General features: G+C 46.2%; 1 protein-coding gene across 4 annotated transcripts; it reads right to left on the reverse strand.

The window, feature by feature from the left end:
- Positions 1-129,049: 129,049 nt before the first annotated feature.
- Positions 129,050-242,071, reverse strand: NRP2 (neuropilin 2). 4 transcript variants are annotated; one of them, XM_081142238.1, is made up of 17 exons: positions 241,214-241,629; positions 226,975-227,152; positions 207,650-207,831; positions 201,794-202,024; positions 200,569-200,724; positions 198,725-198,894; positions 196,770-196,925; positions 184,770-184,914; positions 181,920-182,269; positions 179,948-180,092; positions 175,658-175,774; positions 172,672-172,812; positions 161,941-162,203; positions 160,335-160,431; positions 159,183-159,203; positions 134,449-134,499; positions 129,050-132,362 (listed from the first exon to the last, which is right to left on the reverse strand). In XM_081142238.1, the coding sequence occupies exons 1-17, from the start codon at positions 241,284-241,286 to the stop codon at positions 132,058-132,060; spliced, it is 2,781 nt and encodes a 926-aa protein (XP_080998364.1). In that variant the 5' UTR covers positions 241,287-241,629; the 3' UTR covers positions 129,050-132,057. The 4 variants fall into 4 exon arrangements, with proteins under 4 accessions (XP_080998364.1, XP_080998363.1, XP_080998366.1 ...); XM_081142237.1 differs by having other exon boundaries at positions 159,168-159,203; XM_081142240.1 differs by lacking the exons at positions 129,050-132,362; positions 134,449-134,499 and adding an exon at positions 146,518-149,968 and having other exon boundaries at positions 241,214-242,071.
- Between the last annotated feature and the right edge of the window lie 1,722 nt (positions 242,072-243,793).

Raw genomic sequence — 243,793 nt, forward strand, 5'->3', positions numbered from 1 at the left:
GATCAATGACTCTCATCATTGATGTTTCTCTCTCTCCCTCTCGTTTCCTCTCTCTGAAATCAATAAAGATTAAAAAAAGAATTCTCTTAAGGTGTAATCCAAGAGCAGCTGCGTCATTCAGTAGTTGAATGGGAATGGATTTAGCAAAGAGGAAAGTAATTGAAAGATTAGATCTAAATATCTGTTTTACTTTCTCTCAATACTTTTCTTTCCTCCCCACCTTCCCCCAACCTTGTTTCACTGCCAGCATCGTAAACCCAGCAGTTCACACACACACACACACACAGTGGAAGTGTGCATGTGTTTGTGGTCTCACCTTTGCAAGACCCTGGGTTCTCTCTGGAGAACAAGAAGGCCGATGGAAATGCTCTTTACTCTGACATATGCAAATGTTCACCTGTGGAACCCCACAGGGCAGAGATAGACTTCTAGGTTCATTAATATGCCCTGAGAATGTTGTTTTAATTATTAATGGAAAGAAATTCTGGCTTGAAGGAAGCCTTCACTGGGAGTGGAGAGTCCAGGAGTCAATTTCTGTTTTTAGGTTTATTTTAGGCAGGTTGGTGGTTTTTCTTTCATTGGTAACGAATTTTCATTTTAGTATTTGAAGCCACTCTTTAGTACAAACCCACCAGAACTTAGTACCCACAGTCGTGATGCTTCCAAGTATTCCTTTTCCTGGTCCCTGGTCTCTTTCAGTAGCAAAGATGCAGTATTTTCATACTTGACACTTCCTCTGGGTGAGCTTCACGTGTGAATGCGTCTGAAAAAATACCCACCCAAAGAATGCTCTTCTGCTAGACTGCCTGACCCCAAGACTACCAGCTCTTCTCCTCGTTTGTGCCTTCGCAGCTTCTTCCCTCTTCCCTCCACAGCATCTAGCTCCGTAACTGGAGTGATCTCCCCTTCTGCACCCAGCCCTTCCACGAGCTCAACTTTGGGGTCCAACAGCTCAAGATTTGAACCCCAGCCTCGGCACTTACTAGTTGTGGCCTCTGCAAGTTACTTGTCCTCTCGGAACCTCAGTTTCCCCTTAACGTATACCAAGGTGGCCTGAGGGTCTGAATTTGGCCCACAGACACAGATGTGCTTTATTTGCCCTGCAAAATGTGTTAAGGATATTTAACATTAAGAAAAATATATATAAAATGTATGTGTGCATATGTTATAAGGGTGGAAAAATGTTCTCATCTTCCCTTCTAGTTTTTTGTTTGTGGTTTTTTTTTTTTTTTTTTTTTTGGCTGGTCTAATAACGAAATTGATATAGGCTACAATAAGAGGAGAAAAACAAATTTAATTTTGTACAAACAGGAGCCTCAAAGATATGATGCTCAAGGGCAGTTGAGGCTTAGGTGCCGTTCTGAGCTAAGGAACGGGACGGGGCCTGGGCCTTCAAAGTGGGGAGAGTAATTCACAGGACAATGGAGCAGACATTGGGTGATTAGATGTTTGCCCTGACATGCAGGTGAGTTTTTCAGATAAAAAGTTATCCCCTTCTAAATTCTTTAGGCAGTTAAGGGAGAGGTAAAAGTTTTTCTTGAGTCTGCGGGATCTTTTAAAATTTATTTTATAATTTTATTAATTTTCTTTGTTGTTGAAAGTAATACAGATGTCCTCCCCTTTCCCTGCCATTGAACCCCTCCACCAGGCACCCCCTCCCCCCAGGCCCCCTCCACACTGTCTGTGTCCACAGGTCATGTATACGTGCATCTAAGTTCTTTGATTCACTTCTCGCCCCCCTGCCCGCCCCTGCCTTCCCTCTGAAATTCATCTGACTGCTCCATGGTTCTGTGTCTCTGTGTCTATCTTGTTTGTCAGCTCATTAGATTCCACGTATGCATGAGATCATGTGGTACTTGTCTTTCATTAGAAAATGAGCAAAAATTATTCTTTGTAGATATATTTAAAATATATGGGTACAATGGATGGGAACCAAAATCATTTTCCAGTTCTGTTCATCTGTGTGTGTGTGCATCTATAAAGGAAGCTTGCTTGTGGAAGTAGACAATGGATTGATGGAAATTAGTTATATTTTGGGTGTACAGTAAACCCTTGACTTTTCGGACCTCAATTTATGGACTGCAGATTTAACAGACAAAATTTCTGATCCGTATGTTATATGTGAACATTAACAACCTGTTAATTTTAAAATGCTTTTAACCAAGACTTGCTTATAATTAAATTAACAGGTTACGTTTTTTGTTATTAAGTCACTGTTATTTTTAACAAATTTCAGCAAGTAGGCCATATGTTAGAAAAAACACTGTAGTAATTTTGCTGAGAAATAAATATTACATATCTACAACTTTAGTCTACATATTTAAATCCAAGAGCCACTTCTTGTAAACAAGGTTTGGCCAATGATTAGCGGGTGATCACACGCATCCTGCTGAGTACTGTGGCTTGACTTTTTGCACCAGTTTTAGAGCTCAGGCCGATGTTGTGACTTGGGCTAAGCTAGCCTCAGCCCGGGCATTTGTTTACTCCCAGTGACTGGTGAATGCACTCATTTACTAGACCTAGTCAGTATAAATGAAACATTACAGTGATACATATAGGAAACTTTTCTGTCACGACAGTCTGGCTCCTGTGGCTGCCTCTCGATAGCGGCTGCCTCTCGTGATACTGGCTCGAGTCTGCAGGGTCTTGATTGCCTTCGCTTCAAAATAATTCACATGCTGAAGTGGTACATTTTGGGGCAGCCTATCCAGCTCCCCTCTAATATGTGTATTCTAGCTTCTCTGAAAAGTCCCCAAGCCTGGCTGCTCCAATGTCCCTGCCTGGCAGCAGTGGGCCACGCTGAGCTGTGGCTGTCCACTACAGATAACATGGTCTTTGTCACTGCCCATGCCCCATGTCAATATTTTAATTTCCAAGCATGACTTCTCTGAATTTCTCTGATGGCTCTTGGAGCCCAGCTGTTTCTGACTTCCTTCTGAGCTGCACTTTTGAGTCCCTGAGTACAGGATGGAGGGGCCAGGAGACAGAAGCCATGTTGTTGGGGAGCACTGTGTTGTGGGCCTTTCTCACCAGCTTGGCATGGGACTGTCCTTCCTCAGTTCTTTACCAGAGAAGGCATCCCTCCTTCAAGGCCCAGCATGAAGGGTGCACATTTTTGTCTTGGGGCCTTTTCTGCTCTCTCTCAGCACTCACACTAAGTCCCTTCTTTGCTTGGTGCCTGCGGCACCTCTGTGGAGCGCTGATCTTAGTTATTTGCATATATGCCTTTCCTGCCTTATTTCTGTTTTTCCAAGACACAGGTCCCATTTAACTCATCACAGATCCCATCCCCTTCTTGCTCTCTAGACTTCTGCCCCTGAACACACTGTCTGGCACCAAACCTAGAGTTGGGTGGATGTTTGTTGAATAGAATTGAATTCCTTAGGGAAATTTAATTTTCTATTTTTGTATTACTGATTGAGAAAGTAATGCATGAAGAAAAGTGCTTGTTGAAGGTCACAAAGCCCATGGAAGCAGGAGCTGGTTAAATCTGACTTTCTAACTCATTGCTTTCACAATCCCAGGCACATCACAGGAGCCTAATAAACAGTGAATAAAGGAAAGAATGAAAGAGATATTCATAGCAAAGGCTGGAACCCAAGCTGTTTTGTCTTCCCCTCTCTAAGTGAGGATGATATACAATAAACCAAATTGCATTCTGCATTGGATGTGACTTGGCATTCTCAAGAATGTCCTCACTGTATGTTCTGCAATTAATTAAGACATTGCATTCTGTACCCAAAGAAAGGTTGCTCTTCCCATCCCTGGTCATAGAAACTTTTTGTAGGATTCAGGTGTTGCATTTTTCTACATTTGGCCCATCCCACACTGAGTGGTGGAAGGAAGTGGAAAAATCTCTAATAATGAAATCAGTAGATTACTATGTCTTTCCCGGGCAATTTGATACAGAACATTAGCTCTCTTTGCTTTACTTCTTAGACCTTTGTTCAGAGAAATCTTCACATCCATCTTCTCTAATTCAACCTTGCTCTCCAAAAACGCGTGCAGCTTTTATTTAAATACTGTTCAAAGAGGAGAGGCTCACACACCGGCAAGGGGCAGGTACCAAAGGATCATTTTCACCTGACCTGCTGCATTTCTACCTTATAATTGGATGATAGATGAATCTGAAAGAGAAACATTAAAGTTGAAGTTAAATATTAGGGAAAAAAATGAATTCTCATTATAAAATTCCCTTAACATACTCCTACTTTTTCCCTAGTTGTTCTACATCATAAGTGACAGTTTCTAAAGTCATGGATGAAAGTGGAGCTCCTTTCATCCCTGGCCGGTGTGGCTCAGTTGGTTGAGTGTCGTTCCATGTACTGAAAGGTCAATGGTTTGACTCCTGATCAGGGCACATACCCCATTTGTGGGTTCCATCCCTAGTTGGGGTGTGTGTGGGAGGCAGCCAAATGATGTTTCTCTCTCACATTGGTGTTTCTCTCTCTCTCTGCAAAAATTAATAAAAACATATTAAAAAGTAAAAGAAAGAGAGTGGAGCTTCTTATTTAGTGTATGCAGTATGGCAGGCTGGCCCTGCCCAGGGAAGAATTTTTGATGTCTTTAGGATGTAGGGATTTGGATTTAGTTCCAGAAAGATTTTTGCTTGCTTTTATGAGTTGAATTGGGTCTCCCATAAAATTCCAATGTTGAAACCCTAACCCTTAGTATCTTGGAATGTGGCCGTATTTGGAATTAGGGTCATTGCAGATGAAGTTAGTTGAGATGAGGCCCTAATTCAACATGACTGTTTCCTTGAAAAAAGGGGAAATATAGAGACAGACGTGCACACCGTGAGAACATCATGTGAACATGAAGGCAGAGATCAGGGTGATGTGTCCATCCACCAGAGGACTGCTCTGAAAGGTTGCCAGGAAACCACGAGAAGCCAGGCAAGAGGCATGGAACAGATTCATTCTAATGGCCAACGGAAGAAACAAACCCTGCCAACACCTTGACCTTGGACTTCCAGCCTCCAGAACTGGAAACAATACATTTTTGTTGTTTAAGCCAGCCAGTTTGTGGTACTTTGTTTTGGTAGCCCTAGCAAACGGATATAATTTCCTTTTTATCTCCTCTTCTGCCCAGAAGACTAGCTTGCAAAGTTGAGAAGCTTACCTAATGGCCTGGCAGGAAGATTCACGAGGGAAAGAAAATTCTAGCTTCTCTGTTCCTGGTGTTGCTTTGGCTTCCTTTGCCAGCATTGGGCCACAGTGGTTAAGGGTGTGGGCACTTGAGCTGGACTTGAACCTTGGCACCACCTAGTTATTTATCCTTTCTATATAAAGAGGGGATACATAAAGCACCACCTCAAAAGGGTGGTTGTTCAGTTTAAGTGAGATAAATCATAAAACACGTAGAGTGTGCTCAGCACATAGTAAGTGCACAATAAGTCAACATTAGCTGCTACTATTATTGTACTATTTGTGTTTTTCAATGGAATCTCTCCCCATGTTTCTCCCCAGCCAAGCTGTGTGTATCTTCACATCACCCATCTGCTCAGGTGAGCTGGCAAAACAGGTGAAATAGTTTATCTAGGATGGTGGCTCTTAAAATCTGGCCATGGGATTGGCAGCATCTGCATCAGCATCACTGGGGTCTTGTTAGAAATGCCAACACTCGGGCTCCACCCCAGACTTACTGAAGGAGACGCTGGGGGTGGGGCGGAGCCATCTGTTACAGGTGATTCTGTGCTCACACAAGGTTGCGAGCTGCGGATGCAGGCCGGCTTTCCATTTCTCCAAACAGCAGCTTCTCCAGGTGTGTCTCCCTTCTCCCCTTCTTTATGCCTTTTCTCCAGGCCTGTTGGATAACATCTGCTCACAAATAAGGAGGTGGTGACTCTGTTTATGCCTCGGTCCCTCGCCTGGTTCTCTGAATTAATGCTGCTCCACTGAGTGTAAAAGGGGAATGTGTTTCTCTGGTAGAGATCAAAGGAGGAGATTCTTCTGCTTCCTTTCTTTCCATCGTAGGTATAACTATCTCCCCGCTCCAATCAGGGACCACGTCTCAATCTCACCATGTGCTCAGTACCTGTGACAGGTAGACCTTGAGGGAGGGAGAGCAGAATTTGCCACCCTAAAATATGTCTCTTTGGCATAGGATTATTTTAGGCTGATTGTTTAAAGGCACGGCAGACACAGGAAAAGCCCTGAAAACTGAGTGGAAGTTACCCTTTTGTAAGAAAAAATTTACATCTATAAGGGAAAGCTCCATTTGCAGGGAAGGGTATCCCACCCTCTCTAACAGGAAGAGGAGATCGACCAGATGTCTAGAAACTCTCACCCATGGAGAAGGCACAGACTTCAATCTACGTAACAAAGCTTACCCTTGTTTACTGAGCTGTTCCTAATACTGTCCCATGACTGGCCTCCCCCCATAGTCCAGTGTCTGCTTTTGTCTTTAGCTGGAGATGGTATTTAAGGTGATAGCTTGGGCCCTCTCTGGAGCTACTCAGTTTTCCTGGGTCTCTACCATATACAGAAGGTCTACATGTTATTAAACTTCTATTTGTTTTTCTCTTGTTAATCTGCCTTTTATTATGGGGTGTGGGGGTGTCTCAGCCAAGAACCTAGAAAGGTAGAGGGAAAATTATTTTTCCTCCCCTACAACCCTCAGTAATGTTTATTGACATGGAGCAGGAATGGTGATCCATTGACCACCAGCAGATTGCTTAGTGCAAAGCCTTCTATTGAGGCAGGTGAGGGCTGGCCAAGTATTACAAACATTACATTCTTATCCCAGAAAATTTGGAAAATGTAGAAAAGGAGAAGGCAAAACAATGCCCAGGATCTCACTATTGAAGTATTCTACCACATTTCCCTCTGGTCTATTTCCTTCCTTCCTTCCTTCCTTCCTTCCTTCCTTCCTTCCTTCCTTCCTTCCTTCCTTCCTTCCTTCCTTCCTCCCTCCCTCCCTCCCTCCCTCCCTCTCTCCCTCCCTCTCTCCCTCCCTCCCTCCCTTTCTCCTTTCCTTTCTTTTTTTTTTAAATTTAAAAATATATCTTTATTGATTTCAGAGAGAGGAAGGGAGAGGGAGAGAGAGATAGAAACATCGATGATGAGAGTCATCCATTGGCTGCCTCCTGCACACCTCCTACTGAGTATTGAGCCCACAACCCGGGCATGTGCCCTTACGGGAATTGAACCAAAATCTCCTGGATCATAGGTCAGTGCTCAATCACTGAGTCATGTTGGCTGGGCTTCTTTTCTTTTTAAATGTATTATTATTTTTAAAAACCAAAGACATGCATGTACCTAGTGGGGAAAAATCAATGAGTATCAAAAGGCTCATAAAGGCAAGCATTACTTTTCTATTTCATTTCTCTCTACTCTCCGATCTACTTTCCAGATTTCCCGTTTAGAATTCTGTGATTGTTGTCCTCTGTATCCACTCCACATTTCTAAATAATATGCTTTTATTATTATGTATTCGTTATCCATTTTGGACATGGTCTCTTGGCATCCCGGTAGTTGAGCATTTTGCTCCCTTACTCAGCCCCCACTCCTGTCTGCCTTTCTCATTCCCATCGTCCCAACATGGTGAAATCACTATTGGCCTTAAAATAAGTTATACCTCTTTACTGCTAAGTTAAATTCTACTAGGTTTTACTTTCCTTGGAGCTAATAATTATCTTGATTTTTTATTTTCGTAGTTTTCTATGGACCTACCACTATACAAAATATGTTTTATTCTAAATACAGCAGACCTTCCCAACGAAGTTTTTCAAAAAACTTTATAATGGTTTTTCCAAATGCTCAAACAAATCACACAACCCATCAGTCCTGTGTGACCATGGAGCCTCCGCCCTCTGTGATCTGCTCCAGTTGGTGGGCTGGTGTCGCTGTGGCACACTTGCTTTCCTGTGTGGTTTCCCTTCGCTGTTCAGCCGCGTTTCATTTTCTCTGTTCTTATCTTCTGGTACTTGTATTAGATGTGAGCCCTCCTCGATTGCTCTCCTCATTCCCCAGTCTCCATTTTTCATCTCACTTTATTTTGGGTCAGCTTTCTGGAAGATTTTTTTAGCTTTATCAAATAAGCCTTGTATCGAACTTTTTATTTCAACTATCATATTTTTACTTTGCGAAACCTCTTTCCTATTCCCTGTTTATTCTTCTCTGTCCTGCTCCCCCAATAGCTTCCAGTTCTTTTTTTGCAGATGCTATACACCTCTCTGAAGATATTAATTCATACCTCATTGAAGTTTTTTCTGTTTATTGCATTGATTGTGTTTTTCTTTTTTTTTCTTTTTTTTGTTTTGTTTCTGATTGTTCTGTTCATGTACTTAGTCATCAGATATTTATTGAATGCCTTTTATGTGCCAGGTATTGTTCTAGGTCTTGGGGATATGGCGGTTAATAAGATAAAGTCCCCTGACCTTATGAAGATTATGTTCTAGCAAGAGAGAAGAATAAAGGAGCAAATTATACTATGGCTACGAAAAAAACAAAGCAGGGTGAAAGTGTAACTCTAGAGAGACTAGCCATGGAAGCCTCCTCTGCCTAAGCCTTCCTCACTCTCCTGTCTGCTCCCTAGGCCGGGCTGACTCAAACGCTGGGCTCGGCTGGGCTGGTGGAGCAGAGTGCCCACAGGTAGACACCTCATGTGGCTTGGGCTCCCTCGCAGCATGGAGGCTGGGGCCCAAGAAGGAATGTTCTGAGAGTGAGCTTTCCAAGAGACCAAGGCAGGGCTTCAGGACTTGTATTGACTTCAGGAAATTCATTGAGGCCAGCCCAGACTAAAAGGGAGGGGAATTAGACTACATTTCTTGATGGAAGAGTGCTAAGAAGGATAAGAACATAGGCTTTCACTCATATGTGGGATATAAACGGAAAGCAACATGAACAAACAGGACAAACAAATGAATGAAAACTCATAAACACAGACAAGAGTATGGTGGTTACCAGAGGGAAAGGAGGGTGGGGCAAGGTCAAGGGGGGGTCGGATATATGGTGACAAAGGAGACTTGACTTGGGGTGGTGAACACATAATACAATATACAGATGATGTGTTATAGAATTGTACACCTGAAACCTATATAATTTTGTTAACCGATGTCACCCCAATACATTTAATGAAATTTTTAAAAGAACACATAGGAGGGGAGGCAGTATTGTGGTCATTGTTGGACAGTACAATCTACTGCGTGTTACGACATTGTCCATTCTATTAAGCCAGTTGCTATTTCCCAATCTATTTCACATTTTTTTGAAATTACATATCTCTGGCTATTCCCTCTTCTATTCTTTTTTCCTTACATATTAATACCTTTTTATTATTCCTTCACAGCCTTCACAGTTGGATGTGGGGAGGGGAAGGAAACAGATGTGTGTTGTCAGCTGGCTATTGTGAGGGGTGTCACAGATGCCTGGCTTAGATAATCCATGATGTAAACTGTTGAACATTGATTGCGTGTGCGGAAACAATGGTAGAGCTAAGAGATAACTGAAGTGAAATATGTTTTCTCTCTTCCTTTTTTGCTCTTGGTTTACATCTGAAGAAAATAAGGCACACAGACGACTTTCCAAAATATTACTCATTAGCAGCAGAGCTGAGACTGCATTTAGATTTGTGTTCCTCAAATTTGCTGGGTTATACTGAAAATAACAACAATTAAAAAAAAAAAGAGAGACCCAAGGACAAAACTGTAACTAAAAACCAAACAAACCCTTATTTAGAGGTTAAAAAAACTTAGGAGGTTCTGAGTTAAGCAAAGTTAAACAACTTCACTGTGAATCTCCAAGGGAGGAGCAATGAAAGGCATGCTAGAGAAAGGGAGGGGAGGGCCATGTCGATTTTTCCAGTTCTGTGACTGGTTTTTCCAGTTGTCTCTGGGACTGATGTTTCATAGACCAGCCCCTGGGAAGTGATCATGCAGAGCCAAACTATCCAAATACATTCACAGAGGCTCTCGGAGTGTCCCAGGTCCCCTTTCCCACCGTGTGGTTGTATCACCAAAATGACCGCCAATAGAGACGTCCATGGCACGGATGGACGGTCAGTGTACACACACGGCCAAAGGGGTTTGCTGACTTATAACTGCTGTTTTTCTATACATCTCTTTGGTAACCAGGTGCATCTAGGCAAGCAATTTAAGAGCCTTTCATTCATACTCGTGAATCTCACAGAAAGAGAGTCTTTGAAATGGTTATTATTGTTATTTTTTAGGATCCTAACTTTCACTGCTCATTGGTAGCGGACTTGAGAAACCCGTTTTGCTCATGATTACTGTAATTTGGATGACATCTATTTTCAGCCTTGGCGGAGCATTCTGGGTCATCTCACTATTGGCCACCAGATGGCAGAGCGCTGTCGTGCTTTGATCCTTGATTTTCTCTGCGGACGGTTTAAGCTCCCGACGGAGAAGAAGCTGGAGACCGGTGCCTCTGAGGAACGTTGTATTTTCAGATCAGTTTGGACATTAGACTCCATCTTGTCTTAATGATGCTTGGGTCTATTTCTGACTATGTCAATACTTAGGACAAGATGATTGAGCCATAAACAGGACCCTTATAAAAAGTGCTTCATTTTTTTTCAAATGATTTGTCAGCTGTCACTGTTTACTTGCTGGCATTGTTGTTTCGAGGACAATTTTCTGATAGCACAACAACTACATTTTTTAAAATTGGAAAGAGTAAATTAATAAATTTATCATTTTAAAACGCCTTCAATTCAGGTTGCTCATTTTGGACATTGGAAAGAAGGCCCAAAGTCCCTGAAACACTTGGCTCTTTTGAATTTGGATCTTAAGAATGAGGATATTATTATAGATCTTATGGGTGCAGAATAGTTTCTGCTTTTCTAGTCAAAGACAACATTATCTTTTTCAAAGGAGATGAAAATTAAAATATACATAAGATTCAGGAGAGGGGGCCCCTGAGGGAAGGGAGAGATCCCAGGACAGAAAACGGGAGCCCCCCGAGTAGTTGGGCTGGAACACTTAGGATTATGGAAACCTGGCCTTGAACCCTGTGAAGTGAAGAAAAATAGAATATTAGTGTATTTACAACTGGCTTGCCAGGCATTCACCTCAAACTGGTTCTTGGGGATGAGGAATGAAAAGACGAGGATAACTAAAAGCAAAACTTCATTTCCCCTTTTCACTTATTCTGTCCTTGTGGCTCAGCAGCAAGATTTGGTAACTGCAGTCTGGCTCCACCCGCATCTGTAAATACGAGCGCCCAGCTGTCCTTAAGCGCTCAGTCCTGGCGGCTGGAGGGAAAGGTGAGATGAGTGGCACCTGTCCTCACGTGCCATCTCTTCTTAGCATCCGGTTAACAGCCCATGAAGAGGGATCGGCGTGTAAGAAGCCCTGGCTTGGGTTCTCAGAAGCATGTCGTCTAGGATGTGTATTTTAGGAAAGAACAGGGCAGCCAGGGCTATCCATGGTGTGTCAGTGTGGGTTGTGTCATGGTCGGGTCCCTGGCATCTGCTCCTCTGAGTGGCCAGATTGGCCATTTCCTGCTGGGATGGGCCTCTGCGGGCTCCCTGCTGCCTTCTGCATCGTCCGACCAGCCCTTGGCCACCAGCTTCTCTTCAGCTTCTCCATCTCGTGGGGAGGGCCCTGGAGCTCATTGTAATTACTGGCCTTGAGTCTGGAGGCTTCGATTCTGTAACTCACGGGCTGCGCTTGTGTTCCCCTTGCTGCAATCAGAGGCCTCGTGCTGATGAGAGTGTTTGGTTAGTCTGAGCTCTGGGCTGAGAACTTGGGAGAGTGAATGAGACACCCTTTTCCAAGGTCTCGTCCTTCTTAATAATTCTAAGTGTCTGCTGTGTTTTGAGGCCCTGGAATTGTTGAGGTCAAGGGAGTGAAGCACATTACAATTATTTATGGTCACAAATGCCATCTGTCTGATACCCAGGGCACCTCATCAATCTCTATGAACATCAGACCACTGCTGTATATGAAAAAAAAAGTGCTTTCATGAAAGATTCATAGAAAGATGCAATTTGTGCGGGCCATCTCCTTGATGCCTAAAATCATCAAGAAGACCAAGGTAAAGCAAGTTGTCCCAAAGCGCACGGGTTGAGGAAGAATGAGCGTGAACCTGGTTCCTGTGACAGGCAGGGTTTTGCTTTTGGCTAGGGCTGTCTTTGTGTAGATAAACACGCCAGCTTTGCTTTCTGACATCGCGTCTCCTCCTGCAAGATGCATTGGTCAGAATTCTCTCAACATCAGAGAATTTTTTAAAGCCTGGCTGAAAAGAATCATAATAAAAATCTATAAGCACCAGCTTTTATGTATTTCACTTTTATTGAATTCCTTTTAGTATAAAAGTAGCCTATTTTGTAGTATTCAGTTCAATGTCCATCTACAGAGAGAATACACTGAGTGAGAGCTGAGAGGCAGAAGGCAGATGAGGGGGAGAAGACGGAAAGTGGGAGGAGGGGCAGAGAATATTCTATTCTGAGCTAAGGCCACTCCTGCACCTGCCATGTCCTCCTAAAAAATATTATTGATTTTAGGGAAAGAAGAGGGAGAGAGGGAAAAACATCGACTTGTTATTCCACTTATTCATGCATCCGTTGGTTGCTTCTTGTATGTGCCCTGACCAGAGATAGAACCCGTGACCTTGGCTTATCAGGACAACGCTCTCTAACCAACTGAGCTACCCGGCCAAGGTTTCATGTCCTATTTTGTTTCCTTTCTGTGTTTGTGTTTTTTCCATAAGTTAGGGTTATTTCTGATATGGCTGAAGGTTGTTCTCTAAATGCCATCTTAAAAAAGAATCTCTGTTTACTAATCAAATAGATGACCAAAAAATGGCACAGAATGAACATAACATCAAGCTGCTTTATTTGCTTCTTTTTGGACAAGACCTTCATTTCCTCATCATTTTACTCAAAAAACCAGGTGTGGAGCCAAACTGCATGTCAGCTGATAACTTATTTGAAGTGTAACTTCATGTCCCAGTTCAATGGAAAGGGTTCTATGGCGGTTGCTTTATCTCCTGGCCCTAGACTTGCTCGAGTCTCTCCTTGTCCTCTTCTCAAACTTCACTCTGTTCTCATGGCATGGTGCAAGCCTGGACGAGCTCCACCAGACCGTCCCGTGGTAGTGACCAGCGACAGCTCCCGCTCACGGCACCTCCGAGGCACTCTGCGGGCTGCGTGTGGAGTTCAGTGCCCAGGCCAAGGCCATGCGCCTCGTCCTGACAGCACGTGGAGGGCTGGCTGGGAATGGGCAAGGATCTTCCCCCCTTGCCTTGGGGACCAGGGCTCAGCAGGGCACCAGGTCCTTCTCTAATAGCCCCAAACTGCCCGCTGGTCACATTCTGTCACTGTTTCCCCATTTCCCTTTGGCCAGGCTTCTGCCCTGCGAGCTCTCCCAGGCTGGTTGGTCTGAGCTGGGGGAGCTGAAGGGTGTGAGTCGGTGGCTTGCATAGCCCCTGACATGGGGGGGTGCAGGCTGCCAGGCAGGGGTGCTGGCCCAAACAGCCTGCCCTCTGCTGGGCTGATCCGAACGGCGCTGCTTGCAGATGGAGAAATGTGGTCCTAGGGCCTGCTGTTGGCCGCCTCAGTGGAGTCACACCTCATGAGACCCGGGAAGGGGCAGTGAGGTCCCACTTCCCTGGCAGCAAAGCTCCACACCGTCAGCTGGTCGGGGAGGAGGGTTGGTCTGCTTTATGTCACCACGGTCCCTTCTGGGCTGACTCCAGCCACCCCTGTGGAAAGGGCAGGCTGGTTATGACAACTGGAAAGTGCTGCAGGCGTCCACCTTCCTTGGCGAGGGGACCACAGAAAAAAGAGTGCGTTCATGTGCTCTGCTTTGCAGGGTCGGGTGTGGTTCCCACTCCCAGAACACACACGTCGAACTGTCTCTCCGGGATCTCCCTAAATTTGATATTTTGGTACAACCTGTTTCCAGATCTGAAAAAATACATTTCTTCCACATTAGTTCATTATCACTTAGGAAATTGCCTGTTCTCAATTATCCTGACAACTCACAAGCTCATCTAGTTTTTTTTTTTTTTTTAAATTCGCCAGGATTCTGTATAATAGCTCTTTTGTCTTTTTCTTTCCCTGCACCTTGTAACTTTTCAGGCTGCGGTGTTATCTTTCTCACACAAATTGGAGTTTGCTACAAATAGGCCCCACTGGATTCTTCCCTTTGCCTAAGCCAGCCCCCCAGTTCTCGGAGAAAAAACTCTATAATGGGGGCAGAGGAGACAGACAAAACCCAAGCAGTAGTGCTTTCTGGCTAACTCTTTAGAAAAGTTCAATTTGAGCACTGTAGACCTAAAATCATCCCCTGCCACAACATGTCAAAATATTGCTTAAAATACTATTTAACTATTTCACCTTCAGTGGGGTGAAATTACACATGAAATATTATACTGAGATAAGCATCACAGAAAAACAAAGCAGGAAAGGGTTGTACATACATTTTCTGGTGCCCCTCAGAAGAGGAAATGGGAACCCAAGTAGAGAAGTAAGGTAACCTGAGCAACTATCGAGGAGTTGTGGGGGATTAGAGGGTGGCCCTAGGTCTTCACCCCTCTCTGCACCCCACCAAGGACTGTAACTTAATAGTGCCGTCCAAGCTGCCTCTGGGCTCTGACATGCTATCTGGCTTTGGCCAATGTGATGGTAACAAACATTACACAACCAGATGATGGAAAAGGCTTGTTCTCCTGTTCCTTTGCTGCCACCATGAGCTCACGGCCAGGCCAGCCTGCCAGAGGAGAGAGACACGGGCCACAGCGCTGCCAGGAGATCCAGTCTGGATCAGCCAACCCTCTGCTGGACCCTAAATACATAAGCGAGTCCAGGTGAAATCAGCGAACCCCACAGATGTGTGAGAAATAAACACTTGTGGTTGCGTGGTGCTGAGACTTTGTGGTTGGTTGTTTTATGGTGTATAGTTGTGTGATGAACTGAATGTTTGTGTCCCCCTCCCAAATTCGTATGTTGAAACCCTAATCACCAATGTGATGATATTTAGAGATTGATCCTTTGGGAAGTAATTAAGGTTAGATGAGGTAATCAAGGTGGGACCCTGGTCCAATGGGATTCACGCCCTTATAAGAAAAAACACCAAGGATCCTTTCTCTCTATCTTTCCCTCCCCCTATGGCCTTTTCCGCTTTCACATACTAAGAAAAGGCCACATGAGGACACAGGAGAAGGTGACCATTTACAATCCAGGATGAGTGTTCTCACTAGCAACCAACCCACCCCTGCTGGCACCCTGGTCCAGACTTCCCGCCTCCAGACTGAGAAAATAATTGTCTGTTGTTTAAGTCACCCCTGTGGCATTTTGTTACGGCAGCCTGGGCAGCCTAGGACAGGTAGCAATAGAATACCATTGCTGGGTGAGTGGGAGAGTGAAGGCCGGGTCCGAGGCAACTTACCCGAGTCTGGAGCTCTTTCCACATTTCCTGCTACCCTCTCCCCTTTGTATGAATGCATGTGCGAAAGCCTGGAAGTTCTCACTTCCCTCTCCTTCCAGGTTCTTCCTCTGGTGCCCTGTCCTTTTCTGTGGCTGCTGGGCTGAGGGCAGGCTTGCTCCCTGCTCCGGGGTGGGCCTCCTGCCTTCTGTCAGGTGGAAGGAGCCTCCTGAGCTGCTGCACACCCCGTTTCAACTCAGAACCATCTTTTTCCTTTCCTTTGCCCATTTCAAATGACAACTTGATAGAAAAAGGGAAGGGAGAGGGGGATGTAGTTATAGTGCTTCTCGATTTCTTTCTTTAATTAATAGATATACTTGTTTTGGGGGGAGGATGATGCTCTTATTTAAACATAACTAAAATTGATGTTGGAGCTGGGAATAATTGGTTAGAAACTAGTAAAATGATCAGAGCAAAGGGCTTCCTGAGGCGCTAACTGTAAACGTCAGGCTTCACATTGTTTTTAGTATTCGCTAGGTGTAGGATTCATGAAAAGGAAAGAGAAGATATGATCCCTGCTTGAGTTCCACCATAGAGCTAAAAAATACATTGACCTTATTTATAACCCAGATTAAAAAATAAAATTCCACATTGTATTATTCGCATTATGTATATGAACATGTACTATTATGGAACTGTACAATGATCATATTTGTTTAATTATTCATTATATTTTAAATGATAATTTCTAAACAAGAATATGTATATGTATATATTTTTGTTTAGAAATTTATATTTTATATATACACTATAAATTATATATAATATATTTTAATATACTGCATATTAAATTATATATAATATAATTTTAAATACATAAACATAATTATATATAATGTAAATTTTCTATAGGTATAATTTTAGCCCTATAAACTGTAGTAAGTGGAGTTGGGGGTAAAGAGCTGTGCGTCACCCACAGCTCTGAGGGCTGTGTTAGATTTTGCTCCTGAGGCTGCAGTCAGAAGACAAGAATGATCCATGTGAGGACACCAGGAAAGAAAGAGGGGTGGTCAAAAGTTTGTTGCATGTGTTTATACCGCCCTTTCCCCACAAGGATTGGAGGCGGTAACTGAGTTTTCTCTGCGGAGTCTGCATAAGAATTGGGCACCAAGAAGGAGCAGGTTGTTGAGAATGAAGGTGAAAGTTCAAAGTCATGAGGGGTGGGGTCTGCGTGGTACAACTGGTTGACCCGAACCCTCCTATGCTTTTCAGACTCTCGGATGAAAGCCCTTTCATCTACCCCATTGCTTTAGTCGCCTCCGCCTCCCATCACGAAAAGGAGGCAGAAGGTTCCCGGGAACAGAGTGGGGAGGGGTCTCCAGGAAGCACCAGAATCACGTCAACAGAAAAGCCTTTCATGCGTTCAGCCCACTTGAGTAAGAACTGCTGGGCTCCACCATCGACGGCCTGACCTTAGACACGGTGGGGGGCAAGGCGACAGCTGTTAAAGCAGGAGTGTCTAAGCCAGGAGTGGGCCTGTCCGTGAAATCTGTGTATCTCCTCAAACATGAGAGAGAATACAGTGGTTTAGTCACACAGGGAATCCATTAGTCTTGGCAATGTAATTTCTACTTCCTTAAGATCTTTTCTTGAGGGCTTGGGGGCAGGAGTGTCTTCATAGTTAGCATAATAGATCTGATTAGATTCCTCAGGGATTCCTGATTTGTTCTTTGGGCGATATTAAGAATGTGATTTTTAAAAAAAAAAATGTCAGTCTCATCTGGAAAGAAAATAAGTTATGAGCCTTGATCACTTATCATTTCGGATTAACATGGAAATGCTAGAGGTTGGAGATCTGTCAAATGGGGCAGCAGAAAATATGGTTATCTCCAAACAAGGGAAGTGCAGATTAACAAATTTCATATCCAATAATATTTATTGAGCGTTTGCTTTGCTAAACCGAAAATCCGCCATTCGGAGTCAGTGAGTGTTCAAAGCTTCACAAGCGAAACCTGTATCAAATGAAAAATAAATCAGTTCTCACGGTCATATAGCCCAGAAAATTTACAGTGAAGTAAGACAGAGAGAGGTGACCCGCCTTCCCCTTCCTCTGGCTCCCCCGTCGCCTCACACCTAGCCAAGTGTCCTGGGCACGGCGGCCGCCAGCTCACCACGGCACAGGCGCCCGTGGAGACGGCACCCGGGCCTCGCTAACTGCTCAGCTTCGCCAGGAGCTGCAACTGGGATCGGAGGCCCTGTTGCTTCTTTCTGGGCTCATTCTCCACCTGTCCTTCGAAAACCTCAGCAAAGTATTTTAGAAACAAAGAAAATCAAACAATAGTAATTTTAAAAAAGTGCTTTAATGACTTTCATGTTCAGCTTAAAAGAAGAGCTCTCGCGAAATCTTTGGCAGCACCAGGCTCATCCACATTTCAAAAGGAATTAAAGATTATTTCCTGTTCTAGAGTATGAAGCGGGTGCATTTTATTTTAATGATTAAAAAAATTGTCTTATGGGGTAGTCTCTGCCTGAAGGATTTATGGTTTTGCTACCAAAGGTCCCAAGGTGTGGGGCTAGAACAGTGGATTAAGAATCTGGATACTCTGGCCCTGGCCAGTGTGGTTCAGCTGGTCGGAGCATTGTTCCGTACACCGGAAGGTGGCAGGTTCGATTCCTGGTCAGGGCACATACCCAGGTTACCGGTTGGAGTGCATGCAGCAGGCAACTGATGGATGTTTCTCTCTCACATTGATGTTTCTCTCTCTTTCTCTCTCTCTCCCCCCTCTCTTCTTCTCTATCCCCCTTCCTCTCTCTAAGATCAATTTAAAATAAAAGAATCTGAACACTCTGCCCTGGACCAAGCTGGTCCCACAGGCAAATCCACTTTTTTCCACTTTCCTCTAGTCTTCCTAGATGGAGCTTTAGGGGTTTGGCTCTCTGAGGCCCCTTCTAGCCACTTATTGACATTGTTTCTGTGATCAGTAGCTGAACTAGCAGCTCATTCGAGGAGAGAGTTGGAGCCAACCCCAGTTTCTGATGAGGAGCTGTCCTGAATAAGCCTGAATGCTTTTCCTCCCAGAGTGAGTCTAGAAGGATATTCCAACATCTCAGGGTCAGAGGGCTTTTCCTGTGAAACTTAGCTCTTTCCTTTTGTATCCTGTGGGTCCTACAAGACTTCACTAATTTGAGATATAATCTTTGGACCAGAAGAATTTGGCCTAAGAATCTTAATGTTCATTCTGCCACCATGGCTGAGTCTTTTCAAGCTAAGTCAGTAGGGGAATAAGAAATGTTCAAGCCTGGGGAGGAGTTTGGGGAAAAAACTAATTTTTTAAATTGCTAAAGGTAGTGCCAGTGAGACAGTCTAACTGCCTGTGACATATTCATCTGAAGAGAGGCATTTGAACTCCAAACCTGGCCTCTGATAGAGACTGATCTTGTCAAGTTACTGTTGGGTGTGTCCAGCAGAGGGGCTCTTGTTAACTTACAGCTACAATGACTGGTCGTTAATCAAAAAGCTGGCTGAAGTGGGGGATCATAAAAAATGTTATATACATGCCATAAGCATTTGTTGTAACTTAAAACATATACCCTATTTCATGGATACTAAAATGCACATTTTTTCACATTCACACCTCTGACTCGGGATTGTTTTATAAACATGCTGTTTGCCAGGCAAAATCCAAGCTGCAGTTGTCATTGCTAGCATGAGCACATTCGTTTGCAGTTCCTGGTGGTGTGACCGGACAACCGCAGATCCCCAATGTTTTAAGCCAAAAAAATAGTTAAGGGCTCTTTGAGGAAGAAATGTAAGTCCTGGTTGTTGTAGACAGACATTCCTTTGACATTTTCTGGTGAGATAAAAAAAGTGACAGCATCGAAACTTGCTGGGGAGAGTTTTTGGAAACAATTGTGGATCACTCTTTTAAGAAATACTTCATCGCCATCACCCCAATGGCATAGGAGAAGATGTTGAGTTGAAGGATACAGATGCCCATGACTCTAGAAGGCAAATGACGTGAGTCAAACTCTGAATATCAAGAAGTTTTAGGAATACATTAACCAATGTATTTTGTATATACATGTACAGTTAATGTATGCACAAGACTAATAGGCAACAATCAATGCCTTCTGTGTCTAATATAATTTTTTCAAGAAGTATAAAGTAAAAATTCTATGTGATAAAAAGGCTTTTTATAGTTTTGGCTGTATTTTTTCTTTCTTAGTGTATGATAAAGTAATGTACATCTTAAAATCAGTGGTACCTGAGGTTGATGAAACACAGTAAGCATAAATTATTCTCCAATCTTTGGATGCATGAGCAATTTTCTTTCATCATCAGTTGGTGTGCCTGTCTTTCTTGCATCTTCTATAAATTGCGGCTGCAATTTTTTAAAGTGGAGTAAGAGCTGAGAGATGGTGTAGAGCAGATTTCAGCAACATTTAGGAGGTAACATTGGCAGACTTATCTGTTTGGATTTATGGGGTAAAGAGAGAAGGAAATATGGCAATTTCCAGATTTCTGGTCAAAAGGGTTGACAAATTATGACCCTAGGGACAAATCTGGGCAGCCACCTGTTTTTGTAAATAAAGTTTTATTGGAATACTGCTATGCCTGTTCATTTATGTATCTTCTATGGCTGCTTTCACAATTCAACAGCAGAACTGAGTAGTTGTGACAAAGACCGTATGGCCCAAAGATCTAAAATATTTATTATCTGGTCCAGTACAAAAAGAGTTTTCCAATCCTTGGACTACGGCAACGGTGTTGTCCTCAAATTAGTAAAGAATATGAGAGGAAGAACAGATTTATAGGGAAAGATGATAGGTTTGTTATATTGGGCTTCTCTTATGAATGGATATACAGACCAGTGAGCAATTTATTTGTTTCATGAGAAATCTTGAATTCAGTGAAACAAAGACCTGAACTGAAGGCAAAAATATTTTTAATGATCTGGAAGGAGAGTGTTAGCACAGAGACAGATACTTTTGACACTGGTTCTGAACTAGAAGCACGAGAGAAAGAAAACCCGATACTCAAAGGGTTTGATTCTCAGCCCCCTGCGAGGCATGAAGTGTACCAGTGACACACACAGAGCACTGCTGCCAGGAGACTGAGGCAGAAGGGAGGCGGGGCCGTGCAGATGTGGGAGCCGGGAATGGTCTTATCACCAGCAGCTACGTGGGTGGGCCTGTGCCAATGCAATGCTTAACGAGCTCTCCAATTAAACATCACCCTGATGCATGTGAGCCAATCGGCACCCCGAAAATGAAATCTGAAGGTTAGTTTCGTATATACTTTATCCTCGGAGGGTGAAACCAGAAGCTACATTTTAGCTGGTTTTCTTTGGAGCCTGAAAAAAGGTAAAGCTAAAAAACCAATGTGAGAGGGCAATTTGTAAGAAGCAAGATGATCCACTTAAAGGACTCATCTGATCCCTCAGAGTTAGAGTGTAGGAGTGGATTTTACCCATAACAAAAGGTCAGTCATTCTGGGCCCCAGAAGGGCTAGAGTTGTCTGATGATGTCAGCTTCCTGCTGACCGTGGCCTCCTTATTACAGAACCAGAAGGTCTGGGGGAAGGGCAGGCAGATGGGGTGGGGGATTTCGGGTGGGAGTAGGGTGAGGTGGGGGTGAGGTGGAAGTTAGAAACACTAAGTTTTAGTCTCACTTTGGGGAAATCCCTTGGAATGCCTGGGGAGGAAAAGCCAGTTGAAAACCTAAATAAACTGGCAATTGAAATTCATTAGACAACTTGAGTGAGTTCTGATCAAATAGAATTACTTGCATTGTGAAAATCAAAGGATGCCAGAAAAAAGAAAACACAGATGAGATAGAGATCAACATCAGTTCTCTTCTGGGAAGGCTCGCTAGATGTTAACAACCTGCTCGAGCTTGTGATTTTGCGAGTGGCTCCTAAATGAACAAGCTGTTCACTGTGGGCTAAAGATTTGCCTGACCAAGTTCGAGGATTCACCCCAGGTAAGTGGCTGTGCGTGCCTCAAGGCTGCCTGGGCAGGGTCTGGATGGAGATTTCAGTTGCTTGAGCTCTTTGCAGTTTTGGATACGGAGGGAGGTGTTGGGGATGAGCGAGGGGTCGTGACTGCTGGGCCCCTGGGAGGTGCAGCGAAGGTCCCACATAGCTGTGGACTGTGTCAGTGTGGCGTTTATCTCCTCAGGGCCGACCCTCAAAGGCAGATCGAAATATTTGAAAAGGGGAGGAGGTAGAGGAAATGAGGCACTGAAGCCAGCCACTTTGTTAAACTGGCAGCTGTGACTGCCTCTTCAAGGTGACCTTCAGACACAGCTCTATGGAAGTGTGGAGAAGTTCTGGGGTGCCTGGCAGCCCCTGCTCCTGTGTATGTGTGGCATGTTGGCGGGCACTTACTGAGCATGGAGAAAGGGATTTCATTATTAATATATAAATTATTAATTATTATGATTGCATTTGTCATTTATGGAGCACCAGCCATGCACTAGAAGCTGAGCAGACCTTAAGGGTCCCTGCGCAGTGGGGGTGTGTGTGTGACTGAGGTAATTACATTTGAAATAGCTTCAATCACAGGCTCACAGTATAACTGTGGCATATACTCAGTGCATGATGTAACTCCTGTTCCACTCTCTCTAGCTCCATTTATCCTCATATGATTTGTCTAATTTGTTTATGTAAAGATGGAGGATGAGCTGTTTGTCAGGAGAAAAGATGCTGCATCAGGTTATTTTAATTAATATTTATTGCATCTTCCTACTGGCAATAAGAAACCAAGGGAGGAATGCTTCCATAACAAAATGCAGGGGGCAACCCTGTTTTTTTCTGCCCAGCCATCTCTTGAATGAGGGCTGGTGGCCAGAAGAGGAGTCCACGGAAGGGTGGAGGGACCAATCTTGCCCTATTGGGAAACCCTAAGTCATGAGCATTATATTTGCACAGTATGGACAGCACATCTTCCTAGATAATATTTGACAATATGTAGAGTCGTAGAATGGTAAGGGTGGAAATGATTCTAGAAATCATCTTTTCCAGATTTCCCATTTTGCAGATTTGGAAACTGAGGCTTAGGATGTCTCACAATCTGCCTGAGGCTTAACATTTAAGGCAGAGCTGGGACTACAGTGGGGGGCATGTCAATCCCCAGGTCAGGGATCTTACTGCTAGTCTTGCTTCCCTCTCTTTGGAGAATAAACTAGAATAGGATTGGACTCATGAATTTGCAAGGGAAAACAAGTTCAAGTCATGAGGGTTATTGTAAGAGTTTTCCAAGCAGGCCCTTACCAGTGACTCCTTTTTTCTGCTTTCACTCTGTTCACCAGCAAAAGGCTCCACTGCTAAAAGCATTCGTTACATACAGTGATTCTCCACCAGGGGGGACTATCGCCTCATCCTTCCTCCAGCGCCACATCTGCACACCCTGGAGTGGGTCAGGGGAAGGGCTTGTGAAGGTTGGAGATCCCCCCCCCCATTGGAATCTATGCATCCAGAGAACAAGTTTCCCACCCACTGCCCTGGGAAGACCGTCACAGGCGCTGGTTGTCAGGGCTCAACAGCGTGGCTTCCTCCGGCCTGCAGCTTCGGCCGTGTCCCCCAAAGGCTCAGGAAGCACGTGGGATCCAGCCGCGTTTTGGCCTGAATCTCGGCACATCATCTGAGGGCGCCCAACTGCATAACGCTGTGAGCGTGATACCTCACAGGATGCATTTGCCTTTTTGTCCAGATGTGAGCAGGGACGGGCGTCTGGGCACTGCCCCTCCTTCCTGAGCTGTCCTTGGACTGGCATGGAAGAGGGACAAGCAAAACGCGAGCCTTCTGCTCTTCTGAAGTTCTGAGCAATGGAGACATGCGTTCCTATCAGTCTTACCGACTGAGCCCTCTGCTGGGAGAGGTGGGCAGTCTCCTGGGTAGGCCTTTACTTACTTCCTCTCCCCAAAGGACTGCAGTGGGGTGTTTTAATGAAACGTACACAGTCTTCAGTAAATGAGTTATTTATTTACAGTGAAAACTATAACATGGGAATATTACCTATAGCAGGGCTTTGGCATTTGTTTCTGGGAACAATCTTCATCTGTTTCCAGACTCTTCATCTTCCAAGTACAGAACGGTCATGGAATCTCCGCACCGAACTGCTCTATAAACCGGGAATGTTTATGTTGGAGGTTCAGATCCAAGGCCAGTTTCTTGATTACTTGGTTACCTGAGGACCATTTTCTTTCCCAGCTGGACTTTAAAACCTCCGCTTGCCTGAACACCAGGCTCCCGCCTGCCATTCTGAGCGCCTGCTTTTACCCACATTATAACTCGTCACCAACGCCAGCTGGGACTCTCCTTCACAGTTGTACAAATGACCACGTTCCCGTCTATTTTCGTAAGTGCTTTGGCATTCAGACCGAATATACATTTTATTGAATTTCCTCGTATTATGGCTTTTCCACTGGGGATTAAGAGGCTAATTCAGAGCCATGTGATTCCAGGAAGATGTGTGAGGAAAGCAACAGGGATACCATTCTATAAGGTCCGCTGGGTCCAAACAGGGAATCCATATGTTTCCATTTCCCTAATAGGCAGAGAAAATAAAAAACAAAGAGGCCTAGAGACACGCACCTGCATAAGCAACCAAGCAGAAGTAACCCATAAGCCCATGAAAATCAGCTCTGAACAATTCCATCTGCATCTTATTGAAGGAAACCTTTGAAAAGGAGAGAGAGAAGGTACAATTTACAAGAACCGTGGTATAAATCCTGCCACAGTGCCAATTGCTAAAAGCATTGGAGCCCAGGAAGGAGGGAGAAATCCATTCATTCATAGCCCCCAGAAAATAGGCATCCAGGCAGCCTCATACCTCATGCGCCCCGAGGGATTTACACCTCGGACTGACTGATTGCACGAAGCACCTTGAATTGATTGCTTCTAGAGAGCACGTTCCTTTACGGCGTGCATGCTTTCTCATGGCAGAACTCGGCTCAGCCGTTCTGCGGAGCCTCTTTGGGACACTTGGCATGAGAGATTCGGGAGAAGAGAATGTTTTGTTTGTTAGTTTCTCTGGTACATTTCAAGACTGACTGACTCTTAAACTGGGTGCAGAGGGAAATCCCATCATTCCCACATCAGGTGAATCCGGGATCAGGCAGCCTCCTGCCCATTTCTAGAAAGGCCCCTGCATTTTCCTTTCCCATATTGTTAATACCCTTTTATAAAATCCCTCATGGGCACATTGTGTATGCATCTTTTTCCTTTCCTTTCCTCTCCCTTCTCTCTTTTTATCTCCCCCCATGGGAAAAGAATTTTGTTCAGAGGATTCATCTTTCCGTGTGGCTGGAATTAACGGTGCGCTCAGAGCAGCTGAGTTTCAAGGTTCGTGTTTTTCTCCCTGTGTCTTTGCCTAGCTCGTCTTGAAGCTCCGGGTTTCTCTGGAGGGCTGCCCACCTGTCTCATCCTCTGATCATTTTTTTGCTCGTTGGCACCCTCATTCCCGGTGGACGTGCTCAGGTCCCCGGAGACGTCTCTGGAAAACCCGTCAGATCATCTGCACCGGCCATATTGGACTGAGGAGTTGAGGGAAACGAGGGTTTGAGGGTGCTCCAGGGTCTCTCCTGCAGAAACACCGTCGACCAAACCCAGGCGCCCGCGCTCCCGGGGTGTGTATGTGCCGGTGACGCGCAGCAGGTGGCGCTGCAGGCTCGCGCACGGAGGGAGGACGCCCCGAAGCCGCTGCAGCGCCTGGGTCCCGGGAAGGCATCCAGCCCGACCCCTCCGTCCACACAGCAAGCCCCACACTCCGTGGCTGCGTGTCTCAGAGGCTACCTGGTGTCCACCCCCTTTGCGCAGATCCCCACCCGCGTGGACCTGTGCGCGGCCCTCCAGTAGTGTGGACGGCAGGGCCTGGAGCTGGCCGGAGGCTTTTTAACAAATGCTGGTCTTGCTTCCACACCAGAAGGACCCCTCTTCATTTAGTTTATCAACATATTAGTGTGGAACACGTCCCCCTCCTCCAGTGACTTCACTGGACCACAAGAAGTAGTTATATTTTTGATGGATGAGTGAATGAACTAACCTAAGTTAGAGCCTGCTCTGCGGGAGGCACCTGAGGCAGGATGAGGCATGAGCTGTGCGGACCCCTGGAGACTTGGATTTGAGCTTCTTATCAAAACTGAGAATCTTGGACAGGTTGCTTAACCTCCCTGACTCTCTGGGCCTCAGTTTTCTTCTCTGTAAAATGGGAATGATAATGCTGCTGTGAAGAGCAAATCAGACTCTAGGCCTTGAGCCACCCCCCTCCTTTGTTTTCATGGCACTACCCTCTCCTGATTTTTCTTTGCTTTTCTTAAATTTTAAAAATTGAGATATAATTGACATATAACTTCCCTGATTTCTCTTCCCTTTCTCAGAATTTTAAAGAGCGTCCTTTGTGGACTTTTTCTTTTCTGTAGTTTCTTAAATATTAGTGTCTCCTGGGTTCTATCCACACCTGTTTAGTCTTTTGTTGTGGTTGTTCTAAATAATCCTGGGTGCTTTCCCTGGGCAACACCGCCCCCAGAATTCAGCTTGCCCTGCTGGTTTCCAGGTCCCAGCTCCACCCCAGCCCCTACCCCGGGCTCCTGGCCCGGCTAGCTGCAGGCTTCCCCCCACTCCTCTCAAGGGTATCATGCACGCCCCAGCCTGACTCAATGGCCAGTTCCTTCTCTGACCTCCTCTCCCTGCTCCCGAATTTCCTGCCTCACAAATAACACCATTTTCTCCCAGGCTTCTAAGGCAGACCCTTTGCCTCCTTCTCCTTTGCTCTCCTTGGCCAGGGGCCAACCGAGAGCTTTTGATCTTCCCGTCTCCCCATCTGTATCCCTTCTCCACCTTCCTGCAGCCCCCGGTGCGGCTCCTCCTCTCTCCTACCTGCTCCCCCGGCCTCCGGCCTCCGCACTCCCTGACTCACTTCGACCCTTCCCAACTGCAGCCAGAAGGACTCTCTCGAGTGTGGATACGATTGTGTCATCCCCCTGCTGGGACATCTGTGAGCTCAGCTCTCCTCACTGTCTACATTCACAACTGGCCCTCATGAGCGAGTTCTGAGTCACTGCCACCAAGAAGCTTCCTGAACTGACCTCTCTCTGCCTGGGCGTGAAGAGGGGGCTCTTCTGTCATTGTGTCCATCACACTATATTCTAATTTTACTTCTTCCCAGCACGGGAGCTCTGTAGGGCAAGGGCTCTGATATCATTCATTCCCGCAGCCCAGCACAGTGCCTGGCACACACTAGGTGCTCAAGCAGTGTCAGCTGATGGCATAACAGATGAGTGAGGGGGAAGGACGCTGCCAACTGTGAAGCACACGGCCAATGGAAGCTCATTGTTGTTCGGTGGACTACCTGACGTGGGGACAGAAAGATGAATTAGACTCAGAGCTGCCCTCAGTGGAAACACATCTTGGAAACCATCACAGAATGCAACAGCCATTGACGTGGCTCGTACTCAGGTGTCCAGATCCTGTTGAAGAGCCACGTCATGGTACCTGCTGTCCTGCTGACCTCTGCTCAACTCTGTTTCATCTCTGGAAGCCATTGAGGGGCCTTTCTGTTTCTCATGGATCAGCCTCACGTCTCAAAGGCCATGAGCACCTTTGCTTAAATTGCCCAGATTGCCTGGCCCAAGGACACCCAACATGGTTAACGGATGGTCTCTGTGGGAAAAGAGCACAGGAAGGGGAAGGGAGAGTCATTAACTCCTTGGAGGCTTTGAACCTGGGATCAGGTAAAAGGTGTGGAGAGACCTGGACCTGAAAGGGCCTTTTCTATGGAGCCATGAACTCAGGAGGGAAGAGGCACTGGGGGTCTGTGTGATAGGAGCTGCATGATGACCACGGGCCCATCTTGGGTGCTTGGCTCTATGGGGGCTGGTTTGTTCTTGCGAAAGGGATGTGATGCAAGGTCATGGCACAGAAGGGCTGGCAGATGGATCTGCACAGAGGCAGAGGACTCGGTGCTTGTAAACAACTGGCTGGAACTCCTGGCTGAGGATGGCATCTTCTGGTTGTGGGGAATCTCCTCTTGCTTCACTCTTTAGATGCTTATGGTCTCAACCACATTCCACTAGAACTGCTTGGAGTTGATTTTCTGGTAATGCCTCTCAAGGGCATGGTATCATCTATAGTTTAGGACTTTTCTTTATGCTCAGGTTCTTTTAATCACAGCCCAGGGTCCCTAGTTCATCAGGATCAATATCCTGACAGGATGTAATCCATCGGCTTGGGCAGCCCGCCGAAGGGAGGTCTCTGAGCATCATGATGGCCAGGGTGGGCTTGGCTGTGCCAGGCAGAGGCCTCTGCTGCTTCACCAGCCTCCGTCAGCTGGGCCGGCTGGGTTGGTGCGATGCCAGGGATGCTTCTAGAGATGCCTAGTCCCCAGGCCCGTGGCCACTCAGGCTCCTTCCTTGTGCACCTGCTGGGTGTAAGATGCTTCTCCTCCATGCCTGGAGGACAAGAGGCCTGAAGGGCTCAGCGCTCTTGGGTCATCTGGTCTCCACTCCTATCAGACAGAGTCTTTTCCAGAGTGTCTTTCTTCATCTCTGTTCAGCACAGTTACATGAGCCTCATGCAACAGAATTTTGGCCATTTTCCTTGAGAAAACAATTTCACATACATACACAGTTGATGATTTTAGAAAATCTGCAGCATCATATGATGGATGCTGTATGGGGTGAGAGCAGTTCCTGGTTGAGTATTTCGTTCTTCATACATGCACAAAAGATCCCATCTTCCTTCCTCTCTCTCTTTTTATTTTTTCTTTATTTGAAAACATTAAATAAGTTGAATTATTCTGAACAACTGCTGGCTCATCCCTAATTATCATACCCTTTTGAGCCTCTTGCCTGAATTTTCCTGTAGTCTCAGGGTCTCCTGCTGTATTAAGTCTCTTTCTAAATGTGCTTTCCTTCTTTCCTTTCTTTTTCACATGCTACATTACTGTGACTCTAACAAGAACAAACCTATGGGGCGTGTTCCTTTTATCTTTACCCCAGTCAATCTAAATGTAGTTACTTGCCATTAGACCGACCTGGGTTGGAATCTGGGGACTCTTTTTAAATAGCTGTGTGACCTTGAGATGCTTGTTTAACTTCCCTGAGAGTCAAGTTCTCTATATGCAATGCGGGGTTGATGTTATTTCATTGGGTGATTGTATTAAATGTGATATTGCATGTAACATGCTTAACAGAGAGCTTGGCATGTTGCAAAGACACTTCTCCTTAATGTTTACTTGATATCAAAATGGTAGCAATAAGCGGACCCACAGAGGTGTCTACTCACTGTTCTGGGGCAGGGCTGATGTTATTCTAGGGGAGAGAGACTCAGAAGTAAGAGCCAGGAATCCCAGCTCTGCCCCTTACTTTCCTCACCATCTTGCCAAGTTACATCACCTCCTTCAGTCTTATCCCCTCACCTAGAAATGGTGGCTGTAAGGGTTAAATGAGGTAATGTCCGAAGGAACAGGTAATTGTGTGCTTGGTACGTCGGGGGCACCCCATCTCACGGACTAAGGAAACGCTGTGACACTATCTGCCTGTTTCTTCACTCAGCTCCATTCACTCTTCTTCCAGACAGAGCTGAGCAGCAGTGCCACCCTTCACACAACATCACGTCTAGTCTTCACCAGCATCCCGGGAGGTGGTGGCTATTTCCAGTTTACCGAACAGGAAAACACCCTTGGAGGGAATGCAATAATATCCCAGTGGACATCTCCACCATCATCATGCCCCTGAGACATCCTGATTATTGGATTTTGGCCGAAGAACCTTGAGAGTTTTAAGCACTTTGAAGGCAGGTAGGGAAAGAAGGTCTTAAGAAGCTATGACCTTTTCCCATGAAGATGCTTGGCTCCGGTAAACTGGACCAGAAGTGTAACATGGCCATTTGAGTTCAACTCATGAGGAAATGGACTCTGTTAGGTAGAAGTCAGGTAAGAGAGTCTCCATTTCATATTCATGCTCTTTAGATCTGTTACTTCTCCAGCTTGGCTGAGGAAAGACCAGGACTCCTTCACACAGAGATGCCAAGAACAGACGATATTTAATGCATAAACCCTTCATAGGAACTTCCATTGTAACATCTGAAGGAAGTCTCAAGTTATAGGAATGGCCCCCTAATAAATGAACGTTAGATACTATCCAGTGAAGGAGGTATTATTTCATCCAGTCAAACAACTCTAACATCACCAACAATTCCAAGGGCCAACTTTGTAGACATACGATGCATTTGACTATTAAACCGTCAACAAAATGCTTGGCAATGGTAAGTGTTACTATTTGATAAACCCGGACAGGATTTTTTGGGAGAAAGTCAATTGAAGAGAGAGAGATTAGAAAAAGAAGTGGCTTAGTGCTGGGGATGCAAAGATTCACTCTGCAGGTGAGGAGAATCAGTAACAGGTCCGTAGCCACCACTTCAGGCAGGTGTGCCCTTCTCCACTGAGCAAAGAACACAGTTCCAGGGGCGAGGGGACCACTTTTGTGAGAGTCCTTTCTAAGTAAGTACACAGTTCAGTTTAGTGTTCCATGGATTCCTCAAAAGAAGTCTTAGAGTTCAGGGTAGCAGAGAAACTAAAGAAACAGCTGAGCTGATAAAATTGGTGGAAATGAATGGTAAAATAAAAAGGCAAACAAATATGATAAGTTGAATTTCTGTTAAAGACAAACAGGAAATGAAGGAGAAGTCAGGAGCACAGTATGTAGCCATCAAGTAGAGTAAACTATTGCCCTCTCCAAATGAGAGTAACCAATGTCCTTGAGGGCAGGAGCAAATACTATTGAGGAGGGAACAGAGTGAAGAAAGAGGTCATTGCGGGCACACCATGGCTGGCAGAATAAAGGCCTCTCAGAGATGTCCAAGTCCTAATCTCAAGAACCTGTGAATATTTTAGGTTACCTGGCAATGGGGAATTAAGGTCACTGACCAGCTGACAGTAATATAGGGAGATTATCCTCAATTCCCCAGATGGGCCCGCAGTAATCACAAAGGTTCTCTGAGTGTGGAAGAGGGAAGCTGAAGTTCAGGGTAAGAGAGGAATTGGAAGACGCTATGCTGCTGGCTTTGAAGCTGGAGGAAGCGGCCAGAAGCCAAGGAATGCAGGCAGCCTCCAGAAACTGGAAAAGGTAAGGAGATGGATTGTCCCCTAGAGCCTCCAGAAAGCAATGCAGCCCTGCTAATGTCTTAGTTCACCATTGTGCTCAGGGCCAGCACTGAAAATATTGACATCAGTTATTTGCTGCGTTGCTGTAAAGTCCTAACTGCTTTCATTGAAAAATGGGGTGGGCACTCAGATATTTTAAGTTTTAATGAAACACATAACACTAAAACAACTCCATAGGTAATATTCCTGTGCCAATTTTAGAAGGCATTGGCAGATCCTAGATGTCCCTGAATTTCTGTTAAGAGCATTGAGAGCCAGGGGGCAAGCCTGCCACTCACAAAGTTTTTGTTTGTAAGGATGCCAGGTGAACTGACATGCATGCCGCAGATTCAACCTCCCACACCAGAGATATAGACACGCAGAGAAAGTGGGCATTGGGCCCCTTCTCTCTGAGAAGGCAAGACCATCATCTCTGTGTCTCTTAGACGACACTACCAAGTGGCAGATATGCGTACTGAACTGTTCATCAAACTATCAAGTAGATCACTGTGTCCAAACACAGGCCTCTGAAAGGGCTTTGCTTTAATATATATCCCTTGATTCATGGAGGAGAAAAGGAGGCATGAATTGGGGCTGGAACTGGGGCCACCCCCATTTCCCACCCCATGCCGATGCTCTTCCATGGAGCCATCAGAGCGGCTGTGAAGTCAGCAGTAGCCTGCAATACACAGTCAGCCTGATTTTTAAACACACATTTCCTCCTGCGTTAGCGCATTATCTGGCTGACCTGTTAATTAGTCCTCTGGCCCCAGTAAGTCTTTTTACTTCGGGCTAGACTCTCTATTAGCACTCCCACAATAGTAGTCACTCGTTTTTGCCTGTTATGTTTTGCTGTGGAAGAAAAAGTGTAGGTTTTTGTCATTCCTTTTTAAAGGGATGGAAAAGAAGAGGCATAGGTATAAAGAGTGTAGCTCTGGGTGTCAGCTGTGGGCCATGTCTTGGAAAACTTGATTAGGTCCAGTGGATGAGTGACTTCCTCTCACGAAGTGACAGTGAAAACTTCTTTTCTTCTGCTTAGAGCTTCCCTCCAGGGACTTGCTGGCAGAGAGAATGGAGTTTCTCAGCAATAATACATTTCGAAGTTATTATGCGAGTGCAGGTGAAATACTGGGATTTGAGAAAATGTTTTCATGATAGGCCAAAGTGCTAAAAAATAACTAAACTAGTGTAACCTCCAGGCACAATCAACGTTTCAAAGTCAGCCGAAATCTGGCTGACTGCAAAACGACTTGCTTGCTTAGGTTGCATCCCAAGATAAAGGTAATAAATGACACACTTTCACACCCGGGGACAGAGGTGGCAGAGACAGTGCCTTCTCTCTAAGAAAATTGTGGTTCCCTACAGTTTATAGAAATTTTGCCATGTTTATTTCTCACTGGTCAGCTCAGTGTCTTTTTATTTTTGAAGAACATGATTGTCGAAGTCAGTGAATCACAGTGCCAGGTGGTCAGAGTGTAGGGTTATTGGGTGTTTCTTTGAGCAGAGAGAAGGAAACTGGAAGCGTGATAACCCTCAGTGAAGGCTCAGCAGATGAGCCTCACGAAGGAAAATGGATGTGCAGGTCCATCCCCAGGGCAGGAAAGCAATGAATCCAAGGGACTGCTGAGCCTGAAGTCTAGAGGGCGCTGTGTGGCAAAGCCATCTCCTGGACATCTAAGGGAAAGCTCTCAAGAAGGACTTTCCTACCTGTCTGTGGAGCTGGGTCATTGAATCACTTGACCTTTTCTGAGGTCAGGATATAAGGTTGGTTAGTTTTATTAAACAGTTCATTAGCTATTGTTGAGGGCTTAATTGGTGTTGATCAAGTCATGGCTGAGCTTAACAAGAACCATTAAAGCACTTGAGGGCTGTCCTGATTTGGACTTTCTTTAGCACCAGGGAATCGAACCCTTTGTGGCCTTCCGTTCTTGATTCATTTGTTTCTTCATCTATTCATTGATGCCTGCTTGTATGCATTCATTCCACAAACATTTAATTTTCCGCTGCAAATCTTGGGTCACGGTGCCATTCAATTGCTGAGTAGTCTAAGCCCTTCAGAAAATGGGCCTGATGGCGAATTAGGAATAAGAGCTCAGGACAGGAGCAGGAAGAAGACTTTACGAAAGGCGCGGAGTTATTTGGCTGGTCTCCATTTCGTAGGTGCGGTGCTTCAGCTGGGATTTCAATTAGCAGTGTTGTTAGTGACATTATGCGCTGAACCTTATCCCAAGCACTTTGGGTGAACAAAAAAGTTATTGTGACCTAATGAATGGGAACAAGATGTTTCCCCCACCACCAGGGGCCATGATTAAACGGTCATCATCATTAATAAGGCATGCAAGGAGCAGGGAATGAGCACCTTCCCTGCTGGGGGGTTCAAATACATTCCTTTCCTTCAGCTCAGTCTATTTTAATTTTTCATTGCACCTGTTACCCGATCACGTGCTAGTCTTCTTACTTTTTTTTTGTGGTGGGGGAGTGGAATGAGAGTGTAGGCGTACATGTAGTAGTGTATTCTCAGGGACTAAATAGCATTAAAATCTAACATCTGTGGAGTTGCGCTAGGTGCCAGGGATGTGAGAAATGGTAAGCTGGTTGGCATATCTTTCAACCAGGATACGTATGCCTCTGGGGTTACGTGGAAACCGTACGGGGGCATGGACAGCTCTAAGAGAGAGGTTCTGAACCTCAGCTTCCACGCGCGCTCTGCTGACTGCCTGTCCAGGGGCCTGGCTGTGGTTTGCCAGGCTACTCTTGACTTTTATTTCCTAATCACCCATTTTCTTCATTACAAAAGGAAAGAATTCTTCTCACGAATCTTGGATTTTTACTATGGTGTATTTCTTGGGGGAGAAAATACCTCCAGGACACCCTTAAAAGAGACAATTTAATAATGCATTGCTGTTGAGGGTGGGATCCCATGAGACCAATCCAAAAAAGAGCTTCCGTAAGGAATATTGAAAAGGGGTGGTGAACACACAATACAGCGTACAGGTGATGTGTTGTAGAATTGTGCACCTGAAATTTTGTTGACCAGTGTTACCCCAATAAATTCAATAAAAAGGAAAAACAAAAAAGGAAGAAAATATTAAAGACATATTAGCCCTCCCATGTGAATTGCAACATTATTTACAATTGCCAAGAGGGGGAAGCAACTCCAGTGTTCATCAATGGAAGGCTGGATAAAGAAAACGTGATAAATACATATAATGAAATGTCATTCAGCCTTAAAAAGGAAGGAAATCCTGTCATAATCTACAGCATGGATGAACTGTGAAGACATTATACTAAGTGAAATAAGCCAACCACAGAAGGACAAAGACTGTACGATTCCACTTACATGAGGTATCTAAAGTAGACAAACTTATCGATACAGAAAGTAAAATTATGGTTGCCAGAAGCTGGGGGGAGGAGAAATGGGGAGTTGTTATTCAATGGGTATAGAGTTTTGATTCTGCAAGATGAAAAATTTCTAGAGATCTGTTATATAACAACGTGAATGTAGTTAACCTACCAAACTGTACACAGAAAAATGGTTAAAATGGTAAAGTTTATGTAATGTGTTTTTTTTTGCCACAATAAAAAAATATTAAAGGAGATAACACCTTAATTCATCCAGGTGACAAAGTCACAACAACACTCCCATTCAACCATCCATCTATTCATCCATCCACCCACCTTTTTTAGAATTAGAAGACAGAACTAATGAAGTTGTCGTGGGCATTTGTATTAACACACTTGTTTAAATTAATAAGGTAAAATTAGACTTCTTCTGACTTCAAGTAAGTTTGACCTGGTAGTTGGTTTGACAATAAGGTTTGGCTTTTCTGAACTTTATTTTCCAAATAGGTTGTGTGGGAGACATTTTCCACAAATTGGAGCTAAATCCTCAGCTCTGAGATGATAAAACTATATTTAAAGTATGCACCTAATATATTGGAAAATATGTCCCTTACAACTATTTAAACAATATGCTAAAAATTTGAGGCATTAATTTAATGATGTACACGAGGAAACTAAAATACGAGACCACAACTTGGAGAGGAAATACATTGGTCATTCCAATGATCTGCTTCTTAGTTAATAACTGAGAGTTGAGAGAAACTTCTTTAAATCTGAAAGAATTTCCCCAGAATTTCTTATACATGAACAACATTTCCAAGCACAGTAAAAATGATCTGTGGTTTAACTTCCATTGCTTTTATCAACAGAAAATATTTACCAGGTCACATCTACTGACAATGGAGACCGTATAAGACACTCTGCTCCCTTCTCCCAGTCAGTCTGTGGTTTGTTTAGCAGAGCAGCTCAGTAAGCGGCTTACGCTTGTCCTTCTTAGCCTGAGGGCTTATTCTTTTGGCCATGAAGTGTGAAGCCAGGCCTGAGGGAGCCTCTGGGCTTCCAGGTTGGCTATAGTTAAGCCTATTTGTTCAGTAGCATTTGGTCCTGGTTGAATGGCAGTGGCTACTCTTACTGTGCCCAGGGGCTTACTACCCTGACCTTACTCTGCCTGGTCACTCACTGGCATGGTCTCCACTTGGAAAAGAGGTTACTGGTTGCAGAGAAAAAAAAAATCAGATCCAAGAAATCAGAGGCCAAATCTGAAAGACAGAATCTAAACCTGGAGGAGGATTCCCAGAACCCCCCAGTTTCACTGTACCCTCCCTGGGAGGTTGTGTGGCCACAGTGATCACAAACCCTGGGGCTCTGGAGTCAACATTCCCCAGTTCGAGTCCCAGCTCCTCCACTTGCTATGTGTGTATCCTGGGGCAGGAGAGTTAGACCTATTTGATCCTGTCCTCACTGCATGGAAGAAGTGTAAAGATGTATCGATCAGATTGCCAGAATTTTGAAGGTGTAGGCAGAGTTTTCTCTAGCTCTAGAATGGTCTAGGCACGTGATTTCTTTCTTTCTTTTTTTAACCTGTTTAAATTTGTCCTGAGAGCTTTACCTGTCCCCCTCCCCGACCCTCCCGCTATGAATTATTTCTTGAATGGTAATCCACCAATGCAAATGCCACAAACCCATCCAGCATCTTGTTCTTTATTTATGTCAGGGATGGGTTAATAACGGGGAGACAGGGACAGGGGAAATGGGAGATACTGGGTACAAATTGGGGTAAAGCTTCCACACAGGCCATCCTGACCTCCATTTCTGTTGCCCTTAACCCACCTCATGGCCTTAAATCTCCTTGATTTCTCCTTTGCTGAAAAGTTTGAAAATATCCTGCGTGCTAATGAGCAAGGGATTTGACTCAGGACGCCTCCTAGGAGGAGTGTGTGCTACGCCTGGGAGAAGGCGTTCTCAGCACGCAGAAGTGAATTGGTGATGGGGGTCATCAGGCATCATGGCAGATCTTTCTATTCTGTATTCTTTTTATACCATTAGTTTACAGAAAACTCGGTCTGTCTGTCTCCTGGACTTAAAGAGGTGTGTTCTCCGTACGAATGCACAAAAACCTAGAATGAGAAGAATTAGCTGACAAAGGCCAGTGTGTGTGGTCAGTAGCTTCCCTGTGGCTTTGGATTCTTTCCTCTTCGAAGTCCTCCTGTTGCTCGTCCGTATCTCTCCTTCCTCCTCTCTCGTGCGGTCCCTGCGGGTCCCTGCGGGGATATTGCGTGCAGGTCGGGCCTGCCATCTTCCACTCTTGGCAAAATGGAAGGTTCCTTTATTTCCACGATGAATAGATGTGACCAAGAGGGAACTAAGTTGTTTCATGTTCTCCAAGGGGTGGATGAAGCTCTCTATTTCCTTCAGTTTCAGTGAGTGAGGAAATTGGTGTTAATGAATAGAATCCTGAGTTTCAGATTATGTTTTTAAACTACTGCAAATATCCCCTTTGTTCGTATGCTCTCTTCAGCTAATAAAGATTTGTTCTATGAAGCAAAAGCTAAAAAGTTGGTGTCTCTGAATTTGCAGGTTTCAATGGCGTGGACGGTGTAAATCTCTGTTTTCTCTCTTGTTCATGCTAAAGTTGAATTTTGTTATTGTGTTAACTCCAGGTCCTTACACAATGCTATTCTAAATCACATGTGAGAGAAGGAGAGACCTGCCAACATGCCCAATGGAATGAAATATAGCTCTATCCCAACCGAAACCTTCTTGGGATGCATAGATAAAGGATTTGGGAGAAATACCCTGTGCTGTTTCAGGCTTGTCAGGCAAATCCATGTTCTGTGTAACAGTTGGATGACGGCGTCCCAGGAGAGGTTTCACGGCTGCTGAGCCTCCCCCAAGAGTGTCATTGGAAGAGAAGCTGGGCTTGGCTCCCGATCAAAATGGCCATCCAGCTGGCAGCCGCTGCGATCTGCTGCAGGAGGGGACTTCCTGCCTGACCCCGAGGGCCCTGAGGGACCGGCTGCGGGCTTGGGGCGCCTGCTCTGGCTGCTTTTACTTACACTTCCTGGACCGTGAGTAATGCAAGCGGTTAACAACCTGGCTGGCAAGTTAGTGCCAACCTAGCAGAAATAAAACGGAGTAGGGGGAACAATCACCAAGAAAGCTTTCTAATTCTATCAATTTATTGAGCTGTTTGAAATAGGAAATGAATCAGAAAGGAACTCCCCGCCCCCCAGCACACACCCACTTGGCTGCATCTCAGGGCAGAGAAAGCTCATGTGGCCCATAAGGGCCCGAGCCTGTTGCTGGAGCCTGAGAGCTCACGTTTGTGGTTGTGACTGAATTCTTAACGTTCAGCAGAGGTGGAAAAATCATGATGTTTCCTGTCCATAATGGAGCAATCAAACTGCAGAGTGTGTGTGTGTTTGTCAGGGTTTTAGAGGCAGGGAGCGAGTGCACGCATGACTTATATCTAGGCGGGGATGCAGCCCTGGAGGGGAGAGCTCAATAGCTGTTTAACCATTTTTAAACAAACCATAAAATCATATTGACCAAAGCCCTACTGGGCATTCTCCATGTGTGAATATCTTCTCGCAAACTTGTTTTCCAAACGGAGGGTTTGTTAGCAGAGACAAGACTCAAGCATCGGAGTTGTCAGAGTCCTGGGGGCTCCACCCAAGCGCATGGTTTCCTATTGGTCCTCGTTAAGATGCTTAGGTGACCCCCTCTGGCAACAGCTGCCTGGGGTCTCCACCAGGGAACCTGAAGAGTTTCGTGCTCTGTGCTGAGTCCCTGGGCCCCTGCGGGGCGTAGCTGGCCGGCCCTGGCGGAGGAGAAGCCGCTCCTGCTGCTAGCAAGGCAACCCCGAGGCCCGCGGGGAGGAATTTCCAGGACAGCAGGGTGAGGAGCGGCCACATCCACTTCTCATCTTGGCAGCAGGAGTGTTTCTGAAACAGTTCGTGTCGCATAGAATTGTAGCTTACGAAGAGCATTTGTTGATTCAGACATAAAAATGTGGCCTCCAATACGTTTGCTGAGGAGAATGAGCTGTTTCTTTTTTTCTATTGGAGAATATACTTTTCACAACCTGAACCCAGCTTCTGCTGAAGAAAGTCATCTGTGAAATTCCAATTGCGTTTGGCGCTTTTCGGTCTTTTCAGGGACTGAGGAGGTGGTTCCTACAAAGTCTGATTTTACTGTTTGGGACATGTTAATTTGTAAGATCAGTTACTAATGGGCACCTGCAATTTAGGAACAAGAACCAAGGTTGGGTGTTGTAGTTGGCTGAACAGTGGCTCCCGAAGATAGCTGGTTCTAATCCCCAGAACTTGTAAATGCTACCTTTTTTTTTTTTTTTTTTTGAAAAGGGGACTTTGCAGATGTGATTAAGTGAAGGATCTTGAGATGGTGACATCGTGTTTATGTGGGTGGGCCCTAAATGCAATCACAAGTGTATTTATATGAGAGAAGCAAACGGAAGAGGGGAAGGCAATGTGACCGTGGAGGCAGAGATTGGAGTGATGTGGCCACAAACCAAGGAATGCCAGCAGCCACCAGAAGCTGGAAGAGGCATTGAATGGATTCACCTCCAGAGCCTCTGGAGGGAGTGAGGTCCTGTCAACACCTTGGTTTTGGCTCAGTGATGATTTCAGACTTCTGGGTACCAGAACGGTGAGAGAATAAATTTCTCCTGTTTTAAGCCACCAAGCTTGTGGTAATTTGCTAGAGCAGCCACAGGAAATTAATGTGTTCTCTTCATTCATTTTATTTATGTGATATATCTATAAATAAAATATTAATACAAAATAAATATTTATAAAGAATAGACAGACTTTGTGTGTTTGCTGTGTATGTGACTTACTAATAAGGAAGACACATTGTAAGGATTGTAGAGATTTTTTTTAAAGAACTTAGAGTCTTGAAAGTTGGTTAAAGTGCAAGGGTCAGACTGCTTTATGTTCAAATCTATGACTTATTAGCTCTGTGATCTTAGACAAGTTAATAGCTTCTTTGGGACTTAGTTCTTTGAAGATTAGGTGCGCTGATCCATGTGAAGTGCAGAACCTGCCCAGAAGTCCTCTACAGTGTCAGCAGTTCAGTGATGGCTATCGAGGCTGCCCCAGCTACAATCAAGGCAGAATCTGACAACGTCTGTATCTATGGGCTGAACTGAGAGCTTTAAGACGAAAAGAGACATGACTCACTTTTGGCTGGGGGACTTATAGAAGCATTTAGAATGGGGGGGCATTCAGGTCTAGACTTTGAGGATGAATAGGTTTTCTGGAGGCCCAGACAGTGAGGTGGGGACCAGGGAGACAATCCAGGTAAAGGAGGTTGTCTGCAGCAAGGAGCAATGAAGAAAATTTCAGGATGTTTTCGTGGTCCGGAAGGAGGGCTTGAGGGACACAGTCGATCAAGCAGGTAAGACAGGTCAGGACCTGGTTGAGAAGAGTCCTTGAAGGCTCCTCAAAATATTTTCAGCTGTACACAGCTTCAGTATGACCAATTAAGTCACAGGTAATTAAGTCTCCTGCTAGGGCATGAGCAAATTCTTGGCACAGGTTGCTTGAGGAGTGGGAGGGAAAGAGTCCTCCACTTGTGAAGTGTCGGGTGAAGGAATGGCCAGACACTCACCACCAGTCTGGATGAGGTATGGCTTTGAGCCTGGCAGTTCGTGGCCAGGTTTTACAGTAATTGGAGTGGCGCCTTCTTTATCTACAAGGGAATCATTTTGCCCCGACTTCCACCATAGCTTTGGAATCTATGCTATTTAATGTGTTAAAGTACTCCCATTAAAAAGGTAAGTTATGCTAGCAGGCCTGGGACAAACATGCAGGATAAATGGACAGTTTACAAGGCAAACAGCAAGCCCAATGTCTCTCACGCAGCTTGCGGAGAGCTGGAATTCTCTCTGCAGTCAATCTTTCGGGGTTGAGGTGCCTGCACATGCTGAAGTCAAGGAGGGAGGGATTTATACACTTAAGGGTTTTGGAAAAGCAGCTGGGGATGGAGAGCAAGCTATTCTAGGCTGAAAGGATTGAGGCTGGAAAAACAGCAGCCTACCAGGTGATGTGCTCGCTCCCAAAGCTAGGTTGTTATAACGGGGTGAAGTGCACCTGTGTGGGCCTTTCATTATAGAGAGTAAAACTCAAGAGAGGCCTCCCCCTTGAAAAGACACCAGTTCTTGGCTACCCGGGTAGCATATTGAAATTGTCTTGCTTTATAACCATTGGGTAACGTTCCCTACTTGGGTTGCCATCCCTGAGATGTGGTGAGGAAAGCAGAGGAAGCCAGGCTCTGGCACCTCCTTTCACGGGAATTTGAAAAGGAAACATTTGTCTCAAGTCACAGTGGATTCAAAATTCTAAACACAGAATCAGTGGGTTTTCCAGTGAGATATCTGAGTGGGAGGTGATTTCACTCTTTCTTTTGCTCTGCTAAAGGTAGGCAATAAAATCAAAAGGCTTTATTTATGGCAGAGGTGGGATTTTGGAAGAAGAAGAAAGTGAAAAATACTTCCAGGGAAAGATTGGGATGAATCGGTGGCAGTGGATTTCAGGGAAGCACTGCTGGGGAGAGGGTTACAGATGGAAGGAAATTCAGGAGATATGTCCAGCTCCTTCTGTTCTCTTAGGGATCTCTGTTTGTTATTTGCCTCTTTCCTGTTTTCTGAGTGTTTCCTTATTGAGGGTTTTCTGCTGATGTCAGGATTGCTAATTCTAGAACAGATCTAGACAGCCTATGTTATAATATAGCCCAAGAACCCAACAGTTTCCTATTTTTAGGATGCCCCCAAGCTTTCAGAGTAGTCTTATGAAAACTTTCTCCTTAAATAAACTATTAATACATGCAATGGCATAGATGGAGCTCAAAATAAATTTGCTGAGTGAAAAAAATCAGTCAACACGAGTATATACAGTATCATTCCATTTTTGTAAAAGCCTAGAAAATGCAGACTTATCTACAGTAACAGAGAGCAGATCAGTGGTTGCTTGAGAAGTGGAGAAGCTGGAGGAGGGAGGGAAGGCTAACACGGGCGCAGGGAGACTTTGGGAAGTGGTGATGATGAATATGTTTGTCTTGAAGGAGGTGATAGTTTTGTGTGTGTGTGTATATATATATATATATATATATATATATATTATATAATATAATTGTACACATCAACTATGTGAAATATTATATGCTATTAAAGCTATTAAAAAATAACTTTAGCGTTAGGACACTGGTTGGTTACACAAGGGTGAAAGCAAGGAGCAGAGAAATAACCAGGAGCCATAATATCGTGTGGACTGGTCTCCCCTTTCTTGCTGACCTCACTGTCTTCCTTGGTCAAGTCCATGCTCTCCATGGAGAAAAGAGAAAAAAATTCACTAGCAATAAAGCAGCGTTCGCCAGCCTGGAACCAGTGACCCGCATGGCCCATCTCTTCCCTTCTATGTGGTGAGTCTTTATTCACACCCCACATCCTCCAGAGACAGTGAACAGGCCTGGGGCTCTGGGCCCCTAAAGTGGTCCTTATTTTTTGCTGAGTCTCTGTTGCTTACACTCTGAGAAATGGAGAAAAGGGAAGCCAATCGCTGAAGTCCTAAATCCAACTATAATAGAACTTGATAGAAAAAAAAGGCCGGGGGCATAGACATTTTAGGTTGTAAGGCTTTTTCGTTTATTCCTAAAATCCTTGTTGAGTGTATACTATTTGCCAAGAGCCATGCTTATAATTGGGAACAAAATGTTGAACAAGCTGGAAATGGTGTGTCATAGTACTTACTGTTTAAGGCCACAGAGCTGACACATAACCAGGCAGTTACCATATGGGCTGCCTGTGTCTACTGTGGGTAACGGAGGAACAGAGGAGACACCTCAGACTGGAGTGGTTAGGGGTAGCTTCCTAGCGTTAAGACTCTGAGAAAAGACTTGAATTTTATTTATGAAAACACGGACGACAACTTTTCACGGGGAAGGCAACTGAGTGCCCTGAAAACACTAGAATAAATACATGAAGCTCACAGGCCTCTGAGGCTGCACGTTGGAGCCTGTTGCAGGCACTGGATTGAATGACATGAGGATGACATCGCTGCAGCACACAGACTGGGCTGTGGTAACACCCATGGGGGGTGGTGACAGGCCGTACAAAAGTCCCAGTACAATAGATCTGAGGACCCAGTGACAAGGAAGTGGACACCAAGGTGACCCAAGGGAGCCATGAACTCCCTTTTTACATGTGGAGTTGTGAAGTCTTAGGAAAAACAAGAGGCTTGGCCAAGATAGGAAATCAGAGGATAACATAGACCACAGTCTCCAAGGGGAAAAATCAGAACTCAGCTGGTTTTTAGATTTGTGATGGACAAAATGTTTAGCTCGGAGATGCTCTCTCCAGGGTCCATCCTTGAAGTGTAACTACAGTTCACAGCAATAACCGCCTAGTGGACTCAGAGGGGCCGTAGTTGGGAGGTCACGGCAAAGACCTCACTCTTCCCCGGTCTGATGCTGATGCGGCTTTCTGTGTGCATCCCAGGCATTCGGCTTGATCCCGGTGGTCTAGGTAGGCTGCCTGGTGGCCACGGAGGAGGCGGTGTTTCATAATTTTCCACAAGCTGCTGTATCTGTTATCAGGATGGTCACTCTCTGGCTAATGAAAAACATCTCTCTGGTCCAAACATGACCTTGAGGTTTATCTAAATCGTTTGTTGCTCAGCAGAACAACATATATCAGAAGTGAAATATATGCCAAAAGACACTTCTAATGCACCATTTATCTTTTCTGTAATTGATTCTCATGCAGGACAAATACCCAGTGGGGATTCGCAGAGGGCTTAACACGCTCTGCCATTACGATGACATCATCTCACAGAAAGCAGCCCTTCTGGAGACTTGATAGATGACAGCGTCCTTTTTCTTTTTTAAGTGCTGCTCACAGCACCGCAGTTAACTATGGGATTACAAGGAGCAACTGTTCCTATCAGACTCCCCCCCCTTTATTCTCAGCCTGCCCTGTCAAGCTAGTCCCACGCTCCAATCAAAATGAAATTATTTCAAAATCCATACCCAATTGATTACTCTTGCCAAAAGAAAGTATGTAACAATACATATCCATCGACTTTTGGTTTGGGTCGGTGTTGAGATTTATTGTCTCTAGGCACATATTGAGCTGGGTGATGTTTCAGTCAGTGATGTCCCTCTCAGCCAATAAATCTAAGGGTTGACTTTGGGAGGAGTCAATGGCCATGATCAAGCATTTGTGTAAACCGATGCCTTTAAAACAGGCAAAGGTGATGTAGAGCCACAAAACCTAGTTCTGACCCACGGGTTTCCGGACCCACGGGTTTCAAAGAAAGAACTTACAGATGTACAGCAAAAACGACCAACAATGTAGCCAAAGGATGCTCCTGAGTGTCATGCAGGTAGAACAAGAAACCCCCGTGCTTTGAAGAATAGCCTAGGACAAAAAGGTCTCTGTCTATGAAAACCATTACATGCAGTTATACATCATGATAATATTAATTACATAATCATTGCAAATGGCCCTGCAGGATGTCATCTTCTGACCCTCGGGCTGCTCTGCACAAAGCAGTTGAGCAATAATTGGTAGTTTCTCTAGATCTATTAAGTGGAGGGGGTGGGCAGCTGAACCCTACTGCCCAAATGGGTGTCTTAATGTGGAAGGGGGGCCTTGAGAGATGCCAGCAAGTCTATTACACCAGCTGGGCTTCATGAGTTCATTGCAAACTGCAAGAATATCACTCAGTTAAGCATATTTGTTTCTTGAAACTTAAGCAGACTGTTTCAAGTCCTAAAATTGCATTAAACTAATTCTTTTTAAGTTATGAAGAGAGGAGAAGAAAGGGAACATATTGCCAGGATGTGAAGAGATTCTCAGCAGAGCCCAAATATATCCTATAGAGCCAGTATAGGCTAGGCTCTACAGCAGTAACAAATAAGCCTCCAAATCTAAGGGGCTTCATGCAACTATTTATGTCTCATTCCTGCCAGAGTCTGGTGTGATTTGAGTGGCTTTCCTTGATGGGCTCCTCCATGCAGGGACTCAGGGATAAACACTCCTTTTATCTTGTGTTTGGACCATGTTGAGAGTTAAGCTAAGCTACTCTGTGGTATTCCTGACTTGGCATATAGTTTGTTTGGCTATTCAGCCTGCAGGGGTCTTAAATGGACACTAGTCCCCTCACATAAGCACATACCTTATACTGCAGCCCCCGGGCACAAGCAAATATAAGTTTCTGACATGACTTTTCCAGCATCTGTATGCCTTATGCTTCCCAAACCCCCACTCCTTTAGCTTGAATTGACCAATTGGGCCCTAGCCTGGGAACCCCAAGGAACTCTCCCCACAGACCCTAAGACGTGTGCCCCAGGTCCTTTCTCTCTTTGCAATCTGCCCTGACCTCCCTGTGTGGCCCCTTGGGGGTGCTGTGTACTTCCTCCAGGACCTGTGAGTAATTAATGTCTCCATTTCCATTTCTCTGTGGTCTGTGTTGAACCGCAGCTTACCATCCGGCACCCTGTGCTCCACTTAACACATGTTAATTATCAGAGTCATAACATGACATTCTAAACACATGGCCTTCAAGTTAGTCACTGAAGGGAAAGAGAACAGGAAGATCACATGGGGGGTGGGGTGAAGTTAAGGGTCAGGCCTGGAAGTGACTTATGCCACTTCTGTCCAGATCCTACTGGGCAGAGCTCAGTGTGGTGACACTCTTTCCCCAACGTAACTGTGAATGAGGTGGTTTGACTATAAGGGAGCTTGTGATGTAGTCTTCCTGTGTGCCCAAGAAGAAATGTCTGGTGAACACAGAGTGTTGTCTCTGCCACAGTCTTTTTGAAAGAAAACTCATCTCCAGTTGGGCAGGTGGTATAGAGGACGCTGCTGAGCCCTTACCCCTGTAGCCCACCTCTGAGCTTACCTGCAGCCGCGGAGGCAGTCCTCCCTACTGCACAAGTCAATCTGCTTTGTTTCTGGGCTTGTCAGTGGGATGTCAGGGTAGGCCCCAGGTGCCTGGACTTTAATGTCCCCAGCATAATTCTTTGTCAGAAATGTTAGGAATTAGTGGATAAAGAGCCCAGCTCCCTTGGTCCTCCCAGGATAATTCCGGGATGTACACTCTAGTACAACTCGTTGGTGGGGGCCAAGCCCCAGCGTCCCACTGATAACTTGCTGCCCAGCTCACCCAGTATTGCTTGTTTCTCCCTTCTGTGTCTCGCTTTCCCACTAGCTCACTTGTTTGTACTAGGATCCGTCCCAATAACTGGTTTATTTTCAAGTCCTTAGGCCAGTGTCTGCTTCCAGGGGAATCAAACTAGGAACTGATAGACAGAGCTGAAAAGCCAGCTGCAGGAACAGCCCACAGGGAGAAGGCCCCACGTGGATCCTTCACTGTGTCTCTCTGCCCGAGAGGAGCATCATTCAGGGAGGCAGGACGAGTGGGAAGACTGGGGTGGAAAGGTCAGGAGAATTTCTCAGCAGAGGCGATGGGGACTGGGTGGGAACAGAAAGTATTCGCTGTAGATACCTGGTTTCAGACCTCTGATACCGTGGGGTGGCGGGGACTGGCGAGCTTTGATAAGGCCTGCTCATCTGAGCTACACTTCAGTTAATTTCCCAAAATACAAACATTTTGCCCCAGATTCTTCATTTACAAGATAAAAATTAAAACTCTAGATTCCTCCACATGGCATACAAATCCCTTCATGATCCAACCTCAGCTGACACGTCCTCCCCGTGTCCAATCACACCTCCGGCTGGTCCCCGGGAAGCCCGGGAAGACCCTTGGAATGCTTGTACTCCTAGAAATAATTCCTTTAAGACTAAGCTCAATCCAGTGTCTTCTTTGAAGCTCCCCCCAACCTCCCCAGCAAGATTTTCATGGATTATTCATTTAACAAATATTTTAAAAATGCCTACGCTGTGCCAGGCACTGTTTGAAGTCCTGAGGATACGGTGGGAGGAAGCTGACTCCTATCCCCGACCGGATGAAGTTGGCCCGACAGTGTGGGGAACTGGGAGTCAGCCCACTAGCCAAGTGTACGCTGCGTGGTAGAGCCGGTTGTTAGCAATGCACATTTTGAAGCAATTGAACTCTGCCCTGGCAGGCACAGGTGAATTGCACTTGTCGGGAATATTTACCAACAGGGCAGCCTCGTCTGAGGAAACTGTCAGAGTGGCCCCTGGCGAGAGAGCTGCGGTATACACAGCTGTCGAGTAACACGCCGACTCCTGGCGTGAGGTCGGGGAAGGGCTCCCCTCGCCCCGCGTCTCCGAGGCTGCAGGTGCATCGCGCTGCTCCTTAGCAACGCAGATAGCAACGGGAAGGACTGGTGGGCGCAGAGTCACTGTCCCCAGCAGACAGGGTGGAGGGACCGGTGCCTGGGGACGGATGTGGCAGGTGCCCTGAGAGTTTATACACCCACGGCAAGGAGGGAAAACCAGATGCAGATGTGGAGAAGGGCCCCTGCCTGGGCGTGAAGTGACTGAGAAAAGGGACATTTTTTAAATTACAGAGGAAGCCTTTGACAGAAGGCCAATGTGTCATAATTGCGTTGTGTATTGGCTTCCTCCCCTCCCCAAATCCAAGGGAATCTGATAGTGTTCTTCTGATTGGCCCAGTGTTGCTTCCTTTTTCTTTCTCTGGTTGGTTTGTTTACATGAAGAAAGAATATTAGTGAAGGACTGTTGTAGGATGGTTCTCTCTGTGGAAAAGTGGGAAGGGTTCTGAGAGTGTGCACGGGATTTTCAGGGCAATATTTGCTCTGTACCTGGTTCTTCTGGAAGACACTTTGTGACACGTCCGTCCCCTGTGAGGATGGCTTCTTTAGGCACTGATTTCTTATAGCTCGAAGGGATAGGAAATCTCCTTGACCATGTGTTTAACTGATGCCAGCTTAATTTACATTCCTTGAACTTAACTTCCATTTGTTCCTTTGAAGCCCTCTGCTCTCCCCAGATTAGCCACCTGGTGGCATAGGGCAGGTCCTCGAACTGGCCAGGGCCTCAGTTTCCAAATCTGTGAAATGCATCAGTTGGACCAGTTGATTTCTTGGGTGACTCTGGCTCTGCCCTACCTTTCAGTGATTAGTTCTATCTAGACAGTCCTAGCCTCCCAATTATACACCCGACTTGTGTCTATAATTATGTGAGTAAAGCCCCATAGGCCAAAACAAACACCGCGAGCACCAGCTGTGGGATCACCGGGATCCAGGAAGATAATATGTGGTACGAATGTGTTTTGTACACACATACCTACGCTGGGAATTTGTTCAAGTCCAAAAGAGGATTTATGAAGCTCCAATTTGCTGCTAATGGTGATAAATATGAGTAATACAACAATGCTAAACATTTCTAGTTTTGAAACAAATACTTTTGTTTTTATGGTCTTTAGCACTTTCCCTTTCATTACATTTTTGTTCTATGTTTATTACTTCAACAAATATTAATTAAGCGTCTCCCATGTGTTGGGCACTGGTCCAGGTCCGGGGAAAAGTGTAGTGAGCAAGTGAGACAAAGATTCTTGATCTCATGGAGCTTATGTCGTAATGGGGGGAGAGAGTTTGTAAAATGAACAAGGCTGCTTCAAACATTCATAATGAAGATAGAATGGGAACAAGATGAAATAGAATAAAAAAGAATGACTGGGATGAAGGAGGTGAACAATTAACATGTAGGTCAAGAAAGGCCTCTTTGGGGAGATAACATCTGAGCTGAATCCTAAATGGGGGGAATATGTCTAGGCCAAGGGCACAGCAAGGTGAAGAGCCCCACGAATTGAGCAGGAGAGAGATGGTGTCCCCATCTCACAGAAGAAGAGACTGAGGCTCAAATGGATTTTCCAATTCCTTGCCTATTGGTTTTTATCCTGAACCATGTTGAATAGGATCAGTGCAGGTATTCGATCAACATAAATTTATGGAGCCTTCACTATATGCTCGGCTTTCTTCTCTGGGATACAGTTGGGAACAGAACAGACAAAACCCCTGTAAGCGTGGAGTTTATCTTAATATTCAAGGGCGCCTGGCCGGGCGTGGCTCAGCGGTTAAGCGTCGACCTAGGATATAGGCGATCGGGGTTCGATTCCCGGCCAGGGCACATGTCCGTGTTTTGGGCTGCAGCCGATCAATGACTCTCTCATCATTGATGTTTCTTTCTCTCTCTCTCCCTCTCCCTTCCTCTCTCTGAAATCAATAAAGATATATTAAAAAAAAAATATTCAAGGGCAACACACGCTATACAAATCTTTCCATGTGAGTTTCTTGTATGCCCAGTTAAGGTGGACAGGGAGGGTGAACCATTTGGGTGGGCCGTTTGGGCTCTGGGTTTTGGGATCCCCTCTGCCACCAACTAGCTCTGGGGCTTGGAGTTAATTGAAAAATCTCTCTGGGTCTCAATTTCCTCATCTGAAAGAGAAAATGTTGAATTTAGACACAATCCAGTGCCCCACTCACTTTTAACACTGATGGAGATGTACTTCGGCGTGGGAGGAAGTTTTTGGATGAGTTAGGGATTTTTCTCAATCATGGGCATGGGGATGTTCAGAACTTATTGAGTTTTGTGTTTCCAGAGAGTTAGCCATTCCCCATGCCATTTTGCTTAGGTAGATCACGTGCAATTTTACAGTGGGACCAAGCAAATAGTTTCCTTAACCTTCTACCAGGATGCTTGGTTACTGCATAAAAGGGCCAGCCACAGGCATTCAGGCGGTTGAGATGTGTGGCGACAAGTCTCCCTAAACAGAAGCCGTACGTTTAATGAGTGGAATTAAAAATGCAAATGATGGGCACGCTTGCTGGATAATTACATGATTAAAACAGCTCCATCAGTCAGGGCTCCAATGGCCTCCTTGTGGATCTGTGTCCTGTTTATGTCTAGGCAACTAGCTGGAGGCTTCCCCTTGCCTTGGGCTTGCCATGTGGGGGGACCCAATCAACACCTACCTCCTTCCCAGGGGCAGCTGGGCTAATGAGGGAGCCTTTGAGATTCACTGATGAAAGGCGAGGTAAAAGTACAAAGTCTTATTACGCTATTATGAAACCACATTTCGGCATCTCTTACCCACCAACACCAGAGTGAAACTCGACAGCCTTCCAGCCCATTTGTCAAGTGCCAGCAGTTCCCCTCTCGGCACAGGTGAAACAACAATAAATAGAAATTGAATGTGTATCCCAGGTATTTTAATAAAGTCGATAAAACACAGTTGCACTGGCCCCTTTGGCTCTTGCCAACTCTTGCTCATAAAGAGAAGCCTCCATGGGGATATTCACTGACTGGGCTGGGTGCATGCAAGGTGCAAGCCCAGAGCCCGAGCTTGCTATTTCACTTGGAGGAAAGTGCTTGGTGGATGCACTTGGGTTACCATGGTGACCGAGGGACAATGCTCTTGGGTGTGCAGACCCCATGTTTGCAGCATTCTGCTTCAGAAGGGGGATTTGGAGATGCAGAACAAAACATAATAAAGAAGCGTCAAACCTAATAAGACTGGGGACTGAAAGAAAGCCAGGGACTTCTGTTTAGACATCACGGCGTTCTCGCGTTGTGGGTCTGGGAACTGATCCAAGACTGAAGCTTGTTCATTATACCTCCCAGGCTGCAGGCATTCAGAAGGGCTCTCTGCATTGAAATTGCAACTTTTTCTCACCTGGCTGCAAAGAGAACCCACTGAGTTTAGAACAGTACACGGAGGAAGAGATTTTCTCATTAAAACAACATCCTTTTGTACCTGGTCGATAAGATAGAAGGAAAGAAAAAGCCCAGCTTCAATATTGAGCAAGTTGCCAACACTGAGCCCGGAACACCCCATGGTGTCTTTATTGGGTAACATGAATATCATTCTTGGATATAGCCTCATTAATCAAAGCCGCAAATGCTCCGTGAGTTCTGATGGAAAGGATGTAGCAAAGAACGCTTTCATCATTTACATAGTTAAAAAAAATCCTGCATTCTCTCCCCTTGTTTGATGCCTCTGGGTTACGGGCAGCTGACACCTGCTTTCTGGGTGCATGTTGTTTCTTCCTACAACTTCTCCTTTGTTATCCGGCAGTGGGCCCCACGTTGCCTTGTGGGAGGGAAGGAAAAGTTTACGCAAATCAAAACAAAGGAACTGGAATGGAAAGTACATTACATTAATCAGGGAAGCAGGTGGTAGAGGAAAGAGATTGGGAGTCAAGACTCCTGCTTTCTAGCCCCTTTGCGGTCAATGGCGTGGTGTGTAACGCTGGGCAACTCCTGGAACCTTGGAGCCGTGGTGTTGCTCATCAGAGGAGGGTGGAAGGCTGACTCTACTCAGCAGCAAGATCTCTGAGGATGAGAACTGTTTCTTATGCATCTTGGTGTCTCATGTCGCACACAGTCTGCCTGATCTAAGCAGTTTTTGGATGGTTGAATTCCCAAGGTTCTGTCCGGTTCTGTAAGACTTTTGCTCCGGAGTTGACCAGCTTTTGGGGAGGCCAGTGAATCGCATTTCCCATGGACCTGCTGCCTTAGAGGCTCCTCAGGGGGAGATGAAACTGGGGACAACTTAAGTTTGACTGACCTCAGAGCCTTAAAACCAATATTTAAATATTGAGTTCCACCTGGGAGACCCTGCCTGCCTTTCTGGTTCACGTAACAATTACTGATGGAGCTCGGGAAGTTGTAGAAGTTGACTTCAAGCTCTCCTCTTCTGCAGGAGCCTCCCCGTGTTTTGAACTTCTTCATCATAGTCCTGCCTTTGACTATGCTCTTGCTGATTGAGAAAATCTACAAGGCGGTAGGTTGCCTTATTGTTCATGATTGTTCCCTCTCGTAAGAAGCTTATATATCCCTGCCCTTCCTGTGCCACCCATAGGTGACGTGGGCGTCCACACCCCACCACTGGGCCACGACAGGGCAGCGGGCTGAGGTGTGATCGCGTGGCTTGGCTAGGTCTCCTGCGGCACATCAGTCAAGGGCTGGGCCTTCATCAAGCCCCAGAACGAGTAGACACACAGAGGGTAGCAGAACCCAGCCTCCACCAACCTGCAACCTACATGTAATCTGAGCGAAAAGTACATGTTGGCTGTTGTAAGCTGCTGAAATTTGGGGGTTGCTTGTTACCACAGCAACAAAGCAGCAAGAGCAAGCAACAATATAATGAGTTGTGTCTTAATCATCGTAACATCTACAGGCGTTAGGAAAATAGTGGGACGTAGCAGTTGGATTGATGAATAAAAGATGATTCAGCAGGTCAGTTATACTTTTGTCTAAGTTGTGGTCCATGCTGGGTATCCCATCTGAATGAGCAGGTTCCTTGCCATAAATTGGCAGTATTTCTTGCCATAACTAAGCAAATTGATCCCCTGCCGGTTTTCCTCACCATAATTTGGTTTCTGACCCCCTGGTTTGGAATCTCCATTCTAACACAATGATTCTCCTTCAGGGTTCTGGCAATCTGGAAAGAGAATGAAATTTTGATACAGGGGATGTGGGTTTGGCTTCTGGCTCTCACACATTTCCCATGTGAAGTTGGGCACGACCCTCAGCTTTTCTGAGCCCATGTGTTCACTTAAAACTCTTACGTACAGGGCTGTTTGGAGCATTAAATGAAACAAGTCGTGCAGATCTTTCTAACGTGAACTGTAGGTGTTATTCTTAGAGTAACTGTAACTGACCCAAGGACAAAAGAGCCCAACACCCTCATTCCTCCTGTCCTCCTCCTCTCCCTTCTCACAGAGCCCCCAGCCCACCGCTGTGTGCTCCCAGTGAAAGATCTGAGTTTGAAAGATGGCATTGAGAAAACCCAAAGTCCTTATCAAAGGGCCGGGGCATTGGCAGCTCTGGCTGGATCAGGGCAGAACTTTTGTTTGAAATGAAAGTTGATTTGGAATCTGATACCTAAAAAAATACCCAGCTTAGTATTACTCCCCATGAAAGGCCCTGACAGGCTGACTAGCAGTGGCTTTCTCCTTTCCTGCCACCCAGCATTGCCTCCAATGGCTCCCCCCTCCTCAGGCTTGGGTCTCTCAGTACCCAGTGCAATGGAACTTACAGCAACTGAGTTAATTAGGACCAAGGGGAGCACAGCAACCAGGCTGCTTAAATTACAGCCTCTGCAGCTCCCCAGGGAGGAGAGAGTGTATACACCTCGGCACCACCAGCAAAACTGTGCCCGGGAGATGCTGGAGGGAGGGCTCAGGGTTCCTGTTGTGATGCAGGGCTCAGGTGGGGAGACAGTTCTGCCATGAGGAAGTAACTTTAATGAGGTCAGGAGAATCCACAGTGGGTGTGTGGGGGGGTGGGAAGCGGCTTTAAAATCACGAGAGGGAGCCAGGTTGGTGTGGCTCAGTGGCTGGGCATTGACCCGTGAACCAGGAGGTCACGGTTTGATTTCAGGGCACGTGCCCGGGTTCGACTCCTGGGCGTGCAGGAGGCAGCTGATCAATGACTCTCCCATCACTGATGTTTCTCTCTCTCCCTCTCCCTTCCTCTCTCTGAAATCAATAAAAAATATTTAAAAAAAAGAAAGATTACAATAAAAAATAAAATGACAAGTGGGAGGCTGGGGCCAGACTTTGGGATGCTGCTGGGTTTCCAGAGCTCTTATCACCATTCTGAGGCTTCTAACCCCCATCCTCCCCCAGCCTCCTTCCCTCCCTCTCTCCCAGCCCCTCCACACCTTCCTGCCACTCCCACCCCCTGTTCCACCCTTACTACCCGATCTGTGAAGTGGGAATAAATTTCCTGAGGATGAAGGAGCCCTGGCCACGTGCTGACACTGTGCTAAGTTCTTTCCATGCATAGGTTGAACCATGAGAAATTGCTGGTATTTGCCCATTTTTGACCCACAAAAGCAGCAATTTCATACGGTGCAGCCTCGCTATCACATTAAATTTTTTTAGCAACCTTGAGAAGTATAATTATTATATCTCCACTTTTCAGATGGAGTCACTGACTCCAAATTGCACCTTAGTAAATGACATAGTGAAGATGTATGTGCAAGGTCCTGACTCCAGGCCTAGCTAGGAACAGTCACGCACACTGATAAACCCACTGACAAACCCATTGACGTTAATGCACATACCATCCGTAGGAGCCTCACACATTACCTCCTCCGCAGACTGAGCTGGTGCACTGGGGAGCCTCTCCATGCTGGCGTTGGACACTACGGAAGGCAGTACTTTTCTTCAACTAGCAGCTCTTCCCAGGATGTCTCCGACTTGATTTAAGAGGGTTTGCCTGGCCCACCTGGCCTGTGAGAAATGCAGCAGAAATAAAGGTTGAGGGGAGATGCTGGGGATAGTGCAGAAACTCATTTCCTTTAAAAAATTTACTGTTTTTCTGATTTCAGAAGCCACACCTACTTAGTGTAGAAAATAAAGGCAAATGCATGCGAAAAATTATATAAATAAAATAAAAATGCCGAGCAACCCCTAGCTAGAGATAGCCACAAGGTCTCTGACTGTTGTGTATTTTGCTCTTCTCACCCTTCCTCTCTGTGTGCAGATTCTGGAGTGGGGAACCCGCTGCAAACATTATTTTCCTTATTTATTCATTCTCCAGTTTATTCTAGAAAGGATTTAACACGGTTTTCAAGGGCAGATAAAATATGACCTGATAGCACAAATTAAAGGTGGGGTTAAGAAAGAAAAATCCATACCATAATCCATATTCAGAGTTGTATTTTTTCCTTCTTTAAGGTGTACAACATATTGATTTGATACATTTATATCTTGCAGAATGATTACCAGCCATCATAGCTAGCTACCACCTCCATCATGTCGCGTAATTACCATTTCTGTTTTGTGGTGAGAACATTTAAGCTCTCTCTTAACCCCATTCAAGTTATAGCACAGTGCAGATTTGTATTTTTAAATTTTAACATTGCATTGACAGTATTTGCCCATGCCATTAAATATTCTACAGCCCTGGCTGGTGTGGCTCAGTGGTTAGAACGTCGGCCAGTGCACTGAAGGGTTGCAGGTTCAATCCCCGGCTCGACTCGGGTCGAGTGCAGGAGGCAACCAATTGATGTGTCTCTCTCATGTCAATGTTTCTCTCCCCCTTCTCCTTCCTTTCCACTCTTTCTAAAAAATCAATGGAAGAAATATCCTTGAGTAAGGATTAACAACAACAAAACAATTCGACAGCATCATCCTTAACTGTATCATTTTTATGGAAGTAAAACATACAAACACGGAAAAGCGTGCGGATTAGCAGTGAATGACCCCGTACAGCATCGTTTCTGGTGGCTCCATGCCATTCAACTGGTTGGTGACGTGGCTCTTTATCTGAGCAGTTCACTTCCCATTGGCCCTTTAGTCTGTTTCCAAATTTTCAGGATTATAAATAAAGCTGCAAAGACGAAAGATGTCTAGGGCTATTTTCAGCAGCACTAGAAACCATGGAGGAATCAGTAGGTCTGAATCCCACACCGTCCTTGGAAAAAAACCACCATCTTTGGGACATGAATCCAGCTGCCGCCCCAACTCCTTTCTGCCCAAGGCTGAACACTTTTAATCCTGAGCCAAGTTCAGTCCTCTCCCATCTCTGTCCCCAGTTTCCTCCAGGCTGCTCTGCCAGCTCCCCTGCCCCTGCCCTCTGGGGTGACTGCAGGAACCCTCCTGCTGCAGTGAGTGCCCCAAAGTTGGGCATTGTAAGGGAAATGGAATCAGATACTTGCAGGAGGTGAATGATGTTGGTGAGGGAAGTCACTGGGTCTTGGGGTAATTGTGTTTGATTCTCACCAAGTTTTCTAAAACAAAGATGCTTCGGATGCCTAATTGCTGAAAAGGAAAATGTATCCACTGTAGTGAAAAGGCAGCCGGACTCAAGAGCTTCAGTAACTAAAGCACCCACGAGATGGCGCTGTTCCTCCATCCGAAGGACCGACGCGGGGTTCCTGAGTTTCTGTCCAGAGAGGGGCGCCCTGACCACACAGGAACTGGCCAGACCAGCCATTGTTCTTTCTTTCATTCATTTCCTTCCCAGAGCCTCTTCTCTCAGTTGGTGACTCCCCACCACCCATCACAGCTTCTCCTTGGGTATCCCTGGGATGCCCCCCCCCACCCCTGCACCCCCATGAGCCTGTCCTCTCTCTGGCTCCACATCCTCGCTCTAGGTGCTTCTCCCTCCTTCCGTGGACCTTTCCCTGCTCTCATCCTTAACAGGCTATTCTAAAAAAGAGTGACATATATTTATTCTTATTTGTGTATTTAATAAAAGTGTAGGTGTACTTCTTAATTCTAAAAATTTTAAAGTAGAAAAATTGATCTTTTTGTATTCCTTTATCCACAAAACCAGGACTGTTTTTTCCCCTTGCATGAGGTCCCTGGTTGCTTGTCATTTTTATATTTACTTTTTTTTCCTCCTTGGTGGGCCTAAGGAGAAAACTGACAAGAAATATAACCAATAGTCATTAGGTTCTTGGTCTTTGATTCCTGTATAGTGAGGGCTGTAAACACATGTCAGTGAAATAATTCACAAATCATAGCTACGATGTACCGAGCTAGGTGTGTGACTGTGTGTCTCTTGTGGTCTTCACACTACCAGCGAGGAGCTTGAGGTTCCCTGAGTGTGAAGAACTCGGCCAAGGTGACCTGGAGGAGAAGGGGTGCAGCTGGGATTTGATGTGGGATCGCGGTGGCTTCCAGATCTGTCCACTTGGCTGCTCTAGTAGTAATCCAGGAGGCCAGGCCTGTGCTTAGACCTGGGTAGTAAGGCTGGACTGGAAGGCCCGGGGGTCCCCTTCAGATTGGAGCAAAGTAAGGGAAAGGTTGGTTGCACACCTGGAGTCCAGATCCGTGTCAATCAGAAAATCCTGATTCCCTGACTTGGTCTTCCCTCCATCCAGTGACCCAACCACCGCCTCTTCCTCCCTCCCACGGAGGTGCCATTACGTCTCCTGTGCAGATCAAAAGGCTAGGAAGCTGCAACACTGAGCGCCCCAAGGAAGATTTGGGCTCGTTCTTGTGGGCCATTAATGTCCAAGAGACTCCTCACCCAGGTGAGCTTGAGAGTCCTATTCCTTTCTGCGGCTGTGGGAGAATTCAGACTCGGAGCCAGGCGGGCTGACCCACATGCCTTTGCTGGAGCTAAGACAGAAGGTCATTAATGTTGACTGCAAGGCACTGGCCTGCCCAACCCATGGCCAATCGCTGGGTGCTAATTTTCTGTCGGTGACCTAGAAGTAGGGGATATCAGGATCAATCCATGGGGCTCAGAGGATGGTACTGGTGGCAGGAGTCAGGAGGGGAGGCCTACCTCCTAGAGATGGCCACCCAGATGAAAAGTCCCCCTTTGCAGGGCACAGGGCAATAAGTAAGGTTAGATGTTCACACCATGGTGAAAATAGAGACACATCCTCCCACATCTCCGGCCTCGGTCTTTACACTTTAAGTGTTAGCTCATTGAAATCAAAGTCTCTATTCTCAATTAAAAGTATTTTAGGCAACTGCAGGAGTCAAAGGGAACTGTTTCCAGGGCCCTTGAAATGATTCCATGGAGGCAGCTGTAGCTGTCACCTCACACGTCTCTTAAAAATAATAATAATAACCTGGTTACACAAGTAATTCATATCCACTGTAGAAAATTTGGAAAATACAGAAAAGCACAAAGAAGGAAATAAATTACTACTCTTCTCAGCTTAACACCTTTAATTTATTTCTCCAAAACAGCGAGTGCAGCAAGAAGGCATTAAGCTGAAGGCTATTAACATAACAAAAAGCCTCCGGTCCCTCCCTGCTAATGCTGAAGGCAGCGGACCTGGGGCTTGGAGCTGAGTCTCTCCCTCAGGGTTGCCCCTTGGAAAAAGTCACTTTTGCCCCACTAATGACATTTTCTGAGATTAAAAAAATCATCCCCTTCTTGGCAAATCTTGTAGATGGGGAGAGAGACGCATAGGGACACAAAGATGGAAACCCCTTTGTTTCTATCACTATACTCATCATTTTTATGTTTTGTTTTTTTCATTCTGGTAGTTTCCCAAAATACTATTTTTTTGCTTTGCTGTACTTGGTAAAGTACAATTACATCTGAAAAAAAAATCTCTCTTTATAGGCATTTTCAGGAGTGGTTGCATAAACATTCCCCACTCTGTCTTCACAAAGAGAAGACCTTACTCCTGGACAGCCTGGAATCCAGGCAGAGGAGGAATGGTGGGCGGGCGCTGCACCCAGTGCTGGGTGCGAGGTGAGAGCTTCCTAGCCTCCTCGTTATTCTTAAAAGTTGTGAAAAACGGCCTAAGTTCTTTTGAGGCACTGTTTCAAAATATGTAAATCAAATTTATTAACCAAGGGATGACTGGAGCTGCTATTCCCACTGCCCAGAGACGCTGCTCATAATCTTTTATTGTTATCTACGGCATCTTTTTCATCTAGATATTAAAATTTTCCCTCTGTTCTGAAACCAGCTTCTTAAACTTTAAAATATATTGTGAGGATTTTCTCATGGCATTAATTATGTCCTACCAATACAATTATCACCTACTGCAGAGCATTCTATCGTCATTGCCTTAATTTCCTTTGTTGGATATTTAAAGGTACCCCTCTCAGTTTTTGCTAATTATTTACAATGTTGCAGTTAACATACTTGGGGGTGTGTGCTGGCACAGATCCATAATTATTGCCTTAGGTAAGTAAAAGGGCACATACACTTTTAAGGTCATTGATAGTTGACATAATTAGCTCCAAAAAGTTTGTGTCAACTTGTACTCCTACTCTCATTGCCTGAATAGGGCCTCTTCCCCACATCCTCACCAATACTAGAAATTAGACATTTGTTAGTATTTGCTAGTAGAAGTTAGGGGAAAAAAGTACCTCACTGGTTCAGTTTTGATTTCTAGATTATAAAATTGCATTTATTTCTAAGTAATCTTTGCATCATCTTCAGTCTCTGGGGGGCACCATCCTCTTTGCTAACCTTTCTTGAACATTTACTTTGTACCAAGCACTCCCATTGATTGTTTCCATTATTTCTTATAGGAACCCTTATAGTTCTTATATAATTGGCCCTAAGTTACAGAGGTAGTAAAAGACAAAGACGGGAATTGTCTCATACTGAAGCCCTGACTCATATTTTTTATTTTTTCAGCCTGCACTCAATTTCCTTGGGGGTTTAAGTCTTATTCTTAAACAGCGTGCCTGCCTTCCTCCTTCCTAGAACTTGCCAGGCCAAGCCTTGTGTCTTGTGTTGAGTGCAAATAACATCAACCTAAAAAGAGGAACAGAGCAGAATGAAAGGCAAATGGAGCCAGACAGCAGAAACAAGAAATGGAGAATGTGCTGCTCTTCTTGGTCCCTTCTCAAACATAGTCCTTGGCCATGATTAGCAAAGTAGCATATGTGTGAGTGGAGTTGGGGTCAGGCTGAGCTCTCCCTGACCTGCTGCTGCAGAATAAGATGGGTGGAGCCACGAACAAGCCCAGGATGAGGTTCAGAACATCTATATCTATTTCTAAATATTTTACATATTTGCTTCTATTTTAAATGGTATTTAAAATAAAAAAGATTTTTCTTTGTTCTTGGTATTTAGAACTACAATGATTTTTGCATTTTGATTTGTGCCTCCAGCAACCTTGCTAAATTTTCTTGTTTCAATAATGAAAAAAATTAAATTATGTTTATAAATAAATTTTAATAATTTATGTATAAAATCTTTGGGGGGTTTCATGTAGTCAACTTTATTAACTCTGAAGAGTGAAAGTTTAATTCCTTCCTTTCCCACTGTAGTATTGTTTATTCTTTTTCTTGCCATAGTGCACTGGCTAGGACTCCTAATACAATACTGAGCATAAAGTTTATTGTAGGCTTTTTGTACATACTTTTTGTCAGTTAAAGAAGTCCATTTCTTTTTTTTTAAATTTTATTTAAAAATATATCTTTATTGATTTCAGAGAGAGGAAAGGAGAGGGAGAGAGAGATAGAAACATCAACGATGAGAGAGTCACTGATCAAGCCCGCAACCAGGCATGTGCCCTGACTGGGAATCGAACCCCGATCGCCTGGATCCTAGGTCGACGCTCAACCGCTGAGCCACGCCCGGCCGGGCAAGAAGTCCATTTCTATTTCTGGTTTGTCTCTATGATTTTTATCATGAATGGGTGTTAAATTTTATCTAAATATTTTCCTGCCTTTATTTGGGTGGTCATATACTTTTTCTCCTTAGATTTGTTAATGTGGTGCATTGTATTGCTTTCTATACAAACATTTTATTTCATTTTCCTATCTTTTGGAAGATCAGTATGAATTTCATTTTGCAGATAAGAAAACTGAGACGCAGAGAAGTTAAGTCATTTTCCCAAGGGCACAACACTCTAAGTGGTAGGTTTAGCTTTTTAGTCCAGTCCTGAGTCACCCCCAAACGTCATGCTCTTTAAACTCACCTTAGGAAGCATGTGTCTTTCAGTAGAAGGCAAGTAGTGTCATCTTAGGGTTTAGAAGAGATGCTTCTGTAGGCTGGATGGTGGGCTCGGGCCTCAAAGGCTTCAGTGTTATTAGATTGGCTGTGGCTGCCAGATGGGTGGGAGGAAAAAATGGATTTGAAAATGTAAAAAAAAAATAAAAATGAAAATAAAGAGGAAAACGAAATGCCAAGCAAAAGAAGGAAACAAAGCCCGTCTGCACTGCTCTCCAGGGCGACTTTCCAGGCGGCTGCGAAGTGTGAGAGTGTTGATGGCTCTAGGTGTCAGTGCTCTTTGGCTAAGGCACTGGCTCGGTGTTCGCCACTGTGCTTCCTCCCTGGTGGAGCAGGCAAGTGGGCGGGCGCCTTTGCTCCCTCCTGAGCGAGGACAGTCTTGGGTGCCCTATATTCTGAAGCCACAGTAAAGACACTTGTCTGAGGCAGTTTGGGGATGGGTGTTGGCTAATCATGTGATACGTGTCCCCCGGTGAGTTCCACATCATAGGAGGCTGTCACACAGTGAGGCCTCGCTGGGGAGTGTGGAACAAGGAGCATTGAATGGGATGTTGGACTAGTTCGCCTCCCAGGTCCTTCCGATGTTGAGATTTTCTGATGCTAGTGAGAATTGGTAGCATTTTCACTGAAAACATGTAGAGATTAGAAGTAATGTGACTTAAACATTTGTCCCAAGTGGGAGGCAACATGTGGTAACCATAAGGCAACAGTGTGAGATTGGTCCCTGTCCTGGCAGACTTTGCTCCCGTCCCGAACCGTCTCCGTGGGCTCAGTGCGGGGGACTTGGCAGTGACTGGTACAATGCACTGCTACCCTGGGCTTTAGGAGTGAGTCACCACAGCGGTCCGGGTGCCAGGCAGCTGTGAAAACCGAGCTGAACGATGAACATAAAATGCGAAGTTGATTTGCCGCTCAGCTCCGAGGTGGCCCCTCGCTGGCCTCTCAGTCAGCAGGTGCGTAACAAACACCCTGTGCCTTGTCCCTTGGTCCCTCTATCTCCAGTGGGACAGGGAATTTGGAGGGGATGACTGCGCACAATGTCATAACCAGAATCAATTTTCTTCCCTCTCCATTCACGCCTGTTCTCTGGAAGCTGATGATTTTTCAGCTGCTTAAGAACCCTATAAATTTCAAATTTGCCAGTAAGCAAAATAAATATATAAATAAAATAAAAAATCCATCATCAGCTCCTGGCCTCCTGACCCAATCTTGAAACGTGTTGCGAATACGCTGACTCCGGGGTTGCTGGACTCAATAGCGAACAGCATCAGGCTCCGGCTCCCACCTGGGCTCGCTGGGCTGGCTTCACATTAACATGCTGCGGACCTTCCTCAGGCCCCGGACCCAGACACACTCAGAATAGCAAGTCCAGGAGGTGGGGAGGGGAGCAGGGGGAAAGGGCCAGCTTCCCTCTTCTAATCCCTTCCCTTTCACTTTAAGTGCTAATAATGGCAATGGCCCTAATTAGATCTCGAAGCCCCTTTCCCCTGTCCGGGATCTCAGACGTACCAGATGCCTGTATCTCATTAATCTTTATCTGCGGCTGATGAGCATTCAGGTTTAATTTAGAGGGGCAGCCAGGAGGGGAGATCACTTATCCAAGACGGAGGGCAAGATGACCGGGTAGAAAAGTGGCTCAAGCAAACCCTGGTTGCAGTTTAGAATCTCCTGGGGGAACTTTTAAAAAAAATACATGGGTATTACCCAAGACCAGTTGTTCTGAACATATTTAAAAGTTTGGGGGTGAGGGGAGGATGGTAAAGGGGGTCAAATATTTGGTGACAGAAGGAGACTGGACTGTGGGTGGTGAGCACACGAGGAGTATAATACAGGCGATGTATTACAGAACTGTACCCTCGAAACTTATATACTGTTATTAACCAATGTCCCCCCAATAACTCAATTATAAAGGTGTCCAACAACTGAATTGAGTATAAGTTTTATAATTTAAATGAAGTCAGAATCCCGGGGATTGGGACCTGATCATTTATATCTTTTAAACACTCTCCAAGATAATTCTGTTATGCAACTCAGGTGCAACCAGGGTTGAGAGCCACTAGTAGACTAAGCACAGCCTTCCCTGCACTTACCAGTACGTATCAGAGTAAAATGGAGGGAATATCCTGTTACCCCAACTTAGGTGCCCTGGGTCCTTTATCATTCAAGGATTTTCTCTTCTGGCCACAGGGCGGAAGAGAGATATCTACTGATTGCTTACTGTATGCCAGATACTCTACACATCTTGGCTCATGTTGGTCTTCACAGCAACCCCATGAGGGAGACATAACTAATCTAACTTTACATATGAAAAAACATGTAAGGCTTGGGGAGATTCATTTGCCAAGGTCATGGAGTTGGGAGGGGATGTGGAATATCAACCCACATCAGAGTCCACTGAAGCAAAACTGTGAATATGTTCTGCTGTCCATTCCATGTGAATGTGCACTGTTCCTGAGCCTGTTTCCTGAGAGGGATGGGAAAGAACACATTTATCAAATCAAGTGTCACACACCGTGAACCTAAGACACCATTCATCTGCTTTAGGAAAGTAATCACACCTGACAAGGTGGCTGCCCTTGGGTCCTCCACCTGTTGAGTGTAAGGTAGTCTACGGTTACTCTCTAGAATCTGTCTGGTCTGTGCAAGGGCCAGGCTGCTAAATTAAACGGAGATGTGATTGGAACCACAGCTTCTGCATCCTTTAGACTTTCCACCGTATAAATCATGTGAGCCACATATGTAATTTAAAATATTTAACAGCCACATTAAAAAAGTGAAAAGCAGTGAAATTGATTTTAGCAATATATTTTACTTAACTCAATCTATTAATAATATTTTAATATGTAATAAACATAAAATGTGACTAATGAAATATTTTATAGTCTTTTTTTGGGGGGGTGCTAAATGTATTTTATACTCACAGTATATTCCAATTCAGATGTTAAAGTTTCACTGGAAATACTTGGTCTCTATTTAAGTTTCATAAAATTTACAATTGGAAAAGTACACTTACATACTCAAGTTGTTCCAAACATATTTCAAAGTTCTTCAATAAGCGACTTAAGTATGTTTTAAAATTTTATTAATTAAAGTGAAATAAAAATTCAGTTCCTCAGCTGCACTAACAACATTTCAAGTCCTCAATACCCACATGGGCTTAGGGCTATACCAATTGGACAGTGTAGTTTTAGATCTTTGAGAGAGGCCCTATATTTTGGCACACCCCCTTGGGTATGATTTCATTGTTTATTATGTTGCCTGGGAGATGGCAGGTGGAAATTTTCACACGATTATAGCTTTTACCCTACAGTCCAAGGATGCACGAAGTATGTCTGTTCTGATATACGTTCGCTGGCTGAGGTTATGACCACCAGGTGGATCTACAGACTCAGGGGACCCACTAGGAGTTAGACTTTGGCCAAGATTCCTTTTAGTATCCAGCTCACATAGACCCCCCTACTGTAACAATGTCAACTTGGATCCTCTATCTTCAGAATGTTTGGGTATCCCTTCCCCCCAGTTCATTTTTTACCTGAACAAATGGTCAAAGATTCTTTTGTAGAAGAACTGGGAGAATCAGAAGTGTGAATTCTTGCTGTGATATTGCAGGGTCCTTTTACCTGGAGATTTGGCCTCTTCTTCTGTCATTGGGATTGGGGTCATAAAACAGTTAAGGGACTGTGACATTGGAGTAACCCTTACCCCCCAATCTCCTGATGTGTGATTTCCTTAGTTGATACAAATTGAGTAACACCTTTGGTGGCTGCCCATTGATTTTGCCCCTAGGTACCTCCTGTTTTACAAAACTACTGCATAAACTCTATGCAGGTGAACCCTCTCTCTGCACCCCCTCCAATCTTGCCACTCATTATGGTAACTGAATCCACTTAGCTCCTAATGGCTATTGCCAGCTTGCCCCTTTCGTCTCATTATTATCAATGAACATAGTTCTGTAGCGGCCTTTCCTGCTGTCAGCCTTGGTCCAGAGAGGAGAGCCACCACTAAATTTCTTAGTGATGCTGGTGACTTCCTGTACTATGCTGAATAACAGTGGTGAGAGTGGGCATCCTTGTCTTGTTCCTGATCTTAGAGGAAAAACTTCCAGTTTTTCACCATTGAGTACGATACTAGCTGAGGGTTTGTCATATATGGCCTTTATTATGTTGAGGTACTTTCCTTCTGTACCCATTTTGTTGAGCGTTTTCATCATAAATGGATATTGTATCTTATCAAATGCTTTTTCTGCATCTATTGATAAGATTATATGACTTTGATTTTGTTAATGTGGGGTATAACATTGATCGATTTGCATACATTGAACCATCTTTGTCACCATTACACTGTTCGCGGTCTTCCCTTTCTTAGTATATCCACTAAGTATCCACTGTAGTATCGCCACTTTCCTGAGACTTTTAATCTCCTCTTTCACCACTAACCATGGCAATTCTGGCATTTCAACCTCACTTAACGTGAGCATTGCCTTTTCCATTCTTCTAGCAGCCGTCTTGTGAGATTGCACCATTTTCTAGGGTTCTTGCCAAGGTGTTAAATTGTTTATCCTGGAAGAGGGCTCACAAATGGACAAACTCTAATTTATCCAACCTTGTATTCCAACCTCTTTGGTTAAGTACCTTCAGAACAAATTCCCTGTGTACTCTCCCAGTTCTTGTTGGTATATGCTGTCTAGGTCTTAGAGCTCCTTAAGGATATAGTTCCATTTTTCCTTTATGAGGTACAGCATGTCCCCAGCTAGTTATAGGATTTGTAACTGGGAAGGGAGGTGGGACAGATCCTGAGTGGGGCACTTGTGGATGTGCAGGGCTGAAGACTCTCCTACTCTCCAGTAAATGGTGGAGTGCTTTTTCTTAATAGGGAGGGTGGGCCACTTCTGCAGGCTCAGAAAGTTCAGGGAATCTGTGGATGCAAAATTTGGAGAGGGAGGGTAAATCAACCCAGAAAATCCCATCCCTTATGTCAGGGTCCCATTTTATCCCAGCCACAGCCGTAACTTTGATAGAGCAGGTCTTCCCTGGTTAGGAGTTTAAACTTTGGGCTCAGCTATTCTGACAATTATGTCCTGGTTTTGGCCTTCAGCTTCCTCTGCCCTCACACTGCAGGAGATGGGAGCCTCTTTGTATGCTGCTGAGGAAGTCTTTTGGCTTTTACACCTAGCTTTCAGTTGGGATTAATCCTCTCAGCTTTGTCTTATATTTTTTTCAGAGTATCAGTGAAGCTTAATAATAGCCAACATTGATCTTATAATTACTATTACCACCATATGTCTCAACATCTGATACATTGCAATAGCTGATGTGTCCCCTTCCTCTGGTATACATCCCAATACACCACAAGTGGCTGTTTGTTTTTTTGTTTTTTTAAAAAATATATCTTTATTGATTTCAGAGAGAGGAAGGGAGAAGGAGAGAGAGAGATAGAAACATCAATGATGAGAGAGTCATTGATCGGCTGCCTCCTGCACACCCCCTACTGGGGATCGAACCCGTAACCTGGGCATGTGCCCTGACTGGGAATTGAATCTTGATCTCCTGGATCGTAAGTTGATGCTCAACCGCTCAGCTATGCCTGCCAGGTGTCAAGTGGCTGTTTTTACAACTGGACGGGACTGCTGTGTTGTGCCAAGGGCTAGCAGTTCTCCAGCTTCTGCCAGGGAGTGGTAGGATCTGTTTGCTTTGCTAGCCATATGGGAAGTGATATAGCCCCGAATCCCCTTTCTATTCTCCTGCTTTCTCTTACCACTTGGGCTACTAATTGTTGCAGTTTGGGTTCCCTGGGAAGCAGACTCAGATGAAGTTCAGCATGTAGGAGGTTTATAAGGAGAACCCTTGGGAAGGGAGAAAAAGGAAACTAGGGAGAAATGAAGCTTCAGTGCGCTTCCAAGGACAGGCTCAGATGAACTCTTGGTGACCTCTGAAGCTAAAATGGCTCTTTGGAGTTGTCCGGAATTGGTAGATGGCTGGGACTTTATACTCTGCCACTGTCCAGTCATTGGATGGAGACAATCAGAAGGAACTGGTATTTGGAGGCTCTCTGCCAACAGCACTTAAAAGTGCTGGAGTCACAAGTCTTTCATTGAAGGAGGGCCTGGGTGGGGTGACCCCATATCCACTATGATGTACAATCTAGAGATTTTTTAAATTGAGGTATAATTGACATATAACAATATGTTAGTTTCAGGTGTACAACACAATGATTCAATATTTGTCTACACTGTGAAATGATCACCGCAAGAAGCCTAGTTAACATTCATCACCATACATAGTTACAGAACTTTTTTCTTGTGACGAGAACAAAGATTTTAAAATAAAAGTTATTGTACGCCTTCTTACATGCACTTCTATTGAAGTAAACAGCTTCTAGAATTAGAATTGATTGTGTGTTTCTCTGTTTCCTACTAAACTATGAATTCTTTGAAGGGAGCGACTTTTTCTTATGTATTCCATATCCCAGCTCCTGAGTAAATGGCTAAAGGCCTAGGATTAGACACATAGCAGGTATTTAAGACTTGTCTGCTTTTGAATGTTGAGTGAGGTTTTATGATTGACCACACTGGATGGGCAGATAGGCTTTTGGGAATGAAGTTGTTGCTTATGAGTGTTCAAGTCCAATACTAGAATGCTCTTCTCCATGAACAATTCTGATAAATTAATTCAGCAAATGTTAATGAGTATTTGCTAAGTGCTAGGCATGATTCTAAATATTATGAGAGATATGGTGATGACAAGACATCATTCCTGCCCTCCATGCCTCAATGGGGTGACAACTTTGAGGACCAGGGCAAGGGGATTGGAGATATATCAGATCATGCTTTGAGAGGCATCAGATCTCTTGATTGGGCATCTCTGGGCTGATACTCATTATACCTGAGTGAATTCATGCCAGGTAGGTGTGATAGGCTTGGCCAAGGTCAGTGGAGGAGTTATGCTTAGTTGCGAAAGGAGAAAAGGGTAGAACTTCACTCATTTTATACAACATAGATAACTTTATCACCTGGACAAGAAGAATCTGTTCAGTTTGACCTGCATAGTAATGTCTTTCAAGGTATTAAGTAGGAGTACACTGAGGTATAACATAGGGTTGTGCATAATGATTTATGCTTGTACTGTCCAACATGGTAGCCACTACCCACATGTAGTTATTTAAATATAAAATTAAAATTAAATAAAATTACACATTTAGTTCCCCTGTTGCACTAGTCACATTTCAAGTACACAGTAGTGTCATGTGAATAATGATACTCTATTAGGCAGAACAAATATTAGAATATTTCTATTTCTGCAGAAAGGTCAACTGGATAGTTTAGACTATCACTGAGTCATAGTACATTAGAGCAAGAAATGCTGCCCTTATTTATTAGATAGGGACACTGGGACCTGTAAAGCTACTAGGACTGGGATCAGCTAAGTCTCAGTTCAATGATTCTTTGTTTACAGCTTTTTTTTTTTTTTTTTTTTTTAGTTCATAGGCTTGTGGGATCCTCTTTAATCACTCAAGATACCTAATATAATACAAGTTATTCACCCATCCACCTATCTATTCATCCGTCTGTCTATTTTCCCTCCCATTCGCCAATATCTCCTTCTACCTGTACTGGTTGCTGGTTCTATACCAGTCAATCAGACACCCTCCTACTGAGAAGATCACCTTAGAACTTAACAGAGGAGATAGGAACATGGTAATGGTACAATATGATTCGTGCTGTAGTTGAGCAGGAGTAATGTGCATAGAGCCCAGAGGAGGCGAGATGAATTCTGCTGGAGGGCTTGGGACAGTACAGAGGAAGTGACATTTAAATTTGGTCCTGAAGGATAGCTGGAATTTATTAGGCAAGAAGGAAGAAAAAGTGTCCTAGGAGAGGGAACAGCATGAACCGAGGTGTGAGGTGCACTGACCTAGGGAGCAGTGAGTCGTCTCTTGTGGCCCCAGTGTGGCTGTAGGAGGGATGACAGGAGACCAGTGTGGAGGAGTGGCCTGGGCCCATCTGCGTAAGAACTTTATTCCAGCCCGAGATGTAGGCTTTCTCTAGCAGGCAGTGGGAATCTTTGGAAGTCAATACTGAGGGAAAAATGTGATTGGATCTGTGTTTTCAAAAGATCAATCCATGGGGTATAGGGAATGGATAGGGGTACAGTTGGTCCAGCTCCCTGTGTTTGTCCAAGATGGAGCAGGCTCCTGATCCTAGCACAATAATGATGTTGTTGTTTTCTTCTCAGAGTTAAGTAATAATTAATGCGCCTCCAATTAAGAATTTTAAACATTTCCATCTTACTTTTGCTTCTTCTTTCCCTGAGGTCCTCTCCCATCAGCCTCCCCCTAAACCACATCTTCTCCAGCATCTAGGAGTTGGGGGACACGTCAGGAAGGGCTTGCAGCCACCATGATCACCTGAGCCTCTTGGGGCTCCTGAAGTCTGACGTCTGTGTCCCTGGTGTCCTCCATGAGCCTGTGGAGGAACGCTGCTCCTGCATCCCCGACGGGTCCTGGGACAACGGACAGTGGTCTTCACTCCTGGCCGGAAAAGAGCTGCAGTCATGCACAGAGGGGAATGGAGCCTTCCCTGGATTTTCTTCCAGAAAACTTAAGGCAGGTTGCTGAAGGGGACTTAGAGAAACCACTTACCAGTGGAAAAAGAGCAGGCCGTGTCCCCATCCCCTTTTCCTGAGCAGAGAATGCTTTGTTGGGCTAGTAGTTACGTCGGACTAAGAGCTATGACAATATGCAATTAATAGTGAGTTTCTTTGTAACAAATAATAGTCAAAACATCTTGAAGCCCATTCAGAGACAATTCTGAAGGGAGCCCCGGCTATCCACACACACACCGAACACTGTCATTAGGCCCTCCTGGGATGACAGCCGTTCATTATCCTGGGTGGTGGCTGTTGGGGGGAGGGGAGGGGCTCTATAAATTTTCTTGGGGAAAAAAAGTCTTTTAAAAGTTAATTTGCAACACATCACAGGCAAATACATGGAAGGGGATGTGGTCTGGTGATTCATGAAGGAGCCAAAATGAGGAGGGGCTGTACTCAGTTTCTGACAGCTGAGTGACTTATTTAAAAAGAACCCCCCCCCCCAATTGGATATTTCCACTGGCCAGAGGCATATGAGGGTTTCTCTGTAGAATCTTAAGTAAATACAATTAAGTCATATTTTTACCTGTGGATGAAAATGTCCCAATACATCGTTTTAAAAGTTTATTTATTTTTGTGAATGAAAGCAGGCCTGGCCTTTTCATTTTGGTCAACATCAGACACTGCGGTTGCTGATACAACATCTACATCTACCCTATTTTTTTAGGGCAACCATGTGTCTGGTTAGAAATCACCCTCTTCCCATACACGTTGCTTTACTCGGGATGAATGGCAAAGTGACTCTGTCGTGGGCCATGAGCTCTAAGAGGAGCCAATTTGGCGGATTTTTGCAACTGATCTGTTTTTTCCTGTTAAAGGGGGGTAGACTCAGCTAACATATACCATTTTTTCTTCATCTTTTCTCTTTTTCTCCTTTCTGCCTGAAATGCAGATGAGATATCCAGGATGAGGCGCTAGGTGCAGAGGCTATCGGGGCAGAAAGAGGGTATCTAGTGTCACGTCAGCCCATGGGAGCATATAAGCATGTAGATGGATCATCACCACCCAATGTCCTGAGACCTATGACAGGGAGAGGGAGGGATGTAGAATATGGGGCTAGTATGAACCATGAAAAAACATCCCAAATTATACGAAAACACTCAAATTGTAAAGTCAATGATTAGGGCAGGAACATTCCTCACTGTTATCCAAACCAGGGGATGGGGAGCCTGGAAAACATGGGCAGCCAGTCTCTTGTCACGGAATAAGCATTGAGAGTGAGAAGGGTCCAAGTGTGGAGGGTTGAGTTTCTTCTCTGAATTCCTGCCTGTGTCAAACCAGTGCGAAGCCCTCCTTGGACCCCAGTCTAGGGAGCACGTGAGCCTTGGCCCTCAGGAAATTCAGAAGACGATTGAATTGCCATGCTAACCTAGGAAAGTGAGCGGATTTGAAAGCTCCAATTGGTGGAAGAAACACTTGGACCAGCCTCAGGCGCTGTGTGGGCACTTGGCCAGCTGAAACGAGCATGACTAATCCCAAAGCTCATTTGGTGGCATAAAAGGGACAAATTCTGTTAGGGGTCAAGTGAGGAACTGGGGAATATTCCCAGACATGTGCTTCCCGAAATCAAAGCCAAAATAATTTTTTTAGCAACGACAGGATGGGCTGCGTGATCATTTCTGCCATCATTGGTTTCTTTTTCCATCCCAATCTTTACAATCCCAGGGGTGTTGGTAAAAATATTTAATTGACCCTTCTCATGAGTATGACAATGGCACTGACCAGTCCGAAGAGATGAGAGTGTCATATGGATGAAGCCTTGCCCGTGTGCGCCCACTGAATGTCATCTCTGCATTGCTTTTTGGCTTTCTTTCCTAAAGGTCTATGCTCTGTGTGCATCTCCCAGAGCACACTACTGTGTGCTGTGCTTCCAGAACCAAGTGCACAATCTGCCTACTGAGGAGTTGTGAACCAAGGCAGAAACACCAAACCGAACAATGGCTCAGACACTCTGTCCAAGGGTTGTCATTCAGTGAAAAGCTAATCTTGCAAGATGGTGCATGGAACCAAAACCCTTTTTTTATGATCTAATGGATGGGGAAATGCCTCATCTTCTGCGTTCTCCTTGGAGATTCACATGCCCTTTTATATGCTAATAGCTTTGACAAGTCTTGCAAGAGTGACACCTGTTTAATTTTGATTTACCAACACTTCCCACCTTTACTTTGTTTTAAAACATGGAGTTTTCCTGCCCTCCCTTCACCTCCAAGGAACACCTGTCCTTGGAACACATTTTCGCCTTTTCTTCAGACATATAAATAACAAAATAAAAACAATAAAACAAGCTTTAATAAACAGCAAAAGTATGTAATCATTTGCAAGTCAAGACAATGTCTATTTTTGCATGGAAGCTGGGTTGGATAATCAAAGTACCTATGAATTCCTGCCCATTTAGTCAGCCATCAGATCTTAAGGCACCATTCAGCTAGTGTTCTGGTTATTACTTTCTGAAGTACAAACAACACTAAAACTGAGTGGCATTAAACAATATTGATTATGCTCGGAATTTTGTGTGTCAGGAATTTGATGGGGCTCTGTAGGAACAGCTCATTTTGTTCCATGATAACTGGATGGCTCCAAGTGATGGAGATGCAGGACAGTTTAACTGGGGCCATATGTCTGAGGCTGTGATTTTGGTTGTCAAATGGGCTTCTCAGTTTTTCTCCATGTTACATCTACAGGGGCTGAAATGTCCAAGGTGGCTTCTTCACTTCCACATCTGGTGGCCAGGTTGGAATGGCAGGAGAAGCTTGGGCTCGTTGGTCATTACTCTCTCGACCCACGGCATCTTTGCATCTAGCTGGGCTGCCTCAGAAGATGGCAGTCTCAAAATAGTCAGAATTACATGATCGTTGGCTTCTCCCAGGTCAAGGATCATGGTGGGGGCTGCAAGGCTTCTAGGACCTAGACTTAGAAGTTCTAGAACGTCACTGCCTCTGATTTCTATTGGTCAAGCAAGTCATAGCCAGGTCAGGTTCCAGGGGATGGGAAATACACTCCACCTTTATGATGAGAGGAGAAGCAAAGAATCTGTGGTCGTCTTTAGTCCACCACAGGCGTCATACTGGTTGACTCTCTTAGGCATCAGACTCTTAGCTAAAATGCCAATGGGGTCACCTGGCCTCAGACTTATCTTAAGCGATGCCTGGCAAAGTTCTTTTAGCTCAGGATGCCATCAGAGAAAATAAAAGATTAATTGAGATGATCTAGCCATCTAGATACAGAATACAAAGCAATAATTTAAATGCCTACAAACACAACAAACAAAATTACTGTTGTGTATGGCTCTAGTATTAATGCCCTTTATCCTGTAAGGAGGTTGACCTGTTATAACCTTTCTCTGAACTGCAGAAGAGGTCATGGGACATGCCTCTGATCTGGTCCCCTCCAGTTTTCTTCTCTTTTTACTATCCTGTTCCCATGTTGCTCACTTTTCTGTGATCTTCACTAGTATGGGCTAGTTTGGTCACATTTGGGGGTTTATATAAACTACTGAGTATGCTCAGTGTTTACCTAGAATTGCTCTAAGATTTTATATACATGTTATATATATATTTGATATTGAGGAAAAATACAGAAATGTACAAAGAATGTATAACCAATGTTCATGTTCTCATTTCCCAGAGTTTACCAGTGTCAACATGCTTATCTCTTTTCTGAAAGAACTTTTTAAATAAAAGAAATAAAACGTTTCAGAGAAAGTTGAAGTACTTTTTGATCACATTTTCCTCCTCCACATCCTAGAGGCAATCACTTCCATGAATTTAGTGAGTAGGATGATATGTTAAGTATAGTGTTTTTATCAGCTATTTTACGGCTCCATTTTCCCCTGTTTCTAATTTACTGCTCTGCAGATCTGCAGCTGAAATTTAAGGAGGCTGACCCTTTCAAAATGCTCTGCTGCTTTACTATTTGTGACTGGCTTCTCTCTCTGTACCGTGTGCTGGTGAGGGGGTTATTATCTAGGCTTTGGTGGAAGGGAATGACTTCTAGGAAGAGGCACGTTGTAAATATTCCCTCCCCCACCCCCACGCCCCATCTGAGCAGAAATCACATTATGTCCCATTTTATATTGTCCAACACCCTCACCCTGAATGTTACCATTATGAGTTAACAACCTGAAAGTTAACTTAGTAGTTAACTGCTGAGGCCACCACTCCCGTATCGTTGGGCTGTAGGTATAGGAACAACAATGTTTTGTTAGACAAAATGTGTAAGCACCCTGCCTAGCCAGCACTCCCAAAATCAGTGTCATCTTGTTCTTAGAGACAGATGCAAAGTGTTGGCATGCAGTTCAACACCCTTTGCTATAGGCTGAATGTGTGTGTCCTCCCAAAATTCCTAGGTTGAAACCTAGCCCCCAGCGTGATGGCATTTGGAGGTGGGGCCTTTGGGAGGTGATTATGTCATGAGGGTAGAGCCCTCATGGGTGGGATTAGTGGTCTTATAAAAAAGACCCAGAGAGCTCCCTCACCCCTCTGCTGTGTGAGGACCCAGAGGACAGAGAGCTGTCTATGATCTAGGCAGTGGGCCTCACTGGACAACGAATCTGCTGGTGTCTTGATCTTGGACTTCCCAGCCCCCAGAACTGTGAGAAATGATTTCTGTTGTTTATAAGCCACCTAGTCTATGGTTATAGCAGCTCAACAGATGAAGACACTTTCCTACTGATTCTCAACTCTATCAGACTTAACTCCTCCTTTAAAAAATACTTGTAGCGCTACTTATTCTCAACTGTATAGATAATATAACTTACCTATGTAAGTCACTTAAAATAATATATGACCTGGCTATAATATAGAGACATCTTATAATAAAAATGTTTTCCAATATGTAAGTGCTAGAATATAATAACTAACATAGTCAGATGATGATACCTGCATGTCAATCATCATGACTGCAACACCCACAAATGTAGACTGGTCTAGGCAGGGTCACCAGCAGGGTAGCTTTCTAAAATAATGAGCACATTTTGGTAGAGTTTCATACAAAACAAAGTACAGATTTCTCAAAAAGCTAAACATAGAATCACCATGTGGTCTAACAATCCCACTCCTAGGTATAGACCCAAAAGAATTGAAAACAGGTACAAATACTTGTACATGATCATTTGTAGCAGCACTAATTGCAATAGGCAAAGAGTGGATAGAAACCAAATATCCATCAATGAATGGAGAAACAATATGAAATATCCATACAGTGGAGCTTCAACCATAAAAAGGAATGAAGTACTAATGCATGTGCAATGTGGATGAACCTTGAAAACATTATTCTAAGTGAAGGAAACAAGACACAAAAAGTTACATGTTGAATGATTCCACTTACATGAGGCAAACATCCAGAACAGGTAAATTCATACAGACGGGAAGCAGATTGGTGGTTGCCAAGGGCTGGAGGTGTGTGTGTAGGGGGAGGGGACTGCTTCATGAGTACGGAGTTCTCTTTCTGTGTGATGAAATGTTTTGGAAGTAGATAGGGGTGGTGGCTGCACACAGAGTGAACATACTTTTATGCCTTTAGTGCACTAAATTGAATACTTTATGGTGGTTAATTCATGTTATGTGAATTTCACCTCAATAAAAAGCAAAAGAGTACAATCTTCCCTAGGTTTATATCTTAAGAGCATTTACAGAATTCAGTGACTATTAGAACCAGGCAAAAACAACAACAACAAAACTTGATGTTTATATGTAAATCCAGCTTAAAGTCCAGGCTCAGATACATTATAAATAGGTTTTCTCCTACATGATTACCTAGTGGAGCATTCGAAAGTTGGGTGGGATTTTGTTGGGCAGAACAGCCTTTCCAAGAATGCCTCTGTCCCCAAAACAACCCACACACTTCCTCCTAGGGGGAGGTGAAGCTGAGGCCTGTGGCCCAGCGGTGACAGTGCCCTCTGCCTCCGTCCTTCCAGCTGCTGCAGTGATCCTTGGCCCCACCTGCTGGGACCCTGCGTCCATCACTTATGTACGTGCTGCCTCACTATCCTGCTCCAGAACAGGTTAAAGGAATCACTGTGAGACCCGTGGGATAACATTACAAACATTAAACCCTTTCCTCATTTTAAAAGAGAAAGCCTAGTACTTTATTCCCAGGCCAGCTACCCCGGTGCTGTTAGCAGGCTTTGAGATGTTGTTTCATTTGTTTTTGTTTTCTAAGTCTTCAGCGCCAAAGCCAGGTGCTTAAATGCGCAGTTTCTTTGGCTCTATCTTTCTTTGGCTTTGGGGAGCGATGCTGCTGCTAATGCTGCTTGGTCGGATCTGTCTGCCTAGTGTTTTAGAAACCACTTTCTCTTTGCTTTTCCAGCTTCACTCCCTCCAATACAGCTTTTGGCCAGCCTTTCTCTGGGGGCAGTTGCAAGGCAACCTACTGACAACTTACCTCTGGTAATGTCACCCTGTTTAAGCCACAGACCCTAGGGGAGGAATGGCCAAATGGACGTGTTGGGAGAGAGGACTGCCTGAAACATGGAGGGAACACCCTGTGAATAACTCCTCTTTGGTTCTTTGAAGGCCAGCATTGTGTCTCCGGTTATATGTCCTGGGAAGGGCCATGCTGGGGAGGGCTGGGCACAGGCGCCCCTCTTGAGGACAGGCCGTGTGTTGTCCCCTCGGGACCAGGCCAAGGGGACCCTAGATTGTAGAGAGGATCTATGGCAGGACAGGAGTGTGGGGACCCCAACCCGGCCTAGAGCCCACGCAGGGAGCGTGAGGGAGGAACCTGGAGCCGGCTATGTCTAGGCATCTGGGAGTGATTTCCTCTGTCTGTCAAAACCAATGCACGTCTCAGATGGTTTTACTCTGTGCCCCGCTTTCTGCCTCTTGCCATCATTTTCATGCTTTCCAGGAGCCCTAGGCCAGCCACGTGGCAGCAGCCTCATTTGTTTTTCTTTAGTTTGTATGAATTTAAGCTTTTTTTGCACATAAAAAGAACCAAATGAACGTGAACCTCTAACCACTCACAATCTTCCACGTGTAGGTTGGAGCTTTGTCTGCGGGAACAGACTGTGTGGGGTCTGTTTCACTCATTTTGCGTCATTTCACGCACACCTGCCTCACACGCTTGCATTTTGGCGCCCAGGTAGAATCTTTCAGGAGAAAACATCGTGGGCAACCTAGACATCCTTCTGTTGCCTCATGTCAGGCAGAACTCAAATTTCATATCATGTAAGTTGTAATTTTTCTAATCCTTTCTGTCATACTTTCTAGATATATTCCTCCCAAAAGGAACATCCAATTTAAAGGGTATGAACTCTGTTGTTCTATTTACATGCTTCCAGATTATTCCAGAGTGATGGACCCAATACTCACTGCCTTTGGAGAACCAGATGCATCGCCAGCTGCCATTGTCCAGTCATTCATCCAGCTCCAGTTTTGGCCGAGCCCTCTGTGTGCAGGCACTGTGTCAGAGCTGGGGAAACAGGGGCAAGCCAGGTCTGTGGCCTCCGCCACTTCTAATTCCTGATGTGGTTTCTCAAGATAGGGTCCTGGATCACCATGGTGGAATCACCTGGGGCAGGTACTTTATTAAAAATGCAGACTTCTGGGACTCACTCCAGACTACTGAATCAGAACCTCTAGATCCAGAGCCCAGGAATTCGCATTTCTGATAAATTCCCACATGCATGTTTCAATGTGAGTGCCATTGATCTAATGGAATGAGTAAAATTTCCCTTCTGCTCTGAAAGAAGCGTGAAAGACCCAGGACGGGGAGTGGGGGACTGGCTTGGTGGATCTGCTGGAGCAGGAGGATGACAGAACTGTGTAGGTCTCTTTGCCAGAATGTCACTTCCTGCAGGACACAGACAAAAGCCACGAGTCCAGGGGGAAGGCCGTGACTAATGAGCAAACCGAGTAGACAATTTTTTGCTGGAGATGATCTGGTCCCTCCCATGGGTGGAGCAGCCTGGGCCACAGAGCAGGATTAGAGCATTTTCTGGTCTCAAGATCACTGTTTCAAATTAGCTGAGCGAAGCCAAGCAGCGCTGGGGAGGAGGAACATGTGGCTCTGCTCCGGGAGGGAGCCGCGGGAGGCGCGTGTGCCCACCCATCCCCGGTGTGCAACCCAGCCATGCGTGCAGGGCGACAGGCCTCCTGTCCAGCAGCTCTGCCATGCTGGTCATTGGGATGGAGAGAGAGAAGCAGCCCCAGCTGAGAAAAATCGGGCTGCTCTGCCAAGTTAGGGAAATGGCCAGGCTTCGCTGTGATCTGGGGAAGAGGGCTTGGACCAGCTGCGTGGGAGTGGCTTGGGCATGCCACCAAGTAGGACGGCAGGACTAATTGTAAGTTGTGGCTCTGGTACTGAGGAGATATGAACTTGCAAGTGCCAAGTATGTGGCCCCAGGAATTCCCCCAGGCTTATGACAGCCAGCCGTCAAAATTGAGGCGTGCTTAGCTTTCTACAGATAGGGCTGACCCCTAGATGATCTACCAACCTGGAGGCTTGGTGTCTTGGATAGTGCCCAGCCCGAGTCTCTTTTCCATGGCTTCTGAATTGACCAGATGCACACATCCAAGATTCTTTAGGCAAGTTTTTCGGGTGCTCTCCTTGTGCGATGGCCCTGGGCCCACTGGTGGACTCAAATTTGTTTATTTTCCTATTGGAACAGTGATCTTGAGGTGGTGCAGGCTGGTGCTCCCAAATCAAGAGCAGGCAGGGCCTCGTTGCATTGCTTTTGTTAGATACCAACATCCCCTTGCATGGCTCACAGCAGCCAGCTTTCTGATTTTGCTCACAGCAGCAGGCAGTCCAGCATTTGTTTTCATTAGGGCCTGAGTCACCACATGTGGTACAGTTTCAGTTCAGTTAGGAAATGCTCCATGGGTGGCTTTATTTCTTAATTCATGAAAATGAACATCAGTCATTTTTTTTCTGGCCTGACCCCATGGTGTTGATCATGTAAGGGCAAAATAGAGCCAGCATCGGCCATAGTCTTTGGATACAAAGTGACTTCTGGGTGAGCACAGAGGTGAAGGTGTTAGGTCTCCAGGAGTACAATCCTCCAGGGCCTTTGTACTGAACACTGGGATCTTCTCACATCGTCTGATCAAGGCCAACTACTCAGGGTGGTGGTGGGATTAGTGTAACAATAGAAAGACCGTGGGAGCCTACAAGGAAGTGTCTGAGACCTCATTAACATGCACTCAAACTGCTCACCGCCTGTGCTGGGGAATAGAGGACGTGTGTGCGCACCGTCACGTGCGTGTGTGCATGTGAGTGCACATACATATACATGCGTGTAAATGTATGTATGTGTGCACATGTGGGTACATGTGTGTGCATGCATATGCCTGTGTATGGATGTGTATGTTTCCTCAAAGAGCACAATTGCAATATCTGGTTCAAAAGTGGAGAAAGAAAACAATTGGGGAAAAGCACCTATGATGAGCAGCCCACCGTATCGAGTGTCTGCTTGAAAGGAATCATTAATCGTAAATAATCAAAAAGAGAACAGAGGAGAGAGCAAACACTTCCCGCCCGCAAATCCCTCACTGTTGCCTTTCACAAGAACACAGTTTCTCATGCAGAAAAATCTGTTTTCAGTTGGACTGAAAACCTGCCCCCTGAGTCATAAACGTCGCTGGAGTTGTAAGGCATTTCACAGTTGACAAAGGATTTTGGTGAAGTTTTCTCCTCGCGGAGGCGGAGTGACTAACCTAGGACCGCACAGCTAGAAGCGGCCCAGTGGAGCTGGATTCCCGCCGGGGTGAGTCCCCATTCAGCTCAGGGGCAGCTGAGTCTCTAAGACCAAGGCTGCTGTGGTTGTGGGGCTGCTGAACTTGACGTAGGGGAGGCCCTTATTTTACATCTAACTCTGCTGTTGGCTCTAGGGAAACTCCCAGCCTCAATTTCCCTCCTGGGCTGAGGATGGTGACATGGACTCAATCTCAGCAAGGAAAAAGGGTCAAGAGGGTTCTTATCCTCTGGACAAAGGGCTTGTGCAAATATTGAAACAATAAAAAATGAAGTCCTGGGATAGATTTTAGGTACAACTACTCAACTGACTCATTACTCTCAGGAGCTATTCTGTTTCACCTCCCCCAGAGGTGGGTCATGCCCCCCAATGCCTGTTGCCCTCCACAAAGAGGGATGAGCCCAGCTGAACAGCCAAAACCCAGGATCAGCAGGTTTGCTTCAGAAGGGATGCTTTCTGGTTTCTAGGAGATTATTGTCATTGGTGGGACACAAGGGTCACTCTCAGAATCATGGAAGTTAAAAATATTAATATGAAGCAAGGGCCTTTATAAAGTAGATTCAATGCTTCATTGTTTCAATGCATTTTGATAAATAATATGAATTACGTCCAAATTACTGAAATACTCAAGTCAGCATCTGTTCTTTTTAAGTCAACAACTTGAGCTTTTTGTTGTTGTAATTATTTAAGTCTACAGGCATAGTCTTTATCTGTGCTTCAATCGGGAATGTAATCTTGATATACTACTATCTGTCGACCCCCAAGCTACAATATTGGCTTTCTATTTATATGTGTGTTCAATGCCTATCATCTCTGGCCATAAGTGAACAGCTAATATGGCTTAAAAAAAAATCACTCTGAGAGAACTTGAGATTTCTTTGTTTCTTTTGTAAATAATTAGGCTAAGTTTATGTCAATCATCTCCCCCATATTTCCTCAAACTTCCATGTGTGGGAATGAGCTCATTTAATAAAGTAGATCAAAGATGCAGGCACTTTTTTCCCCCCTTGTCTGGCTAAATTTACTGTTGTGCACCTCGGAGGCAACTAGGCATACAGGACATAGAGTACTTGACTGTGCAATGTGTGAGCTGAACTTCATAGCGTTGGCTTCCCCACTGTTACCACTGACAGTGAGCTTCTCCTCAGGCGAGAGGAGAAGCCCCCCTTCACCACAATCAGTACCAGCTGTAGTCCAATTAAACTCAACAGTGAACAGGTGTTCACTCTAATGACTTCCACACAAAAGCACGCTTTCATTTAATACTCTTTACATCTGATACACTAACAGCCCCAATGAAAGGGAGCGGTAGAAAAGGAGATGGAATTCAGTGGAGGAAGACAGCAACCCCCAAACTCCTCCACAGTCAGCCTCAGAAGCCCCCATTAGCCTCAACATTTCACAGGTGTCTGCAGGAAGAAGGAATTTTGCACAGAACCTACTCAAGTCAATTGTCCCTTGAGAACGTCTTTGGAAATATTTTGAAGTTTTTCAGATTCAGGCAGCTCTCTCATATTACCACCCCAGTACTGGTGTTACCACTAGTTAGTGGCTTTTAGCAGTCTACCCTGTTAGACATGTGTGGGCAGAAATATTAATTACACTCATGTAAATCCTAAAAATGCTCTTGGCCCATTGCATTGCCTTCCAAATTCTTATACTTCTGGGCTTGTGCTCCAGTTGAAATAGAGAAATTTAGAGAGCACCCCTTGTGGGGAGATGCCTGGAAATGTTATTACTCCTACTGTGTTCCGATCAGTTATGGGATGTCCGCAGTGAGCATTGCTGTGGAAGAGAGGAATGACGAGAAGCTTTCATGCTACTGGGAATCAGTGCCCCTTTCAGATTGGTTGACAGCTCAGGACCCAGTTAGAGTCACTCCTAGTGGCTCATCCCAGGCTTGATGAAGAATGACTACTTACCAGGGGACTCTGGTAAATGAGTTGGTGACACTCTTTCTCCAGATCCCTCATCCCATGGCTTGATGACCACGGACACTAAAGGTGCTGCTGGAGTTGACACCTTCTTTGACTTTGCTTTTACAGGATTTGTCACCTCCGAGGACAACAGAGAAAGCGTTGAAAGGTCTGAGGCAGGGACTTCAGAATTCTGCCTCTCCGTTGAGTCAGGGAGTAAGGCACACTCCTAAACGTATTACCTCCCATGGTGCACAGAGCAATTTTTTTTATTTGGTCAGCAACACTTTGATAACTCACACCAGAAGGAAACCTGGATAAAAACCAATCCCATAGGTGGAGCAAATGCTGGTGACTATGTCAATTGGCATAACTGGAAAACTAGTGGATTTTCATAACTGAAGTTGGGACCTGTGGTCAGACAATTCCATTCCCAGTTATAATCCCAACAGAAATTGTTGTAGGCAGACATTAAGATGGCCCCCAATGACCCCTACCAGGAATTCATGGTAATCTCTTTCCCTTGAGGGTGGATGGGACCTGTGACCTTCTTCTAACCATGATGGGATATAAAATATAACTGTGATGGGATATGACTACTATGATTACATTATATAGAATTGTAACGTCCCTCTTGCTAGCAGACTCTCTTATTGCCTTCTTGGCTTGTATGCTTCGATGTTGGAGAGGCCTGCATGGTAAGTAACTAAATGTGGCCTTTGGCCAACAGCCAGCTAGGAACTGAGGACCTCAGCCCAACAGTCTTCCAGAAACTGAATTCAACCAACCACAGTGGGAGCTTGGGAAAAAAGCCTTCCCCAGTTGAGACTTCAGGTGAGACCCCAGCCCTGGGGGACATCTTGATTGCAACCTGTGAGAGACCCTGAAGTGGAAGATGCTGATCCACAGAAACTGTGGGATTATGTGTGTTGTTTGAAGTTTGTGGGAATTGGTTACACAGCGATAGATAACAAATACAGAAATGCTTACAAATGTGCACCCAAGGACATGTATGAGAATTTTCATAGTAGCGTTCTTCATAATACTGAAATAGAAAACAGCTACAAAGTCCATGGACAATAAGATAGGTAAATACACTGTGACATGTTCATATAGGGGAGCACTGTCAGCAAAAAGAAAGTAATCAGCTGTATCTACATGCAACAATGTGGGCGAGTTGCACAAATAACTGAGTGGGGGAAAAAAACCCAACCAGACCCCAAAGAGTTCATACTATGTGATTCCATTTACATAAAGTTTTAAATCAGGCAAAACTAATCTGTCATCCTGTTTGAAGCTTAAGATGTTGGTGGCTTTTGGGGATAGGCAGTGACAGACAAGGGACTTAGGGAAGCTTTGAGATGCCGATAAATGTCATGTATCTTAATCAGGGAGCTGGTCAGAGGGCTGTTTTGTACACTTTTATGTATGTATATTATAAATTAAAAAGGCAAAAACAGCCAAAACCCACTTTCCCCCCAGCAGGTAGTCTTTTCAGCATAGGATATGAGTAGATGGGCGGTTAGAAGGGTGTGTTCTCTTTGCCGGCGCAGGATCATTGTGCGTTTAACAGAGGAGATAAGCTGAGTGTTAGAAAGGCTTAGAGAGGCAAAGTGAGCTGCAGAAGTCAAGCTTCCAATTATTGTCAGCGCTGAAAGTGCAGAGCAGGTCTCTTCTGTATATTCGGGTGAGATGCGAGGACAGTGTGGCCGCTGTCCTCCATGGCTCTCCATGCTTGTGTCCCTTTCTTCTTTACCCTGTCAGACTGCCTGTGGATGCTGCAAACTCAGTTAAAGATGATCCCTTTCCCAGGTTGCCTGGTGCCTTGGCTCAGTCCTGTGCTTTAAATTGGCAAGTTCCCAATTAAGAAGGTGCCTCTGGGTGCCCTTGTTGTTTTCAAGCTTCCCCCTTGTTCCATTTCACTCGAACCTTCCTCGTCGTTTGTTTCCAGGCCGGTTTCTTGCACCACAGCTAGTGATCTTCCCCTGATCTCATCTGCAGTCTCATTCTCACCCAGTGCAACGGAAACTCAACACCCTCCCCTGGCACTGAGCTTGGCAACCTTTCTTGGCTTTGCTGGGATTCATCTTTCAGGGTGTGTTTGTTGCCAGCTGCTCTGGGTTATAACCTTGACTGGGAAGCCTGAGAGCATCTCGCTGCGTCTGCCTCGGTCTCTGCAAAAGAGGAGAGAAGCATTTTGTTTTCACCAGAGATCTACAAATACCCAGTGACTCCAAGTTCTGAATAAGTTCTTCAATTCCATTTCGGCAGAACACCAGCTGCTGCGGGCGTGAGGAGTGAACTCCCTGCCCTTTCCTCTTTACTCCTCTCCCAAGTTCAGGGAGCTAGATTGTAAAATTAACTCAACGGTGAGGCCAGCCACACACAATGCACCTCAGAGACAAAGTGTGTGCCAGAGGATGGATGTGGCAGGCACCCCACTGATGGTGTGGATGTGCCTAAAGAGGCGATGTGTCAATCAGAGAGGGAGCTGGTGAGCAGAGAACTCAGAGGACAGACCAGAGGCAGCCCTGAAGAGCTGGTGGAAGGTTCCAGCCGCTCGAAGCCATTAAGCTTTTAAGGCATCTAACTAAACCGCCCTTGCTCTGATGCCAGACTCACTAGGGAGCTTTCTGGTTGTAATTTATTTCCTGGGCAGATTTTCTTGAGGGAGAAAAGAGCTGGAGTGGAGTGTGAATATTTGAGCTTTCTGACAGCCGCACATCCAGTTGTCGGTAGAGGTACAACATTTCTGTGAGAAGTTTTGGTGTTTTGTGAGTTTAGTTCACAAAAGTCTGCCCCTCACCCCAAGTCAGACAAATTCTGGAACACTAACAAAATTGGATCTTTGGACCTGTAAGTCTTCTGGCCAGACCTTGGACTGTGAAAAATTCATTAAGATAATGCCACTTTGGAAGGCCTCTTGGTAGCCAGCCAGCCAGCCATTTCCTGGTAATATTCAATATGGCTTTGGGCCCACTTTCAAAATCATGCTGGTACCTAACTGGATTGAGAGGAAGAGAAAGAGGGAGCAGAGAGAAGGAGAGGTAACATGGGGTTCCTTAGAATTGGTTTTCATTGTGGCTAAGAATGGAAATGGCTTCTTATTGAAAGTATACCACTGACGTGTTTCTTCAGTGGGGATAGATACCCTTCTGGGAATATGTGGCCATGTGCTTGGGATCAATAAAGATACGGGATAAACCTCAACACAGCTTTTTGGGAAGGTTATCCTTCCTCCCCGAATTTGGGAGATGGAGAAGTTAAGACATTAATTAATAATGTAAAGACGTCCTAGTTACCCTGAGGGAAATTAGGGTAACTACATTTTCCAGCTCTTTTTGCATTTAAGTGGGCCCATGTGATGAATCCTTGCTTGTGGAATGTGGAGAGTGGCTGTTGATTCTGGGCTCAAGCAATTAAGAAGAGGTCTCTTGCCCTGACAGCTGAATGGAGGGGACTCAGAGGTTCTAAAGGAAAGTAGAGTCACAGGACCAAAGGGCAGGCTGTCCACCCACCAGCCATAGCCACATGGACTTCATGTGAGTGAAAAATACATTTCTAAAGTGTTAAATCACTGAGGGTTTGGGCTTGATCTGTGACAGCAGATAACATTACTCTAATAGAATTTAAATATTTCTACATGAAAGCAAACATCGAATGATAGAACATAAACTTTACATGAATTCTTAAGTTAAGGCTGAGACTTCAAAGACATATTTTGCTCTTGGCAGGCTGTTAGCACTATCCCTGGGTGCCCAGAGAGTGACCCATTCTCTCTCCTCTGTGGTGGGGGAACTCGATGGGAACATTTGACAAGGGCCAGACACATTCATGTAACGGGAGAGGAAAGCTGTGGTCGTCCTCTAGACAGGAAAGTCTGTAGTAAGTGCTCACTCAAGGCAAGACTAAGTGGGTGAAGTCAGGTTTCAGATAACCCTTCCTCAGTCTCCCACCCCAGACTCACAAGGCTCATATTGCCCATCAGTGGCCTATGCCCTGGCCTGTCTTTCAGGCAAAGCCCTAGTGCTCAGGACCTTTTCTAACTTGCGAATGTCCATCCCAGCTTCCCTTCCCTCAGATGCCTGCACTTTGGTGGAGCTAGTATGTTCAAAGAATTCAGGCTAAGAGGCAGGGGTGACAAATACACGGCACTCTTCATACCAGCCCCTTCCCACGTCCCTGCTTCATCAGGGATTGCCCACAGCACTGCCTCCTGCTGAGCAGAACTCCCCGCAGCTCTGTGAATCTGTCAGCGCTGGCTCTTGAGTTGGATTCAACTTGCCACCTGGATGAATGAGCGATCTTAGTCACTTCATGGGTTATCTCTCCCAGGTAATGTTTGCTTTTCCAACTAGGTTTTCACTACTCCATTAACCAGAAGAGGAATCTGGAAATTTCCAGCACTCTGGCAGCTCCAGTAGGAGAGATTTGGGGTCAGGGAACCATTTTTTTTTCATTGCTCCTCAAATTACACCACTAACCTGCTGCCTATTTCAATTCAATTCAATTCAGCGGATATTTATCTCACTTACAGCAGAGCAGGCTGTGTCTAGGAAGTCACATTTAACTCCACCACCAGCAAGTTTTTATTGAGCACCTGCTGTGTACCTGGCAACAAACTAGGCGCTCAGGTGTTCCTTCTGTGATTACGTTGACTTATAATCACCATATAGAGGAGCTCCATTCTCTCTCTCAATGGCAACCTCTCCCCTCTCTCCCCCTCGCCTCCCTCCCTCCCTCTCCCCCCTTCCTCCCCTTCTTCCCCCGGGGGAGCTGACTTCCTGGAGGAGCCCCTTGTCCTGTCCAGGCCACCGGGGCTGTTTTGGCTGCTGTCAGACCCTCTCACTGCCCTTCCCCAAGCACACTGAGTGGAAGGAGCGGTTTGTCACCACGCTGGCTGTGAGGGACAGGACTTGTTCTCTCCCCCTTCCCAATGTTCCTAAGCCACGGCACCCTGACAGGGACACAGCTTTCTCTGCAGGGACCCAGCTGTTTCTGCTGGTGGCCAATCACACTTTTTTGTCACTGCCTGTTCGGGGCCGCTTCCCTGAAATGCTGCCGTGCAAGAAGAGCAATCTTCCATTTCTTTAAGGGGAGGGGGCTTCAGTGGGCAGGATTTCTCTCCCACCCACTCATTCCCCATCACGCTCTGGACTGGTAAGGCAGCCCCGTCCCTTCACTCCCAGTGAGATGTGTCTAACGAGGTGACGGGGGCTGCCAAGCAGGGCTGCAGGGGAGATGGGGAGAAGGCGCTGCCAGAACCCGGGGTTGGAGATGTGCCCCCAGGTGATGGCCGAGTGCATGGACCCACTTAGCCTTGGAAATGGAGTTGGAAAGGCATGGCCAGTGGGCAGAGGGCAAATCTCAGCTTCTCCCAGCTGGGCCTACCTGTTGGGTGCTGGGTTTCCATAAGGCTGGGTATGGGGGAATGCTAGCTATGGGCACAGTGGGAAGGGCTACAAACATATGATTAGTTAATGAAAGGTTGGATTTTGCAGAAAACAGCCAAATCTGGGGAAGGGTGGCAGCTGCTACACTGAGCAGAAGCCCTAGGAAAGCCCTGAAGTTGTGGAATCTGCACTTTTTCCCCACCCCTGCCTAGGAGGCCAGCGCGGAGCCGTCATTACGGGACTTTTCCAGAGGCATCAGGAAGCCAGGGAGGGTGATTTGTTTAGATTTGTCTGAAGAGCTGCGGCTGCCAAATCGCGCAGACAGCTGCAGTCAGTTGCTTTCTTCATGCTGTTCAATCCATACCATGCGTTTTATCAGCCGCATCTCTGCTCCACCCTGGATGTCTTGGGAAATCATCGTAACTGCATTGAGAGTCAGGGTCCTGAATCTTTTCCTTTTTCGCAACATTGCTGCATTTGTTAACCGTATCATTAGCTGGGGGGTGATAACAGACCGCAGCTTCATCATTTTCTCAACTTGGGCAGTTGTTCATTAAACCCAGGTAGGGGAACAATGGACCATGTTTGTCACTCTTTCTGCACCTCAAACTCCCTCCTTCCAAAGTGGCGGCGATGGCAGTGAGAAAGAGAAATCCAATTATGTTTGCACTGGGAATTCGGCCTAATAGGAATCCTGTGGGCAGCCTGGCTTTATCTGCCCAGAATTCCTTTGCATGAGAGCAAAACACTCCCCCCCACCCCAAAGCAGTCTTTTTGGTCAGTTTCTGGGTAGGGTAGGGGTAAAATCTGGAAGCTGACCTTTGTTGCCACTTTTCTGGATTTCATTCAGAGTCAACCTGCAATGATCCCAGAGCCCATTGCTCTTCATAGGAGGCTCCAACACGGGCACAGAGTGCAGCCTGGGTGGGAGCCAGGCCACAGCAATGAGTCTGGTGGGTTTGTCTTGTTTGACCATCACTTTGGCTTAAATCAAATCATAGAATCTTATCACTGAGTGGAAAGTTGGAAATAATCTATTTCGATCCCTTCATTTTATAGAGGAGGAAATCAAACTGTAAGAGAGATGACTTACATCTTAAAGGTCAAGATTTGATACCAGGTGCCTCAGGTATCCAGCAGCATGAAGTCTTTAGGTGTACCGAGTCTCCAGGTGCACCAGTGATGTTTCCCGGTTACAAACAACAGAAACCAACCCTGGCAAACTTTACCAAAAGTTTATTGGAAGTTTTGGAAGGATACTGGAAGCTTCCAGAAGTGGCAGAGAACCTGGAGAACCAGATATGGAAATGGACTAGAAGAAGCAAGGAGTCTTTAGAAGTCCAAGACAGGGCCACCGAAGGAGCGCCTGCTTTTCAGAGACAGAGAGTGGGAGGCAGGGAGAGAGAAACATGGATGTGAGAGAGACACATCAATTGGTTGCCTCCTGTACGTGCCCCGACCAAGGTCAGGGATCGAGCCTGCAACTGAGGTAAGTGCCTTTGTCTGGAATCAAACCCGGGATCCTTCATTCCACGGGCTGACGCTCTAACCACTGAGCAAAATCAGCTAGCACCAATTATATTTATTTTTTATGTAATAAGTAACTATGAACTCAGCACTCAACACGAAAACTAAAACTATGACAATAAATTACATTAATGGTCCTTCTCTGATCTAACCTGCTCTTCACCTAACCTAAGTAAACAGCATCCTGAATCCTGTACTCACTATTCCTTTTCTTCTTTTTTTAGATTGTTTTATCTCATTGTATCAGTCAGTGTTTGATCATAGAAACAGAATCATAGGAAGATAAAGAATATGAAATTTATTAAAGAGATTCAACTCCACATAGTTGCCAGAGCTAGTTAAATCATTGCCTGCCATATGGCTGTTTCTGTATCTGGTGTTTGGTCTCGTACAGAAGTTGGAAGGAGGAGACCCATAAGCAGCTGAGGAGGTGTGGAGCCGCACTCATGGGGTCAGGATTCACAGAAGCTGCAGGAGAAGGTGGCATGGGAGCCCCATGCCAATATGATGAGCAGGTTGGTGACGAAGTGTGGGAGGTGCAATAGTGCCTGGTAACCACATTCCCACCTTCTGAACACAAGGAAGGTCCATCTTCCAATTGTTCAAATATCTTTTGAGGCCCTTGCTAACCCAGAACTCTGTAGGAAAGGGAATTCTGGGAAGTGTAGTTTCAGCTTAGCTAAATTGATATAGCATAAATCCATTGACATTCATCCAATTGTTTTCCTAAAAAGTAAGTTTTTTAAAGTTGTTTTTAACTTGGTAAAAAGCATATCATGGCCTTGGCTGGTGTGGCTCAGTTGGTTGGGTGTCATCTGTGCACCAAAGGGTTGCTGGTTCGATTCCTGTTCAGGGCACATGCCCAGGTTTTGGGCTCGATCCCTGGTAGGGGTCATGCAAGAGGCAGCTAGTAGATGTTCCACTCTCACATCAATGTTTCTCTTTCTCTCTCCCTCTCCCTTCCTCTCTCTCTAAAAAAATCTATTTAAAAAAGCATATCATGTTGTACGTATCCATTTAAGACTTACTTTTTTAGCTTAATATTACATTTTTAGGATTTATTCATACTTCTGGGGATAGCTATGATTCATTACTGTTGACTGCTCTAATTATATTTCACAGTGAGAATATAATAGTGCATTCATCTATTCTATTGTTCATGGGCATTTTGTTTGTTTCCATGTGTTTTAGTTACCTTGGGCTGCTATTACAAAATACCAGTGGCTGCATGATTTAAACAACAGACATTTATTTCTCACAGTTCTAGAAGCTGGGAAGTCAAAGATCAATGTGCTGTCTAATTCAGTTCCTGGTGAGGTCCCTTTTCCTGGCTTGGAGGTAGCTGCCTTCTTTGCTGTGCTCTCACATGGCAGAGAAAGAGAGAACTTTGATTTCTCTTCTTTTTAGGAGGACACTAATCCCATGAGGACACTCATGGGAGCCCCACCCTTATGACCCCATCTAAAACCAATTACCTCTAAATATCATCACACCGGGGTTAGAGCTTCAACCTGTACATGTTAGATGGACACAAGCACTCAGTCTATAACACCAGCTTTGCTATTGTAAACAGTGTTCCTATGAACGTTCTTGTAGGTGTCTTCAGGTGTTCACGTATGAAAGTCTCTTGTAACTTTACACCAGGAGTAGAAGTGCTGGGCCTGAGGTAGGGTGACCTTGCATTCTGGTTTTCTTCAGATGGTAGTAGTTATGCTCGTTGCCTAGGAATAGTTATTATATGTTGCCTTATCTTATCCCCATTTTTTCACTTTCTTCTGACAAATAGAAGTTCTTAATTTTAGTATGGCTAAATTTGTAAACATTTTTTAATGGTTAGCACTTTTTGAGTATTGTTTAAGAAATCCTTCTCTATCTCAAAGACTAAAAGATGTTTGCCTATGATTTTTAGTGAGTTTTAATAGTTTATTTTTATAATCAAGCCCTTAACCCATCAGGAATTAATTTTGGTATATGGTGTGATATAGGGATCCAATTTCATATTTTTCTGAACTGATCACCCTTTTTCCTCCCACCCATCCTATCAGCAGCTTCTTTTGCTCCAGAATAACTCAGTCCCCTTTTCTTCCTACCTGTGGCCATTCATTATTCTAGTTGAGGCAATTGTCAGTTATCGCCCACCTGGCATTCTGGACTAGGATCTCCACCTCCATTATTGCTCCCCTCTAACACTTTGTTCACACTGCAGTCAGAGATCTTTGGGAAATCCACATTCCCCCCTCCCCTATTTTAACTCTGTTCTGGCTCCTCAATGCCCTTAGAATAAATGTCATACTCTTTGAAGTAACTTACAAGACCCAGCAGTATGTCTGCTTCTTACCCTTTCAGCCTCATCTCTCCTAACTCTTCTCCCCACCACAAGACTTAAGCTTCATTTTAGTTCCTTAAATTCTTTACCACTGCTCCACTGCACATGTATTCCTTCTACGTTGTACACTTTTTACTTTACCCACCCACTTTATTGGTTATTCCTACTTATCTTTCACTTACCTGCTTAGATGTCACTTCTACCAGGCAGCCTTCTCTGATTTCCCTCTCCAAATCTTGATGAGTGGTCCCTCTTATAAGCTACCAAAAATCCTTTATCTCCCTCATCGTAACAATTACTAAGTCAGATAGTGATTTATTCCCAACTAGACTGTAAACTCCTTCAGGACAAAGACCGTATTTGTCTTATTCACCATTGTATCCTTGGTCCCCAACCCAGTGCCTGGCACTCAGTAATGCTCAGCAAATACTTGCTGATGGACTAGCTGAATGTATTCCCCAGTGTTCTATGGGACTTGGACCCCTTTGCAGGGGTGAGCCAGGGTGAAGAGTGTGAAAAGCTCTGTTTGCGGTCTCTTATTATTTTTAAAGCCCACTTGTGGCCTCCGATTGTTTTTAAGCCCTGGAGCACTAGAACTAACGGACCTAGATGGTTAGCTCCAGATGCACTCAGACCAAGACATGTGCAAATGGGGAACTACATCAAAACAGGAGGCAGATGGTGCCGGCTGACGGAGGCACCAAAGGCAGGGGTGGTGGATGGCACTACAGAGGGTGGTGAGTTGCCCAGAGCAGGGCTGGCTCTGCTCTTGGTTAAAAATGATTTGAACCTAACTGGGTTGGGTCTCATCTGGGACCAGAATAATAGAATCAGAGAGGTTAGCAGGCAATCCCCAAATCCTCTTAGAGAGACGTTCTTGAAGTGTGGCCCAGGTTCCCTGGTGGTCTGCAAGGCTGGCCTCCTGCAGGGTGAATTGTTAATGCTAAGCCTTTGTTGCTGGCGTGAATTAGTAATTACTTATGTTGGTCCTCACTTGGTGCCTCAGTTAAAACAGGGCCATCCTTCTTCTGAATTCTCTGTTTTTTTCAGGAGGGTGAGCGGGTGCTGCTAGGATGTGCCTTTGCCCACTGAAGGGCACTGTGAACGGGGAGCTGGAGAACCATGGCTCTAAAGGTGATTTAGACAACAGAAGGACAGAAGCCAGGAAACGGCCCCACGGTCTCTCGCTGCCCTGCCGTCATTCTTCACTGGGTGGCTGCTAGTCTCCGGCTTCCAGCTGCCTGGAGTGAAAATTGCAGAAGGAGAAATGGAATTACCCAGAAAGTGTGTTTTTTCTGAGGCTGCTACAATGCAGCCGGCGTTGGGTCAGCAGGAAGTCGCTGTTGATGATAATGGTGATGATAAGGGTAAACGAATGCTTAGGCCCATCTGAGCAATTTTAGATTAGGCTAATAGCAGTAGCGCTGAGTTACTGCTTCCCATTCTTTCTGCTCTGGAAAACCCACTCATTCATTCCTCAGCCGTCAATATTTTTTGAGCAATTATGATGTGGGAAGCATAGTGCTCGACCCTGAGCTTATACCCGCAAAGGAAAGAGATTTGTTCCCTGACTTCATGGAGCTTACAGTCTATCAGGGAAGGTGTGTATTAAACAGACAGAGACTCACTGCTTACTTACAATGCGATGTGTGTGACAGAGCAACATAAAGGGATGTGCTGAGAGAAAATGGGGCAATGTAATTTCAATTGAGGTCAGGGGAGGTTTCCTGAGGAAGGCAAAGAAGGGAGGGAAGAACATCTCAGGCAGTGAAACACGTGCACAGGAAAAAGCTTCAAGATCACCGAGAAACATCAGTGCAGCTGGTAAAAAGTGCGTGAGGAGGAGATGTTGAGCAAGATGGAGGTGAAGCAGCAGGCAAAGGCTGGGAGATGCAGGCCCTTGAAGGCTGTGTTAAAAATTCTGTGCTTTGTCCGGCTGGCGTGGCTCAGCGGTGGAGCATTGACCTAAGATCCAGGAGATTGAGGTTCGATTCCCGGTCAGGGCACATGCCCGGGTTGTGGGCTCGATCCCAGCAAGGGGCGTGCAGGAGGCAGCCGGTCAATGACTCTCATCATTGATGTTTCTCTCTCCCTCCCTCCTCCTTCTTCTCTGAAATCAATAAAAATATATTAAAAACATTTTTGTTCTTTGTTCTAAGTACAGTGGACAGATGATGACAAGTTTTAAACAAGAGGATACTATGTTTTTAAAAGATTACTTTGGAATCTTTATGAAAATAAATAGGGCAAGAGTAAAAGCAAGGAATAAAAAAGAGTGAAGCACCGACACAGGTTGCAACATGGATGAACCATGAAGACATTATGCTCAACAGGGTCACATGTTGTATGATTTCATTTACACGAAATGTACAGAACCGATAAGTCTCTAGAGACAGAACACAGATTAGGGGTTGCCTGGGACGTGGGGGAGGGGAGGATGGGAGTGACTGCTGAATGGATATAAGGTTTCCTTTTGGGGTGACGAACTGTTCTGAAACCAGTGGTGATAGTTGCATAACACTGTGAATGTCCCAAATTGTACACTTTACCATGGTTGAAATGGTGAATGTTATGTATACTTTACCATAAAGTAAATTAAAAAAAAAATAGAGTGAAAGCAAGGAGACACCTTTGGAATCTATTGCTATTATCTTTGTGAGACGAGGGGTGGCCTGGACTGTGGAGTGGACACAGGAGGGAAGTGAATGGATTAGGGATGTATTTTGGGAGGTAAAACTAACACTACTTGGTGATGGATTGGTGGTGGAAGGTGATGGAGAGAGAGGTTTGAAGGATTATTTCCAAGCTCCTGGCTTTAACAACTCAGTGGGCTGGAGGGGGTGTAGGTGGAAGACCAGATACAGGGAGTGGTGGCGGGGGGTAGACCCTGAGCTCATATTTGGACATGTTTGATTTGAGATGCCCATGAGACACCTAAAGGAGCTGTCAAATTATCAGTAGGGTCTATAAGCCTGGGCTCAGGAAAGTGACCTGGGTTTGAGTTGTGGGCCCATAGATGGTATTTAAAGTGTTGAGAATAAGTGCAGTCACCCAGGGAGACTGGAGGTGAGAGAGGAGACGGCCAAGGTGAGCCCAAAGTGGTTGGTAGACCGGGAGATGCTGACAAGGATATTAAGAAGGAGAGGTCAGAGAGGATGGCGGCAAGAAAGCCAAGAGGAGGGAGATCAGAAGGAGGGCTAAGTGAGGAGGAAGATGGTGGCATCTGGAGTGGGCTGTGAGTTTCTTGACAGAGATTAGACATAAGGACAGCAATGAACAATTAAGGACTCACTGTCTACCAGACACTGGGCTAAATACTTTACATGAGTTCTCTTAGTTAATCTTAACGAGAACTCTATAATATCCTCATTCTATAAGTGAGGAAACAGGCATAGAGGAGTTGGACTTGCCCAAGGCCACACAGCTAGTAAGCGGTGGAGCTGGGTCTCACGCCTGCTTCTCCGGAGGCTCTCTGCACCTAGTCACTACCCTGGCATCCTTGACTCTTGGTCCAGTGGGTGAGAATGGAGGTGCATTAGAGTTTATGCTGCAGGTCTCCTTTTACCAGTGAGTAAGCACAAAATGGCTTTGTCTTTCCAATAAATCCCGGCTGTGCCCTGCCAGCCACAAGTCCTGTCATTCCTGCTGGGGAAGCAGGTTCCCTTAGCAACTTCTCAGCGGGAGTCCATAATTTTTCACACACTTATTAGAACATACTCGTTCTGGTTATTGGCATTTACTCTCACTCATTTTGCAGTTTCAGCTTCAACCTCAGGTTCCATTCAAAGCTCGGTGCCTTGCTCGCAGCACTGGCTGTGTTGATGGCCCCAGTGGTTTGGAGAGGTGGTAAAGCTGCGGTCGGCTTCCTTGTACACTCTCTCTTCCCCATGCTCTTCCCTTCGTGGGGAGAGGGAGGGCTGAAGGGGAAGGAAAACGCTCTTCCTACCTGATTGCCAGCTGGGGCTTGTTTCCTTTCAGGAGGTCACTACATGGGCACAGCTGTTGACCTGGGGTTTGGTATGGAAAAGTGGAAACCCTAGCAACCCCCCAAGGGTCTGTTGATGGAAGCTCAGCAGCTTCTGAGCTCTGTGAGCCTGGACCATATTTTTCAGCCAGCCAGTAGCCTGGTGCCACATTCCCTTGAGGCCTCCCCAGTTTGACTCGTGCCTCCGGGGTGCTGGCTAAGCCTGAAGTGAGCCCGTGGCTTCACTGCTGAGCCTACAGGTAGAGATAGATCCATCTTTGGCTCTTCTGGAAACTGGCACTTTCAGTCTAGCCATCTGTCCTCAGTTCTCACTACCTGAAGCTCACCAACCAAAACACCAACTTCCCTTTCTTGCAGACTGAGGAGCGAGTCTGAGGGCACCGACGTCCCCGGCCTTGAGAGGGGAAGGCTCTCTCTTTTAACAGACAGCCTCTCCACCTCTCATGCCTTCTCTCCCATCTCTTCACGACAAAGACCTGCAAGACTTCTGTGGTTCTGCCCCTGAGCACGGGAGCCTTCTTGCACTCTAGCCCTGGAAGTTGAGGAAAGGTCTCTCTCAACAAGGATTGCTCTGTGTCTGTGTCATGGCCATAACCTCAAAGGTCAGGAGAAGACCCCAGGCAGTGCCTCACGCCAGCTTGGTACAAGTGACAACCTGGCTGCCAAGGAGTCCCAGGGATCTTTTGAATTTTAGACCCAGAAGTCCCATCAAGGCGGAGAAAGGGCCTGGGACGTGCCCCTGGGGCTGGCATAGAGGGGCGCAAGGGGACTCACCTCTGGACGATTGCACCTTTCACAGCCTTCTCCGCGATAGGGAGAGTGAGCGAGGCTAACCCTCAGGTGCCAGCCGCTCCTGAGGGCAGTGAGCGGGGCCTGGGGCCTGGTGTCTTCAGCCACCCTGAGCAAAGCAAGCGAGTGTCGCCTTTTCCTGGGATACGAGTTCTACAGCTGTAAATCCGAGGCACCTGCCCCAGCGTCAGCTTACTGGCTCCTCTCAGGACTGCGAGGCAGGCAGCAGGCTTCGCAAATACCGAAGGTCAGCGCGCTCCTGTGAGTCATCAAGGGCGCGCGTCCACACTGTCGGCTGCCTTTCCGGGGAAGCGAAGGGGCGAGGGTGAGGTAAGGCCACGGGGAAGAAGCGGTTCGCGTGCGTGAGGGTGCTGGGTTTATATGTTATGTGTGTCGTTTGACGTCTGTGCCTCTCTAGTTATCGCCGCAACCAGGCCTCGTGATGAAGTCAGCAGGCTCCTGATGGAGATAGTAAGTTAGAGGCTGCCCTCAAAACGCCAGCAAGGTGGTGAAAAGCACTGACTGGAATACAAGCTTACTTGTATTCCATCCCTTACTAGCTGTGTGACATTGAGTAAGTTACTTAACCTCTCTGAGTTTCCTCATTGTTGAAATGGTACCATCCTCTTAAAGTCTTGTGAAAACTGAGTTAGTAAATGGAAGTGCTTCCTAAATGGTATTGTACCGAATAATATAATAAGTGCTATTGTTATTATTAGTGCTATTATTATTATAATTTGTAGCAGCAGTAGTATTTCCATGAAAAATAACATTCTCAAGAATCAAACTGGTAGTATTTAAAATTTTCTTTTATATCTACTCTGCAGAGTTTCCGTCAAAGCTACAAAAAATACAAGATAGTATCTGGCCTCTATTTGCAAAGGAAATTTAATACGTGTAAAATGCTAAGCTGTGGAAAAGCCTCAAACAGTTGATCAGTAGTAGGCTATTTAAGGAACTATGTGTGTTTTTTAAATAAAATATTAATTTAAAAACTCTCCTGGAAACCTTATACCAATATGACAAAGATTATAGATGCTAAGGTCATAGGAGCCAGACTGAAATTCAACAGCCCTGGAAATGACTTTAAGACTGGTCCTGATCTGCAACTTTTTCAGTGCAAAGCAGGTAAAGATGAGCCTGCTTTGCTCTGTGGATTATACACCGGAGATATTGCAACATAATATTCTTAAAAACTGTTATATTTGCAGCCCTTGTCTCCTACCCCTTGTCTCCCTCCCCTCCCCCCATTTCATTTAGGGAACAGATTGCAAATTGGACTGTTCTACCTCCCTGGTCCTTCCTTTAGAAGTCAGGTTTATATGTTTACTAAGATGAAATGGAAAGCTTGCCATAGGAACTATGTGTCAAAATTGTGCCAAGTTCAGCTATATAATCATAAGGACCAGATTCATCAAAACCATAAAGAGCTTCAGCCATGTGCTATCATTTTAGAGATTTTTAAGAGGCACCATCTGTGTGGCTGCATATTTAATCAAGGTTTATTATTCAACCTTGGGCACACCCTTTTTTTAAAAGATTGGTTTAAAATAATTTCAACCTCATAATAGATCTTTCCTTTCCTAAGCTTAGAAGGTTTAACAACAACCTGCTTCTAAATTATACTTTCTACCGCTGGAGTGGATCCTAATACCCATAACCACTTCTGCTGTCAGCATCTTATATTCTGCAAACTTGCTGAACTTGTTATTAGTCCAAATAGTCTTTTTAATGGATTCTTTAGGCTTTTCAATATACAAGACCATGCCATCTGTAATTAGAGAGTTTTACTTCTTCCATTCCAGCCTGGATGCCTTTAATTTCTTATTCATGCCCAATTGGTTGGCTAGAACCACTAGTGTGATGTTGAAAAGAAATGGCAAGAGTGGATATTCTTGTCTTGTTCTTAATCTTAATGGAAAAGCATTTCATCTTTTATCATTAAATATGATGTTAGTTGTGGTTGTTCATGGATACTTTTATCAGGTTGTAGAGGCTTCCATCTAGTCCTAAGTTGCTGAGTGTTTTTAGCATGAAGAGCTCTTGGGCTTTGTCAAATGCTTTGTCTGCATCTGTTGAGATGACTGTGGATTTTGTTCTTTATCCCATTAATACGACGTATCACACTGACTGATTTTCAGATGTTAAATAAATCCCAGTTGGTCATAGTATATAATTATTTTTATATAGGGCTGGATTTGGCTTTCTGGTATTTTGCTGAGGGATTTTGCATCTATAATTATAAGAGATATTGGTCTGTAGTTTTATTTTCTTGTGATATTTTTGTCTGGTTTTGGTATCAGGTTAATACTGGCCTCATAGAATGAGTTGGAAAGGGTTCCGTACTTTGATATTTTTTGGAAGAGCTTGTGAAGAATTGTATTAATTCTTTAAATGTTTGCTAGAATTCACTAGTAAAACCATCTGGGCTGGGCTTTCCTTTGTGGACAGTTTTATTTTTTTATTAACTTTATTGCGGTGACATCGATTAATAAAATTATATAGGTTTCAGCTGTGCAATTCTATAATACATCATCTGTATACTGTATTGTGTGTTCACCACCCAAAGTCAAGTCTCCTTCTATGACCATTTATCTCCCCCTTTACCCTCTCCTACCTCCCTCACCCCCCTTTCCCTTTGGTAATCACCACACTGTCGTCTATGTCTAAGAGTTTTGTGTTTTGTGTGTTTTTTTCTTAATCCCTTTACCTTTTTCACCCAGCCCTGAAACCCCCTCCCTTCTGACAGCTGTTAGTATGTTTTTTGTATCTATGAGTCTATTTTTATTTTGTTTGTTTGTTTATTGGATTCTACATACAAGTGAAATAATATGGCATTTGTTTTCCCCTAACTGGCTTATTTCACTTAGCTTAATACTCTCCAGGTCCATGCATGTTGTCACAAAAGGTAAGATTTCCTTTTTTACAGCCAAGTAGTATTCCATTGTGTATGTGTCCCACTGCTTTTTATATACACTCATCTATTGATGGTCACTTGGGCTGCTTCCAAATCTTGGCTATTATAAATAACACTGCAATGAACATGCATTTTTTCTAATTAGTGTTTTGGGTTTCTTCAGATATATTCTCAGAAGTGGAATCACTGGGTCATAAGGCAGTTCCATGTTTAGTTTTTTGAGGAAACTCCATACTGTTTTCCACAGTGTCTACACTAATGTGCATTCCCATCAACAGTGCACAAGGGTTCCCTTTTCTCCACACCCTCACCAACACTTGTTGTTTGATGATTTACACTTCTGACAGGTATTAGGTAATATCTCATTGTGGTTTTAATTTGCATTTCTCTGATGATTAGTGACGTTGAGCATCTTTTCATATGTCTGTTGGCCATCTGTATGTCCTCTTTGGAGAAGTGCCTATTCAGGTCTTTTGCCCATTTTGTAGTTGGATTATTTGTGTTTTTTGGTGTCGAACTGTAGAAGTTCTTTATAAATTTTGGATATTAACCCCTTATTTGATGTATCATTGGCAAATATGTTTTAAAATTACTAATTCATTGTCTTTATTTATTATAGCTCTATTCAGATTATCTATTTCTTTTGGAGTCAGTTTTGGTAGTTTGAGTCTTTGAGAATTTGTCCATTTTGTCCAAATTCTTTGTTGGCATACAATTGTCCATAATATTTACTTATGACGTCCATCTTCTGGTCTGACATGTAAAAGTTTGGAAGTCATCACTGCCATCCTCACAAAAGAAAACAAGATGAACAAACTGAAAATCAACAACTCCTCTTACATCCATTAGAGAATTGAAGTCATAGGGAAACCACTGCCTCCCAAAACTGGAGAGAGACAGATAGCAGGAGAAGAAGCCCTGGCACAGAAGTTAGCCACTGGATACAGTACTGGTCGGAAAACTTAAACTGTAATTGATGAATTGCTGTAGGATTAGTGTGAACTAGTTTGAGAGTTAAAAACTCTGGCGGTCCTGTCTTAGGGAGAGTCCCACACTTTTATGAATATTACCTCCAGGAACCTTACTAGGTTCTTGAGGTGAATATCGGAACATCTCCTTGTGCTTCTAGCTACGATGGGGGTGCACAGGGGGGGTGGGATGGGGAGAGTAACCTTTCGAAATATGCTCATAGCGTTCTATTCTTTTCTCCTTAACAAAAGATTGCCTTACAAAGAAACTTAAAATTTTCTTTTTAATCCTCACCCGAGGATATGTTTTTATTGCTTTTTTAGAGAAAGAAGAAGGGGAGGGGGAGAGAGAAAGAGAGAGAAGCATGGATGTGAAAGCAAAACATTGATCGGTTGCCTCCCCTCTGGGCCCCAACTGGGATTGAACCTGTAACCTAGGTATGTGCCCTGATCTGGAATTGAACCCACAACCTTTTTGGTGTATGGGACAATGCTCCAACCAACTGAGTCACCCAGCCAGGGCCAAAGAAACTGCCCCCCAGTCTGCCGCCCCCCCAGTGTCTAGTAAACCTGGGAAAAGAGAAAAACTCAACTGTAACTCCCTCTAGCCCTTGATGCTGGGGAAGGGAAATGACTAACTCCAGCCCTCACTAGAGTTCGTGTCACCTAGCAGTGGGAAAAAAACTGAGAAGCTCTTAAGAAGATCACAGCCCAGGGACACAGACTCACTAATCATAAGATTATAAAATGCTTCCCTATATGTCACCTCTATATCAATCAGGCTCCTGTGTAGCAACAGTGGATTATAGGTAAAAGAACTGAAAGGCTCAGCTCTATTTAATAAGGAGCATCTAGAAAAACCCGAAGACAACAGGGGAACAAAAACAAGGACATGAAAGAAATTTTAACCTTTTACAGCAAACAGTACACACAGCCTAACTCCTAGCTAGGTAAACATAAAACCTCACCATGTAGTTGACACAATATAGTTGATTCTTGTTTCTTTTCCAGACTGACAATCTCACCTTAAAAAAAACACACCCTGCACTTTGGTGAGAATGGATAGTCTACTCATAGTATTTCTACTGATATGGTTGAATTTATGTTTAACATTATGCTCCCCCTATATATCTCATATCTTTTTGTTCCTCTGTTCCTTCTTTGCTTCCTGCTTTTGCATTAATTGAATATTTTCTAGTGTAACATTTTAATTACTTTAATGATTTTTTAACTATATGTTTTTTGAATTATTTTCTTAGTGGTTGTTCTAGGGCTTACAAGACATACAGGGTGGGGCAAAAGTAGATTTACAGTTGTGAGTATTCAAAACACAGCGTTTATTCTTGTATTATTTATTAATTATTGTATTATTTTCCATATGAATAACTGTAAACCTATGTTTGCCCCACCCTGTATATTATCTTATATTCAGAGTTAGTAAATTCTCTTAAATAAATGTTTATCCATTTGATGCATGTCCTTAGGAAAATTTTCAAAGACTTTAAATGGTTGTTCTTTTATAATTTCCGGTAGTTAAATTGTATTCACCTGGAAAGAGGGCCGTTGGCACTCCTCACATTGCCATGCCACAGTCAGTCCCCACCATATTACTTTTAAAATCTGTTTCATGCAGCAACATCCAATCTGGGAACATCTTGGGTACAATTTGAACTAATTCATGTCTAGAAAAATGCCAGAAAAGTTAAGTCATTTATTGTTCCACACAGCTGAGTCTCTCTTTATCTTGTGCCAACCACTTCAAACAAAAAAGTTTAGAACCACGGCCAAAATGACATGGTGATGGATGGATCTGATGACTCCTTTATGATCACAGCTCTCCAATGTTACCTGTGCTTACATTTAGAGGCATACTGATTCAGTTCTGCTTTGATCTTGGAAATTCATTTTAAAGAACATTCTGTGTCTACTCCTTGCTCTGTGAGTGTTTATAGAGCCTTTGTCCGGTTGCATTAGAGTTTAGATCTATGGCAAAATTCACGTGCAAGGAACAATTAGTGAACAATTAAGAACAAAAGTAGGTAACCCTGTGTTGAAGTTCAGTAGTTCAGATAAGAGAGAGGTTAGTGTAGGTTGGAGGATCTGGCTGAGGCTTCAGAGGATCTCAAGCCAGGCCTTGAAGGATGAGTAGGATTAGATCATCCGTAAGAGGGAGGGATAAATATCTGCACCCGAAGGACCACAGATTCCTTTTTTCTTACTTGGGGAAATTAATTTCCAACTAGCATTCATTGTTGACTTGATTGAAGAGAAAGCAATGACTCAACCTCTTCTGATAGCAACTCTCTCAAAGGCAGTGCCTTACTCAGAGTGTAATCTGAAGACCCACAGCATCAGCATTACGTGGTTGTCAGAAATGCAACTTCTTTTTAGAAATGCAGATTCTCATACCTCACCACAGACTTACTGAATCAGAAACTTTTGGGGTGGACCTGACAATATGTGTTTTTATCAAGCTTACCAGGTGATCATTATGCATGCTAACGATTGGGAACACTGCTCTCAAGTGTTTTTCCCGGCCGCTCTTGGCATCCAGGGCCTATTTGAGGACCTCTGAGCATGAACCAAGGCTGGGCAGGTACAGATATCCAGTTAGCAGATCATGTAAATGGAAAACTGTGTGATTGCACCCCAGCCAACAGAGTAGTTAAATAAATAAATAGAAGGCTGCCTGACTCTCGTCTCCCACAGCTGCTTCACATTTTTCAACCCCAGGCACTGGGCAGCAGAAGTAGCGGGGGTGGTGCTGGCTCCCTGGCATGAGGCAGTCTGTCTCTCTGGGGAGAGGGAGCCGCTCACTTCAAGTGCCCTCATGAAAATAACTCACTCTCAGCAAGGTTATTACTCAGCGCTCGTTCCCATGACAGCAAAGCAGAACTACAACCAAGACTCCCAGTCTTCTTGTCAACCTCATTTCATACTTTCCCTCTATTCTTTTCATTAACATTAGTTAGGGGAAAATTTGCCTGATTCATTGAAACTCCAAGCCCACAAATCATTGTATCTTTGCTCCCACTCTGGACAGGGTCTGGAGAGTGTGATGAGAACCACTCATGTATTTTCAAAATAGACAGTCTCTTTTAGCACAATAATGCTAAGAGGGGCTTAGAGGGGAGGGTCTCCAGGGGAGGTCAGAGTCCCTTAGAAAATGGGCTGCCCAGATGGATGGGCTGGCTTTCCAAAGCCCAGCAGTTTGGTTTCCAATGGTGGTTGGATTCAGCTGCCAAGAACCCAAATTAGGGAAGGTTTTGTTGACAGCTCATAAGAGGACACTCTGAAAGACTGATCGAAGGTCATTGCCAACCCTAGACAATAGACATATATATACACAACCCAGAGAAAGTGCATGTGCAAATATATATGTGTAAATGTATATATGTTGCTGTGTGTTACTAAAATAAATGTGTTTCTCACAGTCTTTGCCATGGATGAAATGATCAAAAGCAGCTGCTCTGTGCAGGTCTTCAGTGGAAGGAATGGGGGTGGAGCTAGCAGTTCAGGGGAATCTGCAGGCACACTTCAGCATCAGGCTGACTTGTCACTTCTCTGGAAATGGTTAACACGCCTGGCTCACACCACCCACCATGTGAGTGTGACATGCCTCTGAGAAGTTCTGTAGATGACAGGTATTTACTTTACCCCCAAATCTGGGCGGCACAGGGTCACATCACGGGGGAAGCCAGCTTGCTTCTGAGCTAGTTCATTTGCATTTCTCATGATTCCAGGCTAGACCCTTTTGCAAGTCTCTACCATAATCTATTTAAAAACAGTTCAAACATTTTACTTTGTTTTGGTTGAGTTTACTCTAATGTGGTTTCTGCAGAGCTGTCTCTTTTATGGTAATCAAATGTTCTGCCAACATTTCTCCTGCTATGTGCACCAGCTAAGGAAACCAGATGCTTGGGTTGGTCTTTTCAATGTATCTGAGTGTTGTTTTTGTTTAGAATTTCAGAGGTTTGGCGAAAGAGCGTTGTTTTATAAATCTGACCCTTGATGCACCCCATTTCCCAACCTACTAATAGTTTTGGCTACCGCTCGCATCTTGATTTGAAATCGCTCCCCAGCGCCACGCAGATTAGCATGTGAAAAAAGACAAGCTCATTTAATTCATCTTGTTTGATTTGCTTAATTTTCCTCCTGTTCATTTATTCCATTTTGTAGGTTAAAGAGGATGGGTAGAGAACTGAATAGCTAACTGGGAACCACACCCTGCTTGTCTCCAGCCAATGGCAGGCCCGAGGCCGCGCTTTGATGTGCCCGGTTCCCTCTCACACCAGCAGTGCGGGAAGGAGGCCGCCAGCTCTCACGGGAGTGTTGGCTTATAATGCAGACTGGGAGCGTTTCAGAAAGTAACTTGGCGTGGAATCAAACTAGTAAGTGGAACTGCTGCTTGTCTGTATGGATTGAAAGAAGACTTTTTAGGGCCTTAAGTTTGTGGGAAAGAGAAGAGGAGAGGGCTGTGGTGAACTCCGTCAGAGGGAGATTTGTAAAATATGGGGCTTGGCGTCAATTTACGAGTAACGATCCCTTACAAATGGGGAGCTGGAAAAGGAAAACACCCTGGGAACTTTAGCTCTCTCTAACCCTGGTTCTGCCCTCTTATTTAGTTAATATGGTTCTCTGGTCTGAAGGCAGGAGGGGAAACTAGGAATTAGTGACTAGGTTTTGTAACTGAAGAAAACTAAAGAAGATCGAGTGGTCCCCTGAGACTGGGCACAGGATACCTGAAAGTATACAGATGGAAGCTGTGTCTGAGATTACGTGTGGTGGGTAATAATGGCTGAGCCATGGGAAACAGAGGGCAAAAGTCTAGCCTATGCTAAACAAGTGGAATGAGGGGTCCTCTCTCCAAGGATCTTCCTTGTTGGCCCTGAGACCTGGGAGTTGAGGCTCTAAAAGACATAGGATGAGAAAAGTATAAAGGGAACCAAAGTTCATAAGAAAGAACAAAGGCAACTGTGAATGGATTAAAGTTAGCTTAAGGCTATGAGTCTATACTAATTCAGAGAAAAGGCACCAGACATTGCTTTTTTAAGAACAATAGCTACAACTACACACATACAAACTCAAAAGAAAGACAAATCTGAGATCTCCAGGGAAAAGTATTCAGACCAGAGTCCTAGCATTTATTCCAGATGTTCAAAAGACTGCACTTTTCCATTATAAGTGTGTGCTTTTGTGAAGTCCACTGACAAAGGGGTAATGCATTTAAAATGGGTCCCATACCACCATAAAGAGTAAGTACTTAAGTTCCAACTACGTGCCAAGCAATGTGGGGAAGCTTGGGGAAGAAAGAGTGGTGAGGACAAGACTTGGCTCTCTAGAAATGGGCTTAAGAAGAGATAGGTTATTTTTGGCAGAATAGCAAGCAATGCTTGAGAATAAAAATGAGCGAATTTATTAAAAATGGTTCAATCTTTAACCCAAATAGGACATTGTACATCAACTATAGGTTTTAGTTCTACAAATTATTGACTGAGTTTGGATCTTGTTGTAATTTTCAAACCTACTTTTGAAAATCCTTGTACGTTTTAGTTTACTCATGGGCTCCAATGAACCTAACAAAGGGAAAACCCTCTTGCTTGAGAAGAGATGATTAATTTTGTCAGTAGCTGTATCAACAAGATCAGGATTCATGAGTTTTCCAACAATTATGTATGTTTATTATAAGTAGTCAGAGATGCATATACAACACGAGTGAATGGGTTAAAGATGTTAATATGTCATTTTCAGAGTTTTTCAGGATTTGGCTCAATGAAAAGAAATAGACAAACTGGATTTCAACTGCTGTGTCACTTAATTTTGTTGTTCCTTTTCTTTCTAAAGAAAATTCTGCTATTAAGTATCCTCTATTTTTAACATTTAATATGGGGCACACCAACTTATACATATATATGCTAATGTTTGTGGAGGGACATGGTCAGGAGCAGGGATTTTTACAAAAGGCTGAGAGTGTCAAAGTGACACAGAAGGGGAATGTACGTCTCCATTCAAAATGACTTGTATAAAGTGATGGATCCCTAAAATTGTGGAGGTTTGTAAGGGAATGATTTCAAGAGCCTAGGCAGGATGTGATATGGGGGGAAAAGACTCAGATAATACTGAAATTTTGAAGTAGGCTGAATGATGGTTTTAAAGTTGTAAGCTTAGGAAACTTAGTATCTTGAAATGTAAATAGTACTGCCAACAAGGCCAGTAAAAAGGTTAGTTTTTTCTTTGCTTGTCCTTATATAATGGCAGGACATTTATGCCAAGGTGTTGTGATAGACTGACTGGGAAAAATGGCAGATGCATAAACATACCCAGCTGAGATCAATCAAGCCAGGCCCACATTATAAAACCACCCAGAGCACTCATACACTCACAAGCAATAAAAATTGGTTAGTGTTTTCAACCACTAAGTTTTTTGTTTTTTTATTTTTCTTTTAAATATATCTTTATTCATTTCAGAGAGAGGAAAGGAGAAGGAGAGAGAAAGAGATAGAAACACCAATGATGAGAGTCATTGATCGGCTGCCTCCTGCACACCCCCTGCTGGGGATCGAGCCCACAACCTGGGGATGTGCCCTGACCAGGAATCGAACCCTGATGGCCTGGATCCTAGGTCGATGCTCAACGGCTGAGCCATGCCTGGCTGGGCTAAACCACTAAATTTTAAGGTGGTTTGTTAAGCAATTTTATTGTGACAATGGATAACTGACACATATATCTTGGACAGAATTCATGCAGCAGATCTAAAAGACAAGGAATAGAAGCTGGAAATCATATATATGTTGACAGGAAAACACATCATTAGAGGAACCATTTATTGGAAATGCTGTATGGAGAACCATGGGAAGGAATGGTTACTGGGCAGGCAGAGAAGTGAGACAATTGCCAAGGAGTTATCAGAAAGGTTGGAGGTGATATGTGGATGCATCTTTGGTCTAGACATAAACTATCAGAGAGCTAGAAAAAGCAGTGAGAAGGAAGTACATTTGTAAAAGGGTTTGTACATAGGGGAAATGTTAAGTTTGACACAAACCCATACAGGGTGATGGACAGACACCAGAGTATAAGGTGGTAAGAAGGAAGGAGGAAGAGACAAGTCAAAGTCAACAAGGTTTGCTCCGTGTTTTAGAAGAAAGATTCGGTAGGGGCTCTAACAGATGGTGGGACAGAGAGAAGGCCTTCTAGGAGCAAGAGGTGCATGTGTTCGTAAACACAGAGAGGACAGACCAGACAGAAGAGAGTGATGGCTTAGGAGAGCAGCGATGGTGCCAGGGCTATTAACAGCTTCTCTATAACGATAATACCATGAACGTTCAACCTGGGGCCCTTCAGCATTTGCAGATATTCATTAATTCTGTGAAATCTGTGAGATTCAGTTACACATTCAAAGTTGGGAACAGCCCAAGAGCCAAAAATAACATGGCTATCATATTGTTTTACTCATGTTACAGATGAGTAACTTTAGATATCAAGTAGTTAAATAACTTGTCCAAAGTCAAACAGGAAGCCCGTTATTGAGTTGCTGAAAGACTCCAGCTCTGCAAATAAACTTCTAGTCCACTAGCTTTTCACCACATGAGTTAGTTAGAAGTCAGATTAAGTTCATTTATTTATGGATCCATTGACTTAAACAAAAAAAAATTTTTTTTTCTTATGGGAGGCCCTAAGTATTAGAACTTCCTTGCATCTGAGGTGGTGTTTACTTGTCCATCTTTTTATTGAATTTCACTTATTTTTTTTACTCTTTACACACCTTTTACCTTTCACACAGACACCTTTGGCTTCTTTTTGAGTTTTAAGATAATACATGCTGTCTTACAGTAGCCAGCTTTTCCCTGACCCACATTGATGTTTCATAAGCCGCAGAAAACACTTAAGGGCATTTATTAGGTTCTAGAGTCTAAGATTCTTAACTTTTTTTTTCTTTCAGAAATCCCTTTGATCTGCTGGTGAGTCTAGGATATGAAAAGATGATCGCCATCTTCGCAAAATACACTTAGGTGAATTCACTCTTGAAGGTTATAATTGTGCTTATCACTTTGAGGCTTTAACTGTCTCCCCTAAGATCATCTCTCAACTTTGTTGATTTCGCCTCTCCTTGGTTGGTCCAAGGCAATTATCAGCCACCCCAGAGCTTTCAGACCTCCAGGTTCTCTATAGACTGAGACATTTTTATTTTTAGAATGAGATTTTTATACTTCAAAAGCACAGTCTGCTGATCAACCAGTCTGACACATGAAAAGGTAACATTTTTTTCTCTATTTTTACTAGAGATTAAGAAAACTAATGAATATTAATGACCATATGTACCCACCTATGGAATAACATTGCATATGAGATGCATTCTCGTTCCCAAGGCAAATAGGAGAAGTGAGAAATGGGAGGAGAGTCAAAAATGGCTGAAAAGAGAGAGAAGATGGGTGCTAGGAGTAAAAAGTGGGCAGAAATTTGGTAAGAGGGAAAAAACAGCTAGGAAAAAGAGAAGAAATGCGAAATGCAGTAAGCAAATGGAGTGGAGAGGAATGCAAGACATGGGGAAGGTATATTGGTTTTCATATTTCAAAACACTGAAAAAGTTGCATTTCATACGTGAATGGGTGTTTATATGTATATATGTGTCTATATATGCCATTATCATTACATTAATAATTAAACTTAATCACAAAAGTTTGAAATATACCATGAAGATACTAGTTCAATTAATTCTTTCCTGCAACTGTGAAACAAATCTGCTAATATTTTTCCACTGAGGAAACTGAGGCAGAAAAAGCAATGCCTCACTTTAGATATGGGTGACACTGGCATGAGCCCTGGCAATCAAAGTGGTGCCAACCTGCTTTCCAATCAGGCCTGTCTGAATCTGAGGGGAAGGTCATGTGTACTTGGAATTTTATTAATGATTCGTGGTATGCTGTTTTCAGGTGCAATGGTTTTATGTATTTTAATTAGTGTCTTGATGTATTTTACTTGCGCCCCAGATGACATAATTGGGAGAAACAAAAACCACAAACCGGAGCCCTGGCAGGTGTGGTGAAGTGGTTAGAGCTTTGGCCCATGCACTGAAGGGTCTCGAGTTTCATTCCCGGTCAGGGGTTGCAGATTGGACCCCTGGCCCCAGTTGGGGCTCATGCGGGAGGCAACAAATCTCGGTGTCTCTCACATCAATGATGTTTCTCTCCAACTTCCCCTCCCCCCCTTTCCACTCTCTCTAAAAATCAATGGAAAAAAACTATGCTCCAGTGAGGATTAACAAACAACAGCAGCAACAACAAAAACCAAAACCAGAAATGTGCAGAATGAATGAATGAAAATTAAAGACGGCTCCTGGGAGGTCCCTGCTTGTGTTCTAACCATTGGATTCCACTGCCTTCCCAAGCTCCCCCTCCACAACCTTCCCACCCACTTCACAACCCTTCTTTGGCCCGGGCTGCCTGGCATTCCTCCTGGATTCTCGTTGCTTACGAAGTTACTCTGCATTCTACCTCAGATATGCAGCAAGGAGCAACCCTGTTTCTCTATTTCCTTTCTTTGGGGATCAGCTTCAAATTCCCCCCCACAGCCAAACATGTGTTGCTAGTGTCTTTGTTGTTGGCCTTTGCCACCCAAGCCTGCTCCCCTCTCCACCCCCACAATCGGCTGCTCTTTTCATTTGTTGTTTGCAGCCCCTGATCCAGTTCTTCCCCACCATGCCTCTGCGGCCTTGCCTCTCTTTTAAGTCCAGGTTGGAATCTTTTCATCACTCTGCCTCAGCCTGAAAAGACGCCTATTTTTTTTCTGCTCCTAGCATTAGATTTATGGCCCTTGTCAGGCCTTCTTGCCTGGCCTCTGACAGCCCCTGCCTTTCCTAACATCAGATTCATTGCCGTTCCTAAGGTCCTTTAAGATTTTAATGCTAAGTCTATAAATTTCGCTTCCTTTCTGCTTTAACCTTTCTTTAGACCTTCCCATTGTCTGATGGGATGTCCCCCAGGCGTTGATTTGCAGCTCGGTTCCCGAACTCCAGGGTGAGCTGGAGGTGGAGGGGGTCGGTTGGCCTGAGTGGAGGGGGAAATGGGGAAACTGATAAATTTAGATTTTCATCAACTCCAACAATTCTTTGGGGTTTGATAGGGATTGACATTTTCCTTCAAAGCTGTGATTTGCTGAGGACCTGTGGCTTTTCATTAAAATAGTGTCTGAGAGCAGGAAAAAAAAAAGAAGAGTGTTGGCTGAACAGATATCCAACCTTCCCTGACAAGTGCATCTGAGCTTACATTTTCCTCTCTGATGTGTCAGCTGGGGAGTCTCTTCCATCTCCAACACACACGGGCACCGCTTAAATCACTCTGATTTTTCTCCCAGGCAGGCTTCTGTGGAAGAAACTTTTCTCACCTTAAGATAATAAAGCCCCCAGTCGAGAGAGAGGTGGAAATGGCAACCGGCTTGAAATTTCAGGGGAGAAGACTAGGTCGTTGGGGAGAAAGAAAGAGCTTGCCAGCTCAGCGAAGCACAGTGAGTACTTTGGAAGTATGATTTTTTGAATTCATTTTGGCTTTGGAGGTGTCAACAGCGTCATCGCCTAGCTTTTCCGTTATGGGAGCTTTCAAAAAACGGAGGATGCCTGTATCTGTCTGAAGAACTCACTTGGTTTTCTTGCTTGGATCCCAGGCTTGTTGGTGCCTCACGTGCCTTTTCTTCATCCTCCGGCGCAGTCTTCCATTCCTTTGAGCCGATTTTTGTTCAGGCTGATATTGTCCTTACTTATCTTGCTGCTCAATGTCCTCACACCTAGTGCTAGGACTCCCCTCATTTCTCCAACCTTGAAGAAGTGGTTCCCTAAACTCCCAGACAAGAGATTAGCACTTTTTATAAAGGCAATTTTAAATGGCTTGATATTCAAATAAAGGCCGCTTAATATAGACTGTGGCAGGGACTGGCTAAGCATGCACTTCACCAGTTCCCTTTTCCTCTTAGGCACACACACAGCCAGATCGCACTTCCCAGTCTCCTTTGCAGCTGTGAAGTCTGCAGCCCTACGGCTGAGTTCTGGCCAATGGAAGGTAGGTAGATGTGATGTTTGCTACTTCCAGGACTGGCCTGTGAAACTCCTACATGATCCTCCAAGTCCTTGCTCTTCCTTTGATTGATGGTCAGATTGAAAATCTGCCATGGAGTATGGTAGGAAGACCCACACACCTGAAAACGTGCTACCTGACAGCAAGGACCTTATGACTTCTTGGAGCCCATCCATTCCATCTGCTAAACATTAGAAAAGCCCAGCTGAGTTTATAAGCACTCACTTTGATCTGTCTTTTCTACAATTTAATGAGTTACCTGGAGTGAATTGGTTCACATTCCTTAGAAGGAGGCCCTTCGCTCTAAAATATTATGAAAGCTGGTAGAAAAGACATGGAGGAATTCTTGCCATTTAGAAGTATGAAGAGGTCACCTGTGTAGGGAAAGAGATATGGTAGATTGCATTATAGTTCCCAGTTCTTTTTTTTTTTTTTTTGGGCTTTTATAATTTTTATTTTATCTTTCAATTACACTTAACATACAATATATTAGTTTCAGGTGTACAAGACATTTGTATACCTTATGCAGGGATCACTCTAGCAACTCTAGTACCCATCTGACACCATCCAGTTATTACAATTTTATTGACTATATTCTCTATGTTGTACTTTACATTCCTTTGAATAGTTCCCATTTCTCTACCCCTCCCTTTATCTTTATGTTTTGCCATTCAACTTTTTATCACTTATATTTATTTATTTCCGGCCTTATTGAGGTATGGTTAACATATCAAAATTGTATATATTTAGGTTATACAATGTGATTTTTAAAAAGTACAATGTGATGATTGTGAAATGATTACCACAATCAAGTTAATTAACACATTCATTGCCTCACATAGTTACCTTTTCTGTGTGTGATAAGAACACTTGAGATCTACTCTCTTAGCAAATTCCAAGTGTAATACAGTGTTATTAACTATAATCAGTATGCGATACTAGGTCCCTGGAAGTTATCCATCTGATAACTGAAGGCTTGTACATTTTGATAAGCATCTCCCCATTTTCTGAACCCCTCAGCCCCTGGCAAGCCCCACTCTATTCTCTGTTGTTGTTGTTGTTTTTTAATTTGATTTTTAAAGATTCCACAGATAACCAATATTCATCTTTCTGTGTCCGACTTATTTCACTTGGCTTAATGAACCTTCAGGTTCATCCATGCTGTCACTCAACTTTGCAGTTTTTTGCACCAGTAGTAGGATATACTTCCTGCCCTTGTCCTTGACCTCAGCCGTGTGAGAGAGGAGAGGTTTAACTTTCCTCGAAAGGTGTGACAGTATTGAAGTAAGAGGGCAGGGTGAGAGAGGCCCTTCTTGGTTCCCAGAATGTGACTTTCAAGCAACAGTGACTCTAGATGACAATAACAACACTAACAGCTAATATTTATATGGCACTTTGTGTTTGGCACTAAGTGGTTTACTATATTCACTCAGATTACACGCGGCTCATTTTAACTTGATTTTCTTTTATTTATTTTTAAAAAAACAACTAGTGAGTATTTACTAAGTGCCAGACACTCTGCAAGTGTTGGCTGATGTAATTTTTGTTGACAGAAATCCTGCCAGATGTCAACAAAGAGGGAATTTGGGGGACAAGCTCTTACACCAGAAAATACCAACAGTGATCTTGTTTCAGGTGCTATGTAATGTCTCCCGAAGGATGTTTGCCTTGGAGGCTGCACCAGGAGGCAAAGCGCGTGGCTGGCTCACCTGCTTATGGAGCAGCACCCGAGCAGTTGCGTTACTGCACACGCGCCCATGGTCTGCTTTGGTTCAGGTCTCTGGTTCATAATTACTGTTTGGTCTTGGAGGAGTGCAAAGGAGGGCGGAAGAATTTGATTTTGTGTGTGTGTGTGTGTGTGTGTGTGTGTGTGTTGTAACACTAAACTAAGAAACAAATCCACTTCAACTACATGTTCCATTTGGTCAATAACTGGCAGCTATCATTAGCACCTGAAATGTATTACTGCAGAGGAATGGTGAGAAAGAAAAAACTCTGAATGCATATAAATGGAAAACATTTTCCAGACCTGCAGGCAGATATACTGGTGCTGAGTGGCTAACAAAACAAAACAAAACAGAACAAAAAGTCCTGGAGAGCTAGTGCTTCCCATTATTTTCTAGTTTCTCTCACTTTCTTTCCTTTGCCCTAAGTCATCTACAAGATTACTCCAGAACTCTGTTGTTTTCACTCCTGCCACTGACTTCCAAAAGCTGTTTCTTCACCTCAGCTGGGCCGCCTCCCTGGTCCCTAATCCCACACTATGTCATAGTGCTAGGAAGTGGTCAGCCCTTGTTTATCTGCTCCGTTATCCTTACGCCACATAACACCAGAGGTGGGGGCATGACTTTGAATAATGGAGGGGGTTTCAGGGTGGTCCAGCTGTGGTTAGGATGTTAGACATTTGAAAATGTCTTTAGGGACAGTATGAATAGGTAGGGAAAGTGTTTGGGGTAAAATAACAGTCTTTTGGAGGGTACCAATGTTATTTGGAAATAGAAAAATAAGGGATTTTAGTAGAAAAAATAATTAATAGGAATTGAAGATTTTTCCCCAAGTCTGAAGCAGAGAATTGGTTCTGACTCTAAAAATCTGGATTGCCCAGCCGGGCGTGGCTCAGCGGTTGAGCGTCGACCTGGGATCCAGGCGATCGGGGTTTGATTCCCGGTCAGGGCACATGCCCGGGTTGTGGGCTCGATCAATGACTCTCTCATCATTGATGTTTCTCTCTCTCTCTTCCTCTCCTTTCCTCTCTCTGAAATCAATAAAGATATATTTAAAAAAAATAAAAAATAAAAATCTGGATTAAATGCTGTTTCAGTCGAGGTCCATTAGGTGAAGGTCAGCCACAGTAGTTATTTTAGACAGTGGGGGACTTAACAGAGGGACATGGATACAGGTGTGGTGTCCGGGAGTAGCTCACCTGGGCTTAGGTTCAGCTGACTCCCTGAGACAGGACATGCTCTGCTCTGCGCTGCGGCCCCTCCTTGGCCTGTTGACTGGCTAGGAGACTGGCCGGGCTCCTGAGTGTGATCCCTGTTACAGAGGAGGTTGTAGCAAGAGAATCAGGACATGTTTCTTGGTTTAAAGCGTTTCACCTTGTCGATGTTTTATAGACAGACTTTTACTACCGTTTGATAACCGTTAATGGGTGGCTCTCTGAATTTTTAGACCCATATTTTACACTCCTTAAAAATAAGCCCAAGGTCCTCTATGGTTCTCAGGCTATATTCTTCCCGAAGACATCCCATTCACACGATGATTTCAATGACACAAGAACTATTTCATGCCGCCAGCCCGGTCTTCTATCCTGAGCTCCAGGCCTCATGGATGCCTGAAAGGCAGCTCATTTAATGCATGTGAGACTGAGCTCATGATGTCCCTACAAAATATGTCTTCTCCAAGTGTTCTCCCAGGGATAGACACTACTATCTATTCAGTGACTCAAATCAGAAAGCTGGAGGTCACCTATGAGCCTCTGTCATTTCCTCATATCCAATTCATTGCTAAGCCCTCTTGATTTGGCTTCTTAAATACCTCTTGAATCTGTCCATTTCTCTCTATCCCTACCCTTCTCACTCTAGTCTAAGCTATCATCATCTCCCTTTTGAATTATTAAAATTGTCTCCTAACTGATCTGTCTGCATCTATTTTGACTTCCCTCCAGTTCATTTTCCAATGGACTCTAGAGCGCTCTTTTCAAAGGCATATCTCAAGCTAACATATTTTTCCTTTGGGGATGCTTTCTCTGCCCCTTCACATCACTTATCCTGGTAGCAATTTTATAGTTCTGAGTACAATCCTTCAATTACTGTCGGCCTCTCCCTATAGACCGTCAGCTCTTGGGGTGGGGTGGGGTTAGGGTAGAGGCTTTGTCTGTTTTTGCTTATTTTTCTTACATCTCCAGCCTTCAGTGTGATATATAGCACATAGTAGACACTCAGAAAATATGTTCCATAATTGCACAGAATTTTGCACTTAGACGGTGCTCAATAAATACTTCATATTTATAAATACTCTATACCAGTGGAGTAAATTGACATTTAATTTTGTAAATGGATTGATAATCAGTTATCAGCCTATCTCAGAGTACAAAAGGAAGTCTGTGAACTTCTAGTTTTCATGAAATATGGAGCAATACCTGTCAGGATTTTTACTTGCAAGCAACAGAAGCCGAGCTTGGCTGATTGTGCAGAGGAGTTTGTTAATAGGGTGTAGCAGAGTTCATGAGACAACTGAGAGGGCCGAAGACCAGGCTAGAGGCTAAACTTTTAGAAACATGCCGCAGCTATGCTGTCAAACTGATCTGATGGGGAAGCCCTGCTGCCACCACCATGAACTTGACACTCTAATTTGCTCTGCTGCAATTTCTGCGTCAGGAACTAGACTTGCTGCTTCCACCAGTGCATCTGATGGGCAGAGCCCAGGCCACTGTCCGCACTGCAGGTGCAAAGGAGATGCATAAAAAGCATATCTAAAGATGTCCGGCAGTCACCAACATGACCGATGTCCTCTATAGATGGACAGTCATTTGTAAAGTCTTCACTTGCTCCTAGCTCATAACTGTGCATCTAGATTTTAGCCTATACAATAAGCATAGTTATGTAGGTAGATGGTTAAGAGCTGGACTCAGAGGACTCTAAACTCTTTTTCTACCTTGGCCGCTGATTTTGCATTTCACTGTTAGATGCTTTAGTTTAACCACCTAGAAAATTAATGTAATACTATCTACCAAATGCTGAGAATCAGCAGTAATAGTAATGCATTTTGAGATCCTTGGATAAAAAGCATTGCAAAGATTTGCTGTATCATTATTTAAAATAGATGATTTCTAATGAAAATGCTAAGTTCAAAAGGCTTGATGGCTTCTCAGGATGCAAAATGGGCAATGCCTGGTATATTAGCTTAATAAACCAGCCCCGAAGATGTTTGCCTAACTCTCTTTCCCTCTCCTCTGTGGGCATTAGAAGGCAGAAATATGCAGGAATGGTAATGGGTGTAATCAGTCACAACGTGTGAGCTTATTATATTGGCTGCTCGCACAGTTGGAGCCTTCTGAAGCTAATCACAGCCCTTTTGCAAAGTTCACTGGGTTGGACTTGCTAACACATCCTGTTCCCAGGTAGGCTGAGAGGCAGAGAAACTCCAGATGAGGCCCCTGAGAGCACCACTTACCCATGTGTGATTCAGCGCGAGAGAATCCCACGTTAAAAACACAAATCTCCTTTTAGTCGTGGAAGCTGAGATCTTTTCCAATAGGACAGTGTCAGCAATAGATTTCCTCTTACAGTCTATTTTCTTTCCTAGTTTTATATATTTTGAAGCTTGATGCCCTTAGCTCATTTTTTCCCTAAGGCTGCCCGTCAGTTCTATTGCGACTCTTCTGCAAACAATGGCAACCTTCGCCCCTCCATCCCTCCCACGCTCCCGCAGCCCCCCTCTTCCTTGGGCCGTTGCTCTCCCCACCAGCGATGCCTTCATGGGTCCTCGCTCGTAGCCCTCTTGCCTTTGTTTCCCACTCATCTGTCCCCCAGTTCCCAAGGTAAGCATACGATGTGCTTACCGGTCCTCTCTTTCTGGTCTGCAGCAAGCCCTGGTCATCTTCTCTCTCTCCTGGTCCCTCGTGGGCCGAAACAGAAGCGCTGCTCACTCTGCAGCAGACCACGGCTCTGCCAGCGACCTGGATTTCACCACGTGGCCGCCAGGAGGTGCTTTAGCAGATGGGGGCAGGTTCTCTTTGCCTGTCAATCAAATGGGGCACCTAGAGGGACAGGCATATCAGGCTCCTGCATCATGTCACACCAGCTGAGGTGGTCCCAGCCTAGGAATAATTTAGAGAGACTCTACTAACCCCAGCACACCCGAGCTTATTGGGGTTGCAAGCTCATTTGGAGGGAAAAAGCATTGAGTTTCTTTTTTGTAGTAGTCACTAGACTCAAGCACTCAAAAAGATTTTTTGAGTTGAATCTGGCCCCTAATCAGTCAGTAATCGACTGTGACAAGAGAGGGAAATGCACAAAAGCCTTCCAAATGGAATACAAATTGCAGTGAGGTGGCCGTACACTGAGCGGATGCTGGAGGGAGATAGAGTATTTATTAAAATACCTTTTGTCAGCCAGATTTATTTTCATCTTTCTTCAGAAGGTGTGATGGTATTGCATCAGCACATCTAAGTGAAATAATTCACTAAAGGTCAAACGCAATTCCCTCCAGCCAGCTTTCATTTACCTTCTAATTAATAACTTAATGTTCACACATACATAAGCCTAAGGCTCATGCATGAAATGATAACTACCATTTATTGAACACCTATTATGGCCCAGGCGTTTTGAATACCTTATCTTGAGTTCTCACAAACCCAGAAGGTAGAAATGCTCCTTTAATAGAGGAGGAAAATGATGCCTAGAGAGGCTAAGTAATTTGCTGTTGGTTGTGCAAATCAGTGTCTGCAGCCAAATGCTCCGCGCTCTCTCACACCAGGCTGTAGGCAGTGGCCTCCTGCAAGGGTTTGATGCCCTGTTGCTGAAGAAGGGGAAGATGAGAGATGGTATAGAAGACTGACTTTCTGAGTCTAACACATTCCCAGTGAAGGAAGTTGGGTTGCCCAAAGCTTGTACTCCTTGATGGTTGTCATGGTGCTGATAGCTGGGAAACTGAGGTGGGGACCTTAGAGAGAGGAGATGAAGAGCCTCTGGAATGATGAAAGCTTTAGGAAATGGGTCCTCTGAGAAATCTTTGGCTCTATTGAGCCAGCATGGGCTGAACGTCTCTAAGAAAGGATGTGTCTTAGTATGTCTCGGCTCACATTACTTCTCTGGGAGTGTGGGTGCCTTGATGGGTTAATGGAAAATAGACCTTCCTCTGCAGAGCCCAGGTAAGAAGCCGTTCTTCCTAGTTTTCTACCGACCTACAGTAGCACAGGCATTTCCCCGGGGAAAGTACAAAGGTTCCTGGTATTAGGGCCCTACTGCTACAAGGATCTCGCATGTGGATGAGGGAGGGAAGGAGGTATGCCCGCAGATGAGAGGGGGCCAAATGTTGTCCATAGCAGGGTTCCTTTTCATTCCACTCAATTTTCTTCCCAGGTCCTCTCAATTGAGGGAGGGGTTGCAATTAAGTCAGAAGGACATGCTTGGAACTGGTAAGGAAGACTTGGGCCTTTCCTGGAGAGGTAGGTGAAGAGGGCGTAACAGAGATTTGCAACCAGACAGTGACAGGCACGCATTAACAAATTAGTCTGAAGTTTATTATCAGGTCATACTTCCAGAGAGAGGAGGGCAGAACTGAGAAGTAGGTAAAACAAGTTTCTGCAGTTCTCCCACCTCCCTCCTGCGTCCTGTTTCCACGGGTCCTAGACTCTGAAACTCCACAATAAGTTAGGCATTATGCAAATACACTGCTTATTTCTTCCTCAGTATTTTTGTGAATTTGTAAAAATTTTTGAATGAATTTGTAAAAACCATTCAGACCTCTTTTCATTCTCTCGATGTTTTAAATTGGGACAAACCAAGTAAGCTTTGAAACATTTATGGAGTAGTTATTTGACGACATCACGTTTAAATGACAAAATTGCCATCCTCTAACCTCTCAGAGTTCTCCTCATTATGCCCGTAATTTTGATAAATTTCCATCTGGTGGTGATTCCTTGCTCCAGCTGCATGGATCCAGGACATTACCTGGTACATAAATCATCAGAGTAGCTTCTCAAAAGTGAGATGTGAATTTCTTGCATCAAATTACCTAGAACCTATTACCTTCACCTTGTAAAACAGATTCCTGAGCCACAACCGTCCATCCACCTAATTAGATTCTTTGGTGACTCTGATGCAGATAAATTTTGAGAATCACTCATTTTAAGAAAACCAGAAATGAAAATCATAAAATCGAAATACAACTCAAAATTATAAGGACAGTATAGAAATTGATACCTAAATTAGAACAACATACACAGAACTACTGTACAAAACTCAATGTTCAGGTGAAGTTCTTTGTCCCACTAGACTTTGATTATTGGCAATCATTGTTTATCTATAACTCTGCTTATTTTTAACCTTAAGCAAAACTTCCTGATTTTCAGTTACTCTTGGCATGTTAGACCAACCCCTTGGTCTCTCCTCACAAGCTACTGGCAGCCTTCCTCATTCTGCAGATTTCATTGGAAACCTGTATTTTGACCTCCTTGTTCTGCCTCATCACCTGGCCAAGGTCAGCTAGTCTTTTTCCCCAAGAAAGCCTGCCTTTATTAATCTCACAAAAGTCCCCAAATCACATTCTTGCTTCCTGTTTCATTACTCTGAAACAGAAAATAAAAAAAATAAAATAAAAAGGATAAGCCTGCATGACAATTTGCATAAAATTAAAGATTTTTTTTCCCAATAAGGAAAATGTCCTTTTGACAACCAAACCACTCCCCTCTACAACTGGCTCCTCCAGATGTGGCAGAGGAATTATTTTTGCTTAGATGGATGATTATTCTTCAACTAGATTAGTGACTACATAAACCCCAGATGTTTTTATTTCCTTCCACACTACTTTGGGTATTGAATTTATAAAAATCAGCCAATCCTCTTTTCTCTCTCTTAATGTTTTAAATTTGAACTAGCCAATAAAGAATTTATTGAGCAGTTACTTGACAATATCACACAAATACACTTAGGCATTCAAGGGCAATATATTAAGCTGATCTGCAAAATGTTCCTCTTTAACTATGTTCAAGACATTTTGTTTTCACTTTCGAATTCTTGATGAGGAAATTGGATATTGGTTCTGTTTTACCTCTAGTCTCTCCCTCCTGGGAACAGAGTTTCTAGCAATTATCACGAAGTGTCAATAGAATAAAAAAACATTTGAATATTTCATTGGTTGACTGCAGGGAGAGGTTCCATTGTCGTAATGAGATATTACTTGTATAACATGGCCATTAAGGATTATGATAGTAATCAATGGACTGATGATTCATTCATTCATTCATTCATTCATCATTTCAACAAACACACACCAAGGACCTATCTTGTGCCTTGTCATATTTTAGGTGCTGGGAAAGGAAGATATATCTGAGATTGGCTTTTCCATCAAAGTAGTCACCACAGTGTAGCAAAGAATAAATGCAAGACAATAAAGATGGTACAAATATACGTACAGTTCTCTTACATAGATACATGTGCCTAGTGTCCTAGGCAATTTAGAAGGGGAACATTTCCCAAGGGAACATTGGGGTTTGGTTCAACCCTTACAGTATTTCTACAGCCAATTTGAATTGAGTCCTGGAGTCTTCTTTTCCTCAGCTAAGGAACACCAACTTCTGCCTCTGATCTCAACCTTCTGTAATTGGATTATGTTATTGATTTATCTGTACTCTTGGAAGTAATTCCTCATCACTCTTCTTAACTGCCCCAACTTTTACATTACTTGGACGCTGGTGGGTAAGACTTAGGAGAGTTGCCCCTAAGAGTTGTCATGTTGATAAAATTTAAGAAATGTTTCCAAGGAAAGAGGGTGCAGGGCCATACTGAACTTAATGTTGGCCTCAAACAGTGGTGACCCTAGCGTTCATCAGACTTGACGGAATAAAAGAATTCATAGCCACATCTACCTGAAAGAAAGTAGGTAGCCCTGACTTCCAGCTTAGCCCTGTTGTGTTCTGGACAGAAGAAGATTCTGATGAGTGGAACAGCTGAGATAAATGACTATACTTTAGTTCAATATTATATAGATTGTTTACATTAAAATTGGGGCTTCCCTCCTCTGTGGTTAGTGGTTAAGAGCATGGGCTTTGGAGCCAGGATGTCTTTGTTCCAAACTGGCTTGATCCTTTACTCACAAGGTAATATCCAGCAAGTCACTTTTCCTCTTTGGACTTTAGGTTCCTTATCTCTAGAATGAGAAAAACAGTAGATCCTGCCTTTTGGGAAATCATGGGGATTAAATGAATAATTCAGTTAGCACATTGTAGAAACCTAATATGTGCAAACTATTGTGATTATTTGTCATTAGGAGCATCTCATGTTCTGCTCCCATTTCTCTAGCTTGAACCACTCTGGAGACATGTGAACGTGCCTTTTTAGTTAAACTTGAAACTTCTTGTTATGACTGATTATTACTGTTTTTACAGATACACTCACCCAACTTACACATTTAATGAGATTTGGAGTCCCTTTGTTCATAAGAGTTGCTCTTATTAACCTCCAGGGAAGCTGTGAAAGTAGGTGCTGGCCCATGTGCTGGAGGCCTGGCAAAGTCCCAGAGGCTGAGGAGAACCTTCCAGAGATCTCAGAACAGGATGACATTTTCCGTTTTATTGGGCTTCCTAGAAATCTAAGTGCAGTGGCTAGTGAGTGCATGTAAGAAAGAGGACAGTTGTGGCTTCAGTCATTACAGCCAGATGCTTCTGTTCTCTGAGCTTCTTTCCACCCCCAGGACCTCCATTTGGAAAGGCGTAGTCACTGAGAAACCGGAATGGAAGCCTGTGCATTGTTTAGGGTTGACATAGGGCTTTTTAGAGCCCTGAGGACTTTTTCTTAATTATTTCACTTTTTGACTAGGTGACTCATCCACATGGCTCAAGCATTAAAAAATATAAATAGGTGTATAGTGGAAATTCTTCTTCCTCCCCGCTCCTGCTTCCTCCTAGTTCTCACACTGCCCCCAACAGGTAAACCTGATAATTTCTTTTCTTTTTTTAAAAAAATATATTTTTATTGATTTCAGAGAGGGAGGGAGAGGGAGAGATAGAAACATCAGTGATGAGAGAGTCATTGATCGGCTGCCTCCTGCACGCCCCTTGCTGGGGACGGAGCCCAAAACCCGGGCATGTGCCCTGACCGGGAATCGAACTGTGATCTCCTGGATCATAGGTCGATGTTCGACCACTGAGCCACGCCCACTGGGCTGATTATTTATTTCTTATTTAACATTTCAGGTTTACCTCGTGGCTACATACTAGCAGGACTGGCTTCGTGGGTGCAGAAGGTACAGTCACACAGGGCCCATGTTCAGGAGGACCCTGCGCTTGCCTGAATGCTCTGCTCTGCTATTGCTGTCGTGAAATTCTTAATAACTCCCCCCCAATCAATTTTATTCTGCACTGGACCCTGCAGCTTACAGAACTTGTCATGCATGCTGGATGTCATTCTTCACTTTGCTTTTTTGCTTAGCTAAAAACTTTAAATGAGAACTTTCTCATTATTTTTTTTTACAGTTGCCCCATAGTTTATCCTTGAGGATTTAAAAAACTGTGTACGTGGCTACTTTAGAAAACCCTCTAGGGGTCTCTGTCCCCATTTTCTAGTCCTTCAAAGCTTCCAAACTTGAGAGAGAGAGAAAAAAAGATTGATTGAGAGAGAAGCAGCGGAAAACCTCCCCTCTGCCTGGTTTTAGAAGCAGCTCGTTTCTGGACCAGCTTCCTGACTCGCAGTGTCCCCACCCCCACAGCTCGTGCCTGCCACCCCACCCTGCTTCACCTTTCAACTCCCGGTTACTGAAACGCTTGACAAGGAATCATCAGGGCTCCATCAGTCACACAGCAAACTAATTTTGTCTCTGCCTCGCTATGGAGACAAATACTTTGGGCTGAAGGTCATAGTGGCCACCAGAGACCCACTTTTAAAACTCCCCTTTCATTCCTTCTGTAGTCCTACCAATCATCATTTCTGGATAAATCTATGGTCGTGGCACAACAGTTTATGTGTCTTTGAGAAGATAGCCTAGGTCCTCCCTCCTCAGGGACCTCCCAATGTCCTAAAGCCCATAACTCATTTTGAAGCAGCCAGTTGCTCTAACTCCATTACAGACCCGCGTCCCCGAAGCCCCTCTTGGAGTTAGATACGATTGCTCACGCGTTCAGAAAGCAGCCCCGCATAGTACCGCCTGGTGCACGCTCCGGGTCTGTTCTGAGCAGCCGACCCTTTGAAAAGGGCAGAGCTTCTTATGGAGCCCCCATTCCCCGCGAGGTTAGTGCCGGGGCTTGTGCGTGAGCACATGTCCTGCCTGTCACCCCTCCCCTGGCCATGGCTTGGGTTTGAGGACATGGATGCGGATCATTGGGTCAGATTGACTCGTTCCGGTGTAAATAGATGGCAACTATGACGGCAGCCCTCCAACGGAGCCAAGAGACGCTGGCAGCCGAAGGCACGTGGCTGCCACCCGGCCTTGGGCAGCCCCGCACTGGCCGGTGCCCTCACCGGCGCGGTCCCGCAGCGCAGGCACAGAGTGAACGGCGGGCAGGTGGGGGGACGTCTCCGCCCTGTTTCGTGGCTGCCTCTGCTGCTCACCAGGCGGAGAGGCCGCAAACCACCCGCTGGCTTACTGCTCCTTCTTTCAATCAAGCCGTGCCCCTGGCACCTGAAAGGAAGATTAACTAGATGCTAAAAGTGCACTTTTGGAATCCGATCCACTGCCAGGGAAAGCGTCCAGGTGCCCAGAGACTCCACCGGGAGACAACAGGGCTACGATTCCAATTAAACACCATATTGAGTAGTTTGGTCTCAGTACACTCTGTTTGTTTAGTTTATTTGACTGTTTGATAAGAGAAGTGCTGGGGTGGCAAAAAAATTAATTAAAATAAGAAAGAACAATCTTAGGAGAGAAAAGGGAAAAAAGAACGTTAAGAAGCCATAGTTGGCTTCTCCCTACACCTGCCAGCAATTAATTAATCACTAATCCATTTATTATTTCCAACTTAGGAATCTGTGTCCCCTGGACAAAAAAATAAGATTCCTATTTTTCAGATGTCTAATTAAAACATGCTGAAAGACAGTCTCTAAAATGGGTCTGGCCAGTGCTAATCACATCGACGATAGGGCTGGGAGCTGCTGGAGGGCGATCGGGGGCTTTCTGGAAATGGAGAAATGTTTTCTCATCAAAATGCTAAGCCTTTGAGGCCCGTTTTCCTCACAGTTCACCACAGTGGGCAAGGACAGGACGAGACCTGTGACAATGATCTCTTCTGTTTTCCTGCGGTGGGTGGGAGGGTGGGAGGCGGATTCCCACGGCAGCGGTCCTGGGCTGCTGGTTGGAATACATAAAACAGCGTTACTGAGACGTGATTCACATACTCTACAGTTCACCCTGGGTTTTATATGTATATATATTTCAACCTGGATTATATTTTAAGCTGCTGCAGTCAACTGAGGAAAGGCTGTACCTCCGCTGGGCTGAGGGCGGATGGATGGAGCTCTATGACGAGTTCTGTGCCTGTCCATCCGCGGCCGTGGCCACCGCCTGGTCCACCCCAGAGCCGGCGGCCCGCACAGCTGGGTCTCCCTGTTTTCCTATTACCTGTTCGCCCTTCTCCACTCTAGCAGCTGAGAATCTTTACCCAAAGTGATTTACAGCTGTGCGTGTGAGGACGGGTCTGACACTGATTGAGTCCCTTATCTCGCTCTGTGTTCTCCCTGCTGACAGCCTCCCCCCACGTATCAATCAGTGTATCAGCTCCCCACTCCCGGGTGAGCCAGGGGCCGTCAGGGACACATTCAGACTGTCACCTTCATCTGAACTGCCACCTTGCCCGTCGCAGCTTAAAGGGTGGTTTTAAGGTGTCCAGGGGAGAGGAGATCATACACCATTCCCAGCCAACCTGCCATGGCCTGGGGATGATTCCATATGTTTTGAACAAATTTGGGGAATGTGGTCTAAAAGGGAGCACAGGGGACATTAACTTGCATCAGCTGCTCAACGCATGGTGGTGGTGACAGCCTCACCTGGCAATCTCCTTCCCTTCAATAAAAATCAACCTGATATACTCTGCACAGGGGCTGCTAAGCTCTGTGAGTTTCCAAGGCCAATGCTTGAGAAGAAGGTAAGTGAGGAATGTACAACAGAGAGGAGACATAAAGATGCCAAGTGAACACAGGAATGGGGGTGGCGGAGGGGCAGCCCCTGAAGACTTCACGGGGGATAAAAACACCGGGGCTGGGAGCAGGAATAGAACAGCCATCTAAGCCCGGCTTTTGAATCGGCCCCAAATGCAGTGACATTTTCTTTCTTGGCTGCTTTGAAAAAAGAAAGGAGAAAATGTAGACTCTGACATTAAAGACGGATGGGGCTTAGACAAATTGAAGAGTTTTGAAGGTTTTCCCAGTGCTGGGAAGGCTGAGGGCATGTCTCCACGGTGTGCTTCTGGGAGAGGCACACTTTCTCTTCCCTGAGCCCAGAGAAAGCTGCATAATGAAATGGCAGCTCTCAGCCCAGCCGGCTGCAGGGAGGTTTCATATTGAACACTGTTGGCTTCGATTGAGCTGGGGTTTGCTCATCCACTTTAGGCTGACATTTGCAACAGGAAGTCGACCAGGGCCTCTCGGCGGTGAGAGGCTGGGCCCAGGGGTGAGGCCAAAGTACTGAGCTTTCTAGTTTCCAGGGGCAGGCACCTGTGGAGAGGCCCCTCCAGGCAGAGTCCTCTTGTCCTGGGCCTCAATGTGCATTTGACTTTAAAAGCAGATTCGCTGGCGGGCCCCTCTGCACTGAATGGCAGCTTGAAGGAGCAGAAATCCCATTAAGGAAGAACTATTGACCCATCTGTCTGTGTACTGTTGACTCTCTGCTAACCTTCCATTTGTGGCCTGTGATTCTTTAATGTGGGAAGTAGTAATTGGAGAAGAGAGATTATAAAGAGGGATGAGACAATGACTGCATGTGACACTGAATAGCAAGGACTTGAAGGCCACTTTATCTATACCATCCTCCTGGTCCCTGCAGAATGAGACTTTCTGTCCCCATCCCCCAGAACTTGTCGGTCCAGAGCAGCTCCAAATCTAGTGTGTGCTACTCATCCTAGACATTCCACAGTCTCCCGCACAGGTTCTATGCTGGCACCTCCTACATTCTACGTATGTCTATGTCTATGTCTGTCTATGTCTATGTCTATGTCTATGTCTATGTCTATGTCTATGTCTATGTCTATGTCTATGTCTATGTCTATGTCTATGTCTAGTCTATGTCATCTATGTCTATGTCAGGAAAGGTTAGAAGCCCAAGGTTAACCTGGGGACCAACAGGCACCAGGGCCACGCACATCTACAGGGAAACACACGCACCCAGGATGGAAATCAAATGACAGAGACAGCTAAAAAACACTAGCCCTGTTTTAGTGCCAGAGGTAGGCACCAGACTATAGGGACCATAGCTGGTGCTGGCTGGGCAGAAAGGATTTTATGTAGCGTGCAGGTCAAATCTGCTTCCATTGGTGCTGGCTGCCACAGTGACCCTTTTTTTGATTAGTATAGCTGAATTAACTTCTCCTGCCTTTGGGCTTTGCTCCCACCATGCAACACAAATTGAAATACTGGGGTGGCAGGCGGTGGCGGCGGGGGCGGCGTTGGGGAGGGGACCGCAGGGACCTTCCATCTTGTTAATGTAACACTTCCTTCTGTGATGGGAGCTGAGCGCGCCTGTAATGAATTTCTCCTCTGGTAATCATTCACCAGCGCATTGTGACCCGAGTGTTTTTGCTGTGCTACTCATTTCCAGACTTTCGCAGTGACTTGTCAGCACCTAGTAAAAATGAATTGGACACGACCCATCTCTTCACGCGATGCCCTCCCCAGCTGCCTTCTGTCTCTGCTGAGAGAGGGAGTAGGTGGGACCACCTGGGACGGCAGCCGGACTCCTCGGCTGTGGCCCGGCTCCAGGCCCATCGTGCAGGCGGGTAGCTCGGGGCGCCGGGTCTGTGGGCGCTCCTGTTACACTGAAGCCATATCCTCTGGTCCAAATGGCTCCAGAGTGGCCTTTGCCTTTTGCACCTGTTGTTTCTTGCTGTACAGTGAGCTTCACAGGCAGTTTCTTTCATCGAGAAGACATGGGTGCAAATGGGGGTACAATTAGGCATCTGGGCCCACCATGGGTTCTTACCAACTCTGGTGTGAAGATGCATTGATGGCGGGGGACGAGGCTATCGTCTGAGTCATACGCACGAGTGTCGCCATCTGCAACTGTAATTCTAGCCACGTGGTCAATTGTAAGAAGGGGTTTATAACCAGCTTTTACTGCATTTGTGGATCGTGATGATTAAACAACAGATGGGAAACCCAACCAAGATTTCTAATCTCTACCTCTTCACTGATGGAGTGAGCGAGGGCTGAGGGAGTCACGTCGTGGTCTCTGTCTAGGGTTGAGTCTATAATTAGGGCAGGCACCCCCCCTGATTTTCTTCGTCTGTTTTGCACATGCATTCTTATCAGACCATGGGCACTGATTTTTGGTTTTAAAAGGATGGTCCCTGAATCCTGGGAAGGTTCCAGGAAGCCCATGATGAAGAGGAAGCCCCTCATTCAGGGTTGCCAGATAAAATACAGGATACTCAGCTAAATTTAAATTTCAGATAAACAATAAACAAACTTTAAGTTGAGGTATGTCCTAAAGTATTACAAGGGACTTTTTTTTTTTTAAAGACAAGATGCTTTAAAAAATTATTTTTTTCTATTAAAATGCTTTTTAAATTTTTGATAAAATATACATAACATTAAATTTACCATTTTAACCATTTTTAAGCATATAATTCAGTGGAATTTTCATTCACAATGTTGTGCAACCATCACCACTATCAATGTCCAGAATTTTGTCATCCTCCCCAATTCCATGCCTATTAAATAACAGCTCCCTATTCTTACTCCCCCCAGCCCTTGGTAACCACTACTCTGCTTTCTGTCTCTTTGAATTTGCCTGTTCTAGGTATCTCATATTAGTGGACTCATATAATACGCGTTCTTTTATGTCTGGCTTAGTCCCTGTACATAATATTTTCAAATTTCATCTCTGATTTAACATGTATCAGAATGTCATTCCTTTTTAAGGCTGAATAATATTCCATTGTATGTACATATTCACATTGTATATCCATTCCTCTGTGGATGGACATTTGGACTGTTTCCACTTTTTGGCTAATGTGAATAATGCTGCTATGAACGTTGATGTGCAAGTATCTGTTTGATTCCCTGCTTTCAATTGTTTTAGGTACATAAACCTAAAAGTGAAATTGCTGAATCAATGGTAATTCTATGTTTAACATTCTGAGGAACCGCCACTCTTTTCCACAGTGGCTGCATGGGATATTTTTATTTGTTAATTCTGGCAACCCTCCAACTTTTCAATAGCATTTTGATCTGAACATATTTGACCTCAATTATTCTATATCATTTATCATAAAATTATCATTTTACACAGAAACATGTAATGCCCACCTCCATGTTGGAACTTGTGGGCATAAATTCTCAGTTCAGACTCTAGGAAACTTCCGCATTTTCCACTATAGTGAAGCACAGGTAGTGATTAGGAAGAACTAAAACACATCTTTTAGTCTGTTAAACCGGGCAGCTTGATGCCGGTCAGAAGAGAGAATTTAGACAAGCCATTCATTCGTTCATTCAACAAACATTTATTGCGCTTGCCCAGTAAGTGCCAGGTATGAGTTGGGGGTACCCATACAATGGTGAATGAGATGCTTCTCCTTACCCCCCAGTTCTGCTCCAGCCAGGTTTCCTCCTACCTCCAGTCTTCGCAGATGCTGCCCTGTGTATCCAACACGCTCTCTCTCCTGCCTGCCCCAGTCACCCAACTCACCCTAAGATTTCAGCTCCCATTGGGCATGATGCTCAAGGGTGGCTTCCCCAACCTTCTCCCACACTCACAGCTCTCTACACTTCACTTTATAGCGCCTGCCGTGATGGTTACGATAGACATGTATGGTTATTTGACTCAACAATGTCTCTCTCTCTCTCTAAATTGTAAGCTCCCTGAAGGCAGGGACAAGTTCTGTTATGTTTATTGTCTCCTACTACCTAGCAAGGCATATAGTAGACATTTAATATAAAATATGTCGATTATATGAATGAGTGCATGCATAAATTCTTCCCTCAAGAACTAGTGGGAGATAGACAAGTAGGCACTTTAATATCTATGTAAATAGCTGCAAGTGAAGGGCTCTGGGAAAAAGAGCAATTCTGCTGAGAGAGCTTGGACTTGAGCCAGCTCCCCAATAGAATGGAGCCCAAAGATGTGCTCCCGGCTTCCCTGCAGAAGGAAGACTGAGAGAACCTAGGAATGGGGGTGTCCGCAGAGCTTTATCCTCACTGTGTACAACACAGATTCCGACAACCACACAGAACCACTCCATCGGCCGGGCTGCCAGAGCTCAGGCTCAAAATTAATTTAGCCCAAATGCCCACTTTAGAGATGGGAAAGCCGAGATGTGCATGACCTTCCCAAGGTCACAGAACTAGAGGCAGAGCTGAGAGCTCGGGTCTCCCAAGCTCAGTGACCAGCATTCTCCCCCCTCCTCAGCATGTCTGTCCAAGTTCAAGGGCAGAGGAGCACTGGTGGGTTTCAACAGCCTCTAAAGCTTTCTCTGTACTCCCACAAAATTTAAAAATAATTGGCTGGGAATAAAAATGTAACTGCTCAAGAAGAGGTGAGATGAGGGGGTTGGGAGAAAAAAAAAGGGGAAGAAAGCAAACAAGTCCAGAAAGGCCGCCTGCCACAGGCCCGGCTCCGGAGCCCAGCCCCGCCGGGGGTTCTGTGAGAGGCTTGGCGGCGCAGCGGCACCCGCGGGCGTGCAGGAAGCTGCGCTCAGGTCCCAGCAGAGGCAGTCAGGGCTTCAGGATGGAGATTTATTAGCGGAGCTGTGCTCCAAGCCGCAGCAACCTGGCTCTGCCGGCGATTCTGAGAGGCCCGGGGTGGGCGGAGAGGGGTGGGTGGGGTGGGGAGGCTCTAGAGGTTGAATTGGGGTAGAGGAGGGTTCATACCTTACCACAGCTCTCTGGGCCTGCTGTTTTGGCGAGGAGCTCAGAATGGAGCACCCCAAACCCTCAGGCCCCAAGTCCTTGGCCCCGGGCTTTACGTCTTTGCTGGTGAAGAGCTGTGCTGGATGCCTCTGTGTGCACAAGGGCCTGACTGGCCCTCAGGTCAGGGTTTTGCACCCCGTGTGGGCCTGCTCAGGCCGGATCCTCTGTGGAGAGAGGGGCCCCCGCTAACTTGGGACCTCCGGGCAGGAGGAGTGTTGAGGAAAGGCTCAGACCACTTTCACAAGGTGGGCACGAGCCCTCAGCTGAAGGGCTTTCTCTTAGAGGCCTTGAACAGCGTGCCCACACACACAGTTGTCCTATGGGTTTTCTTGTATGCAGGGGAGAAAAGAAACAGGTGTCATTCTCTGCAGAGGCTGCAGCAATAACTTGGCTCAGGGTTCCCTTGGTGGTCTCCCCCCAGGGGTTCAGGGAGAGCATAGAAGATCTCTTCTTCCAGGATCTCCTTTCAAGGTCACAGAGAAAATGGACTGAGGACCGGCTTTGGTTGGTGGGGAGCAGTCATAGAGGCTTGGGAACCCTGAGAGGTGGGAATTCAGGGACAAGTATGCCTCTGCCTCAGTCCTTAGGCTTCTTAGGACCCTCCTCGTTTTGCAGATGGGAACAGGCCTTAAAGTCACTGTAATGCCCAGGGGGATAGAAGGAAGCTTTGAGAACCTTCCTATAGGTGGGATTTCATATTTTGGTCATCACCCCTCATCTCACACCCCAGGGGAAATATTTTCCCCAGGAGTCTTATTTGGCTCAGCCTGGGGTTAGAGCCTGAAGCTTGGGAGAACTGGAACACAGTCATCTTTCCACTTCCTCAGGCTCCCCTCCCAGGCTCTACCACCGGCAGCCTTGCAGGGCAAAGGCACGCCAGCATCCAGATGGGTCCTGTTTCCCTCAAGGATGGGCCTGTTCCAACTTCATTTCACTGCCTCTCCTGAGCATTGCATAAACATTTCCAGAAGGACACAGATAAGGGGAGAGAAAAAAAAAAGATCTTATGTAAACACTAGATGGCTAGAGACCAGGAGATATTATTAGTTTACTAGGGCTTTAAAAATACCCAAAAGCTCAACTAACGGAAAGTAGGATTTGCTTTTCATTTTAACCTCTGTTATTGTTGCTAGGGTCAGGAATACAACAGAAGCGGGCATCTCAGGAGACCCGTGATATTATAAAGATTGCAGCGAGGGCAAAGAGGGAAGCTGCAGAAATCTGATTGGTGATCTTACCGGCCAGTGAAGAATGGGGATGGGAAGTGTGGGAGCTGTACTTTCCATAAATTAAGGAAGGCCAAAGAGTGATGCGGATTAGGTAGCACCTTCTCCCTGTGCCTTAAAAGGTCTTACCTGGCTCCTAGACTCTTCTGGATTCCCTGCTCCCTGCTCTTAGTGAATGGCTCTGTGTTCCCAGGAACACAACAGACCCTTTCCCACAGCAGCATCTCTATAGGCTGTTCCTTCAATGTGGAAAGCTTTTCCTGGGCACTTTTCTTAGCTGACTTCTCATCTCTCCTGGGTTTAGCTTAAATATCACCTGCACAAAGAGGCCTTCCCTGATCCACTGTTTAGAGGTGTGTTTCTGGGATCAGTCTTGGAAATCAACCAGGCAAGACTTTGAGTTAAAATAGCCCTACTGGCCAGATAGCCCATTACCCTTCTCCATCACAATTTCATTTTATAAAAAGCCAGCCAGACAATCAACTTATTAATCCCACATGAAAGTGTTGAGAGACATTGTCCAAGTTCGGCTGAGAGTGAGGGGTTTTCAGGATATAGGACATTCAGGAAAGTCTTGGGCAACGGGGATGACTTGGTCACCTCAAGTCTCATCTCCAATAAAAAAAAAAAGCCACAATATATCTCTGGTATAATGTTTATTTAAATAGTAATCTTAAAAAGGCTTTATACAAATCATATAAACACAGTTTGACATTGTTGTTTGTTTAATTTTTACATTGAAGAATCACAGTAAAAGCTCTCAAGTTCCCGTGATCTGGCTCAGCCAGCGAATGGTCGAATACCTTTAACTGCACACCCCGGAAAAGTTAACCTTCTGGGTGATGGTTTAACTTTTCCCCTCGTTTCCTTGCCATTCATGCTCATTCCTTGGACCCTCACCCCTGTTAACTCCTCATTCCCACCTAAGAGAGAAAGCAACCCTGTGGCCCTGTTGACCGTCTAGTCTGGGAGAGCGTGGAGGTAATGTGTCATTCAGTACAAGGCAAAAAAGGAGATCAATACTGTGAGTTGGGTTTCCCAAAGGGAACGGCTTAAGGAGATGGGTGAGCCAGCCTACCTGTGGATGGAGACAACAAATGCACCAGAGTGCCTCTTGGCCAAGTTATAATCGGGCCCGCTGTCTTTCTGTCTCACCAGAGACCAGCCTCCAGCGTTGGTGAGGTATCTACATGCAGCCCAGGAAGCCTGCTTTCGTTCAGCATTCAGGGCCACCTGAGGCTTCACATCAGCCCACAGAGAACATGAATACAGAGGGGTGCAGGTTGAATTGAACATAACTTAGAGGTGAGCTGCAGGCTGGAGACAGGGCCAGTCTTTGGGGAGCTGTAACATGGCCCACTGGGCATGAGACGGCCAGACCCCCAGAGAAGGTGTCTGAACTTTTCTTGTGCAGGCTACTTCTGGATATCCCCAGGACCTGCTAGCTTCCTGAAGATGGAGCTACACGGGAAGGAGAAGAGGAGGGGAGGCTAATAAAACACTTGCTTCTGCTGTACCCCCAGCTCAGGGGGTGCCTAAAGCTAAGCCCTTGGGCTTGACAGCTTTTCTTCTCACCTCTAACTACCACTGTGCCAACGAGTGCCGAGATCAGCAGTTAACTCAGGCCCTAGGTCAAAGTCAAAGTCACAACAACACCACTGAGTCCCACGTGACCATTCACATACACAGTAGATACAGAGAACTCAAAGGTGGCAAAGACACACACATATGAATAAATAGCTGTCGGTAGGAATCTCCCTCTCTGCATACAAAACACGATGACATTACCATTTGAACTAGCATTTCCATAAGTTAACATTGAAAGGAAGCTGCCAGTCCCATTTACCCTTCCCCTTTCACCTGGGTATGAGACAAGTGAAATTGTGGGTGGCCATAGCAGCAAAAATGGTCGGACAGTTTACCACTGATATGCAATAGGCTGAGCACACTGGTTGGGTTTCGAATGTATTTCCAGCACACAGGCAATCCTTAGGCATTACTACAACATCAGATTTGAATCTTTGATGTGGACAATATTATCCTTCACTCAGTTTCAATCTATTCCTGATGCCTCCCTTTCTGGAGCAGTTGAGAGTCATCTAGGGCTATGACTGCCACTTGGGCAGCAGGGCTCATTCCATTAGTGGGATCAGTGGCAATGGGGGGGAACTGGGAGTGGAGCCACTGGGGTTAGGGAGGGAGAAATGCCTTAACTTGTATGATATTCACTGATTTTGACGTAGAGGGAAAATACATTTTTCTTCACTCTTTCAAGGCACTTAATAAAAAACACATACATCGGGGTGTGTGTGAGTGTGTGTGTGTATGTGTGAGAACATGGTCTCTCTGGGGTTCAAGCAGCGTTGTCAGCGTTTTGGTTCACAGTGCTCGCAGACTTCTGGTTAGACATCCATACACCCTAGCTCTGACTCTCCTGAAAGGCTGAGGTGATGGCCGTGACCCCAAGGAGAAATCAGTGCTTACTATTGGAGGGACTAGCTCATCAAGATTCCCTGTACAGTCTGCTCAGCCTTCGCCATCACATGATCACAGAGGTTGGACCTCTCTCTCCCTCTCCACTGCTCTCCTTTCCATCCAGTGGTCACCGGTTACATGGCACCAACAGAGAAAATGTACTAACAGCCTGTGTTTCCCCACCCCATCTTTGAGAATATCAAACAAGACTATTTCCTGGGGCTTAGAGACAAATGTGCGTGTGTGTGCATGTGTGTATGTGTGCGTGTACGTGTGCGTGCGTGTGTGTCTGTACATGTCTTAGAAGAACAAGGGGAGGGAAAAGAAAAAGCAGAACCACCACCAGGGGCCCCACGAAGTAGCCTCACAGCCATAAATTCTGGTCTGAATGGCTCCTAGTCATATAGCAGGTTAAGGCCGGTCCACTTCTAACACGGAGGTGCTTCCACGGGTTTTGACGTGTGAAGTTTCCTTTCTGGTTTGTTTTAAATCGCGTGTAAGAAAGAGCTGTTCGTGCTGACCCTAAAATGGCAATTTTCCCCTGGATAAACAAAGTTAAAGGCAACAATATCCTACTTTAATGCTAGGACTGGCGATGGCAGCTTACAGGGTCCGCTGGCAGAGCTTACACCGCAGCAAATCCGCAAGTCCCGAGAGGGTCAGAGGACGGGATGAGCTGGATGGCTATTTTTTTTAAACTTTTAGTTTTTTCCCCCCCCTAAAGATGGAAAGTCTAAAAAGACCCTTTGCTTTTCAAGTGTTGACTGGAAAGAGAAAGCATAGAATAGTGATCACCGCTCTGCTTCTATACTAGAAAAGTCATTCTCTTCTGCCTCTTTGAGTTGCTCACAGACCAAAGAAACAAAACATAATAATAATAATAATAATAATAACAAACTTACAAACAAAATAGAACTGTGACCCCAAAGAGATGAGCTCCGGTCTTTGTCCCAGCAATGACTCGGCCCCCGCGGTGCTGTGTGGGTGGTGACCCCCCCGCGGCTGCACCTCCCCTCCTCCCTCCACTTGCCTGTCTGTCCTGGCCACGCCTCCGGTATTCTGGATCGGTTTGATCGAGATTATGGCATTCAGTTTCCCAAGGAAAAAATCTGCAATCTCCACTAGCTCCTCTTGCTGGAATGAAACGTCAGGTGTGATTCGGGCGCAATCCGTCACGCCTCGGAGCAGCACTTCTGGTGGTTCATCTTGACCTTGTGCTTGAGGCCGTCGTAGAGCTCGAAGTTGTAGTTCTCCAGCGTGGTGCAGCTGCGGGAGCTCAGGCCCGAGTAGGAGCAGGTGCAGTAGAGCAGGAGCCCCGCACACGTGGCTCCCAGGAGGACGCCCAGCGAGCTCATGGCGATGATGGTGATGAGGATGGGGTCCAGCGTGTAGAGCCAGCTCTTCTCTTTGTCGGCCGAAGGGGCACTGGACCCCGAGGTCGAGGAAGAAGAGTTGTTCCAGTCCACTTCATACTCATCTATGACATAAAGCACACGACAGGTTGCAGGCAAGGCTTCGTTCAGGGCGTAAGACCTGAGCGTCCCCAGCCCAGTTCAGGGGTCCTCAGAGCCAAGGCAGGAAGCCGGAGCTTGTGCTGCTTGGCTTCAAGGCCCAGCCCCGCCGTATCTTAGCTGTTAACTTTGGGCAACAAGTTATTTAACCTCTCTTTGCCTCAGTTGTCCCCTCTGAAAAATGGGGACATTAATAAAGTCTACCTCACCTGGTTGCTAGGAGAATTAAATATAAAGTGCTTGGCATCCAGCACATAGTGAGTATATCTAAGTTTTTGTGATTTAAATAATTTAACTCATGTTAGGAGAACACGTATTCTAACAGAACTTTCAGGGCGCCTTTGGACCTCCTGGGATGGCCCTGGGTCTGAGCACCCTTCTTCCTTTGTTTCTTCCTCCCTTCCTCCCAACTGCTTCAAGTTAAAGCAAAGGACAGGCTGAGACTGTTCTCACATGAAGAGTTTCTCAGTTCAGCATTTCTGCCCATCCAAGCAGCAGGGTTTTTTTTTTTGAGCCACCAGACCTCACTTGACACACATCTTACCTTACTAAGGGGTTGAATTATGTCCCTTCCCCAGATTCCTGTGTTGAAGTCTTAAACCCCAGTACCTCAGAATGTGGCCTTTTTTGGAGATAGGAGCTTTAAAGAGCTAATCAAGTTAAAATAGGGTGGGCTCTAATTCAGTGTGACTGGTGTTCTTATAAAAAGGGGAAACTTGGAGACAGTCACAGATGGCAGAATGCCCTGTGGATACAGAGATGGTCATCTGCAGGCCAAAGAGACAGGCTTGTAACAGTTTCCCTCACAACCCTCAGAAGGAACCAACCCTGCTGACACCTTGATCTTGGGCTATTCCATTCTCCAGAATGATGGGAAGTGAATTTCTGTTGTTTAAACCACCCAGTCTGTGGTACTCTGGTAGGCAGCCCTAGCAAACGAATGTCTTCTATATTGTGGCCAAGGCATGAGCACACCCATGGCTCATTCTGTGGCATTTCCTAAAAATCCCATGAAGAAAACAGGGTGAAATGTATATTTTTTAACATATGAGGGAACTGAGGTTTTAAGGAGTTAGGTGACTAGGAAACTCGCAAGCAGTTGTGCTGGGACTGGGAACCGGGCGTCCCGCGTCCTCCTGCCTCTCTCCTTCTCCCCCCCGCACAGTGCTCTGCTGCTTGATCCACTGCAGCCTCTCTGCAGAGGCCAGGGAGCAGCTTTGCCCATAAAAGGAGCGTTAGACTGGGTTTTGCAGGGAGAGCCTGTGTTCGGTTAACAAGGTACTGTTTGGATTAGTCACTGTTTCTATAACTACACTTGAAGTGTTTGATTAAGGTTGGGTTAAGAGCAGTTGCTCTATAAACTGCTCTTCTTAAACGCATCAATCTTGGGCTAAAAGCTGTTCTTTGAGGGGAACCTTAGTGATCTCTCTCAGAGATCAACTCTGGTACTTGGAGAAGCCCGGAGAGACCTGTGCTGCTCTGTCAAGGGAAGAAATTACATCTGCATGTTTGCTCAGTGGTCCTCCAGTCAGGACTCTTGCTTCAGCCTCGTGAAGTATGTGTGTTTGAAGTGGGAAAATAGAGCTTGAAATAAATATGAAAACACGGGATGGGCAGTGTGAAAAAGAAACATAAATCTTGCCGTGAACCCCAACTTGGAGTCTGGGATAGTGTGAGAAGGGTTCCTACAAGCCAGGGAACTGGGAACCACAGCAGGCCTGGGAGAATATTCATGTTTACGCTCATTCGCTCAGGCCCTTTTTGGAAGGAGGTTAATGGGTTCAAGCAGTGACTCGTGTAGAGGAGCCTGGCCCTCACTTCTAAAGGGTTTACCCGGATTCGAAGTCCATCAGTGGTGAAAATTGCCTGAAGTAGGGGACCTGTTTCAGATTAAGCAGAGGGAACTCGATAAACTTTCTAAACTCTAAACTTGACCTTCACAGAGCAATCTGTGGTTTCTGGCGCTCTAACACCCTGGGCATTATTTTTGTTGACGTCTTTATAACCAAACTTGAATTTCATGATTATCTGCTAAATCACAGCAATACTCACCATCAATTTCATCTTCAGACCCCTCTCTCTCATGTGTTTCTGGGATGTCCACTGTAAAGAAAAAGACCGCAAACGAATCAAGTTATAGCAAGTTCTATCTCCATGGCTACAAGGCAGAGATGCAACCTTTCTAAGAATGACTCCCTGGGATGGTGGGCAGCCCAAGCATCCCATCTGCTTCTAGATCACTTAACAGGCACATTACTGGAGCTTTTCCCTTCAAATAATCTGTCTTTACTTCCAGTAACCAGAAGAACAGGAATAATAAGAAAGGTCTTTAGTGCCAAGTAAATTTTCACTTGTGTCTTTATAATGATTGTCATTCATGACGAATATAGGTCTGAGTTTTGTCTAAGGCAACTTCACCAACATCGCATGCCCATCCTCAGTTGCCACTACTGTGATATTCATTTAGTGCAACATGCTGCCCCTCCTTATATGATGCGCCTAAGTGGACCCAAAGTCCAAGAGTCTTTGTCCTCTGGATTTCAAATAAATGTATGGTAATTTAAAGACGTCACGTTTCATTGTTATATATTTTAATGTAGACGTAGAATTGGAAAGGATGTCATAATGCCTATTCACCTTCACAGATCTGTGTTAATATCTCTCATCTTTCCTTCCCGTCTATTTTTTCAGTTGGCTTTCTTCAATTTAGAGTAGATCAACCATGGGCATCCAATCTGACTAGCCCATGCTTGAAAACAGCTAAGTTAATTTACTCTGAATTTTCTCCAGTGTTATCACTATCTGTTTCTTTTTTTATGGTAATATTTTGGGGATGGGGCATAATACAGGTTTCTCTATTCACTAAGCTTTCCATCTTATAGAAATCAGAGCCAATAAAAACTACTTGTCCAAAATGAAAAAAAAAAAATCCCACACATTAAAAAAGAAGAGCAGGGTCTTATCGTTTCTTCCAATCTCACGAGTTAATTATCGTGTCCTGGCTGTCAGCAAAATGGCACCAAGTGAATGTATGAGAACCTTTGAGAGTTTTATTCAACCAAAAGTCAAGTGGACAACCTTGAAGCCAGCACTGTACATTGATATCCAAGAATCAAGGCTTAAAACAAAACCCAAATCCCAAACAGCCAAAGTATCAAACAAAAGGAAAAAAAGAACTTCAGACCAGCCTGGACTTCTCCCTCATCAGCACAACATCTCAGGGAAGATCTATTTGACCATGACCCAAACTGAGGGTCGATCCATCAGCCACACATAAAATTCAGTCTTTTCCTGGAGGCAGTGGTTGTAATCATGTTAGAAGCCTTCTTCATTCATGGCCAAAGTGCTAAAGAACACTCTCATCCTCTTGGTCGCTTGGAAAGGATGCCAAAATCATGTGCCAAGACCCTACTTGAAAGGATCAACACCATGTGGCACCAATCTTCCGTAAATGCAGCCTGCTCCTGGCATGTTTATAGCACAGCAACTGGCACCTGCAGGCCACGCTGGCTTCCCCACCTCAGTGCCCATCCCCTGCATTATTCTCCAGGCTCCTACAAGGCCGACTGTTTCCTTGGAAAGAAGACGTGAGCATGAATCAACAAGAGGCAGGTGGTGTCTGTCATGGGGATCAAATCAAACTTGTGAAAGTCAACCCAGAGTTTTTTTTAACCTTATGAAAAAAAACAAACGTGGAAAAAGGAAGAAAGCCATCACATTTCCAACAATTAATTGTTTTAATGGGATGTTCATAGGTCTTAACACCTTCATGGTCAAAAGACTCAGAACACTGGGTGAGACTATGAATTGGCCTAGAACAAAAATTGTGGGGCTCCTGCCAGTGAGTTTTGGGCCAAATCCTGTTCTTGCTTTTAGGTATTTGGTCTCTGCTAAGGATGTGACGAGTTCTTGGAGGCTAGACTGCCATCTTGCTCCATCTCATACTCTCAGGGAAGAACTCTTAGGACACTATTGATGATGGGCTGGAAAGGGGTGGGCATGGCATGAATCTTAGGGAAAAAAAGATAAAAGGGTGGTGATGACTATGAGAAAGAACATTTTGTTCCAGGAGATCACAGCCTCTTGTCTCTGGAGGCAGGGGACTGGATGAGATGCCTTCCTAAGAATTGGTCCATTTCTAAGAAATTGGACCAATGGAATTGATCCATGAAATTGATTGCCTCGATGTGGCTGCTATTTCTGCACCTGGAGAATGAAAGACTACTGAAGGAGAGGAACACATTAGAAGCTTGACTTGGTTTTTGACTGCTCCCAGAGTTTGGGTGAGTGGGAAGGGGTTGGAAAAAGGATAAGTTAATCAACATTTTCAAAAGCACATCTGTTCACCAAGCCTTAAAGAAAGAATGGCACACTGGGGAAAACCCAAATAAAGGGAACATTTCTACAAAGGCAATTTAATTTGATAGCACTTTTCTCTACTCCCTTGCCAATATTCTTGATATCTGTGTTTGATTAAGAGCTTTCTTTTTCAAAATCCTCTTTGCCCTTCATGGGCCATCTTCCTTTTCTGTTGAGCTTGGTAGGTAAACCTCAGCCTATTTGCTCAGGATGCTGGCAGGAAAGAGTGTGGTTCTTCCACCTGGTTTCTGTAGTTCTAACGCAAAGAAAAGGCAAGGGTTCGGAGGAGGGAGAAGTCATGAGCTAGGAACTCAAGGAAGAGAGTGGAGGCAGCACCTCCCTGGGAAGGAAAAATGATAGCCACAGGGTGGGGACCCAGCTTGGGAAGTGAGGCAGAGAGCAAAAAAGTGTGGAGACCAGGGACTTGGAGTTTCGTTTTATATTTTATTTATTTATTTATTAATTAAAATATATCTTTATTGATTTCAGAGAGAGGAAGGGAGAGGGAGAGAGAGAGACAGAAACATCAATGATGAGAGAGTTGTCATTGATCGGCTGCCTCTTGCACACCCCTGACTGAGGATCGAGCCCGCAACTTGGGCATATGCCCTGACCGGGAATCGAACCATGATCTCTTGGGTCCTAGGTCGACGCTCAACCTCTGAAGCCATGCCCAGCTAGGCTTATTTTTTATTTTTTAATGAGGAAAAACTTGGAGAGAACCTGCCAGGACTGTTTTAGTGGGTGGCTGTAGTTGTGAGTGTGAGATGGATGAGGAGGATTGGGATGGGCCCCGGCCTTAGGAGAACACAGATCAGGAATGGATCTTACCACGCACCTGACTTCCACTTTCAACCTTTCTGCTCACATGACCTTGTTTCCTTTTGGGCCCCTGTATGGGTTCAGTCTCAGGCCAGTCTGACCACAAAGCCTGAAAGCTCACTCTCAGTACTGCATTAGGGCCAGAGGAGAGCCCTCCTCCCCTAGGATGCACTCAACTTCTCTGGGTATGGGCAGGACACTACAAATGCCACCACATTATTATTCCCCCAGTCTGAAAGAAAGGAAGGTCTGCCTTGCCTTGGATCTTAGTTGGCCAGATACACACATTCCAGCTGTTTGCCTGCATCAATGGCTCACTACTTTGATGGGAACTAATGAAGACCTCTCATGAACATGAAGATGTGGTGATCTAAAATTTAGGGCTTCACATTTTCCATGATAAGCATTAATCATAGAGGGAAGGCTGATTTAAGTTGTTCTTCATTAACCCACTAACCAACTAATCAACCAACCATCACTTATTAAGAGGGTGCCCAGGAACCATACTGAGGACTTTGGGAAATGAAGATGGATGGGACTAGGTGTCTATAATCAAGGCCCTTAAGTGTGGTTGGGAAGCAGAGACTCCCCCAAGCCAAAATAGCGTATGAGAAAGTGGGGCATCGTGGAGCAGACTTCAAGTGCTGCGGGAGCCAAGGGCAGGGACTGGGCAAGTGAGGCCGGACCACGGTCAGGGAAAAACCCTGGGAGTGAGGAGGAAGATGCTTCGGGATTAAGCTACAAAGTGGGGGTTGGGGGTTCTAAGAATGGTTTCAAACATGGCACCAGGAGTTTTTACTCATCCACTGATTTCTTGGTTTTGGGCTCAAATTCACTTTTATCAGATCCACTGAAGAATTCGAAGAGATTGCCTTGCCTTGCCACAAATGTCCCACCCTGTACTTCCCTACCTGAGAGGCAGGGCTCTGTGCCCCTCCCTTCACCAGCTGCCTCAGCCCAGCACAGCGAGAGGGCGAAGGGCTCATGAGTGACCCGAAGGGAGTTTAGTAGAGTTGGAGCAATCAAGTGAGCAGAGTAGTCTACTTAAAAAAACAAAAACCCAATTCAACAAAACATGGTCATTTTCATATTGACCGTGAACCTCAGACTGGAAGTACTCTTGCATCCCCAGGAGTCCCTTCCCTTAGCGTCATCTAGAGGTGGGTTAGGTACACAGTGATGAGCTATTCAAGGCCTCATCTATCTCCCACTATTCTGATTTTTCAGCGCAAGTTATTGAAACATCCACTGGACTGTTCCAGGAACTCCCTCCCCCGTGGAAGAGTCAAATAGTCTCCAGTGTCCTCATCAGTAGATCGCAATACTGTGGCAGGAAGGGTGAACAGCCACACCTAGTTAAGAACCGAACCTAGTCTAAGAGATGTTTTCCCCCAAGGGGTCTGGAACACTGCCTGGTGGTGTAAGACCACACATGCTACGCAGGGGAAACACCCCAGACACTCCAACCTGCACCGGGAAATTCCCAGCTGAGCAAGGTTTAGGTCTCAAACCAGAGTGCTTTCTCTCTCTCACAGTCCTTTCTTCTCTCTCTCTCTCTCTTGCCACACACACACACACACACACACACACACTTTATTTATTTTATTTTCTTCCTTTTTTTCCCTCTCTTAAATTAAGATCCTTTGGGGTTCATTTCTTACTCTGTTATAGAAAAACTGTGACCTTCACTTTCACCACCTCTGTTCTGCTGTGGTCTACTGTGAGTGTACAGGCGTTGACATTGCTCCGTGTACTTTCTGTATTGTAAAGGGAGCTTCACAGGGTTGCTAGGAGAGCTAGAAGTCTGTCCCAAGCCACTGGCTACTTTTAGATAAATAATTGAAGACAGTCCGTCTCTGGGTCACTTGCACACAGATCATTTCAGGACACCGACATACACTGGTTCTCTAGAAGAGTCCCTTCCAAGCCAAATCTGAGCAGTGGATTAAGAGGCTTGGTTAAAGCTGAGGACAGGCTTGCCATCCGGGATGTATAGCAGAGATACCCGAAGGGCTATCCACTCTGTACCTGGAGGAGCACCAGACTAGGAGCACTGTCTGGGAGCAGTCTGCCCACTTCTTGCCTGAGTTCTGCTACTGCCCCAGGTGTGAGAGCCTGGACAAGGCATTGACATCCCTCAGTCTCTGTCTGCTCCTCTGTAAAGTAACCACTGATCTCCCCTGCTCTAGAACTCTACCGTCTTTACGGGCAGAAATAATAAAACTACGGGGGCCCTTCTGATGAAGGCTCGCTGGTGGAAGCAGACAAGGTGACTTCTACAGAAAAGGGTTCCATGGCTGCACACTGCTCACTGCCCCAGTTTTCACCCCAGGTCTGTCCTCTCCTGGAAGAGGGTGCTCCCTGAAGGCATCCATCTTAAGGTGTGTGTGGAAAGAGAAGACCATGCTAAGGACAGATAAATGGGAGCCATGAGGTTCTATGTTTGCGATACTTGCTCTTTAGGCTTAGGAACCAGTCCTGCCAACTGGCAATCCAGAAACTGACGAAGTGAGTTAAGTGTGCCTCAAGTTTCAAGCCTGCACCTTAACTGAGACAGGGCTCAGAAAATGTCGTGGGAAGCCAGCCTTAACACCTCCACTTAACCCACCAAACTGCAAGCAGCCTGTCAAGCAAGGATTGAAGAGGCTCTTCCACACAGAAAATCATTCATTTTCGCAGGTACCAGGTATCATTGCTTCTATGCTAAAGAGGAGGAAATTGAGAAAGGAGAGTAGAAAAATGCAAGAAATCATTGAACAAATCAGCAGTGGAACTGAGAGCAAGCCACACTTTTAATATCTTATTATGGGTCTATGACTTGTTTGGGATAAGCCCTTGGCTACTTAGAGCTCTTGCTGAATTTGATCCCAAGCTCCCGAGCCCCCTGAGCCAGCTAAACGGCTGGACTATTTGGATGAGAGTAGCCTTCAGAAAATTCTCTCAGCCATTCTGTTTTGATCCTGGCAGGACATACAACACTCGGACCAAAATAAATGAGAAATAATGAAGGACCAAGAGATATTTCTTGGCCCTTCGAAGTGTTTTAGTATTGGCCTAAGGTCCTCCCCTCCCCACTACACGCAATTTCCCTAACTTGGTTTGCTCGTCCACAGTTGCTATAAGAAGCCAAAAGTTCAGATGTTAACCTAAACCTTGCCAAAACTCCTCCACAGTCAGGCTATTTGAGAGCCATTCACCTCTTGCCGGGTTTGGCTTGAGTTTAGAAACACCACCAGAAGCTCCTTCATCATGGGTTATTATCTCTTAGGCTGTAGCCAAATCTATGGAAAGTCATGGAAAAGGAGTAGTTTTTGGAGTTTTCAAATGGTTTCAAGCTGGAAAGGAAAAGGGGGCTTGGTCTGAGATATTGGAAGAGTCTGAACTTGAATTTAGTCATATTTTTTTATTATTTTTAGTTGAATAACTAGAAGGAAACACTAAAAAGGATTGGAAATAGCAATTGCAATGAGAAGGCTGTGAAATGACCTAATAATACTTTCAAGTGTGGAGGTGGATGAGCAGTGGAGGCCGGAATGGCTCCACTGAGCCCCAGCAATGGAGTGGAAATAAAAAATACGCAGCCAGAGAAATGGTTAGCGATAAAGATGGGCTTCATGACTGTGCAGGCTGGAAAAAACCAGCAATGCAGATGGAGGACCATTCTGGAACCTCTTCTCTACTCTAGGTCTTTGAAAAATCAGACATATTCTCCATCACTGTTAGTAGATGTGTCAAAAAGGCTTTGGTGGAGGGAGGGCAGAGAAAGTGTAAGGAAGTCAGAGGACAGGAACAGGGGCCACCAAGAGAGAGGGCGGAGGCTGAAGATGACCACCTGGAACAAAGGCAGGGGCTGGAGACAGGTCCTCCTTGGAGAAAGAGGGACAATGGCCCTCTCAGGGGTTGTGGAGCAGATGGTGGTTATGGTGTGGGCCCAGGGCTTCTCGTGAACACTATTACTGAGCTCACACTCTTGGTCTGCATTTGGCTAAGGCTGATGAGGCACCCCCAGGTCTCCTTTGATGCCCCCATGTCACCCCCCATCTAGGTCTTAATAACTGTCTTCCTACCTCAGTACCAGCTGTCAGAACTGCCCTAGAGAAGCAATGGGGAAGCCTACACGGGTCCCTGAGGTCTTTTCCTCAGTTCCTTGGTGGCAGCAGGGAATCACTGAGGGACAAAACGTTTCTTTGACAGACTGTATTAAAATAAAGTCCCAAACCAGCAGGCTGGCTGAGAACAGGACTCTGGTCAAGGCCACCTCTGGCTCAAAGCTCTCTCAGCACTCCCATCATTACTGGAGCCAGCTGCTCTCTAACAAGGTACAGAGAACTCTAGTCCAGCCATCCTGTTAATAAGTCCTGCTGCCAGAGAGAAATTGTTGTGGTCAAAGGCCAAGACATGGCACACTGTCATTCCAGTTCTGGATCAGAGCCTTTGCTTTCGGGGATGCTAGTTAATGATATTAAAAGGGTTCAATTCTACACAATTACACACAGAAGGCAAAACAAAGCTTGTGTATGTGGCGACATGTCTCTAGCTCATTCACACCTAGAGCTGATGCTGCTCTTTTTCCTGAGCCACCCAGAGTTATCTACCCATGCCCCATGTCAGAGAGTTAGCAGGCCTGGATTTTTGGCAGGTCACAGAAAGCCCACAAAGCTCACATATGGCCGGAGAAGCTATCCATTATGCGCAAAGTTGCATTTTCATGACCCCTTTGTTTTAGTGCCTGGTAGAAATAGAGTAGTGCTCTTGGAAAAAATGGTGTTTCAAACTAACAGGTGCCCTGTTTTCTCTTCCATATGCTGCTCCTTTCTGGAGCCCTTTGGGCTGGTAGCTTTGCCTGCACGTATACACCTCCCGCTGGAAAGTGGCCTTGTTGCCTGCTGCCTTTCCTTGGGTCACACTAGCCCTGAACCTCCTCAGAAGGAAGCTGGACACTGCCTTTCAGCCCAAGGGTTGGAGAATCTCAGCTGGCATGTAGACCTACTTGTGCTGCTGGAACATTTTAGTCTGCAGCACAATACTGAGCACTGACCTTAAAGAATGGTTCTTACATGAATTTTTTAGTAGAAAACATAAATAAATAACAGCAAGGCACAGCACAGTCACTCTTTGAGGAAACCAAGTGGAACTCATTAATCATGGAGAACAGGGCTCTGCCTGCCGAACCGGGGACAGAATTAACTCCTGGGCCATAGCTGCCACGGCTCTGGTGGGCCACGATGTACAGCCAGGCACACATTCTCCACATATTAGAAGTTTTTTTTTAAAAAAAGAGCCCCTGGGATTAAAATTCCCTTTGGCTAACACTATCCAAAGCCTTTTTTTGCAAGCACTCTCCCCACTTTAGAGAAAAGGAGATGGTCACAGAGATGATGTGGCTTGTGCAAATGAGACAGGGGATGTCCTCCAGGATGTCCACGACTTTGTTGTCCTCTCAAATGGAGACAGGTTCATTTAAAAGGAAAACCTCAGCCATTTGAAGCATGTATTAAAATGAAAACAGGCACACCATCTGACCCAGACGTTCTATTGAAGACAAACATGTGTACAAGGAGGTGACTTCAAGGCTGTTCATTGCAGTATTGTTTATAATAGTAAAAAAAGAAAACCAGACACAGCCTGAATGCTCACCAGTAGGGGGCACTTAATAAACTACAGTACTTCAAATGAGATGGAATCCAGTACAACAGCTAAAGGGTGGGGTAACTCTGTCCATGGGTACTGATGTATCCTGCAGGCTTTGTCCAATGAAAAGAAGCAAGTTGTCCAACAAAGAGAGCAAGCGCTATGATACCCACTTATGCAGAACAAAACCAAACCCAACCAAACCAAACCACAGAATTGGACATGAACATATATGTCTGTAAAGGTATAAAAGGCGGCCTAGAAATATATACCTCCAGCTATCTCTCATGCTTACTTTCTCTGGGGAGGCGAGTGGGACTGGTTAACAATAAAATGGACTTCTGCTTTTTCTGTATTATTTGTACTTTTTGAGGATGTAGTGATGTATAACTTGTAAAAAAAGAAAAGAAGAGAAACCAGTCAGTTACTATCCTAAAAATTCCCCCAACAACATCCTTCATGATCAGTAACCATTCTGGTTATAAGCCGCCAAAAAAAGGTGTTTCCCACTCAACACCCAGCCCTGTCACCAGCAAGTCTGTTGCTGCCTCTTCAAATGGCTATTCCTATTTCTTGATCCAATGCCTGTGGGACTTTAGTTTTTTTGAACTCTTAAAGGTCAGTGACCAAAGAAAGTCCAAGAATAATTACTTTACCCAGAAAAGAGGAGAATGATTTTGGGTTTCCTGCCTACCCACTGGCAGTGGGGCAAGAATGGTTTCTTCTGGTTTGTCTGAGGCCACTGTGCCATTCTATGCTAAATGGGGTTCTGCTCTTTGGCGATTCCCCAAACCTTACATCTCTTCAGCACTTAGGTTTGGGGCCAAACACAACTCCTCTATACAGTTAGTAAAAATGTGCTCTGGCCAAGGCCTGCGGCCTGACGCCTTCTGAGGGTGCAGGTTTCTGATTATATCTAACCTCTAGACATACTCCAGTGCGCCCGATTTATGTCAGGCTTAATTAATTCCTGCACTCTTCCTAGCTTTTAATTTATTTATAGAAGGCGATGCATCTCCCCGCTGATTGTAACGCCATCACTGGCGTTCCCCTTGCCCCTCCGTTTTCTCCAGTTGGGTTTCGTGTTTTCTTTGGGCCAGCACTGAAGTGGATGAAAGGCAGGCTACAGCCGTGAGAAGCCCAGTGATGTGCACAATTAGAGAGAGAAAACAAGCCTCACGGACAGATCTGCAGACTGGCTCAGATGAGTAGCCCACAAGGTAGACAAATTAGAACTTAAAAATGAAGCTCTTTCCATCAACAATTACCGAAAGGCCACAGTTTTTGTGCAAAACAACTGAAGAGTCAGTGTGTGGGGGGTTACAGTAAACACGAGGCACAGCAGATTGGCTGGGCTTCGGTTACTTGGGCTAGGAGGGCAGTGCCTTGCTTCAGCAGCAAGATCGCACATTTAAACCATCGTAAAGGGCCAGGTAGGAGCCCAAACAGACCACACTGGGCCTTGACATCTGGTATTTATGATCCATGGAAACACAATTTCTGTAACATTTATGCTTGAGTTCTGTCTGAACTACCACACTGATAACAGTGCCGTGTCTGACGCCTAAGATTGGAGTCCTAACAGTCTTCGCCCTTTTGGGGCAGAGAAAGTACTTCTAGAATAAGCCTTGGGGCTAGAACCAAGGCAGGAAGAGCAATGATGAAATTCTCAAAACTGGTTCCAAAAGTAGGAATGCTAACGAAGCATACACAGTGGCTAATTTAATTTCATCTGGCAAATTTGTTCCCAGGCCAGCTCAGGAAAATGTTGACTGAGCCTGGGTCTTCGCCTGAAAGATGTGCTTTTGAGATGCTTTCATTTCACCCTTTACTAATGGGAACAAATGGCTTTAAGGAGAGCCAAATGTTATTTAGATAAAATGGGTAATTATGCTTGTCATTAGAGGAACAAACAGGGCTCTCGTCATGGACAGTCTCCTCTACTCCCCTGCACAGGACAGACAGTGACATCTATGGAGCCATCTGTACAGACAGAGCTTCCTCTAAGATCTGAAAACCAGAAGCCTGTTTCCTTTTAGCGCCACTGGGAGAGGTTTTATAGCTGTAAAAACATTTTTTCCTGGACCTAGGTTTAGAGAGGGAAAAAAGGAGGACTCTGGTGGAAATTGGGCCTCTGGGATATGTCCCTTTTAAGACCTTTAATCATGGTTCTCAGAGCCCTGAGGACGGCCCCTGGTTGATGGAATGCTCCCCGAATAGGGGGTGGTGGAAAATCCGTCCACAGTCTCTTCTTGACCACATTCTAGAAACATTGAACAGCTGGGAGGTTGTAGTTCCTAGATTTTTTTTCTCTCCTAATCCCCCTATGATAGAAATATTTTATATAACTAATCATTAACAACCCAAAGAAGCAAACCAAAGAAAAATACCTGTCAACAAGACCTCATTTTTGGAGTAAGTGTCCCCAAGCCCCTCTCCTCAAAGTCTTTATGGAATGTTCTTTTCATAGACTCTTCCACCCTGGTAGTTCAGTAATCACATCATGATCTTCATTACTTGCTCCAAAATGAAGTCTGGAATATCTCTGAGCCTCGAACACGCTACAAGTTTCTGTTTTGTCTGTGAGAGGGCTCATAAATTGGAGATCCACCTTCCTCTGGAAGTAATAATTAGGTAGGCGAGGGCTGAGACATTGCCTCTCTTCCAGAGGAAGTTATCTGTCTCCATTGAGCCCAGTACATGATTCGGCTTCACCGGTCCCATTCCCCTCTGGGGCTCTTTGAAAGAAGAGTCCACGCCCAGCTGGTGTGGCTCAGCAGTTGAGCATCAACCTATGAACCAGGAGGTCACGGCTTGATTCCCAGTCAGGGCACATGCCCGGGTTGCGGGCTTGAGCCCCAGTAGGGAGCGTGCAGGAGGCAGCCGATCAACGACTCTCTCATCACTGACGTTTCTCTCTCTCTCCCTCTTCCTTCCTCTCTCTGAAATCAATAAAAACATATTTAAGGGGAAAAAAAAGGAAGAGTCCAGTCTCCAGGGGTTTGCCATCAAGAGACATTTTGTGGAAATCACATCAAACAATTTAGCACTTAGCAACTTTTGCAAAATCCCACACCAATCACAAAAGTTGGCTCAGTTGCACAAATTGGATAACACTCCTGACAAGCAGTAATAAAAATAAAAGAAAGAAGAGCTGGCATTCAGCCTCAAGGAGAAAACCCACCTACCTCCCACAGAAATGCCCTGTAGCTCAGAAGACAATCTGTAAGCTTTGAAAACATCAATTTGTTCAAAGCCTACGTTTCAACTTTGTTCTCACAGGCCAAGGGGAAAAAAAACCCAGATGTTTGTATAAAAAATATTATCATTTTATTACATTCCACACAATACATTTGCAAATAGTTTCCATTGTCCACAAGTTATTTTGATACACAGGCAACTGAGCAATGCAAGAGTTGTCACAGTTATAGGGAGAGGGGGTAAGAATAGGAAGTTAAAATGTTTACATTTTCTTGTTTCATTTTCTGTTGTTCTTTGGTAATTTTCGATTATTTAGGTGTTAGCTTGCCTGCTAGTTTTATTTTCAAGACAGGGTCTTTTTAAAGATGGGGCATCAACTTCAGAACTACCACTGAATTTCCTATCCTATTCTGGCTTTAATCCCTAAAATGTGGGACAAGGGAAAAGACAATTTTACTTTATTTTAAGCATTCTGTTTTGTTAATGGCAATGATATGATCTTTTTTTCCCCGCCTTTGCCAACAATTAGGGAATAGCAATTGCCAGCACAATGTCAAGGACGGGATTTTCACCCAGAGATAGGGGTTTCCTTCCTTCCTGGGTCTGTTGATATGAAACCTCTACTAAGGCAAAAACTTTAGTAGCCCGAGCTAGACCTTCAATTCATTCATTCATTTATATTTTATTAGTTGCTATTACCTCTTTGTCTTCCGAGAAGCAACTCTAAACACATGCACACATGCAGTCACCTGTGCAGCCTATTTTCCTTAGAAGAGAGTGACCCTTCCCTCCCTTTATGAAATGCAGAATTTTGCGTTTTAAAACCGCAAGACATGATTTTATAGAAGAGCTGCCCTTTTAGCAGAGACCTAGATAATATTATGAACGTTGCTGGGGCCAAGAGAGAAGAGAGAGGAGAGAGGAGAGAGGGAATGACATCCCCAGTTGAAGTGCATCACGGGCTTTACAAAGATTTGAGCAGTCTCGTATTCTCAGCTATGGCATGTATATAAAGATGATGCCACACGGGGCATCGGATAAAGATACAGCAAATTCACAAAGTTGTTGTCATCTTCTTTTAAAGAAGGGAAGTCTTCAAGGGCATATGGTAACTCAGTTGCTACACTGGCTGGATTTTCCAGATCTAATTTCCTGACTCCGCGCCTCCAGGGGGCGCCTCCAGGGATGCTAATCATTTCGAGGGAATGCCTGGCCCCAGATGCATGTCTGGATGTGGACACCTGAGATAAAAGCCCTTAGCGACTGGCATGGAAGTCATCACATGGTACCCCGGGCTCCTGCCCCTCCTCCCTCTGCCTGCTTCTCTTTGCAACCTTCAGCTGGGCTAGGATTCTTCTTGAAATCTCAAGGTGGCTCATGCTCTAGCCTTTCATCTTTTCTTTTCTTGGCAGGGCTGCTGTGGTTGAGAGAGTGGCTCTTTGAAATAGAGTAAGAGTGGGAGAGCACCATTCTTTCAGGGGGATGAAACAAACCAGATGCGAAAGTGAGTGCGTGTGCTAGAGGGAGTGCTGTGGATATTCTGAAGGAACGCTCAAAGTCTCTCTCTCCCCCAAGCAGCCAAAAACATAAAAATAAAAAACTCAATCATTAGTATTTTGCTCTCAGAAGGTACCTGGAAGCTTTCAGCCCAGGCAACCATCTTTGGAGAGAATCTTAGACTCTCCCAGTGGATTCCTAGTAGGAAGGTGAGAAATAAACACCCCCAAGGCGGAGCCCCAGGACACTGAGCATCTCGTTAAAATACAAAGTTTCTATCAATGACATTGACTTCATTATTGAATCTCTCCTTTGTACAATATCATTAGGCCATTTATTTCCAACCTCCCTTTCCCTGTGTCGCTTAGAGAGGACAAACGGGCAGCCACGGATTTATCTTCACTATACCTTCTCCTGACGATGTGGCAACACCTGGAAGTGCCACGCCAGCCTACGAGGGTGTACTTGCCAGATGCTACAGATGCTTTAAGGGGAAGCACATTGGTACATTTTAAAAAATGGTTACTCTTTATTCTCTCATAATATTCAAATAAGTCAGGTGGACAGCCTTACATTTTAGCAGCTGTAGGTTCAGGCACACATCAACACCATGAAAGGAAAGCGAAGGACCCCTTCTCTCCATATTTTACAAATGCTATTACAATGACCAATATAATACCAAGGAATACGATTCGTAACCGTCTCACTCAGCTCCCTTTAAAGCTGGGCCCAATGATTCCCCTCAGGCGGGGAGTCCTTTCCTTCTCCTGCCTTCTCTCCCCCGCCTCCTCCTGCTCTCAGCTTAAACAAGCTGCTGCTTCTCTGCATCAGTCTCAGTTCCATCATTCTCTATGACTTATTCCAGGATTGGACTTAACTGACAAAAGCTAAACATTCATTATGAGCTTCTCTTTTGTAAGGCAACATGAGACAGATTTGCTTCAGGGCTGGAAGTAGAGATGGTTCCACTCGCACCCAATGGCTGTTATCTGTTACTTCAAAGAAGCCAGGAGACGTGACATGGGGTCACGTCCGAGTACACGGGAACCTTCCTCTTGGGTCAGGTGGGTGGGGAATGGGCGAGGGATGGGAGGGGCCACATTTCGGTCCATGCGGCCTCTAGGTTTTTAGGTACCTGGAGATGACAATGGTAGCCAACAGAAAGCCAGCCAGAGCTAGATAAGGCAACAAAAAGCTTCAATCTCTTCTCCAAGTAAACAAAACTAGTACAGTATATTATTTTCTTGTAAAATGTACCCCCGGAGAAGTAACACAATAGCTAAAGGGGGCCCTCTCTGAACACACCCACACACTCCCCCCTGACAATGAACCAGTCTCTCTCACACCCACACCCACACCCACACCGAGCTACTCTCACACGCCAAATGTATACTATGTACAAACACAGATCCAGGGTTCCCCCCAGTCTCCTGGCAGACTGCCCGCCGAGAGGGGGTATGGGATAAGGCAAGGGGAGGGCCAGGGAACCAGTCTCTGGAAGAAAGCCAGCTGGGCCTTGAGCTGTGAAGTGTTTAGGGTGTCTCTCTTCTCATAGTCCAAGATGCAACATTAGAGTTGGGGTTGGTTGGTTGGAATCAACAAAAGGGAAAAAAAAACCAACTCAAGAGAAATGGTCAGGATGGATAGGAGTGCACAGGGTTTGGGCCCCAAGAGAGAGATGTCTGAGTCACACAGAGACTAGGCGAGGAGAAAAAAGTGCAAAATCGAGGCAACGTGTTTGCAGTCTTTCTCGTTTTTGGGTGTTGTCCTTGCTTCGGCCCTCAGCAGTGCGAGCTGCGGTCTTGCTCTAGCTTAATGGTTAGGGTGGGCTCCACCGCCAGAGGGGCCCCGTTGGTGTAGTGGGAGGTTTTGTAGGTGATGGAGTGATCGGTCTTCTTGGCCGCATAGCGGAACCGGTGGTAGTGGAGCACCAGGGCCAGCGCGACGGAGACCAGCACCAGCAGGGCGCCCCCGGTGGCCATTACGTAATACCAGTAGGCTGGGATGGGCTGAACGGGCACCGTGTCCACTGTGGGCTCGGTCCCTGGTAGGAGGGTGCCCCCTGGTGGAGAGACACAGAAGAGTGTTGCTAGGCGGAGAGCATGCAGACTAATCAAAAATCAATTAAAAAAAAAAAGGAAACACACACATGCTTTGGAGTGGATAGGGAAGGGGACGGGGAATAAGGCGACACTGAGTATTTAGCTCGTGACAAGACGTCTATTCACAACCTTCAAGGCAGGTACTATCAGACCCATTTTACAGCTGAGGAAATAGAGGCTCAGAGGTTAAACCAACAGTGGTTATGCAGTAAGTAGGTAGTAAGTATGGGATTCAACCAAGAGCTGTATGATTAGAGAGCTCTTTTCTCCTTTCTGTTACACCACAATTACTCTATAATGCACAGAAGCAGTATAATTCATACATATGCATGCGCACGCATGCGCGCGTACACACACACACACACACACACACACACACACACACACGAGTACATGATGTTGAAATGACTTCTGGGATTCCATAAGGCTGATTCCCCGAATGGGTGGAAATACAGTATTTGGTCTGGCTGGCCAGCATTTTCAAGCGATGTATTAATTAGGCTGGCTAGACTTGAAGGTAAATTCCACGTTGGATTGCCAAGGCTTCCATGCCCATTGAAATCAGCCTGGTCTTGTCTAAACAGGTCAATTACCACTGTCAAGCAATGACTAACGATTCGTGTTCTTTTTTTAATTGTATAGAGGTTTTAAAAATCTGATTGGAAGGATGTTGCAACAAAAAATGTGGGCACGAAATGATAGTGGGTGTGTGAGAGCGAGAGTGAGTGTGAGCAAAGGGAGGGAGATCGTTCTTAATCATGGAAAAGACAGAGGAGGGAAGAGAAGCTAGCGAGGATTTAGGAGGCAACCACATTTGCTGGCCGGCCTCTGGTTGCCATGGAGATGATGTAGTAGATTTAAGCTCAGGGTAACTCCGGGGAAAGACTGGCTGGAGTCCCACTTGATGCAAAACAGTACTACAACATGATTCTCCCAACGATTTACATCAGATGAGAATCTGGCCCGGAATGGGACTAGGAGCTTTTGAGCTTGCCAAAACCAGACATGATCTTTACTTCTGAAAAATGATGTATGCTTAACCTATGAAAATTCCTCCCTAGCTGCTTACATCAAGTGCCGGTGGCTAGAAGCATGTATCTTCTCTATCCATGGGCTAGCCAGTGGGGGGCCATGGCCGTGTGGCTGCCTTCTCCATACATCGCTGGTCCTACTCTGTGGGTGTATCTCTGCTCAGATGCAGACAGAGCTTATGTATATCTTCAGGCCTCCCCCGTGAGACATGGAGCTCCTCAAGCAGGAGAACACGCTCTCATCTTGGTTTCTACCCCCCCGGCATGCACAGAGAAGGCACTCAATAAATGCCTGAACTGAGGCAATGACTTCTATTTCTGAGTCAGTGTCCGCCCACTCCTGCAGCCCAAACACCAGAACTCCCCTCTCTGAGTGGGGGATCACTGCTGTCTTCTCAGAAGTGGCAGAAAAACGAGAGCATTTTTTTCCTGGAAAATCTTTCAGAGCCTGCCTACCTTCTCAGATCTTAATCATTGCTTCCTCTGGTTTTAGGGATCCCTTCTGCAAAGGTGTAGGGCTCGTTGGTGCCTCTTAAGCCATCAGAAGTGCCACAGTATTAGAGCTTCGACAAGGACGCGTCACACAGTACATGCCCTGGCAGCCACATCCACAGCCCCTGGGGTGGAAAGGATCCCAGAATCCCAGGGTCCCCTTCCTACCCCTGCCTACATGACATCTTCATCACCTAGTCTGTTTTTCTTGATTCCCAAGCCATTGCTGTCTTTTCATAATTTCATTACTGTAGCTGAGAAATTACCCCTCCCCCCCCCACTATATTAAAAATTATGTGTAGAAACAGAGAAAAGGAAAGCAAGGCGCTGGAAACAGCTCCTTGAAATGGGCAGCTTTCGAGTCACAGCGAACTGGTGTCAACTCATTATTCAGGTCACCAGAGTATCTGCTGCCTGGCAACCATCCTGCTGCTGGATTTTCATGTGGGCTCAGAAGAATGCACGAGAAACAACAAAGTGCACAGGGACGGCCCCAAGTTCCTCACTGCCGAACCCCTCCCCTAAAGGGCGTCCTTGGGCTTGCCTCTGATTTTGATTTCGCTGCACAGTGAGGGCTGTCCTTTAATGAGCTGCAGCTCACCCATGAGAGGAAAGGAAGGCGACAAATCTGCAGGGATTAACTCCCCACCCGAAGCACCTGACCAGACCCCAAGGGCAGGAGCACACATTTTTGCCAAGCGGAAAACAGCCACAACTGCCCGTGTTCCCTCCATCACCACCTAGTCTCAGTTCAAAGCTTTGCTATCCTTCGGCCAAGATTCTGGTTTTCAACATTAAATACACCACCCAGGGCTCCTAGTGCTGGGGCTGAGGAAGGATGTGGTCTTCATGCTACTCCTGAAGTGTTTCTTACGATAGAGAAAGTGGGGGCACAGTGGGGAGGACCGAGGGGGCCGGCTGGAGGAAGGTAATTACAATACGTGGATTGCCCAGTCAGAATCAGGGCTGGACCCCTGGCCTCAGAGTTCTGCTCTGCTTCAGAAGACAAACTCCACTTTGGGTATAAGACCCTCTTCCTTTTTGTGAGCAATACTCCCCTCCCCGGAAATTATCAACATGTAGAAAATCTTGGTGACCAAAGCCATTTGGGGGACATTAGATTGGCTCCTTAACGTTTTCCTTAAACATTGGTTTGGAGAAATGAGGAAACATACTACCTGAATTGGTGCTTTTAATGTTAAGGGAGTTAGAGAAGAGAGGATACCTTCCCCTCATCTCCTACAAGCAATTTTTGGGAGACCTGCAACTGGGGGCCAGAGTTTCTCAGAACATTCTCCAGCTAAAGAGACTCAACTCCCACAGGCAGGCGGGTTTGGAATCTGGCTCTCTGGCAGCCTTCAAGGGCTCTATGCCGATGAGGCTGTGGTTTGCCAGAAATGGAAGGTAATAGATCAATTGGGGTTAAGTCCCTTTCTAAAGCACCTTCCCAGACAACAGTGGCAATCCAACAAATACCAGATGGATGGATGGATGAGTGGAAGAATGTACTTTGGGCCAAAATTCAGATTCCCTGGAAAATGGTAATGACCCACTGGCACTTAACAGTTATTCTTGGGAAGTGCTAGAGATTTTGCTGGCTCACACGGCGCCGCTATGTAAAACTGCAAAAAAGGTGCCCCCTTTGGGCAGATTCCACTTGCGCCAGGTGCCTAGGCTGGTGAGTGGCTGCATTTTTGCCCTACTTGCACCTTCAGCCACACAAGGTGTCTGGGCTGTTGCTTTAAAATAAAGGAGACTGGGCCTGGTCCCCAACATGGGAGAAAGCGTAGGTAAGACTTCAACCTTGAGAGCTGGTCAGGTGCTGACCTGAACGCTCCCTTTGGTTGCTCCAACTTCTACCACTAACTCACATACCTCCATTTTTTCCAATTGGAAAATCAACTCCTGAACTATTTTTTTATTAATTTCCACCCCCCAGTCCTCCACAGAGTATTCTCCTTGTGTGAGATAATGGGAAACATATTTAAAAAGAGTCAGTAACTGCGAGTGTATTTGCAAGGCTGAACAGGCCCTCATCGGTAAAGGCTCCGAGCCCTCAGGATAGGGGGCAACGTGAAAGCACAGGATTTGAATTTGGAAAAACAATAAATTTGAAGAAGTCATGCATAGGGGGAAAGTGAGGAGAAAGACTACACCGTGGGTAGTGTTCCTTCCATTCCTACTGTGCAAACAGGGTTCCTGGATTAATATGCAGTTGGGAAATGTGGTCAGAACGGCAGTAACAATGAGTGGGCGTTTCCCGTGTGGTGGGCACTGAGCTACCAGCATCATAAGAATTATCCTGCTGACTTCTCATGACTCTCAGATGGGACCTGAGCACTTGAGGGCGTAAGTGATTTTCTCCTGGCTTTACCTGGAGGAGAATCGAGGAGGAGGGCAGAGCAACAACATACAGTGGAACCCTAGAGATGGCCCAGGGCCCTCAGAAGTTCCCGCCACCATTAAGGGGCAGGGGCAAGACCAGAAGCGCATTCTGGTTAAACCCGGCCCAGCCCTACGCTGTCCGTTTAGAACACAGCCTCCCTCCTTCGTTCACATGCTGCTTCTGGCTCTTTGTGCTTCAGTGGCAGAGCTGAGAACTCGCGATGGTCTCATAAAGCCCGACACAGGGAAAGTGTGCAGACCCCTGGCCTTGGACAGGAAGCTCCCCGTCCCCTTCTGCCGCCTGCCTCTGTCCGAACCTGTCTGAGGACCATCCCAGTCAAGCCAGGTTCTCGCTCAATCACAGCTAAGCTTACGACACGTCCTCCGGACCTGGGGAGTCACCCACCCAGGCTCCTAAAGTAATGTTTTGAAAGACAACAACGGTGAGTCTTCTCTCTCTCAAAAGGGGAACAAAAAGAAAGGCTCGATGCAAGTAAGAACCGTTTCAGGCCTGGCCTGTCTGTGGAGTCCTTTGCATATAGGTTGAAAATAAAGTGTCGGTGAAGGGGCATTTCAGATAAAAGGCTTATTTAATTTGGGAGATTAAACAAGCCAAAAAAAAAAAAAAAAAAGGTTGGCTCCTCTAGAAAAGTTTACAGAAGATAGTAGAAGAATGTGGTCTGTTTGGAAAAAGAATGTAAAAGTATGAAGTATCCTTGAGAAATGATTCTCGATTTGCCCCACGAGCAGTATGTGGAGGGTCAGAGGAAGGTTTGCGCTGAGCTCGCAGAAACCATGCGGACCTCCACCCCCACCTCACCCCACCCCCATCTATCGAAAATGATTCGCTTTTCTTTGTTTGTTTTTTACATAAAACATGGACTTATGTAAAGAGAACCTTTTCTGTTGGTGTTCTAATTTTGTTAAAAGATTTCAAATCCCGTGGATTCCATGCTGAATGGGTGAAAGAAGACCAAAAAAAAACCCTGCAAAATTTGTATAAAGATATAAAGTGCTAAAAAATATTTTTCTGTTTCCTCCCCTTTTTTTTTTAAAAAAAAATCGGAATTGTGCCCTGTACTATAGTTGTTTGAATAAAAGTTTTATTTATTGCATCCAAAAAAAAAAAATACAATGCCTCTAAATTCAGATCTGTGGTTGGTTGGCTGAAGTCTCGGACACTTCTTATCTCTTCTGTGGCACTTGTGTAACTGTCTTTAAACTAAGGCTTGTCCTTTCTGTTCTTGGAGAGAGGAAAAGTCCGAGAAAGAAATGTTCTCCTCCCCTTACAGAGACTGCCGCTGGCGGCTGTTTAGATGAAGGTAAACCTGCTGGGAGGGGATGCGCCAGCCTCTGCGACAGGAGAGGCGACGCGCACCAGCGAGCCTCGCAGAGGATGCCTCAGTGTCCCCTTGGGCGAGCGGCGGCAGCCAGGCAGTTACCCGCTTACACACATCTGATCTCCAGGCTCCCTTGCTCAGCAACACCTAGGCTGCATCTGGCAGCTGGGGACGGAGCGGGAGGGGCAAGGAGGACTCAGCACAGCTGCCTAGCCGAACCCTGGCAGGGTCTAGGAATACTTCTCTGCCTTTCATCAGAGGATTACGTGCACGAACACCATTTAACCCTCCCTGCGTCTCAGAAGGGCTTCTCGCAGATGGAGCTGTGGGGGAGAGGAAGCCAAGGGGAGTGGGAAGGTGAGGCCAGCCCCAGGTCCTGTGCCCTGGGATGGGGGCCGTGGCACTGGCGGGTAAGCCCTCTGGGAGGCAGCCAACAGGGAATGAGGGTGGGGATGGGAAGGGAGAGATGGGCCAGTTGGCACCAATTAAACAGAACTTAAGACCTGATGCACAGTCGAACCCCTGCCAGCTCTGTCATTACCCCAAAAGGGCTCTCTCTTGACTGCTCCCCTCCATGCCCACGAAAATGTCTTAGATGTTCACGCTCTCCTGGTCTTACCTGGAGGAAGACTGTGGAGGACTGCAGAATGTGAAACCCAAGAGATGGCCTATGACCCTCAGACCTGGGCTGAGACTTAAGAGCACATTCACAGTCATTACTGACGTCCCTTTAGCATCCATCGGGGTAGACAATTCTTCACTCCAACAGCCACCTTTCACAAGCGCACCCAGCCTGGGGTTTCCATGGGTCTCTAGCGGGGAGGGGCCCAGACCCAGGCTCCCTGCCCTTGCTCTGCTCAAAGCCCACAGCCTCTAACATGAACAAGAACTGCTCCCACCGAGAGCTGCTGAAAACCACCGCCTGGACAACCACCACAGAACCCTGATTACGGGCTTTATGTATTTTTACTGGCTTCTTGATTACCCTTTTTTCTTTTATTGAAAAAAGAAAGTATTGGTTAAGAGGAAACAATCCATCACCTTAATTACACCACTTTTCGTTTTTTTCTTTTTTTTTCCTTCTTTACACACAGTTTTTCATTTGTTGGAGCTCAAGTTCTAGAAAAAGACACATGACGGAGCTATGTTTATAGCCAGTGCTTAAAAACAGAAAGAGAAAAGAAAAAACGCACACCCCGGCTACATTGTTTAAAACATGACTCATAACAACAAGAAAAAAGTCTTTTCAGAAATCACGCGACAGCTCAGCTTATTCATGCCCTCTTCCCGGTGTCCCTGTTCTGCACGGTTCTCTTTCTCTCCACGGCTTGTCTCTCTCTTCATTCCTGACTCACACCCTGCCGTACAATCATAGGTACACGCTAAGCAGAAAACACAAGGTGATTGATAGAAAACGAACACGTTTCATGGCAAGAAACGAGTAAGAGGCAGAAAATGAAACAGACTTCAAAATATAAAAGAGCAAGACTGTCTGATAAGCCCAGGTTCAGAGGCCACTTTTACTGCGTTTCCTTCAAGGCGCACCTAGTACACACTGGTCTCGCCTGAAGAATGAGAGTGCTGCTGTCTCATGGTTAATTTAGAATCAAAAAGAAAAACCACCTCAAATTTGAAAAACACACAAACAATGTAAACGCCTGTTGTTAGTAGTGTTTTACCATTCACTTTCCATATCCTGCCTGCCCAAACCTGATTTCTCTCTCTGAGTGAAAAGGCCGATTTAATCCCGAGGCCCCCGTGCCCCCACCAAGAGCTTTGCCTCTGCCCAGCCAGGAGAGGAGCAGCATGCCAGTTGCCAGGTGAGACACAGCAAATGGTCCTCTTTCCTCTCCCGTTGGAAAGCTTTGCTTGAATCAAAACAGAGCTGTATACTGAGGTCCAATGGGCCTCAGCCCAAAAGTAGACTCTGGCCCTGGATTCACTTGGCTACCAATTTGGAGATCCATGTCGAACTCATCAATGTGGCTGAAACTGTCCAAAGATGCTCTTTATCTCCCAGGACAACAGCCGTGGGCCAACCCATGCCCCCGTGCTCGGCCTTTGCTTAATCCCTAAACCAGCCAGTCCGGAGCACTGGAAATTCTTACCTTCAAGTCACTAAGATCTGTGTTTATTTTGGCTAAATGAGCACCACGGCTCTGCTGATATTTTATTTATATATTTTTTACAAGGGAACATGACTGGACTGTGAAGCTGCATGGTAAACACAGCCTCAAGGAGAGCACATGTGCCCAGTTTGTTTATTCTACAGAAGCCGAGCGCTCAGCCACCGGGCCTGTCAGTCAGGGACCCAGGCATGCGTACGCACACAGAGCAGTGTCTGCGGTGGTGGCTGGAAGCCTCCGACCAGCCTGCCCGGGAGCTTCAAGTCTCAACAACCCATGAGTCCGGTGAAACAATATGAGCGGGTTCCCCTTCCCCAACATCAATGTTACCTTGGGTCCTGAAGGTTAGAACTTGAATTCAACTGTAATCCAAGTCATTCAGTTTAGACCTCAGCTTTCCTCCCCATACTTAGATTCGCATGAACAGAAGTCTCATATCCCAAAAACACCAACACAGGCTCACGAAGACTCTTAATACTTCAAAATGTGCAATGGGGTCTGGGGAAGGGGTTCAGGGGGGCAACGAAGGTGAGAAAGAAAGAAAAGATAATCTGTGTGGGTCTGTCACTCTCTGTTCGGCCGCTTTCTTCCCCACTGTCTTAAGGCCGTGGGTTGATGAGTGGCAAATTAGGCAAGATGATTTTGAGTCAGACAGTGCATCTAGGTGACAAACGGGAAATTCATCTCTTTCCAGCCAGGAGCTGGACAGATTAATGAGAGTGAAGATAATGAGTCTAGACTCAGATATAAAACTGACTTCTCTTATCTCCGAAATGCTGTCACCTACAGGGTGAAGGCCAGCCAGCTCAAACAGGGCCCAGCGACCCTCGCAACTGATTACGTAAAGTAGGTCATGAAAAACCCGTCCCGGTCCCGGGTGAGGGTGAGTGTCTCCGAGTGCGCTTCTACACCAGGCCAACCGAAGTGAGGCATTTCGAGTGGCTTCTAAACACTTAGCATTGGGACCCAGGTGGACACTTCAGCAGTACCAACTCACTGGATTGCACAGAGGGTAAATGTGAAACCCACTGCATTATAGAAGCACAGGTAACCATCCCCCAGCTTGGAGGCCCTTTCCCCCCTGGATGAGGCGAGCGCCCCAAATTATTCTCTTTCTGATCTGTTCTTTATTTACTTTATTAGGGAGAAAATGTCCTTTTCTGTTTTTCAGTCCTCTGCTTAAAGTGCTCTAATTCCAGGCACCATATGTGTCTTTTTCGTCCCTGTATTAGACACCAGCCCCTAAATCCTGCAGCGTTTCCTCTTTAGGATGATCACTGTGTCCTGCCCCTAACTTTCTTCCCTCACAACACTGCCTGCACCACTGCATCTCACCGAAGGTTAATTGAAACTGCTGCCTTGGTACCCTGGAATTGGAACTGGAAAGAAACCGTCTTCAGGCTAAAATAAATCATTGCCACCTCATTTCACTTTTAATTTACTACTGATTTTTTGTTGTTGTTCAGTCTCCCCACAGCTTCTCCTTTCTCACCACTCATGCATTTTCAGCCTCATTGCTCCCCGTTGGACAATGCAAAGCTGAAAGGTTTATCTGTAACCTATTTGTCTCTATTATAGGTTTCTAAACTTTAATTAAACAAGAGACAGTGAGGATCTCAATCCTGTTTCCCCTGCTCCTACAGGTGTTGTTGGTGCCATCTAGTGGCGGGAAGGTGTGGCATGTTTTCTCTTGTGAGATTTGCTAAATCTGGAGGTTTATCCCCTCCATCAAATTCACATCATATGAGGGGAAGGAAAAGGCATGCAAAAAGAATTGTTTTTTACCTTTAAAATTCTCACCTGCAAAAGCTGAGATGGGTTCTGGAAAAAAAAGAAAGAAAATATTTTGAGTTAGATAAGGAATCTGGCAAACATAGGGCACTACAAAGATGACTTCCAGTTTTTTTTACAGTACCCCTCGGAAAGTGTCCCATGTCCTCCACATGCTCTAGACTGTGTCTAACACACCATCATCATGGGGGCTGGGTGGGCGGGGAGAGATTCTCAAAGTTGCTTTGGAACAAAAAGTCCTTCATAGAGTAATGGGTCCCAGAAGCATTGTAATCAGTCACTTACCACTGATTACTTTCTCAGAGTCTGGATTACTGTTAGATGCCCGGGGCCTGAGAGCTGCCTGAAGGGACTGGGGCAGTCCCAGGTGCTTCTGACATCACCAGGCGCACACACACACCCAGGACCATGTGCCAAGAAAAGCACTTGGTGAGTTATTACAGTCACTCTGCCGACTGAAAGCAGGTTCCAGTCCTTCTCAGGATTCCCTCTTGCTTTCAGGAATGTCTGTGGCTCTGATGGAAGATGATCGGGGTGTCCCTGGGGTGAGTTGGGTAGAATGTGTATGTAAGGTGGCTGCCTGCTCTGCACTTCTGTCCAAGGGAACACCGGTCACCTGGTGTGGCGTGTTTAATCTGACAATAATTCTGGGATTGCTTCAAAGCAAAATCTAAAATGTTACTTCAGATGCCATAATGCCCTGCAATTCATTCATGCAAAAGAACTACTTGGGTAATTATGTGATTGCTCTGATGTAACATATGTACTATTTTTGCTCCCCAGCAAAGGCTTCCATTAGATCCATCAAACCTTTCCAGCATGTAATTCTGAGTGGCAGTTGTTCTTGTCCTCTAGCATTTTTTTTTTTGCTAAAAGCTGGAGTCTGATGATGGGGTCTCAGCACCCTGAATCTCCATATACTTCGTGCATGTCTATTTCTGAATGGGAACAGGGGCTGTAAGGCTTTCCCGATCTGACACCTCTCCCATCCTGAATGCAGCCTAAGACACAGCTATGCTCACACCTCACCTGCTGCAGACTGTCGCTGCCTTACCCGCTGGGTAGCAGCTGTGTCTGAGCGTGGTATATTGCCGTCTCTTGTACATCCCAGCCCACCGTGTCTCATTTGGAAGAGCCACAGAGAGACAGATATTCACGTACCCATACAGTTCTCCAGTGGGACATCAGTGCTTATCCGAATGTCATCAATGGCGATTTCTCCTGAACGCCCTTTTCCTATAACTCCCTCGAACACAATCTAGAAGCGAGATGAATAAGAGCCATCGTTAGCTGAGCCTCCTGGTCCAAACAGTGTAAGGAGTCCTGATTTTCTGTTAACTGCAGCTTCAAGTGTGTGTGTTACTGATCCAGGTACACATCTGTTGACCACATGGCTACAGTGCTTGAAATCTTAATTTAAAAAGAGTTGGTTCAAATCAAATGCGTATTTGAAGGGATTAAAAATATATATTACAAGGTGATGGATGCTGTTGTCTAGTAACTCGAATATGTGGAGTAAAAGGAACACATTCAGAGTACGTTTAAAGAAGGGTTAAAATTTCCCTAGCATTTTTGAGGTTCATTTCTCATAAATCTTTCAAATGCCCAATCCAGGTATTTGGAAACTCAGGAGACATGAGCAGGCGGGGATAAGGTGAGAAATATAGTATGCAAGTTTAGATTGCCTTGGGGGTAACACTGTCTTATGGCTCCATTGTTACAACTAGGAGGGAAATTATTTGTTCCTTCACCACTAGTTTGATGAACACCTACTATGTGCCAGGCACAAGGCCAGTTACAAAACCTAATAGATAAGACCCTTTGACAATCTCACCATCCAGTGGGTGAGACAAAAATGCAAACAGATACTTAACAATGCACTGCATTAAAGGTTTATAAGCGGGTATGTGAGTGGGGGTGGGGAGGAACGCGACACCATAGGACCTCGAGAGGGACTGCAGACTGCACACAGAAGCCCCTCTCCTCCCTGGTCTCCAGCCACTCCTCATTCTCGCCCTCCCCAGGTTCTCTCCGCAAACTAGCACATGTCCTCTGGCAAGCTAAGCGAGCAGTTGGCTGCCTCTCCAGCCATCTGTTGCTGCTTCTCGTCTGGGGAGGAGCAGGTTAATGCTTTGGCTGGTTCTTAGTCACCTCTTCCACAGTGTGTCTACTCTACCGAGTTTCAGCCCACAGCTGCGCATACCCATCTGTGCCTCAGTCTCTAGCTCTGTGGGGCAGAGATAATAGAACTCAACTCCTGGAGCCACGGGGAGAGAAACTGCTCATTCAGAGATGGGTCTCTCTGGTCCGCTGGCCACTAAGCACACACAGCAGCCCTCCCCTGCCTGTGTTCACACCCCAGCTGGGACAGGTCTGGGAGGCTGTGCTCCTCCATCCCCACCCTGGAGTCTGAGGGACTCCACAGGCCTCTTCCCTGTGTGCGAAGGGTCTGTTTGTGTTTATTTCCCTGGCTTCTGGGTCTCTGTGTCAGCCTACCTGATAGGGATCTAAAATAAAATGGAGAGAAGAAACATTTGCTGGAGATTTCAGCAATAGAAAAGGCAATAGGAGGAACAAAGAACCAAGTCTGGGTGTAGAGATAGGCACATTCTGAATAACAAATAAGAGTGTCATTTAGTTGCCATGGCAACGTGAGAAACACAGGGAAAACACCAGCGCTTAACCACGCTCCCTAATGATGAATGGGCACCCTCGGCCCTTTGAAATACTGCAACACAGATCACCAGGCCCCCCGTCGCCGTCCCACCTGGTACTCCATGTCGTAGCTGGGCAAGATGATCCGCCCGTGCTTCCACTCGCTGCCCTGGTCCTCGCGGATGACCCAGAGGAGCTTGCTCTCCTGGCTGGCTTCGCGCACCACCTGCAGCGCCAGGCCGCGGCCGCCTGTGGCCTGGTACTGGAACTCCATGCACACCGGGCTGCGCGGCAGGTGCAGCGGCGGGCTGATGAGCCGCGCGTACTGGCCCTCTCTCCGGCCATCGCTCTGCAGCCGCAAGAAATTCCTGTCATCTGGGGGAAACAAGCCAAACAGAGGTTCCCGGTGAACGCCTGGGAAAGACACCGCTTTGCAGCTGTTGCTCCTCCAGGGAAAAGCTGGGGTCAGAGTTTGGCTGACTTGTTTTTTCACGTCCTGGCTCTCCAGGCCCTGCGCCCTTTTCTTAAAGCTCCTTCAGAGCCTGGATCCAAATGCTGCGTCCTCTTGAAGCCCTTTGAGTCTTTCCATCAGGTCGGTCCCTCCTGCCCGTCCCTCAGCATCACTTTCTCTGAGCCTCTTTTACATATGGCACCCGGCGCGGCTGGCCTTATGTCTCGGCTGGTTGTGATTCTCCTTGTGTTCTCTCCCTAGAGTCTAAGAGGCCAGACTCGCATCTTGTTCACCGTTGGCTTACCCAAGGGACCAATGCAGTCAATGAACTGAATTATAGGGGGTGAGGTGGCTGCTAGACTAGAGGATGATTCTGCCAGGTGGTTTATGCTTCAAGCCTTTGTCATCTTGGCTGGGCACTGTCCCAATGGAAGACATTTAAAACCTTCTGTCTCCACCAGCGTTACTAGATGGTGCCTGGGCGACCGTAAATCAGAAGCTTAGTGTCAGCTTCGAGAGAACAGGGGGGTGAGAGCCGAGTAGGGGTGATTCACAGGCTCCCCTCCCTTCCCTGCCCAGCCCAGCCTGGGGAGGCCTGAACTTGGCCTTTCTCAGACAGCCGGGCAAACACAGCTCCAGTGAAAACAGGCGCTGTCATCATCACTAACAAAGGCTATGCATTTGGTAGAGAATACACACATGCTGGAAAATTAAGGTTTCACACGTCCAAATGTTCAGAGAATGGGCCTTTTAGCTGATTAGTTTTCAAATACATCCGACACTATGTGAAAAATGGAGCTCCTCTTCCTCTTTGCAGACCTCAGGCCCTGCAGACACAGGTATGGGGGCCTGCACCTGAAAATCCAACTTGGCAGGAGTGTTCTGGCCACTTGTACAGAGAAGAAGGTGCCATCTGAAGAGAAAACCTCACTGCCTCCTTGTTGGCCCTGAAACCTCTCACGCTGAACACTTCCGTGAGATGGCAGGGACACTTTTGCACCTCACATCCAGCACACCAGACACCTCAGGGTCATGCTAATCAGAGACATGTGCACAGAGCTTTCTTACTCAGCAGGGTCTGTGAACACCCTGGGCTTGTCGGGGAAGGACAGGCGAGGACTTCAGAGCTCCGAAAGCACTGGTTTGCTGTTGTTACTCTTGCTGACATCATCTTTCTATTGAGAGCTGAACCTGTGACAGTCCTTCCTCCCATCAGTGGCCCAGAAACAGATCCTACCCCTCTCCTCCCAGCCACCTCTCTCCTCTCCTGTGGCTTCCCTGAGCCCCTTCTGGTCACAGTCTCTGGATTATTGCTCTAGAAGCTCCCCTGCCCTGAAGTCAAATGAAAGCAGCTTAGGATGCATAGTTGGGATTCCAGTTTGCGTCTCCTTAACCATTCAAAGCCATGCCTGTCTAATACCCCACAATATAAGACCTCTTCAAGGCCAAAGTCAGCACAGATAACCAGGCAGCTGCCTACAGCTGAGAATGTTAATGATGGGGATCTGCCGAGGGAGGAGACACTGGTGCCACAACCAGACACTTAACACGCTTCTAAACCTATGCTTCTCCTATCAGATCTCATTACTACTGCTGTTAATGATAATAATTATGTCATATCATATTTGCATAATGCTTTCCAGGTTACAAAGCATGTTTGTATGCATTATTCTGTTTAATCCTTGCTATATGTTTGAGAGCTCGGTTTTATTAACCCTACTTTGCACAGGATGAAAAAAACTGAGGCTCAGAAAGGTTCAAGTGACTTGTCCAAGGTAGAGAGGCTAGTAAGTAGTAGAGCCAGACTGGACATTGTGTTCCCACCTTCAGACAGTACACTCTTCAGTTCAGCTGTGCCCCAGGTGCCCTGCCCCAAGCCCGGGCAACCAATCACACTCTATTCATGGTAAACTGACTTCCCTACTGGGCATTGCTCCTTCCACTCCTCTTACTGTAATTCCCCCTCCCTGACCAATCCACCAATCCCACCTTTTTGGCTAGTTTTTCTCTGAACCCTTCTGGCACATTTCAGCATTAACTTCTCTCAACAGCTCGAGCATTTACAGACTGTTTCACTGATTTCACCTTGTGTTTACAAAGACTGGAGGCCACTTTTTTCATGCATTTCAGCAGGTTAACACCCACTGCCTTATACTATAACTTAACTGTTTCATGTGTATCTTTCTTATCGGCCCAGTTAGATAAAAAGGTCCTGGTATTATACACATAAGGCTTAATACGGCTTCTTCTCACAGCCCCTAAATAGTGACATATATATGGCACTACTCAAAAAAATTCTGTACCCATGAATGACCGAATGACAAACACATGGGTAAAGAATGATATGAGGCTATGTATTGGAAGTAAGAACAGAGGGCGAATCGCCTAGCCTCTAGTGATCCCTCAGACTCATGAAATCTCTTCACAGTTCCCTCCCACCCTCCTGAGCCAACAGCTCTTTTCAAGGTGAGTTGAACTAGTAATAGCAGGGTGCCTGTGGCACCGCCATCCACTGAGTCACCAGTGAGAACCCCCAGATGCTCCCATGCCCCAGTCATTCCCAAGCCCTAGCTGTCTCCCACCCAGATATAAAGGCAACCAGCTTTCAGAGACTTATTATTCAGCCTTCTTCCTTCACAGTTTCACAAATAAGACCCCCTTGCTGCCTGAAAAGTGCTTGGCAGAAATACTGTCACTTGTGTGAATTTACATGAAGCGGCAGGGGAATCGTGTCATAATGGTTAGAATTTAGTGAGGAAAACGTGTGTGGAGGTGTAAAGAGCTGGGCTGGCTGGGTGTTACCTGGGTCTGTGCTATTCACTCATCCTGTGGCTAAAACTTAAGCGCAGTGAGGCCAAAGGTTTCCCAGACTCCTCTCCCAGGGGCCCGAGCTCCCGCTCTCCCCTCCCAGCAATAAGATGATAATCACTGTGCATGATTTAAAGGGCCACTGGAAGACCGGGGAGTTAATGCTGGTGGCGTGCTAAGCACGAGCAGCTGAGGGATCATAATTCAGGGCTGACATCTGAGCTAATCCACTGGTTTGCAGAATCTCAAGACAAGCAGGCCTCTGAATTTCACTTAGTTAAATCATTTGTGTCCCACTTGTCTGTTAAGTGCTATGAGCTGGAGGGAAGAAAGATGATATGTAAATTTAAGGAATTAGCAGTAGACATCAGTCGGAGGGACACTGAGCTGCAAAATGTCCCCGCCCGTCACTGAGAGAGGCCTGATTAGAACCAGGACATCATGAAGGAATGGCCGAGACCAGGAAAATCCCAGGGAGGGGGAGAGGAGAAGCAGGGGGAAGGGAACCGATGTTAACTAAGCACCTACTATGTGCCAGATATTACACTGGAGGCTTTGTCTGCCTACTTTATGTAATCTTCCCTATGAAATAAGTATCATTTCGCCCATTTTCACCAAAAAAAGAAAGTGAGGCTCAGAGAACTGAAGTGATGTGTCTGACACCCTAGCTACAGAGTGATGGAAGTAGGGTATGAGCCCTGACTGGACCAAAGATGGCCTCTCACCCTGGCTGGAATCTTGGCCCCGACTTCACTAATCTTTTAAAGCCTCAGTCTTCCCGTCTGTAAAATGAGTGTAATAACATTACTGCACAGGGTGTGAGGAGGAGGAAATGCACAGTAACAGGGACACAGCAAGAGCTCGATAAAACTATTGTCTTTTATCTCTACTACTATGGCTATACACACTGCCTCCTGTGCCTGCCTTCTTGCTTTTTAAGAAAGAAAAAGGGTTGAAAGAGCACCAAAAACTTGGGGAGACTAATCCAAGACTCAAAGGGAAGTATGGCCTGAGGACAGTAAAGATGTTTTCAGGAATAAGACGGTTCCCAAATCCATCATCCTAATCCCAGAAACCAGGCAGCCACAGTTGTACATGGTGCACTCTCACATATCTGTGTGTGAATCTGTGCTAGATGAAATAAAATAATACATGATCCTGGATGGAGACACAGCCCTGCCGTCCAGAGGAATGATGCTGAAACATCCAGAACAGCTGTCCACCCTTTGCTTTAAGTTTCCCAGGGAAGAAGTTTCCATAGGCCACATTGGCAATGTGTTTTCTGGGTCACAACCCTAACGGCCGGGAACTTATTAAATTCAGTTTTAAGTTTTCCTGCTGTCATTTAGACACATGTCCTCCCCTTCTATCTCTGGTGGAGCACAGCCAGTATCTGTCCTCTGACTTACAGACATTGCCACTCATGAAGAATGAAGACCCTTAGTCTTTGCTTCCCCAGGAAACACAACTTTGCTCATTTCACTGGCCATTCTCCAGGTCTTTAGTTAGAGTGGTGGGTCTCTACTGACCCCCCCACCCCCACCCCAGCTAAGGGCCTCTGTTCTTTTAAGTTAGGGCACCACTGATGTGCTGTAGTGAAACACACTTGTAAAAGTGAAGTCTGTTCTTCTGGAACATCCCAGTTTATGGCCCATTACTGCCAAACACAGAGGGATTGCTAAGCACACACTGGCTGCTGAATGCTTGATAGAGCAAAGGGTTGGCATGGCATGGGTAGGCCACTTTAATGAGTCACTTGGACTTTAAGGAAGAGTCCTTTGAATTGTTCAAAGGTTGCTAGAACATGACAATTGACTAGCTACGAATCAGCCCTGCCTGCTGGAGGCTGTCATCTTGTTCTTGTACCTGGTGGCAGTGATGCCGGCAACGGAGAGCTTCCAGCAAAAAGGCAATGGGAAGGAAACGTGTTCAGTTGTTGACAGAGAATGAAGAAATCATGTCCCAGAGATACAATCCCTCTCCTCCCAGACCTGACATACTTGGGAGGCATTTTGCGAGGGTCCTGACTCAAAACATCTGTTGTTACCCACGATACAGGGAAAACAATCACATGGGAATGAACAACAGGAGTTCGAAAGGGTGGGGAGGAAGTGCAGAGGACAGGGTCATTCGGGAGTTTTAACCTGCTGCCGTCTCTAAAAGGGGTCTCCTGATGTTTCACCTGGCGATTTACAGCCACATCTGGCTTCAGCTGCGTAAGTGCTTTGTGAACACATGACAGCGTCTGGCCCAACAGCAGTGGAACCGCAGTGTCCCCACCATACCAAACCCTGAAATAAATCACCAGCCTGATCCTCTGGCTATCATGAAGCCAAACACACCATCTGTCCAGTACGTACATCTCCTGGCTAGCATCTCACCCTCCTACTAGAGCAACCATCTGAAAGAATATTTAGTGCTGCAGGAGATGGAGTCTCTTTGTATAGGTCATGCTTAAAACATGAGTCAGCCCCTCAGCTGGCCTCCCAAGGTCAGTCTGTCTCACTAAGGTCCTCGAACTAACAACCAGTGAAAGGAAACACTGACTTTGGATGAACTCAGCAGGATGTTCTCAAGGTTTACAATTGTGGACAATTTGGGGTTTCAGGCCTGGTCTTTGCAGGAGTCTACCTAAAGCTTTGTTTTGGTATGTCAGCTTCCATGAAGGTTTTGCAATGAAGGCAGTCTTGCCATCATTCTGCTCCTTTAGTATCAATCCACACACTGCCGGGAAACTCAAGCAATCATGACTTTCAAAAAAAGGAGTCCTCTCGACAGCTGCCTTTTCTATAAAGCCAGAGAAGTGTTTCTACTTTCCTTAGTGAAGGACATCTATGCTTTCTTTTCCAGTTGAAGTTATGGCTTGAACATTGGCTTTCTTTTGGCCAAGCTGCTCCTGCTATTTAATTATCTATCATGATCTAAGCCCGAGAAATTCCTGTCTCAGTATCTGCAGTGGCTGCAGGGCCCCAGCCAAGCCACAGTGACCTCTTTCTCAAGGCAGTTCAAGCAAATGACAATCCTGTGTCTGGGTTGTCTGTTCCCATTGGTCCCATCTATGGGGAAGGTCTTTTGAGCTCAGGGAGTTGCTTTTTAATTCACAGAGTCAACAGTAGCTCTCTGGCAAAAATCACTCCCATTACAAGCAAGTTCACTCATCAACTATTTCCTTTGATTTCTGTGCAACCATCCGCCCACCATCCTGACCCACGCTTACTCTCTTCTTGTGTGTCCCACCTTTTTGGCCCTCCATTCTAGCAGAGCTTATAAGTGGCCTAATCTGCATCCAAACAGCCCATGTCTACCATGTACATTTGGTGGAATAGCCACCATCTGTAGAATTCAAATATTTCAGAACATTGTATTCTTGATTCACTCCCACTTGAGCTTGTTTTGGAACCCAGAGTAAAGATTCTGTTCTCTCAATCTAATAAACATATGAACGCGAGGCAGCTAAGCTCTGTCCTTACACGATGGCATACTCTTCCAAGTAGGCTTTGCCACTTTTCTTTGTATCACTTCCATGATTTGAAGTTATTGAAATGAAGTCATACTGTAATCACCTTACATGAGGTCAACAAGTTTGTACAAGAGCACACGTTTAGGGAGACCACACACCTGAGGATTCTGAAGCTAACCTGGCACAGTACCTGTATCTCTAGTCTTCCTGTCTTGCTCCTGACAATAACAACAACAAAAATGATTATTATTACTATTAATGGTATTGCTTAGTATTTATTTAGCATGCTCCTTTTGACTGAATGAAGCAGTTCCTATACTAGCCAATGCTATGTTACTTGCTTACTTTATTGTGGTTGGGCACTGAGGTAAAACGAAACAATGACCAAAATACCAGTCATGGAACACTCCCATGAAAGGATAGTAGAGATGGCACATCCCTCTAGTTACTTGCTTCTTGCTTTACAGCAGACCAAGGAACAGTAGCAGCGAGGGTCTCAGAGGTCACTCTCGTGTTAATGCCTAATGGTGCTGGAGCAGTGCTCGCCAAGACAACATTCTGTGACAATGAGCATGTCCTATACCTGCAGTGTCCACTACAGCATGGCCATTGAGCCCTTGAAATGTGGCTGGTGTGAAAGAACCAAAGTTTTAGCTGTATTTAATTTTAACTAATGAAATTAAAATAGCCACATGTGGCTAGTATATTGACAAATGGGCCACCTCAAGGACTTTTTGCCTTGTTCTTTAAAGACCTAAATCTGATCTTCCTTAAAACTCCCACTAGGGGAGATATTTTCTGTGTCATCGTAGCTACAGAGAAAAGACAGAGTGGCCTCTGAGAGAACATGGGACGGGCTCCTCGGTAACCACCAGGGGTCACTGAATTGGGAACAGGTTCCCCAGGGGCGGGTGTGAACACACTCCAGGCTTCTGAGCACAAGCAAAGAGCTAAAAAAAGAAATTCCGAGTGGCTTGAAAGGACTATCCTGAAAAACAAAAACAGTGGAATGAAACCAGTGGGTGTCCTGTCAGCCTTAAGCAACCACCACCGCTAGCCAAAAGAACAGAACTAATTGCTTACTTAAAAGGAAAAGAGAAAAAAAACAAACAAGAAAAAACAAAACATGAGAAAAGAAATCAGAAAATATCTTAGGAATGTAAGTGGTTTCCACAGACACATCTAACCAAATGGCCTGTGTGTGATATTTCAACACGGCCATTTCCCTTTTCCTTTCCTTCCTTCTTTTTTCTCCCTACTTGATGGAGACACCTCCTTTCTTAAATGTAATTACTTCTGTTTACCAACCAAAGAAAAGGGTACAACATATGGCACACTCTTCTTAAAGAGTGGAGTGGGCTCCTCTCTGGGAGATGGGGATGTGTGGGTGACACGATGGCTTTCAGGTTTGACTTGGAAGGTCGGCCACTCTGATCCCATTAGCATCTGCCCTGCCCCTAACCAAGCACAGCTGTTTCCTTTCTCCCAACGGCTCCCCTCAGGGCCCCATTTTTTTTTGAAGAAGAAAGGACCACCCTGAACAGAAAGGGCTTTCTCTCCTCTCCTCCTTAAAGGCCAGTATCCAGTTTTGTAAGGAGAAGGAACACGGGAAATACAGCAGATGATTTTCTAAATCAGCAGAGGGGAGAAGGAAGGGCTCTGAAGACAATATTATGATTTTGTTTTCTGGAGGCAAGTTACAAGTGCCACTTTTCCAAACTTCAGGGATTCCTCTGGAGGAGGAACATAATTATTTTCCTTCTCAACATCTTAGGGGAAAAAAACCATTAGATCTAGCAGTTCCTTATGGCCCGCATTTCCCTCCTGTCCCCATCCGGCCAGCCAGAGGTTGGGACTCTGCCCGCTTTGCGAGCTGGCTCTGAAGAGCCCTACCAGCCACGGGCTGCAATGAATCAACCAAATGAGGACAAGAAGTAGAATCCCCACGGGGAGCCAGGGCGGAGGGTGGGACATTCAGGTGAAGGCGACAGTTGGACCAGGGGGAGGCAGGGCGAACAGGCCATGGAACAGAGGTAAAGGCTAGGGTCAAACGGAGAGTAACTTAAGCTATCCCAGAAGTGTCACTTGCTAACTGGTGGACTTGTAGCCTGAGCTGGGCTGGCCACAGACATTCTTAGAGAAAATCTGCTCAGAAGAGTGCAAGAGGCTGAATTATTAGAAAGCACCTGAAGATGAACGCTGAATAGGAGCCAGGAAATGTCCCCGTGCTATTTCACCTATGTCCCTGTATTCAAACTGCCTCTGCCAAGCTTCCCTCTTATTCACACCCATGCATATAAACCACAGACACAAACACAAATCTACAGACACATGCACATACATATTTATAAATACATCTATACCTACATATAAAAACACAAAACATATGCATGTACACAAAAGACCCAAACACCTTGAGAAAGAAACACCTACAGACACGTATAAACCAAAAATACACACATATAAACACTATGCGTACACACACACAGACATATCCCCTACGAATCTTTAAGATAAAAAGTGGGGGTTGGGAGAACAGCCAATTAATTGGGCCAAGTCTCAAAGGAGAGGAAATAAAATGAAAAATCCAGGCTGGGTTATAAAAATAAGTATTTTTTCCAACGTGCAGGAGGCTCATTATATTAATTAAACATTATTGCAGTGAATGAGGGGAGGGAGGGTGATTGAGGTTGGGACGAGGGTAAGTGCTCTCTCCCGTTGCCCGAGGCTGCGGTGATCTTCAGATACTAATCTCTCCAAGCACTCGAATGCTGAAGAGATAAACACTTGAAATATGAAAATGTTTTTCTCTAGAACAGACGCTGTGACCCTCTGGGAAAGCAAGTGCAGGCTGTGTCAGGAGGCGGCCGCAGTGCTCTCCTGGCGTCTGTCCTACTGCCTCCCTTGGGGACAGGGGCCATGGCCAGTTCTTGCATTGAGGGGCAGGGGAGCAGCTCTCGGGAACCCTGCAGAAGGGGCGGTCCTTTTCCCCTTTTATTCTCTAGTCAGGCAACATTTAATCTACTAATTTCCAGAATTAACCCTTTTCCTCTCGAATGCTTACCGGGACCCAAGGTCCAGGCCAGGGGTGTAGGAAAATTGAAAGCTAATGCCTGGTGTGCTGGAGCCAATGTTTGTGAGAGCCCATTGTTAAATTATCTGGAATTTTGCAAGCCAGTGGTTAAATGCAAGCACTATTAATAATTAAATTATATACAGCTACAATTAAATAAATTATATTACAAACTCAAGGTAATAAATTCTCAAAACTTGACACTTCTTAATTATTTTAATACAATTTACCGGTACCGATGCTCCCAAAGTTATGTGTATTATGACTGTCTGATGGGAAACAACTCTACAATGCTGTGTTGCTGCCCTTCTCTCCACCTCCAGTGATGGCTGGTACTTGAATTTGACCACAGTAGGAGGGTTACACCATAGAAAGTGGCAAACATCACAAAGCAGGGTATTTTAATCCTCGGAGAGCTGGTTGCTAAACATCTATCAGAACATCACTGTACCAGCGTGTGCCGGTGGAGATGGTCGATGACTCGCTTCTACCTACTTAGAAGGCCGAGGGTTCTGAAATCGGACTCTGAGAGGACAGTCCCCGGCAGCTCTGCTGGACACCCTTGGGTGTGGCAGATTTCAGGCCCCTGACTTGGTTTGTTACAGAGGCGATGACACCCAAGGAGAAGGTAAGTCAGACTCGAGGGCTATGGTTTCCTAATGGGGCATTTTAGGAACAATACCCAGCTTGAAGTTGACAAGAGGCTCTGTGATGCTGGCAGCGAGTACTGGCTACGGGAACAAGGGGACATTCTCATCCCATCTCCTAGACCTCCCAACGGCTCTTTCTTTCTTCCTCTTCTTTTATCTTGGCCTCTCTCACTCCCTCCCAGCTTCCAGGCCAGCCTATAATCACAAGAGAGGGTAGAAACCACCAACCCGCTATTCTGTGGGGTGACGTGGTGAGCAAAGACTGTGGTGGTTTGCGGGCAAAGAGCAGAGGATTGGTCTGTGGTGGGCAATTATAAAGCCTGTCAGAGAGTGTGAGCTGAAAACGTGGCTTCAGAAAGCTGGCATTAACTCTTTTGTCTCTTAATTTGCAGCTGGCTTACCTGGAAACGTCCGGTCATTTGGGCTGGTGCTGCTGGTCCAGGTGCTCCTGAGCCACTTGGCATGGTCATACATCCAACCACAGGGCTCCTCAGGGAAATCAAAGTTGCAGTTGAATCCTGAAGGGAGCTGCAAATCTCTGTCTAAAAGGGGGGAAAAATAACCCAAAGGAAGGCAAATGAAGTGGATTCAGAGAACAGCCACAGTGGTGTTATTTAAATGGCTGGCAAGGCCTGAGTGCAGAGCAGAGAAAAAAGTGGCTCCCTTTTGCTTATTCATGTAACTCATCTTGGCGATCGTTGGCTTTCGGGTCAGCCTTTGGTCTCATCCTTCCCAGGCATGAAAGCCAAGTCTGCCAGTGGTTCCCATAGTAAGCAATTATAAATGAGGCCACCAAATGGCTTCAGGCTCTCATCAGCCTCTTCTGTCCACCTCGGAGAGCAGACAAATGTGGAAATTGCTGTTCCCTAAATGCCCAGAGAAGAATGTCTCCCCAGCGCCTCAGTGGAAGGCTGGCTCCTGCCAACCTGGCGCTCAGAAGTATGGGGCAGCCCATTAGCATCCAGAGAGGCAGAATGCCGGGGAGGTGCGGGCCAGTGAGGAGACAGTGGCCTCGGAAACAAGGGAGGCTTGTTTGCTACCCTTCACCTCTTTGTGGTAGGTCTCGTTTCAGAAGATCAGGTCATTTCAACATCCCGGGAAGGCACTGCCAGGTGGCATGTTAGGGCAAAGGAGGGAACCAGCCGAGCTGGACCAGCTGCTCTGCCCAGCTCAGTGCTGACCCAGAGGGAAAGGAATTCCACATGGTGCTGAGTGCCTGCAGGTCAGACCCAAGGTCAGCAGAGAATGTACTCTCATGGAAATCTAAGCAGTGACCACCCAGTGGCTTGTCCTATCTGCTCGGTGGTTCACCTGCCTAAGCTAGAAGACTGGCTCCAAGGTGTTTCTTTTGAGTTTCTACTCAGCTCTAAAAATCCAGTATGAGCTCGTGCCAAGTATGTGATTAAGTGGGGGTCGGGGTGGAGGTGGGAGAAAAGAGGAAATGGGAACCCAGATCTGGGCGCTCGCTGGCAGGGGCTGTGGAGACAGCAGAAAAGTGTTGGCTAATGCTGGCAGCAGAGAGGAAGTGGGGTCTTTGGCCTTCTCACTTCCCTTCTCAGGGTTCCCAGGCAGGAATTTCCGCAGGGAAGGCCTCGAATGTGGGTTAGGAAACATAAAAGTGAACAACAGACTGGTGAAAACAAACTGCTCACACCTCTGAGGGGAAGAGCATGGCTGACCTCAGAGCAGAGTGCCACCGAGTCCTGTTTATGCCTCTCCTTCTCAAGAGGGAATATTTAATGTTTGCCTACTGTTGGCCAAAGTCAGCCTGAGTGGAGAAGAAACACATGGAATCTATTACAGAAGCATCAACCTGTGGCTTGGAAAAGGCAGCTCTTAGCCCTCACCATCCCCTTCTCCCGACAATTTCTGAATTTCTATTTTTCCGTTCAAAAATATGGAGTAATTCAATATACCGTAATTCCTCTCTAATGTTTACATGCATATGGTATCTCAGGAACCAAATTCCACAAAGAGATCTTTTGCAAAAAAAAGTGAAGGGAGGAACCACCCAAGAAACCTCAAAGGAAACAAACCACTACAAACGGGAAAATTATATTAAACTTCTGAATGTTTGCAGCAGAACCCTTAAATTTTCCTTTGGACTGCCCGCCCTCCACCAAGCCAGCTCTGCTAATCCGATACCATATATTAACTCCCTATGCATTCCGCTTTTGGCCCTCAAACTATCTTAAACACGTCTTGGAAGATTCTCCAAGTCTCCTTCTCTTCTTCATAGAACAAAAACAAGTTCATTAAAATGTCAGAATTCTGTATTCAACTAACCCTGACCAATAGTGTCCCTCCGCCCACACAATACACAAAAGCACATTCCTAAAAGCATATGCATTAAATTATCATTTTTCAGTCACACAGCTTCAGCATTTATTCTTGGCCTCCCTCCCATTCTTCTTCGCAGCCCTGTTTGGGAGCCGGCGCTCCCTCAGACTGTCCGAGGGCTGAGCGTGGGCCCCACAGGCCCCACCGGCCGCCTCTGCAGTCGGTGCGAGCCCGTGTGTCTCCGTCACTCCCCAAGTCTCTCTGCCCACCTTCCCTCACTGTGCTTAATGAACGTTTAATAATGGTCAGTAATTTACTGTAAATTGAGGCTGCAAAGCACTAACTTCTAGCCAAAAATGCCAGGTGTTCCAAAATTTGTGGTTTGTTAGGAATGTCTTCGTCCTCGGTAACCTTAGTGGCATGATTTAAAATGTGATGCACTTTTGGGCTCTGCCAATTGTTTCTATGGAACGTGGGTATGTTTAGGAGATGGAATGAGAGTAATCCAGATTTCCCACGTGACGAGGGGGAGGCTCTGCGTTCTGAAGGACATTGAGGTGCCTGTTAACATGTCCTCCGTTGTCACCAACCTGCACTTGCTTAACAGAGGATGCACTCTCCCATAGAGTCATAATTATTACATTTTCTCAATCAGTGGTGGTGAAAGACATGGGGAAATGCAATTAATGGCTAACTGCTGAGTTAACCTGACTATTGTGCTCCATGAACTGGGTCACCTCCAGATTTTCACCTGACTGTACCATGAAGACATGGCTTCATAGGAAAAAGGGTCACAGCTGTGGATTCTGAAGGTGCGGAGTGAGGGCTAGAGAAGAAGACTTCTCCAAAGAGGAGTCGTCTTTAAATGGACCCTTATCTCAGCTGATGACCAGTGGGTTCGTGCCCATAGGGCTGTATAGGTTGTTCCAATACTGAATGCTTCCAGATGGGTTGTAAAAGGCTACTGCCCCAAGCCCTTGAGTATCCACGCCTCCCTGACCTCTGACCCAGGGGATCCCCAGGTCCCAGCCATAGGTCAGCCTCCACCCCCACTGGTTGGCACCTGTGCCATCCTGCATGAAATAGAACTTTGACCCAGATCCTCACCATCCTCAAAGCTGCAGTTCTCTCCGCACTCTGTGGCCTCTTCGTCAATAGGATATGGGGTGGTGGTCTCTTCACTTCTCACTGTGGGTCCCAGCGTCTCTACCGTGGGCTTCGAGTCTGTATGAAGGGAAAGGCCGGGGAGTGAGTGCTGCATGCAGTGGTCTGCATTGAAATGCACAAGGAAGATGCCAAAATCTAGGTTTCTTCTCTAAGTGTGGGCTATCAGAGAAAGGTAAAGGAAAGAAAACAAAGACACACACACACACACACTCCCGAGGTCACCTCTGTGTGCTGTCAGTGACGTCAGGAGCATTGTCCAAGCTGAACGAAAACAGGCCAAAGCTGCAGAAACAGCCCTGACAGAGGCCCCGATGCAAACCCGTGCTCCTTACTGCCCAGCAGAGGCCCCGAGGCCGGCAGGAAGGCCACACAACGCAGGAATGAATGTGGGCGATGTTGACCCAGAGGCAGGGCTAGCCCAGGCTCTGGGTGCTCTTCTAAGAGACAAGTGCGGGTGGGCAAGTACACACAATGAGTAATGCCCATCCAAAACAGTTTGAGAACATCTCGGTGCTCAACAGAGTGAGCTTCCATTCTGTGGACAATGCCTATCTGTGCACTTCCCCTGGGGTGGCAGCTGACATGCCTTCCGCCTCACTCCTGCTTTCCGGTGGAGTAGACTTTCTCTTTTCCTCTTTCTCTGAGCCAGACAGAACTTTCTGAACCACAGCTAACCCGATCTAGAAGGCACAATCACCAAAGCCAGAAGCCTGGAAGGTGTGGCCGCAGACACTGGTTCACATTTGCACAAAAGGGAATGGAAAGGAATATGAAATCGAAGCCACCCAGACCTCACTTGGTGGAAATAATGTGGGGCTGTGCCTTTAGGTCAAGGTGTGGCAGATTCCAAAGCTTCCTAAGTGCAAACAGCTACTGTAAGGGAGGCCAGGGCACTGGGTGTGGGGGAGAGTGAAGTGTGGGACAGAAGTTTGCATGCCTGATTTAAAGGAGGCCAGTATGACTGGCTCCAGCAGACTGAGGCCCCGAGGGGCGAGGGTGGGGAAGGGTGGGGAGGTAGCCCACATCTTGAAAAAAAATCCCCCCTCCCCCACACGAATCCAAAATTCCCATGGAAAACCTCCAGACTTATCAATGTTGGCTACTTATTCAAAATACTATAACAAGCAGAATGCAACAAAACAGGGCTGGGCCAAACCTGGCTGCAGGCAGTCAGTTCTGACCTAGTGATTCATTCACCTGCCCATTCACTTGTTATTTGTTCATGCCCATCCTTCATTCAGCCACCATTTAGGAAATGAATGAAACTGTGAGTCAGGCCCTTAGTGGGACAAAAAGAAGTTCTGGTAACTGGTGTTCAAGTCCGTGTGTTGTGGGGTGGGGTCTTCATCCCAGAACTGCACTCCAAGGAGACTACCCGCATACGCCCCGGCATTGTTCCTCCATTTCTATACCTGTTCCTCGGCACTATTGTGTGTGATTGGGCTTCTCTGTCAGGCCCCCTTCAGGATACCATTTAATAAAGCCAGGAGCTGAAGGGACTCGCTAAATACGCTGAATAGCTTTTTCACGCTCCACTTCCCATCTTTCTGCTATTAAATACTACTCACATAACCTTTCAGACTTCTCTTCGCCGTGTCTGCCTCTTGCTCACAGTAAATAGCAAATAACCTCGAAGCGTCCTAATTTGTAAGTTCAAATTTGTCACCGTGTCACAGAACCTCGAACTCAATTGTAAAGCAAACTCTGGGCAGCAAGGCAAGAAGAAATCATTTGAAACACACACCAGCGAACAGGTGAAGCAGCCCTGTCAAATTATTTAGCTGCAGCGACTGAGCCCAGCCCATTATCTTCCCTGGGATCCTTCTGGGGTAGTAATGAAGAAGCGAACTAAGGATGAGTTGCACAAACGCATGGACATGTGACAAGCCAGAAAGCCACATGCCCTAGGAGAGCAGTTTCTGGAAATGTTAGCTAGCAGAATGGACAAGCTGGTTGGTGGAGATGATGCTAAATGCAGGGGCACAGGGGCTGGTGAGGCCACGGGAGGGCAGGGCGTGTGACTGGCAGTGAGGAAACAGCAGCCGGCCTCTGTGTCCACTGTGTTTGTACTGGGCGCTCCGAGGTAACTGCCCGTTAAACTACAATTGAAACCAGATGTCTGAGACTTCAAAGGGAGGGAGTCTGGGCAGAGGGTAACAAGCCCCAACTCTGATCTTCTGAGGAACAGCCAGGCAGGACTTTGAAATGAGAAACCTGTTGCTGACCATCACCAGTGTAATTTGGGCCAGGTTGGGGTGGGGGAGCAGTAAGTGGGAAAGGCCATCTGCAACTGTCCGGCTGGTCATACAGCAGGGCCGGGCTGGGGGCGGCATGGCCCAGAGGGGCCGAGGAGAGGAGGGAAGTGTGAGAAAGCCCCCAGCTAGCTGAACGACCTCTGCCAAGGCTCTTCCTCTCTCTGGGACTCAGTTTCTTTGTCTGTGAAAGAGGCGCCGGCTCAGATTTGTGATTTTTTCAAATTGTATGTCACACTCATTAGTAGGTTGTGGAATCAATTTAATGGGCCGTGACCAGCATTTTAAAAATAGCAACTATAGTATTTCAGAGTGCACGCACATGGCAGGGATGAACACTGCCTTCGGAACCTTTCGTTTCAGTCAGATTTACTTATCCTAACAGGTTTATTAGGTGTGGCACAGCAGTCTAAGTACTTGATATGCATTATTTACTGATTTCTCCTAATAACCCTGGGGGTATCGCTATATCATTATCACCCCCATTTTTTAGCCAATATAACTGAGATGTTGAGAGGTGAAGTAACGTGTCTGAGGTTATGCCGCCAGTGGTCGGCAAAGGCAGGACTTGTACATGGCAATCTGTCACTGGAATCCAGGCACTTAGTGACACACTGTTCCCCACAGGCAAACACGTGTGTGCACTTATGTGTGTGTGTATGCACGCACACATGTGCTTGTAAGTCAAGTGGATCATTTATAAATTTATTTTAAATTGTGATGGTGGTTAAAATCATTGGAAAGCCATTGGCCTAGAAGCTCCCGGGTCCCCCGAATCTCTAACCCTCTGATTCCAAAGAGGCCATAAAAGCCACCAGCTTGTGTCGCTGTGGGAGGGACAGTTTTCAGCACCTCAAGTGGACAGGTGGCACACAGTCAGCAGGCGGCAGGGAAACTTGGCCTCAGTCCTACCTAATGGGAGTAGAGTGTCCTCCCACTACTGTGTTCACTGGGGCTGCCTTCACGCCGGGGGGAGGCTAATTTGGGCCAATTCCCACCTGTGTGCCTCAACAGGTCTCCTCCTCTGCACCATCGCAGCGGGCATGCAGGGGGCACTTTTCTCCCTGGGAGCCAAAAGCACTTCTCTGACATGCCCTTATTAATCCTTCACCATGCCCTGCCGGGGAGCTGGTGACAGGTAGAGCACAGGCAGGAAAATGGAGATACCTGGGGCCCCGGTGGAGAGGAGCAGGAAGGCTCAGCCCACCTGCCACTCCTGCCGGCGTGGGGCTCGTGGGGCTGCCCCGAGCTCCTTTGGCAGGCAGTGAGTGAGCTCCAGGGGAGACCCAGTGCCAGTTCTGTAGAGGGAGGAGGGCCAGTGCCCAGAGGGAAGGTGGGGTCTGACTCAAAAGGACAGGGCGCTTCCCAGCAAAGGGTGGGCATGCTCAGCGGGCCTGCTCCTTGTCACGGGGAATTAGAGGCTCTCCCTCCACCCGGCTGCCTGGCAGGGGCAGGAATGAGCAATCTCCTGCCACACACTGGGAAGAAGTCCCCAGCAACAGGGTCCCTCCTGAGCAAATGAATGCCTTTTACAGATGTGGCTTCGCAACGAAAATGAAGTCTCCTAGCCACTGACATCTGGAGGCCAGATTCAGACATAAACCGATTACTTTATTATCATGAGGATTTTTTTTTTTTCTTCCCTAAATCAACAGCCACAGCTCCCTGGCCTGAAGAGTCAGGATCTAATTGAATTTGGGTGGGTGGTGTGTGGTTATGATTTGTTTTTGAGAGGCTCGGGTTGGGGAGCTGAAACGATCCTTTAAAAATGACAAAGCACCTCCCTTGAGAAACTGTCTCAAGACCAGAGGCTGCAGTGCCCATGGTCTGAGGCAGGAGAACATGGCAGAGCCCAGGGTGGGCAGGGGTGCAGGGTTTCAGGCTGATAGGGCTTCAACCAAGATGGGTGTCCCCTCTGTCCCCATCCACTCCATGGTCTGATCTCCTTCCAGGGCATCTTAAGAAGCCAGGGCCTTACCTGTCCAGTCACAGCCAAGCACCTCCAGCCGCATCCCAATTCCTGCTGGGGACCACCTCTCGGGGTACACCCGCACGTACTGTGCAGGCACAGGGTCGAACCTTCGGATGTCAGGGGTATCGTAGTGCATGTTCCCTTCAAACAGCTGCAGGGGAGACAGGCTGCTCAGTCCTTCTTATGGGGGATACCCTGCTCCCTCACCCTCTTCTTCCCCCCTTCTCCTTCCTACCCTTCACATCCCATCCAACCAGAAAGCAATGTCATAGTTGATTTGTGGTCACTGGACATTACAGTCCCTGGAAGCTCTATCCTCAGACCAACCAATGCTCGTGTTCACTTGAAGGTGGTTAGAGGCCCAGAACATGGAAAGCAGGTCTAAGTGGCGATTGCCAGGTCCTGTCTTCTATCCTGGGACTGAAACTGAGGGCTCAGAAAAGAATTTGGCTCCGAATGAGTCTTTACGCTGGACTTAGCCAGAGAGAAGGGAGTTTAGGCTGCCTTGCCTGTTCTGAGGTTCTCAGTTTATTAGAAAAAGAAGTTCTAATCTAGTTATTTTTCTAATGATTGAAAGTCTAGATTTAGGAAGTCTCAGTTGACTGATAGGTCCAAGTTCCGTCCCTTTCTCTAGAACAACAATGCCTTCTGGTCACACATTGATAAAGACTGTGTTACCCAAACTTTTGCTTAATGGAGGCAATCCTATTAAAAGAAAACTCACTTAGAGCCCCAAAACATATACCTGAAGACTTTGGGGTCTCCCTGGTTGAAGTTAGGTGGGGGACCCAGCCCAGAGCACACCTGGGAGCTACTGATTTAGGGAAATGGTGTGCGGAGAGCCAGGGGCTGTGGCTGATTAGCACCAGGAATGCTGCAGAACCACCCCACTTTACAGGATGCCCTGGGTCTACAGTTCCCAAAGCAGGGGGGGGGGGGCGCTGTCCTAGGGAAGGCAGGCTCTGACCCTGGCTAAGATCATCTCCTTTCCCAGGCCCCCACAATGGTTAAGAAGAGTCAGGGTCAGCTCTCCCTGGGGAAGCCTGTGGTCCAATTTCTGCTCCATCCACTGGAGGTTCCGGTTACCAAGCCCTGAGCCTTTCTAGCCTCTGGAATTGTGAGCTGAGAGCTTACATCAGCATTGCAAAACCTCCAGCCCAGCCCTCGCCTCTGCACTAAGAATGAAAACATTTGCTCAGTAAAGGGGCTAAACAGGGACATGTGATACCCTTTCCTTGCTAGGGGCCCTGCTTTTCTGAGGAAAACTAGGGGTAACTTAGAAATGAGGACGGGAAAGCCTGGCTAACCGGGAAATTGACCTAGAGAAGAGACTCCATGTCTTCTCTCCTTCCTGGGGCTCCTCTGTGCCCTCCACTCCTCTCTGACGGCTGAGGGGCTACACTGGCCTGCACTTCAGGCCTGGAGCAGGTTTCTCTGGCGCCTCCCCAGCCTCAGTACGAGAGGCAGGAAAGATCTAAGAGTCAAGACTAGGAAACTGTAAAGGAGGGCAGCAACAGTCAGAAAAACACAGTTGTTTTTGGAAGTAAATCCCTTGTTTCTATAGTTTAGTCTCCAAAAACCACATCTCCTTTGGATATCTGGCCAATTCGAAGGAAACTTTATCTGAATGAGAGTACGAGGGGTGCCGAACTTTACAGAGAAGCATTTGGGCTCTGGAGTCAGACTTATGGGGTCTGTACCATGGAACTACCTCAGGTACACTGTGTGATCCTGGGCATGACATCAAGCCTCAGTTTGTCATCTCTGAAATGGGAGTGACAAAGGGTCTACCTTCTAAAAATGTTGTAAGGATTAAAATAATAATGATTACAATAAGGCATTTAGCACAGTGCCTGGCACAGAGTAATCTCTTAATTAATATCTGTTATATTGGATTATAGGGGTTTGGTGAGGACTGTCTAGATGGGAAACCAGCAACCCCGACTTAAGGTGACAGAGTCCTCCAGGAATGGCCTACCTTCGGCTGCTGGGTCCTGGGGTCCTGGATGTATTCCCAGTCCTTGCCGTTTAGGCTGTAAGAGACTTTGAACTTGCGCACAAACGCCCTGGCTTCCACCGCAGTGATGCTGTCTCCTCCTCGGGCCCCCTGGATGATGACGCCTTTCACCGTCTTGGGCACTCCCAGGTCCACCTGAAGCCACTCCTCACCCGGCTGGGCCTGCGGGATCCGGGGGAACCAGCCCGAGCGGCTGCTGACCAGGCGAGCGGCACTGGGGCTCCAGAGGTACTCGCGAGTGGATGAAGCCGAGATCTGAGAGTCGGTGATGAGGCCCGAGAGCATCCCCAGCATGTTGGAGCAGGGGGCGTCTGCGGAGAAGGGAGGAAGATACAGGAGGTCAGGGCCGACACCATACCAACCGGGGACCACCCCCATCGGTAGGGAGCTGGAAAAAAAAACCAACCAACCGGTATCGAACACTTTAAAGTCAGCACTACTTTCCTTGCACTTCAAGGTAGAATAGTGCTGTGGCTGAGAGCCGAGCCTGGGAGCCAGGCTGTCTGGGTTCATGTTTGCTCTGCCACTTACTAGCTGCATGACCTTGGACAAATGACTGAATGGCCCTGTGCCTCAGTTTCCCCAGGTCTAAAGGAGGATTAACAGTAGTCCTTACCTCTTGGAGGTCGTTGTGAGGATTCTGTCAGTGACTATATAAAAGCTCACAGCCCAGCGCCTGACATGTCTAAGCATCTAACGCTGTTAGCTAAGCACCCTCCTATAGCTGTTGGTGGCGCCAGTCCCCAATGACTCTCCCAGAGGCAGTGAGCACAGTGGGGAGCTCAGCTGAGCACTGTTTCCTGGGTGACTGTTTTCCCAATTGGATGGAAACCTTGCTGGGGTCAGATCTCTACTTCGGCAGGTGTTATCACAGCTCCTTACTGCCTCCTCTCCTTCCCACCGGCTGCTCCTGCTGCCCCGAACGCTCTTCCCTTCCGTGGCCGCCAGACTAGCCTTTCCTCATCCTCAGTGCTTAAGTGTCACACCCTCAGAAAGGCTGTCCCGAAACTTTCAATCGAGAGTCAATGAGGTCCCTTCGGTCACTCTTTCTCAGAGCACCCTGTTCTTTTTCTCCTGACACACATCTTCGTTTATAATGATCCAGTACTTGTCTTTGTTAATTAGCTATCCTGCCCACTAGCCTGAAAGTTCCGTGATGTTAGAGATCCCATCTGCTTTGCTCACTTCTCTGGCCCCAGCTCCCAGCATGGGGCCTGGCACACAGCAGGCCTCCAATAAATATTTGTGGAGCAAATGAGTGAGTGGAGAAGATAGGGTCCACTGTCAGTGCACATTAGACACTTGTAAACTGAATTACAGACCCTCCAGGTGGTCCCAACTCTTCAAATCCCCTGGTTCTCTCTTTTCTATTTTCCAGAAAATGAGTTTTAACTAAGTCCTTGCTGGTTAGGCTGTGCTGACCTGGAACAGCAATGTGAAGGGAACAGAAAACCGTCTCCTACATGGGGTTAGGGTGAACCACTCCCATAAGAGGGAAGCCAAGTCTTTGTGCAAAGGAGAAAAGAGCAGAGAATTTATATTGAGAAAACGTGGGTTCAGTTCATGGTTCTGCTGCCTCCTTGTTGGGCGACTTTGGGCAAACTGCTTATCCTCTTTGAGGCTTGGTTTTCTGCCCCACTCACCTCAAGGGCTGTTAGAGACAATAGATGATTTGGTATGCAAAGAAGGCATGTGGAATATGCAGACTGTATAAATGCGAGGTATTTTAACTCGAAGCTTAAAACAAGGTCCTGCCATGGAGCACTCCCTTTCAGAGCTGGGATGATTATGGGACAGGATGGGGCCAGATGTGCACTGAAGACTCTTCCAGGCCAAAGAAGCAACTTGCTTGCTCTGGGCTTAGTCTACAAGGTGAAGGGTTCAGACTGTTCATACACAGCTGGGGCGGGTCCAGCCACCGTCTTCTCTCACGCACACCACTGCACCAGCCTCGATCACTATCCCAGCTCCCACTCTGGTCCTTCCAATCTGCCCTCCACACTGCACCCCTGGGGTCTCAGCTCGCATTCCATGCCCACCCCCTCACTTTCTCTTTTGGTCCTTCTTGTTCCTGTGCCATGAGCAAGCTGTGATCACTCCCTGGTGAACTTTCCTTCCAGTTTTTAATGCCTGTGTGCCCTTTGCCCTCAGCTTAGTCACCACCTCCTCAAGGAAGTCCTCCTCCTCCCTGACCTCCAAGATTGGGTCAAGTCCCCTACAATGTTCCTTGTCATAGTTTTGATTTATCTCTATTTATGGGTTTGTTTGTTTCTTACTATGTCCTCCCAGCCTGTCCAGCTGTCCCCACAGAGCTGGGTCAGTGAGCTCATCAGTGTATCCATACCACCCTGCATAGCTCTTGGCCCCCAGGTGAGGCAGCAGAAAGTGTTATTTGAGACCTGGACTCTGAATTCAAACTGCCTAGTTTCAAACCTTGGATCCACCGCTTAGTGGCTGGGGGACCTAAGTCTCTAAGTCTTGGTTTTCTCATCTGTAAAATGGACAGAATAATAACACTTACCTCATAGAGTCTTTATGAAGATTCTAAAAGATAACACACCTAAGTGCTTAGAATGGAACCTGGTACATAAGCATTCAATAAATGTTAGCTACTAGAAATAGTAGGCGTTTAATGAACATATACTGAATGAACGAATGAATGAATGGAGGAATTCTGCTAGGACTTGAGCCCTTGAGCCAATCCTTCTCGAAAGGTCACATGGTGCGATCATGCTGTTGGAAGAGGGCTGAAAGAGAGAGCAGAGCCCTGGATGTAATCAGCTCCCCAACCTCACTGGAGCCCCACCTCACCTGTGACCCGGCAGCCAAAGAGCTCCAGCCGGAGGGCGATGCCCGAGTGCCAGGTCTGGGGGCGGACCCTGATGAACCTCGTCAGCAGCGGCGTGTGCAGCCTGTTCAAAACCACTTCCGTGGCGTCGTTGTTGGCTTGGAACACCTGCAACATAAGATGCAGAATCACATCAATAGCATCCCCATTTGTAGTTGGGCCAACGGTGCAGCCTTTGAAGAGGGTAGAAAAATTCTGTTGAGTTTTATTTCCCTCAAGTTTAAAAATAACCAGTGGGTTTGTTGTTTGGGGCTTTTTTAGCAGCACCATGAAAAAAATTTAATTTCTCACAGAGCTCTAACTTGAAAACAATAAGTGGTCTTCACAAAAACTTTTGGAGGCAAGGAAAATTGTGCCTCTGGGCTGAGAGCTAGCAGAGGAAGGAGCCTTGAAAAGGAAAACACTTCAGAAGCTGAGCAAGAAGGAAAAAAATGTAGGATATCCTTTAAAAATGGAGCAGAAATGTCATCCTGTAGGGCTAGCGGACCTCACTCACTAGCTTGAACTTGACTCTCCTCCTTCCCCATGTTGCAGGCGTATAGTAATATTTGCAGAGTATTTAATAACTGTGAAGTGCTTCACAATTGTTTTGTTAGTTACTTAGAGGCCTCCTTGCGCCATGAATGGGTGAGAGGGGGGGGGCACCGTCTACCCCCAGTGCCCCTGTGTCAATCAACATGTTCCTGGTTCTCTGGTCTTTGTTGTAGGTCAGGGTTGCAGACGGTCCCCTTGGAGTCCTGTTCTGGCTTCCCTTCGCTGTAGTCCCCGCCCTATAATGAAATCCATCCCTGTCCCCATCTGACCAATGCATCTCTTATGGGAGGAAAGGCTTTTCGGAATAGCTTCTAATCCAACATGGTGGGAGCGAGTCCTAGCTTACCAGATGGCCCGAATCAATAACTGCCATATGGACCTTATGCTTTCTTGTGTGTGCTCTCCATAAAAAAAGTAGCTGGAGTAAGTATATGTGAGTTTCTCTTGGTTTCCTGGATAAGGGTGGGGTGAAAGACCAACTAACCAGCCATCAATGTTTAAATCATACCTGTCATAGCTATAACAACCAAGTCACTATAAATCTGCTCACAGCCAACTCTGCAACAGCCAGCAGTTTCTCCTGGGTGAGAGTTGGTAGATGCTTCAGCTTATGAAACCTGGAACGTGCCAGGTGTTTGTTCATTGACAGGGCTGGGAAGCTGATATATTCGAATATTCGAGCCTACACTTCATAAAGACAATCATATCCACAACACCCCACAGGTTAAATGTTATTCCCACTTTATTGATGAGGAAACTGAGGCTCAGAGATATCTGTCTGGATGCAAAGCCCTTGCCATGGTTTTAGGCTGTAGTTTCCTAGGTAGGCTCTTATCTCTTTTAACACACTTGCAGTGTTTGTGTTGGTGGCTAGGAGTCATGGAGCCCTTCTGGTCTCCAAGTGCAGACTGAATGGAGGCAGAGCTGCTGCTCCCGGTGTGTTTATAATCCCAACTGAGAATGCCCTGGGTAACAGCAAAGGGCAGCCGGAAGCTCAGAGCTAACGAACAACGTGGTCCTCTCTTCCCCAGGAGGTGTAACTAGGAGCTCTGCCATCTGGCAACCTGGAACCCCCCCATATTCCCTGCTTGCTAAGGTCCAAAGTCAGAGCCATTTAATATACAGCACATCCCTGATGGTGAGGGTGAAGGGTTAAGAGACATCGCACCTTTTGCAACCAAATGAGAAGTGGTTTGCTTAAGACAAATAGAGGAAAGGAGAGGAAGAAGGAGGTTGTCACCAGCCCACCATATTCTGTTTAAACCTCTTGTTCCGGTGCTAAGCCCACCGAATCCCGGGGAGCCTCCTGTCCTGGTCCCGAGGCTGTCAGCTTCTGCCTCGGCCGCCCTGCTGACCACAGGGAGCACAGAGGCAGGACCCTCAACCACGCATCTCTCCCAGGGTCACTCTGGTTGCTTTATGCTTAGTGACTGAGCCCAAAGAGGGGCTAGAAGAGACAAAGAAGGGCCCAGGAAGCACACGGAAAGAGGGTGAGAGCCAGACACCTGGGAGAAGACCTTCAGAGAGAGGTGGAGAAAGGAGCCTGAGGCTCTTAACCTCAGAGAGGGACGACCGGAGGGGGAACAAGGCCCTGGAAGGCCCCGGCCTCACCCTGCCCATTCCTTAGCTTCCTGGGTGCTCATCAAGTACTCGGATGCTCCGGGGACAGAGGGACCGAGCCCATTCAGGGAAGGTTAATTAGTTCGCTTAGACATCAGCGTGCAGCTGAGGCTGTGCTCGTTTCTGTGTTGCTTTGGCAAGGAAGCAGCAAGTGCAGTGCTCTGCTTATTTCCGCAGGTGCTGTGAGCAGTGGGGGCCACCACTGGCCAGCTCCCTGAGGACCATGACAGTGACTGCGTGTGGCCTCGTCAGCAGAGGCTACGGAGTTGGAGGGGTGGGGGCTTGATTGGCCATGTGATAGGTCACTGGAGTGTTGAGTGGATTTGAACTTTAACACAGCTGCAATCCACAGCACACGGGCCACGCTGGTCCTGTTCAGAAACACAGCACGTCGTATGTGTTTCTAATACCCAGTTTTATCTTATCTGACCCCTTCATCTCTCAGCCTTGGCAGATCATTCCAAGGAACCTTTCTCCCCCCACCTTAGTAAGGAAATGACTGTGTCTTTGGACTGCCTTTGGGAGGCTGGCGAGTGTGTGAGTGTGGCTGCATGTGTGTGCACACACGTCCGGGGAGAAGGCTGGTCTCCCCATGGGTGCACGTGGTCACAGGCTTTGAGGGAGCACCCCAGGTCTCTGCCTACAGCGACATCAGTGACAAGGGAGGCACACACTGGGTTTATCTGTCCCAGGCCATCAACCTGGCTGCTCAAATTGAACTTCACTCTGCCATTCCATTTTGCTCAGCTTCTCCCACCCCGGGAACCAAATGAGGCTCTTTCCACGTGACCTCAAATGACCCTTCATGTTTCCAAGGCCAGTTCCTTCTTGGTTTCTTGTTTGTTTTTGATCTTGTGCTCATATCTGCCCTCTGCAATTTGGACCCTTTGCTGAAGGAATGCCTTCTTATTTTAGTAAATTATTTATACATACACCTTTCATTCTGAGTGTGGCATAGTGGGAAAACTCTCCCAAAAATCCAAACACAACTGAACTACGAGTCAGGGAACAGACTCTACTGTTAATTAGCTCAAAAGTGTGGGCCCCAACTTCCTCCTCTATTAAATGAGGGGATTGTATGAGTTGATTTGTAAGGTCCTTTCTGGCCCCCAGATTCTGAGGCTTCCTTCACAAGAGTTTCCAGTCTAGCACTGCTCTGGGAGTGTCCACTTTGTAACAGGGCATCTTATAGCCTCGGTGCATTTGTGGACAAGTTCTGTGGGTTTTATACTTTTACAATGGTGCCCAGAACACACGGTGAGTACCCCACTCAGAGGGAGAGTGTACCTTGTGGATATTTTGGTTCAATAACAGTTCAAATTATTAATAACAAAGAGTACTAAATAACACCTTGGTCCTTACATATTGTCTTTTGCCCAAAGATATCAACATGCAATTTATGAGAATCCATTTTTAATGAAATATTAAGCACTTTCTATTTCTCCTGACCCAATGGATTGACAAGGTCTCTATTGTTTTCCCTGCACCTCCCTATTTATAGCTGGTAAATGCTATCATATATTATACATCTTTATGACTTTCTCAATGCTTCTGTGGTTTCCGAATCACCCTTCATATGTTTTCTGATCAAATTCTCTGAGATGGATTCTTGGCTTCCAGTCTAGGCATTGTAAGGTAAGGGGTTGTGTCCACGGGAAATGGTGCCAAGAAACTGGTCTTACTCCCTAGTCTCTGCCGACTCACTGAATCACTATAGGCAAATCAATAAACCTTAGATACCCTGGCTTCTCTTTCAGGAAAATAAAGTCAATAACAGGCTTGCCGATAGATACTATAAAGTCCACCGGCCCTCCCTGTTGGCTCCAGTGCCTGCACAACACCCAGGACAGATGTTCGAGTGGAAGCTATGTCACGAGTAACAAATGGGTCTGTGTTAAATCGGGAGAGTTCCAGTCCTGAAAACCACTGGCTCCCAAGTCAAACCTCGAGGCCAGAAATTTTCAAGCCATAACTTTGCAGTGCATGTCCCTAAGGCTGAGAAAACTCAGTGGATTGTCAGCATGAGGTACAGAGACAGGCATGTATCAAATGCGATGATCAAATGATAACATCTGCTTTAAAAGCTGGATGTCACAGATGGCATACGTTTCTGTTAATTTTAAAAGAAAAATGCTAATATGGTTGCCTTACCACCCAAAGGAAAACCAGAAGTATGTTCAAGGTGACCTTAGCTTTCTTAAGAGGTGGGAATAGAAGAGGAAAATCTTTATATTATACAGATATCAAAGCTATGTTGAACATAAAGATTTCTTTAAATGTATCTCTGTAAACCAAGTCTGAAAAACAATTCAGGGCACAAAGCAGTTTGTATAATCCATTTGGTGCCTCGCTGAATTCTGAACATAATCCAACACTTTCCAATTGATCCTTGAGACCTTTGGTTGATTTTCTGTGAGACAGGATCTGAAACCAGCAGCACCTCGTAGGATTTTCTGATTTGCACCTCTGGGGGAGGGGGGCACCTGCCAATTAAATTGGCTGCTATCCAACATCCCAGTTTTATTTTTATCTATACCTCCCCTCCTCCTCCCACCCCAAACCAGGAAAAGAAAATCAACATGTTTTGACCATGTCTGTGAGCTCATAAGGCATGAACTGTAATACTATGTAAAAGAAAGGAGATTATATATAAAGAAATATCTAGCCAGAGAGCATCACTATGCAGTGACTTTGGCACTGCTGAGAACAGTGAGTATTTCAGCCTGCCTGCCCCTAAAGGCCTCTGGGAGGGGTTTTCTGCCAGGTCTCAGTCCCTTTCTTATACTCTATTAATGTCTGCCACCAACATCCAGGTGGCAGGTCAGCGGCGGTGCCCACGTCCGTCAAAGCCTTCGAGCGGAGCAGGCTCACGGCGGTGCCTGGCCGTTCAACCTTCCTCGACAAGCAAGCCCCTGACCGAAGATGCAGGCTGAGTGTGGACACTGCCTCCTGCTCGAGTAGGGATTCGGTGTTCAGTCTGCACATGCCGGTCTCTTCATTACCTATGGTGCGACCTACAGTTTATTTCTACTTTCCTGTAAATATCTGAACGCAGCCAGCTCCAGGGACTGCGAAGAAAGCAGGAAAATTTTCAAAGCCAGCACAGCGCTCGGGCCCTGAGGTAGGAAGTGTGCAGGAGATTTTCTTCCACTCCTTTCTTTAAAAAAATAAAAATACTTCTCTCCACTAATAAATGTTTCATTGCACCCCAAGCTCTCCTTTTCAACCTACTTTGCACAGACACTGAAGGAGGAAGACAAAACAGGGGGGAAAGAGAGGTGGCAGGAACTGGGGAAACCAGGAGCAGCACCCTTTAAAAATCTGTCTCAGAAACAATTGTGCTGATGCATCTTCACTGCAGAATCCACGGCCCGTCTCCGCTCTCCACCCCCTTCCCCTGTATTTTCTCTAAAACCAGCCATCGGATCAACATGTGAAAATAAATTGTTAATCAATGAATGCCATCCTGTTTAATTAATTTGTTGCACCAAACAGGCAAGGGGTAGTGTGTGTGTGTGTGGAGGGGGCTGTTGCACTCAAGGAAAATGATGTTAATGTAATGGACATTTTTGCCTCCTTTTTGTAAATCACGGTCCTGACATTTCTCTCTTAAAACTCTTCTTTAAAGACTATAAAATTTTTTTTAACCTGCTTTCATTCTAGTGGATGTGGGAACTTGGCCAGACACGGAGTCAGAAGGGATGTAAGTGGAGGTAAGAAGGGGGGGTAGGGCAAAGAAAGTTCCCTAACCACCAAATGCTCATTTATGACCACGATGCCCTCCTGTCTCCTCCTCCTTTACTTTAGGGCTGTTTTTGTCATCAAGCAGTTTTGCTGATGTGAAGGAGGAGACTGAGAAGCAGGATCGTGTCATGGGGTGTAGGGTGGGGGACGCCTGTGGGTTTCTTTCTAGAGGTGGGGGGAGGTGGGGGGGATGTGTGCATCCCCATCTGTGTGTGCCTGGTGGGGCCGTTAGATTTACTGCAGGATTATGTTACCCCCATGGAGACGCTGAGCCCTGGAACATAGCATACTAACAGGATTAGGGTTTCAGGATTTGAGACAGGAAAGCATCAGGAGGAGAGGAGAGGAGGGCCGCTCAGGGATTTGGGGCTGGAGGAGACGGGTGGGGGAGAGTGGAGCATCAGAGCAATGAAGGGCTGGAGGGAATGGCCAGCATCCTCTGGTAAAGGTGGAGGGACAAACAGACATTCTAACTGGGGGGAAGAGCCCTCCACACTAAAAACCTCCTAAAACAGACATTGCCACATTTTTGAACTTGCAGGTGGGCAGAGAAAGCAAAAGGGTATAGAGAGTGAGGTTCCTGAGCCTATCTGCCACCCGTGTTCCTCTTCCGGGGGGATCTCAGCGAATCCAAGAAGGGAAATGGTGAGAGCAAAGAACCTGATGACCTACCAGAGGAGGTGCTGGCTCTGATGCTCACCTAGACTCCAGGCTCAGGGCAAAGAGCATGTTTTCCCAACCCAGGTGAAATCACTGCGCCCTTCTACATCCCTTGCTCGTTGGCTCTGTCCCTCTGGCCCCCGAGCATGGCAGTGGCCTGGCAAGCATGGGGAATTTAGCATCAAGGCTGAAAGCGCCAGTGAGGCTGGTCTCAGCTCCCAGAGACAATTCAGCACCCACGGGAGTTGGGTGAAGCCAGCCATGGGAGCCTGATAGAGAAAAGGTTCCAAGCTTACATATAATGAAATTTTCCCTTGAGCTTCCTAAGTGGAGAGGCTAAAGGTCTGAGCTCATCCCATGGCAAATGGATAAGCGACAAACTTAATTACCTAGGGCCCTGAGTTCTTCTCAGTTATAATGGAGGGGGAGCAGATAAATGGGGGGACTTGAGTTTGGAAAGGGTGTCAGCCTCTTCTGAACACACGTACCCTGGTGAAATGATGCAGTCATAGCCATGACATCTGAAGGCTGGTGCCCATTACTAGCTGACGATTTGAGTCATGCCCTAATCTTATATACAACAAACACAATTACAACAATAAAAAGGATAAGGGGAAGCCAATCATCCACTGGGAGATTAAAAAAAAAAGGTATTTCTTGAAAACTCAAAATTATTCATTGGAAGAATTGATGGCACTCCTAAGAGGAGGCTGAGTGGGGTAACATTTGTCTCAGGCAGCGCAAGTGTAGGCCCATCAGATGCAGAGAGAGGTCTGGATGACTTATTAGGTCCCTCCCAGACCTCTGATTTTAAAAGAGGCAGATAAATATCCCATGGGGCCTTGTTACTTTTTAAATTGATAACTTGCTTCTGCTCACGAAGAGCTTTGTAGATCTAATACATTAATTATATCGGCAGAGAGCCTTCCATCTACGGATCCCAAGGTGCTCTGCCAACAGCTGCAGCACCATCCATTTGGGTGAATGGAAACACTGAGGCACAAAGCTGCTCAGAGAAATTTCCAAGATCACACAGTTCATCATCTAGGAATAGATGCCATGTGGTTCCAACTGTTGAGGGGGGGTTTGGTTTTCCAACACCACTCTCTCTCTTCCTCTCTGGTCATTTTGCAGAGGTTTTAAAATTCTCAAATGGCTTTCAAAATGATTCGTTTTAATCTAGAAAATAAATATAGGACAGAAAATTTTTGAAGTGGAGTGTTTGTTTGTTTTCAAGGGATGTGGACAAATCAAATGCAAAGTGACTTCTTTCAACTCTACATTCTCAGGATTTTAGGATGGAGCCCAAACTCTGAAACACTGAACCTGGCACTCCAAGCCATGCTGTCCAGGTGTGACCTGCCTTTAGATCTCCACTGTAACAGAGGATCTCCAGGAAAATGCACAGCTCTCCACCTCTAGACAGAAGAGCTAGGCAGCCAATTTCCCTCTGGGTGCAAGAGGTGAGCAAGGTGTGGACCAGATTGTTGAGAACACCTGCCTGGGAGTCAAAGCCCGGTGATCAGGTGCCTTCTACAGGGACCCCACAGGTCCCCCTGTCCTTGGGGCAAATTACTTGTCTCTGAGAGCTTCAATTCCATAGTCTTTTAAACCCGGTTAAATTTGGAAGCAAATAAGTTGGTGTCTGAGGATTCTCCAAGCCCCTTGGAGGTCATCATTACATTAATATGACGAACTTAGTGTATTTCTGCCATTCATTATGGGGTAATTCTAAAAACTCTTGGACCCAAACCTTTCTTCACCCCAGTTCTCACCCTGCCATTCTCAATGTGGTCATCAGGATATATTTAGCATCCTCTAGACTTTCTCTTTTAGCTAAAATTTCTTCAAAATACATCAGAATAGCCCTGCAGCACTGTGACTAAGAGAAAGGTAACCAGAGCTGTGACAACAAGGGAGGTGCCCACATTTACCAAATAAGGGAGGACTGAAGACAAGGGCTTTTGCTTGGATATATAAGGGCAATGACCTCTGTCCCCCTGTCCTGACACCAGTCTTAGTCTCATTCCCTCTAATGCAATCTCATGGAACCAGCATCTCAGAAGTGAGCAGGAACTTGGCCAAGGCCTTTCCTGCGCCTCCCTCTCCCTGGGTTTATGTGTACATAATTGTGCCTATAATTACAGACACATCCATGAACCTCCTACTATTGTATTTACAACACTCTGTCTGTGTTTGGGGTGTTATTAATACAGCTGGGGAAACCAAAAGCAGTCGTTTTCTGCTTGTGGTTTTGGAGGAAATCTACGTGAAGCAATTTGGGTAATCTAAGGGAGCACATGGGTGAGATATGGGCTCCATCAGGCGGGCGGACGGGCTCTCTGCCTTGTGGTTATGCCATAAATACGCATAAGGAGGACACACCCTATAGGAAAATCATAGGGTCCATGTTTACGGCATGTGGGATTGGATAAGGATTTGGGAATGTGCTGTGCATATGGTCTGCATAACTGTGCCGCGTTTTGCCAAGAGGATGCTCGCAATACCCACGGGAACAGTGTAATGCCTTTTTCCTAGGCAACCCTACTACTACCTGTTGGATAGAAAGAGACTAAGAAGAGGCTGCTCCTGGGCTAGGGGAGGCTGAGAAAGAGTTCCTAAGTTTTCCTCACTTCCTTTCCCCACAGGCCCAGTCCTTGCCTTAGCCCAGACTGGGTGCAAATTATAAATAGTGTTTTGCAAGGAAATAGCACAGCCAATCCCCCATCACCTTGAATGCTCATTAATCTTACTTTTCTCCAGTGTCCCTAATTCCCTGGTCTTTGGTACATTGCGCTGGTGTTGACAGTGACCAGGGGATAAAATGAAGTTCCCACAATTCTGCCCCCAAAATCACCATCGCCTCTTCACACCCTCTGCACTGGTTGAAGTCTATGAACCCTGCCCCCACACACTGAGCAGAGCCGGTTGCTGCCTCTGTCTTGGCTATGCTTTACTCACAGGTCCTGCTGTCTGAATTTTGCTTTCAAGCCCACTACTTAGCACCAGTCAGCTTGGCACGGCGCCCACCATCCAGCGGCTACAAAGAAAGGCTCAGCGGTAGTGCCCAGCACAGACGAAGCCTCTCCCTCCACTGCCCCCAAGTTCCCTCCTTACCCTGCCTCCTCTTCATGGCATCAAATCAAACTGCAGCAGACTTGACAAATCTATTTGGCATGGTTCACTCAACTATTTCAACCCGAACAGCCCAGAGAGCCACGTGGAGGCTCATGAACGGTATGGAATCTGCACATTAAATACAGATGTCTGGGAGGTAGATCTGCTAATGAAGGGGCAGCGGAGATCACCCTTGGAGGGGAGGGAGGACCGAGCAGGGTCTCCTCTGTCGCCTGCCACACCGCATGGGGCGAGGGAGCATGGGAGCAATGCCTAATTGGCAAGCTTTGCATCTCCCACGTCCTTATAGGTACCAAGAGGATGAGTTTCCAATGGGGAGAGACAGGACTACTCCTCTGCCCCGGTGCCTTTATGTGGGCAGGATCGATTCACTAAAAAAACAATGAAACAAAACAAAAATGAAATTACCCTTTGGCTACTGGGGAAAAAAATTTAGCCAAGGGTAGGAAGAGGAGACAGGAGAGAGAGAGAGAGAGAGAGAGAGAGAGAGAATGATGTATCCAATATGAAAATGTTGAGAAGAATGATTCTAAAGGAGCCCAGAAAGCAACATTCAATTCTCAGGAATATCCTCTCTGCAGAACAAACACCAGGGATAAAGCCAGGGAGGACAGCATTCTGTCAAAATGTGCAGTGCTAAGGTATTTCCAAAAGCAGATTTCCTACAAATGGTGTTTTAAATAGCATCCTGGTCCATCTGTGTGCTTTTAAAATCAGCTTATGCTACAGTATCCTTCTGGCCAGCCCTGCTTAGTCATTGAGCCCGGACAGGGCGGCGGTCAGGTGAACCTCCTCTCCTCCCCCAGGACCCACCGCTACCCAGCTGCTGGCCCTTGCCTACCTGGCTAAGCTTCTGCATTCCACCAGTTCTTACTAAAAAGGGTGGGTGGAAAAAGACGTCATGAAAATGAGTGAGGTGGGACAAAGACTCAGTCCACAGTGCTCCCAGCCCCCAGTGCCCACCCAGGCCTGCCATTTCCAAGTGATATTTGACCACTCTTTCTGAAACAAACGAAGTCAGTGAGAAACTAGACCTGGCTTCATGGGTCAGGGCGAGGAAGTCTTTCACCCGCTTTCTTTATCTGTGAAATGGGGAATTCCTGTGTATGTGTGTATTGCATCGATGCCTAGTAATATTGAGAAGCCACGATTTTCAGATGAATGGTGCCATGTTACTATGGCAATTTTAATGTTAAAAAATCCACTCCTTTAAAGATTCATGTTTCCCAAGTGAAACAGTGCCACCAACACTATAGCTCAGGATATTCTGGGTCCAAGGTTTCCATTTGTACTGGCAAGAGCAAGCCTTGGACCAGTGAAGACCTGAGGAGACTGTTTGGAAAAGATCTTTGGCCTCTCTAGGTCTGGCCACATGCATACCATTTTGGTCATTCACAACCCAACAGACCAGGGGCCTGGTGGAACTATAGCACAAAAGAGGAGACATGCTGAACACTTTCCTTCCAGACCTAAGAGCCAGACAATGATAATGATGACCAGAGCTCTCCCCCTGCCCAGGTGAGACCACCGACCATTTATAATAAGCCCCAGACACGAGCGCACAACCACATCGCCAGTGCCAGCCACAGGCTTGTTCACGCCAGAATGCCATGTGTCTTAAGAAATCTGAGTGCCAGTCTTTTGTCCATATGTACAACAAAAGCCCCACATCACCCATCCGGTCACAACCTCCGGGAGCCACCAACATTGATGGCACCAGCAGAGAGATTTCAATGCTTTGCTCCCAAGCATGACTGCCTGTTCAGATGCCATCCCTGACAAAAGGAATTTCTCCTCACTATTTATTGTCCTCTTTCTTCTTCGGGACATTGTGATTCCCTTTCAGAATTTGTGCCCTTTCATTTCCAGACCTCAGTAACTCCTAAACTGCCGTTTCATGTGGTTTTGTGATTGTTAATCCAGCACGGGGAAGGGACTCAGGCCATAAATGCTCAATGAATCCTGTGTGGGGAGACTCGGACTGAGAACACATTTTCTCCTTCATTTGCAGTCAGAGAGCACTCTGCAAGCTCTCTCTCTGCTCTGCAAGATGCAACAGCAGCCAGGCTGTCGGAGAAATGGTATTTTCCAATCACTTTAGCATAAGGAAGAACATTTTCCGGGCCAGCGTCTCCCATGCCTCCATCAGTTATTTGAGCGTCACTGAACAAGGCTTCCTTCCCTGTGTGGGGTCGACTGCAAGCTCCTCTCATCCCGCCTGTCCCGCACCGTCCCCGCATGCCTTTGAGGTGGGGAGATGGGTTTACCTTGTGGTTTTTGCCATGCCGGTACACCATCCAGTCTTCACCATTAGTGCTGACTTCCAGCTTGTAGGATTTGACATAATAGCCATTCTGGGTTTCCCGGGAAATCGCACCCTGTGTTGCAATGGCTGTGAGCATGGTTAGGAAGCGTAGGTCCACCTGAGGAAGAGAGGCGGAGAAGTAAGGGGGCTGTGGCTCCCAACGCCAGGGAGCATCTTGCTTTCTCTTCAAAGGACACAATTGTAACACTCAGCTCACAACCTATGTCTGTGATTCACTCAGATGTATCAGTGATTAAGGACCAATTTGCAATTCCACTGGACAGTTAAACTCAACTTATTTGACACTAAATGGGACACCTTTGAAACTGTAATGATTCTTTTTTTTTCCTCTCTTTTTTTTTTTTTTGCAAATCTGAATGGACAGTATTAAGTTTATCTTAAAGGAATCACTGAATGTCTAGAAGTATGACCCCATCTTACTAAACAGCAGCTAGCCTTGGATAGTGAAAGCAGGTTCTGTTTCAAAGGAACAATTGCTAAATCCAATCCAATCCACTCCACTCAATTCCAGTCCAGTTCAATCCAATTCACTTAGGATGCCCTAGCTGCAAAAGTCTCAGCTCAGGTCTGTCTCCCCTCCCCTTGGTCCCTCGCTCCATTGTGTATTTAGTGGCTCAGGTCAGTAAGAGGTCAAAGGGCATGCAGAGTCTGCCCAAACAATTAGGCTTATGCACCAAGTCTTGACCTTTGTTTGATGAGGAAGATGGCCAACATTTGGAGACACCTCCCCTTCCACAACACCAAACCCATTTGGAAATTGCTGGATGTCATTCCTTTGCCGGCCACAGTGTTTCTTAATGATAACCTCCATATGACCAACATTTAGCCCCTACACACTGGTAAAATTTGATTCAGCAAGCATTTATTGGCTACTTAATATGTGCTCAGCACTATTAAGCATTCAAAAGAAGTACCCAGTGCTGTATCTGTGCATGATAAACAGGTGGATAGCAGTAAGAGGAAGTATGTGATTAAGCACCAAAACTAAGGGTATAATCAATGGAATGCCCATTACAAGGGAGAACTTTCTGGAAGCTTTGCAGGATGAAAAGGATTTTGGGAGAGACAGTGACAAATGGCCTTAGGGTCGTGCTGTGAGAACCTCCCTGAAAGTTTCTAAGTGGTCTTTCTCCCTTTCCCACTGTGTGCTCTGCAATGTCCTTCTCAGAGCAGAGGTCACCATGTCGCATCAGAGATAAGACAGGCTTGTCAACGGGTCACATGGCTGGCTGCTGTGTGTCACAAGTCATTGCTCTAGCACGGAACTAGCAGCTTGCTCTTCCCTGGGGATGAGAATTGGACCAGTCTGTCATGCAAGGGAGGATTACTCAACATGACTCCAAGTCTTATTTAGAAGGAAAGCAAACAGTAGTCTGAAAAAATGCTGCAGAGCATCTGGGCAACCGGAGTTTCATTCCTGGTAGTGACATTTCCCCATGTGCTCTTCTGATAGCTATGTGCAAAACCTGCCTGGCAGGGCTCCCTCCAGATAGCAAAGATCATGGGAAGCTGCCATGCTCAGCTAGCAACTTAACAAGCCTGCCCTTAGGAAGACGCCCGCCACCCCTTACCTTGTCACATTTCTGATGCTTCCCTGTGCCAAGAACGAGGAATATCTAGAACTGTTCATAGACTGTTCCTGGGATGTCTATAGTGATAGGGCAAACAGCATCTTGGCCAAATAATTTCTCCAAGGCCTGGTTATCTTCACAAGGGCGGGGCAGTGCCCATGTTACTCATCATTTTATCCCAGCACTCAGCACAGTGCCTGGCACATGTATCTGTGCAGACAGGTGAATGAATGGTATTCTCAAGTATGCTGTGTTTATTTTCTATGTGTCTTTTGCCCACCAATATACACATGCCCTGCACACCCTCTGATGTCTGAGTTGGTACCTGGAGATACTCCTTGTTGGAATCCAAGTTGGGTGTCCAGCCATTGTCATCACCGTGGAGCCGGCTCTGCTGAGGTCTCCACCTCCCATCAGAGTAGGTAGATGAGGCACTGATCTGTTCATTAGCAATCCTGCCAGACTCCATTCCCAGAGGGACATTGCACTGAAAATCTGGGGAGTAGAGATGGTCAAGTGCAGTTAGGTATCTCAACTTCATACCCTTGGGATTCTCAAAACACTCCTCCCTTCTAGGGACAAGTCTTTACAGGCACTCTCTCATCACAAAGACCTAATTATACACTCACATGTTAAAAACAACTATACCAAGTCATAGAGCTTGACAACCCCTCTGGGTCTGAAAGAAACTAAATTGGACCTAAAAGAAATCAGGCTGTGGGTAAGTAAGAATCATCATACAAATTAAAAATACAATCTAAAGCACAAGAACTGTTAGTGCTGCAGGCTACAGATGCCAGATGCACCATTATTAAAATACAGGTACATGTGTGATAGACTGTGGCAATTTGGGTGGGCTGATACATCGTGGGAAGCCTGCTTTATTAATAAACACCCAGAAGGCACTTTTTGCTTCCTTCTTTCTTTTACTCCAGTGTCTCATGAGTTGTAGCACAGAAGACAGACATTACAAAGCAATAAATACCTGTCTTTGGGAGACCTCTCTATAAACATATGCATGTCACTCTACATTCCTCCAAATCACCTGTATGGGCAAACAGACCCAGAAGTCCCATACTCTGATCTTGTGCCATCAGTTTAATTGCTGTCCTTCCCATGGATACTGTGGACACTGGTCAATATTTGTGTGTGCATGTGTCTGATAAGGACTGGCAACCTTTTCAGGTATCAAGCCTATTTAGCTTTGTGACTGCCCTTGCCATTTGCAAGCACTTGGTGCAAAATTTGCAATATTACTTTCTTGTCACTCAATATTCATGAGCCCTTTGAATAAATAAAAATTTTTTTTTTAAAAAAAAGGAAGGAAAAAACCCCAGAATAAAACTCATCAACTTTCCAGCAGGCCAGGCTGCCATGTCTACAGGTAAGCATGTGGCATGCTATCTACAACCATGGTAGAACTTCCCCAGTTCTAACCATCCTCAAAGCAGCCCTTTAGTCTTTAAAGTTATCATTTGGGTTTCTAAGTGGAAATAGAAGCACAGTTGAAGCACATATTCAAGAGGAGCTGATATGAAGATGGAGCTCAGGGGAAGAGACTGATGACCTAGACAGCAAGTTCTAGGTTAACTGGGGTCAGAGCTGTGCATAGTGCCTGACATGTAGCAGAAGCTCAGAAAGCTGTGTTTATTGGAAGTGTGAAGTGGAAGTCCAACCAGTGTACCAGTCTAGTGAGGGAAACTCTACCGAGGGCAAGGATGTTTAATGTCAAAACATTTATAGAGAGAGATATACAATTGCTGTTTTCTGACAATGGCCATTGAGACTTGGAGAGGGAGAAAAAGGGCCTGAGACTTTTTAAAAACATGTAAGCAGAGAGGGGAACTCTATATAGATATCCCAACTAACCTCCCTTCTATTCATAGATGAGAAAACTGAGGCTTCAGATGGTCCCATAACGTACCCTGGGAATAACTAATTCTTGGTATGCATACTTTTTTTTTTCTTTAAAGAAATGAGCACCCAAATCAATATTTGTTCTATTTTCATTCATCTTTGTCTAACAAGAGGATACAGCTCCCATTCTCTGAACTGATGCCATTGCAAATTCTGTAGAATTCCCGCCAGGCCCCTTGTCTTGGAGAGGTCAGCACACTCTCACTCCTCTGATGAAAGGACAGGTCAGAGGTTCCCAGCCAGCCAACTCACTCTCTAGTGGTTCTTGGTGGACCAGATGGTAGCGTGCAGAGAAGCCATCCTTGGCCACTGCCATGTCTGTGTGAAAGGTCAGAGAGAGGATCCCCGTCGACGAACGCAGTTCAGAGGGTGTTTTGGTCCCACAGTACTTGCCAATCAGGGGACCAACTGGATATGCAGAACAAACAGAGGTCAACAGATATGGAAATGGCAAACTCCATTTTCAATACATTCTCCCTTTGAACGAGTGCAAGTCATTCAATAGAGCATCCCTTTGCATGCCTTGGCATAAAAGAACCACCAAACATATGTTTTAAGAACAATGTTTAATATTTTTTGCAGAGTAAAGAGCACTTTCACTGACCTGCCTTACTCTGTACTCTCAGCCCTGGGAGATGGGCTGGAAAGGTATCACTATCAAGACTGCTCTACAGAAGAATAGATGGAGGTTCGGAGAGGTCACATGACTTTTTGTTGTTCATACACAGCAAGGAAATAACAGAGCTGCGATTCAAACCTGAGTTTTATGACTAAATCTTGTATTTTTCTCAGGAAATGAAACTGCTTAGCTGTCAAGTCTCCGTTTCAGGGCAAAACACTGACTACCAAAGCGAAAGGCTGGTTTCCTCACCGATACTGACTACACTCAAGACTTATGCTGGTCTCCTCCTCAGAAGTACAGGTTCCTGGTTCTTCTTGGCTTTGGGTGATGTAGCTTTTTGGCATCTACAACTATATTCATAATAATGAAATTATAGTGATAATAATGACAATGACAGCAGCTTATTTATACAGATTCGACAGACAGGTTAGCAACTTGCCCAAGGTTGCAGACGTGCTAATAGCAGAGTCAGGGGTTAAAACTCATCATTCCAGCTCTAGAGTCCTATGTGGGCACAGAGGGTGGCCATTGAGTCATTTTCTATGGAAATCTTGGCAATGTGGAGCAGAAAAGAACATCACCTATGGTTTTTCTCATTTTCATCCAAGGACCAACTCAGTCTCCTCCTATCCTCCAAACCATTATCTCCAAGAAGGGAAACTGCCTTTCTGCATTGTCTCTGACATCATCCTTGGTGACCGATAAGTAAAGAAAGCTATCATGGGTCACAGACAAACCCTAAGGAGCTTTGAAGTCTCGGTTCTCATTTTTTATTGTTACTAAAGCAATTAACAGGCACGGGGGGGGGGGGGGGGGGGCTACTGAGAAGTGCATTGTGACAGGGACACCACTCACCCTGCGGAATGCCGTCCCAGATGTCCAGCCAATCGTATTTGCAGTCTCCCTCTCCCACCTGCAAGGGGTCGTGCTCCAGGTCAAAGGTCAGAAATTGCAGGACGATCTCCATCTTGGGTTTGGCCAGGATGGTGAAGGTGCAGTCCAAGTTGTGTGGGTACTTCTCGGGGAACCCCGGGGATTCAATGGTCCCGTTGGGGCTTGTGAAGTTTTTTGAACAATCTTCGGAGCCTGTATGTAAAAGAGAACCGTAGCGTTAAGAAAGTACAGGAAGATGCCTTTCTTAGCTGCCTCTGTTGCATGTGTTATTTAAATGTTTGGGCCCCAATCCCCCTACTCATGAGGTTTTTGTTTCCATTGGAGTGGCCCTTGAAGCAACATACTCTTCACATTCACGTTTCAAGCCCTTAAGCCAGACCTTCTTTAAGAGAGAAATTAAGGAGGCGAGATGGCTTGCTCTACATATAAGGGTAAGAATAGTAATTGAGGAATTGAGGGGGGGAGAAAGAAGTGTGTGTGTGTGTGTGTGTGTGTGTGTGTGTCAGAGAGAGAGAGAGAGAGAGAAAAGAGAGAAGAGAGAGAGAGCTTCTCTTGCAAAGAGGAACAGAGTCTTCTTTCTCAATTACTCAGCTGCTTGCTCCAGAAATGTAAGTTATTTCAATCCTTAAGGAAGGCTTGCTGATTGCCAGCAGGGCAAACAATGTTACCCCTTATTTATTGCTGACCTCAACACAGCCCCTATTGTACCAGAGCCAACTAAGTGCCCCCTTCTCCCTCCAAGATCCAAGGTGCCTCAGGGGAGGGGCAAAGGGGAGCTCGGGTCTCATTCATGTCATGACTATATTAAAACGAGCTGCTCTGTAGTGGCCAGACAATTAACAATTGACGTTTGTAGCCGGTGGATCACAGCGGGGCGTTGGGGATGTGAAAGGCCGCTCCAGCAGCAAGTCTGGAAAAATGCGGCCGCGCACCGACATTTGGAAGGCTTCTGGTTCCTTTCTGTGGGGATGGCCTTGCTTCCCGCCTAAGCGCTTGTGTCTGCCTTCTTGGGACTCAGGCGGCGTCCTTACTAAATGTGGCACACACCCGCATCCTGGGGAGGCTTGGAGGGCGGGAGCCGCGAGAGGGTTACAGCCTCCCTCTCTCCCAATGCCTCTGGGTGGAGTCACACTGAAAGCCCTCCTGTACTTTATTTAACCCAGCCACCGTTTGCCAGGAGAGGCCCAGGGCTGTCGGGGTCACTGCTGTCCCGGGACACTGCCGCCTGACCACCGGCGCATGAGGTGCAGAGCGCGCAGTGGTTACAAGTTAATGCAGGGCGCGTCCTGCAGGCCAATTAGACTGGATTTCACGACGTTCCGATTTTAAAATTAAAAAAAGGACCAGGATTTATGAAGAGGATAAATAGGCACTCTAAGCATGAAGAAAAAAACACAAAACCCCTCCATAAACCAGGTGTTTACTGGCAGGAAGTGTCCTCTGGGGAGCCCGCTGAAGTATAACTGCTGATCCTGGCCCGCAGCACTGTCTTTACCCGCAGCTCCTGCAGGGGCCCCTCCGTGAGACTCGGTATTGACCAGGGCTTTCTGGAAAGCTGCAAATGTCTGACTTAAAAAGGTGTCATGCAAATGAGTCGGGGAGGGGGGTTGCAACTTTATCATGAGGCAGGAAATTCCAATACCTCTACTACCCAGCCCTGGGCTTTGGCGAGGTGGGGACCCTGGGCACCTGGGGGGAGGGGCTAACCTTTAACCTTTTCAGGACTTGTTGGAGGCTAAGTGCCACATCTCAGCAGCTCTGCATTCAGTCACTGGGGGCAGGGCAGCCCCATGGGGGGCCAGGGCCAGAGGGAGGAGGTGGATGGCCTCCCCCTGTGTGTCAACCAAAGAGTCCCCAGCTCCTTTACCATCCAGCCAATGGCCTGGGATAAGGCAGTTTGGCCAAGCCAAGCCAGCAGGCAGGTCCTGGGGCCTAAGGGAACTTTGAAAAGGTTAGCGTTTGTGACTGCTGTGCACCCTTCTTCCCGCGGGTCACTCAGCCAGAGGAAATTTAGTCTCTATTCACAACTTGCTTCCAGAGCTAGAAGAGGAACCCTGACTTTCCCTCCGGGAGTTGGCTCCATTGTCTTTCCCCTCCAAGGCAAGGGGAATCCCCACCCCCCTGGGAGTGGGGAATTCACGGTGGAATCATCCATGGGGGCCAGAGGCTTCCACAAAGGACACTGAGTAACACTGAGAGCAGCCTGGAGATGTGACCTAAAGTGCCCACCGTTTCCAGGTTCTGAGGCCCTGCACTTGACTGGGCAGAATTTTGTAATCTGACATCCTTACGGAAAGAAAAAGAAAAGAAAAACAGAGTGTGTACCTGTCTCTGACCTGGCTTATTTGGAATGAGGTAGGCAAAGAGTTTTACCCTTTTTATGCAGAAAACTCAAACTTTCCCATTATAATCGTGTTTGTAATTGCACCATCTCATTATTTACTGTGGTCAAAGTGTCAGAAAGCAGGCAGCTGAATGCAAATGTGGAGAAGGGATCTCGGAAAAGGGTGACTCTCCTTGAGACAAAAGTTGAGTTTTGCAGCTATCTACCTAATCCAAGATCCTTTTCTGTAATGTGTTACAGAGCTAAAGATTAAAAAAAAAAAATTAAAAAAATAGCTCAGTCAACAAATACTCAAGTTCACTCAGTGCTGAGATTGTCCACAGAAGCTGGGGGATTTCAGCTGCAGTGAATGATTTCATACCAAAGGGCTCGGGTATGAAAAATGTCCACGCCGTGCTTTTCCACTGTAAATTTTACAGCAGCCCTGAAAGCGGAAGAAGAATCTGTACGCATAAAGCTTTTTACAACATGGTGGATTTATCCAAAGCTGAGCTTGGCCTGACCAGAGGTGAATACAGCTCTTCAGTTCCGGGAGTGGGGGGAGCGGGCACTCCAGGCTTTCTCTGTCTGTGAACGACCCCAGAGATTGCAGTTCCCAGAATGTCACTGAGCACCAGGAAAGAAAACTTGATCTTGAACTTTGGTCCAAGGAGCATCAGAAAACAAACAAACAAACAAACCACATTTTCCAGGGATTCAGTCTCCGATGCTATATTTTAAGTTACTTTAAAATTCCTTTCTCTGTTCTGCTCATGATTTGGTGACTGGAGAGCCTTTAAGTTTACGAGTTGTTTTGGTTTACCCTTTTATATGTGGATAGTCTGGTAATATATAGACTCTTTTATAAACCACTTCATTCAGGGCAGACATGAACCTCCCACTCCAGCCACATGGCCCCTGTCTGTACCCAAGCTGTGGGTGTATGTCTGTGGGTTTAATTTTGCAGCAGTCTTGCCAAGGCAGTGTGCCGTCGAAGGCTTCCAGAGCCCTCTGTATGGTTATTTGCGTATCTGTGTTTATGGTTCCTCCTTCTTTCTCTATGAATCTGATCAGCAAACATAGCTGTGTTTGTTTGGATTTCTTTAGAACGTCCGTGCATTTCTTTCATGTTCGGCAGGTGATGTAAACGGTGTATTTTCTCTCAAGACTCCAACAGTGGGTCAGGGCACAGCACCTGGAACAATGCTGAATTGTGCACCCCTGCACATGCCGAGAGCTGCTCTTTGCAGTGGGTATGATGGCAGGTAAGTGGCCCTGAGAAAACCACTGGGCTCTCACCTTCCCTCTTCCATTCCCCAGAAGTATGGCTGTTGTCAGCAGGACACCCCCCACTGCAGTAATTTCCTTCTTCCCGGTACAGACAGTGTCAGTCCTTAAATGGGGCTCCCCATTTCTCCACGCTCAAGCCCCCTCTCTTGGCCGGCACTATTGTGTCTCGGAAGTGCGTGGACTCGCTGCCTCACTCGAAATCCTACTTCCACCTGTCCTCAGAGCCGCAAGGCCCAGTTATAATATACCCTCTTGTGTGTTTTATCTTTTAACGCCGTCCCTTCAAATCTGCATGAGGGACAGCGTTAAAATTCCCTTTTTCTGTGGCTTTCTGAAGAATGTGGCAGCATTCTTGCGAAGCACCAAGTCAGGAGGCAGGAACAGAGGTGAGCCTGCACGGTCCTGCTCGTCTCGCTCTCACTTCCCGTCGCCAGCTCCCTGGAAGACCTTGCTTGCAGCACAGTGGAGCCGAGCGACAGCTTTCGCACTGGGGACCTTCCTATCTAACAGACTTCCCAGATTCTCTGCTTGCCAAGCCCCCCGAGGGAGCCCTCATTGTTATGACCGTAGCATGTTAGTCGCACCTCACTGAGGGCTCACTCACTCTGCCCCAAGTTACAGTTGTTCTTCCGATTTACATATCTGTTTGCATATATTCATTCAACATCTACTGTGCCTCTGTTAGGAGCTAGGGTTGACACACCTGTCCCCTTCACTAGAAGAGGGCAACACTCTTTTATTCTTCTTCTCCTCTCTCCCCCTACTGCTCCCAGACAGGGAACAATGAGCTTTTCATCAGTGATCTGAATCTTGTACGGACTCAAGGGACTGCGGAGCAAGCTATTTGGGAGCCTCCCACCAGCCCCGAGCCACTGGACACAGACTGTCAGTCCCTGTGACCTCACAGAGTCAGGGGCATGAGGACCCATGGCAGAGGGACCTTCCTGGGACTTGTGTCCTGGGAGAGTCTGGGCTCCCACTCTGGCCTGACACAGTTCCCTTGGCCTCACCCCTTCATTGGACTCTATGTTCTTGTTCTCAGGCAGACAAATCCAACAAATATTTAGACAGAGTGGATATAAAAAGTGCTTTCAGCAGCTACCATTTCCTTTCAAGAACTGTTTAGTGAAAAAGAAAATATATATGAATAGCTCCCCTCACACTGAACTCGACAGGCGCCGGACTTGGGCCTCTCGATGACAAGGCCTCCCCTTTCACCAGGCTCCATCCACAAGTTGCGAAACCTAGGCTGGTGAGGGGAGCACTCGTTAGATGGGGTGGGCAGCCTCTTAGATGGTGGAGCGGCCAAGGGAGAGGGGAGAATTGGACGATAAGTTTCACTTGGCCTCAAGATAATGAGCTCACATATCAGACGGGAGGGCACGCTGCTTGCAGTGCTTCGGTGGAGATGCTGAACCAGCGCCTTGTGGCTGACAGCTGGCTCTACCCAGTTATGGAAATAAGCACTGGCCCCTACTCTCAGTAATCTAAGGGGACCTAATGGAAAGCAAGCTGTCACCTTGACGTGCAGCATTTTACGCCTCCTTCCCCCCCACCCCTTTTTTTTATTGTTTTTCAGGGGGTCAGCTTCATTGGCATTTAGGAAGTGGGGGCTCAATGGGTAGAAGTGGTAAAATGGATGAGCAAGGGGAACTTCTAGGAACCATATCTGAATTTAACAGCCTCTGTATGACCCCACTGGGAGGGGGCAGGTCACAGTGAGATCTTTAGGGACTCTCAACAATAAAAATATTATGTTCTCCTGCCCCATGTAATTCCAAATTAAGGCAACATTAAACCGTGAAGTAATTAGGAGGAAGGTCAACCACGTTTTGCTTTTTCCCATGAAGATTACTGTGATTTTTAAAAACACAAAAATCAGATTCTTTCCAAAAGTGGCTTTCTGTTTCATTGGTGCCCCCCCTCTTTTGGTGCCACAAACAATGCTTGTTGGCCTGTCAGGCAGCACCCAGCACTAACCCTGCAACTCGCCTTCTCAAGTTGAGTGAAAAGTTTAACTGGTTTTTCATCTTGGGCTGTCTCCAGGTTCACCTTGAACCCACCTCCCCTCCATCAACTTGTCTGAGAGCATATAACTATTACGCAGTTCCTGTACACTGTGCCCCATGGCCAGAAGCAGATGGCAGTGCCCCATCTTCTCTTAGATGCCCAGTTCCTGGCTTCCCACCCATGACCGCACTGACCTGTCTTGAAGATCTCATAGCGCAGGGAGAAGCCCGCACCCTGCCGGGCGTAGTCGGATGTGAACTTGATGTAGAGCACGGAGCCCGAGGAGATGATGGTGGGCGGAGCGATGTTCCCACAGTGCTTCCCCAGGAGGTCTGCAGACTCGCTGTCCCCATCCCGAATCTCAATGAAGTCATACCTAGGTGAGGAGGGCATGAAGGGGCACATATCACTTTAGGGAGATGAAAAGGAACCCCTGCCTCACTCCAACTCATGTGCCCTCCATTCATTCCTAGACACCTAGGTGTTGCAGATTGCTAATCCAAGGTCACTTATGTGTGCTTGCAGAGTGCCAAACACAGGCACAGGAAGTTGCATTGCTTTACTGAAGCCACAGAGTGAATGAGCACCTCAGCGGATGGCTAGATTTTAAGGCCTTATCTCGTGCCCACATAAGAGCAGTAGCATCACTCTTATGAAATATCTCAAATAACATTTTTTCCTTCCTTCCGTAGAACCATTTTTATTTCCATTATGATCTCTCTGAGTCTTGGTAGTTTCCTCTTAGCTCTGTAGCAATGCAAGTTGCTTAACCCATTTGAGCATCCATTTCTTCATCTGGAAGATTAGAATAAAAATATCCACTTCAGAGGGTTGGGATAGAGATGGAATGAAAAAAATATGCAAGGTGCTAGGCACCAAGCCAGGCACACTGGGGATGTTTCAGAGATATTTTTAGTTCCTTGCTCCTTCCCCCACTTTTCAGTTTTCTTCTGGGCCCTCCCCTCTTCTCTTCTCTTTAATTATTCATTACAAAGACTCCCCAAACATGGGCCACCTCCCTCTCTGAGAGGACTCTGTGAAGTTCACATCAGCAATGTCTGGTCAACAACATGTTTTTAAAAGGAATCAGCATCATATCAGATAAGGCAATAAAAACCTTTCTCCCAGCGCAGGGGGTGAATCTCCAGGGACCAGCATCTCTGAGCACATAACTCCTAGCCTCAGCAAGAGGCAGAGTGGGCTGCCTCCCCACACCGCCAACGCCTGAGCTCATTTCAAATGGAATCACACTGGTCCTGGGTGGCGAAAGACATCTCAAAGGCACCCCTGGGACGGTGCACACATCCTGCACCATTGTATATGTACAGACACATACTTTCAGCCTTGCTATGTGCTTTGGCAATCTTCACTGTGCCCTGTTTGGGCCCCTTCTGTGGGGTCCCAACTGCTGAGGTGGGAAATTTCCCTACCAGCTCCTTTCCAATGGCTGGTCACTGCACCATTATTTACTGAAAATCATCCATCTCCCTCTCCAGCTGTTTGTTTATTTTGCATCAACCTGTTAAAACGACGTGGAAAAAAATCTCTTTCTTTCGGTTAAAAAGAGGGTCTGGAAAGGCTACCGTCCCTGGGATGTGCCTGCCACACACAGGGTTTGTGTGAGCTCATTGCCAGTGGCTTGTTTGAGCAGGAGTGGCCCAAGGCCTCCCTCCAGCCCCTGGGACCCATATTTCAGATTGCTTGGCTATATCCAAATAAATAGGCCTGTGAAAGAAGTATAAGGTGTGGATCGGGATAGGTTCATTCTCTGATCCCAGAGAGCTGGAATCCTACAGCCAAAAGAATCACAGAAGCTGATTAGAGTCTAGGGTAGGCGATGGCACAGTTTCTGCCAGGAGCTCTGGAGAGATGGCCACAGACTGAGGAAGGCAGTGGGGGGTGGAGGACTTGTGTGGGTCTGTGATTTCAGTGTGGGAGATGGTGCTGACTTTGAAAACATGCTTACTCTCTTCCAAAACAAAAGTGAGAAGACAGTTGATTCTCAAAGGAAATTCCCCAAACCTTGTGGAAAATCCCTCCTTACTATTTCCACACTAGTCAGTGTGGCGAGCGAGTCACTCCCGGCTGAGTAATAGTGATGTCCCCCAGCATGCCCAGCGGTGAAGAAGCCACATGGATTCCTTAAGCAGACACCACTGGTTCACCTGGACTAGCAAGTGCATGGCCCTGTGAGAAAGAGCCCTTCCCCATCCCAGAAGTGACACAACTGGCCTTGGACCCCAACTTAGCCTTATTAACGGGGTGCCCTCAGGCAAGTTACTTAACCCTCTGAGCCTCAGAAATGGGAAAAATAAATGTAAAACAGGGCAATTACAACTTTCCTCCTAGGGTTGTTGTGAGATATAAATGACCAACATAAGCTATAACAGTGTCAGTACACAGCGTGGCAGTCAGTGTGTGCCTAACAAATGTTAACTATGACCTGCTGTCCTCACACCCATTTCAGAGGTGAAGAGGCTGAGCCTGGAGTGGAAGTGACTCCCTGGGAGGCAGAGCGAGTAAGGAGAGGTGCAGGAGAAGCAGGAATGCACATCTATTCAAATATTTTGGAGGGAATCTTGACAAAAGTGTGACAAAAGGTAATGTGTATATACCCTTTACTTCAGCAATCCCACCGTTAGGAATTTTTTCTAAGAAAATAATCAGACAATTGTGCAAAGATGTATAGGAATCTTTGTGTCTGGACATATAAGCAGCAGCACATAAAAAGTGAAAAGATGCTTTGTTTATAAACACCATCATATCAAATGCCCAACAACAGAGGACAGGTACATCAGTTTTGATATATGGATAAAACAGAATTCTCTGCTGCTATGGTAAATAGTGCTGTAGGTCTCTATTCTTTGTTTATGGAAAAGAATGTTCATGATATAGTAAGTTGAAAAAAGTAGATATTTTAAAAGTGTGTTGTAAAACTTATATGCGAATATATGTTTACATATATAAATATACATATATTTCATTGCATACACATACAAAAAAGTCTAAAAGAGTGCATACTAAAATATTAACAGTGGGGAGATATATGAGTGGTGGGACAATTGGTAATTTTTACTCTCTTCTTTGTTCTCTCCTATTATCTGAATTGTTTACAATAAGCCTACATTTCTCTAATAAGCCACAAATATATAAAATAAAGCTGCTTCCATTAAAAAGTTTTTTTTCAAAGAAGAGCTAGGAAAAATAACCCAGCTTTCATAAGTTAGCAGATGAAAAAATAAATATCACCATCATCATCATCACCATCCATCTCACAGACTCTCAGCAAGAACTAAATAAGACGCAGCCCGTGAGAGCACCTAGAATAGTGCCAAGGACATGGCCTATGCTCAATAAATACTTAAAAATATTTCTATAAAGACCACCAGCTAGTTCTAGTCTCTGTAGTGCCAATTTCTCTAGGAAGGACAAAGATAGGCCCTGACATCCCACCGGCGCCTCGGTCAGAAGTGGGAGGTTTTACCTGGTTGCCGAACCACCTGTGGAGCAATTTCAGGGATTAGCAGAATCATCGATAAAGCAGGGCTCCCAACAAATGCCGCAGCTACAGGCTGGCCCCAATTTCCTCGATGGGTACAGGGCCCCAGACCCTTCTGTGTAATGCTGGCGGCTACGAAGCCATCCTTACCTACCGTCATCTCAGAGTGAAGAGATGCCCTTTTGAAAAAAGTTTTCATCTAAATCAATCCTATTGTACATTTTCTCTCTGAGCTAGTTATTTAAAGGACCCCTCTGGTGAATCCTTTTGTGAAGCAAAGAATCAGCCCTTACTTAACCTTTTAGAAAAGCTGGTTTTTCCTAAGGTTTGCTCGAGGGGAACACTACCTAGAGTTGTGATTTGGTGGCCGACTCTCCCCTCCCTCCAGTGTCTGGGTTCTGCCCTGTGGACAAACCCCAGTAACCACCAGGGCTCTGGCTGGGCTTCTTGTAGACAAGACACACTCCAAATGACATGCTGACTTCACACAGAATGTCTCATGTACCTCCTGTGGGGCTGACTCATTTGGGGAAACTTTTATTAGGGATTGGCCACAGCTGGAGTAAATCTCAGAACTTTCGGTGCTGTTGGGTTCGAGTGAGAGCTCACAGGAGCTCAGGAAGCCTGTGGCCCTGGGACGAACACGGCTCGCAGCTGAGAGCCAGCGTGTGTTTGGGAAAGGAATCTGGGGTACAAGCTCAGGGCTCACCCCCAACAGTCCAGGGATAGCCTGAAGAGCCGTGCCTCTTAGAGCGCCACCGTTCACTTTCTGGAAGGACACACAAACCAGCTAACGGACACATGACCCATCGTGTTTGCATTTCATTCTTCATAAGCTTCGAAAGTGAAAAAATTCCTTTCAAAGCTTCAGCGCTACCTTTTAGTATTTTATTTATTTACTTACTTTCCTAGGTGGGAGCAGCACCCTTTACTCCCAGTTCATTTTTTTTTGTCTCTAAAACGGTTCCTCAGGTGCCTTTTTGCTTTTCTCCTCAGATGCTGACATCACCCGTGGAGCGTCTGCCTGGAGAACGCTCTCTCTACTTTCTTTCTTGACTTCAAAGTCTTTGTTTCTCCCCCCAAACCCACACTGGGGGCTTGGGGATCTTGACAGTGGGATTAATTTTTAGAGTCCAGGGGAGAGAGATGGAAAAGCAAAGTCTTGTCTCTTCCTCTCCTCACTAGCAAAGGTGAAGAAAGGCTCTCTAGTGCCCACGACCCTGTCCACGCGCGACACCTCCCAGCAGACCACCAAAGGCTGGTTACATTCACCATGCCGAGGCCTTCTCGCGCCACGTCAGCCCCTTCCGGAATCTTCCTTTATGAGGGGATTTCTGTATCACAGGTAATTACCTGGGGACTCTGAGGAAAAACGCTATGCCCATGCCCTGGCATTTAAGTCTACACATCAGAAGACCTGTACCCACCCAAGTCCTGAAGCCATGACCTCTGCCTCCCAGGCGGTGCCCCCTTTCATGCTACTTGTAACATAAAGCATTAGCTATCACATTTGGTACGTGACATGCTTGTTCCAGCCTCTGGGCCTTGGCACTGGCTCTTCCCTCTGCCTGCAGTACTGTTAGCTTTTTCTAATGGCTGGTACCTTTTCATCCTTCTAAGTGCAAATGTCACCTCAGAGAAACCTGCCCTGACCCACCCTATTTCAGATGACATGCCTTCATTCTCTATCTCACCACCCTCCCATTGCCTTCACTTCTATTATCAGCACTTCTATTATCTGTGAAGGCCTAGTCACTATACTTGTTTATTTGTTTGGAATCCGTGTCCTGCAGCGGACAGTGAGCACCAGGAGGGCAAGGCCCTGGCCGTCCCACTGCTGCGTTTATAACACTTGTTCGGTGCCCTGCACACGGGAGGGCTCACTGACCTACCGCTGGTGAACCAATGAGGGGCTGGAGGTTGGGGCTGCATGTACATCCAACACATTCACTGAGTTATTCTGGTGATATCTGGAAACCAAAATGTTGCCTTGTGACTAAAAAACACGAAATACAACATTTTGAGTGGAAGAAACATCTCAAATCATGCTGACAGCATTTTCACTATTAGCGGCAAACAAATCAGCTATAATTAAAATGCTGTCAAAGTGATTTGAAATTTTTCTCACACTTTCAAAGTTCCACATTTCATGGGCAGATTATCCAGGCCAGAAAATTTATCACCTCCTGGAGTGCCTTTCTTCCAGGAAGCTCAAAGACATCTACAAACACTGTCTTATTAATCCTTATGTTTAAAACCTGCAGGGAAAATGGGAGGAAAAACAACTGTCATATACAACTTCCCAAAGAAGAAGCTGCTGAGACACAGAGGCTGCAGGGGGCAGTCTGCACCGTGCTAAAGTCTCTGGTTACTTCAGGCCCAAAGTCAGGTCGCCTACTTCTAGGGGTCAATAGGGACATCCCACCTTCATGGAGAAATCAGCTTGCCATCAGGTGGGGTTTTGAGAGAAGCAAATTTCCTTTCCTTGATACCACCCATTTGATAAGCTGGTGTACCAATGGGAAGAGCTCCCATTTACTGAGCACTTACTATGGGCTAGGCCTTCAGTTGAGATACTATTTCATTCAATCCTCATTTAATACACACCATGCCCTGTTCCAATTACCATCCATTTGCAGATGCTGATGCTAAGGCTCAGAGAGGTTAAGTGACCTGCTCAAAGTCACAAGACAAAGAAAGGCCAGAAGCGGGCTTTGAACCCACACAGTCTCACCCCAGGGCACACAGACCTCACCTCTGTCCCTCTGCCTCATTGTTGAATGAATGTCTGAGAACAGAGGGAATGCCAGATTGCTAAAGCACAAGAATATTAGAAGGCACCAGGGGTAAAGAAACAGCTTGGTCTCAGTTAGAGACTTAACAGACTCTTGCTCTTTTTATTTAGCTGTTTTGTTTAAACAAAGCCTATAGGACTTGCCAAAATTAATAGACAAATCACCAATAGAAGCAGTGAGCAGATTTAGAATTCATGGTTTCAAGACTCACTCAGTAGAAATCTAGCATGTAAGTGTTTAGACGGGGTAACATTAATTTTTGTAAGTGAAGTATTTTTATATGCACATATACACCCATATGTGACCATATGACCGAGTGAGCAGATAGTATCCTGTGTATTTATAAGCTCTTAAAGTATGATCTAGAGCATGTATTCTGAAGTCCGTGGACTTTCAGGAGGGTCCACAGGTGAGTTTCAGTAGGTTGGGAACCCCTATAATCACATGCAGAAATTTTGTGTTTGTGTATATGTACATTTTCATAGAAAAGGGGTGTGTGACAAAAAATTAATCTTAAATTACTCCTACACAGAAACATCTGTCCATGAGGGTGTGTGTACTCTGGGAGGTATGGTACACGGGCTCTGTAGACAGGCCCATCTAATTGCTGGCTCCCGATAGTGACATGACTGCAGGCCATGCATTTATCTTCCCTGGGTCTCAGTTTCATTTATAAAATGGAAATGATAACAGTTCCCACCTCAATTGTTGGAAGGATTGCAAAGATACATACAGACCCAAGCACAATGCTACATGCCTTAGAACATGCCTGGGAGACACTGGCTATTTTTATTATTACCTGTGTTCTACAAAGCAGGGTAGTGGACTTGGGGGAGAGCAGAGTTACATACACATGACACTTTGGAAACCAAACACATGATGATGAAAAGAAAAATCATGAAGTTAGAGAGAATCTCAATGCCCCACAACTTGGGTGTGCGAGCGAGGGTGGTTTCTAAAAATCCTCCTGTACAAATCCAGCAACAGTGCTTCATTCACTTGAGTTTTTGAGATTTCACTTCAATCTCATGTGCCCCGTGTGTCTGAGTCCAGGCTCTGAAACCAGCCTGCCAGGCCGGGGTCAAAACCACCGGTTCCCCCATTTGCTGGGTCCTGAACAGCAAGGTCCTTAACTTCCCTCAATTTGGTGAGTTAATACACATCGACCGCTCAGCACAGCACCTTGCACATAGTAGGTGCTCAATAAGTAGATATCAGTTGTTATTGCTCCCGCTGCTATTATTATTAGTTATCTAACATTATCATTTGTGATCTAACTCCAAGGACTCGAACAGTGGCAAGATTCTACACTTGTTTGTGTACTTGAACTGGTGCCAGTTGTTTTTGAATAGTGGCCGTTTGCAGTTCCATTTTCTTCCTTCATTTCTTCCCACCACAAATCTCTGATGTTCTGAGCTTATTCACAGTCCCCTCACCACCAGGGTCACCATGGCTCTCGAGAAGGGAGGAAATCTGACTACCCAGCAAAGGAAGTACGCAAAGAGAAAAACCCAAAACAAACTGAAGGAATTACTCCAGAAAACCTTGAAGGCAAGAGTATGGAAACTACAAATAACATCTATTTATAAATGCTGGTTGTTTTTCTGCAGAAGCCCTGGGATGATGGAGCGCGCCCCGGTCGCCTTGTTCCTGACAGAGCAGGCTGCCAAGAACGCCTCGCAACGTGAGGAAGGAGCCCGCTCCAGACAGGCTGTCTGATAAATGTCACTGCAGATGAACTTTCAGAGAATTAAGGGCACACAACAAAGCCTCCCCTGCCTGTCCCCTGACCCTCTGGCTGAGCACTGCTTCCCCCTGACCCGGCTCCCCAGCGCGGCACATTCCTGAGGCCGCCGCTCCGCTCCTGGACCAGCAAGCGCTCAGGAGCCAGCTCAGATGGAACGTGTTTGCTTATGTAAGAAATTATTTTCTAGGCAACTGGTGCCAATGGGAAGTTTAAGGCTTTGGGGTAGGTTGTTTTCAGGGTGACTGCTGGGTCTTTCTTTTTCTGCCTGCTGTCCATGTCTAGAAAGTTCTCACCCTCTGCAGTGCGCTTACCCAGCCCCTTGCTGGAATTCTGTAAGGACACCAGAGAGGTAAGTAGGTAAGAACAGCCACGATTTACGTCCATTCACCAGTAAGCTGGTGCTCGGACTCAAAGGGGAACCCTGGCAGGGCCAGAGACTCCCTACATTGTCCTAGCTGGTCTGGGTCAATCAAGCTCACCTGCCTCAGTTTGCCTCACCTCATAAATGGGAACAGGGATCATGGCTTTGTGTCTCTTACAGGGAATGGAAGGGGCAGCCTCCCTGCACTTTGCTGGGTAAATGGTTCCCTCTGGAATAGGTGCTCACTAACCCTGGCTCCCAGAGGGTCTAATTGTGAGATCGAATCAGAACCTCCCCATCTGTCCGAAAAACGGGAGCCTGCGGGGAACGAGGTGTGCTGGGCATGAGGGAATCACAGCATCGGAAAAGTCCTTTATAGCTTTCCAGGGATTTAGGATCCCAATCTTTTTTCTATTTTTCCATTGCTGGCATCCAGGCTCCCTAACAAAACACAGAAACTATGAAACTTGTCTGAAAAATGTCCCACGCAGAAATCTAAGCAGGGGACAATCTGGGAGTAGGTGGCAGGTGTGCTGGGCCCTGTCCTTGCATTTCATTCACTCAGAGCTTCAGGTTACAGAACTCAGAGCTTCTCCTGGCTCCAGGGGCAAAGTTGTCATTACTGTGCAAAAAGCACACGGTGTGGGAATGATGGGCCTGCGGTGACGTCCAAGCAGGAAGGGCGGCTGCCACGCCAGGGTGGAGATTCTGAATCCAGCACTCAGTGGCCAGTCAGCTGGAACTGCTTCCGTCTCTCAGCAGCAACTTGAGAACTGCTAGCTCTTCAATGGCCGTGTTCTCCAGGCACCTGGCTGCACGTGGAGCCAAAGCAGTCCTGTCCACGCAGCACGTTAAATAAAGCACTCGCCCCTGCGAATGAAAGGGCTGGGTGGAAGCAGCGAGTGTTTTGGAATGTTGGGTGTTCTGCTGCAGGCTCATAAGACCAGGAGGAAATATGTCTAGAAAGGACACCAGCTTCTACAAGAAAGGGAACCAGATTGCAGGAAGTCTCCTCGCAGGATGGGAATAGTGTGAGTCAGATCTCGGAGGACCTTTATTTATCCCACAGCCATAGTGTGTTGCTGGCTGGCTGGCAGGCCACAGGAGGATATGGGCCCCGGTGGGCAGGCGAAACCCACAGACTTCACCCAGCAGCCTGCCCTGAGGCTTGGCCTAAATCCTGTATCTGCTTGGATCTGTTTCCCAGCAGATAAGACCAAAAAAATAATAGTACTTTCTTACCCTCCTACCACTCTCAAAGGGATGACACATAGACAAATCACTTTGAACTTTTAGATGAAAGGTGCTCTATAAACCTGAGGTCTCATCAACTGTAATTGTTACGGTAATTATTTTAATGATAATAATGATGATAATGGGAGAAAAGGGGTGGGGTGGGAATGAAACCTCCTGCCTTGAGACAAAGAAAACTCTTCCATTAAAACCTGCATCAGGATTCCTTCTGCTCCCAGCACTCAACCATTTCTTTCAAACTGCCGATTCCTGGGCTGAAATATTATTTACTCTTTCCTTCCAGTGAAACAATGATTTGTTCCACCGTTTTCCCTCTTGCTCCCTCTTGTGTGCCTGGCTTCGCCCTGACAGCTCAGCCATAGACTGTTTACATGTCTCGCTCACCCTCCAACGCTCTGGTTCAGCTCCATTGACACTAAAGGCAGGAGAATTCTCTCTGTGTGAGGAATCAATTACTTCCGCTGACACTCTATTACGAGCCCTCACATCTTCAGATTCTAGATGGAGAGTGGGGTGGCGGGAGGATGGCAGGGAATTTGAAGAGGGTGGTGAGGGGGGCTAGAGGAGACCAGGGGAGTAGGAGGTGAATGACAGGGAGGCAGACAGAGACTATTGACTGAGAATCAGGCCTCCAGCTTGTATTTAAAGACAGAAAGATTTCTCTCTCCTTGACTGCCCTGCCGGCATCCGGAGGTGACCACATGGCAGGAAGAGGCAAAGAAAGGAATGAAAAAAAGAGAAAAGGAAAAGAATTGTCAAGAATAGCTAAGGAAATCAGAGAGGCCCCAAACACCTAAGCATTGGGACAGCAGATGACAGGTCTAGGTACATGGACACAGGTGTATGAAGGCAGCTTTGGGTGGCAGGCTTCAAATCCCAGTCCTACCATTACTCTCTGTTTGATCTCTCAGGGCCTCAGTAGCCCCCATCTGTTAAATGGGAATAACAGTCGTACCAGACCCGTAGGCTTGTTGTTGAAGTAAAACATGGAAAGTGCTCGGTGTAGTAGTGTCTGATGCCTGCAGAGGGTGTAATAAATGTTTGGCATTATTGTCTAACGGTCAGTCCCTCCAACCACCTACAAACATACAGTGGAGGTAGAGCAGAGAAACACATGTAGACTGATAGACTGCCAAGATGCTTGGCTACAAAGTTAAGGGGGGAAAAAATCATAAAAAATCATGTGGATTTTCCTTTATTATGCTTTGCTGCCCTCCCAAAACTAAGCCCAACTCACATTTTCTTTCTTTCTTCTTTTTTTTCTTTCAAATTTTAATCTGATACCCAGATAACACTTTTCAGGGACTCTTCTCTGTCTACTCTGCAATCAACTGAGATGAGCTGTGAGGCACAAGGTCCCCCAACGAAGGACAATTATGGACGCGCTTTTCTAGGAGGAAAGACAAGGGCAGCTGATATATTTCCCCCCAAGATGACTTATCCAGGCAGAAGCAGAAAAATGGAATTAAATTACCTGTTGAGTTTCTCTTAATTCAAAGGTTTCAAGCCCTCTTACCATTAAAAAAGACAAAACAAAAAGAATATACATTTTTCCCGTAGATAGGACTTATGACTACAGGACAACACACACATCCCTTTTTAGAAAAGTCTAATTTCTTCACTTGGTCTCTATCCTTTCCCTCTGTATCCGCTCCACACCTGGAGCTCCCACTGAATTTCTGCAGACACTCTCACCCGCTGTAATTAGATGGGAGAATTACATGGAGTTACATGGGGTGAGATGCAGGCCTTCGGGGACCTCTGGGTTCAGAGGAGGTGCCCAGGCTGAGAGGGAGAACAAGTGGGATTGTGCATTAGAAAATCTCAAGTGATTTTTTTCAATCAGGAGATAAAGAGCATTGTTAAGAAGGACGTCCACAAAAGAAGCTTGCATTTGGAGAGTTATGATTGCAACATCGCCTGTTTAAAAACAAACTGCCAAAAATAATGGCTGACCCAGCTGCTCTTTAACCTTGGTAGGAGGAGGAGAACAATCTGTGGGGTTTTTTTCTCACTTCTTCAGCGAGCTAAGTTGCTGGGTGGAGTCTTTGGTCAAGGCTGGTGAGTGTGGGGTCAGCTGCCAGCTGAGCTTGAGTCAGCAGGACTATTCCCGTTTATTGCACCACATACCTGGAGGGGGATCTGTTTCTGTTATTAGCAGGGTTGTTGCAATACAGAAAAGTATTGCTGCTCACTGGCAGCTTGGGGGAACCAGAATATTTCTGTGGTTGGGCAGGCAGTAAATCTGGAATGATGTCATGAGTAATCACCTGAGGGTCTCTCCTGAGGGCAAGACACCCTCTCGAACCACAGAGAATTCTCACTCTGCTCTGACTTCCAGAGACTCAGGTGGATACCAGTTGAAGCCACACCTCCAATTGGACAATGTTGGCTCCTACCATCTATTCGTATAGGGAAGGGACAGAGACAGTCTTGTGTAGGAGTAAACTGATGAGCAGAGCCTAATCCAAAATCCAAAGTGTTACCTGGACTTTCCCAGGCAACCCCACTTTCAGGCATTAAACTGGGGTTCCTGGACATAGTGTATGAGACCCAGAGACCCTGGCGAGGGAGGGTGGAGGCAGCAGAGGCTCTTCATAATCTCAGTCTTTTCTGCTTCCTGACCACAGCCCCTCTCCGAGATGGTGGAAGTTGCCTGGCCAGAAATAAAATTAAACAGCAACGCTCAGGCACCTCTTTACTAAGAAGAGGGTTTGTATCAGTAAGTCACAAGGATGGCCCTTCAATTACTCTGGTTCCTGAAGTCATTAAATTCTTTCCCCTCTTGTCTTGGACATGCAGCTCTCTGCCTGGACCACCAGCCATACACACACCTCCTTTGCCTGGCTAACTCCTTCAGGATCAGTACAGGCCTCACCTCCTCCGGGGAGTCTTCCCTGATCGCCCCGGCCTGGGCTAAATCTCAGTGCCGTGGGCTCACATAACATATCCATATCATGTCCCCGGTCAGAATGCATGGTGTAGCGGGAGGTGGTGGAGCATAAGAGTAAAGAGCACAGGTGGCAAAGTAGTGTATTCCGGCTTTAAAACCCTCTCTGCTACTTGGGTCAGTTGTTAACTTCCCCGAGCCCAAGTTTCTCCATTTATACAATGGAGAGAGTAACAATGACTTCCCAGGGTTTTGCTGCATGAATCAAATGAGATGATGAAGATAGAGTGCTCTGGTGAGCGCCACATGTGGCAGCTTTATCATCAGTTCCCATATGTTTTTACCTGCTTCTTCCTCCCAAACTCTAAGTTCCATGAGGGCAAAGAGTACAATGTGGTCATCACTGCGTTCCCAATGCTATTATGCTCAGCATGTAGTAGGTTCTTAACTATTTTTGGGTGAATGAATAAATGGTTTATTGACATTTTGTGGGTGAGAGACCAAGTCACAGAGAGCTTACAGACGTCCACAGCCTGTGTCTGATCCTTCTGCTGTCACTGTGTCACATCACAAGATGGACAAGTACAGAAGACAGCTCTGTCAGTCTTCCAGTGCAGGTTCTTGCCATGCTGACCTATGTCTTGGCATCACAAATGTAAAATATCACCAAAACAATCACCTGCTTAGCACTCTTCAGAACTAGGTGCCCTAGGGATACAGACATGAAATATATGGTCCATGCCCTTAGAGAATTTACATGCTCAGAACACAAGGTGACCACACATGAACCAAAGGTAAGCAAGCAAACCAAGGTGATATGCAAGGCTCTGAGTTCAGAGTCTAGGGTCCATAGAGACCTGGAGGAATCAAGGAAACTGAGGGGAAGAAGACGGGAACGTGCAGCTGGACACTGCAGAGGGGAGAGTAAAGAGGGCCTGAGCACTGGACATTCACTGGGTCTCATGCAGATGTAAGGTCGTATTTGGTTGTTTGACTGAAATCGAGGGTGTTTACTGAGCACAGGAAATCAATGGTGGCGAGGGGCCAGATTATTGAGATCTGGTCTGTTTCCTCTGTTTACTGTGGTCAATTTATCAACTGCTACCTTTCTTTTTTTTTTAATCTTTATTCAAGGGTATTTTTTCCATTGCTTCTCAGAGAAGGTGGATGGGGGAAAAAAGAAAGAGAGAGAGAGAGAGAGAGAAACATTGATGTGAGAGAGATACATCGATTGGTTGCGACCCACTCATGAGCCAACCAGGGCTGGAGATTGAGCCTGGAACTGAGGTACGTGCTCTTGGCCAGACGTGAAAGGGGACCCTTCAGTCTGCAGGCCTAAGCTCTAACCACCGAGCCAAACTGGCTAGGGCTCAACTGCTAGCTTTCTAAGATATCACCCCCTATTTCAGGAGAAAGACACATCTTCTTGGATTTGGAGGGCTCCTCTGGCTGTAAATAAACACAGGAATACCTTGTTTATCCAGGACACTGAGCTAAAGGCCAAGTATCCCAAACCTAAAATATCCAGAACATGGGGATAGGGGTGAGCGATGGTTTTATAAGAAAAGATCATGAGTAGCTCAATCAAGGCGGAGGACCCCATGCACTGACGCTCTTAGACTGCGTTCCCTTCCTCACTCTGCTGTGAGCTGGGCTGGCTGGAGCAAAGCAGACATGCAGGCCCTGGGGTTGCACTGGCATGGGGCAAAGCTTAGAACTCAGGACCAAAACTTCCCAAGAGACCAGCGATTTTCAACCTTTTTCATATCATGGCACACATAATTACTAAAATTCTGTGGCACACCAAAAAATACATATTTTGCTGATCTGACCAAAGAAATAGGTATAACTTTGATTCATTCACATTAGACGGCTATTGTTCTGTAGTCTGTTGGCATTTTTTAATTTGACAATCTAAATAGTCAGGTATTGCATGTTTTAAACATTCTTTTGGCACACCACTTGAAAACTGCTAGAATAGACAGCAAGACCTCCTGAAGCAAAACCCACACCCAGTATAAAAGTAAAAACAGGTCAGAAGAAGGCTCCAGGAGACAGGCTACTCAGAACAGGAAGTGACAGCAAGAGTAGTGATAGAAAAAAGCCCAAACTTCCCCATGACCAAACACAAAGGTGCTAACACCGTAGCTAATTTACTGTGCATCTACATTAACAAGTAGTTATTAACATCATCACAGTTTTGTAGGTGTGAAACTGAGGCCTCCAAAGTTTAAAAGGTAAACAGAAACTCAACTCTAAACCTACCTAACCTGAACATGACATTACCCACCAGCCTATCTTTTCCCTTAGATTGTGAAATAAAAAAATGACAACAGCCAACACAACGACAGCCATCTGGTGTCAATGAATCAAAATGAAACATAGGTTTTTTGTCAGATCGGCAAAAAATATATATTTTTTGGTGTGCCGCAGAATTTTAGTAATTAGTTTATGTGTGCCATGAGATGAAAAGGTTGCAACTTGCTGGCCTAAACCCTCAGGTTGTTGATTTCAAGGCACAGAGGGCCAACTGCACTGGCCAGGACAAACCTCTCAAAAGGTGAAGTTTAGAATCAGAAGCCTGAATCATAAAAGAAAGTTGACTCTCCTTAGTTTTGGTTTTGTTTCACAAGACAGGGAAGCGTGGCTCAGGTTTCAGAAGGTCCTTTATCAGATAACCTTTTTAGAAAGAACTTCTGGAACTTTAGAGGGCTATGTTTGGTAGCTGGAAATTTCACTTAGATGGAGCTATTCTGCAATGCTTCATGGTAAATCAACTACTGCTGTGCTCAACACACACATGAAATCCTTAGTGTGGACTTCTATGTGGGTGTTTAGCCTAAGAACCATTCTTTCAAGTCTCCTTAGTGGTTTCTGCACTTTGTAAAACACGTTTTTCATCATACCCATCTGGAAATGGCCAATTCTTAAACTTAAAAGGACCAGGCTCTTGATTTTGGTTTTATTGGGTGGAGCCACTGGGCTGGGCTGGGCTGCCATCCGTGCCTGTGTGAGGAGGACTCGTGAATAAGCTGTGGATCATATGCACACGGGTGTTTTTCAAAAGGCATATATTTTAGATTTCAGAAATGGAAAAAGATTCCGTTTTGTGTGCATATGTTTCTAAAACCCTTTCGTTCAGCCTGTTGGCTGGTGACTCAAGTAAAAGGCAGCAAGCAGTGGCTTCTTCTCACCACAAGAAGTGGCCTCTTCTTGTTTGCTCAGATGGCCCAAGACCTGCCCTTTTGCCCTCGGGCCACACTAACCTGGCAGGGCCACAGGGTCCTCTGGGTTTTGCCCATAGCTGGTGACTCAGCCCCAGAGCAGCCTGGAGGTGCTGGGGGCCTGGATTCCTGAGAGTGGCTGGAGGGCACTGACTCAGTCGAAGCTGAGGCATGTGAGTGAAGGTTTACAAGCAGATGGAACAAAATTCACAAGCAAAGGTTAGGGGAAAAGTCTCTGTCTGGGGGTTACTCAGTAATGGCCTAGACCAGTGACTTTCAACTGGTATGCCACAAAAAATTTTTTTTAAATTGATCTTAGAGATAGGAAGGGAAGGGGGGAGAGAGAGAGAGAGAGAGAGACATCTATAGGTTGCCTCCTGCACTCACCTTGACCCGGGACTGAACCCTCAACCTAGGTATGTGTCTTGACCCGGAGTCGAACCTGCCACCTTTTGGTGTACAGGACCATGCTCCAACCAACTGAGCCACACTGGCCAGGGATGCAGCAGGTATTTTCAAACCATACAATACCTGACTACTTAGTCAGAGGCACTGACCCCTTTTCCCTTAGATTGTCAAATAAAAAAACGACAGCCAACACAACAACAGCCATCTGGTGTGAATGAGTCAAAATTACACCTATGTTTTTTGTCAGATCGGAGAAAATTATCTATTTTTTGGTGTGCTGCAGAATTTTAGTAATTAGTTTATATGTGCCATGAGACGAAAAGGTTGAAACTCGCTGGCCTAGACCCTCAGGTTGTTGATTTCAAGGCACAGAGGGCCAACTGCACTGGCCAGGCCAGCCTCTCCCATCAGGGCCCATTTCCAGGTCACCGGGCAATATTTGCAGTTAATCCTGCACAGAGGAAGAAGGGGGGGGGACATGGGCTGGCTGATTTTCCGACTCTCTTACTCATTTCCCTTTTGCAGGGATGTTACTGCCGTGTTGTCTCATCAGAAGGTTGGTTCAGACAGTTTTCTCTTGGTGAGCATCCACTCAATAGGCTTTAAGAGCCAAACCCAATTGGAAACGTGCACCAGAAATGAAAGGAGAAAGGAGGCTGATTTCCTTTGATAACAGTGCTTTCCACACCCAGGAGCTCCCTTGGAACAGAAATGAGAGGGGGGAAAGAGAAGAACAAGACAGCACTTCCAGGACTTCAATTAGATTAACTGTTCCTTTCACAAGAAAGTGAAACAAGGCAGTTGGGGAGAAGCCTATTTATTCTGAATGCAAATGGCCAGGGGAGAATGTTAAAAATACCTTGCCGAGTGAGAGGTTGAGAGGGCCGGATGTGTCTTTCTAAATACAAAAATTAATCAGGATGCGAGAGAAATGGGGAGAGGAGGGGAAATGGGGGAGGGAGAGAGAATGAAGGACGAGGTTAAGTAGCAGGGGCTTGACCCCAACAGACCTTTTCTGACAATTTGGCACTGGGGGAGAGAGACCCCAGAAAGATTTTTTTTCTGACCTTCCTGACCTTTCTGGTTCAAGCCAGAAGCCTAGAATCGGGGAGTGGGAAGAAAAACAGGAAGCTACTCAGTGCAGATAAGCTAGCCGATAACCTGTCACTGGCCTGCTCCAACCCAGGCAAGAAACTACTCAGTCCTTCCCTTACAAGAGGCTTCGCCAGTCTCAGTTCTCCCCATCTCTGGAACTTGGTCCTGTAAGGGGAAGGGGTACCCCACAGCCCCCAACAGGGCATGAGCATGTCTTCCTGGCCTTTCACACTGCAAAACATGCTTAACACCATGTTCACCAGCTCCTGAGTTTTTCCTTCCAAAGCCGTGCCTTCTCCCTCTGCCACTATGAATATACATAAGATGACCTCTTAACAATTTCCCTGGGAGATTTGCTGGCATAAGCATAGTAGAATTTGGCCCTCAGTTCAGAGAGGTGCTTAGTCAAATTTCTCTGAGCTCAGACCCGAGCTCTCTGTGCATTAGCTTCAGTTTGTGCCAACCTCCTGCAGCCCAGCCAGAGGCACCAAGAGCAAAAACACCTTATAAAGAAGCTCTTCTAACAGAAATTCTTGGTCAAGTTCACTGGCAGGGAATGGGCAGCCTTGAGAGTCTGTGCAAATGCGTCCAAGGGTGTGCATTTAACTTAGACAAAGAGGAACTGGTGAGTTGCCCTATGTCCTTCACTGAGTCAAGAGATGGGCTGTGATTAGAAACTCGGTCTTATGACTCTTTGTCACAAGAGGCATCCATCCAGGAAACCCCTGGGTTTTCAACAAAGACTACCTCTTGTTAGGGGGAAACCGTTATGTAGGTGAAAAGTAGTCATCTGAGGATAACAATGACATTGATTCACAGCTTCACAGTCCAGCACTGGTTTCGGAGGGTCCTGGACCCAGGCCTGCATCCTGTACTTCTCTCACCAGCTGGCCCCTTGATTAAATTTTCAGTACAGTGGTAGTTCGGGTTTCGAATGTACTCCGTTCCAGAAGTCCGTTTTGAGTTCTGAAACGTTCAAAAACCGAGGGATCAACATCCAACAGCTGGGCCTCAGGATCTTGCCCTCAGTGGAAGCCATGTGGCATGTTCGACTTCCGAGGCGTGTTCGTAAACCGAAGCATTTACTTCCAGGTTTACGGCATTTGTAAACCGAAATGTTCGTCCACGGAGATGGTCAAAAACCGAGGTGCCACTGTACTTGCAATGCCTTGGTCACAAAGAAGGCTCAGACTATTTATCAGCCATAAGGGGGCACTGAAAACCCATCAGAGCAGTGGCACGTTGTAGATGCTCATCTGGAGCAGACATGACCTTCTACACAGAAAACTTTTGCTTTTGTTTCAATGAGGAAACACTGTAAGACAGAGCCCACTAGATGGTACAAAGCTCATTCACATTCTTGACATGACAATGCTGCCTGCTCCCTCAGCTAATTTATAGGGCGCTTGTGTTAACATGGCGTTTCTGAAGCAGTCACAGATGTCTACATGACCGCGTGGTGTCTCCTAAGCCACCCATTTCCACAGTGACAGCACCGATGCTGTGAGACAGGCTGAGTCCCCTCGGGTGACTAACTTAACTTCTCTGGGCTTTGGTTGTTCATATTGGCAAAATGGAGGCCGTAAGGACCCCCCAATTTCCCAGAGCCATTGTGAGGATGGAATGAATTGGTATTTATAGAGCAATTAGAAGAACGTTTGTGAGATACATCCAGCTTTGCGACTCTAACCTGAGCAGTACAGATAGCAAGAATCAGTGCAAATCTTTGCTCTACCAGCGGAGACTCCAATTTTTAACTGTAAGGAAACCAGCTGCCACTTCATAATAGCCTGATCCTATGCGGCTGGGTGCAGAGGAAGTCTCCACTTGGGGATCTGGCTACTATTTTATTAAGGAAGCCCGTAGGGTTCCTATATGTGGTCGCTGCAGTGGAAACGGGGAGATCTTCAAGGGGGGAGCAAATTCTAAAGTCAAGAGCTGGCGTTTTGTAATCCACCCCCCTCCCCACCCCCGCAGGGAATTTTCCTCACTGCCAGCTTTTGAAGATAGGATGCTACTCTTTACGCAGTTCACTCAAGAAAGCTCTTCCCTCACACTATGGGACCAACTAGGCCTTTCTTTCCCCCTGAAAATGAATGCCATCTTGGGGTGCCTGGGTCCCAGATCCGGCCTTGCCTTGTTCAGCGGGCCTGGGTTAGGGTATGGCCATTAGGTGGCGCAGTGGTCGGAGCCGGGGCGGAGGGAGTGTGGCTCAAGGCCGCAGGGTGGGCAGGGCGGGTGCTTACTTGCAGTCATGCTTCTCGATTTCAAAGTGCGGGTTGAAGTTGAGGACAATCTTCTGGTTGGGTTCAGGCGCGTAAACAATCCACTCGCAGTTCTGGTGGGACGGGTAGTCCTGGGGGTAACCTGGCGAGGTGATGTAACCAGCATCTTTGGAATTCAAACGACCTCCACAGGGTGGGTCTGAAAGACAAGGCAAACAGCCCAAGGAACTTCAAATATGTCCCAGCCTTTTTTTCCCCCTCTCCCCGTTTCTCTTCCCTACCAGTGGCTGATTGAGACTGTTTCGCAGACCTTTTATGGCAGTCCAGAAAACGAGCCTACTTGTTCATTCAGTGGAAGAGATTATTTCAGCTCATCTTCGCCCCACTCACGTGACTGGACACACACACACACACACACACACACACGCATGCACGCACGCACGCACGCACATGCTCCCCAAATGGAAATATTCCACAAAATGGTCATAAATGTTCCCAATCACATGCTCTGGGATGAAAAAACACACACACACACACAAGAAGAAAGCTGCAAACTTAACATGCCTCCCTGCCTTTTCCTGTCTCCCGGCCTTGGCTCATCTGCGCTCGTTCAAACCTCTCATCTCGCTCTTTACCTCGTAAATCCTTCATGCGCGCCCGTGTCTCCCAGCCCGGCCCAGCCCAGCCCAGCCCAGCCCAGGCGGCCAGAAGTAACGGCTCCGGGAACTGACAAGAGCGGTTTTGTGGTGCCGATCCACAAGCAAGGCTGGTAACAATTACATGTGATGCGGAGGAAGCATTTCAGCTTTGGGCCAGAACAGGCCCTGGAGGGTGATTTCAGCCTTTTTTTTTTTTTTTTTTAAAGAAAGAAAAAGCAAAACTCCCAAACACTTAATTCCACACACACCACAAATTTGATTTTTTATTTCATTATACACCAAGTGGAAAATCTGCATAGGAGAATCCACCGACGCTGACCTCAGAGTTTCGACAAAGAGTGCTTTGTGCCGAGTGGACGGCTGTGCTTTTCCGTGCTCTCTGCCCACTGTCCCTCCTGCCTGGTCACCACCACCAGAGTGTGCTGCTGCTTTGTCCAGCGGCCACCAGCCCTGGGAAAGGCGGTTGGCGGAGCATCCCCCCTTCCCTAAGTGCCCTGCTGGAGGGAAACAGCTTCACACGTGCCAGGAGGGAAGGGGGTGATCTTCAAAGGCAGAAACGGTGGGAGATGACATTTGAAGGATCTCTCATATCTGGGAGTGAAGTTCTTCAATCCCCAGGAAGGGTTCCTGGGAAATGGGGGGTTGTGCTTAATACCACAGTAGGAGAGAAGACAAGAAGACACAAGAGACCTGGAAATATCCAGACGCCTCTCGGAGACCTTCCTGAGAGCTGTGCTGCTCTTAGCATCAATCACGATTTAATATCGCCATCTGCATGGAGCAGCGTGGGCCCGTGAATTATGTATCAGGGCTCAGCAGCCACCCTCCAGGACGTGGTCTTTCTCCTGTGTTCGCTCTTTGAGGGAAAGGGTCATGCATTTTTTAACTCTACAGGTGCACTTTACTATTCCCTGTGCCTGTTGGCATTACTGTCTTCCAGAACTCTGCTTTAGATTACCAGGCTGACAGGCTCTAAATGCATAAAAGATGGGCCGCTGCACAGTGGTGATTGGGACATACAAATCCACACAAGTAGCCTTTTAGGCATCGGAGCCTCCAAGATCTCACACTGTGCCCTGTTGAACTGCCCAGAATCGAATGGATTCAGATTCCATTTCCTACTGGGTGGAAAACAAAAGCAGGCCATTTCCTCTGGCTCGCAGAGACCACATCAACGGCTCACTAATGACCCTGCACCCTCCCCAGGTCAGCAGGAAAATGGGCCCAGCCCTCCAGCCTAGATGAAGACGAGGCCAGCAGCGAGGCCTGGTGCCACCACTTCCTCTGCAGCCAATCCCCGAAGGCTTTCCAGGTGCCTACGCCACTCACCCAAGCAGGGCACCTAATGTCTTTTAGCACGTCAAATTGTGGCCCTTTGGTCTTGGCTCATATATGTGAAACAGGACAAGAGCGACCCTCAGAGAAGGCGGAGGTGCGGGGCTTAGATCACCAGCTGTCTTACCAAGCTAGGAGGAGAGGAAATTTTCTGCTGACCTTTTCTATGGAAAGAAGAACTCCACCCCCTCAATGCTGCCAAGGCGCCAAGTTTAAGCTTTCAGTAATTAGAGCAGGCACACGTAATCAGCAGGAAAGACAGGAAACTTCCTCATAGGACGGTTTCGTTTCTGACCCACACCAGGAGTCATCACTTCCCTAATGAAGAAAAAATTTAAACTCTTTATGTCCCCTAGCTGACTGCCTGTTCTCCTGGTAAAAATACTTCACTCAAAGGAAAAGAAGTAACCCATTTCTTTTCTTCTGTCCTTTCTTTATCTGAAGAAAATGAAGGGACTCATTAAAATATTTGAGAACTCATTAAAACATCTGCTTTGTTTGTGTGTAGTTAGCCTTGCCAATATCCAAACATTTACAAACTCATATTCTTGTCTGGATGGCACTCACACTCAGAAACACAAACACATACACCAGGTACACAAACACATTAGAAATGAACACTTTAGTTCTGTACACACTTTCACACCCTCTCATGAGATATCAGACATCACCTGGATAGACATAGATCCATCAAGACAGATACTGGAATTTCTGCCTTTGTGTTTCTGGGAGAAAACCAAATTTTTGAAATATATCCGTAAAAACTGTAAAGAAGGCACACCTAATCCTTCTATGCCTCCTCTTGATCGTTGATCTTTCATTTCCAGGTGTGGGGACCCTCCATTTCTAAAATACAAACACCCCCAAGGAGGAAGGACATGGGCTTTCTTCTGAAGAGCTATACCATCCATTCCTTCGGAGGCCTTCACTGTGTTCCCAGTGGAACAGCATAATGGCTCTCTCCGGAGGAGTCCAGCCCGGCCAAAGGAAAGGTGAACTCAAGGACAAAGCCCTTTAGGCCAATATGCATAGACAGAAGGGAAGTCGGCCCTGCTGAAGTCTGAGCTACTGAGCCAGTTTGGTGAGTTGACAAGGGACTTCTTTCTCTACAGATTTTGTAAATAACTTTCACCTGGGACAAACTCATTTCCCAAAGAGGAGCAGGCAAACTCAGGCCTGATCTGTTCAGAGTTTTCTCCTATATCTGAGATGACCAGGTCTGGACAGATGAAGACCCCAGAGGCCCAAGGATGAATGGATTAAAGTGACACCTCTAGACAACAGTATGGGAAAGGGGGTGGGGGGATGATGAAGAGGGTAAACGGGGTCAAATACATGGTGACAGAAGAGACTAGGCTTTGGGTGGTGAGCACTCAATACAATATGTATACAATGATATATTATAAAACTGTACACCTGAAATTTAATATAATGTTATTAACCAATGTTACCCCAATACATTTAATTTTAAAAAGTAATCTGAAATAAAGGGAATACTATGTTCTAAAGTCACAAAGATCTGATTCCCACCCCTCCCATAATGACTACTTAGGTGTTTTTATTTGATATATAAAATGTCAGATTATTTCCGACATTTCCCCCTTCCCTCCCTCAGGTGCCCTTGGTTTGCTGGTGGCCTAAGCATTATCTGATTCTGCCTTGGGGTAATCAGGCCCTGGATCAGGTTAAGAAATTTTGTACCCATTCACCTACAATTCTCAGGTACTCTGCCAGCTTCAGAAGGAACTCGCCCGCCTACAGAACCCATTTTCAGACAACTCACTGGTTCCTAGTAATATTTGATTTTTAGAAAGTATTAGGAAGGAGTAAAAGAAAATCTTTTTAAAAATCTGGTCTGCCTTATAAGGGAACTCAACTGGAGTTGCTAAAGGATCACTGTAGAGCCTGAACTTGACAACGATTGCTGTTCCACACTGAAGCTTGACTATAGTGAGGACTTTTAAATGATCAGAATCACAAGCCAGAGACCACAGGTGACACCAGGCAACAGCCCGCAGGCAGTCCCGCAATAAAATAATAATCAGATCATTTGGTTTAGCTGCTGAGGAAACCGCCCTGGGCCAAGAGGAGGGATTTAGGACTGGCTGGATGTGCGACTGGAGTCAGGGTGTGGTTGGCGGAGGGTCTGGGGTAATGCGAACGGGTTACTGGGAAGGGGGGGGTACTGGTATTAGCAAGAAGAGAGGTGCAGCACCTGGATTCTTAACTCAGTGACCTGCCTGGGTCTCAGCTTCCTAAACTGTAATGCAGTGAGTAGACTGAATTAAATGTGTAGTTTTCAAAATTCTTTTTTAAAGTGTTTGTTTGTTTCTTGAACAGAACTCTACTCTGAACTCCAATGTGCAAAGCAGCTAAAAGTGGAGCTCTTCTTAGGTGTGGGAACAGAGGGTGGCCAGGATCAGTGTAATGTCCAGGCCCCGAAGTCCCTTCCCTCATTTCTGAGGGGCCTTCTCTGTAACAACACCGGGGCTTCCCCTGGAATAGAGTTTGAAACCTACTGAACCTGATCTCAGTTCCCTTGTTACTTTAAAATGCCACAGAAAAGAGTGTAGAAGGATTAGAATACATCTGTTTCTTACATACACTTGGGGGCATTTGGTGGGGAAAAGTACTAAGTCACATTTCCATTAAAATAACTTTATTTACTTTATAATTTATCCTTTATCCACAGCCTAATCCCATCCTGTTCCTATTTCCACAGCATTGTTTTCATTTAATTATTAGTAGCAAGGCAAAGGAGCGCTTTCTCCTACTTGAAAAGAGAAGGCTGTCACCTTGCCACTTAGCCAGTAAGAAGTCTTGCATGGTCTTACCACTAGCAAGTTGTGTGACCTTGGGTAAGTCAGTCAACAACTCCGAGCCTTTGTTTTCTCATCTATAAAATGAGGAGAGTGAGTCTAAAAGTCAGTTCCAGTTCTAAAATTCAAAGCCTATACAATGAGGAGGGGGAAAAGATCCTGTAACCCATAGATGAACCAAAAATGAAAGGTTCTCAACCCTCCTAGACAACCAGATTATTTATTTATTCAAGGTGTTACTCCTGTTTCATCTGCTTTAGGTGAGCCTAAAACAAAACTCCAGGATTCTTCAGATGAACATGTCTGTCTTGCATTATGGAGAGTTCAAATGTCTCTTTTAATCACATTAGCTCTACTGACGTGAGTTTCTTTTCTTAACTGGGTCTGCGGCTGCATATTTATAAATATTATGGATACACAATTCTGTGTGTGAGCCTGTCAACAACAGTGATGCATAAAAAGAAAGACCAAAAAGAGTTTCTTAAAATCCCTCTTCCAAATCATCGAAGTCCTCTGCTCAGGGTTTTAACCAAATTTTCTTCACTTACCCTGGATAAGCTGCTTTTCAAGAGTTTTTTCTGTGAGCTGAGGCTGGATTTTGTTTTATTCAAAGCGACTTCAGCCTGTCACAAGACAGTCTCATAAAATCTGTATCTTGGCTTAAGCTGGGAAGAAATGAGCCAATCCATCAGCCCAGGAATGTGGCTGTTTGACCACTTCCTAAGGCAACTGGGAAGGGATGCAATCTATTCAATTTATGGGGCCGGGTGGCAGTGAATGATGCACTCCTGAAGGCACAGCAAATGGAAACCCCGTGAACTTTTGCAGTGATAAAGTTCAAAATCTGAATAAAAGAATCTCTGGGAGGGCAGGAAGGAGGGGATCTGAGAGGGGGAGAGGGAGCCAGCACAGAAGCATGGAAAAAGGAGAAGGGAACACGGCAAAACCTTTCTTTTAGAACACCTCCAATGATTCCCCAAGGAGAGAACTGGAAGTTGAGTCTGGAAATAGGGCTTTGGGAAGTCTCTCTCCCTCAATCGGGATTCTAAAAATGAACCACTGTTTAATCATTAAAATGTAAGTTTGATGTGATTACCTCACTGACCTCGAATCATGCCACCTGTGGTAACCTTGTTATTTGTCATCTTATATCATAAACAAATGCAATTCCAATAGGGCAGCCAATATAATATCATTAGTTTATATTTATGTCCACTCTTTTCCAGCCTTCATTGCAAATGTAATTTTGATGCCATTGATGAGAGATCTGGGATTACAATTCCTGACCATTTCAACAGACATTTGGGGAAGGAAATAGAAGAAGAATAATTTTGAGGTCTCTCCAAAAACTGAAGGAGGAAAAAAAAAGGTAATATAATATTTTTTTTCATTTATTTTGATTAACTGAAGGCTTATGTTGAAACATCAATGGCTCCCCGTTGGTTAGTAAGTGAAATTTAAACCCCTTGGCCTAGCAATTTGGGCTTGCATTTAGCCCAAGTTACTATTTCCAACCTTATTTGCAATTATTTCCCTCCACACTGAGCTTCTGAGTGTTATCTCCAACAAACCTGGTGTCCAATTCTCTGCTCCCACCTTCCCCTTCTCCCTTGCTTTGCCTTTCCCAGCTCTAAATCTCATTTACTCTCTCAATCCAGGCTCAGCTACAACAACCTCTGCCCTCCCTGATCACCCACAGCTATCTCAAACCTGGGAGATGGAAGTTCTTCAGTATCTTCCACGGCAGCCACTTTCAACCTTTTTCATCTAATGGCATATGAACTATTTACTAAAATTCTGGGGCACACACAAAAATATATTTTTTGCTGATCTGACCAAAAAAAAAGGTGTAATTTCTATTCATTCACACTGGATGGCTATTGCGTTGGCTGTTGTCATTTTCTTATTTGACAATCTAAGGGAAAAGAGGTCAGTGCCCCCAACTAAATAGTCAGGTGTTGCATGTTTTAAAAATTCCTGTGGTATACCAGCTAATAATCGCTGTTCTAAGTAAGGTGTGTGAGAGCTCAGGACAGCCTTATCCATTCGGCCGGACCACCTCAACTTGAGGGTATGGCTCCCTTCTGATTCATCTTTGATGAACTTTATAGGATCAAACCCAGAGCCTTTCCCAAGGGTCAGTCTCAATGAGGTTTGATGAATTAATAAATTACTGCCTATAGTAACACCAGAAGTATCAGCAGGAGACACAAATTCTAAGAAAGCCTTATCACCAATTTTCCTGCTTCTCCCACTGCGACTCTTCCTTCCCAGCCCACAGCTGCTGTTAAATGGGAATTTTATTTTATTTTTTTAGTGGTAAACTGAGTGTTTAACTAGTTAGTTTGGGATAACAATACCTAGTCATAAGTGAAGGTGGAGTTAGTGTGAACTATGTTTCTGAAGACACCCAAACCTCAGATAATAATGAGGAAGTTCAAATGACACATTTTAATTCTAATAATGGTAAAAAGAATTTATCAGAGGGTTTGCTTGCCCTGTCACTCTAGCCCCCCACCCACCCAAAGGCAAGTTCTAGATCTCTGTTGTCAGTAGCACCAGGAAGGTGCAAACTATTACATCATCTCTGAGCTTGTGCTGGTAATGGATGGCCTCTTGCTGGGTTTCAGTTCCTTTCTCTCTACCCACCCTCCTTCCCCTGCCCCCCCCAAATACCTTTTGGGCATATCTGTTTTATTTTCCCCCTTTATCAAAACAATTATTATTACCACTCAGTCCAGTAATTTGCAACTCCCTTTATCTTTTTCACTGAAAGACTAGCCAGATCACTGGGTATCGTGAGATCTTTGGAGGCAGCGAGCAGGGTCACACTGGACCAGGGTCACACTGGACATGTGCTCTAAGCTGGCCAGCAGGCCCATCCACCGCACACTACAGGGAGAGCTTTCCTTTTGTTAGTCCCAGGCTCCCTCCCTTTTCTTCTGGATTAGGTCATGACTCTTTTATGAAGACCCAGAGGGAAATGGGATTATTAAGAGTCTTGCTGGGTAAAAGCTATTTTGTCTTTATGATGACTTTTTTTGAGTTCAGCTGCTGAGGGGCCTTAATGCCAGAGTAGAAGTTATTACACATTCGGGGGTTGGTGGGGGGCACCTTCAGCCTTGGGATCCCCGCTGAGCACACTTTCCTGATAAAGGATAAAGAAAAAAAGGAGAGAGATTTTAAAAAAATCAGTAGAGGCAAGGACACTGAAAGTGGAAGAACTAGGAGATAAAAAAATGCAAAGAGGAGGAGTATATCTAAGACGAGAACCCAGCAGAGAACATCCATCTCTAAAGAACAGAGTGCGAAGGGATATTCAACGCGTATAAAACACAGGCAAAGGTTTAGTGGGGTAAGAGCTGGGGAGGAATAATTATTTACTTATTAAAAACACTCATAAAATAATATAAACTTACCACAATGGTTATAATGTGCTTTCTGAGATACAGTTAACCCCACTGAAGCTGCTTTAAAGATGAAATGGTTTCAGACTGAGCAGAAAATAATACCTATGAGGTGGGCTCTATTATTACCAAACGCATCTCACAGACCAGGAAATTGAGGCACAGAGAGATGAAGTATTCTGGATCACAGAGCTGGCAAGTGGCTGAGCTGGACTTTAAACCCAGGTAGTCTGGCTCCAATGCTTGAGAAGCTGGAAAGCCCAATGAAGGTCTCCCCCAAACTTCTATGTGACAAACTCATTCAGTGGCATTTAGGGAAAGATAAACGTTTTGCCTGTTGGAAACTCCTTTGTCTCTTCCTGTGCCAGTAGTCTGTCTGTGTGGACAATGGGAGATGTGTTCGAGGCTGGGGTGTGAGAGGGCTGGAAACACTTAACACCTTCTCCACTCCCTGCTCCCACAGGCACCCTGCTCCTAGTCCTCCCGGCCCTCCTTCCTGTGTACTGGAGACCAAGGTATGTGTTTGGGGGAGTGGGGGTCGATAGGATGCCCAGGCCTGAAAGAATGTTACAACATTGGAGGGGTTTTTTGTTGGCAGCTCCCCTTTCTTCTTAACCCTACCCCTCATCTGTGCTAAATACCACGTTGTTATTGTTCTGCTGGATAGGAACAGCATTTTCAGAAATGGGGGATTTATTTTTATAGCACAGCTGGTCTGCCAAAGGTCACATAATTTGGCAACGTTCCCAGTGGTTAAAAATTAATTTCTCCTTATTAATACAACCAAGGTCCCATAGGATCAGAGCTCAGCCTTATCTAAACTTGACAGCTTCCTAAACCTTTAGAAGATGCTTTCTCCTGAAGGGCCAGCCACACTACAAGGCCACAGTGTCCAGGAATCCAACCCCCTGAATCCTGAATCCTGTTAGGTAAGGAAACCATTAAGCCCCTCGGCCATTTCTCATCAAGGCAGATAAAGCTTTGAAAAATGCCGTAGACTCTCCAGGACAAACTGCCAGAGTGTCTTCCAGGAATGGGTTAATTTTTTTTTTAAGTGAGTACTTTACCTGGAAGGAACAGTACAAAGACTAACTTTTGGGGATCAAACACATGTCTGCCACTCAGGGAGGGTGCCTCAAAGAAGATTGTTTAGGGGCAAATGATGGTCAGATGATATAATACATCAAATATGTTAATGATATTACAAACTACTTCCCAGACGTCACTTTTCAAGTCCTTTCTTGTCAGAGTAAGGAATAAAGATGGTATTCTGCTTCTGCTCTATCTTTTTAAAAAGGAAAATCACATCGCTATTTCCTAACGTCTTTCCAAACTGGACTTCCATGGGATATATTCTGAAAACTCTTTACCAATGAACCTAGCTCTGAAATCTGTCAACTCAGAATTATCCCCACACTTGGGTTACCCAAAGTCAGTTCATTCTCTTTGCTGCTTTAATGAGCAGCTGAGTGAAAACACCACGCAGGTAACTCAGAATCATCTAGTCCACAGGGTGCCTCTCCCCACTGACCTCCCTCCACTGCACTCCAGGCCCTTCCCCAACTGTTATTTGCATTCATGCCTCTCAATTCAATGCATATGAACTAGCATTTGGGCTCCTAGCTTCTTCTATACCATGAAGATAGAAACTGGCCTTTCATTGACCCAGTGTGGACTTTACATTCAATAGCAGGGGTTGAAAGCCATTTGGTAGATAGCAGGAGTCCTGTCTGGATAGCCTGGGGTTCCAACCTTTCATTTTGCAGGTTGGGTGCTCTGTGGCTCAATAGAATGACAAGAAGTCCAAACCTGCCGTGCGGCCTGGACCTTCACAATTCTACCAGGCACATCTTGGACAAGAAGGGGCTTGCCCTGAAGCCCTCACTGGGAGCTCTCCTCTGCACTGTTTTGCACTGTGTGCTCTGTTGGCAACAGGCAAGTTTCACTACCTCCAGTGGCAGTTTATGGGGTAAAGTTTACTGGGCACCCATAGAATGCAGACATGAGACCAGTCCCCAGAGCCTAGAGCAGGCTGTCTGTGTATATTCAAGGACTTTCTAGTTTTGTTGCAAATTATTATGCCTGCTCATAACTAGCTGGCATTTTGGGGGAGACAGGCTAGAAAAGAAACCCTCTTGAAACCCTTATTCGGCGCCTAGACAGTCATTGCTTCTCTTTCAGGATTTGTTTGAACCCAGACCTGTCTCCCACAGCCAATTTACACCTCTTATCTGATCATTTTAGACGGAAGGTTGAATTGACCCAGTCTGCCCGTGTCCATGGCAGTGGTGTAAAAACCCAGACACATCAAAGCTCTCCAGGCGGAGGCGGGGTGTGTGCGGTAGATTACAGGGTGCGGGTTCTTTTGGCCCCAAGCGGTGTGGACATTGGGGCTGGGAGTTGCCACCCTCTGAAGAAACCCATTGTCAGGGCCTGAACGATTTCCTGAGCGTAACCTAGTCCCCCGCGGACCTCGATTAACTCTAGCAAAGGGGAGTTTCCAGGCCGGGCGCTGACGGGGAATGGCTAGCGCCAGGGGGCTCTGCTCTCGGTCTGAAACCGAAAGGAAGGGAGGGAGTGGAGGAGGGAGGCGAGCCGGGAGCCCTCGCCAGTAAACCAGGGCGCACTCCCTCCCCTTGCAGAGTCAGCCGGGGCTGCAGAAGCGCGACTCGGTCAGCCGGACTCCCCAAGCTTGGCCTGTAAGGCTGATGCCCACCCCTACACCCCCTTTATTCCCTGGGGTCGCCAGGTTCTTCCCACCGCCACCCGTGGCCGGCCCTAGGGCGTCAGCTCTGCGGGAGCGCGCTCCCCGCCCCCAGCAGCAGCCGGGCGCCGCGGAGCTGGCGCGGAAAACTGCGGTGCAGTCGGCCCCAGGCCAGGGGGGCAGCCATTTAATCACCGCTCGCCTCGCCTCCGTTAACGTGTGTTGATATTAAAGAGAAATCAATCAGTGAAAATGAAGCATTGGCCGTGAATATTTCTCTCTCTCTCGTGGAAAAGCGAAGCGCGCAGCGGCGGCGCGGGGGAGGGAGGCGGCGGGGGAGGGGGCTCGGCGCTGCGGAGGTTTCTCGGGAGCAGGGAACTGCCGCCCGCTGAACTTTCCCGCGGAGGGCAGCGCCTCGGAAAAGCCGCAAGCTTCTCCCCGGCGCGGTCCTCCGTCAGGAGGCGGGAGGAGGCTGCAGGAGTTGGAGCGGCCAACTTTGCCCGGGCTCGAGCCACGGTTTTGCTTTCACGGGGAATACTTTTGCCTAATAGAATGTTTATGGATTGCTCGGGTCTGTTTCTGCGGCGAGGCCCAAACAGATCGATGCGTCGCTAGAGACGGCGCTGGGGGCTCGGGCGGGCTGGGGGCCACCTGTCCCCACCACGTGGGTGCTCGCGCCGCGCGCTCTTCACCTGTTCCGAGCAGGGGCGAGCGCTCGCGCGGCGCGGCTAGAGGCGGCGCGGCTGCGCGCATTCCCGCGGCTCCAGCGGGCTGCTTTCCGTCTCTCTGCGCCTTCGGCTCGGAAATCCCACCCGGGATTCCCGCCACCCCGCAAGGTCAGCGCTCAGAAGCCCCGGCCCCGCCGGCCCCGGGCTTCAGCCCTTCAGAGCCGGCTCTCTGGGGACGGGGGTGAGGGGTGGGGGCGATGCAGCGCAGAGAGGAGCGCGGAGGCCGAGGGGAGCTCCGGGCAGGGCCCCCCGGGGCAGAAGGGAGCAGAAAGCGGCGGTGCCGCGATCAGGCCGAGCGGCGTGGCTGGGAGCCGGGAACCTGGCGCGCGCCTCCCGCCAGTCCCCAGGCTGCGCGCTGCGGGGCTATTTGCTCAGTTGCTCTCCCGCTTTCACCTTCCGCCCTCCTGGTCCCCAGGCTCCTCCGAAAGGGTTCCCGCCGCGGCCGCGGTCGCGGGCTGGCCCCAGCCCCCTCCTGGCCGGCGCGACTGGGTGAGTCAGAGGTCTAGCTGGGCCTCGCCCTTTGCTACCGGCCGCCAGCTGCCGGGTGCCAGGGAGCCGCTCCGAGCAGCCCGGGGCTCGCGATCGCCCTTTTAGGGGGCTGGAGAGTACCTATCCCTGGGCAGGTTTCAGCTCCGCGTCCCACCACGGGGAAGACCTGCCCCGCGCCCCGCGCCCCGCGCCCCTAGAAGTGCTGCGGCGCGGCCGGGGGCCGGGCGCCGGGCGCCGGGAGGAGGGGGCTCTGCAGAGAGCGCGGGAGGCAGGTGCCGGAGCGGGAGCGGGTCCCATCCGGTGTCACACACACACTGACACACTCCATCCACACAGCGCTCGGGGACAGATGTGCGAACATCTGGGGTAGAAGATGGCCCCCGAGTCTTCACGACCCCTGCCGCTCATAGACTCTGAAGTTGTGTGTGCGTGTATATGTGTGTGAGTGCGTGTGCGTTTGCCAGTGTGTGCGCGCGTGCCGGCGAGTGCGCCAGCGTCCGCACACTCGCGCACCGGGCCTACCAGAGACGGTGCCTGGATACATAACACACCGTGGGCACCCTCGCCGCGCGCTCCCGAGCGTGTGCACACACAGAGCGAATCAGACAAACATACATAATTTATGCAGCCTTCAGGTCTGCGGGAGGCAATTTCATTTCACATCAAACCGGTCACTTGGAATTAAGGCAAGAGGTAATGGGGAGGCACAGGAAATCTCCCCAAGTGGGACCTGCACCCATCTCTTTGCTACGATTTGCAGCTGCCCTGAAGACCGGTTGCGGCAGAGAAGGTGCCGCCGTCAACATGTGGATCTGGATAGCAAGGGCAATCCCAAATATTCTTCCCCCCCTCAAATAAGTGGGGGGTGTGCCTGTGTTCGGGGAGAATCAGAGGACCAGGCACAAACTTCCCCTTCAGTCAAAGCAGGCTCCCACTGGCCCCACCAGCGTTTGCCGTGGGGGTTGGCCCTACCCTGCAGCCCTAGCCTTGGAAGTGCCGCTGGGTAAGGGCGCTTTGAGAGGGCTTTTTCACCTTTCTCCTGTCCCTTTCCTCCATAGACGGTTTCCTCATTCTCAAGCACCTGTAGCAGCTTCCAAGAGTTTTGTCAGATTCCAGAGGCTGTTCTCAAGAGGGGAGAGAGGCTCACCCTGCAAAGTGGTGTGGGGAAGGAAGAGCGAGCCCCACCATATTCCCTGAAACCAGAGATCCCTGTTCAGGGAGTGTACCCCTTGCCAGCCACCCCCCCCCCACACACACACTCTCACACACAAATAGGGGCTCCAGACAGTCAGGGCCTTCGGTGCTGGTCTCTGCGCTCAGTCCACACACCCTTTTTGGCAGTGGTCGAGAACAAATTCTACTCAAAAGTTTCTAACCACTTCAAGAGAGAGAACTTGGAGGGTCACACAGTTGGTTTTATCTAATAATATTCTTTAAAAGAACATGATTTACTTTCCCAGAACACACGTGGATGCAGTGAAAGAGAGAAGAGTCGATGAACCAACCGCCTTGGTTGCCAGCAGCACCCAGCCCCAAGCCCTAGCTCAGCTGAGAGCCAACTTGCTCCATGGGCCTGAGCCCTGTGATTCTGAGGCGTATCCACACATTCTGCAAAGAATCTACAGCATTAGAAAACCAAAACTAGTCTCTTGCCTTTCCCAAGCCCTTCAGTTAACATTGCTCAATGTAGCTAAGTGGAGGGAATGCAAATGATTTATATTTCGCTGGCTAGGTTGAAGAAACTCAAGGGAGATGTGCTCTGCTTCAAGAAAGGGAAAAAAATTCCCAAAAACTGTAATGCAAAAAGGCTTTGTAGTATTTTTAAACCTTTGATTCAGTCCATATGTGACATCTGAACACCGCCAAATTCTGTCTATGTTTCAACACACACACACACACACACATACAGACACACACAGTCCTAGCAGGAGAATAAAGTTGGGTTTTAGCAGCGGTGGTGGTGTAAGGTAGGGAGGGCCGGCTGGGATCGTCTCTCTTTAAATTATTCAGTGTTGAGGAAGCCTCCTTCTATGCCAGTCCTTGTGGCCCCCCTGCATTCGCAGTTATTTTAAAAGGGAAAGTATGTTGAAATGAATAGAAAAAACTTTCAGGGGCTTACCTGGTTGGCCTCTCACTTCCCGTCCTGAAAAGTAGAGAGCTAAGAAAACCCAGGTGAGCAGAAACATATCCATTTTGGAGAAAGAGGCTCTCTCCAGAGCTGGATTTGTAGGTTTCTTGTATAATTGTAAGTCTTTGTGTTTTTCTTTCTCTTATGCTCTTCCTTACAGTGTCTTCTGCAGAGGTTTCTAATGGTCAGTGTTTCCCTCCTGGGTCCTGGCGGCCCGTCTTCACCTCTGTTCTTGCTGGATCCCCACCTCGCCAGGAGGAGGGTAGCTCTTGAAATCAGCCAAGAGGGAGCAAGCCGGGTAGGGGGGACGGTTTTCCTCTTAAAAACAAAACGGATCTATGTCCTCTCCAGTTCCTCAAAGTATCATTTCCTTTATCCTACAACATCACGAATATTTCCCGAAAGCCAAGCGTAAAAAATAAAAAAATACAAAAAATTATAATAAAAATAAAAGCCAAGACTTGCCTTGGGCATCACACGGCCCCAGGCAGCTGTGTGATCTCAGAGGCGTACACTGACACACATCCCCCGGCACCCGGGACCCACGCGAGGGCGGAGGCAACCGCCGGCGGACGGCCGAGTGGGAGGCGGCCGCCCGGCTCCAGCCCTCGCCGGGTTCCCCTCGGCGGGATCCTCCCCCGGCGGCTACACCCGCGCGGCCGGCCTCACGAGGGGAGTCGGAGGCAGGAGCCGCCGGCGCGGGCGCGGGTGGGATCGCCCGGGAGTGAGCGAGCCCCTCTCCGAGTTCGCTCGCGCCCGCTTCGCCTCCGCCTCGCCCGGCGCCTCGCCGGTGCCTGCGCGTCCGAGATGTGCTGCGGGCGGGCTGCGGCCGCCTCGCTCGCGCGCTCCGCTTCCCCTCCGGCTCCCCACTGCCTTTTCAGGCAGAGCCGCATGTGGATGTCAGCGCCGCGGCAGAGCTATCCGATTACGCGCCGGCTCAGGGCCCGCCCCTTCTGTGTTCCTGATTAAAGAGGCAGCCGCGGCAACGCGCGGCGCAGAGGCGAGCGCGCGGCACCCAGCTCGGGCGGGGCGGCGGCGGCTTCCCCGGCCGCGGCCCGATCAAAGTTGAGGCGGCTCGCCCCCAGCCGCCCCCTCCCACCCCGCACCTCCCACGCACCCCGGGCTCCCCGGCCGCGCGCTGCTCAGAGGAGCCCGTGCGTAACGCCCCGGAGAAGGAGCGCCCCGGGCACCTCCAGGGCGCCCTGCCCTTGGCCACGTCGACCCCGCCCGAGGGAGACTCCGCGGGGAACCGGGGAAATCCTTGCCCCCCCCCCCCAATTTCCTGACTCGGATGCCACACACGTAGAGCCCAGCACAAGGCCACGCGCAATGGCGTTCCAAGGGGAGCTGGGTGGCGCACGGCGTTCGGAGCAGGGGGCGAGGCGGCCGCTCGGCCACGCGTTCCCACCGGCGGCGGTGCGTGGCGGCGACACACGCGCGGCACAGCCCGACCGAGTAAAATCCCAAGCACCCCGCGCCCACTCTTCAGGTCCTTTGTTGTGTCCCGAACACACTCCTCTCCTCTCCGGGTGGTGATTCACTTCCTCCCACGCCCCTAACTTGCAACTACCCGAAGAAGAAAGACTTCAAAGAATTGGTTCAGGCAATTAAACAGGATTCCCCCAACCCTCTGAAAACGCGCAGGTACCTGAGGTCCCCTGGAAATGCTGCTCTAACTACGTACACACACGTTTCCCCCCTTGGAAATGTGGCCACAGCGTGGGGTGAAAAAACCAGCATTATGCCGACTATTTTTAAATGGAGGCGTGAAAACTGTTTAGAGGGAGCTGCAAGCTAACAGTTGGGGGAACACTTGTATCTTTGTTCCCGAGGATGGTTTTGTGGATTCTAAACTGTCTTGTTTCATTAGGCACCTATTACTACACTATCACAAAGACGAACAGGCCCGGGCTGAGTAACACCCTGCATATACCTTTTCTGCCACTCTGCAGATTAAGAAAAATAAAGTTTCAGTGACAAGAAACACACATCTGACTATCCCATTTATTTCTTTGCTTGTACTTGTGGGTTCTTCTGGGTGGTTTTCCTCCTTATCTGGACTTGCCATTAGCTTTGTTTATCACTTTTAGTGTTTGAAAAATCTGTAACTCCCACTTAACTGTTATTTACACTGAGATAACCAAAACAAAATTGAATCAGAAGTGATTTGCAAATAGTGAAGCCAAGCCGTGGAAGGGTTTTACTGACGCTGTGTAAATCCACAGGCTGCATATCACACTGTGAATCTTAGACGCCTGGTTTGAAAGGGCATTTAGCAGAGGCCTGGTGATCTCTTCCAGCAAGCATATCGCCACGAAGGACTAAAGGCTACCTTTCATTTCTCTCTCTCTCCCTTCCTCCTTCCCCTCCCTCCTGCCTTGGCTTGAGAACATATCCACAATATTAAAAACTCCAGATTTACTCCCCCCCACCCCGGTTAAATGTCAGTTATAAAGAAAGACTGCCACTTCCCAATATTTAATGGAGTAAAGAGGATTTTGAACCTTAAGCAGAGATCCCGGCTTCTATTATGGCCAAGATGCTAACCTAAGGACAAATAACACTATCTAC

The sequence above is a fragment of the Miniopterus schreibersii genome (assembly GCF_964146895.1).
Source record: "Miniopterus schreibersii genome assembly, chromosome: 7".
Lineage (NCBI taxonomy): Eukaryota > Metazoa > Chordata > Mammalia > Chiroptera > Miniopteridae > Miniopterus > Miniopterus schreibersii.

What these genes read in the sequence shown, in the direction of transcription:
- NRP2 (XM_081142237.1), bottom strand. Translation starts at nt 241,286, where the DNA reads ATGGATATGTTTCTGCTCACCTGGGTTTTCTTAGCTCTCTACTTTTCA. An exon ending in CCAGGACCCAGCAGCCGAAG is followed by an intron (nt 180,093 to 181,919) that starts GTAGGCCATTCC and finishes TCTCCCCTGCAG; the next exon opens with CTGTTTGAAGGGAACATGCA. An exon ending in CCCACTGGAGAACTGTATGG is followed by an intron (nt 159,204 to 160,334) that starts GTACGTGAATAT and finishes TTTTTTTTCCAG; the next exon opens with AACCCATCTCAGCTTTTGCA.